Source organism: Temnothorax nylanderi, unplaced genomic scaffold, assembly GCF_030848795.1.
Source record: "Temnothorax nylanderi isolate EJ_2023f unplaced genomic scaffold, tnyl_v1.0 TNYL_tig0117_pilon, whole genome shotgun sequence".
Lineage (NCBI taxonomy): Eukaryota > Metazoa > Arthropoda > Insecta > Hymenoptera > Formicidae > Temnothorax > Temnothorax nylanderi.
The window spans coordinates 290745-579102 of record NW_027249179.1 but is presented as its reverse complement, the minus strand read 5'-3'; the positions used below and the strand labels follow the sequence as shown (position 1 = coordinate 579102).

The 288358-nt window shown below is 44.6% G+C and overlaps 2 protein-coding genes and 1 pseudogene across 2 annotated transcripts; 2 read left to right on the top strand and 1 right to left on the bottom strand.

Moving 5' to 3' along the window:
- The first annotated feature begins 17167 nt into the window (after window positions 1-17167).
- LOC139776350 (uncharacterized) lies at window positions 17168-18486 on the top strand (annotated as a pseudogene).
- Window positions 18487-49735: 31249 nt separating this feature from the next.
- On the bottom strand, window positions 49736-116010 carry Neo (ZP and PAN domain-containing protein neyo). The gene is made up of 5 exons (XM_071712920.1): window positions 115406-116010; window positions 98685-98886; window positions 59399-59735; window positions 56939-57604; window positions 49736-50587 (listed from the first exon to the last, which is right to left on the bottom strand). The coding sequence occupies exons 1-5, from the start codon at window positions 115788-115790 to the stop codon at window positions 50021-50023; spliced, it is 2157 nt and encodes a 718-aa protein (XP_071569021.1). The 5' UTR covers window positions 115791-116010; the 3' UTR covers window positions 49736-50020.
- Window positions 79662-284741, top strand: Atg16 (Autophagy-related 16). Its single transcript, XM_071712918.1, has 6 exons — window positions 79662-79681; window positions 252836-252956; window positions 262004-262183; window positions 263938-264022; window positions 264105-264251; window positions 281885-284741. Exons 2-6 carry the CDS (start codon window positions 252866-252868, stop codon window positions 281979-281981), a joined length of 600 nt encoding a protein of 199 aa, XP_071569019.1. The 5' UTR covers window positions 79662-79681; window positions 252836-252865; the 3' UTR covers window positions 281982-284741.
- The last annotated feature ends 3617 nt before the right edge of the window (window positions 284742-288358 follow it).

Below are 288358 nucleotides of genomic sequence, written 5' to 3'. Positions count from 1 at the left end.
TAAGTATCTATATTTTGCAAGATAAAATTATGATTGCTGTGCACATTTTTTCTAGCGAAACGAGATAAAACTCAATTTTGCTTCTTTGTCAAATATAAAATCTCTTCCTAACAAAGCAAGATTTTTCTTTGAATAAGTTAATATAAAATCTCTCGTTTTTTTTTTCAATTAATATACATTATGTTAATTACGAAAGTTTTGCTGTTACAATAATATACTTTGTGTTCGCTGCTTACAAAGTTGCGTTAAAAACACAATTTTTTGTAATACATTTATTAGGTACATATTTGTTAACGTATAACTCTTGACTTGCAATCCACGTAATCCATTATTTGCGGAATCTCGTTGCATAAACATTTGCGTGATATCTTTTATTTAAAAAATCTTGGTTCTACAAAATACGGCTGACGAGCTAGGTCGACATTAGTTTTCGCAGTTACATGCTATTACACGGAGCTGGCAAACGAACTCGTGCGATTCGCGCATTAACGCACAGATGCGAGCGAAGTGCTGCGTTGGCCCGAATGGATGAAGGTACACAGCTTCGATCTGGTAGCGTGTCATGTGTCTCTCGTTACAAGCTGCCATCTTCTACGTCGTCTTACGTTTACGACACGTCCTCGTTATCCGTTTAGATTTATTCAGATTGCGATGTGGCGTGACTTCATTGCGCGGCTACAAAAATATCCCGCAGCAAAAATTCGTATATCCCTGCCGATGTACAAGGAAACCTTTAAAACACGTACATCGTCACAGCTTGCCATGCAAACAGTCGTAAATGTTTGAGAAAGATAATATAATAAATCGTTTGTAACTAAAAAATTACAATATTTTCGATTCTTTCTGATAAAAAGTTAACTCTTTATGTATGTGTGCGTGCATATGAGTATACGTACATCAAACGATAGTTTTTTTTTTATTATTAAACATATATCATCTACATGTTTTTTTATGTTGTTTTTATGCTGTTTTTAATAACCTCGCGATATCTTTTGAAACATCATTCTTGTACTTATTGCATACTCATCCAAATACGATAAGTGTTTGTTCGACGAAAAGGCAAATTGCAAATGATTTATTTAGCCAACGGACGATCGCTGCAAACTCAGGAGAAGCATACACACAACACGTTTTCGTTCTTCAAAGTGCACGTGAAGAGTACTGAGATTGAAAAACATTCCTCTAAATCGAAGGGGGTGAAGTGCTTGCTTCCAACATTTACTTTCCATTGGGAAGTTCGACAATTGGCGACAAAGAGGTCGCTCCACGTTATTTATTTCACTAAGTGCTCTCGATCGTTCGTTACTTGGCTCTGGCTCTCGTTCACTCGCGAAAATTTATAGTCGCATGCTACGTGTAACTCACGGATCTCCCACGCACCCGGCGGCAGGAGGAAGCAATGGGCCTTGCAACCTTGATGGAAAACGCGAAAATTCTCCGCGCGTTTGGTCAAACACAAAGGAAATATAACACGGACCCGCGTAAATTCGCGTAAAAATGTTGTAATATTTTTCACGAGGAGACTTTATCAAGTTTTATTACCATTTCACATATGCGATCCTTTGTTTTCGTGTGGAATACATATGCATCATTTAATAAATTTTAATTCCGAGGAAGAACTTACGCGTACTTATGAAACAATTTATTAACTTTATTTCTGAACGTATTAATTGTAGAGATGTTATTAGCACTTTTACAATATATTAATATAAATTTCTTTATAAAGTAATAGCTGTATATTCTCTTCTATCGTAATATGCGTGAAAATGTTTTTTGCGCGAAACTTGTATTGCGTGTAAGGAAATTCTATTCATAGCGGGGCTCTTCGCTCAACAGAAAACGCCGCGATTCTCCACGATGTCGTGAGCCCTCGAGGTTTCCATACCGACTGTCTTACCTACATAACACGAATCGACCTTTATGACCGTCTCTAATGATCGGCAATATGAACGGTCTCCGATGGACGACCGTTTTTGTCACGCTCAAGACAGGATTTTCACTTACATATGCGCAAACGAGACTGCTACAGCCTACAGGGAATTGAAGAAACTGAAGTAGAAGACGCGAACAGCGATGTACAAAGTGTTTCCGAGGACCCCTAGCATTGACAAAAGTAAAGTTTTATTAAAAATGCTAGCGCTTAACGTATTACAGCTATGGTACAAGAATTGCTATTTTTTTAATTTATGTAAAATCTGCTATTTGCTTTTGCGGCGTCAACTTTTTTACGATAGAGCGCTCAATAAAATTACGGTCCATTTTTTTTTGCGACAATCTTGACAAGATTATTGCGGAAATATTTAGAATTAGTATAGGAATCTCAACGAATTTAACTCGCAAGTCCGTATGAACATTTCATTTGCTAAAGAATTTACATCGTCGCACTGATGCAACGCGTGTGCTGCTGAACGGTGCTGTGGTATAGAGAGAGTAAGTTCTCCCTGAATGTATAGCCCCGATTTCGCCGGACATTTCTAGAATGCAGAATAGCAGAGACGTTGTGACATTACGCCGTATGCACCGGTTACAGAAGCGCGGAATTCTGTAATGACTTTACTCATCTGGCTTCCATTCTTGTATTTCCCACAGCGACCAAGTACTTGCATTATTACAGGTACATAAATATGGCCGGAATATGTGCGCTATTCACCGTCTGCAACTAATTGTGCAATATTTTTTGCTTAAAAATTCATTTTTGCATCTTGTTTCATGGCGGAAATAGACAGAGGGTGAAAAGTACAAATTCTTTCGAAATTGCAAACGCGAAAATGTAGCTCGTTATACGTATCGTAATATATTTTATCGCGCAATTTAAAACTTTAATTAATTAAATCTTCTTTCTCTGTTTATGTTTCCAGGTAAGACTGATCTAGGAAGGGACAGCGTAAGAGTAAGTGCAATCGTTGAATCTCTCCGTTCGTTTCGTGACGTAAGAATTCGCGGGTCTCGGCGGACAAGTTGAGAAGTTTCTGAAAAATCGCGGAAGTCCGTAAGATCGCGCGTAATGACCCCGTCGCGCGACTTTCTAACAGCGCTTGATACAGCACTGCATCCATAATGACCCGTATTCATCTCATTCCCATTCCCGAACACCCCATAGCGCTTTGGATGCATGCGTGTCGGACGTGTACCACCTTCACGCGCGATTGAAGCGCCTCGAGATCGGCTCTCAGGTACAGCTAAATTGTTTCCGAATGCTTATACGACTGCATGCCGCGGTCACCCCTGGCACTCCGGCTGTCATTCACATCGCCTCACGCATCGCGCGAACAGATAAATATAGCAAATACGCGCGCGCGCATGTGTCGCATTTGACGTTTCCTATCGCGAAGCGGATAAGTCCGATGAAGTCTCTCCCGACGGTAATAACCCCGCGGCAATCGCGGTAATGAGCGGCGGTTGAGCGATTGGACCTACGGCACCGCGTGTCACTTCACACGGGAAAATCAAACACAAACCGGTTTTATTTATTAGCCAATTTGTTATCGTTTATGCGAAAATCCCACGTGCGCTCGAATGACGTCCGTTTGTTTTAACGCGGAGACATAATTATTTGAGTTACTCCCGGGGTCAACAGCATCGTTCTCGCAATCAGCCTCTCCATGTTGGAGTCGGTATAATTTTGTTCCTGGAGCATCGATAAAATCCTGACGGAATTTATCCTTGGAATGTCAGCCTTTTCATAGTTTATTTCTTCCACGTGACTCTTCGTTTCCCTCGCGCCGCGTTGCGGAGATAGCGATTATCTATAATTCCGTTGTTCGATGGAGTGCTTCATGGATATATCCTATGAATACCTTGCGAGGATAATCGGACGCGCGCACGCGCGTGTGCGATGAAAAATCGTGGGAGCGTATACAAGACAGCGGCGCGTGATCAGACGCGAAGTAATTGCGAGACAATATCGCGCTCGCTTTTCCCTTTCTCCATGTACGACGTACGACTTCGTTTCGATATCGCGTCGTTTCGCTGAAATCACGATTCGAAACCGATCATTGGGCCGACACCGTCTGTCGTGAACCGAAACGATAAATCCCCCACGCGACGTGCCGCAAAAGGGAAATAAAATCATCAGAGCCGCGCGCACGCGGTACAATCGGAGATACACCGCCACCAACGTTCATTCATGATTTCTTCTAAATACCAGCTACGGCGCAACCCGAGGGGCCCGATACGACGGAAGTGGGCGGATTCCTCCGCGCGTTTTTCTCGCGCTCGCCGACTCCCCCCCGGAGGGAAAAACTATATATAAGGACCCCGCGCTATGAACGTTACGAGAATAGGGGAGAAGAGGAAAAAGAAGAGGATCGGACGCTAAGCGGAGCCGCGTTAGGCCCGGACGCGGGTTTACTCTCGATCCCTTATCCGTCAATCGTCGAATTACGTAGAGCCGGAGTTTAGCAAGTCTTCTTCTAGCCAAGGGCCACGCGAACGTGAAGAGTCCGACGTGCTCGGACGATCCGGGAGATCCGCACGCGCGCGCGTCTGCACGAGATCGGAGCGAGCCTCGTTCCTCAGTCTCGTTCCTCAGCCTCGTTTCAAGATTCGATCGGGTCGAAAGATCGGTATCGTCGACCGCGCGTATTTTACGTAACGTACCCCTGTTATGGTTGACTCTCTTTCTCTCTCTCTCTCTCTCTCTCTTTCTCTCTTTTTCTCCCTTTTTCTTTCTCTCTTCTTCATCGTATACATTGTACGCACGGCATCGCCTGTCTGCACCGCGGCCTGGAAGTGGATCGTCATCGATCGGAGGATCATTACCTCGTGCGATTCGGTACTTAACGTTCGCAACCAGCGGATTAAGTCATAACTTGTATGCATGATAGGGAACGCTACGGTGATTGGATAATAGTCGATCTCGGCCCGGAGAGAAAATGTTGCTCGCATGGACGGCTTATTAAATTTTCTGCTATTCGCTCATTTTATATACCTTGCCTGAGCGCCGCGCATAGATATAATGCTCCATTGTTCGATGCAGGACGAAACCCTGTAGTATACCATTGCACGCTTGTTATTTGTGCTTATATTTTGAATCTTAAGTATTTATAGAATAATATTACAGAGCGCATCACACATGTTGCTCTCTCTGATGGGAATAATAAGGCTGTGTGTTTATCGAAGATAATTATATTGCAACATTTAACAGTGAAGACCATTATCATATGTGTGAATGGGAGGTTTAATCGAAATATACGTGTGAAATGAAACGGGTGAACAATCACGTAATTATATCTAATTAATAACAAAGCAGTGGCATGATAAACGCGGCCAACATAAATACGTGATAATCAATATCATTTTACTAATTAGATTAGCTCTTTGAGGCAGTCGCTACGACTGCTAAAAATTATCTCTTATCATGCGTCATAATTGTGTAATACTGCATCTTTTTTTCATTTCTGTTTTTCACGTTTAATTAATAATTAGATTGTTAATTATAGCTGGGCTTGTTGTGCGAGGTTTCTTCCGTATCGCACGAAACGGCAGATACGCGATTTCTCTAAAACGAAAAATTAAATTTAATGCTATCCGCTTTTTTTCCCTAACAATAATAACTTTTCTTGCGAGTAGCCTCGCGGTATTATTTTCTCGAGAGGGTAGCGATGTTCTTCTTTCGATCGTGACTGATCTACCATGCTTCCTCTTTCACGTCCCCGCCGTCGACACGTGCTCTTCTTTAGACGAGCGCTCCGTTCCTCCTTCGGTCTTGGGTCATTGCATCTTTCACGTTGGAACGGTGCCGTAAAACGTTGGAAGAAACGCGGAAAAACGCAAGGCGAATGCGGCGCACGTGCGGATAAGCACGCTCGGAAAATATTTTCGATCGTCCCTGGAGTTTCGGTCTTGATACGAGCTGTCTGCCCATTTTCTAACTTACACCGCAGTTTAATAATCGGCGAAACGTGCCGGCCGGCGTACCTTCATCACGATCACGCCGCAGATTATAACGCTATACGTTGCGATGCGCGTTTATCGGTCGTGGATGCATTACCGTTATTGATCGATTAATGTTCGTTAATATTCATTATATTAGCGCGCAACTTGGTGGTTAAATAGATTGTCCGTCTCAGCCGTTGCGATGCGTAACGTTATTGTAAATATGGACACGCATTTCCGATTTGTGCCTGATTTGAGGGCAGAGAAACGCGCGGCTGCGTTTCGCAGGCGCATAACCGATTCGGTGCACAGAGGTGGAATTTTTGCTATGAGCGACGCTGATAGGCGGTACTACGATTAAGAAACTACGACGAAAGTGCCATTTACATTCCGGCCGCGCGAGTGGCCACAGGGTGTTTAAAACGGGGGGCGATAAAGGCTAACGTTTATTACCTGTTACTGAGAAATATAGTAACCGGAAATAAAACCATTTGTATGTTCAACGTCCCGTGTAGTATCGCGCGATATGATGATAGTTGTGTAGACTTGAACGTTAAAGAGGATTCGCCGTTAATTCGGGCCTTGATACCCGACGAAAAATGTAAAGACGCAGAGAAATGGCTCGTGAAAAATTTAAGTCGTTGGAAGCTTCTATCTTCCATCTCCAGCCGATCTATCCATCTTCCATCTCCAACGCTGTATAAACTAATGAAGAATACTTCAAACATTTCAAATTGTATTATATCGAGGAGAATTGAGTGATTTTTTTGTAATTTTTTTGTAATTTTCTTTTAACTAACTACGAATTTTAATTCTTATTTTCTTATTTTCAAATCGAATGGGTAGTAAATTGAATTTCTGTGTTATACTCACATTACACTGTTGAACAGAAAGTGCACAAGAACGAGAATAATCGTTTCCCGTTTACCAAATTGCTCTATCACGTTATAATTTTGAGAAATTTGCAGTTAAAGTTGCAAAAAGGGCTGTTTTGAGCGTCTGTGAAATTGGCACATCATACAAATTTCAAAAAAATACTAACAGTTCTAATAGCACTTTCTACAGTTCTACAGTGCCTGATAAACATTCGGCATCTAAAAAATTATGGAAAACGATTAATCTCATCCTTGTGTTCGAGAAAAAGTTATTTTTTGTTAAATTGTTACGTTACATCCGGTATTTACTAATGGAATCTATAAGTGACAATTTATAGCCAACTTTTAAAATAAGCAACAGAATGTTTTATTCCATGATCTTTTTCACAGTGAGAAGAGAAATAAGTAAATTAAAAAATTCTTTTGTTTATAAATTACGTTACTTGGTCGCAAATTTTATTCGCATTAGAGGTAACGATTTACAATAAATATCTCACGCACATTTTGTGCGAGCAGTCAATCCGTTCAGCACCATTGTGATCGTATACAGACGGGGATATCTCGACGCCGCGATAGGATGTTGCACATATCAAATTTAGTTTGACGACCGAACGGGGAATTTCAGTCGACAGGTTGTACAGCTAACGCAAACCACGTTTCTACTCCCCAAATGGCTTCGGTACTACGCGTATTAACGATTTAACGTCGCGCGTGGAATATTTACTTTCGACCGCAACGTGGGCAGGATCAAAATGTCGTAATGCGTTTGACCATAAAATTATTGTTCGTCCGCAATATTACGTTTAATTTCCTTTACCGCGGTCGCGTCGCAATAAATTGACTACGCACGCAGTTGCCCCAATTTGCATGCGCTTCGATCATACCCTATTAACGGCTGTCGTATCATTTGCGTCACGTGTTAAAAACAACGTACATTAAGAGCATTCGTTAAGAGAACGATTAAAAGTAATTAACAGAACCGGATAAGAGATCAATTTATTCGATGACGATTTAAATATGGATAAACAGGCTGATGTTTTCTATTTTTAGATGTACAGAAACAACTAATAAAAGATGAGATTTTTATCGTTTAATAAATAAAATCCCATATTGAGTTAAAAGAGTTAATGAGAAATATCTACACTGACTTTCAATATAGATATTTCTCGCCGTACGAAATTACTGTGCCGAAATATGCCGCGTTTAAATCGAATATCGTTGTTCTCTCTCATTTTCAATTAGCACGGGAACAATATTAAAAGGAAACGTAATACTACTCTTGATTTTTAAATAATTAGATATTCCCCGCAGTGCCAACCACGAAATTATCGTTATTACCCCCAAATTTTACAACGTACATAAAGTGAAATAATCGCGATACCGTCCAATCAAGTTAATAAAAAGCCACCGATGTGACAGCAATTTATACTTTTTATAAGTTTATAGTTTTATAAGTTAACGATAACTATATAGATATATAAGTGGTTTGTAATCCAAAGCTTTAAATGTGTGTGTGTGTGGACGTTGCGAAATTCACGATTTATCGCGAATCTGATCTAAATCTTGTGAGCGAGGTACATTTTTCCTCAATAGACATTGATGATATCTGATTATATGATAACGTATTATTATAATTTATTAACGTAAATGTGTGTATGAAATATGTTTATTCCTTTATGTATACACTTTTATAATTTTTAGATTATTTTAAAGTATATTTTATAAACAGAATCCCCGTATAGTTCCACATTTATCGGGCCCTATTTTACGTTCTCTTGTTTTTAATCAATACACGCGATCGGTAATCTTGTCATTTTTTACTTGTGATATATTATTAATAATGCCGCATAAGAAAAAGTTAATTTGTTTCGAATTTTATCCATTAGAATTCAGATTTATTATCTGAAATTGACTGTTGGCTACCGCATTGGTATTTGCCCGCGAAGACAGCGCTTCCTCCGCCGTACGAAAAGAATCAATCCCGCGGCAGAATCGAGCGATCGGTTTCCTGCCTTCCTGCGTGGAGCCCCGCGTGTTCGACTTCGTGACTGAACCCATATACGATGATATCGTACGTGCCAGTTTGAAAATTATCGGCGCGGCGCTATCGCGGGTATCATTTTCCCCCGGTGATATGTATCGAGCAGCGGCACGTCGAGACGGTTAGAAATTATAGAAGTTCGGCGCGGTGCATCGCGCACCCCATCGATTACGCCGCGCTGCCATTGGCTCGGGCGCGCGAGGAAGCGCGCCTTCGTGCCAGAAGAAGACGAGGGCCCCCCTCCCCCCCCCAAAGGCCGAGAGGTATGAAATCAGTCTGATGGAACATTATCATCGGTAAAAAGTAAAAAGAAGAAGGGAAAAATAGGAGAGAAAAAAAAAGGGACTCGCGCCGCGGAATGACGAGGTGCGAATTCGCCTTATGGCGGCGATCGTATCGGCGCATATCGACGGTCGGGAACTATCTAACCGGCAGGCTTCGATTTCAAATTGGAATTCGAATTGCAAATGCACCCATTGGAAAAGTACTTTGAACCTATTGTCGGATAGGGGATAATGGAAGGGGGATGCACGCGGCGTGGCACAGAGGCGTTCGACTGTACACCTCGATTGATCAAAGTGCTCGTTTGGAAACGACGCGCGCGCGGCGGCAACCTCTCTCTCTCTCGCTTTATTTACTTAATATTGATCGGGGCGAAAGTTTCGCCGATCGAGCGAACCGGATCGCGAGAGTACACGGCTTCGACCTCGTCGTCGCTGTGTATTATCGATCGCTACCGATGACCTGTGTAAATCCCGCTAGAAACTGTTTGCAGCTTTCATTTTACGTAACGCTGTTACCGCTTCCTCGAGAGACTGCTACGTTACATTTATCTTCGATACAGATGTCCTCTTAACCTCGTACACGTTACGTATCTATTAGATTACGCAGCGATGTATCCGTTGAATCGACGCGTGCGAACGTTAACACGTTCAGATACTTTTTTCATCTATATTTTTGTACGTGCCTATTCTCACCTAATTACCTATCATATGTATTTATACTATTTATACGTACGTATTACCTGTTTACGTGCCGATCGTGCGGAAACACATTTCTTTTCTCAACTATTACCACTATGCGGTATCGTTTTAAATTACAAAGTGTTATACTCATTTAGGGCTGTGATGAAAAGTTTTAATTAGAGTTCCTGTCTGGTATAATTATGACTCGAAATTACAGCACGTAATATACGAGTGCGGAACACCTTACTTTCTTGTTGAAGGGGCCGTCCAAGATATTGCACTCTATCGCACTGTTGAGTACTAGGAGCTAGTAATTATCTCTTTTGAATGACGCACTCGCCGCGCCGCACCGCGCGCGGCGCAGCGTTTTGCACGCGGGGATTCATCATTGGATTTTTATATCGTGCGGCGCGAGAGCGCGATGAGGGCTCGACTCTTGAATATTCCGTTCTCCATCGTTCTCCTCTCTTTTCGCTCTCTCTCACTCTCTCCCTCTATACGTATTCCCATAATTTCGCGCGTATGCGTAATCCCAAACGAGCCTCGACGGGAATCGTACGAGAACACACGGCTCCCGCGGGTGTAGACGCGCGCCGTGAGCCAAGTCCGTTAGTTTCACGTGTCGTTACGGTTTATAAGCATAGGATGCGTTCGTCGTTGCGCGCCTTCGCGGCATGAGAGAGAGAGAGAGAGAGAGGGAGGAGAGAGAAAGAGAAAGAGAAAGAGCGGGTTCAATGCACCCGCGCCGGGTAGTAGGGAACGAACCGGGGCGCCTCGACATCCATCCTCCGCGTCCAGGGGATATCTCTGCGGCGGACGGGCCGTGATGGAAGGCACGGGGACGGGGCCGGCGGGATATCGACTTACGATTTGACACGGACTAGGTACCTGTCACCGTTAAGTCCGCGGAAAGAGAGATTTCGATCGTTCACCGCAAAGAGACCGTTCTCCCGGGTTCTCTCCCTCCGCTTCTCACCGTCTTCCTTTCTTTCCGCAGGAATTTGATCGCGGCGGGCTTTAAACGAAACATTCGTCTCGATTATCTCCGCTCTCCGAGCCCGCCGTCGCTTGGAAAGGATACGCTGCACGGAGGAGAGACGATTTTCTGCGGATCGGACCGCGCTGAGCGTGGCTGGAATTTCGTCGTTTTGGTCGCGTTCGTTTAACGCGAGGCGCGGATAATTCGGATAAAAGCGGCACCGCGAGAAACGCGCGGCAACGGCGGCGGCGGCTAATGATTTCAATTAACGCTTCGACGCGGCGCCGCGGTGTACGCGATATTTGATTTAGCGGCTTCTCGCAAGAGCGCGGCCACGACGTTAAAAGTTATCGAGATTATAATTACATAACGTGGAATTAATCTCATAATGAAACTTTATACGAGCGCGCGTGAGCGCGAGCGCCGCCTCGCTATCGCGTGCAGTTACTTATTGGATTGGACCGTCTATTCATCCGATGCGCGAATAGCGACGCCGCGAATTCCTGCAGCATTCGAAGCGGAAAATCGCTGGCGCGGTATAATGTGGTTACATTGATTTTTTCGAGGCGAGCCTGAAACCGACGTAATTTAAGGTATCGCGCATAAGGCTCGCCGACGACGACGCCGACCGATGCAGATTACGAGATATAGATGCCGCTTCGCAACATTTTGGAGAATCGCCCGTTCCTATTATCGCTCGGTAAAAAGCACTCCGCGCCGAGTCACCGACGGTTTTTATTTCAAAGCGTCGCTCAATGCGCCGTTCTATATTGAAATCTTATCGTGACACCAGGCACGGACTGTTTTATAAGAAAATACATCGCGGCGAAAGCAATTTCAGTTGGACAAACATTGTGCCACTGCACCCTGGGAAAGGTGACGCCGTGCCGTCACGAGTGAAAACGACAATGATGTAAAACGTTCACGCTAATAAGATATTCCCTTTCTTTCTCTCTTTAGGCGTGACGATCATAATCGCCGTTTGTTCTGCGATGTCTCCCTTTTTTTTCTAGCCGAGCGATTGCGATCAATTAACGAGGAGCCGCACCATCGGCGCAGTGGGCCAAAATTGATTTTAACCAGCCAAAAATAAGTTATTGTATTTTTTGTTTTATATGATTAAATTAGCGTCTAAAATCGTGGAAATATTTAGTAAAAAATATTTAAGATTAATTGAACTTTTACCAGCTAAAATGCCGAATATATTTATTTATTTGTTTATTTATTTATTTGTTACAGTTCATAAAAACTATTTGCCATATTACAGCATAGTGCAAGTTTGATCCTAGTTCTTTTAATTATTTTCAGCAAATTTTTAGAAATAATGTTTAAACCGAATATTTCTACCATTTTAAAAGCTAATTTAATCGTATACAACAAAAAATACGATTAATTTTTTCGATTTTTGGCCGGCTAGAATCAATTCTGGCCCACTGCAGCGTATGCTCGGGGCGCGTCCCTTCTAATCGATCGCGCGGAGAGAAAAGCGCATCGATGAAATGGTAGCGGCGCGGTCCATCGCGAGATTCTCGCTTATAAGACGCGGCTCTCGCCGCCACGGCATCGCTTTACGATTCGATCGGGGCAATTTGTAAAATTTATAGTCTCGGAGGCCGCGTAATGGCACGAAGCGCCGCGTTAACGAACCCCGACGACGCGACGGCGCATCATGCGTGTCATGCATATCTTGCGTTATATGCGTATGTATGCACGTCATCGCGTACGATCGATATATTATTGTTAATTAATTATAATTCGCAATCGCCGGTGTGTGTCGTGTAGGTGCAATGACGGCCCACAATTGTCACCAGCGGTGATAATCTTCGCCATTGCCATCTCGCCGTCGTCGCTATGCTATCATTACCACCTGCTCCCTGCTCCCGTTTGCAATCGCTTTCTTCTCCCCTGTCATCTCTGGTCCCGCCGCTGGCTGCTTGGATTCGAGGGGGGCCCAGCCGCGATAAATGAGATCGCATGATGACGATGCGCCTTACCCACTCGTCGCCGTACCATCGCATCCTCGCGTAGATATACATATAGAGAGAGAGATAGAGGGGGAGAAGAAAGACGGGGAGAATGAAAGAGAAACATCGCGCGTCGGGTAAGCCGGCAGGAACGAGATGGACTAGGGAAAATAGACGAAAAGGAAGGCAGATTGAAAGGGAAGTACCGAGACACGTAGAAAAGGGAGGAGGAGGAGAAGGAGGAGATACAACGAGGGAAGCAGAAACGATAGAAACGCCGAGGGAGAGACGGAAGGAAGGGACGGGAGAGGCAACGACACAGGGCCGAGGCGGATAGCCGTGTATAATGCATAAGAGAAGCGGGGAAAGAGTAACGAACTGGCAAGGTCGAGCGTGGTAGGCCAATGTCTCGTCCTCGTACTACGAGGTGAACCAGCGCCGCTGCGCAACTACCTCGTAGTTACCTCTCGCTGCCCATGCCGCTGCGATGGTGTGCGTCGGTTGTTGCTGCCGCCGCGGCCGCGGCCGCGGCCGTGGCCGCCTCCGTTGCTTTTGCAGCTGCAACGGTGCAGCAGCGGCAGCGTGGCACCGGTGTATGGTGTCGACGAGGCAAGAGGGGGGGAGGGGGAGGGGAGGACATGGTTCTACGGCCGTGCCTGCAGCATTGCAAGGCCGCACCGCAACCGCGAGAAACCGGCCAGAAGAAGAGGAAGTGCCCGGAGTGGGAGTGACGGAGCGCGAGATGGAACGCGAGGAGAAGCGAGCGAGAAGCCTTCATCAGGCATAGGAAGGGACCGCACAGAGCGTGAAAGACAGGGACGGAGCGCGGCCGCGAAGAAAGGAGAGAGAGGGAGAAAGAGGAAGTGTGTATTCGGACACGTCACCCTGCCATTGTTGCGCCTGGCAGAAGCGGAATGCGTAAATCACCGACCCCCGGCCGCCTTTTTCTCTTCTCCGCGTTACATAACTAATTCAAGTCTGTGTACCGCTCGGCACTCGTGCGAGCGCAGTTTTGTTTATACGCAGTTTGTCAGCCGTTCCCTCGCGGGAGGAAGAATGTCACTTGTTGGATTTATGAAATTGATTTATAATTAATTTAATTTCGAGATTAGCTCTTTGACCGTTCGTCCGTTTTTACGGGACGAATCCCGGTGATTCGCTACGGAAGAGGTGCAGTAATAGTATTCTCGAGATTAATGATTATAAATACGGATACGTGCTACGTCACTTTGAAGTCAGAGGACTCCTCCGTGGAAGACTAACGGTAACGGCGCGCTCAGGTTCTTCTACCCACTCTCCCCCAATATCTTTTTCAAATCATCGAAGCGGAAGCTCTATGAGCTCATTGTTCTCGGTTGAGAGGCGAGATAAAACTTACGTGGGCAAAGAGTGGGCGAGAGTGTCTCTAATCAAGTCGGGAGATACGTGTGCGGAATCCTACGTCCCGTCCGTTATAGTACGCTGACGTTTCTGTTTTTTCTTTTTTTTTTAATCTTGCATCGCTCGCGGTAAGCGGAAGCGGCTTTTTCCCTAGAGACAGGTGTAAAATGATAGCCGTCGCCACGGGCGTATCTCGCTTCCGTTGCGTAGCGCGGTGAGGTGTCGATTGTTAAACATAAATTTCGATATTTGACGTAGAATCGACCGGGTGGGGTTCGCCGCGACAGGATGTTAAAACTCGCGGATCCCCTGATGTATCGCGACGCGAACAAATTCGTTCGCGGCGCCGCGCGGTGCGCGACTGGGTAAACCCATTCATTCACGTATGTTGCGCATCGCCTGAATTTCATCTCTCCGCGAGAGCAACGCCGAGCGCACCTTAATATCACGTTAATAAGAAGCGCATGTGTGGAAAACAGGTTACGAGAGGAACGCTCCGCGCTCTAATCTCGTTTGTCCGCCTAGCTACGCAGTGCCGAGTGCCGAGCCGTGCCGCGAGATCTGACGCGCGTTCGCAGGGAACGCGGCCGTAGCCGTGATAAGATGACTCTTCAACGAGTCCGGAGTCGCTGCGCTCGCTCGCTGCGACTCCGATGCGCGCACGATGCATATCGTCGGCAGTCGCGTGTAATGTTATGCAATTCATTTGGAGGGTCGGCTTACACGCGCGAGCGCGCCGAGGGGAGGTGGGCCGATAAAGGCAGGGCAGAAAATAAAAGAGGGACATGAGGCCGAAGAGCCTCTATCTATCGGCTCTTACTCGGAACGGGAGGATATGTCTACTCCTACTCTCCCCGCGCGTATCGCTCATAGCTGAAGTCCTCTTTTCTCGTCGCTTTCCTCTTTCTCTCTTTCTCTCTCTTTATCGTTTCTTCTTTCCGATTCTGCCTCGTAGCTCCGCGCACGGTCAACACATCGCTCGCTAACACGTCCGCGCTAACTCGCGGTTACCTAACACTGATACAGCCGGGGATACGGCTTCGCTCGTCACGTAATATATCCGCCTATCGTTAATTTCTCGAACAACGACTCATAACGAGTCTCGGGGAGTAATTCGAATACCCTCGAGACTCGTTATCGTCGAAAAGCGCACCTCGGTCGCTGGATCATTGCGCCTCTCGATGCTTTTGTTTTTTGGCGATGCAATATCGGTCGGCGCGTATCGCGCGCTATCGTGCCACCGAGCAGAGATATCCCTGACGATACTCGTCACGGCGGCGCGGCGGTGGCGGGGCGCGCGGAGCGAGGAAGCGTCCGCTCGTATAATTCATTATTTGGATCAGGGAGGGAAAAGGGAAATAGGTAGTCGTGGGGACGGGTTCATTAAGGCCGGGACGGGACGCGCGCGTCGCGCTCGGTTTAATCGGATGAGCACGGATCGCGATTGACACGAGGGAGGAGGCACGGAGCAGGAGGTCCGACGTGACGTCGGATAAATACGCGATCGGCATAAAGCGAGAATGGTGCATAATGGTCCAGCGCCGCGTCTGTCTTAACGAACCGCCCGCGCCCTGTCGATTGTCCCGTATTACCTTTTATGCTCGTAGGGGCGCCGATCGGAATACGCTAAATATAGGTTGCGTTTGAGTTGTTTACGTGTATGTAAATCGCGCCGAGCCTAGCGTCTCTAAATGCGCCACGGGAATAATTATCATGGTTGGTGTTTCGAGAAAGAAAGAGAGAGAAAGAGAGAGAGGCAGATCCCACCGCAGGAATACATTTCAATGAGCGAGATTGTTATCGCTGCGGAGAAGCCTCGGAAAATTAGCGTGCCTCAAATTGTTACGCTGCACCTGGGGCTGTGATAGTCGGTTTCGCCTTTTTGCACCCAACGAAATTTTACGCTACGCGAAAATTTTCTTCCGTATCCTTCTCCTGATACGCGTCTAAGGGAAATCGATTTCTTTAATACATTCGCTGTGTCGACGCTGAAACCTATTAGCGTGCTCCACTATGCGCTGTCAGTTACATGATCTTCTGTGAGATCGATTTTACGATGATATTCGAAACTCGTAAATTATGGATTGGTGTACATAACTATTCACGATGATACGGCGTAATTTCCAATTTCTTGGGCAATTTTGAATCAGAATTTGTATAAACAGGGATTGAACTTCGAAACGACAATTTGATACAGTTTGTTACATCGTTAAATATTAATAGAGATGAATTTCCATCGATGAATAAACACAACCCCCGCACAAGGTACGACCCTATATACATTATACGAGACTGCGCTTCTCTTCCACGAGATGTGTATAACTTTTTCGAAGAAAAGTACACGGCATTATACAAGAGGGGTCGACTTTTGTAACATGATATTGCGTGAGATACCATTCTTGAAACAATAAATCTCTCGAATCTCTCCGCCGCGCCACGGCATTTCCCCGAAACGAAAAACTCGGAAACTAACCACCCACATACGTGCAATTCTCTCTATCCATGCACGGCGCTTTGATTTCGAGATAAACGATAAGCAAGCCCAGCCGCGCAAACTCCGGCCCGCCGGTATATACAATACCGGCATGTCGCATAGCTCGCATTGCGACGACGTTCGAAATCGTTGACAAAGGTTGCGCGCTCTCTCTCTCTCTCTCCCTCTCTCTCTCTTTCTCTCTCTCCCTCTCTCTCTCTCTCCCTCTCTCTCTCTCTCTCTCTCTCTCTCTCTCTCTCTCTCTCTCTCTCTCTCTCCCCCCCCCGACCTCTAGTCATAGTCCGCACGACGATCAGGGTCTTTCGTCGCCACATCACCAAGGCCAGGAGAGTTATAGTCCCACTAAACAGGGCAGATTGCAATCTTTTACGCATCTTACGCCTATGCAACCACCGTCGGTGCAAACCAATCACTGATTGCAGGAAGCCGAGCGCGTGTCCGATCAGCTGTACATTGACTCGATCTACACGCATCATGCCGCCGGCACCCCCCATCATCATCAGGACCAACACGATCAAGGCCCCTCCGCGCCGCATTCGCCCAGCGGCCCACTCTCCAGTTCATCATTGTATCGACCGATGAGTGGCGTGAGCGCGATGGGTACCGCGGCTGGAACCGGAGGAACCGACCGGAGGATCGCCAACCGATGCATTAACGACACAATATGGCACACCGTCCAGACGGCAAACTGTTAACCCGGCGACAGCACCTACGCAAATTAGCGCCGCGGCGAGTTTAACTGCAATGGCGGACCAGGGCAATTTCTACAAAGACTTCTGTGGGTATAGTGGCGCCCGTCGCGCCTTCGGGGAGGAGAAAACGAGCCGTCGTTTGTCTGCCAGGAGACGCGTCGGTCTCTCTTGCAGCGACTGCGAAACCAAGATGACGTCCCTATGGCGTCGTAACGCACACAGCGAACCAGTGTGCAATGCTTGCGGTTTAAAGTATAAACGCGCGGAAGCCTAAGGGTGGAATGAAAAGCAGCGATACGCCTCTTTCGAGCAATGTCGCGCAATGCACGAACAATAATAACAATAACAATAACGTTAAACTTGAACCAGATACTTACGGCGATCTGAGGATGGCTCATACTGGTGTGTTGCAAGTAACATATCCGAGCAGTCTCTATGGTAGTCCCCAATCATCGAGCAGATTAGTGCCTTATCAGCCCGTGTATTACGATCTGATCGCTTTGCAGCAGCAGCAGCAATAGCAACACCAACTGCTGGAGACTCATTCGCAGAAGATCGAATGCCCGTCTCCACCTTGTACTACGCGCTCACCTGGAATGGTCTCGGCTGGTCAATCACCTGATCATCATCAATTAACTTCGCCACATATTGTCACTCTAGGTAGTCCGTCGACCAGTCCAGCCGGATCTAAAATTATGCTGGACTGAAAACTACTGAAAACTACACTTGCAACAATGATTCTCCCACTCGATTAGTTGGCCGACATTTTCCGAAACGTGCTACAAGTCGAAGGTGCCACTTGTGCTCTTTGCGTAAGAATAAAAGTCGAACGATGTACATGTGTCTTGTAATGTTCCTCTATGCGCAGCACCATGCTTCGAAGAGTACCACACACAAGTGCGATTACCATAAAGTCAAGCACCCCAACGTGAGAGGCAAGGGGACTCACGAAAATCAAGCACCCCGACGTGAGAGGCAAGGGGACTCACGAAAATCAAGCACCCCGACGTGAGAGGCAAGGGGACTCACGAAAATCAAACATCCCGAAGGGATCGTTTTTTCGCCACTCTGGTTTGATTGGGTTTTTCTTGGGTTTTCCCCAATCCATGCAACAAATGTTGAACCAATTGTAAATTTTCCAAGTGACAATTACAAATATGTAAAATGTACTTTCTAAAGTAGCCAATGGGCTAAATAAATACATCAATCAATCAATCAATCACACTCTCTCTCTTTCCTTCCATTTCTCTCCACCGTTCTCTATTCTCCGCTCCGTGTCGGCCAGTGTCTCTCTGTTTCAGCTTGTCGCATCAGTTCCTTTCTTTTCGTTTTAAGGATATTTTCCACGCCGCCTCGTTCGCTACATGTCGCGGCCACAGCCCCGATAATTACGTTGCGGTCGTTTGTTTTAGCGCTATAACAGGCGCGAACGCCATCCTTTGCCTCGTAGTACCTGCCATAGTATCCCGCAGACGTCTTTTGTTTTTTTTCCTCTCTTTTTTTTCCCGCGATATTCCCCGCATGTATTCGCTCTAAGTGTTTAATCACGGTCCACGGCCCTTGATAAGACGGTCAGATAAAGCAGTTTCTGATAATAATTAATTTACGAGTAGCTGTATACAGCCATCCGCTCAACCGGCACGCCTATATCTACGAGCGGCGGTCGTCTTACATTGTTTGTAATTGACCGTAACGATTCGCGCGGCGTGCACTGTGTGTGCGCGCCCATCATCGATCGTCGCTTCCGCCGTTACAAACGGGAAGTAAAGCCCGCAAAAAAGGTCGTCAGTACGGTTTACGGTGCTTTATTCTGGCTGCCGGCCTGAGAATTATATAGCGCACAGACACAACGTGTAAACGTTGTGTTGCAACCCGATGGACGTTCGAGTCGAACGATGCAATTATAGCTGTACGTTTCTATTATCTTGAGCGATTATTTCTCGAGCGTGCCGTACAGCGGATCAAATAAACTTTAAGATGAAAATCTTGAAAGTTTGTTAAGCTTGAGGCGTAAAGGCTTTTAATATAGCGGCGCATGCATTTAAAAAAAAATTTGTAATAATAGCAAATTTTTTCCTAATAAACTGCCATTTTATTAATTTTTATTCAATTTTTTTAGTGTGGTTCACCGGATAATTATAAGTCTCCTCAAGATTTCTAGTTAAAGTTTGCCCTGATCAGACTACCGAGAGCCGAGATATTACAAAACGAAAAAAAAGCGGAGTATATTTTATTTCGGCTATATGTTGTATAAATATACCTCTAAATTTCACTTTCGCACATTTATCTAGTTCCCTTAATTTCCATCAAAAGAAAATGAATTGTGAAATCATCAAATAGCCACTAAGGGAAAAAGTGTATAATGGTATATCTAGTACATACCATAGTAGTTGCATAGCAACTGCTTGTTGCGCGATCCTGCTTTTGAGATAAATCCTTTTCGTTTTTTTTTATTTCGTTACAGTTCGTGAAACATTAGCCAACTCATTACGTGTATGTTGCAGAGATAGTCTTTAAAAACAAGTAATTACACAGAATTAGCATTAGTTCTTGCAGCAGTGAGTTTTACTTATAACAGGAAAGGCATTAGTTTCAGTCATTAACGTATTCTATCCATATGGATCTAAAATTTCTACTTCATTCATTGTTAAGGGGCTTGTATTTTTTCTTGACGAGCTCAGCATGCAATGCGTGCGCAAAATGACCCTGTTGCATGTAGTTCTGTTGCTTAAAACAACCGCGTAAAAGAGTTTTATTCCCGAGACTTTGGCTTCATATATTCGTATTTTACTTTCACATAATTTTACATTGCTTTTCCTCACATGTTTGATAGTAATCCATTTTATTAAGTTAGGTGGATACTAACTTGCAACAGTTAAAGTTTCATCTTACAGATTATACAAAATAAAAATAGTAATACTAAAATTTTTCGTATAAAAAGCAAGCGCTTATTAATATCGGTACTTTCAGTGATTTCGATTTGGGGAAAGGAACAGTTTCTTTGTATTGAAGCACACGCGTGGCATGTAACTGTGAACAGTAATTTGTTGTACAAACTCGTGCTACGATAGCATAAGCTTCATGAACAACCGGCTAGTTTTAATTGCCCGAGTTCCACAAAAGTACAACTTGGCGCAATTAAAGATCGAATATTAAAGAGGCGGTGCGATAGAGAGAAGAAAATACGATTAATATTATCAAGCGAAAATATTTATTAGTATTACATAAAGATTTATTACTTTACATAAAAGACGATAATAAATTACCTGATAAAATAGAATGTATTAAAATACTCAGAAACACTTTAAAAATAATTGTGTATGCACGTGTTATCTAAATTGGAATTAGAATTAAAAAACTAACGTTAAAAACATAACATAAAATATAATATAATAATTCCATGCGCGATATTTAGATTTAGATAAGCAAATATATTTGACGTTAGAGGAGATATCTAAGGCAACTGATTAAATAAGGATACTTTGCGTCTGCTTTTTACTTTATTTATTTATTTATTTATACTTCGCGATAAACATTAATTCTTGCGTTATTCTGAGATGAAACGTTGGGCAAATCTACAGAGAGAGAAATAACGCAACAGCGACTGCCCTTGGAGATTTCCCATTTAGTTCGTGTGATCCTTGATGCGTGAGAACTTCAAGAGACGCTCATAGCAACGGACGTTTGGCATACCTGACTTTATTCGTTGCTGTGATTCTACAATCGTCGGGACGAAAGCAGTTCCGCTTTAAGCAGAAGGAGCCACGCTTACGCGCCTCGCTTGTAACGTGATTAAAACGTCAGTCTGTATCAGTACATCACGGGATCATGCACTGAATGAAGCTTAAAGAGAATATTACGTTTTCCGCGAAACACGTTTCGATGCTTGCTGCGCTCCGCCGCGCAAAAAGGACTAATATAAATGTAATACAGTTACGCGCAGGTAATTTGTCTTTGCAATTTGCAAATTTTAAATGCGCAAACCTTATTACTCCTCTCTCTAAAATCTATAAAGGTCTTATTCTTGTTTCTGAATTCAATTTAATTAATTCAATCAAATAGAATTCAATTATAAAAGCAATTTGTAGAAGGAGATTAAATGGTGATGCAATACGAAGCGAAGTAGCATAATGACGCGTTTGATGAAGTATCCTACGTAATGAAGTTTATTAAACATCGCTCACATAATAGAATATTTGTATTATAGTTTCTTAAATGTTTTTTCCTCTTTTTTTTTTGTTTTCGTGAGAGCTCCTATTTCACGTCACATTAGTGACGTTGAGAGGAACCAGCCTTTTAACATTCCATTGTTACTTTAATGTCGTTTATAATTACTCGAAGTCAAGCATTCGGCCAGTGCCAAGTTGCATTTTGCAATTGGTGGAGTGCAATTGAGCGCGCGCGCGCGCACGCGGAGTACGGGGTACGGGGCACGGGTGCTCTCGTCGGCCTAAATGCACACGGACCTAATTCGTGCCCTGGTGTACACGTACCGGAGCGCGTTGAACTGCCGGTAGCTCTCGGCTTTAGGACATCGTATTCAAATGTAACTACGTGCTGTCGGTGACGGCCTAATATATAAACCTGTTATATGGAAATAGATGCATGTTTTTACTGGCTTTCAACCTCAACCGCGGCCAGTAGCGGCATTGTCGCTTCATTCGGTTATGCAAGTCAATTTAAATGGTCCGTGCGGTACGGTCCACCCGGTATCTCGTTATCAGTTTGACGATTGGTACCGGCCGTTCGACCTCTGATAACTGAAATGCTAATTAAATATGTTTTCCATGATTTACTCTGTTTGAATATTCACCTTTGACTTAAAAATTTCGGTGTTTCCATCTTATATTATGTCTATTAAAAATAATTTACTACGCCAACCAACATTGTGTTTCAAGTCTGACGATTTGTCGGCGCGCAGTTACTGTGGTTGGAATAATATTGTTTAGTTTAATACAGGTTATTGCGATAAATATTACCACATGCCTCAGTCGTCGAATTGGTACGACACCCTTCACGGAATGAGGGAGGTTCGAACCCTGGCTGAGGTAATTTTTCGTAATAAATTTAATTATTTAAATGAGATGCTTATATATAAGTATCAAAGATTACATCAATTTATATTGATTAAAAGAGCGTCTTGACGATAATTGAACCAAATCGTGGTCGTATTGTCTTGGGGATTATAATGGCCAGTAGAATCGATTAATATTTCCATTGTTGTTTATTATTTAAACTGGCGAAGTAAAAGTGATTTATTCTGTTTAAATATGTTTTTCCCATTTGATCTCGTCGCAGTCAGTCACACACGCGGACATCACGTACTATTAAAACTATCGTCGTCGTCGTTAAGCCTTTATCATAATTCGAGATCGCGCATCGCGCCGCCGCATCGTTTATTTTCCCAAACGTATCACAAGAGCCCAACTATACGAGCGAGAGAGCTCTGACAATTACGGCAGCGAGGAATTACATTCCGTTCCGTTCTAAGTTAAGTGCACGATACGTAGATGCGTTTAATAGCACGGCTCGGTAATTAATCTGGTCTCATTAAGGGCACGTTCAGAATCTGGTTCCAGCGGACATCGCACCGTCTCGCCCAATGACCGGCATGTAATCCGATCGCGATACTTCAGCTACCTGCAGATTATAATTATATTAACCGATCCTAATCATCAGTTCTATTTATAAGAGAATGCGAGCCGGGGCCATATCACCGCGTCTCTCGCTCGATTACTGTCTCATGACGTCGCTTTATCGTCGCTGTATCGATATGCGCGTCCTTGAGATTTAATGCAAATCGCTCGTTAATAATATTAGTTGACACGAGAACCGACTTGGTGCTCTTTCACATTAAAAAAAATGTGATTATCGCAGAAAGAAAAATTCATCGGATTGAAAAATCGGTTATGTCGAAGGACGAGAGGACAGGTTACAGATAATGAAATTTTATTCGACGGACTTAGAAAGCTAAAAATCGTATTAATAAAGAAATACTCCTCGTACGGGTTCTCATTACGTCGTCTGGCTCTTCCGCTCTGGTAAGCAATTTCTTGTCTATTATATTCTTTTCGGCGCAAGACGGTGTCAAAATTGCAACTAGAGACTCTTCGCTTTAAATTACCTTCTACAGAAATGACAAGGAGAGGAGTATCAAGAACGAAAGGACGATCTCGAGTGTCATATCGAGTCGAGAGAATCGAGGATTCTTGGAAGCAAAGTGCCACTTTATATCTCCTCCTTCGCGCTTACTGCGCAGTCTACTTTACCGTAATTCCGTAAGGTACAATTTCTATGGAAAAACGTACCGGTTGAGATATTCCAGACACAACGTCGCCGTTATAAATGAGATTTTCGCCTTAGATACCTCGACATTAATCCCATCATTACTCCCTAATATGATACGCGTGTGAAATTTATACGCTAGACGGCTAGACTATTATACATATATCAATGTACGATGAGAATTTAGATATTGACATAAACGGCGCTTGATTTTAAATTTTGACAGTAAATTGGCCAGCAAAGACGAACGAATTAGCCCGCGCCGCATACGTCGGAATTGTACCGTGAAAAATTGATCAAAGCTTTAAATATGCGAGGCACGTTTCACACGTATTTTCTACCATCCAACGAATTGAGTGGCATACTCTTCACCTAACATTCCTCTCGATAATTTTTTTTTTTTTTGAAATAGCATGAACTTTTTCTAAATTGTTATGAATTTGACCTAATAATAATGGAAAATTTGTTATTGAATTTCTTTCGCTATTTTTCGCACATTACAAGTCGTACGCTTTTACGAAAGGATACAGCTCGTAAGTATCATTCGTCAGACTGTCTCTCCATTTGTCCTTTACCTGCTGGCCGATGCGGTGTCAAGCATGGATGAGTACGCAGCGGGCGAAATCACTTGGTAGATTTCCACGCCAGATATGACGAACATCTCTCCGCACGCACGTACGCACGACTCGCGAGTACTTAGACACGTTGACGTCTACCCCGAAGAGATACGCGCTTTTTACTTTCCGCGCACGTATACGCCTATAGACAATAATAAATAGCGTCGAGTAGTCAGCCGAGCGGAAGGACGGAGAATGGAAAAGGGGAAAAAGGGGGCGGAAGGAGAAAACAGCCCCCGCTTGGCTCAAGAAACCTTGTATTTCCGACACTCATTACCCGCGTGACTGATGACACGTGAATGGAGGCGACAAGAAAAGTATGGTCATAGCTTCGTTTTCTTTCCCCTCGGAGAACCAACCCTGTCCCCTTTTCTCTCACCTTTCCCGTTCTTTCTATCAGCGTTGGCGTTACACCGTGGGGCACGTCGAGGCCGCCGTGCACATTCGCCCCCTTCTCCCTTCCTCTCGTTCTTATTCCCTTTACTCGACGGCAGTTGCTCGTGAGACTGGGTATTCCGCACGCAATCCACCACCGTGGAAGACAGCCGACTGCTTTCCCCAGCCGCAAGTGGATGTGACAACGGGCGAACAACCTAGTTTCCCGACTCCGCGACAACGAGAAGATCTTGTACTCAGGATGCATTTATACCAGTTACCCATCTACCCAGTTGTAATCGCGCAGCAAGCGTACACGATTGCAGCGTAACGTCTACGACTAGCTGGCACCGCCGACTATGACTCGTCTGCCTGTTTTATCTCGCAGCCACGTTATTGAACCATCGAATCATTAACGCGTTGACCGCGTCCATTAGTCTATGTCCGATTAACGATTTTAACGAAGCCTCCTCTTGCTACGCGCGAATATCAGCGACCGCCTGAAGAAGCTCCGGATCTCTTAGCGCAGCGCGGTGCGGCGCGGCGCGGCAATGCCACTTGACGACGAAGGAGGTACCAGATCGTATTATAATGCAATCAACTATAGGTGGATGCGCTCACGCGAGACCCCGTAATGAGCTCCCATGTTAGAGCGCGGCGGCGGCAGTTACCGGACGCGGGAGGGCTACCTATCATTGTTTACCGCGCTCTCCACACCCCCTTGCCCTCGTCCGCGGCCTCTTTCGTCCCCTCCTCCGTCTCCCCCTCCCCCCGGGTCTCTCTTTACGTATCTAATCTATTACTCTTGGTCCGGCTGCTTCATAAACTGTTTATCGCTTCGAATCAAACCGCCGCGCGGACGCGGGTGGGTGGACGGGACAAGACGCCGCGCGTTAATCAGTCTCCGCCGCCTCTTTTCTCCTTTTTCCTTTATCTACTCGAGTGCTCGCTTCGCTGTTTCGCATACCCTTACATTCGCTTCTCCCTCGCTCTGCCTTTAACCATCGTCGCCGTTGAGCCGTCTCTCGCTCTCCTCGCGCGGTATGTACACGCGACGCGATATCTGCACGCTATGTCTGCCTCTCCTTCGCGTCGTCTTATTACCCTCGCGACCGATAAGCGTGTTGTATCCGTGTCTCCACCGGAAATCTCCGGCGAGCCGACTGTCGCATGTCTGAAATTCTTCGTTTTGGTTACGACGATTGCATTAATTAACGATAATAATCGCCGCGAGTCCGCGGTGATTCGTCAGGAATTATTTTTTCAACCTGTCCAACCTGCCGGCAATTACCCGCCGGGGAACGATGATGAGTCGACGGAGTCGCGCGGTGTGCGTTGTCACGCGCGCGTTTGTGCCCCTCTTCATTTCGACGGTACGATAAAAATAAGCGATAACGCGTTGAACCGTGTATTATATACGTATACGACGACTTATCGCGCTCGGACGCTTCGCTTCCGACGAGTCTTGTTTCGAGTATAACATACGTGATGCGATGCCGTCGATATGTTATGACGATGACTCGGCAAACGAGAGAAGAACCCCATAGGGGGAATCGCCGTAACTGTATCGATGCCGCACCGTTTTCCTTATGGCTCGTTACTTCTTCTCCTTCTTTTTTTTCTCTCCTTTTTCTTTTCGCGTCACACACGCACCGTCATCGTCGATCTTACCGATCGATCGTTATTGTTGCGCCGGGTTTCTACGAAGCCCACTGTACATCCATCGCGCGAGGCCTGTAGCGTCGGCGGTAGCCGTGATATTGAAAGCGACGACGGTCCGCGGATATCGAAATCGAAGCTGTGGTCCACGCATGCTATCCCTCCAGCTATTCGGGTTCCTATCGCTATATTCCGCCCGCGGTGCAACACAAAGATGTATTTTTTCTCTCGCGAGGTTGTGCGCGACGGATTAAGGAAATGGCAATGGCAGTGGCTTAAGATCCCGGGATAAAGAGCCACTGTCGAGTGACTCGACACTTCGCATTGTACCCTGTTTTTCTACGCGAGCTGCTGACGTCGCCCTCCCCTCCCCCGCTCTGCATACAAATCGGTTCACTTTGCGGGTTGAAAGCTGGATTTCAATTAGCGATCAATTGATTTATTCATCGCGATATAGCGCCGCGCGCTGAAAAATATTACGAATTAACACGCGATTCTTAATTAAATAACACGAGCAAAAATAATATTTAATCCCGTATACAATCTGCCGAGAACTGTGTGTTTCTATGAAAACGTTCAGAAATTAACTAACTTTCGCGAGAGTTAAAGTACATTTCGCCTCGAGTTTAAGACGGTGAAAGCGGCGAGCGTAAACTTGGGGCTAGTTTTCGGTCTATTCCCTTTCCCGATTAGATTTAGTTTCCACGACTCACGAGTCTGACCCTTCTCGCGCCGCGCTACTAGCTACCTGCTGCTACCGCCTCGTACCCCAATTTCTTCTCCCGACACATCGACGGTAGCACTTGGAGAACTTTTTACGGCGCCCTCATTGAAAACGAGACCGCGGAGAGTGGATGCTCGCAAGCGGTTCATTGAAAGAGTAGCTCGGGCGTCGGGGCGCGCATCCTCGATTCCGCTTCCTAGAATCTCATTTTACCTCTGCGATTAGCGGCCGAAGACTCTGAATGGACAAACAAAGAATGGATGGAAACAAACCGACGGTTGGATAGCAGGATAGCAGGATAGCAGGAGAGAGAAAAAGGAGTATCGCGAGGAAGGAAATCCTTCGGTGCTCAGGCGGCTATACGTTCACAATACGGCGGAGGAACGAAACGTCTTGAATCAGTGGACGAGAAAGCGAAAGAAAAAGGCACGCGGGGTCGGGGAAAGGAAGGTGGACGAGAAGTAGGAGGAAGAAGAAAGGAAGAACGAAGAAGAAAAGCCGGTCTCTCGAGAGTCGTGAGTCTCTCACCTCCGCGCTCGCCTCATAATCATAATAAACTCAAACCTCGGCATCTCACCACCGGAGGGTACATCGCGCCTGCACCGGGAAGGGCGTGCCCACGGTGGAGAGGCGAGTGTAGTTAAAGCAGGATGTAGCTGAAGTGGGATGGAATTGAAGGCAGGTTGCAGCGAGACTCCGGCAACGCGACGGCTTCTTGCCCGCGTCGTTGTTATTGCTGGAATATCGGTTTACCGATTTTCTCGTTCGCCTCCCCCTCCCCTCACTTGCCGCTGTATAACCGCGTTAACCGCGCCTTTTATCTGTCGGATGCAAATTGAATGCAATCGCCGCGCCGCGCCGCCGTCACTGGGCTCACTCGGCACGACCGGCAAACGGGTCGAGGTAGTAGACTGCGGACAAAACAACGCGAGACGACCGTCACACAGGCCCAATTACACGTGTGCATACGGTCGATTGCGGTTTTGTCGCCCATTGAAAAAAAAGAGCGCGCGGGGACCTCGCACGCGACACCACACCAGCTCGTAAATTTTTCACTCCGACGTGGACTGAAAGAAATGGTGATATATCTCTTTGTACCTTTGTATCTCATATATAATTGGTTTGTCCGTTCTTTTCTACATTGATAAAAAATTAACGCTGTAGATTTTGAAGAAAAATAGGTACATAATTAGTAAAGATTTCTTTAGTAGCTTCGAATTTTTTTCATATCGCGTAAAATTTTATTCGTTGTTTGTTCTGACTGGCCACTGCTTTATTTCTTCCCTAATTAGCATTGTTTCAAAGATAACGATTTTATTCCGTCTTTGTGTGTGTATATAAAATATTCTTGCGGTATCGTTGTTAATAAAAATTAAAAGTATATATGACGTTAATTAACACAGCTGTAAAGATAAGAGATATGGATGTCGAGAATCAAATTATTCTATTAGCGTGTTTACCTCGAATCGCGGGAGGTCGAATTAACCGCGAAACGACTGCGAATTCGACCCATCTTGTTTACACGGGGACTGATTTGTTCCATTACAGGTGCGGAATCGATACTGAATAATTTATGCGATCGAGAGCTGTTAGTGGGTGGTACCATAATTCAAGAGGCTATCGATAAAACCAGGTAGAAGCATTTAAGCGTGCCGAACGGGTGCGCGTGTGGGCGTATATAAATAAGACAGCATGTCGATCTAATCGATCCATTGAAAAACGCCCATGCATGAATCTGTCACGCGCCGATGATTCCTCTGTGCCCCTTCCCCCCCTCTCCCTCCGTACATATACTCGCGCATTCGTTGAAACGTTAGTAGGTAGGATACTAAACTTATCTCCTTCAAGCAACACGTTAATATCGGTAGATTGTCAGTTACCATCGTTGTTTGTTGCAATTTGACGAACATTTTTGCTGGTAAACTACCGCTAAATACTGTCATTCGTGAATGTCACCAGAATCGGAAAGTTAATATTTAGGATCGTTCTTCGCTGGTTTAAAGTAACAATGTATTTAGCGTAACTGATTACCTGATGAGAAAACTTGCAAGAAAGAGAGAAATGTTTGTCTCTTCCTCGAGGGAATTATGAACTAGCCGCACCGTGTATTTTGCGGAAATGATTGCGGTTACAAATCTCTGGGTAGCAAGTTGCAGCATGACATCAAATGATATGACAAAATAGACGATATGAATAATTCGCTTATATAACTTTGATGTATTTTAGTTTGAGATGTTGCGGGTGAAATTTCTGTTTTTACTTTTGTACGCTTGATACAAATATATCTAATAAATATTTATAAAATGTTAAATAATCAGTAAATAATTAGAATTGAAAACTTATATAATAATCTGTTATAATAATTATTAGGAAAATATATGTACATTTGCAATTAAATTAAAATATTGTAAATATATACTTATATTTCATATGTTAAAGAGATTGAGAGATAAATTTTAATATATTATTATTAATAATTTAATATTTGGATCTAACAATAAACGTAAATCAATGTAGAACCGCGTTAGGAATTTCTAAACTGATATTTCGAAACGTCATTCATTACGACTGCAAGAGTAATAACATACACAATCCCTCTCTAAACGCGAATAATAGTACTCGGAGAATGTTGCATTCGCAGCGAGACATAATTTCCAGCCTTTCGGGAGCTGACCGTGATTTAATTATTGGTTACATGTCTCCGGTAATGTCTCGATATTTCGAGTAAATTTCTGGTTGAAACTATTAATTCCATTAACAGTTTGTCTACGTGACCACTCTGAGTTACCGGTACGAAATGACAAGAGAAAGAGAAACCAACGACCAGAGAAATTGCGGTCTCCCGATAAGCGCGGTTTGCCCGCCATTTTATCGTTTTAGCTTCCGCAAACCTCAATAGGTATACCAACAATAAGTATACTATACGTTCCAAAGTAATTTTTTGCCGTGTTATATATGCCGACGTAAACTATAGAAGTGCTCGACACTTTGATAACATTGGTCGAATCGAAGACCTACATATGTTAGGAAATGTTGTTGCCGGAAATCTGACCCCGCTCTTTGGATGTTTGCGTGGTAAACCCGTAGGTCGCCCCTAATGTTAACGCACGTCGACGATCGATACCCGCTGTTTTGGAAACGTGATAGTGCAGATTCCGCAGCGGTACGCATCACACACCGCTATTGTGACGAGGCCGGGCCGCGGTTATACCAGGGTCAAATGGAAGATGTCGTCTCGAAACTTCGCCACTTCCCGGGAAACTTGGTCTTTGTACGAGGGGGTCAATTAGACAGAATTGACGAAGTTTGTTCGTATGGTAGACATCCAGCCCAAGTAATCGCCGCCGTGCACTCACCTTGAATCTTCGCCTCGAGAACCGTAGGAGGATATTCCCTCGTCCAACGTGAACTCGTTCTCTTCCTTTCTCCTTTTCACTTAGCGACACATCGACTTAAATACGATTTCGCGCTTTCGCGCAGTTGTATCTGCAATAATACCCGCCGCTTGTTAACTAAGTTTAATTAATACCGGGAGAATAGTACGCATGAATGTACGTGTGTGCGTGTATGTATATGTTACACATGAACACGCCCACGATGTCATCCTTCAGAGTCAGGACAGGGAAAGATTGATTACCAAGATTACTAAAATTATATTCCAATACTGATTAGATCTTCGCCGGGAGCGACATCTGAGCCTATATTGAATCTTGCAGAATAATTTCGGAGACAAATGATCTGATGAACCATCATTTATTTACCATAATGGATTTTTTGCGACGTACGTTATAAACTCTCTAAAATATCCCTTGTAAAACTGCGGTACAAAATAAGTTTCACACGAACATTATGGCCAAATTCATATTTTCCTCTACGATATTCATGCTAGAGATGTAAATAATTGTGCCATTCACGTCGCATTCTTAGCAGTAAAAGATATATACGTTTACTATTGCATGCATTGTACGTACGAAACAATGCAAGCCGTTATTCCGATTAAAATCTTGTTTCGTCCGTTAATCGTCGATACGTCGCGTCGTCGTCGGCACGGATTGCATTAAACATAAGATAACGGTTAAAGTGTCAGTTTACTGCGGCCTTCTTTATTAAGTAGCCTCATTCGCGAACGCGTTTATGATCTAGCATAGTAAAACGAAGGAAAACGTTTCTCCATTTTGTTCTTTCGCAATTTAAAAAGAAGGAAGCATGTTGAGATGCGTTTTAAGAAATACATAAATATATGGAATAAATAAGTAGGCCGTACGTATACGTGCGTCATGAGGAATTTATCGTCGTGTTCTCAGACGTGAGTCAATATGCGCATGTACAGCCACGTATGCATACGTGTATATTCCTCGAATTTCCATCCGCAAAGTGGCCCGTTCGACCTTAATACGGCCGACGCCGACGTGAGAGCGGGTGAATCTTTAACGCGGCTTCTTGTCGAAATTTTCGGGCACAGGTTTCGCCGCGTTGGCGTGGAAGCGGGAGAAGACTGGCTCGAGTTTCCCCGATTTTCCCATATTTCGGAAGTCGCTTCAGCCTTGATCCTCGTCGAATCGAGTTCATTCCGACCGAACAGGCACAATTCGTTTCTGCGCGGAATCCGTCAAGTATGCGATTTAACGTACTGATCTCGATATCCGGCATTGTCGAGCTCGTTGCTTTTAGTGATTGAAGATGCGCTGAGAGAGAAAAATGATATTGCCGGGAGAAAAAGAGAAATACTCCGTATATACATACAATGCATAACGGTTTGCGGTATTAAAAATAGCAGTACCAATTTGAAGCCACAAGCATCGAAACTCTATGATATAAAGGAGAATGAAAAAAAAAACAGATATATCAGATAGACTCAATTAGCATGAATTGGTGTTTTGCATCTGCTTATATTACTGTAGATATTCTTGTGCTTATCGCGCACAATCTTGTAATTGAATAATTTATTTTCATAATTAGAAATCGGTATAATTATAATTACGAAGGTTGATTGTATCATCGTAATAACTCGCTCATAGAAGAAGCTCTCCGGGATCGGCTTTTCTGTTGACTGCTTGACTGTGTCGCATCCCTGAACCCTATCATTCTACCAGGTAAATCTCGTTACGACTATCTGCAGTTTCCCTCTCCGAGGCACTTCACCGCTTCCACGGTAATGGGATGTAACGTTGGAAAAATGCGAGCGCGGCTCCCTTCAATCGATTCGATCTCTGCAAGTGGATAATCAGGATGGGCAGCGATGCTGATATAGCTCCCGGTGAGCACCTTAAGATCGAATAAGATCGTATATCCCGTCGAAAGAGAGGGACGAAGTTCGGCGGGGCGAAGTTAGCGATAATAAAAAGCGACGACGACGCGAAGCTCCGGAACTCCTTTCGCGGAACTATCGATGTTTCACTTATCGTGGGAATTAAATTTGGATGAAGCTGTTCCCAAGAGCTGACGTTTCGTCGCTTATCGGTTGCTTTATCACCCGTTAAACTTTGTTTTTTACTCGAAGGGGACTTTCTATAAATGGATGAGATTAATACTGAGAGAGATAACGCGAAGGTGCAAGTTTGCTTGACAGACATTAAATATTATTAGTTCCTAACTAGTATATTCTTTTAACAATGGCTTTCGATTTTATAAGAATTATTATTATAACATAAGCACGTGAAAATATTTGTATTATCTCTTGACAAATATTTATGTCTTTGATTAAAGAGATATAAAGAAATATTAATATCAACTTGTTTACGGTGTTTAAATATTTCGATTTTTCTATCGAAATAAACTAGACTGCGTGTATTTTATTATAATTATAATTAAAATAATTATTCTATTAGCTGCAATATAAGGATGCACTGTAGTTGCTAGATAAATCAGAAATTGATGTGTAACAAAATATAAATCAGAAACGGTGATGTAGAATATTTATTCTATAGAAAATATATGTTCTTATCGCCTATCGGTACTTTTTAATCTCTAAATCTTGAATATCAAGTTAAATATCACGTGAATAATTCATCTCGGTTCTTAACTCAATTCAATCAATCTCTCATCAAAATGTGATTATTGAACCATCCGCGTTACATAAGATATTAAATTCGATTCTAAATGTTTCACGCTCTCGAGACTCGAATAACGACTATAAGCCTTCCTTACGATCCTTAGTTTCCCAGGTAAATCTATGTGTACGCACGAAATTCCGAGCGAAAGCTCGAAAGCACGAAAGCTCCGATAATATTCGAAGATAATACGGACCTCCTGTAGTAGCTGCCGGCTTCAGCACTCTATCAAGCGCTCCGAGTGAGTGGGATCCTTTATTTCGTAATCTCCAAATGATGTTACAACTTACCTTGGGCGCATCTGTACCACGCCTTCGTAGCATGTAAAACTACTTGCGCGGCGCGATAGGGAACCATTCGTGCCGGGTATCGCTTGCCCTTGGCGTACAAAGAACCCGCGCGGTCCGTGTACTACACCGCGCGACTTGATCACTCTCCGTTTCTGTAGTAATACGCTGAAAGAATACACACACGTCTCTGCGAATGGTGATTTGCGTATGAGTGGGCGTTCCAAAGTCGTCCTTACGGGCACCGTTCTACAGCGGGATTCAGGCGAGACTGCCTGATCGGGGGAACGAGCCATGGTAATGTGAAACATGATTACTCGCGCAGAGATAATATGTGTAATAACAATCGCATTAGCCGGCCAAGAGCTAGCCATAGAGCTGCGGGGGATCCGGTCTTGGTGATGGAGTTCATGTCGATGTTCCTGTCTGGCTCGACAACGCGTCGAAGTGTTTCGCCATAAACCAAACGTCCGATTGAGTAATAGTATAATAGTCCCGGATAATACAGGCGTCGTTTCTTAAATGCATCTTATAAAATTTTATTAAGTCCAAAATTTTATTCATTATTTCATTAAGTTAATTCAGCTAGATGCCTATTTGTCATTTATTTTTGCGAAATATTAAAAATTTTTACATTTGATAAATGTATATAGTAGAACTGAACAGGATGCATGGAGGATTACTCATGGAGGAACAATTTAAAAGCCAAGTTAGTAAAATTGTCGAGAGAACAATAGTTCTGCTATTTTATCTTTTTGTAATTATATAATTATTTTAAGTCGTTTTTTTTTATCAGAGCTGTATAAAAGCATTATCATTTTATTTTATTATATTAATAATAGCGAAGCGAGAGAGAGAGAGAGAGAGAGAGAGAGAGAGAGAGAGAGAGAGAGAGAGAGAGAGAGAGAGAGGCAGTAAAAAAGAGAGAAAAGAAAGACTATATTTATTGTTAATTAATGTTAATTAATTAATATTATAGATAACAGGTCTAACTAAAATTGCAATAATTATGCAAGATACTGATGCGTCATAATTGATTCTCGTAACACTGAAACTATATTGAAAATTGACTGTGGCGACATTATAACTGTGATTTATTATTTTTATTTTTCCATACTGAACTCGACGCTTCTTTTTAAGCGCTTCACGCGTCGTGTACAAAATCCCGTGCAAATTGACAGACAGCTCTCGATTGCAATACGTGATAATGACAACAAATAATCGTCACTATTTGTTCTCGAAATGGAGGGCCGTTGTTCGGCGCGCTTCTCCCAGCCACGCCAGCTACTATAATTGATAGCCATCCCTGAAATGAATTCAATGAACATTAGCGGGAATTCGTATGCAGGTAATAAACAGCTATTTCCCGGGATATATCCGGTATTGCGTATCCTGCCAAATAACTTTAGCATCATGCCACAGAAAATGACTACGCACCGTATAATCCGATTTCCATATGGTTCATGGTTTACTTCCATTTGCCGAGCCTATCCACCGTCGAAAAACATCATTCGCGAAACAAATATGAAGAATTGTCCACGCACCATTCCGTTAATGGACCAAATTGACGCATGCCAAATTTATTTAATCCTACTTTGTTAGTCACTTTACACTGAGAAAAAAATGTTCTGGATTTTAGTAAATATTAGTTTGCTTACAACTGTGACTCTATTTACTAAAATGAAGAAAATTTTTCTTTTTATTAGTATATGTGTATTCACTAGGAAAAAAATCCTACTAATAAAAAGGAAAATTTTCTTTATTTTAATAAATGGAGTCACAGTTGTATGCAAACTAATATTTACTAAAATCCAAAACATTTTTTTCTCAGTGTACGAATAACTCTTTCGTTTATCCTTTCTCTGGTGCTTCCGTCCGCTCAATCTGTCCTCTTTCGATCGCACGAATTAACCGAATAGCAAACATTTTAAGCTCGACATTATTTTCTCATTTTCCAATCGACTGTTGTTAATTTTAATGAAAATAGGTGCATCCGAGAACGAAGGACAAACTACCAAGAACATTCTATGATGTAAAACAAAATAAATTATCATTCTATCGTTTATCAGATATTTTCTTGAACGAGACTGTCGATATAATTATATGATCGATAATTAAATGCCGATTAAGGTTGCAGAAGACAAAGAGTTCCGAAACAGCGCGGGCGAACGCAAGCGGCTCGTTCATTCCTTTTCGCTTATCGGCAGCGTTATTTGAGAATGGAATTTATCGAAAGTTATTCTATAAAATTTGGATTTTGTTCCACAAAGATCATTTCTCGTTAAACTCAACTCTTTTTTTTTTCGTTGCTCCTCAGGCTCTTTTTGCCCTCTGCTCCCGCGTACCCCCGTGTCCCCGTTACTCTTCTCCTCCCTTTATTCATTCCCCTTCCTCGAACGCCAGTCGACCACCACACCGATTCAATATCGATGCCAGATATTTCGCGCGACCGCCCGACACAATAATTCAGTTGAGCAGGTAATATTGGCGCGGTAATGGTCGAACCATTTGGCTGTGTCGTTATGCTGCATTGGCGCTTGCACGTTTACGGAGGCCCCGTTCCGCTTCCAGAGCCACCCCTAGCGGCCCCCTCGCCGCTCTTTTACTCTCCCCTGAGCCATGCTCTATGTGCATCCCTTCGCCCTCCCTTCGGTGTATCCCCTGACCGGCACGTACCCGCCCAGCCATCCCCACGGAACGGTCGACAATCCGTTGAAACGGAATGTTATCATTGGCCCATGTGTCATTATTGTACTCCCGCCGTTTGGCAATTACATAATTCTTACTGGCGCGGCGAGCGTTACAACTACGTGTTTTCTTTATATTTCACACGCGGATATTGTTCGCCGATATGATCGCCGTTTATTAAAGCGACTGCATCAGGTCCGAACGCGCCGCAATCGAAAGAGTATCATTGGTCGATTTCTCTGGTCACATCGCGATCAGAAGTAACGCGTTTTCGACCAGGTTAGTCCAGTCGTTTATCGAGAATGCGAGATTTTCTGGTCTTTCACTTGGTGATGAGAAATGCGTTTGTACGTTTTGTCTATCCCGTTTGTATGGATTATTATTGTTGTGTATGGAATAATAGCCTGTGATTTTATATTGTATAAAAGTTTTTATAAAATAAAAAATGTCTTTGTCGTACACACGGCAACACGGAGATAATGGATTTTATAACTATATAACTAAAGTCGTAATTAGCATTGAAATCACTGTTAATGTTACTTTGAAAAACATAGAGTTAACGAAGTTACAAGTTTCCATAGTATTTCCTCATCTCCTTAGAAAGGGCTCATCGCTTTCTTCTTATAAGCAACTCCTTTGGGTCGCGAATAAAGACGTTTGCGCCTGCAATAATGCTAGTTTTAAGAAGAAACGGGGGTCCGCAGCCGTGCGACGGATAGCAACAGCTTCCGGATTTACATAATTCGCTAAAGGAGAGAACGAAGTTTAGGGTGGAGCGTGCCGTGCGGCAACTTTAGGTGATCATAACTGGGAACTCACTTAATGCGACATCGTGAGTTTGCGTCTTCGAAAATCGCGTTTGTTTTCCGAAATTATGTTTTACAAGGATAACGCATTGCGAATGTATAAGACAGATACAAAAAATTAGGATGGAAGAATACATTATTACAGAAACAATCTAAAAGTATAATATATTATAAATCGATATTTGATATGTGCTATTTTAGAGATTAATGAAAGCTGAACAATATCTTTTTAATAATGTGACGAACTTTGTGTAGCAATAATCGTTACACATTTGAATATGTTGCAACACTCGCAGCTAGATATTAAAATAATAATCTATGGAGTTAGTATAAAACAATTAAATATTACTCGTAAAATTTGCGTATAATTAATCCGGATAGCGCAAATATAGCCTGGAAAAGTTTTATTTGTAGTCTCCTCCGTAAGCTGGACGATGCTCCTGAGTTGATAACAAAAAGTTGTCGATCCATAATAGGATTAGTGCCCCACGGGAAATCAGCTGCTGTAGAAATAATCTCTCGAAGATGCTCCGATTTCTAATAAAAGCTGAAGGCACTAATTATTACGAATTCAGAGACGTTGCTGAAGTATTAATTGTATTGCCCCAGTGCGACATCAACTGAAGGGATTGTATTTGAAAAGGAGAAAAAAAACATTTATTATGACAAATTTGCGCAATTAGTTTGCAGGGAAATTACGATATTATGAAATTACATTTTTCAAATGAAAAATGTTTTGATGCAGAGTAAAGTTCGAGCTTTTCAGAATTATTTACGAAGATTATTAAATCATGACGCATTATATTATCGGATTAAGGACTAAATGCAGAAGACATGGACAACGATTAATACATCATACGCATATGCAGAGATTTATTGGTAATTAACAAACAAGTGACAGCGTACATTAGTAGGTTTCGAAATTTACACCGGGGTAAAGGGATCTCATAATTAGTCTGTGAACTACTATACGCCGCCGCGAATGGTAGATGGCAGTTTACATTAAACCACGGGGGGATATTCTCCCAAAAGTCGGCAAGTTGAAATTGGCTGTCTGCGAAACCAATTTAATTTCGTAAGTTTGAACCGGCCATTAGCATAATTGGCTTTGAGTGCGGATATACGTCCGAATCAAAGTCGGTAAGTTTGAATGGGGGTTCTTACTTCCACCTCATAGACAATGAACGCTTATGAAAAGTTATTTACTTTTGGGTCACAATCGACAAACATGTTTCTATGACAGAGGCGGCGGTCGAAGATAATCCCCTTATCTAAGTATTTTGCTAGTGTCTCATTGACGCACTAGATCATCATACGAACGGCTGAGCGTGGTGAGAAAATAATCTCTCGCCTCCTGAATCTTTCTCCCTTGTAGTCACTGTTTGGTTATTCCAAGTACTTCCTGATATGATTTTATCGCATTAAGTCAGGAGAGCCCGCTGAATTCGACGAAACTATTTCCAGTCAACGGACAAGCGAGGAGATCTTTCTGAATAAGGCTTGCGTGGCTGCAACCGGGAGAATACTTGAGACTCACGAGTGCAGCGAGAAGTCAGACGGATTGGCTCTTGGAAGGATGGCTGGGAGATGAAGGTAGACATTCGAGCGAAAAGCGGACAGGAAGGACAGGATACGAAAGCTGGGTATAAGTGTCGGGAAGGAAAAAAATGGCCCGAGAGTTCGTGATGCTTGAAATGAAAGGAAATTTACGGAACTTCTATGTTTTAGACTCGCATCTAAATCTAACTGAATGAAGATAAATAATGAAATAAATGTAATTAGGATTATATTGACGCAAAGAATATTAATTTCTATCTTAATATTTTCTACTGTGACATCAAGAAAATCCGTGTTGAATAACATGAAAAATGCGAAAGAACAGTTCGATGTATCGAAGATAATTGGTGGAACGTTGAATCGAAGATTATCGAAAGATAGAAAAGTTTTCATTGAGTTTATTTGACAACGCTAGTCATTATGTTTGGATATAACTGGGTGTTCCGAAGAAAGGAACAATTATTGCGCGATATGTGCCATGCGAATGGGAGTTAGCTCTAACAATATGTGTGTTTCGTATATCCAAACACTAAACTCTAATACAATACGTCTACTATTTTATCAACAGTTCAATTCTCTCAATTTCAGTATTCTGTGTTCAGTATCAAAACTCTATTTACATATATGTTTAGTTATGTTGACCGATATTGCAGATTATCTTTATATAGTTCATTACTGTATCATTTGGTATCATTACTGTAATAAATATATGATCACTGACAATTAATATAGCATAATTGAATTTATAACTGTTAATGCAACAGAGCTTCGTCCCTTCACCCTTTATAGAAGTTATTTTCCTTTATATAATTTGCAATAAATAAATAATATTACTTTTTGACGCACTAATTTCATTTCCTTCGCGAGTAAACGATGAATTTACGATTTTAGTTTAAACGTATATACGTTCCATTGTAAATTACATGTATTTTACTTGAAAGGCTAACAATAAGTCGTGCAGCTTTTCAAAAGATTCATGGCAAAGTACATGACTGTCTGTATATGTGCTGTTCATCGTTTTGATTCGTTGTTACATATATATATTTTTTATCTGCTTTTCTTCACTGTCTTTCATGTGTCAGATTTCGCTCCCATTTCTTGTCACATCTCCCATCTCAATTCGTTTTGCTTGTCGTCTTTTCTTGCTTGAATGCCGCGCAACAATCCTTACCTAACCCGACCGTGCACAAGACCCCGGCTAAGATGAGCGAGAAGCAACCTCGCCCGTTCGAGGTGGTCGCGCTACTTCGACCTCCTCGCCGATCACGGCATCGACATTCCGACGGCAAAACCGCTCGCTATTTACGCCGCTGCCACTTTCCTTGATCGCCCGATGCACATTTCGACTTGGTTTACAACTTTCGATGTAATCGAAACGCGAGACGAGAGACGCACTTTAAGTAGAGAGATCGCGCGCAATATATCAGCGCCTGTGTGTGCGGGAAAAACAAAACCCGTAAGGAATTACGAAGTATTTATTGGGCTATATCTTTGAAACACGTACTAAGCTGTACGACAGCAACCGAGCATTTAGAAGCGATATCGGAACATTTATAGGCCATGAATTCGGAATCAAATGACTTTCGCCACATAATCCTTTATCGAAGAATACATCTTTCTCCTTCTTGCAATGAGGTCGTTCTTAACGGCTTGAGCTGTATTATTTTCTTACAAATGTGCTACCGGTCATTAAAGCGGGATAATTTAATCGTTACATTTTCACGTTGAATAATCTCTTATTGATTTATATACTGTTTTACTTGGAGAAAAGGCGGATCGTAAAGTATGGGGGAACCTTAGCTACGAGAGTACCCGTTTTGAAAAGGAGCAAAGAGATACTTGGTCGAAATCGCACGAGGATCGGGAATGGACTGCGAATGTTCGCGAAGTAGCGAACATTCGGTAGATCGATAACCCGGGGGTTAATGTTGGATAATTCGACCGGGACAGATTGTCCGGAATCCCGTGGGTCCGGCGCCGCCAGCAGATAATTTCGTAGAGACACTTCGATAGGACTGTCTCGACTTTTGACAAATGGCTCGAGGTGGGATGTCTTATAGTCGGAGTTTCTCATTCACGATGACGCCCGGACCGCGGTGACTGATGATCTCGCGTGCACGTCACTTTTCTGCTGGTACACTATCCGGTTAGAATAGAACGTGATTGCCAATTATAGAGATCCTTTGTTTTTTTATTATGCGCATACGTCGTGTACGTCGATTGTCAATGCGAATTGTCAGAACTATAATTAATTATCGCAATTGTTGCAATTAATATCTGCTTCCATTTTAATTTATATATTGTTTTATCTGCAGCTGCTGGTTATAAGACAAGCTCAAAATTATCTTTGTCGATAAACTATTATATGAACTAATTATACAGAAATATAAATTAGGTTTTTGATACTTACATTTGGCGAGAAATTGTATTTTCTCACAATTTATTCTCTAAGTTTGCAGATTTATCATTATTATGTGATACCTATATTGAAACTAAATCGATCACAATGATACGGAAACAACTGTTCGTTTTATATGGGTCGCCATTCAGCCGGGGGCACGTAAAACTTTTAATCAGAACGCCATGATAGCTCGGACACGACCGATCGCGACCGATCAATGTAGACATAATCAGGCGAATAAAAATTCAGGATTGGCCAATAAACGAATATGTTCGCGTAATTGCTACGTATACCGGCGTCCGACATCGCCGCTGATATCTTTCCACGGCGGAATAAATACAACGACGTTCCGCGCAGCGACACAATGTCGCCGCTGTGAAAAACGAATCTTCGCCGTTCTAGCCAGGGATTCGAAACGCCATTCCGTACGTAGTGCGTTCGTGTTTTCGTGCAATCCTATTCCCCATTTTTCTTCCTCACTCTCCCGCTACATGCAGTGGTTCGCCGCGGTTGCGAACTCTTCCTCTTCCCGTCGGCAAATGTTGCCGGAAATTCTGCCGCCGCCACCTCCGCCTTCCTTCCGCGCGTCACGTAGCAAAGGAGACCGTACGACCGAAGCCGTTCCGTTATCGTACGATGACGACGACGAAGACGACGGCAGCGTCGTGTGTCGGTACGAGATATCCGGAAAATATCGGGAACCTATCAAGACTTTTATGCCACCCAACTAGCGCTCGCTCGATATATTTCTTCTGTTTCTACTTGCGAATGGATGAGCGAGCGAGCGAGCGAGCCGAGCGAGCGAAACGGCGCGGACTTGGGATCGATAACGCCGTGCGCTGCGCCTCTGTCATCCGATAGCTATATATTTCCGGCCGCGTTAGCAGAACCGTAAACTAGCGCGGCATCGCGCGGCGCGGCATTATCTCGATCCGGTTCATTAACATAGTCGACTCCCGCGGAATGGACTCGCCGAATCGTACCTGGGCAACTTGCGCTCTCGTTTTATGCGCGATAAATTGCCTCCCGGCGAGCGCGCTTCGATTGGGCACCAGACATCGGTAATCTCGCGGAGCTTGCCTTAAAACTAGCAGCGGCACGACTTCCAGATGAGAAAATATATAGTGTCTTCTTTTTCCTGCAGTTGCGCGCCGCTGCGAAAGGGAAGCGACATTATGTTAGATGGGCGAGACTACGCAAAATAGCGCCGAGTAAAGTTTCTCGTCGCTTTTAACGTACATTTGACTGTGCACGGCGGGATACGATTAGGCAAATACTCGATTGCTTCAACTTTTCTGCATACGATATTCTTTTAAGACCCGTATTTATGGTGGAGCTTAAATTATATTCAGCTAAAATCAATTTCGAGATGTGATTTAACAGATTGATCTTGAGGATATTTATAATCACGATTCAAGTAAGAAAATTAAATGGTATTTGTCTTGAAACAAGATCTAAGTTCTGTTCAACGCAATTTAATAGTCGATTCTCGTGAGAAAGGAGACACGCGTGTAGACATATTTGAATAAATAATATTTAAATTACATATCATTGAAGTAAAGAAGTATCAGCAATCTATAGATTTAAAAACTTTTTCTTAAGTATTTTTGAAGAGACAGTTCTGAATTATTGATTTATATTATTTATAATATCTAATCTGATAGATATTTGTGTAGCATATGTGGAATAGTTGAAAAATTATTACAACTTTCTGGGAAACTTAACTAATACAACTTGCATGTTCTTATTATTTTCGATATATAAATACAATTTGACACAATTATATTCTGATACTTTCCAAACTATTTTTAAATTTTATATAATTAAAATATTTTATTATATATTTTTTTTGGTTAAAATATTACGAAATCACTTGAACTTACTTGTTTTATCGTAAGAAAACAAAAGAATGGAAAACGAGGAAGCGCTTTATCCTTCGCGAAAACCTAATTGTCAATTTATTCCTTCTCGCCTTTATTCCTTTTCACGAGCATGACTTGACCGTTTATTGCGCCTGTAATCGTAAATTGTACAGTGTATTTTTAAAGGTTGAGACCGAGTTGCAGAAACAGTTAACTCATTCCATCTACTTTTAGATGATGGTTTTGTTCATAATGCGAGAGAGAAAATCATATTTCTTTCGTCGTTCTCTCGGCTACGTCTCCCTCGGAGTTACTCGGGAGAAAACGGCGGCTATTAATATTCTTCTCATAAATATTCTTCCTCGCGACCACTCGACAAGATTCTCACGCTTATTGAATCGTGCGCCGCAGAAGTGCAACTAGCGGATGCTGGAAACCAGTGATCTTGGACATTTACATGGTCTACTTTTCGCTCGTGCAGCACGACGCACCTTATATTCTCGCGATGCATCGGGTTTTCTTCCACCCGCGGCTCCTTCCTTTCCGATGCGAATCGCCTCGCGCTTGAAACTTGGAGCGTCACGAAGAGATTTAATTTTCCTTGGTCAGTATAGAGTTTTGATCCATGGCTGCTATACATCCAAACTTTTTGATCATTATTAGTAGAATATGTCTTTTATGCACATATATAGAATATCAGTTATGTTACGCTGTTGTAAGCATTGTAAGCACGTGAATTTCAAGTTTGAGGCATCTCATTTTAAAATTATACGCTACATGTGATATGTGATATCCGCTATGTCCTAGTTATATGAAAGGAAAATGGATTTCTCGTCCATGAAATAATTAAATATAATGCCCAACGGTCGTCTATTTTATGGCAGATCATATTCTTTTATGCGTTATCACAATTTACTTTAAACAAATTATTAATACATTTCTAATTAATAATAATAATAATAAACATTTATTAATAAAAAATAGCTGTATATTAATTATTTTTATTTTTGTTTTATAATACTTCGACATGGATAGATTAAAAAAAAGAATTTTCATGCAAAATTAGTCGCACAATGAAATATATTTTGCAAATCATTTTCTATAACTGAAGATATCTTACCTTTTCGCTCGCTTGTCATCGCAACATATCACATCATCGCATCATGATACATTGATCGTGATATCTACACGAACTTACCAGTTTATTTCCATCGCCACCGATGAAGGAGCCTTTATCTTCGATTTAACGTCCTGTGCGACGAGAGATCGATCGGATAATTTTCTCGAATGATTCATACATGAAATTTGTCGAATTGGTTAGCCCGTGACTAACAATAACGACTCGTTAAGAACTTGGCAATCTTCTTTGCAAAGAAGATATTTCTTCTTTTTGTACGTGTGAAAATAATTTGCCAACGACAGATGGATTATTTTCGTCAACACCGATCTTGGTCATACCACCGCCACAGGTAGTAACTACTTTCTCCTCGCTGTTCTTTTCTCCATTTGCGCGAGTCATCCCAAGGACTTTCCTCACGTAGGAATATAGCGTTGGCTGGAATCCAACGTAGCCTTACAACCCGGGCAGGGGAGGAGGGGGAAAGTTACATATGCCGTAAAGAAGAGGAAAGGAAAACGACGCTTTTCGTTATAAAATGAGTTTATTTTCTCTGTACCATATATGCTATGTACAACGTGTGTGTTACGGTACTGACATATACGACGTTTGGCGAGAAAGATACGTCTTGATAATGTAGAAAAAAAATGGGAATTAATTAGAAACACGCACGCATTACGTTTAACGTCAGCAGAGTGATTCGTTAAATTACATAGCAGTTTCAGTGCGTGGACGGTATGACGGGCGTATTATTAAAACGGTAGTTGTGGTACGCTGTGGTCGTGGATGGGAAGGGGGGAGGGGGGAAATAGGCGTGATAGGGTACGAGTATTCTTGAAGGGCAATGTACGTTAACGTAAAAAATAAATAAGCGATTATATGCTGGTGCGCGGATATAACATAAGAACGCTCGCGATCGTCGGGTAAGTTCTGTACGTGACGTATGTATTTGCGATGAAAATGGTTTAATTTGGCGAGAGGCCGACGCGCGCGGCGCCGCGCCGCGTTCCGCGCTGTGCGGCAGCGGCCGATTCCAACGCCGCTTCAACAGCGGCAATAGAGCGGGCGAACGGGCAAGGAGGCAGAGGAAAAACGAAGAAATGGAGGAAGAATGGGTGCGAGGGGGCGGATAGAAAAGAAGACGTACACGGGATGGAGAAAAGCAGAAATACACGCTTGTCATGGTACAGAACAGACTCGAGCTTCTCGAGCTTACGACGGAGCAGGCGCGCGCACCTCAGGCTCGAGGACAAGCACCGACATCTCTATAAACTCCGTGGATACTCCCGGTAAGAAGTACAGGGTATAAACACAACCCTCATTAAGATGGACGATACGGAGGGTGGCGAGGGGGAGGGGGGAGCAGAGGAGCAGGGGAAGGGGGAGCGGGGCGGGGAAGGAGATGAAGAAGAAGAAGAAGAAGCGAGTGGTACTTGCACGCAGAAACGACGACGCCGGCCGCGTTGAATTGCTTGCGGCTACCCAAGTCGGCCGGCCGGGGGATTGCAGGATTGCGCGCGGTTTGATATCATCGAGAGCGATCGTCCTCGAGCCCAATATTATCTTTCCTTTCGCAATTGCCTTCCGCGGCCCCGATCCATAGCGCCGAGAGACCGCGGGGCGCGTTAACTTAATCTTAATTACGTTATTATATTGATGAAACATGATTGCTCCTTTTACATTCATCGTATACGCTCTTTAAATGTAAGACAATTAATTAAATGATTATCCTTATACTCCGCGTACTCGGCAGTTTCCATTGACTTGGCATCAAACGTTAGCGACCGGGCCACGGCCGCGGCGCGGGGTGTGCCGCGCGTATACGCGTTCGATCAAGTCGATGAAAAGTGCTCCGCATATCGTTATCGTGTTACACGAAATGCACGCTGTCTACGAGGTGGCGCGAGAAAATCTTACACATCTTCCCCGTGAAAAGTATAGTGACTTAGGATCCGTTCCACCGAGTTCCCGCATTTTATAGTGGAGACAACTTGATCTCCCGTCTACCCTCTCCCTCCCTCCCTCCCTCCCTCCCTCTCTCTCGTCTCGAAGGCCGCTTCTCGCAGCGAGGCGAACAAATGTTAGATTTTTCTTGCGCCACTCCATACGCTCATGTGATACGTGTTGTATCGAAATTACACCGCTAAAGCGTTGCGCGCAGCGACCACATATGCACGGCGAATGCACCCTGGGCGCATTCTCGCGCCATCCTCGGCGCGTCGTCGCACGCGCGCTCGCGCGCGCAACACCGTTTCAATTTGCGTTCGTACAAAAATATCGTCGAACATGTATAAAATTGGCTCTACCCTCTCACCACAAGCAGGTTGGATATACTACCGCAGCGTTAGCGAAAAAAAATTCTTAAACGTAAATCCATAATTGAAGTGTGTTATCTTTGAAGGAAGTAAAAAAAAAATGAGGAAAAAGAAAATCCATAAGTTTGTCATGCATCGCGTTCACTTACTGTACGCGTAGGCACCTTCGTTGGCATGTTTATCATCGTACGTATACGTATATTTATATATATCCATATTTATATATTTATATTTATTTGTATTTCATTACTTCTATAAGCGGATCACGCGTAAGAAGCAACGGTGAAGCGGGAAAAGGGAAGCTACCGGCCAGGCCACAGAATGTCGGCGTATACCAGTTACTTCTGTAATGTGAAAGTAATCGAATCGCGCTTCGGAAATATACACATCGGAAAAATACGAGCCGCCCCCGCCTGCGTTTTCTGCATTTCAATTTTTACTCTTGCGGGATCAATGCCGCTTGATTTAAGGGGGTGAAATTCCATTTAGTTCGGTGTCGACGGGATCTCGTACGGGGCAGCGCAGCGCCTAGCAATATCCATGGCAATTAGATCGAATAATTAAAGCGTACACTGGAATTCCGATGGACGTAACATACGCGCGCTCTCTGCCGCTCTGTATCCTTTTTCGTTCGATGTCGGCTATTGTTGTTGCGTTAGCGACCACTAGCCGTTAACAGTGAGTTACACGTGCAACCAACGTAGTTGATAGACGCGAAACATTCGCGAATGGATATTCTGTGTGTCTTGTTTGTGCCGAAAAACCTTTCCGATCTCAAATTTTATCCTGCATACGATTATTTCAAAATTAAAACAGATCAGTATATTGAAATATTATTTTAAATAAAGTAGAATTTTGTCACGTCCGTATATGAAGAGTCACGGATCGTGTATGCGAGCCGACGAGTTGAAATGGAATTTCGATAACGGCTGAACCGATCAAGTTCTGAGTAGGCTCAATCGATAGCTTGGGTTTAAATTATAAAAAAAAAATTTTTTTCCATGTGCCTCATCATCGTCTGTTGTCCTTTTAACTTTTTCGACACAATGTAATTAGGCGCGTGATCGGTTGCTTACGTACGTAACGTTTTCGAGACGCGTGAATAAAAGCAGAGCTCGTATAGTATCGCGATTCCTCGCCACGCGATAAGCAAACGTCAAACACCAGAACAATCCCAAGTTTGGTTAACTGTAATGCAAACACTTCAGAACGATTGGAGACTCCCATTTTGTCTCGCTGGTTCCTTTGTTTGTCTTAACGAGTGTATTTTAATCCTCAAGTTTCGCAATTAATCCGATCTCCCTATAAGTCCATCTTGTGTGCCTTGGTGAAATCGATATTGCTGGTATAGATAACAGATTTGTATTTCTTGATGTTGCAGTGTATTACATCCTCTGCTCTCTATCTATCTCTCTCTTTTTTCTTAAAGTTCTTTAAAGCAAAATAAAATCGAAATCGGAAAATTCAGTTATTTTCTATTGCTATACCACAAATAATATTCAATCATAAAATGCTATAAATTAAAATACAGATTAATTATCTTTATGACATTCTTCCGAAAGTATTGTGTATATAAATTATAAAATATTTCATATATCTCTTATTTGCAGAAACTGACTTTTCGTTTCTTTCTATTTCTCTGCTTGCCGAGCAATGTGAATTTGACAAATACCTTTTATTTGCGGTTCATACAGAAAATGTTGTACAATGACTGTTACAAACTGGATTTTTCTGTGTTTGACATTATCGACGCGGCTTTGTCCTTTAGAATTTTCTCAAAATGTCTGGCGATGGAATTGCGGACCGATGGAGAACGCAATATATTTTATTGCTTACGTAATCAGAAAGAAGTTCTTTTAATCATACCGATCAACTTTTTTAATTTGATCTTTTTGATTGCCTCTCTCAGCTCGAATATGTCAATCCGAATTGATAAGCTCACATGTCACGACGTAAATTAACCTGGCCGCTATGGGATGGCTAAGGATAAGGGACATGACTAAGGTTACGTCGGAAGGGGGTCGAGGTTACGTGATTCTGCTTTGGAGAGATAGCTATCCTCGATGTGATCCTACCCCTCTCCCCCCTCTCTCACTCTCTCTATCTCTCTCCCTCTCCCTCCCTTTACTCTCGAACCTAGATTCAACCCCATCAACCGTTACCCCCGCAAGCTTAGCTTAACCCCGAGACGCCACAAGAGGCAATTAACCTTCCGCCAACCCCTTTGCGCACGTACCTTTTACCCCTCTTCACCGAGCTCACCACGTTTCTGGGTCCTACCTCTGTTTCTCGTTCCGTCTCAAATCCCTTTTCCCTCCTTCATCCCTGTATCTGTATTTAGCCCGCCGCTCGAGCTCCTCGCCGCGCCGTAACCGTTGATATCCTACGCTACACGTCTGCATAATCATGCTCAATTCCCAATGCTAATTAGAGTCCATGCCGGGTAGCCATGCCGGTAGTCAACGTATACGCGAATACGCGTCAACCTCCATCACCCGCAGAGTCACATCGGTGTCGGAGACGTGTCCCACATCGCGTCACGTCGTCTCGAGAGAGAGGAAAAAAAAGGGGACGGTAAAAGTAGCTTGTGAGGGCAGGGCAAGGCGAAAGGGAAAAGGGCACGGCGGCGGTGGCTGCTGCGGCGTGGCGATGCACGTGGGCGCAAGAAACCGACCGAACTCGCGCGCGCGAAATCGATTACTCTCTTCGCGGCTTCGAATTTTTGCGGCCGTTACATTATCAACTACTTACCGGCGGAAGTGGTGTGGCGAGACGGAACACTTTTATCACGGAACAAAGTAAGAAATCGATTTAGCCTCGGCGTGAAGCGTGTGATTCTCGGTATGCGTCTCAGATCGGATACGGATTAAGTATCGACACGATATTACGAGAAAGCTTCCCCTTTCCTTTTTTTTCTCCCCCCGTTTATCGCGCTCTTTCAATCCGCTCTTCTGAGAAGCGTCCCCTTTGGACGGCGTCGATTTTCGTTACGAACGACGGTACGCGCACGCACGAAGGTCACCTGGACATTGAACGTTACGCTAATTAAAGGTTGCCGGTACGGATCGTAATTGCAACCTTGCTCCTCCTTCCACGAAATAACCGGCCACCCAAGAGACAGACGAAATTGATGATATATACGATTTCATTGCTCGCCGCGATGACCTTGACCAGAAATGTCGATTCGAAGACACTAATATTTGTGCCTTCAATAAGAGCGACAGATGTAGCGAGTAATCAAGCGCAATTGCACCTAATTATTTCGTTCAGTAATCCACCGGCATTATCAGCACGTGTGCATACACGAGCGTGTAATTATGCCACTTTAAACCGGGGAGACGAAGATGCAGGAGCAACTTCGATCAAGTGATACGGCGAAGTCGATCGGTTTCCTTACGTTGGGTCAGCTGCGAGGAAATGAAGTTTGGGACGAAAAAGAAGATGCGTCTGTAATAGTGTCTAATAATGTATATACGAGAACATTCGTAGAGATGGGCAGCGATCATTTTGCTTCCATTTTTTTTTTAATCGTAGCGTACGAACGTGTCCCTCTATCGGTCTATCCCGACGCGCGTTTAGACAAACTCCGCGATCTGCCCATCTAACCGAATCTAATTGAAATTAGTAGAACGCCTCTGCAAAGCTTCCACCCTTCTACAAGGTAAGCGTGGGTGGGTAAAGGGCATGCTCCACTAAAAGCTACGTATATTGGCTGCAACCTCGCAATGCGGTACACTCATAGAAGTTTTGTATATATAAGTACGAAGTAGCGAACCATCTGAATTTCTTTAGAAAGATTCCAAGAGAGAGCCGCGTGAGAGTGTTACTTTTGCTGTAGATCACTTCGAGAATCGTGACACGAATCGCACGACCCTCTTAGCGCCGGCACGCACCGGTTTTGAGAGAACTCACAGGTCCATGTGAAGTCAGCCAAAGATTCGTTAATAGCGATTTATACGCAGGAAGACGAGATTGACGATATACCGTGGGGAGCTGGTGGTGGAAGTCGTTCAGAAACGACGCGCGGAGTATCCGCCGTCGTACAACTTACAGAGACTGTCGGTGCGCCCGGCCATGGAGTGCATACCGGGCACGGAAACGGAGACCGAGAGCGCCTCCTGGTGCTTCAGCATCTGCCGGCGTCGCTGCCAGGTGAAGGTCCATGCCGCTATGATGGCGATCTGGGCGACGAGGAAGACGGTGCCAGCTACGATCGCCTCTCCCAGATTGATGCACATCCCCATTGTCGACGATATGTCCTCGCTCTCGACGAAAACGGTGTCCCTCGTCGCCGAGGTGGCGTTCGGTGACTTACCGTCGCGCTCGAAGCCGAACTTGTCCGTGATCTGGATGGACTGGACCAGGAGGAGGTCCTCGCGGCTCTGGGAGCCGACGGCGGTGGAGCGACGACGGCGACGGCGTCTGCCGAAGGAGATGACCGAGCGCAGCTCACCGGTCGTCTCCTCCTGATCGCACTGCACGGGCTCGCAGGTCGGCATGCACGGGGTGACCAGAGCGCGGAATTGCACCACTTCCGAACTTGGGAACTTGAAGGCGTCAAAGTGCGACAGCAGTATCTGTAAAACAAAAAAGAGAAAGAAGATAAGTAACTTGAGAGTTTGTAAGAATAAAAGGAAATTACTGACGAGAGCGTTATACAAATCATAGAATATCTAATTACGGAGCTAATAGAAGTGCTTTACGATTTTATGAATGCGAGAAATCAATTTAAGACAGCGGCATAAATTACTGCTTCGGACGAATTGAATTAATTTGAATCCTTTTCGCCGAGTAGAAAATTATTGCAGCATTAGGAAGCGCATAAATTTAAAAGAGCGATGTTTACGCATATAGCTTGTTCAGTTTAATAGAATATTAAGCTAAACATTTTGATTTAATTTACGAGAGAGAGAGAGAGGCGAGGTGTAAAAGATTTATATCTTAATTTTCTCTAAATTTGATGCTCAATAATGATGATAAATAAGCGAATGTCGTGATCTTTGCTTTTTAATTTCCGACACGGCGTGTAAATTCATTTCAGGGAAGCACAGGAAATTCGATACGTGGAATGTAATAAAACGAACTACCTCGTACTCCATCGGTCCCTTTCGACGGATTGCAAGTCACGTAACCAATTGTTTCACGCCGTTACTTGTCGCCTCGGATAATACATAAACACCTGTGCCGAATGGCTCCTCGGAACGCAACGATTTCGCCGCTCGGAGCTTTTGTCGTGTCCGCATACCGTTAGCAAACTACAGCGCCAATATTATGACATTTGCGGCGCGTTATATCGTCACCACTTCTCTTTCACCCGCTCTTTATTATCCTGGTACTTACGTATAGAATTTCCAGAGTTTTTTTCATCGTAAGAAACGAATTAAAGTGCCATCAGGCGACGACGTTAACTGAAAGTGGTGGTGTTTGCGTCGGATTTCGAAACACCGACAGATTTATACCTGACTTTTTTCACCAAGTTAGAAACTACCTAACAATAGCAAATGTAATCAGCGTGAGACAGCTGCGAAACGCGCGCGTATCTTATTGTTTTTTGTTTTTTTTTACATACTCGTAATTCATACGCGATGTCGGTGGCTGTCGACTCAACTAAGCAGCGTCGTGTCGCATTAATTCTCAAATTCCGACACGGGCGGTCGTAGAATTCAGTGTGGATGCGGAATAATGGTAATCTTACCCCATATGTCGCTCTCACATAAATTTTCAACTATATCCCAAAGTCAGCTCGCCGGGGCGCGACGGCGTGATTTTACTCTCGCGATCGCGGGGCTCCTTACACGCGGCGGTGTAAGGAAGAAAAAAAAAACCGCTTGGTTCTTACGACAGACGAGAGGGATTACAGAATGCGGATGTCAGGAATCGCGTAACACGGGCGTCGGCCGTCGCACGCAATATGCGTAAGAGATGATCGCTTCAAACTGGTTTTTCACGTCCCCGCGGCAGCTGCGTCCAATTTTTTTTTCTTCGTTCTTTATTAGGTAAGGCCATATAACGGCAATTACACAGGATTATGACATGAAAAACAGCCCAAGTACCCGCTTTTACGCGCGCCATTAGAGCGCGGGTATATCCATCCCGGCAAATGGCGCGACCAAGCGCATCGTTGTAATTCCCATTTTCTCGCGACAAGCGGATCTATCTGTTAAAATCTTTTTTATTTCGTTTACAGCCTATCGCGCTTATATTGCACGCAAGTTTTTCCACCATCGCCTCGGTACACCACGCTGATCGGGAATTGGTACGGGGAATTCAAGTCTCTCTCTCTCCTCCCTCTCCCCTCCTCCTCCTCTGTTTCTTTCTCTCTTTCTCGCTTTCTCATAGTCTCCTACAAAACGAACGTATGATAATCACTCGTGTTCGCTCGTTAGGCTCGTCGTCCGCGGAGTAATCTCGCGATCATCGTTTTACCCGAGAGGAACGCCGCGCCGGCCGTAATATATTCATAGGTACGTCCGTGCACCACGGCCCGTCATTGATTTCTCTTCATTCAGATCATTCACTGCACGCTCGCAGGGTCAAGTCCCGAGACGCGATCTTTCCCGAAGCTGAACTCTTTGAGAAACTGAGAAAGGCCGGGAACGTAAGGTTAGGCGCCACGCTCGTGTGCACGTCGAAAACTGGTTTCTGCGGCGCATCACCAAGTTCATCGTATTTACACACCGGAGCGCGTATATTATCGGCGGGAAGTAAGACATTAAAATATGCTTCGTTCTCCACGTACAGCTTCATTTAGCCGTTTCTTTGCCTCGCTTGCCCGCGTCTAGTGGAACGAGCGGAACTTTATTAACCCAACGTCATCCCGCGCAGAAAGAGTAGCGGAAGGTCCATTCTCCGCGGGGGAAAAGCGAGAGCGATTGCACATTCGTAGCGGATGGAAGAAGAAGCGTAAGCGGATCGAAGGAAGAGGAGGAAAGCCCGGGGACGCGAGAGTTTGAGAGGCGGAGAAAGAGAGAAACATAGAGAGAAGTATGTACGTAGAGCTGTACGCGCCGAGAAAAGAAACACATACAGCCGCTGTATCCGCGGCATCTGGTACGCGCCGACGATAAGTCTCCTTCAGCGGCAACGACGTCGGCGATGGGAAAGGACGGGAAAGAGGAGCCCGTCATAAATGTACCGCATCAGATCAGTCAGATCGTAAGACTCGCCGCCCGCGCTTTTACGGCGCGGCTCAACCTGATCCCGCTTTGTCTGCTTTATAAGTCAGCCGCGGGGGCTCTCTCTCTCTCTCTCTCTCTCTCTCTCTCTCTCTCTCTCTCCCTCTCCCCTGTCCGCCTTGGTTCATCCCTACACGTGATGTGTAGGGGGGTTGCACGCTCCCTTACGAGTTTACGTACACGGACGTGGCGGTTGAGAAATGTTTCCAATTTCATTCAAACCGGTTGTGAAATGGAAGAGAGCCTTCGTACCGCGGCCCGGTTACGTGACGGACATACCGAAAAGCAGCCGAACTTTTGGCAAATTTCTGGTTAGACGAGGCGCAATGCTGCACCGTCGCCGAGGATGCAGCGCTCCGCGCGCGCTTTCACCGCCGACGATCGTTTCTCTTTCTATCCCGATCTAGGATTAATAAAATCAACGGCGATGTGTACCGGTTGACTTGCGCGACGCGTTTGCTTGTTTATTTTACGAGCCACGTTTGTACGAGACAAATCTTTATTCTCAGGCGGGGGCATTAATGGCACGAAGCTCTTACACGTGTAGAAGAAACTTTCATATGTAGAAGATGCGACATACATGGAAGATATTTTATACCAACGGTATAAATATTGAGAAAGTTTAGGATCTTCATCTTTAGATATTGAACAATTTGCTTTTCGAACAGTTCGTTAAATTATAGATTTCAAAGTTCGACAAACATTTATATAGTCTTTGTCTTATATTTGCAAAAATAATTTTATTCGACAGAAGCGGAAACACTCATATTTTCTTTCAAAATTTAAGTCTATATTCCTTATATACTTTTCAACATTTATTAAGCATTCTTTAATGGACATCAATTCACTTGCTCTGAATAACTATCGGAATATTAATTGTTAGATAATTAATTATTGTAATGGTAATCGCAAACGTTTTTATCAACCTGAAGCTAACGTATAAGTACTAGTGTTCCTGGTAATAATTAATTATTAATCCTTTATTAACTCGTGCTCACATCTGCGGGAGGGAAAAGGTCTGCCAGCCTCCTGAGCTGAAGAAAGACAAAGAATGAACAAGCAACTTCCTGCTATCGGTATATCTCGGGTCAAACGATGCCCCTTCGTTTACCGAGAATCAATGTTGCGAACGTTTATTACCATATCATAATGACGGTATACTGTCGCAAACGACGGAGATTATTGATAGCTGATAGCGTGGCGTATATCAAAGTTGTTGTCAGGCGTTTTATCATTCATGCCAGTTCGACAGGTAAATAAGGTGCGTACGGATAATAAACGGCGTGAAATCTTCGCGATGAAATCTTCTTTTTCAAGTTACGTTACGCTTCTACAGATTAGAATTTACATACATCCCGTCTTGATTAAACGCGAGAGATGCAAAATTGAATACAAGCGAGAAAAACTTTTCTCATTCTTGGCCGCTCGACAAAATTCACCCGAGAGATAAGCAAGCATCAAGATCTCTATCTTCGTATCGTAGCGCTCGACAGGAAATGGGGTTAGCCCTTCGTGATCAGCCGCGGTCAGGAAACGAGATCAGCCCGAACGTGGTGGTGCGCACGTTCTAAACCGGAAAAGGGCGCCACGACGCCCTTGATACAGGAACGACTGTAGGTGATATATCTTGATGCCCGGCGTCTTACCGTACGTACCCGATATAAATTTACTCTTTGTTTCTACTACGACTGTTATTACTTTCTAATAAAGCGATATTGCGCCGTGGCGCGGCCGTGCTCGCGCGAGCAAATGATGTGGAACGACGAGTTAACGAGGCCGTGCGCCTCTCTCTCTTATTGCTCCACCTTCGCTCCGGCTCCACTCGTTCTCCTACCTGCCACTATCGTAACGATCCGTTTGTTTTACTCGTCGACACGTGAAGCATCAGCCACGCGGTCCACGACCGCGTGCGGGCACATCTGGTCGAATGTTGCGCGCCACGAACACAATGTAGCCAAAGAAAATCCTTCGTGTTCGCACTTCCGCGATACAAAGAGAAAAACATAATTGGCAAAGTCCAAAGCCGGTTATATCGCCGCGCCGCGCGCCGGTTAGACTAACGTAAGAACGACTGCTCGAATTATCGGCAAACATTTTTATAGGTTTATTAATGCCCAGCGCGCCGCGCCGCGCGCGGAATCGTAATTCTCATTGCGGCGGCGCGGCGCGGGCGCGCGCGTCCGACGTTATATCGTGCGAGTCATCGTGCAAAATGTACGAGCGGTATATGTGTAATTGGTCTATCGAGGTCAATACGTGGCGATCGCCTATACCTATTAACCGCGCAAGAATTATTGTACTTCCGCCCTAATGCATTTTCGCTCTTCAGCTCACCCACGATACTTCACGCATCGCGCGAGGAAAGAGTAGAGGATTAAACTATTTTTTCGCGATCTAATCGCGATCGCAGAGTCAATTCCCATGTTACCTTATGCGGGAAACGCGGAAGTAATAATCGCACGCTCTATACGAGCTCGGTCGTTTTGAAACGCAACGGCATTCCATTATTTAATGATCCGTCTTCATACATTTGAATGAAAGACGTCCATTCTCAATCATATCTCGCCTCTTTTTTTTAAAATAATTTTATATGAGGCAGACTGTGAGAACTTGTGCGACAAACGTGCTTAATTGTTAAACGTTATTTTATACAAAAATTATATAAAAGCTATTTAATAAAAGCTATTCGACAAATTACGAGTGAAAATCAGAATATTTAAAGGTGCCGATCGAACGAATCTCGCTGTTAAGTTCTTATTCCCGGCATTGGGGGCAATCTTACGCTCCCTTATGTGGAACACGCGGAAAGTAATGATCGTTGTGCCAGACCAATGTGCCCGCATGCCATGCATGTCACGGCACGTCATCTCCAAGACGGCGGCGCATCATCGACGCGACCTATTACAGGCCGGGCAAATTGCTTCCCGTCATAAAATCCGTTCGGGTGATGGATTAGCATGAAGTCAGATCGACCGGTTGACTCGTGTCTGCTTTTCCATCTCGCTCTTTTTCCATCCGGTCGCTTTACGCCCGCGCGTATTTTCGAGGCACGCGCGCGTTTCCACAAAATACTCGTCAACGAGCATCGACGTTATAGGCGTCAATCATCATGATCAACTTGTCGCCCTCCGGGTATCGTGTACGATCGTCAAATTGGAATCGATATATATTTATCCGTCCTTTCTATTATATCTTCAGGGCAACCACGCGCGTGTATAGGGTGTCTCGGATTTTACCCGACAAATTATTACAAAGTTATAAACAAATATTAAACACGTAATAAGTAAAAATGGTCATGTGACCTCTGAGATCGTCTGATTTAACGCCTCTTGATTTTTACTTATGGGGAACTTTAAATAAATAAGGTTTTTAAAACTCGGGATGGGTTCGTACAACACGATAGTTTTTATCCAAATAGCTTTTCCTTCATTGTTTACTTTGTACCGGCTTACGACTGCGATGCATGAAATGATTGAGTGGAAAGACGTTTCTATTAAAGCGGTATCAAGAGGAACATTTAGAGCAAATACCGACTACACTCATTTCCTTGGAAATAATTTTCCATCGCTGTAGCGCTACGTTAACGTAAGAAAATTAGAAAGAGGATATTAACCGCGAGGGAGAAGCTTCCGTTTGTCTGTAACATTTTATTTTTCGATTCCACCGATGGGTTCTTTTTTCTCACAAGTTTAATTAAGCGCCGGACAGGATTTTTACAAAAATGGCGAAACGATATGATACGCTGGAACTTACCTTGCCAGTGTTGACCGATTTGTAAAGCGGTCCCATGATGACGTGGTCAGTGGGGCAGCCGTCCGAGTCGATCAAAACAATCTCACTGGAGTCGACGCCGTCCATGGCGACCAGCTCGCGGACGAAGATCTCGTACGGGCTGTTGGGGTCGAGGATCTCGAATTTGAGCGCCAAAGGATCGCCGACCTCGGCGGAGGGGATAGCTTCGTTTCCGCTGCGATCGGTAATCTTCATGGCGACGTTCGGCGAGTCGACGATCACCTCCTCCGAGAGAGCGGGCGTGATGTCGCCGTGCACGCCGAGATCGACCTCGTTGGACACGGTCTTGTTAGTGAGGTCATACTGGCAAGTCACAGCCAGGCCGAGATCGGAGCTGGTGACAATGGTGTCGTGATGCTGGATGATCACGTCGTTCAGGTACCGGCCGAGGCCCTGCTGCCTTATGTTACACTCGAGATCGTCGTACGCCATGCGAAGCTCGAACTCGAGCGCGCCCTTGATGTCCTGCACGCACGAGTTGGGCGAGCCCTTCGCGTAAACCTTGCCGTAGAAGAGCTTGCTCGTCTGAATTCGGGTCACCATGTCGCCGGCGCGGCAGTCGATGGTCACGTTGTAGCAGGAGCTCAGCTCGTACGTGGACGCTTCCGGTACGTCGAGGTACGGCTCCTGAAATTATCGTTTGTTTTCGGCCCGTTATTCATCGCTCTCCCACCAAGTATCATATTCGATGTACATATCGCGCGTTAATGCGATTTGTCGCGGTATTAATTTAAAGGAATTATAACGGGCGACACAATGGTAAATTCCAAAATACAGATATTTCGCAAAGCACGGATATTTCGCAATTAAACTTCACGAAGCTACTACCCCGACCGATTATTCATCACTCTTCTATTTTGCTCGCTTCACCATGGTTGGGAGATTTTGATAGCTTGCATCGGGCTTACACAAAAACTTCCAGAGAATTTATGACGAGAATCGAACAACGAACGAAAAGAGTAATTCCGCTAAACCGTACTGTATATTGGGGTCTTCAGTGATATAGTTCGCATAGCAATTATATTACGATATTCGACAACGCGCACACATCCTGAATAGGAGCGGGTGAAATCGGCAATTTACACAGAAAATATCTCGTCAGAGCTTTTTTCAAATACAGGTTTTTTGTCTATCGAAAAATTCTAAAAGGAAGTAGGTGATTGAATTGATTTTCATTTCTGATGCAATATATTACGTGAAATGAGAATATATAACTTTATTTGTACAAATAATTAACCATGTTCTTTATTCTCCAAATCTAAAACGTCACGTTCCAATCTATTCGATGCGATACATCAAAAACCAATAATTATCAATAATTTATATATATACATATACATATATATATATATATATATATATATATATACACAACGTATATGGATGCATTTTCATTTATATCGAACAGAATGATAATCCGCTCTGATTCACGCGCTTGTCACTTTCAAAGAATTATTTGAAATCCCTTTATACAACGCTATTTATCGCTCCTCGTTCGAGACTCGATGGTCCTCTACGATGAAACAAATTAATCGCGGATATTACGCTGATAAATACTCTTGACGTTTCGCGCTATCTCCACAGTTAATAATTTGTATATTTGTGGAGATGCCGCTGATGTGCTTGCGTAACCACCCATAGAGCCCGTCACGGATCCCACGCACACGATCATCTTCCCATTACACATATTATTTGCTCATCTCCGAGTGAATAATCGCGCGTGAAACCCGTATATGGCCATCCATATACTGCGACGTTGAAATGATATTCCGATTCGCTTCACGCTGTTTAAATATTCCACTACAACGATTATTCGTACGAAGAATTGTTTAATGCCCCGCTATTGGTATTTGTTTCCGTATATTCGTCGCGCTGTAGCGGTGTGCGCAAAAAGGTGCTGCCGATAATCGAACCCGACGAATTGGTGGTCGCTAAATTTTTCTTTTGATTTTCCTCCGGGACACCGAATGCGATTCACATTCGGTCGAGCTCGGGTAGTTCGATAGGGAAAGCGTCTGCGATGAAAACTCGATTTTCCACGAATGCGCCCTCGGCGGATTGTTCAACCCCGGTTTGCATGTGTGCGACGTAATCGCATTTATAGAAAATCCCCACCGGCCCTTTCAAGAATCCCGCACTGCGATGCGGCGAGCGAAACGACGCGCGGTGGTCGCAAAGCTGCGCGCGGAACTCTATTTTAAACACTCCCGATGAATTAAACCGCATACGGCAAACTCAGCAAGTAAATCGGAACGCGACAATGTCCGTTTCTCGCGCGTAGCAACAATTTCAGTTTCGCTTCGCGAAATTCAATTCGCGAAAGTTTTTCCTCACACAAACTTAAACTCGCTGTCGCTGGTATAAATTGTGTAGATTATTCGCGTGATAATTTAGAATCACTAAGAAACTCGAATTTCTTACCTGAATGTCGGAGAGGGTGGCGCGGGAATGATGACTGAGACGGCAGACCATGTCACCGGTGTCACCGTAATCGTAGGAGTGACAGCGGAACGGCGAGTTCAGGCACAATTCGCGGCACTCGTCGGACGTGCCGACGTCCTGGTAAACGGAGTCCACGGTCTTCAGTATGCGGCCGGTCAGCTTCTTGAATTCGCAGAGTTTCACTGGCTCCTCCACGCAGTGGTTTTCCAAATAATCCACACCCTTCGCCGCCTGGAAGGCGCTCGAGCCAGCGACCGTCAGCCTATCCATATCCGATAGCTCGCACTGCTTGGTACCGTTGATATAATTAGCGGATCTGAAATTCAAACGAAACATTTTCATGAAGAACTCGTCGCGTAGCGACACCAATTAGTTTCTTATCTACGAACGATTTCGAGTGCGCGACTTGTATTGTAAAAAAATTAATGGTTATTATTTCGAAGCAATTAAGCGTCTTCAGATAAACTATGCCCATAAATACGACGTGTGCGTATATTGCTTCTAGTCATTAAATGCACGGCGTTCGGAAGATTATATAGCGTAAGAGAGAAATGCGGTCCGCTTCGTCTCTCCTGCGATAAAAACATATCGCGGGGAGGACGCACATGCTCTCGGTTGTTGCGGTCATCATTCCGTGCTAATCCTGGAAAGCGAGTTATAAAGGAAACACCCACGCACGAACGAATCCGAGTCGCGCCGGATTCCGTTTCTAACGGGGACACGCGGAATCCGCACGAAATCCGCGTCCGCCGGAATAATTGCTTCCCGCCCGCGTTTTACTGCATCGTAATAATGCGTGGTTAATCATACTAAACGGAGCTAAGCGAGGAGTAATTGAGAAAAACGAAGAAAATTAATTTGCCAATGCTAATCCTTGGGAGAGAGAAGTGTCGTTGCATTGTTCATTCTCATTTCTCTCTTCCACGTCTGCCGCGTTCTGGACCGCGCGGGTATCGAACGCCCAACGTGTCGAAACGGAAAGATTACGGCATAATAATTTTTCCAACGTTTTGCGGAGTTTTATCTCAACGCTGAGCACGATCTAACGGCTTGAATAGCAGCACCCGACAAATCGCGCGTCTACTCATCCATAATTATGGACATATGGATGATGGAGTGACGTTTACATTAACGTTTCAAGCGCTGTATAAACGGTACGCGATACATTGACGTCTATGATCGATTGGCACTTGAATCTGTGAAATTCCTATTTAATTAAATTACACGAATCGGTTAACGTTCCCTGAATAATTTATCTTGATTAGGCTGGAACAACGTGATTTCGTCGAAACGTAGAAGTTCATGAGTCCAAAAGAAACGCATTTGCGAATAAATTCTTTCGTCGAGTAGCGTAAACTTATTTACCAGTTTTGAAAATCGATTAAAAGTCCCGGACATGCTAGAAGATCTGAATCATGAGAGTTACATTCATGGCCGCAAAAATATTTATCTCGAGCCTGCATTGCGTATGTATGCATTGATAACAGACATTATACAATGTTGTCCTGTAAATATTTGTTTTTCGACTTCGTAGATATCAGTTGGGGGACTGATAGTATTTTATTGCGCGCGATACATGGGGTTCAGTCAACAGAATATTTTATCATATTTTTTATTGGTGTCTTTCTCTATATTCATCACATCGCGATTTTACTCTTGTGTTCACAGAGTAGTTAGTGGAGGCTCGGTCGTAATAACGGAACATTTTGTATGAATAGTTGATTTATGACTTACGATTTTAAGAACGCAGCATCTCACGCGTACCTAATGTAACTTAATATTAGATAGTCTAACTCTCTCTAACAGTTATAATATACGACTCGGTGCGCGTCGTGTAACGTTCAAAAGTTAAAAAAAAAACACGCAATGAGCTAAGCCTAAGCTCGTAATTTAATTCTATTGAAACAGGTAATTTTTTCGAACGAGAGTTCTCGAATTTCAAGGTTAATTACAATCTTGTTTTCCCCGAACCCATAATTTTGCAAATTGACGGAGAAGCGCGCGGATGGTAAAGATGTATAGAACCCGCCGTGTCTATTAGATTTATTAGAACATGCGCGGTCGAATTCTTGACGCAACCGCAACTGCCTTCGTTCACTTAATTTCGCATCCGCTCCGATGTATAGCGCGCACGAACGCATGTTCGACATGCTTTCAAAACGGGAATCCGGGTAAAATTGCGGCTCCGATCTTTTGTATCTCCGAGATCACGTCTTCACCTCCGGCTACACTCTCTCTCTCTAATCCCAGGATTAGATATTCCCCGCGTTGAACTGTTGAACATTCCCCAGATAATCCGAGGATAGTTTCCGTCTTCGGGGCGAGACATCGAAAGTCATTACCATCCTTTTCTCCTTCCGGGGAAGAAAGGATCGGAAAAACTAAGTAGCGAAAAGGCAGTCAGGAGTTTCTTCGTCGCGACGTGCTCAGGTGCGCGACCGGCATCATCATCGGAACCGAAGTTCGTCCTCCGGACTGCCATCCGGAGCGAGCCGCGGCGGGGGCGGGGGCGGGGGGAGAGGGAGCGAAAGCTGTTCCCGCAGGTCCCGGGCGCCGTCGGGAGAGAGAGACCGCCAAATTTATTCCACGTCGCTCCATCGATTTCGGATTATATTGCCTTAAGACCTGAATAATATTCATGGGTGCCACGTTATGATTTCAATATTCCCCGGGGGTGTTCCGCCGCGGCGGAGACGAAGTCGAAAAATCACCGCGGCCTTATGCGGTCGGGCGCGATAAACCCCGAGGCTCGGTCGAGAATATAATCGAATCGGCGCGGCGGCGGCGGCTGTCTGTTGCTCCCGCGATTATCGATGTGTCCTCCACCGTACGTCTTTACCGTATTCCATTCCTCCGCGCTCCATCCTCGCCACGTTGCGAATCACCCACCATCGGGGGGGGGGGGGGAGGCACGAATATGAACGTTTTGCGCGCACACCGCAACAATGCCCCGCAGTAAAATCGACGACGCGAAATGAATGGGTCACGAAAAATGCGTCGGCCCAGCTTTGTTTCACGGCGCTGGTGCATCAAATGTATGTATGTGCTCGGATGAATGTTTGCTCGTTAAATCAACAAGTTTCGGTTCAATTGTTCGTGATTCAAACACAATAATTGTCCGATGGTGCACGCCCCTCATCCGCGTCCCTCGTCGCCTCTCGTCGACGCAATACGCCGTTTATTGTTCGTTTTACATGCAGATTCGGACAATCACTTTTATTGAAAAATTATTTTTAATCCGCTCACTGATTGCACCTCGTTGATTATACACGCTCACGGAAAGATTTCTCGTTCGCGCTCTCCGCTGATGAAGATATCGAATCACGCCACGTTGGAAGCGTCTCATTATCGTCGACGCGCAAAAACTATTAAGAAAGGCTCGCCTCAAAGCTCGTTGCCGCGAGCTGGCGTAAGAAAGGTTACAGTGATGCTACTGAGTTGGAAATGTACTGGGATATTATAAAAACAACGTTGAAATCGTAACTAACGAGTTGCAGTAAGTTGCAACGAACACGGTAGTGTCGCTAACGATGATGGAGTGTGCCAATCATTCTTGCAAAACTAAAAGCCACAATATACCATGCAGCAGTTTTTCAAATGCATTTCCCAAAGTTTATCTCGCGCTATTAATTATAGACAGGTGATTACGAGGAAGAGAACGACAATTATTTTCAATCCCGATAATTATCATATACGTCGAATTGTTTAGACATAAAAATAATTGCGGTGAAAGATTAAATTTTTAGGAGATTTATATGTCACTCTGCACAATGAACACTTTATATCGTGAAATATATCTATCTATTCTGCGGACAGGCTGACATTACAACGATCATGTTACGTTATACGTTTATAGAGCGACAAGATTTATTGCACCGTCCGCGATGAATAATGTACCACGAAAAGTAGAGAGAATTACATGTATATTTAAAGCCAATTCACTTTTTCACCTTATGGATTAGGAGAGAAATGAAGGTGAGTTGTCCTATTTGTGCAAATATGCCCGTGGTGTGTATCTTTTGGCTCGCCGAAGCATCGATTCCGCAATTTTATGGGGGGGTACTTTTAGGGGTGGCTATACTTATGAGGTAGCCGAAGAGAAACCTTCTCGTTTCGTAAAACATCTTGCTCGCCCGTATATCGTCAAGCTAACTTCTTGGGGTGGCATTATCGTCGAGAGCCCTCTACTTAGAGAGAAACCCGAGGAGATACGGCCACTAAAGTCCGGACCCCTCAAAGTTTAGTTCGGATAGGCGAGTCGGTATCTCTCGCGGTAAATAATTAATGGATAAAAGGGTAAAAGCACGTATACACATCGTGTCCTGAACTTCATCGCATCTTCCTCCAGCCGCCGTTTGCCTATCGGCCACTTGAGGTTGATTTTTCTTGGCAAAAATTTAATTGAATCTTCCTCACTATTTCTCATATTCAACATTATTATATTTCTACAACTGACTTTGAGATTAAAATATCAAAATTAAATGAAGGACTGTTATTTATTTACAATATTTAATTCACGAAGGAACTTCTATCTATCTTTATTAAAAGGAAGTTTTCGCCAAAGAGGCAAAGGAATCTTATTAGGCGAGGATATATTATAGGGAAAAATCAGTATTCGACATGCCTTCCTCTGTTTCACGACTGGAATTTCCTGTTATACCTGCGACGCGAGCAACGCGACGAGCCGGCTGAAGATTTGGCGCTGCGAGACAGGGAGAGATACGACGGTAAAGCCGAAAGTCTATTGCGCAACGATAAAGCCTCCTCTGATTTTCTTTCCTCGATTCGGGGACAAAAGATATCCGGCGCTCGTCTCGTACAACTTAGAGAGTAAACCTCGAGGGAAATTTTAACCTTCCAGGCAGATGTTAAATGCGAAGTTAACTGCGACGGGACGACATTCCCGTCTGTCTCTCTTCCCTTCGACTCGGCTCCCCCTTTTTCCTACCCCTTGACACTCTCTCTCCTCCTGTCTCCGTATTGTCGCTCTATCGTAATTCTCTTTCCGCACTTCCACGTCGTACCGTTCCGAACAAATGGCGAGACAAAAAAAGACAGGCCGGATCAAGCCGGCACGAAAGGGGGCGAAGACGAAGAGGGTGAGCGCGGCGCGGCGTCGCCGGTGATGGTGGAAAAGAATTACAAGCGGTTCGCCCCGCTGCATCTCGATGAATCTCAAATTATTCTTCGTTCGCGCGTCTGCCGCGAAGACAACCAGAGAGAGAGAGAGGGGGGAGGGAGAGGGGGGAGAGGGAGAGGGAGCGGTATATATGTGTACATACCGTCTAAATTGAAAGACGTCAATCGTAAAAACAATTTCTGCCTCTTGCTCATAGCTTTTCGTCCGACTGATACGAGCGCAAATGCTGTTTTTTTTAACTCATCGAATGAACATCGACTGACAGAGAACTACGCTGAAGGTATTTTGATTGCATCGTTAATGCCGACTCTGTACGAAAAAATACGAGTTAGATTTTTTTTTGTTCAATCAGGTATCATTTTTTGTTCAATCTTGGAATTAGATTTCAAACATCAATATAACGAAATAAAAATGTCAATATATATTGCGGCACATGACAATGTACAAGACTAGGTACATTTTGTACTTTGTTTGGCATAAAGTTTTAACATCCAACGAAATCTTGATTTAAAGTCTAATTTTAAAAAAATAGTAAAGAAAAAAGATTAAAAAAAAGAAAGACTGCAAACATTGAAAGAATGAAATTAAATAAAAGGAGAGTTCTACATAGGGCGCTCCGCAGCTGGGCTGTAAAACTTAAATCGATTTACTGACCGCGGCCGGCGGTAATGGGTAAACGAGGAAGCTGCATAAAATCCGTCGGCGGAATATGCAATGTCCGATAACGAAATGTATAATGCGGGCATTTGGGCGTGTCGCGTCCGCGTATGACGTACATGAAGTATCAGCGGCTAGTGAAAAAAAAAACCACCCAAGCTAATTTGCATTGCTCTTTTGTGACCGCTCGCTCTGGCTCTGGCCCGTTGACCCGCAACACCAAGTAATCCCAACAGACTCGGATAAGCGACGATATTAATGATCGTTGCGTAAAAACCGGCGCGGCAATTCATGCACGCTTCGTGCACGCCGTCGCAGCGCAGGGTCATATCTGGCAACATTATTTAGCCTCTCGTGCTCTCGGAACGAACTAATCAGCTTTATATTGTGTATACGAAACATTGGTGGGAAATCCTGCGTATTATTCATAAACATACATCAACGAGATATTCGCGTACACGGCGGTGTTTTATATGCGCGAATTGTATGTGCGCGATTGAGCAAGGTATTTCGAAGGTATACGAAGAATATTTTTCGTGACAGCAGTTCGTATGCTGTATAATGAAACAATAATATGTCAAAACAGTAATAATGCGAATAAAAGTCACCTTAATGTAATTTATGCAGCCCACAAGGTTTCTTTTTCAAACATTTATGAAGAGAAGAGAGAGTGATATTTCTATCTAATGTGACTTTACGTTTAATTACCTTGCGGTTACTTTGATCTAGATTATTGAATGATTAATGCAGTTATTACACCATTAATAATAACATTTATCCATAGAGAGGAATGGAGATGGAGAGAGGACAGAGGGAGATTCGTAATACCTTGATTGCGATGTAAATTACCAGCGGATGCGATTTTCATAATGCCAAATGCTAATGACCGCACATAATTCTATACGATTTCCACGGGTGGAAATCGCCTATGTTTACCATATTTCATTTCATTTATCGCGTAGCGAGAAAATGCTGAAACAGATTTATTCACCCCACTCGTGATTAAAATTACAGCGAGAGACGACACTGATGTCCGTCTAATGAAAGGTAAGAGCTTAAATGCGGCGAAGAGACAGGAGCGGGAAAGGAAGTGGACAGACCAGGGAACTACTTCCGAGAGGGTGAGAGGATTTCGGCGAGCGTTTAGGTAGCTGCCTGCGGGGCGAATCTCAGTCTGCCACCCTGTACCTCCGTTTACTATCACTTGGAGATATACGTCGTCTACGCAATCCCGTGATGCATTGCACGTTCAGCCGCGACTGCGAGGCGAGACATCCTCTCCGCAACTCGAAATTTCCCCTCTCCCTCCCCCCCTCTCTCTCTCTCTCGCCCTTGTATCCTCTCACCCTCACCCTTACGACTATCTCTCTCTCCGTCCGCCGCCCGGGTTTCCTTCGGCCTCTCGCTTTCTCGACAAATGGCCACAATTACGTACATGTGCCAATACATAACCCACACTGCCAACCACCGCCGCCTCTCCCACCAAGCCCTTCTTCGACAAAGTGCACCACCACGAGTAGCCGTCCGTTTACTCTCGATGTTCTCGTCCGATATCGCACTTTCCCACTCTCGCGGTTCCCTCTATCATCGTCCATCTTCTTCTTTCTCGCTTTTCTCAATCCCTCGCGCGCGGCTCTTTCGTTTCTTTCCTCTATCCGGTTTCCCTCTCTATTCTCTTTTTCTCTTTTTCGCGCGACTCTCTCTCTCTCTCTCTCTCTCTCTCTCTCTCTCTCTCTCTCTCTCTCTCTCTCTTTCTGTTCTCCGATGACGCGGCGTTAGACGTATGGGGTTGAAAAGAGAGAAAGATAGAAAGAGAGGAAGAAAGTACCGGAACTCGCTCGTCGACGAGTTATCCACCGAGGAGCAAAACGAGACATCGTTTACGGGTACGTCGCCGCGCGCTTTCTCAAGCTGTCGTCGCGATCGCGCGCGGCTTTCACAGGCCCGTCGTCGTTAGGGCGTCATTGGCGAAGGAGTAAATACGCGAAATTGAACGGGGCGCGCTCTGTTCTCGGCGCAACAAACATGATGTATGTACGCATACAGCTTTTGTTTTTCCTTCTATCCGACCGCGAGCGTATCCACATCCTGAGATATATATATATTTTTCCTTCCCGCAGAAAGAGCGTTTTAACTCCGTCGGGAAATATAATGCCGTACAATATTAAAAAGTTACTCGGTTATGAGGATTTCCATTTCCCTCGACGTGATGCAAAGCCGCGCGACGTCTCCTCGAAATGTTGGTAATAGAAGATTATTACTACAATGAAATAATGGAAGTTACAATGACGTGTTCGGGGAACGGTATTTGCGGTATGATTAAATAATTTGATTGCCGTAAAGTAGAAGCACGTTGTTTCCTACGAATGATTTACGGGCTGCGCGCAACGCGAAGGGAGTGAATCGCGACGTGTATATTGGATTCGCTTTTCGTTATGTCCGAATTACGCTTTACACGCAGTATCTAACCGTATTCTCCTCCAACATAATAATAACGATTACATTTCAGCGCGACGCTTTAAATCCGAATTAAAATCGTCTCATGAACGTCTTGTAACGATATAAAGCTCGGTATCCAACATTTCTCTGTTTTCCACCGATTGAGACTTGAGACTTACAACCGTTCCCGTCTTTCCGAAGTAAACTTGTTTGCTAGGAAACGTAAACACGATCGAATCGCGTATTGTCTCAGGTTGACGCAGTTAGTCCCTGACGAGCGGAAACGAAATTTCAGACCGGCGGTAATCCCGATAATGGCGAAGCGCCTTTGTATCTTCGGCAGAGAGGAGAGTTTCGGAGAAATCTCGATACGCCCCAAGAATAGAACGGTCGGCTTACCGGTTGGAAGACGGAGAAACTTGTTCCATCGGAGATTGGGAGGTGGGCATTCGCCGGTAAGATGCATTCGCCAAATAGACGTTTCCACGAGGCGATATACACTCATACATACGCGTGTCGACGAACTCGCGTGCACGATCGTGGCGGCTTGCGGCGCCGAGATTCACGTGGGTGTGTGTGCGTGCGTGTGTGTGATAGGGTGGTAGCGGCGCATGATGTAATTTCGATAAAGTTAATGTGCGGAGGAGTGTCGGGAGGCCCAGCTGCCACCGCGGTCGATCGACAAAGATGGGACGTAACAGGTGCTATCTCACGAGTTTCGTAACAAGAATCGGCGCTCGCCTTTCTGGCAACGCGCGCGATTAAACCGCGAGAACCGACGCGATTTTGTGATCGAGAATTCGATCACACGCTTTCGTGTGGAGCTTTTTTTCCCACCCCCGCGAAAGATGTTATGGAACTCTCTCGGAATCCCGGATTCGGAATCCAAGTCGCGTACGCCCATCCGTCGCGATAAAAGCAAGAAACACGACAGCTCGCTAATTTATCTGCTAATTTAGCGGCCGAGTCTCTCTACGTTTTATGTCGAGAGACAAGAAGAAGCCAGCTGGCCGCGCGGCCGGGGCTTAGTATCGGAGAGAGAGACAGAGACAGAGACAGAGAGACGCATTGCGGTAATCGATAGCGAGGACTGAATTCTTAATCGCGAGTGTCTACCTACGTTCGCGGTCCCAATTAATAAATATCGCCGCGACTAATGAATTGCGGTACCTATCTATGCGATATATAACGAAACGGTAATGCCGCTCTGATTGCGAATTAATTACTTATATCATGCCATTTGCATATGCAAATCGCATACAACCGACCTGCAGACACGAAGGAATTGAATGAGAGGCGGGTCGGAGGGGCAGGGAGGGTTTAATGCCCACCATCGTCGCCCGTCGCGCGACTACGCGCGGCGGAGAGATAAAGTGGAGCGGAAAGAGAATTGCTGAGCAATACCACGGTCATGTCTCATACTTATCGCGGGGGAATACCTTTCTATCGGAAGCTCTCTCGTAACAGTCCTTGTTAACGACAGTTGATAGCCAAGGCCGCTATTAACATGCGCGTCGATTGTGGGGAATCAGCGTGAGCAACTTGTTTCACCGAAGGCGCCTGTATCGGGCGCGAAATTGAAAGGGGTATACGTTATATATATCGTTCCTCTTTCGATATTATAATGCATGAATCGCCGTTTCTATTCTAGATTACTTTATTACTGAAAAATGCGCCGCGTAGCGACGTGACGGTTGCGAGAGAGTGAGGCGAGAGTAAACGAGAACAAACGATATCGCGCTGCGGAGAGACAGAACTACAGGTACGGAAGATGCGCGTGTACGACGCGATATAAAGTCGTATCTCTCTCATTGCTATCTCGGTCGTAATTCTTCCTAAGTCGCTCCGCGCGCGCGCGAGCATGCGAGAATTGCCCGGTCGACAGAAGCGCAGTCGCCAGCGTTGCTTAAGCGCAACATATATACACACACCGTATACGCACACCAATCTCAGGAGGGATATAATTTAATAGTCGGTCTTCCGTGTTGCATGCGCGTCCCTATCTCTCGCAGTAACGACATCCCTTTGCCGACGATGTGCGAACCGTGACGGAAAATGACGCGACGTGGGGTGAGGCCGTGCGGAATGACGAAGAATTAAAAGAGATAAAGAGCGAGACAGAGACAGAGTGAGATTTGCATGTGTGTGTGTGCCGCCAGTCACGAAAGTAAACGTCCCTTCAAACGTGCGTCGCCCGAGTCGCCCATGTTTTATACGAGAGCCGGGTTGTTAGCCTCGGTCCTCCAAACGCCAAAAGCGTATCCGCGTTTCCAACGTGTCCCGACTTTTTCCTGTGTCTCGCGACGCACACATCCCTCCTTTTTCCGTCAACAATTTCCGTATCGTGGTAATTATAGCCGGAGGACTTTTATCGCGCGTCGGCGCTGACCCGCGCTTGAGAGATGTTTGTCAAGCCGTAGCCCGATTTAGCAAATAGAACTCGGGCGCGCTCGAATACAATTATGCTGTCGCGAGAAATGAGCGCTCGGGAAGCGACGTAAGTACATTGCACGCACGGCGCGCGGCGCGGCGCGGCGCGGCGCGGCGCGGCGGTGCGAAGAGGGCGAAGATATATGAAGGCGACCATGTGCGGCTCGAATGATTTACTTGGATTCCCGATCGTCGAGTCTAAATGATCGTCGTCCAGGAGGCTACCGGTTGTTCGCGACGTCTGGCTATCGTGTGTGGCGGTCTTCGCGCGATTACAACGGCTGCCTGGAAGGCTGTCACTGCCATCAAGCGGCCGCACAGTAGCTGTGGGATCTGGCGACGGGGGTGGCGCGATATCTCCCCAGTGGTGGAGTTTCAACCCGCGCCGAGCCGAGATGAGTACGGGCGATTGTGATTGCCGCCGTGCCGCGCCGCGCCGTGTCGGCCGGTTGCGAGCACGTTGAGCGCATCTACCACCTCAAGGTGGTACGCTCAAGGTGCATCGGAGATACGCTGGAATGACCATTCCACGGACATTGATTCCTTACGCTCGTAAATCACAGTTTGAAGAAAATCCTCTGTGAAATACCACTCGCGCCGTTTTCTCCGTGCTTGAATATTACTGCTATTTTTACGGCGTGCCTGCTATAAAAGATATATATACACAAAAAAGATCTCCAGACTCTCAAATATAATAATCTTGATGTTGAATCGTGCGTTGAATCATTTGTCGTAGAATTCGATTAAAACTTGGATATTTCGTAGGAAAAGATTGAACTACGACTAATAATGATCTATAATTGTGTGCGTCATAATATAATATGCACAACCCATTTTTTAAGTATTTTATACATTACTACCTTTATTCTAGCTATTTCTATAAAACTATATCCAGTATATATTCTGCGAATCTATTGTATATAACTTACATTGCGCGCTCAATAGCTATCTTTTTCTGCAGCTTGCACCCCGCGTCGTTACGTCGCGAATACTCATTGTCGTTTACTTCTCGGTAAAGCTCTTCTCTGATGTATTCTTAAAAGACAGCATGGAAGGACAGGTTAATGCGCGCTTAAACATCACAGGAAATCCTTCCTTTTTTGCTATTTCGCTGGAATACGCTGCGGCGTTGCGCCGTATCTCTACGAGAGAATATCGCGACTGAGGCTTTTAGTAAAAATATCTATAAAATCGCGACGGTGCACTCGCAACAAACTAATGCCGCTAAAGCGCAGAAGTAAATATGGTAATCGTGTATATGATAATTTTTGTTTCTCCCACTATATTCATAATATTTACGTCTCGCTCCGCGGGGCAACTATCTCACGTACGCGTTGCAGGGATTAAGAAAAAAAAAAGAAGAAGGAGAAAAGAATGCGGATTAACGGGACCTGTGCCTCTGCGTATAGGATATTATACGCATCAGGCAACAAATCCCTTCGTTCTTGATTATCGCAAAACACGATATGCAAGATGCCGGCGGTAATTGAAATACTAAACGTAAGAACGCGATAAGCGGGGTGTTCCAGCTAATTAACGAGCATTCGTGTCCGCTGGAATATCGACGTAACTGATGGGGGAATAGGAACTTGAAAATCTTCTGAATCGATAATCACGGCTACTACTACCGTAACCGGGGGGCGCCGCCGCCGCCGCCGCGTCGTCGCGCGGCCATTCCGCATAATTTTACCCTCCTGAGGAATTTCAAGAGCCAGACATACCACGCTTTCAACCAAAGCTCCTCCGATGCCTTGGCGGGGCCCCCGTCCGGGGGCAACCATGGCAAATCTCTCGATCGCGGGCATTCACGTGGAATGCAATTAACGTTCGTGGAGAGCGTTTATCAGCAAAAACGAACCTATTCCCCCTTAACTCTTTTCTTTCCTTGTTTTCTGGTTCTCTTTCTCTCTTTCTCTGCCCGTTCTCCCTCTATCTCTCTCGACTCAACTCGTTTCTCCCCATCGTTTACTGCTAAACTTTCCTTATTACGAGGACCGCGTAGCCGTCAGTTTACGTTAGTTGATCAGGTATAATTTCTTCTCAAAAGGAAGTATATTCTTTTAGATTGGACTGTGTTTAACCTTTTCCGCGATCATAACAATCTCTGTCTCGAATATGTTAACGTACTAACACACATCGGGAAATAATTCCAGAAAATGCTCGTATTATCGCAGTAACAAATAGAAACGGATGAAAAAAAGACGAAATTGTACATCTTTAATAAAATAATTTATTTCGTCATAAAAATGACGATTTCTATGCAGAGATTTATCTAGACTATATTGATCTATTAGATCCGTCGGTGATATTGAACTATTATTAACGACGTGCACATGCGCATAGAAATAAGACGGGACGTAATAATAAGATATTTTACTCCGGACAGAACGAACGCTCAGGGATTCGAACAATTCATCTGAACCCCCGTGCGTCGTAGATCGCACGTATAGCATCGTGACGCCCACGCCTAAACCCGAAGAGCTCCGCGGCCGCTAACGATTTTCTAGCGTGCCCGCTTATCGCGTGATTAATGATACGCGAATGCAACGACGACTTAATCCTTTCCGACGTCCGCCTTTCGCGCGCGCGCGCGCGCGCTATCGCCAACGCAACACCACCCGCGGATGTCTTCGAACAGATAACGCCGAGAAGAGAAAGGAGAGGAGCAGCCCAACGCGGCTTTAAAGTATGTGCTGACAATAGACGCGGAAGCGACGCGGCGAACGCGAAGGATGAATGTTGCATGAATTCCCTGCCGCGGGTCCACACGATTGTCCAAGTCGCTTGGGATGTGACGGAAAAACATTACTCCTCGGCTGAATTGCCGTAATTCGTAAAGGATATCGCGCCCGTGTGTCCGCGAAAGGAACGCGAGAGCCAGGGATCCTCGCTCGAGGTGGAGGGTATCCGCGAATATATTACGGACGAGATACCTACATCTCTGCGGTGTCGGCCCCGCTTCCACGAGCCGGAAGTAGCGGCTATTACGCAGGAGAGCTGGAGCGAATATTATTCAAGCGATGCGCGTACGGACGTATTCATCGCATATACATATGTACATTGCGCGTCGGGCATTGAGCACGGAAAAGATTTCACGTCAAGTTACAAGAGGAGCCGGACTATGCGAGATAACGACGCGATTACGCCCATATAGGTGCGTCGGAGGTCTACACCCTGGATCCCGGATCCTGGGCGGAGGAGAATTTCAGGGCGGAAAGTGGAGTGTACGGAGTAATCGCTACTGCACGAACTAACCCGTGCAAGGGAGTCTCTGATGACTGTTTAGTCAAACGAACGCCAGTCAATTTACATTTTAATAGCTCTTGCGGTCGCAGGCAGTGTCGTGGGATAGCCGTTATTCGGCATACGCGCGGTAACAACGTGCTACCAACGTCATGGCGTTACCTCCTCCCGCGGCCGTATGTTAAGGTGATAAGAACCACGGGCGGAATAACGACGATTCTCCGAGGAGGACTGTAACGCGTGGTGAAGAGGATAAAGGGAGGGAGGGGGGAGTAGGAGACCCGATTACGGCGCAATCATCCACGACATCGACGTGGCATTCCCTTTGCCCTTTTTTTCTCTCTCTCTCTTTCTTTCGGCTCCTTCATCTTTTTCCGCCTCTGTCTCGTTTTTCCCCTTTTTCCTTCCTTTCCCGCCGCTACTTCGGCGCCATTCGGAAGCACACCGCCTAACGATCAGCCATCCTCTTTGCAACCGCCGCGGCCGTCTCGCTCGCTCTCCTTTGTGACGCTCACACAGTCACACATGGAGAGGAGGGATTCCACATGAGCGCTTGAAAAGTCGATATCTGTTGTGGAATTTGGCTGGAATGGGGGAGCTCCGTCTCTTTGCTAGATTCAATGGCCGGTTGACCGATTTGAGACTAACGAGGTGCTCTCTTTCTCATTGCTGGCGGACCGCAGATCCGGCCGCACTGGCGAAAACAATTTACGGTTAGGACCGACTGAAAGTCGTCCATGAACGATTCCCTCTTCCGATTTTCTTTCCGCCCAATTATCGAACGACGCGACGGTTAAAGACCTTGAAGCTCTCGCGATCCTCGATTTCACGCAACGTACGCTACGTCGTGTACTCTGAGAAAACGAGAAATACCCTCCATGATAAAATTACGTGAGAGATCCCTTAGGCGATACGCGCGCATTTTCCGAAACTTTTTAGCAAACCGCTCATCCTTAAATTACCTTTGTCCTAGGCTTCGCCTGCACACGTCACGCATTAATCTTATTATCCCGCTTTCATTGGTTGAAAGTAAGTATATGAGTCCGAGGCTGCGCGCTGCGCGTGAGTGATTTATGGCCACTCGGAGAGTTCTCGCAGTATATCTTGGATATCCTGTATTTGCTCGCGGCCCGGGATAACTTTTCTCAGGCGACAGTGCACGGATCGAGTTGAGGATCGAGTCGCGGAAGGGAAAACATCAAATAGGTAACAATTATCTCATCAACGCGCTAATAGACACTGAACACGCACGACGCATCTCACGCTGAATATTTCTTTCCGATTTCCTGTACACCGTCTGAAATAAGCGGGTATACGCGGTCGTTCTGTATGCACGATAATCTTGTCTAATAAGCGCGAGGATACGCAGCGTATCTCTATTTTTTCATATTTTCAATTATCGTCGTTTTATTTTTTATTTTTTATTTTTTATTTTTTATTTTTTTCAAATTGTTTGCATAGTAGGAAATTGACTTGAGAAAAATCTTACACGATTATGCGTTGCGTTATAATGAAAAGAAATTGGAGCACATTCACGAATCATCGAACTGTAATACTTTCGTTAGTCTGAAAAATGATAGAGTCACTCTTTCGACGCTTCAGCCATGTCTGTTTCATAAATTCCTGTATTTCCTTTAATCTCCTTTTTTTCCGATGTAATACACAGCTCGCTGCACGCAATCCAAGGTTTTTCGCGACTACTGTCGATTGTAATCGAATTGTTTCTGAAGTCACGTGGAAATTAACGGCGAAAGGGAAACAAAGGAAATAATATATGGCACTTCTTCGTTGAATCGTCGATGCGTACGGTTAGCAATATGCTTTGTCCCGCCAACCGGAGAGAATCCAAAGAATACTCTTTGCGGCGAGAATGCGTGTAGAAATGTGAATGGGCGAGGAACGTAGGAAACCCGGGCATTTACGTTCTTCATTAGTAATGGAACAGAAGAGGTTTGTGTCTCTGGGAGATGAGACGACGGGGAAGAAGTAAAGGGAGCTAACCGGAGTCGCTTCGACATCTTTGTCGAAAAAGGAAATGTTCTGCATCTTAAGGAGCGTTCTTTTCAGGGCGCATTTTACCTAGGTACTTTGGTTTGGATATAATATTTTCCGTTTTGTGAATACATTTAACGATTTCTCGCGAAATTCTAAAATTCCATTTTATAAATCACTGAGTCGAATATTACAAATGTCAGTGCATTTTCGCTGTAATTACAATGTGCACTCTGTTGAAGGCCAATTAATAGTAACAGAGAAGCGCCCGGGAGAAAAGCAAACTGGTATAACAAAGCCTTTTTCCAATAAGTGGATGTTTTACTCTTTGAATTGCATCGTCGTGTATCTATACATAAATTTGATTTTCAAAATTGAAATGAAATTCCATTCTTTTAATAAAATTTATACAAAACCAAAATTCATACATTTATATATACACACGTTATATGTAAAACATTTACAAGTTTTTAAATATAAACTCGTCTCTAGAGAAATTGTAAAATGAATTTTGCATCGCGGATGTATGGACAATATTCTGAATTTATCCAATGTATGAATCTCTGAGAGATGTACGTCCAATCATAACAATTGTACAGTTTAAAGTATAAATCGAGAATAATTTCGAAAAGGCACAAAAGTGAAAAGAGACCATTCGATAGATCTACTTCAAATTTGATCCGGAATAAATACTTGATTCGAGACACGCGAGAGGAGCGTTTCCGCGAAGAGGCGGAAAGAGGAAACGCGTTGCACGCTCCGACCTATAGACGCGCGTTGCACCTTCCGTGCGTATGTGGAGGGTACCTAATGTGGCAGTTGTGTGGCTAATGCTCGTTATCTCGGCGTGTCGACTATTTAATGGTCCTCCGTAATGGCCGGCCCAACGATATATTGTCCGTTTCTCGCGACGCGCCCGCTAACTCGACCTCCCAATCTACGGCATTATTCCCGACGGTTATTTTAGCGGGTTGTGCCACCTTGGCGATTTGCATAGGGAAATCGTGTGGTACCCTTTTGACGCGGTGCCGGCGCCGCGCATCGTGCCGCATCGCATGCGAGCGAGCGTGCATGCATGCATGCATGCATGCATGCGTGCATGTGCCACGTCCCCATGTGCTTGCGATTTCCGTTCACTATGTTCCGGCGGAAGAAAGATGAGAAACGACGATGCGAAATCAATATTAGGCCGCGCCAGAGAGAATAGCTGCTTCCGGAAAGACTTACGAGACGCGAAGTGACGTGACGGTTTTTCTGCCACGACAGATCGTATTACTCTTGGTTGATTTGGTCTCCTCGACTTCATCTATCTTTAGCCGGCCAAATTAAGCGAGCGTAAAGAACGCTTGGAAAAAGATGTGGAGGATAGTTGCAGCCTGGAATTCCACTTAAATTAATTCGATCCTTTCACTTTTCCCCGTGAAAAAACTCACAGAATTCTTCCGATTTTGAATTCCGTGAGTTAGCTAAACCGTTGGAAGGCTTTTACATTTTACACAGAGTGATGCGCATAAAATCGACCGCGCGGACAGGTTTTTGTAACTGTATTTTGCAACTATATATTTCTCGTTTAGGGCCGGTTTGATGCGCGCCACCCTGTACATTACAAATTATTCCTCTTATATCTATTAAGAAATTAAGTAATATCTTCTGCATCAACGTATTTCCAATTTGCGGTTTCCGATGCGATCGCAAATGAAATTACCTCATTCGACAGCATTGCGAAATTATTCTACATATTTAAATTATGCTGCGGCGGACTGATGATATATGGCGAATGCATATTAATATAATCGATCCAAGTTTTCGCGCAGAGAGCGCACAATTCCCAGGTTGACTGGGCGTAGAAACCATTTACATAATCCAGAACTTTCATTCTTTATCTTATGGAATCTGCGCGAAGTTTTTCACTTTATAGAATCTGCTTGATCATAACGTTACGCGTTACGCGAACATGAGCTTTTCCCCGCCTTTCTTTTTTTTTCCACTTAGAAAATCAGGTTGCAAATGTAACTTTGGAAAGGTATTATTATCGATCATCTTGATTTAATTTTCGAGCGAACGGGAAGCACAGAAAACTTCACTTGTTCGTTCGCAACACGCTAAACAAAACTCTACTTTCGGCATTGTAATGCAAACTGGCTTTCAGAGGTACAGAATTATCGGTGGTGTGTGTTTGTGTGTATGTGTATATACACAAGAGAAGGACACGCGGCGTGTTACGGATGAAGTCGATTTTACGACGCTACTTTGCTGTATTGTGCGCCGGTATACAAAAGTACCGCGGTGGGTACAGCATAACTATGCTAATACACCTAGAGAAGACTATACCCGCTATATTTCTAGTTACTCTCCGCAACGAAAGGCCCCCTGTTGCGGTGTCTATTGCTATCTACGATATGCATAGGCGCATAAGGCGCATAAGGTATCTCGCATGAAGGCCGTGAGAATTTTCGTGATGCTTAAGAACGCGGATACGGCGGTGGATGAGTAACGAGACATTCCTCAGTGAGCGCGAAACATTAAATAGAAGATAATTATTTCGATTTATTAACTGCTCTCGCGAATCGCGCGCGCGCGCGCGCTATGAGACAATTTATGACACTTCATACATTCGAGCGAGCATTTTTACATGACGAATCTTCGTCGTAAAATTATAGTCGCACGGTCGTCCGCGATTAAAGCTCAGTCTTACATTACGCTTATACGTATGGCGTATCTCTTAGATTAATTATTATCCTCGATAACCATCCGACTGTTTTAATCTTTTTCCTGGATGAATTATGGGTAGGAAACAAACGCGATCAGAACTCGAAAGTAATGTATTTAATTGAATCACGCTTAAGATGTTATTTTAAAGTACGCAAACCGATGTATTCATATGCTAATAATCCGTATCAAGTCGATCGATATTAATCAATGATGAAAGGAGATATGATTTTTATTAGGAAAATCCACTTCACATTAGATATGAATCAGACGTGGAAATATATTTTAACTAATACCAGACACAAAAGATATTTGCTTCCCTTGATTAACAGATATTATCGATTTAGTTCCACTCATTTTAGTACGAAAAGTAGCCTCCTTTTTTCCCCGTTTTGCTCCGCAAGCATTCAACTAGTTGCAAAAACTTAAGAGATATAGAAAGAGATAGAGAAGAAATCACAAGAGGGAGAGAAGAGCAAAAACTTTTGAACACATTGAGCCATGGAACGAGCTTTCATCACGAGGGCTATTGAATTGAAATCAAGTTCTTACTCATTTCCGTTGAAAAAGCGGTATTCGGTGTAGATATCAAATTCGTAAGTTTATCATATTTCGGCCGCTGACGTAACGATATTTTCGACGTTATATCATTGACCTGCAATCGAACCAGAAATATGAAACGTAGAAAAATGTTTTGAGTTAATCAATTTGTAGTTTATGACAAGTGCTATGACGTCGAGTCGTTTATATAATTGTAGAAGCAGGCAAAATAAAAAGAACATTTTACATTGTGTTGAATAACGCCTACAAAGATCGAGAGTAAGTGACGTACAATATTGCCGACTTACAGCTTCTTTAAATTCGTTAAGATAGTATTTCTCGCGCTACTAATGGCGGCGAGCGCGATTCAACAGCAATATTTACGTAGAGAATCCTACGTCGCGGAGGAGAAGGCAAAAGCTGAAATTAATTGCCCTCTTTCAAGCAGTCGTGAAAACGACTTCGCCACTGCACAGCTCCTTTTTACTCCCTCCCCCTCCCCTCCCCCTCCCCCTTCCCGTGTCTTTATTCCTGCTCACGCTTGTGGAATGGTACAAGCGGTCATTAAAGCAAGACGAGGCATATAATAACGTTAATTGTCAACTTTCCGCTTAGCCAAGTGTTTGGCACCTGGTAAAGCTGTTCCCAGCAATGAAAGGATGAGCTATAATAACGACGTTGTCGCGTGTTGCAATCGACATACATCATTATTGACAGCACAATGCGGTATCCTCTTCCCTGGGAACCGTGAATTAACGTTTAATACCGGGTTCCGGGGCCATACTGGGCAGCGAGTCGGGTATTTTGGGCAATTAATCCGAGCCACACCCTCTCCGACACGAGTAATAAAACTTCTTAATCGGTTTGCCGAGATAATATCACGTTTGGGCCGCAAAATCCCCCCCCTAGTCCGATTAAAAATAAGACCAACGGGTCGATCAGATATCAGCATGGAGTATAGTTAGCGTACGGCGCGACTTTTACAGCCCGATTATTTTTCGCTATTAGTTTCTAATGACATTTGTAAATTTTTTTCTGTTACAGGTAAGTTTACAAATGTAAGGATTATGTGCCGGAGAACCTAACCAGAAAGCCAAGAGAGAATGTAAACGGTATGTGTATCCGCGTATTTGTTACTAGACATATATCCCGGCGTATTCGTTTCCATCTTGCGGCATAAGCTCGAAATGTCGACCCATCTGTCGGCTTTGCGAGATAAAGTTCTAGTATGACACTTGTTACGCAAATATGACACTATTACTTTTCCTGCTCTCGCGGAGAAACGTCCGTTAAAAACGACTCTCGACTCCATTTCGGCTCGACAGATGGCCGAGGTAGACAGTAACACACAATGAAAATTCCTGCCATTACACATCCGTGCCTTTTCTTTGCGCTCAAAAATATGCGTATATACTATATTTTCAGCATACGTATAAGTAAAATGCATACATTTTTTAATTTAATGGCATAAATTGAAGAAAAATATTTATTTCGCGTCACTATTTGACACTCGCGAATATAAATTCTTGAAAAGTGCATTATTTCATCAAAAAAATATTTGTCAAATTTCTATTAAAATATTTATGTAATAAAAAATATATAACCGGTAAAAATTCTATGAATGTTAAATGCAATTTTCAGATTGCTGGCAGCTAATTATATTAATTAATCAATTAGCCAATCAAAGAAGAATTATATTAACACAACATAAAATGAAAGAATATATACTCCACAATATTTATCGCTTGCTTTATTATCTAACTACAAAATATTTTGTTATGCAGTAATATATGCACTAATTCTATGAAAAATGTATTTTTTATATTCAGCAACGTTGCGATAAAAAAACCGGGTTAAGGGTCGTTAATGAGCATAGTAATATCTTTCTTAATTTCCGCGTCCTTTTTTGCTGGAAACTCGACCAGGATAAGCGAGTCTTTTGTGCGAACGGTAAAAAAGTCCGACTCAATTAAAGTCTTGTATAGCGGTGGAAGAGGAGGAGGAGGCGACAACGCGAATCACGCTTTCCGTGCTTAAATCCCCAATTTCACGGCTACCTTCGTATCGAGCGGAGCGTGACGCGCCTCGATCGTTTCCGTGACATTTTTCTTGCTCGGCACGCGAAGCCGAGCGAAGTCGTAAAGTCCACAGGAAATCGGGACGGAGTTAGGATAACCCGAGCCGTGTGGCTTTCCGAGTGTGTATACATCCGATACGGTTCCAAGGACTCCCCGAGATCTCGCGACTATGAGTTTCTATTAAACAACTTATTTGTTAAGCTCAGGGTTGATTTAATTTTACCTCTTCGTGTCGGGACCTTATTCGTGTGACGGGCAGTCACGCTCATAAGTGACGAGAATTAATTAACCGATTAATAAAATAAAATCTGTAATGTTAATTTTTTCTGTACTTAAATTTAAATTTATAATAATTAAAACTTCGTTATTAAATATTTTTCACACGTATATACGTACATTGTGAAATACATCCTCGGAGATACTGTAAGAATTAGAGAAAGAGGCCAACTATGAAGCTCTGCTTGCGTCGGTGAAAAAGCGCGAGTTAACAAAATGCATGTAGCAACTAGTGCAAGGCGGAAAAAAGAACATGCGAACCAGAGAGAAAAAGAAAAATAGGGAGAAAGGGCGAAAAAGCGGGGAAAAAAGACAGAGAGGAAAGGTCGAACCGATGCAAGCAGAACCGGTGAAAATCGCTGTTTTACGCGGATCATAAAAGTTACAAGAGGGCAGGAAACGCAATGCTCCAACTCTATGCTTCTCCCTCTCTCTCTCTTTCTCTCGCTCTCTTTCTTTCTACTCTCTTTCCCTTTCTTGGCCACTTAGTATCTTGCTTTCTCTTTTCGGGTAGTTATATATCGCGGGGGTCAGAGCTACACGGCACAGTGCGCGGAACGAGCGCAGCATTGGGAACACAGTTTGCCAACTCGTTGAACGAGAGACTCGGAACTCGATAGGCTGCTGACCGGACGGTTCGCGGCCGTGCTGGCGAGCTGGTCCGTTTCGGTTCTTTGCCCCCGTTCCATCGTTCGCGTTCTATCGCGCTCTCCCGCGCCCGACAAAACATGCCGACTGGTTTTTGTACTTTTATATCAAACGTCCATTCCACCGCGTGCGGTGCGATACACACCGCCTCCGATCTTTTCCATCCACTTCCGGGCCCTCCTCGCTTCCCTCCTCGTATCCTCGCTCTTTTCCTCCTTCTCTCTGTCTCCCTCTCTTCTGTTCCACGACAACAGATCGACACGGAGCTGCGAGGTGCAGGTAACGTGAGACTAGACAAAGGGGAGAGGGGAGAGGAGAGAATCCTGAAGGAGACCGGTGAACATCGAACCCGGCAGTGGTACAGCAATCACGGGATTGTTACACATACCGCCGTCGTTCCGCCAGCATCGGCTTCGGTATTAGCTCTCTCTCTCTCTCTCCTTCACACACATTCACACACACACACACACACACACACACACACACACACACACACACACACACACTCTCTCTCTCTCTCTCTCTCTCTCTCTCTCTCTCTCTCTCTCTCTCTCTCTTTCCTTCTCTCCTTTCCGCCGCGCCAACGTCGCTCGTACCCTTCCTCTCATCTTCCAACTAGCTGTACCGGAGCTATCTAGTCCGCTGGCAGGATACATCCGTCCGTACAGTTCCGGACCCTCTATCGACACCACCACTAACTCGGGCCGCTGGTACACGTACCTCGTACTGCGGCGTAGAGACCGTGCTGATACGAATACCAAGCACGAACTTTTCAGTGACCATGCCCGCGCGCCGCGCGCATCCTGACCCGTCTAAACGTACATCCGAGAAGAAAGGCCACTCTATTACGTACCTCTGAATTGACTTTAAGGAAAGTGCGCTTGAGAGAGAAAGAGAGGACGATGGCCTACACCTCGCCGGCTCTTTCCGGGACAATATCCGATTAGGACGCGTCGCGCAGGAACGATCGTTCGCGTTTTCTGCTGACCGGTAGAAATGGTCTTCGGGGAGAGTAAATGCTCCTGCTCTTGCACGGGAGAGAGGCGTATTTGAAGGTTGCTCCTTACGTCTTCATATTATTTCCTTTTCAAATTGTACTCGATGTTGAATAATATAGTAAGAACAACTTTCGACGCCAGCAGCGGGTATGTGCAATTATTGGAAATTGATAATTAACTCCCTCGTTTTATCTTATTAACGTTCTCGCCTTATCAGCTTTTGATCTTTGTGCTGCTAATTAAAACCGGATACGGCGCGCACTTTGCAAAAAGAGCAAGGGATTAATTTTTATGTCATTAAACTTAACCGCCGTGCGTAACGACACGTTCCTAGTTATCCTTTTAAGGAATAATGGAAGACCGCGGTCATTTCGCGCGAACACGATAATTGCTAGCACTCATCTGAATCCAAAGCGAGGCTCGAGCGCGTTTCATTTTTCCGCGGAGCCTCGAGCCGCATCCGCGCGCGGTCCACGTCTTTGTGAATTCCAGATCAGCGAGCGACCTTGCAACGCTTTTTCCCGCCGCTCGTCGAGACATGTCGTCGTCGCCGGTCTTTGTTGTCGCTGTTGTGTGCTTTTTATGCGGTTGTACGGAAAAGGCGATTGCCGGTACGGCGTCGAGAGATGCGGTCGCCGCTTTATTAGGTATGCATCGGAGTAGACACGACGGCGAAAGGAGGTGGTGGTGGTGGTGGTTGGCGGGATAGAGCTCGTGATTCGCGGCCGGCGTTATTAACGTCCGAGCGCTAGAAGCGAGCCCCGATCACATCGCGTTCGTGATAAATCGCTTCGGTGGCTTCCCCCGGCCTCCTGCGCCATTCGCCATTATGTCTTGTACGTTTCATTACAAATTTCCTTTAGTGTCGTTACCCCAGCACGTATGTGCACGCTCGCGCGAGCAGCACACCCGCGAGAATCGAATGCGCGCACACGGGGAGAGGAGCGCGCTCGCCGAGGATAGGAAAGGAAGTAGAATAAGAAGAGGGAAAGATGTATTTATTGTGGGACGACGTCGAGCGGACAAGGCAAAAGTGAACGCGCTCTCCCCCTGCGGACCGCGGGATATTAATTCTTGTTACTCATACGTATCGCCGCGATACTCCTGATGTGGAAGTGGCCAGTAGAAAACAAAGAGAGGAAAATACCATAGCGATGGGGCCGCGTTGAATGATCATATCAAGTGAATAAGATCGCGACGACGCGCAACGATGGGCGAGCTCGGCGCTTGATTTCTAATGGTAATACCTTGTCCCTAATGCCTATCTGTATTTATAATTTCCAATGTGTACACGTATGATTATGACTTGCATCTGATTCACGAAAAATCAATGAAAATCAATGCGGTACTTCCGCTCTTGTCCGCGCGGAATAATCTGCGATCCTTATTCCGCTTCTTATTCTCGACGCATGAATCTGTACAGCGTGCGCGGAGCATGCATATTGGCTATTTAATTGGCCAGCTACGCGTACGCGAAGGCGATGGTATATTCATCATAACGCGATGGCGAGACGACAAGACGGGAGTGAGAATCTGCTACTTAGTTCGCAGAATATTAATGTTCATTATTAATAACGCACCAAGACGCGCGCACACGTGAACGTAAAATATGGAAATATTCTAGTAGTAATAAGATCTTCTCTAATATTCTGACGCGAGTGATTTGATTTTTTTCGATATTTACTCGAGCCAATTACATGAGCGTACAGTTTCGAAACAGTTACGAAAATTGGCTAATCAATATTCTTGATTTGTTAACTGCGATTTATCCAAGGTATAATTAACGGAATATTTACACGCATTATCGCGGCGACATATATACAATAGTTGTAAACACGTCTGTATGTTTGCTCTTTCCATGTCCTCGCGATTGATTCAACCGCGCATTTCTGAATACTGAACGATAGTGCACTTGGCAAGGACGCAAAGTTGGTTCTAGTCAGCAGAATGCAAAGAATTCGTCGTACGGAATATTGGACGGACAGTAGCGCGGCGATTCGTTGGGTATTTACGATCGTCGCTACGATAGTATCCTTTGTGGTCGAGACGTTTGCGTTGCGGCGAATCGCTAATCAAGCAGCCCAGTCGGCCAAACGATATCGTCTCGTACGGTCTTACTATCCCTGTCGTTGCCCATTTCTGTCTATTTTATTCTCGTCCGCGTCCTCGCGTCCGCCCGTCGCGGTCGTTTCTTTCTCCAAAGGAGGCCACGAGAAGAGATCCATCCACTCTACTTTGCATGCTCGTCGTCTCTGCATCTCCGTCGCGTTCGCGGGATGCGGTATCTTCGTGATAAACTGCTCGTGCGAATCTTTGCCGAGCTACCGAGCTGCCGACGTCGTCCGATTATCCGTGTATTGTATTATCAAATTAGTTCGTATCGAAGCAAGCGTGGAATGTAGACTATCGACCAAATCCATTTCGAGAGCGGGACATAGAGCGCGCGCAAAATAGAGAAATATAAGGAGAAAGGACACATTCGCGTTGTGAACAAAGCAAGATAGATAGAGAGAGAGAGAGAGAGAGGGATAGCACGAGGGAATGCGGCCAGACACAACGGACAAGAGGCTCCTTGCATCGTTGAGAATGGAGAGGTCGGTAGGTAGATTCAGCCGTTTACGTACACCCCTTGGGCTTGTCATGCGGCGGCTATCGGCGACCGCGATCGAGAGACCGGCTGTATCCCCAATGCCACCTTGTACTCAGCGGCTATGTCGGATCGGACAGGCATGTGCTCTCGCCGGCTCGGCCACGATGGGCCTTCTCTACTCCCTCCGGTACCCGCCACCGTCCCCCTTCCCTCCGCCTTGCTCCACACAGGCTCTGCTTTGCATCGCGGCCCCTAGCATCAAGCGGCGTCGTCCCACTAGAGACGGGTTATTTCGGACCACGTGGGTGGCTGTCTAACGAGATATACGGCGAACACGTTCCGAAAGTGGGACAGAGCCGCGAGTACTCATTCGGTCGGCGAACCGCTGCACTGCGCTGCACGCCGTTCGCTCGTGACGCGTCGCGAATATATGGCGATGATCACGATGACACTCGGCGATAGCCGAGTCGCGCTATATAGACCGCTATATCGGCGGCTGATCGCGGTACGGGCGCGCGAATGCCGAGGGCAGCGAGGATTAACGAGTGTGAACAGATACGAGTGGACTCTTCTGGTATGTGACCGGTGACGGCGTGACGTGGGGCCCCGCGGGGGTGAGGATTCACGGTATTCTTTCTTCTCTCTGTCTCTCGTACGCGCATCGCGTAGGCGATTCGCGCCGGGCCCCACGTTTCCGTAAGCTATATTATCACCGATCGCGCCGATCTCGCGTCCACCGCTTTGCCGCATGTACGTACGCATGTGGTTTATGATGCCTCGCGGTGCCGCCGCGTGCGTATGCGTGAAATTCGGTCCGCGTGTTAAGTTTCGTAACGACACCTCGTACGGTAGGTCACGTACAATGGCAAGGTATATCGTCGGCTAACGGTGTCGTTGTCGAGGGTGTGTGTAGATTCCCTCCCCCCCCCCTCCTTCTTGCATTACGGTTCCTCCACGTTCACCGAGTGCGGCGGTCGCACGCTCACGGCACCGGCCGGTACCACACCGGCGAGGATATTTGTTCGACTGTGTGTTTTCCGCGGGCTAATTGCCACGCGGTCTAGCGCCGTTACTTCGCCCGTTGGATTATGCGAGCGGGCAGTGCCGTTAATTTCGCGCGCGGCGGTTTTCCCCCCGGCCTTAGGTACGCTGCTATCCGCAATCGCGGTAAGGACGAGATCATCGCAGCGAGGTGCCGCGTTTAAATACACGACGGGCGAATTCCGCAGCGCCATTACGCCGCCGTGAAATAAATTCCCTCCGCAAATGGCGCGGCGCTCTGCGCTCTATCGGAGTACCTATGGGAAAATTGCGGTGGACGGTCGCCAATTTGCGAATCGATGTTAACGTCGGCGATAATCCCCCTCGAATGTATCGTAGTAAAGAATACGCCGGCTAGGCTGTTGCGATTGGCGCTTTCGTGGGGAAAAAAGACCTCTATTTGCTAAACCTTGACCGACGGCCCGGCTATATCGGGCGTGATTTATAGTCACTAACAAACGATGATGGATCACGTACATAATCTTCGAGTGTGTTCATAAACACTCCGGCTTACGGAATGTAGTAGTAGACAGGACTGACAGTTACGCTTTCGCTTTCTAATGGCAGTAAAACTCGTAAGAAACTATGCATCAAAGCCACGATCCACCTAGTTATTCTATTTTGCGCGTGCAAGAAACCCGGCCGATCTCCCATTAAATGTTTTTGTCAGGGTTTGTTATTACTGCGGAGTGTGAGAAGCACGGTAATAACGCTTCATAAAAATTATATTTTATAAATTTACCATGTTCTGACAAGCGGATACGTTTTCTATCCTGCCGTAAACGCGATATTAAAATATTTAATATACTTATTCCGATAAATTTATGTTACAAATGAGGATCTTCCAATTGAATTAACTTATTCCGTGGTACTGAATATTATATATTCTCTATATGCAGCTAATGTGATATTTTATTAAACGTTCGCAAGAATTTCTTAAAAAATTAAATTATTTTAAACAGCTCGGATATTAAGGATCAAAGTATAAAACTGTATTTTTGTACAGCACGCGCGCCAAGCGCATTAACATATATGGTACTTAACGATAAATGAATAAAGAATAATTCCACATTTCTCCCTCTTGTCTCTTGTGCTTCCCAAGTATACAAAAAATCTCAAAGATCCTTTGTTAAACGATGTCAGGCGAGTAATCCAACTATCGGTACGGTGTACTTTCCGTCGCCAATATCGCCTGTAAAGTCTCCTGTTCCTTGTTCCTGTCGGGACAGTAAAGTTAATCCCCGCTTCAATTTTCGTAGCGCGGACGGTATATACGGCGGCCAGCGATCGCCATTTGAGGATTTCTGCACGGGAACGAGACTGCGCGCGCGATCCGGGATCCGACCTCAAAGTCCGGTGTTCCTCCGCGACAGAACACATACGGGGGATAGGTGGAATCCCCCGGATGAAATCGATAATACGTGCGGGGGAGGGGCGGAACGAACTGCGAACGCGAATAAATCGTAGAAATCAGTCACGTATCTCTCCACACCGGCCTTGGAAATCACCGTTAAGCCCTTGATCGCAATTTAACCTCGGAGGCCGAGAGCAATACCGGATCGTAGCGCGCCCGGGACGATTATCCAACCGCGTATACGCATCAGATTCCGCTTTCTCTCCTCCTCTCTCTCTCTCCCTTTCTCTCGTACTCATTTGCCACATCACTCTCTGACCGAGCGAACTGACACGGTCCGTTTCTATACTGGCACTGTGTATGTTGCACGACGATATGAGTGGCTCGCTTACACGCAACGTCCGCGGCTGGCGTAGGCGTACGTGAATCTCGACGACGACGTGGACGTGCGCTCGAGAGAGTGCTTCGATATGCTTCGGTTCGTGCGTAATTACGCGTGTGTCCACGCGGTACCACGCAACGCAGCTGCGTACTTGGCGCGCGGGGGGAAGCTTAGAGAGAGAGAGAGAGAGAAAAATACCCCTGCGGTTTCGCGATAATGCCCGTCGGATGTAACGAAGCGGTCCCAGGTCGGCCGAACATGTGTCCAACGGTAAATAATCGCGAGGAAACAAGAGGGAGGCCCCGGAACGAGGGGGAAGAGAAACGTCGGATTCGACGCGGCCGGCGGCGCGAGGATGCTGACTGCGAGAAGGTGGTTTACGGATATACGCGTCGCGCGCTATCACGTTTGCGGCGGGCAAAAATGATCCTGCGTATACCGCGCTTCATGCGCGTGCGAGAATGGATTTAATTAGGCATATTGGTAGGTTTCTCTCCCCCCTCCCCCCCCCCCCCGGGATTGCCGTTAGTGCCGTTGCGATGTATGCGCGCGGGCGACCAAACGTCGAGCCATTATCGGCACGCGGTATTCGAACGATTTCATAGGCGTTCCACTGGCGTAACTCGTAGCCGAGGCGTAATGGAGAACGGCTGTATACGGGGAAAACGTAACCCGCGGTAACGATGATTCGACGATCCACCGTACGTAGGCACTTAGGTTCTATCAACGTTTGCGGTCGTAAAAAGCGCGTTATCGGGAGAAAGCGGCAAGGAGACTCAGGCGACAGTGGAAATTAACACTAGAACTACCAAGGAGGTCAAAATGACCCGTTTGACATTTTTTAATAATTTATTACTCATTTTTAAAACATCGTAATTTCTGAAATTTTCCCAGATTTTTGTTGAAATTACATAGATGATTAATTTTATTAATTTGTTTTCTCTTTTCTTTTCTAAGATTTCTTTTGTAGAAATAAATATAGATTAATCCCCGGGTAGTTCTAATGTTGAACACATCCGCTAATCTATGTGTGTCGTACAGTTTAACTCGATCAAACCCGAACTTCTACAAAATTAAGGAAAAAATCATGCAGTTATAGATGTGCAAGAGCGTAAGTTTAATTTTAAAAAATATATTAACTGTCGATATCTTAATTAGTAATCTGATATTGAATACACACACATGTATAGCTTCAAAATGTCACGTTTTTCTGATCATTTATACAATTAATTATGAATAGAATTATCCGTTAAACTCGATGTTATTTCATAAGGATATTTTTCTTGCGTCAGCCTGCACATTTATCCATCATTAACGTATAAAAAAAAAAGAAGACGGATATACTGTCGTACGATTCGCAATATGTGTCTAGATCGGGTGATGAACTAGCTCGCGGAATCATGCTCGCGTGCAGACTAAATAGATTTTCCACGTGTCTTTCCTAAACTTATAATTTTCTTGCGTGAGGTCGGCCTCCTCGGCGGTAACAAGTCGCTGCGCTTACGCCGCGCCGGCCGGCCTCGTAGCGCACGATACGCGGTGTTAGCGTGGCACACGTTATTGCTGGGATTAAACAACTTTGCCGGATGATTGATTGCTTTGTGCTCGCCGGCGTTAAAACCTTTTCACCGCGAGAGATACGCTGCCCACGCGGGAGGTGGCCGCTTTATCCGTTCCACGCTTCGCTTCGTCTCTATCCCGCGCGCTTTCTCCGGCGCGACGCGCGGATAACTTACTCTCCTCTTTGCGCTTTACGCTTTCAACGGCGCCTTAACGCCAAAATCCATCTTGTTTGACTAACCTGTCCGTCTTTATTAATTTTATTTAGTTATTTACGGATCGCTCCAACCGGCACGTCCGTCTTCTTCCCAACCACGCTCTTACCCATCTATTTATCTATCTATTTCGTCGCGAAATCTCAGGGGGAGACGTTGAAAACCGCACCGCACGACTCGTTACGCGTCTTCAGTTTCTTAACCATGCGGCAATAATTTGCCTTTTCCCGCGGTTCCTCTTCCCGCCGCAATTATCGTGTCAACGTGTTGTGACTTTTTCACTTGTCGATGCTCCAAGTAACCATGAATTTCATGCGGTAACAGGCTTCTCTCTCTCTCTCTCTCTCTCTCTCTCTCTCTCTCTCTCTCTCTCTCTATCTCTTCCTCTCTGTCTTGGCTTTATGATTTTATACAATTTTCCTACATCCAGATGCATATCCGCACATCGCGGCGAGCAACCGCGGAAAATGGTATCCACGTGAGCGTCTAACTCACAGCCGCATGATGATAATTGCTGCGTTGTACAGCAAGTAGAAATGCCGTTGCGCATTATAAGGTCGGATCAGCGCCTCATCGGCAACGTTGTTCTCATCTTCCGACGCTCTTTTCTCTCGCGCATTCCCCGCCCTCCACCTCGTTTAACCTATCTTGAACTTTCCTCATTCGATTCGCGTCCTCTCTCGAACTTCGTTATCAGACTTTTGCTGCACGCGCCAACGATGCCATCGGACGTTTTTCCTCGAGAAATATACCGTTCCTCGAATTCGCAATCAAGTTTGCGACCGTGTTCCCCATCAGCGGCTGCATCTAATCACGCAGCTATTCACGTAACGACTCCGCGATAACAGGAGCAAAAGGAGCGCGCGGCGCGGGGAAATTATGAAGAAACGCGCGAATGTTGAGGTCAGCGTATGTGAAAGTTAAAGATACGTCAAATTCTAGACCGCAATCGTCAGGATTATCTGTATAGCTGAAGCAGATTGCGGTGCACATCGCGGCACAGGACACTGTGGGGACCCATTTACTGTTCATCACGTGCGGTACAGTCGTCTGGTGACAATCGGAGAGGCGCTGAATACAATAGGAATAGACCGAGTTACGACTGTTAATCCGTGACGCGACATTAAATGGCGTGTTCCGCGAATTTATGGCTAGCGTATATCTTCTAACAAGTAGCGTCGTGAGGTACGTCTCGCTGCGGTGAGAGAGATCATTCCTACAAACCCAGCGACACATATACGCTCTTTTATAAATAATAAAAGCTTCTGTCACCGCTTTACGATCTCTGGTGCGTCAGCGGGCGCGATAAAATATTGCTCTCTTAATACTTCTTCTTTTTTTAGGGATCCCACCGTTCTCGTATAGCTATATAAACATTGTTCTGCTTTTACTGCCGGGAATTCTACCAAATTATTCTCTCTCTCTCTCTCTCTCTCTCTCTCTCTCTCTCTCTCTCTCTCTCTCTCTCTCTCTCTCTCTCTCTCTCTCTCTCTCTCTCTTTCTTTCTTGACGTTTTTCTGCGACGTGCCGATGTCCCCTTTGCTCTTTTGCTTTCTTCGAATGCTCCTCTCGCCGTACGATCCTCGGAGATTTCTCGTGGGAGTGTCTCGACTTCGAGATTGTTGCTGCTCTAAGTAGTCCGCCGCGCCGGTACATGCTACCGCAGCATGTCTCGCCTGTTGGCAGTCTTTCAAGCGCGTGAGTGGGACGAGCTACACAGGGCGCTTGCACGGACCCCTCGAACAATGAATTTCGCACTTATAATTGGACGTGTCGGTGTCGGTTATATCGGGCAGCGTTCCTAACGTTAAGTGCACGGCTAAGCGCGGCAGGAAGAGGGACCTGTTTTCTTGTGTAACCGAGTAGAATCGCAGTAGAGGGAGTAGTATCTGTTGTCGAGGAAACGGTAATAGCGCTTCACGCGCCGAGGAGAAATGATGTTCAACCCATTGCGATGGACGTTTTACAGTTGCGAAATTAAGCTAATTTGGCGCACCTTATTATTATTTCAATTTAACAGATTATATGGTTTTGGTACACTATACGTAATTTCTATTTGAATAATATAAAAGCATAAGCATTACAGGTGAAAATTACCAAGGTAATACAAATGGCATACGATTTTTCTGGCTTATATATAAATGAAGCGTATCAAAATCTCTCAACATTTTCTCCACAATTTTTTATGAACTATATATTTGTGAATAACCATAGCCAGGTATTTCCTTTTTCAATCGTCCATTTTAATCTACAATAAAATATGAAATGGAAAATGGAAAAACACAAAGCGAAAACAGTATCTTGTTTGAACAGAAGTACTTTGTTTTTACTTCGAGTATCGTAAAATTTTATCCTAATAACATTGATAAAATCAGTTAATATACGTTACTATGCAATATTTTTTTAGTTGTTTGTTAGTAATTTACAAATTACATTTGCTGCAAAATCATTTAATACATAGAATAAAAGCGGAAAAATTTAAACGGAGAAAACTATCAATATTTTGATATGTTTTGTTGACGATTGATCGATACTCTCATCACATTTCTATCTTTTAATTCATTTTCTTTCATAAACACGGCCATTAAGCTCGCTTAAATTGTATTTCACATAAGCAAAACACTTGTTTTTAAGTATAATTTACTCAACAGAGGGCCATCGCGCTAAACAACTTGAATAATTAATTACCACCGTTCTTGATTATGTTATAGCGTAATACGCGTGTTAATAACGCGCGTTTTCGTTGTTTTCTCGAGGACCAAAAGTCCTCGAGTTATCTTAACTGTTTTGCAGCTTGGCATTCCACACGTTCTCTCCTCGCCGGAGACCGCCCGTTCCCCAGCGAATCCCGCTCGCGATACTCGACTTTGTGGGACAAAAGCCGGAGCCCGGCCTCATTCACGCTGTAGTGCCCTCGACGTCCTTTCGTTTCAAAACGTTAATTTTTTACAGGAAGTTTGTCGCTCGCCACTTCGGCGCAGTCATGGTGCGTAAGTGCTCTTCCCATCACCGGCTTCAGCTTTCGCAGTTGTTCGTTCGTTCGTTCGTAGAATTCGATTTGAACGTTACAAGGGAGATGTCAAAGAGCGAACATGCAAATCCATAGGATTTCATGGGACGCGTCAGAGAGTTCGTAATAATATCAGGGAATATTAACTACTTAGGAACAACTCGAGTGCGATCGGTTCGACACGATTCGACGTCGAGGCGTCATAGCGTCTTAAGAGCTCTTTTACAATTATCAGCAATGCAAATTGTCTGAATTCCCGGATCGTCGCGAGCTAACCCCCTCCCCGGAGATAAAAGGAATTTCGTGTCTGCCGTTTCCGGGATTCTTCGTTCAAGCAATGTCCGATGTGACACGCCAGATTAATGATTTCCGGGAGCTACCTTCGCTGCGCCACCGTCGTCGTCGACGTAGGATTCGAATTTTTCGTCGCGAAACTTTCCGCAAGTTTTTATCTAGGTGCTCCTGGATACCTCCCGGGCTTAACTTTTCCCCGAGATTTACAACCCGCGGCCCGCACAAGGCGAAAGTTGAGCGCGCGAATGTTTCCGCTCTCTCACAGTTTCATTTCGTCTCGCTTTACGCGCGCGCGCACACGCATGCACGCACGCACGCACGCACGCACGCACGAAGAAGGTATATGGATGCGCATACGAGATCAGCGTGTGTATCGTATGTGCATCTTACTGTACTTACATGCGCATTACATGCCCGTACGTGCCTGGAATGAGCGGCCACCTCTCGTGAACCAATACTCTCATTAGGGAGAGAAGACCTCATTATACACCGCACGCCACGGGACCGTGCTACGATTATATTACATTATTGTAATTGATTGCAGCACATGTAACTCCGGCGTGATTCTTAAACAATAAACTCATTACCCGGTAACAAGGAACGCCGATACGGCGCGTACCGGCAGTAATAATCTATCTCTCGTGAACAGCCATCGCCCAGGTCCGGCGGAGCCCCCTGTAGCAGCAGAACGATTCTCGAACGACCGATTCGCGTTTGATCGATCGCCCCGACCAGTCCCGACGGTCGTAAGCGTGCACAACGATCTCGCGGTCTCCTTCTTCCTCTCGCGCCCGGTCTCCTCTTTCTTCCTATTCTCTCGTCTCCGTGCTCGAACGCGCGGTTCTCTCGAATACTCATCTGGAGCACATCACTCGAGAGTCTCTCAGTCTTTACTATTTGCTTGCAACAAATTACCAATGCGCCGGACAAAAGAAACATACGTATTATATATCTACTTCCGCGATAGACCTTCGATTATATCATTTTCATACTTTGGTCGGCCCTCAGAGACTTCTTCCATTCCGATAGTCATACAAGGGACATATATTCATGATGGAAAATACTTGAAATGTAAGATTTCCGTAAATGAAAGAAATAAAAAGCTCAATTTTCGAAAAACTTATCGACAAATAAATAATATCGAAGAATTGTTGCCCGATTAAATTCTACAGACAGTTTAATAAAAGAAATTTTAAAGAAGCTTCAAGAGACAGTCAAAAAATTTGAAAATCGTGGAAAGAAAGTTTGCTAATGGTACGCAATCATTAAAGGGCTATTCGTATCAATCCATATTAACGTCGGGCATGCGTGCATGTCTTAAAAAAAAAATTGCGATATAATAACTTTCAATAATCTCAGACGGACGTCGTTCGAGCGTTAGCGAGGATCTTCCCGCGTGATGAAGCGCCTTCGTTGGAAATCAAGGCGTTCCCGCGAAAGAATTCCGCCGCGGAGAGCGCCGACAATGTCTAATCAGGCGATTGTGCCGGGGGAATACTGTGTTCCCATGGAATGTTAATACGATCTTCATCGGCGCTTCTTGAGGCGCGTACGGGGAGGTCTAGGCTTCGTGCGAGACAACCGGAGCATTGCGTCTGCTCTGAGCCCTCACGATCACACGCGCGCGTATTGTTGCGCAATAACATAATGCCGCGGGTTTCTCTTGATTATCCGCGAGCAGCGGTATACTACGGCGAACAATCGCAGCCGGCGCGGCGGCCGGCGCGCGCGGCGGAGATTTATCTACATTTAATGAAACAGCTAACTTCCTTCCTTCGCGTTTTCTTCCGCGTTGATGTTGGGAGCGCGCAAGGTCACCCTCGCGCTTCCTCATCGTCCCAACTTTTCCCGAACGACAGAGTATATACATTTATGTAATTTCCTAAGTGTTTCTGCCGTTACACACCGTTGACCTCCCAGGGTTAGTCGGGTTAGGGTAGAGAGAGATTATGCGAACCCTAAGGATGCGCGGCCTCTACTCGCGCGCGCAATGATCTCTGAATCCGTGCATTATCTCGCCGTGCATTATCTCGTGGATAAATGTTTCATTGTTGTTCCTCTCTTTGCCGCGCGGCCGGGCCGGGCCGGGCCGGGCGCACGTTTCTGCCGATCGCTTCGGCTCGATAGGCGGACCCGTCGATTTATACGATTCTAGTCGATATCGCTGCCGAGTTCTCGCGTACCGAATTATTCCGCGGTGTTTATGAATACGGATGCTCGCGATTAAACCGGCCTTCGCTGGAACGAGCGTATATCAAATAATTATTATTCCTCTATTCATTTGCAATGCCAATTAATATTAACGTTGCACGCAGCTCACAATAAATCGTTCCAAAATAAATTAACGCTAATTATTTGACCGAATTCCGCGTGGCGCACGCTGGCCCCGATCACGCTTCTCGCATATTGAATCGGATTAAACGGCGTAATTGCAATTATATATCGTCCATCTATCTTCGCCGTGGAAAATTGACACGATAAGTTGATAAAGTTTTTACAGTTTGCTGCCTTCTTTTTCACGCAGTCCGTTTCTTCCGAGGATTAAGCGGATTACGTCTGCACGTCTCCCCCGGCGAGAGGCGAAAGGCGAAGTGCGTTTGTTCAGGAAATTTGCTTCGGCAGTTGGGTCGTTCATGCATATATTCACCCCGGTGCTCTCTTTTCCACGGTTTCCTCAAACACCGGGGGTCTCGAAACGCGCGTAGCTTTCGCCACTTTTGATACGGTTTCCGGCTGGCCGGAGGATCTCTCGACCCTGTCTCGGGTCGGAGCCGAGGTACAGCTCTGGGGGTCGTTGCGAGGAGACCAGCTGGCAGAGACCTTTCGCTTTGGAGGCACAAGGCTCTCAAGGTGTGCACGTGCACATTCACCCGGCACGCTTGCCTCACGAACAGCGAAGCCTTGACGCGTCGGCGTGATACCGCATAAACGCGCAACACCGAGCTCTATCGAAATCGGAAGACGCGCGCCGACCCTTCCGTGCCGTCGTCTTCCGCATACTTGGTCAATGAAAAAAACCGCCTGGATACCCCGATGTTCCTCGCAACTAATCTATCTAATTATATTTACGTCTTGGCGGCCCGGCAGTTAATTGACGCGAGAGTAAATATGGCTTTTTTTAATAGTGGACGAGGAAAATATACATATATATATTTGAGAAACAAAGTCGTATTAGAATATAATATAAAAACATTTAACCGGCGTAGTTTGAGCACAGTAAAATCGATAAACGTACGCTCAGTTCCAACTTGATCCAGGAAAAAAGAAAGGTACATTTTTTTACATGTTATTGCGTCGAACGCGTGTCACGTTTAAAATGCTTAGCGCATTCAAAGAGCGCGCGCGCGCGAGCTTTAAAGCAAGTAAAAACGCGCTGAATGTGATATGTGATAAAAAATCGTATTTCAAAGGTGAATGTAATTATAGATAAAGTGCGCCGTAATTGATAGACGGACTACACGGATTAGCATATAAATCAACGTATGGTGAATCGTAGAAAGCCATCGGGATCGATAATCACTACTTTCCGTGAGAAAAATCCTTAAATGTCTAACGGTCGATCGCGCGCGCGCGGCACGGAGAGAAATCATTCTTGTCTAGACGCTTACTTGTAGCGACCGGCGATAACGATCGGAGAAAGAGAATTGGCAATAACGACGCGCGCATAAAAACCGGCTCTTCGCGCGCAGGCCGGAAAAGACGAGATTACGGCATTGGGAAATATACGCGCGTGCCGATACGCCCCCAATACATGTGTTATCAAAAAGAATGCGAAACGCGCGCGTTTTATGCGGCACATAATTCGCGAATTTCGTGCAAATAAATCCGATTATCAGAAGAGTGTAACATCGCATATAATTGGCACGCATGCGAATACCATACACGGTCTCCCCGTCATTCCGTCCCTTTCCGTCCCGTCGCAACGGGATGCGCCTTTTTCGCGCGATTTTCACATACATAATGCATACGAACGAACGATGCAGTTCGTACAACACACCGCGATCGGAAGAGTCGCCATGGCGTGTCGTGTGAAAGAGGGCATTTAAAATGCAATATAATCGTAATCGTACCGTAAAGCAACTCACCGATGCCCATGCCCGGCTCTGTACCTTCAATTTCCTCTTTCCCCGAGCTTCCCTCTCACGGTTCGTCTCCCTCTTTCGCTCGTTGTAGGAGTAATGAAAGTGCGTCGGTCATTACGCTCTCCGGATACCACCAACGTAAACGCGTACGAATCACGATCGGCGGTCCACGCGGAGCTGCATTATTTATAAGCGCGCGCGCAATAAAGACGCCGCGATACGCATTATTGCGCTCCGGTTACGCGCCGTTACGCATTATGGTAAATAAGACCAGCGCGACGATGCGAGTGATCCGCAACAGGGACATGTCCGTCGATGCGGAATTAGCGGGCACCTATATACACTCGTAAAACGACGATCCGCGTCTAGTTCGTTAGCCGCTAAAGTCGCGTATCGCGTTTTCTCGTTGACTTCCTCTCGGAATCGTTACACACGGTGGGGATGGCCTATAAATTTCGAATATACGATTGCGAGACGCGATCAAAGTAAATCGATATCGCCACACGCATTGTAAGATATTCGCGCGGCACTTTATTTGACAAAGAAATTATTCGCTATTAACGTAATGCAGCTGCTTTATATATTTATTATTTTCAAGTTTCAAATGCATTCAATTAAAATTCAAATTCCTCGACAATAAAATTTTCACACTGTTGCGGTGGGGTGGCACAATGTGATATTACGCCGTGCGTTCGTCAGAATAAACGCGTTGATACGAGTATTATTTCCGTTACGATCAAAGCGTTTTATTACGCTTTATAGCTCGTGTAGATTGATAACACCGAAAAATTACTATTTATCGAGCATTCATGATTTGTTTATCGCACAGTAGCGCGGCAAACACGTACGTGCAATGTAGCTCAAGTAAGAAATAAAAACATTTTTGCAGCACGTATGAATTTTTCAAGATTATTTTTTCTACCTATTGTTTATTAATGTGTTTATGTTCAGCGATGGAACAAAATATTTAAATAATCTTTTTCCACAGCTTCGCAGAATTTAATTAATTTCAGATACACAACGCACGCGTGGGTTAATTTATTGTCAAATATATGTCACGAATATATAGAATATCTTTTTCTCTCTGTGAATTTTTAATATAATTTAATAAACTCAAGATTATCCCGCGCTTTATCCTCATTTACGTGATCGAGAAAACTCGCTTGGAAAACGTCCTTTTTACAATACACGGCGATAAACAGCAATTTTAGCGCAAGTTAAATCGATCCTATCCAACTCGGCTTGCGTATTCTTCGGCCATTTCCTTTCGCAGCCGGGCGTACGGTTCATGTTTGAGAAACACTCGTGAGTGTATAAGAGCGTGGTGTAACGTCCTCTAGCTGGTCCAAGAATCCAATAACTGGAAAATGCATTGGAGCGTACGCTCTTCGAAAGCTACTCGAGCCGGCGTTCCCTCTGCGTACCGATTCGCGACGAATATTACGACGAGAGAAGCCCGAGGTCCGTCCTTCTACTCCACGGACATCGTATCCGCGATGAAGCGGATAGAAAAGCAGGTCGGTGGAAAACGAGCAATCGGACAGTTCTACGTATATAAGAGGGAAAATACCTCGCATCGGTACTCACCGGCACAGGAAGTCTCGTTCGCCGAGGCAAAGCTCGAGGCAGTGCTGCCTCGAGGAGGCGGTCATGGTCCTGCGTGCGTGACCCTGAAGGCGGTGTCCCTGCACTCTGTCGATGCACCAAGCGCGTTCGCAGGGCTTCACCGCCAGGCAGCTCTTCTGGGCGTAGATCGTGAACACGGGGAACTGCGATTGCGACAGCGCGCCTAAAAGCAGAAATAATCCCAAATCAATTGCGGAAAGATTCGACACCTAATCCTGCGTAAAAGATATTTTGTACGTCTTTAACATGCGACTGTGATTTAAGAAAAATACGTTGCTATCTCCCGATACAGTTTATTTGATTAACCTGCGACTATTGATTTGTTAATCAATTAAAGTATCTATAATTGATATCTATTAATTATTGGGATTATATTAAAATGTGTTTGTACATTTTTTATATACGTTATTGATAACTTGTTTTAGAAATCGCTTGCGGTTTTCCATTTTATTCTGATAACCGAGAGATTTATGTAGGTCAATAGTAAAGTGGCGTACACTGTTATGTCACTCACGTCCGATGCGTGCAATTGCGATATTCTATAGACGTTGTCGAGTTAGACTACAATTTTGATAAATCAGCGCGTTTATCATTCCCGCCGCCGCGCCGTGAGTACCACGTTCTTCCCTCGGTTATTGGCCCGCGTCGCGATAAGCGACGAAGTAGGCACTCCGCCCACGTCTCGTCATACGTCATCCGCTCTTTGCTAAATCGTAATTAATCTCCGCTATGTGACGGGAGCTTCGATCGTGACTCGTGGAAAACTTGCTTGAAGCTGAGGGCGTGAGGAAGTAAAGGAAGAGGGAAAGACAGGAAGAATAAAGCACACGATAAGAGGGACGAGAGATAATAATAGTAAAAAGTCTAACAAAATATTTTAGAATAAAAATATCTTAGGTATACCTCTCACACGGAGCATTCATAAAAATTTAGATCCGAAGTTTAATTAATAAAAAGATGCGTTTACGACAGATAGACAGCAAAAATAAAAGGACTTTGAAAGGGACATAATAAGCTATCAGGATAATGAGGATTACTTGGGGAGGTGAGGGAAGGGAGGGAAGGGATTGCAGAGAGGGAATATACGAAGGAAGGATTTTCTAAAGCGAAATGCGGATCTAGACGCGGCACGTCGATCTTCGAAGAGGCGTTAAAGATATTCAATTACCTGCCATCAGCGGGTCACGCCTTGCCGAGGCCGAGGCCGGTGCGGGCTAATGCCGTTGCCTGTTTTAACGGTGACTGCCGCGAGATTGTGGTCGAAGTTGCGACCGCGACATAGATGGATTCTTTACGGCGGTCAACCGCGGTCGAATTACCCGTGAAAATTCAAATTGTAGGAAGACATCACGTTATTGCGGACTGAGACGTATCTACGCGCCCGCATTACGGTCGCATGAATGTGTACTCCACTTCCGGGGGGCTCACACGCGGCGCGCAGACGGGTGTACCATTTACTTCTTTATAATACTACCGCATTATGCGATAATGGAGCACGGAGTCGAGTCTTAAGTATCCTCGTAGAACTTCATCCGAAGTGTTTTGTTTAACTTCCCGTCTACTCATCTCGCCTCCCACGCTTCCCTTCTTCCTGTTCCTTTTCATCCTCCCCGATAACTCTTTCATATATACATTCGCGGCCATGGAATCCGTTAAAATAAGGAAAGCAAGGGACACGGAGGGCGGCAAAGGTGGGAGGGGAATACGGGGGGGGGGGGGTTATAAGACGGGATAATAACAGAGTAATGGTGGTTAAAGGAGCAAAAAGGGGAGATTCTCGCTCGAGAGCGCATGTATAACCGCGAACCTTCGCGCTTCGAGATATGATTTGTGACCTTTGTTCGGGGCCAATTAGAAAAGCGCGAAATCGTTATTTCGATCAGCACGAAGCGCAATTTACCGATTACCGCGAAGTGGTGTATACGCAAACTAGTATACGTGAAACACCACCACCGCTCTGGAACAAGCGCTCTCCAATACCGATCAATTCCGTCGTTTCACGCGGAGCGCGTTCGTTATATCCGGCCCGTGGAAAGGTGGACAATGGTAGTGTCGTTTCGTGTTTTTCACCGTTCGTTTAACCACTTAACTTCCACATCGCTCATTTCGCCGTGAAAAATGCACATGCTACGTGTACCGTGCCCGTGCCGTGCAGATTTACGGCTTGAGGAAAAATAGGCTGTTTGCAGCTCGTACATAAATTTGCTCCGCGGATCGTCAATCGAAATTCAAAGTTAGGAATTGATGGAAAACAAGCGCAAGAAACGTAAAGATACCCTGTTACTTCAATTGTTTCACGCCCCCGGGTAATCGTAATGAAGAACTACAGGGTGCAATTTATTACAATGTATCCAAATGTGGCCACGATGATATTCAGCATTACGCGCTGATATTCCAACTAAGATTGCGGTAATACTTCCGACTCGAGAAAGCGTATTCATATACTTGTGCGAGGAGAGAACGATTTGTTGCGCGAACACCCGACGACTTTCATTACAATGATAATCATAAATTACGGACCCCCTCGTAGATTCGTTGTCGACAGGAACAGAGAACGCCTTGATAACGCGTCGTAACGCAAACTAACGTTTCATCCGCGCTCGGCGGCGGAAGATCTTTCCGCCGCATCTCGTATTCCTATATCATAAATACTCGAAACGTCTCGTGCGAGCCTTGGTCGTAAGGCGGCGGCGGAAAACGGTCAAAGAAAATTTCCACACGCGGGCTTGTCGCGATGTCGCCAAGCACGAGAGAAATGGTCGTGGCCGGCATCTGGCTGGCGATGCCGGAGTAGGGCGACGCTCCATCCTCGGCCATCGTGACCATCCCACGAAATGACGTACGTAAACTCCGTTGGCCGCTGAGCGCACGGAGCCGCGGGGAACGGTTCGATTTCTGATATACGAGGTACATTTAGATACGATTCCGAGCTCAAGTGGCATCGGCAACGACGTCGCCCGTCGGCGCGCTGAATCTGATGTATAATCTCGACTCTCGAGAGCGGCTCCCTTCCCTTCCTCTTCCTCCCCCCGCGACCTCCTCTCTCTCTCTCCCCGGTTGCGCTCCAACAAAGGCAATGAGATTCCTTTTCTACGTGCGACTAGACTTTCAGCGATCTACAGCGGCGAACGTTGCTGCAAACGCGGTATGAAAACCTGTTCGGAAGGCGTAATCTCTGTCGCAGGTGGCACGATGAAATCGTAAATAAGGTGGAGCGCGAGCTACACCGACGGTTCTCCGCGTAGCTGTTAACGCGTTCAAATGCGCTAATCAGTTCTGCTTTTACTGTGAAAACTCGTGGACAGGTGATGTACATATAAAAGCGACGACATTAAAAACTTACTTCGCCGAGTTAGCGTAATAACGCTTTTATCGCTTTGCAAATTAAATCAATGCAAATCGCGAGCAAATGATGATAGCGTCGTCTACGTATATTAAGATTCCAAATTTAAATTTTATTCGTAATTGGACGTTTATCATGCGTTTCTCGAAAATTTATTGTCGATCGCATTATAATATTATCCCGTGAGTAAATGGAGCTAAAACCGGCTTTTAAATTAAGCATATATTCGCCAGCTGGCATTTATGATTCTGATATCCGATCTCTGGCGAGCAGTCCCTCGGATGCTCGATCATTATACTTCCTATGGAGCGCGAGTTTTTAACCTTGACCCCCAACTCGATTTCCCCACCTTTCCGTCCCATTCACCCCGGCAGGTAACGCAAGTTTCTTACCTACTGCAAGTTAAATGTCTGGGTATCGTTTTTCACGTTTGGTCTGATTTGCCTTATCTTCTAATTACTCTATCCTAAAGTAACTATACTTGATTTTCACTTGTATATGTATTCTAGATACTATAGGAAAACCCGGGGGAAAACCTATTCTTTGTAGCGTTTTTAAATAAATAAGCATACACCAGAATTTAGGCGACGAAGGAAGAGAAAAAGGGGATCGCGCGGGAAGGTATAGATGTACAGAGCATGCCGCTAAACAGAACGGAGCTAATGTAGCGTGTATCGTTATCTGTATCTAGCCATTTTATTATTCAAATAACTGTACCCAGATATTTTAACATTGTACCTTTGTAACAGGACTGACTTTGCAGTATGTCATGCGCTTTGCTTTGCGTAGGCGCACAATAGTTGGGACACTCTCGTGAGTCATTCTGCGCTCTGGAGCGTGCGCCTATGTATGTATAAATGTGTGCGCATATGTATGTGCGCGCATAGAAATGCACATTTATTTACACGTTTGTCTCCAGGCGCATAATTGCGGATGGTTGTTATACGTACTTAACGCGCCGTGTAAAGCCACAGTTTTTCAACTAGCCGGCACGCCGGCGGACGGCGGACGGGCGTAATTGTCCCCGCTTCTGCGGACTACTCGCTTCGGTTTTCTGAAACGGCGGGGCTGTATACGCGATGCGACATGTGTCTGTCCGACGAGCGTTACAAATTCGCTTTACACTCTTTGTACACGCGACAACTTTGCGAGATATGATCTAACATATTTCTTCGTGTAATTACGAAGCCGTAAGTTGGAATTGTATAACTACTCTCCGCCTTTTTGTCCCCCGGCGCGTTTCGCGTCGCTGCCACTCCCGTTTCTCTCATTCAGATGTGAGGAGCACAAAGTTGCATACCAAATTCGAAAAGTTTCAGTCACAAAAGGCCTGATATCTCTCAATACATAAATCTGGTTATCTATTTAAGAGCGCGTAGCTCTTTACACGCCTAAAAATTAAAATAAGTTCCACCAACCAGGTTTATGTAAAACCTATGAAATTATGTCTGAAACCTCCAACAGTCTGTGTTCCACGAAATAAGGCATTTCCATCAATGTTGTAGCGAGGTATATTATATTTCGAGCTTTGCGAGTGACAACTCGATTCCTACTCCGCGCGCACTTTTTCGCGTGCTCCTGATCTGATATCGCGTTCTCGTCGAATTTATCGTGGAACTAATATTACGGATAAGGGAACATTTTTTAACATGTATACGAAGCCCGAATAGGACCGACCCCCCTCGTTGGATCGCCGCCAACATTTTCAATCGTCCTTTGCACTCGACAGAATCTCCATTCTCTCGCTCCCTCCGCCGCTGGTAGACGGCGACGCATTTCCAAGAATTGAATGCGCTCGTACTTCTAACGTATCTCGGCGACGCGGTCAGCTTTCTCATCCACGTCGTGCCCACTTGTCTTCCTACTTCTCTGCCGGCGCACTTTTGTTTTTCAATGCCACTCAGTGTCCGTCCGTGCTTGCGCGTTCGCGGTTGGTGCACGTCGCAAGAATTTTACTTTCAGAAATGTATCGACGTCCATTCCCGCACGGCAATACGACACACTCCGTCAGCCATACGGCCGTGCTTGTCTAGCGCAAAAATAAACTACGCAAACCCACGTGAGCTTTGCGTATTTTATTTACCTCGACATCGCCATTTCGTAATATAAATGCCCTCCGCGACTTTTTCCCCCGCGAAAGATCGCTTTCTGGGAAACGTGCGTATTTCGCGGCATTGGCGCGCGCCGCGATTTAAAGCTTTTGTTAGAAATCTAATTCCGCGAGGTAATTAATGCTGTCATCTTGCGGTAACACGGCCCGCGTCCGTATTCCCAGGCCGCATTCCACGTCGGCGAAACGGGAGATTTCATTGCCGCGCGAGAAATACAACGCTCGCTTTCTCTCATTCATCTCGACGTGAAAAAGCACGTTTCGGTCGCCTTCATTGCCATCGTCATAAATATGCAGGAGCGGTAAGAGCAGCGGTAAAAGCAGTCAAGCCCCTGGCTTGCCCCTCGTCACTTTTTAACGTCGTGTAATGTCGTCAGGGCGAGGATGTACGTTCTCCTACGTAGCTGTACATCCCTGATGGTATGTTTCTAATTTGCGTGCATGCATCACTTATCGTAACTCGCTGCAAGAATTTAATACGCGAAACCGCACCTAGGCGGAGTTCTGCGAACGGAGAAAGAGAGAGAGAGAGAGAGAGAGAGAGAGACATGTATATATCTCTCTCTAGTATGCAAACGGCGGCGGGTGCAGTCTGCACGTTGCATCGTACCGCACGACATCAAACGAGCGCGTGGCACGAGCACGCGATTCCGATCCTACACTGCAGTCTGCACACGACCGAATTCAGCAGACGAGAAGGAACGAGCCAATAACGTAATTACTTTCGATGGTTCTCCGGAAACTATTCGCACTTCGCAGATTGCGCGCTCGCGCGGCTGTAATTGAATATTCGGCGCCGGAATTACAGGATGACTGCGCTGAAGATGCGCGCTCAAGAAGATCACGGCGGCTATGCCATTTCGTTCCTCCGGCTCGCCGAGAATGCAAAGTGTCGAGTAATTGTCCCAAGTTCTTGTCATTAACGCTACCGCCATCGCCGCCGCGCCGCACACGCGACGACGACGACGGCTGCGCTCCGATAATTTCGATACACTCTAAACGCGCTGTTTTACTAAATTTAATTAAGCACGACGATGATTATCGTTCTCGTAGGAGAGACGTCGCCGCCGTTCAGTTATATCCAAATAGTTGGGGCATAAATATAATCGCGCTTACATCGTGAGAGAGTTTCATTGTTGGAAAATTCATTGCTTTGGATTCACACGATAAGCAACGCGGAACAGTTATAATATTAATTACAACAGTTATATAATTATATTTATAAGAGACAGAAATACTGTTACAGGAATGCATTTGCATGTATATACATACATTTATTTTATCAACCGAAAATAAGCGGACTTTCTGTATCAAGAATCCTCGTTTCTCTTATTATCTTAATTACGAGTTTCTGTTTCTTAAATATTGCACTTGAATATACGCGATGTATTCATCTTTTTTTCAAATTCTGATTTCTTTTCTCTATTTTGATTACAAGTTAAACAATCTTAAAATAATATCGCTTATTGCGCTCCGGATGTGGCTTAGATTAAAAATCTGAGTTATCTTGCAGCAATTAAAGTTTAATTACGACCATTCGACAGATATATCTCAATATCGCAGGTACTCCACGTATTATTACTATCGGCCGGTTCGAATGAGACAAGGGAATTAGCTAGTTAAGTATGACGAAGGCAATGACTACTGGTTTATTCCTTCATGACCGCCGATAACCTGTCAGGATGACTCTGCATGTTGGATTCGGAAGCGGCTGAAGATTTCTTCCGAGAATGACTACACGACTTTACGATTATCTTTGGAACACTCTGACTGCTAGGCAGGCTATTAACAACAGTACTTCTAAACTATTGACTGTTCCTCTCCTTCTCTTCCTCCCTCCCTCTCCCCCTCCCTCTCTCGCAATTATATTAATAAAATTAATTTTAATCATTAGAGCCTTTTAAGATTATTAATTTTAATAAGTCCAAAAAAATAACTATTTATGAAAAATAAATTTATATATAAGTAACAGGATATTTATTAATAGCGAAATAATGTAATATTTATCGCATTTTATTGCGTATTTATCTTATTATAATTTATACAAGATTTATTTTAAATTAGTACTCTAGTGTCTTTCTTATAATAACACTGTTTTCTCTCTTCATTAAATTTATTTGCCTGAGATACGCGGTAATTGCTTCCGGATGGGTTTATACGTGCGAAAGCGGCTTATAATATTCGACGAAACCAATCTTCTCAAACATAGCTTCTTCGCCGGCGGCTTAAATAGAGCTCCTTTGCCGCGTGGTGGCCGCGAAACACTCGATGTAACCTGCCACTTCGGTTGCAGGATGTCAAACGTGAAAGATACAGAGTTCGCGTGGCACGGTGGCGATCTGGCGATTGTATCGCGGGCGTCCACGAGGGGTTGTCCCTTTTCCCGCCACCCCGTTATCTCGGTACTATTAGCGCTCGTCTCTATGCAAATTCAGCGACAAGTTGTACCGGTGCAGACCCATAAATTCCGAGCAAGCCGAGTGTGACCTCGCCTCTCCTATACCCGATCGTTTGACGACACGTGGTTACGCCGAGCTACGGTAAACGTACGCGGAAAGCATTCGCGTGTCTTACTTACCTGGATAAGTACGCACGAGCGCGCGCGTGTACACATATATACACGTTATACCGTATTCGAGGAGGAGGAGGAGGAGGAGCGCGAAGTTTTAGCGCTTCAATTCCGGAGCGATCGAGCGCGCACTTTACGTGTCGGATGGCACCTTACGTGCCTGTACGGCGCGAGGGGTATTTAGTATGCCCGTCGTATATCGGGTCGACAGTACTTCCCACGGCTATTTGAAATCCAGTCTGTCGTATATAAGGTACTTCGGTATTCAGTATCTGTGCTGCCGCGACGGCCCCCGACATGCAACGTTCATCGTCCACTGCGCTGGATATATGCGAAAAGAGGCACGAACCCCCTCACCCGACATAAGTCACCATCGATTGTGCGCGCGCTCGTTAACAAATCGCGCGACGAGCAAATCATCTCTCTTCGAGCGTGTTCGAGCTTGAAAACGCCAGCCGCGTGACATAATTGCCCGAGAGAATGTCTAACAGAATCGGGAAATTATTTCTGAAAGGAGAACCGAGGGTGAAGCTCCTTTACGCTTTCTCTATAACGATGTGGAACAATTTCGGACTTATTCATCGCTATTGTCGTCTCACGGAATTTTATTTCATAGAACATTTAACGTACCGATATGTTACCTCGCCTATTTGCTAATGCACATATTTGTGAAATATGCGTGCGAACGCGACATCATTATATGCAGATGTGAAAAGAATAACGTGCGGAATGATTTGAACATGGTAGCACACCGCGAGTCACTTAACTTGTCATGCAAATCCGCGCGCGTTAGCCGCGGCGAGTATTCCGAGAGGATCGCGCAAGCGTTTCGGAAGAAGGAGTTAAATCAGCACACTCTTTCTGAATATTTATAAACTTCTCTACACGGCGAAGCTTGTTTGCCCTTACCTACGGAGGCAGCCCATTCGTTTCTCGAGCGTTGGCCCACCGTGACCGTGCTCAACAGCTCTATCTCCCGTAGCGAGAGACAACCGTGTATGAAATTGACTTGTGAATTATGCGTAATTTGTCATACTGTCCAACCGGCGGCGTCAGACTGCGACTTCGTGATTGTAAACCGCGAAAGTGCGTGCAACAATTGATGCGCGTTGCTTTGTGCCAAATGGTTTTTAGATGGCGATTCTCCGCGAATAAATGCACGGTGTTGTTCTGTTCAACGTTTACACGCATATATAATCCTTTCGTGTCTTACACGTCGATCGGATTATCAATTTATTCCTATATTATTTAACGAGTTAAACAGCAACAATTAAACAGCAACGATAAAATCAACAATCGTCGGAGATTTGTCTTCGAGAAAGTTTATGACTTTGGATAATACTCTCTATAAACATTACGTAGATCGACTTGGAAAGATCGAGTTTTGAATCTTCATTCAGAGATGAGCTACACGGCGAAGGCTAATCGGTTAATCATTTTTTACGCAGCTCCCATTCTATCGTAAAACTTATACTTACACGATAGATAGATACATAGATACGCGGCCAAATGCCGATACGTTGCGGTTCAATATTGCCCGCTCCGAGTCAACTCATGTTTCAATGCGCGATGATGCGGCGATACCCGGGCATTATTACCAGTCTGGAAAGAACCTGGTCTATCGCGGTGCAGGTCAGCCCCTCCCCCTCCCCCGCCTTATCCTCTTAAAGAATACAGCTGAGCGATCGCGTGCAGTTCGCTCGATGACACACATGGAAATGTTAATATCGTTCATTAAGAAACGGTGCCCTGGCCAATGTGAATGCCTTTCGCGTTTTATATGGAAATCGTTGTTATGCAAATACGCACACACACACAAAACAAACATCTATACATATGCATGTGCGACATTATGGACTCGTGGCCGTTAGAGCCCGGCGGTATGCGACAGGCAGGACCCGTTAGTCGACGACGGGTTCGATAGCGAGGAACTCGTGATGATGCGGCGGGTGACCATAATAAATACGAGAACAATCGCACCTCGGCAACTCGCTCGGCGTTCTATCGCCGTTACCTCCAAGAAAGAGAAAGAGAGAGAGAGAGAGAGAGGGGGGGAGAAGAGAAAGGGTGGGGGGAGAAAGAAGGATAGAAAGACACGTCAGCCGTGTCCGAATGTATTATTCGCGTGCTGATCTATAGTTCTAATTACGGCGGATCGTAATAAGCGCGGTGCAATTTCAGCGCGCGAATCGGTCCGCGCGCGTAAATCTCCGGAAATCGGCAGTTAAGAACTAGCGGCACCGGGGGGCGCATTTTAAAGTCGGGAATACTAAAAGCTGGAGCGGCGCCAGAGCGAATCACTGGATACTTTATGAGCGTGGATTCCCGCGAAGATTTACGTCTGACGCTTTGGCACGAGAAATAACAATCGTAAGTTGGACCTAAAGTCGACGCTCGCCGCCTTCTGCTTAACGAAATCCGATAAATCCGCGAATGTCGCACACGGTCGCGCGCGGAGCGGGGCAAACTACGAGGCGGGCGTGGTGGTGGTGTCGCGTGGATGGGAGCGTTTATTTTGTCACGAACAATGCGACACGAGTTTCGCACGTGTACCATTTAATAAACAATCTAGTCTCCCGCGCCAAACACCGTATTCGACACTGAGAGTTCTCGCGGCACGCGGACCTTCGCCGCGCCGCGCCGCGACAAAGCCGTATCAAAATCCCGTATAATACCACCAGCAAAGTTAAATCCCCTGGACACGAGGCGCGAACTTCGTATCGGTCTCCTAGACCACCGCGCGCGCCTTCCATCAAAACGTGCAAGAAACTTTTACTTGGGGACCGAGGCTTCTCCTCGGGGCCGTTTATCCGGTTATATCGTTATAAACTTCTCGCGATATCGTCACGATTTTCTCTTTCGCCCGTCGAAGAAGATACGCGGGGACCGTTATACACACTTACCTACACGTAGCGGCGCGGGCGCGGGCGCGGGTGCGGGCACGGGCGCTCGCATTCCCCGGTTAAACAAAGGCGGGAGGATAAGAATGAAAAATGACTCGCGCGGAAGTCGTGGTATTTCACCTAGGTGTATCTAAGCAACGGTTTTTAAGGAAAATATGTACGCGGATTCCCCCCCCCCGCTTTTATTCCTTTCGTCAGGACCACACACACACATCCTATATATATATATATATATATATAATGTATATGTGTGTATATATATATAGATATACACGTGGAAAAATACCGGCGACGAACGAGGAAAATAGAATCACGAGCGACGATTGAAGGGAAGCGCAGTCGTAAAGGATAGGAAATGGCTGCGTACACACGGCGCTGATGCACATACGCATATATAAATTTTGATGGACGTTCGTACATCCGACTACATTTATATATGGAGCTCCTTCGAATTCGCATAGCACAGAGTTCATGTTAATAAAATTCGAGCTGCATATTATTTCACGGCGTCGTTATAAATGCAAAGCGAATCGCGTTTTCATTTTCGCTTTGAGTAAAGAAAAAAAGTTACATCGGAGGAAGAAGTTTATTTACAAAAACAAGAGTCTAAGTTTCCGGTTTTTATTGCGTCGTTTTTTCAACTGGAACTAACGTAAATTCGCGCATAATTTCCGCTCGAATGTCTAACGGCGTTGAAACAAATTAAGGCAATCGGCATGCAGAAAAACTGCTTTACATTCCTCTCGAAAAGCTTCGGTCGCGAAGCTGCGGAAAGTATTTCGCGTATTGCGTTTACTGCTATTAGATGAATACAGATGAGCTGTAACTTCATGCAATATTAAATAATTCTATCGTTTGTGTGAGAGTAAGAAGCTTTACAAAAAAAAAAATAAAAAAATAAAAAAAGCATTCCAGAAATGTAAAAAAGCTACATGCAAAAGTGTACAATTTCTGCGCATGCGGTACGTCGAAGAATTGTCAATATATCAGTTATCAATTCTTGTTCGATCGCTTGGGAGAAACCTTTACCTTTACCTTTACCTTCAAAGCAGCTACGTTTATTCGCGGTGCATGCTCGATGGAACGCGAGCGCGCGGCGAGAATCATCGTTGCGAATCGACGGGAGCAAATTTTCCTTGTGGCGGTACCACCAGGCCGCGATTACGGTCGGGGGGGCCCGCGTACGATCATGTAGAAAGAACGCATTAGGGCGAAGCGCGGTATTAGCAGAGAATTCAACCTGCAGACCGGACGGCGCGGCGCGGCGCGGCGCGGCGTTGCGTTGCCGGTCGGCCGTCTAAACCGGACTATATCGTCCAGAACTAATTGCCTCGGCGGACGTTCGGTCGCTTGCGCTAGTAGTACCTCCTGTGCCAAATGGTTGTTCGCGAACGAAGCACCACCGGGGACGGAAAGAGAGGGCCCAACGCGTTAGAGAGACGCGAGGCTCGCTCGCTCTCGCCCGTGCAAACGACGATCCTATCGTCGACTAACGGGGCCCCGGCTTTAGAAGTTTCGTGATCGTGACGCGGTATGTCGTCGCCCGATTGTCGCCGTCTTGTTGCCGGTATTGATCACGATCGCGTGTTATGCGCAGCCGGCCGAGCGAGCATTTTACTCCGGCCATTCGTCTCGGTTTCGGCGGATAAGAATTCGGCAGAAAGATTCCGATTTCCACGGTCTTTTTGTTTTTAATGGACAAGTGGCGGGGCGGGAGGGGGGGGGGACGGCGGGGGAATGGACAAGATTCATTCGACGATGCGACGATCGTGCCGAAAGGAAACTCGTGTCGAGAGACTATCAAAGCGTGACCGGAGATCCTCTCCGCTCTTGGAACATCCACGACTGACCGATCGAATTAACTTCTTCACCGTTCTGTCCTCGCTTCGTAGAAGATCCTATCACGTTGACGGCGCAGCATTCAGCGCGCCGCCGTCGTCGTCGTCAAAAAAACTTCGCGATTAACGCTAAATCTTTCTTATTCCGGTAACGTAAGGGGGAAAAACGGATGACAACGAGCGTGCGGGTGCGAGATGAAAGCGGGTTAAAAGCGGTAAAAAGAGTACTTTGTAAGACGTCAAGCTGTCACATACAGGCATACTTGTGCGCCAGCACGTAAGGGGGTTTTCTCCGAGAAATTCGCCGTAAACGGTCGTCGATGCGTGAGATGCCCGTGAGGAGCCTTTACATATATACGCGCCCTGTCTCGAATACCTTTTACTTTCTCCGCTCCTTAGACGCGCCTTAACGTCCCTTTACTCGTATCTACGCCGTACCGCTGGATTATCACGTGTGCGCTCGAGCGTTGATGGTTTTATGACGGTACGAGAGACGCGAGCGTAAAACGACGCGTCGCGTCGACGAAGCGATTGCGCGCTTCCTCCGAGCCTCCGAGAGTTCCGGCGTGCCGTGCCTTTCGGCAATTATCCGGCATGACAATCGCGTAAGAGAAATATTGCGCAAGGATTACGTGAGATCGCGAGACATTGACTTTTTTATTCTATTAGCCACCACAGATGTTCGCCAGCGCGAGTTACCGTCGCTTCCGGCGTCACGGTTCGCAATTGGAAAATAGAGTTGTCTTTTACACAACCGAAAATTTGTTCCGGTCGTATAGTTAGTTCCCTGTAGAAAAACTGGCGTGAGGTAAATCTCAGTTGGTCCATTAGATTGTCCGTTTTTGCCCCATATAAAGGCTCTTTACAAGTAAAAAGTATTATAATCAATGTATGTCATAGTGGAAACATTTTGGAAACATTTAATTAATTTAGTGTTATGATTCTAATTATATTATTTATTTTTATATAGGAAAAATGTCATATAATAAATTGATAAATATATATATATATATATATATATATATATATATATATATATAGTGGTAGAAAAAAAGAATATTGCAAATTATAAAATAGTCATAATATCACGATAAATGATCAGTCAGTAAATTGTTTTCAGATATACACAATGACATTCCGCTTTTTAAGACGCCACTTAAAACGTTGGTCAGCCTGCAACGCGATAGTAATTTATACACGTCCGTTTTAGTTTCCTCATCTCGGAAGCAAATTACCTGGTATGTGTTACCCCTGACAGATGCGCTCGAAAAATATCAACGGAACAATACCGCTTCTCTCCATAGGTATAAGATCCCATTCTGCCGTTTAATTAATGCCCACAAGTCCAACGTCTGCGGACGTATAGTTTATATTAATTATACCTCGGAAGATTCAATTAGTGCGTTTCTCATTACACTTACTTATACTGGTATCCATTATTCATGAGGAACCACTGCGATAGCACCCTCTGACAATGCACGTGATCCTTATAATTCATCGTCAGAACCGAATATATAAATGTATACACGTAACGCATATATTGGTCTTTTATAAAGTGCGCGAAATATACAAAAATAAAAATTTATTTGATATAAAACGTACTTAGAGAAGGCAGAGAGGAGAAAAGGAGAAAGATATTTATAATAAGTAAATTTTCTTTGTATCAAAATATTAAATCATTTATAATTTTATATAAAACCAAAAACTACACAATAACTTTTATTTCTTTTAAGAGTTTAATATTTTAGATTGTAACTACTTAATGTGAAAATAAATTCCAGAAGTTGTGTGTAAATCTTTGAAACACACGTTACTTATTATATATTTAATTCCTTTTATATATATATATATATTTTTTTTTTTAAGTCACTATTTGATACTAGAATAAAACGTAACAATGACGAATTTGCTGCGAGGCAATTTTTACTTCAAGATTTTATCAGCGTTTCAAAGTTCTTCAAGAAAGATATATTCGCATATGTGCCGTAAAGGCATTCAACAGCGGCGGGAAAATAATGGGTCAAGAAATACTCGAGAAAGAGTGTACCTCAGGGCGACACCCAATATGTGGCTCCGCTGGGTGCAGCCTCTCGTAGAAAAATCAACCGCACTGAAAGTGCGAAAGCTGTTTTGTACTCTGCAAAAATTTAAATAAGATTCGAACGAAAATCTCTAGATGGAAATTCCAGAGGATCTGCCAAAGAGCTCGATCGACCATTCGTGTTACTCGCGATATGAAAGAGTCGATATTACTTAATGAAATTGCATTACAGAATTTGTAACTTTATCAATTTTACGAAATTCTACATTGTAGAATTCAAGTTGTATTTAATTCAGTTATTTTTCATTACGCCACGCATTTGTGTTGTTCATTAGATATGTCGCATCTTAACATTTTAACAATAATAACATTTTAATGCACCTTTTTTCTAATATGCATATGCGCCTGCAATTAAATACCAATATGAAAATACTGATTCTCTCGAGAGTGTTCGATATATTTCTGGAAAAATTGAAAACTGAAATATATTGCGAAAGATAATATTCGTGACAGATTGTTGCATACAATGGGAACGATTATTGCACAGTTCCATGCAGAATTCCCGATATTTTTATACGATATTGATTCGACGTTGGAAATTTTTGTTCAAAATATACGTCAGAATTAAACTTGCAACTGCTATATACATAGTAGATTATACATAGTAGCTTACGAAAAAATCCGATATTTGCATACATCAGCAAGAAAATGGAAGGCAGTCTTATTATTGGCAGAAAATAATTTATATCAAGCTAAATAATAAAAATTATTTCGCGATCTGCCATACTTATTTACATTTTTGCTCGGGGTCTTAATAAACGAAAAATTTCATATCACATTCATAATTCATATTAATAATTCCGAGATATGATTAATATTTTAATAGAGATTTCTAAATCCTTTGACACGAGTGCGGAAATTTATGTTTAATATTCGCGCACCATCTCCACAATCCGCAGAAATTATCAAGCGTACAATCTCTCTCGCGCGCGTTATAGAATCCTTAATCAACCTCTGCGAAATTATCTTATCCTTAATATCTTTTCATTATTAATGTATTAATTAATAGATTAGACAGGTGAAAAATTACCGCGTACGGTTTGCGGAGGAACGTGTGATAAGCACATCGACCCGATTCTCACCGACGTGAGTACCGGACGACACCGTCTATTATGTCTCGCGTTTTGTTTCGCTTATTTTCATCCGGTAGATCAAGGCAATTGGTACCGCGGGCATTGTACAGAAAATTATTGCACTTCGCCCAAAGCGATCCTTACATTACACAAAATGTTCGTACGAGACTGATGTGAAACGATCTTAACATACTTCGGTTATCCTATGAAAACGCCGTAATTGCGCAAAACAACAACAAGACGGCGGGCGCGGAACCTCGAGGCTCGCTCATCCCGCATGTACATATGGAAATCTAATTTTAATGATAACGGATCAAGGAAGATTATCGCATATTAATCTTGGTTCTCACTCGCCGCTCTAAATATTATTGTCATTTGATTTTTCTCGGCGGGGAAGGTAACGGTATCGCTCCGTTAAATGCGTCTATTAAAGCAATGCTATTAATTTTGAATGTACGGTAGACAAAAAAAAAGAACTCTATCAAAACGCTGAGAAACTATTCCTTTATGCCACCGTGAAGTTGTAGAATGTTCTTAATTAACGTCCGCGTAATAAGGCAATCAAGTGGTCTGCGTTCCGCTCCGACTTTACTCTCGTAAAGAATAAAAAAAGACATATCCACCTTAGAGCAGTTATCTATCGGGATAGAGGTAGCCTCGGGAGTTTGTTGAGCATCAGCGCGCATACGTGGTCGATAGTTCGTACTACAGTCTTTAGGAAGATACGATAACGATTCAATCTTACCTGGATTGCTGTCGGCGTTAGAGCTGAATAGGACGCAAAGGCCCGTCTCGTAGTTGACCGCCTGGCAGGAGTCGTTTGCCTGACAGGTCTCGAGGCAGTCGGTGAGCATCAGCGTGCCCGGTATGGACTCGAGCATGTTCGTGGGCGCGGTGTACACGTAGCCGGTTACGAGCTCGAAGCCGACCATCTCGGGATCGCACTCGTCCGAACCCGCGGACGGCCCGGTGTAGTCCGGGCCGGAGAGTGCGGACGGTACGGACGCGGACGACGGCGACAGGTCGGCCGCGTGCGCCGGTTCCGCGGTGACCGCGTGGCCGTACCTCGAGATGGTTTGCAACAGCAGTAGTAACGTGACGAGATACTGACGATCGTACGGTCTCGTCATTGTCGTACCTCGATTGAACGCTCAGGATACAGTAACGTCGCGGTCGCGTGTAGTCTGCAACAAAAAGAGGATGGACATGTTTATCGTGACATTTTTCGGTAAACAGCTTCGATCGTATCCTATCGGGGAAAAGGCAGGTAAACTCTGCTCTGCTCTGCAAATGTTATATCAGTTGAAGTTGTTGAATTTGAGGAAATAGAAAGATGAGAACAGATTTATTTTCCACGGAAACTCGCTGCCTTCATTTTTAATTTCAGAAATACAGGTTGAAATTCAACAAGTCTCTACCCTTTCTCCAATTTTTCAGAATTATTCTACGAAATGTGAAATGTCGTGCAACCTTCATCATAATAATTTCTTTTAATATTTATTTTCCGCGTTATAAATTACTAAGAAGGTTTTAGAAGAAAGGTTGAAAATGGGAGAAAGAAATTAAGGCATATGAAACATAATGGAGGTTTGCCGAGACTCTGTAGAATCTCATATTTAATGGCAATAGTAACGATACTGCTTTTTTTTTAGAGCTAAGTGCGAAATAAAACGATCGCGTAGAATTAAACGTCTTAAGCGTTTTCCTGAACCATTTTTCTTCGTTATGAGACTATTTTCTCTGTTGCTTAAGCGAACGCTGCAGCGTTCTGACGGGCTGAATAAAGGAGAATTAACGGAAGCAGGGATTAACGGGATGGAATGTATCGCCGTTGGTCAAGTGTCGCGCTGTTCTTGTAAGTGAACGAGAATGGGAATAGTAAATTGGAAAATAAGATTTGCCCATATTAATAATGCAAGGTGAAGCAAGAATGTAATGACGCTAATTTTGCAAATGGTAACTAACAGCAGTTTAAAAAAAAAACGAGAGAATCTCTTACACCGAGATTTTATATATGTAGAAATTAATACAACAGCTTAATAATTCTGCAAACTTACACTGTTAAATATTAAAGGATGAAAATTAAAACCAATACCTTTGTGTTAGATAACATTTTTGTTATTTTTAACCACCATGTGTGTCGAAATTTATTATTTTGACACAAAGTATTATTTTAACTCCATTGGTTTAGTTAAATTAACGATATACTGAATAGGAGCAGTATCGACTTACAGGAATGGTTATAAAAATGACTTAAATTGAGTATAATTTGACACTACGAATTTAACAGTATAATTGTGATACAGATCAACATTATTTTGTACATTGAGAACGCACAAATATGAAACACGACTACTGAATTTTAAGTATTTTCTAGTTACAAGACAAGCATGGACGTGCAATTTATCCATTTAAACCGCGGTATTTGCATTCATTAACATACAACACCATTTTGACAAATTTTGCATAATGTTCGGACACGAATAAATTAAAATAACAATTAGAATTTAAAAAAAAACGTGGAACCGAGCAATAAAAATTGAGAATCGTTCATATTTCCGTTATATCGCTACATATATCGCGCAATAAATAACAAACAGCGCGCGACGCGTGCATATGCGGGAATTTAAATCGCCGGATACTTTCGCGAACCACTATGACCCCATGGAATCGCGATCCAATGGCACTCCACGCGAACTCTGACAGTTTCGTTCCGCCGAAAATAACGATGAAATATACCGCCGCGTTCGAAATATGCGGCGCTCCTAACGCATGTTGCACATGTCGAAATCACACCGACGTTCACTGTTGGTGTACCTTTGGTACACAGGCGAATTCCAGGAAACGTACCTGGTCGAACGGTCAGGAGAGCAACAGCAGCGGCAGCAGCGCAGCCGATGTATCAACGTCGAATTTTGTGGGACGCGAATTGCCCGCGATCTCTGCCGCTGGCGCGATATTGCACGTTGCAATTCGGCGGCGCTTTATCCCGCACTCCTGCGCCGCGCGCGAAGGCGAATTCCACGGGCACCTTTCTCACGGGATCATCGGTAAGCGCGCGCGCGCGCGAGCGAGCGAGCTCTGCGAGAATGGCCGTTAGCGCACAACAATGCTTGGAAAACGGTACACACAAACGTGGGCCAAGCCTGGCACCGATCCTGCGAGCCCGGCGAAAAGGGGAGGAGTAGACACCAGAGGGAGAGAAAGAGAAATCGCGAAAGGGGAGAAGGAAACCAATTTACTTTTGTTTGTCGCGCATGTCGCGTAAAACCACCACGAAATCACAGACGCGGCACCGGCCGATTCGCAATGGTGATGCGCGCGAAGAGAGGAGAGCCTCGCGAGAGACCGATCGCGGCCGCTCAGGGGAGTATAACTATGTCGGCCGACTGGCTCTTAGGCACTGGTGTACACCTGGCAGTGTGGCTCTTCCACGAGCGACCGAAGACGTCTGCCGGAGGGGACCCGAGGCCGCTGCCGTCTAAGGAGGACAGAACGGTACGCACAATTCGATCGCCGGGTACACACCATTGAAAACATATCTCGCCGCTGGTCTCCTACCTCTTTCTCTTTCTCTTTGATCGGCTACCTCGCGTATCCCCGCCCAGATTCCCCGCGCGCTTCTTCCACCTTTCCGTTTTCTATTTTTTTTTTGTCTCTCTCTTTCCAATTTTTTTCCTCTCACATTCCCAGTCGGGATCGGAGTGAAGTCACGCCACTTTAGGCGCCGAGAATAGCCAGCTCGCGGCTGTCAATGCGGATTTAGCGGATTCTGAACCCGCCGGCCGCCCACCTACTTTAAAATCTTCCGCGATCGCGCGTTCAATGGGGTCTATTTCGCACGATGACACGCTACGTTCGTGTTTGGGCTAAGCCAAAGCCGGGTGAGCCGTGATACTTTAAGTTATACACTGACAAGGATTTACTAGCCCCTTGACGTCCTCTTATCCTCTTTCTACACGCGGCCTTCGCCGTCACTTATTTGACAGGTTCTCTTTTTTTGGTATGTTGACAGACGAGATACCAGGAGAGAGAAGGGATCTAACGGCTAAGCGCGTTTGTCGCCCGTTATTTTTCAGCCGCGATAAAGATTCTGTATAATACAGAAGATAAGCACGGAGATTCCCGGTATTGCCTCGGATTCTCTCCCGGCTCTTTCGTAACGCAACATAACGGATTGATCGCCTCGGGGGATCGCCGCCGAATCGGCCGCAAAGTTAATTCATTTCGCAATTGCTTCCGCCGTCAGTGGCGTGAGAGAGGCGGTATCATTTTGCAGGACTCGCGCGAGCGTGCGATGTTGACCGATTCGGACAATCGCGGATGCATCCGGCCGCAAAATCGCTGTTGCACGTGCGCGCATAACGATATCGCGCGTACCGATGTAAGGACATCGGATGGCTGCGTTTAATTGGTGGGGATATGAATACGAGGAGCTCGATCGTGCGGCGGATATGCAAGCGAGCGAGAGCGTTTTCACGCCGGGGGCGGCACGCGTGGTGCACCAGCGCAGTGACCAAAGTAATTCCCTCGGTGCGAGAGAAACTAGACGGGGGGCAAACGGACACGGGGCACTCTCTGTCATTAGTCGGTACTTGTTGTGGCCGTGGAAGACTCGTGGAATGAGTCGATGATACGTGTCTGGTAAATAGTAATTATGTTTATTATGTCGCGCGCGAGAAAGAGAGAGAGAGAGAGAGAGAAAGAGGGAGAAAGGGGCAGAGAGGGAGAGAGCGGACGCATACCAAGAATCGAGGAGCGGGAGTTGCGCTATGCCATGCGGTAAACGGGACGAGAAACGGGAGCGAAGGAAAAAGAAGGGGGCTTCAAAGAGAGCAAAATTGAATGTTCACGTGTGAACAACGCGACCCGCGCGGCGGTCGGGCATCGGTGTCTCCGCGAAGACACCGCTCGGGAGAGCGATCTACACTCGGAAAGCCTTCCAGCGCGCGAGATGCGCGCGGGAAAAAGGTGGAAAGACGGAGTGAAAGAAAGAAGGGGGCGGTAGAGAGGAAGAGAGGAAAGGCCGATCGGAGAGGGGCAGGCAGCGCTCGGTACCAGGTGCCTGTACCATCGCGTCACCATGGCGGAATAACGGTTTCTCGGATGTCCCATCGGGTTCAATCGCGAACGGTTATCTCGCACCGCGGAATTTCGCAGGCAGGGAAACGACCGAGCTCTCCGCCGCCATCCGCGTCCGCCCTTGATCACCAATCACGGGCTCCATAATTCGATGGTTCTGCGCGTCTCATCGACCTCCTTTCGATAAAGGGGACAACGGAATGATCTTACATCGCCGATTACCTTATTTCACGAAACGGCAATTCGGAATTGAACGCTCGAGAGAAAGAGTATAATAAGTCGCAGACCGTGTGTGTGTGTGTGTGACCGAACGAGATACCGGCTTCCCGCAGAATCTAAGGAAACGATCGATCATCGCGCCGTCGAATAGTCGAGCTCCACGGTTAAACCTTCCCCGTGCCGGACACCCCGGTAACCATATATGAATGGGCTGGATATTATTAACGCGCGTGTTAAGTTATTACTAATAAAGATACCGTAGCGTCGGCGGCGCGTACGCGTAAGGAGAACGATCACGCGGCGCGATAAGATAATTACTACCAGCAATCGGTGGCAATAACATTAACGCCGCGCCGGTTGCCGCATACTCTCTCACGCCACGGCAATGCCGAGTATGTGTATACCACGTAGAGTTATATTAACTCGTATCAACCAGATGGCCGAAGCGATTCTTATGGAAATTGAACGGGCAACCAGTACCTAGTCCTATCTCGGGCGTTCCTCGAAACGCCGATCAATTACTTTGCCCCTTGCGCTCGATCGCCTCGGTTCTCTCTCATCTATTTGTCGGGCGTACCGAGGCGTCGTGAGAACTTAGTCGATCGGTCAATTAGAATATGTTTCCCCGGCCGGCTGCCAAATGTGCTACGAGGTTACGACCGCGCGGCGCGGCGGTGACTCACGACCGCGCGAGTGACTCGCGCCAACATTAACGGACACGCGACTTATCACATAACGGCGTAAGGCCGTTCTCGATACTTGTTCTCGGTCAAGCGGATTCGCAAAGTTATGCAAAAGGTTACAGGAGTGCGGCATTCGTGAACGGTGTGCGCGCGTCGCGTCGCGTCGCGTCGCGTCGTCGTGGATTCCACACGGTACGCTTCGGCCGCATATGTACGATCTCCTTAGATTTATGGGATGGTACCCGCATCGTTAAGAAAGTCACCGAGTGATTTAATTCGTACCACTTTATCGCGCGCGGAGGTTCTCTCTTCTCTTCTCGCGAGTGTTAAATTTCTAACGTTCACACGTCTCACGGGTCGAGAGACGCGGACTTTTATGCGAAATAACGTTCCATTAAAACGCGCGGAAATTTCCATATCACTTGTCTCTCTCCCGAGGACGTCTCCCCCGATTTCGTTTCTGTGTACCCAGCACTTCGGCTAGATTAAATTACCGGAAATGCGTCCGGAAATGTGCTCGCCTATCGTTCGATAACATCTCTCCGATCTGTGTGCTCTCGCACGGGGGTGGCGGCTCAATTCACGCCTTCCACAGGCGTACCTACGGGGGTGGCGATGTCGATTAACAATTCCGCTCGAAAATTCACTGGCAATCTCTGAATCTCGTTTCCGCAGCTCGCTGAGCCGAGCCGCGCGGCGCGGCGCATACCAGACGGATGGATAACGTCTCTCTTCGGCGATCTTCGCGAGAGGAGGCACGGGGAGGCGAGAGGAGGGAGCTCGTTACGTAATTATTCGATGCTCGACGTCGGGACATGTGCGGGCTCTCTCTCTCTCCCCGAGAGCGTCCGTGCTCTCCGACGACGTCGCTTTAAAAGCGATACGGTAGGCCTTTAGGCGCGCGCTGGCTGGTGGTTGGCATCACCACCGGTTTGCAACCGGCCGCGCGCGGTTGATCGTCGATCGCACAACGGCAGCACTGCCAAGTCCCGCGGAATCGAGCCGGGGAGGCCTCCGTTAATGGTACGTTCCGTGCGGGTTCGACGCGCTATGCGTCGACCAGGAAAATGCGAGGAGTCGGATAACCAGGAAACTGGTTTATGCGTGGCTGCGCTCTGTGCAGCTCGCTCTAAGTGGGTACCCACTACCATCCATAACGCCGCGCTCGCGCACACCACACCAACACCGTCGCGGGAGCGGGAGCGAGACGGGGGACGCGCGAATAGAATGGAACGGAGCTGGATGGAGAATTAGATAGAACACGAGAAAGCGGACGGAGAGCGGGTAGAGAGAAGAACGGGAGAGGAGAGAGAACGGAGAGACGGTGAAACGGGTGAGAGAGCTGCCTGCCACGGCGCGCTGCTCTTCGCGTATAGCTACGAGCACAAATGCTCGGAAGGCAGTGGAAAGATGAAACGAGAGAAAAGCAAATCGCGCGAGGAAGAGACCCTACGGCTATGGAACTTGGCGGACGAGCGACTTAAGAACGACACGTCTCTATCTCTCACTCTCTCTTTCTCTCTCTCTCTCTTCCCTCCCGTGGCTATCTCCCCGTTTATCTCCGCACGTCTCCGGCCCTGGCTAGGATGGCCGCTGATGAATCCGTCGACGATGTAGGGCGGGACAGAGACGGGGCGATTTCGGAGAAACCGGTGAGCCCTACGACACCGTGGTAACGCGAGGTAATTAAACTTTGGTCGCGTTATGCGGATATCTCGCTCTATTCCGCGCCCACTCGCTCGAATGTGCGAGGGTTTCAGCCAAGTGTCGCCGAGAGATTGATGATGGCCCAACGTGGTGGTACCTTCGCCGTTCTCCTTCCCTCCGTCTCTCTTCCCTCCACGTCGCCTCTAGGCCTCCTCTATCGCCGTGTTGTGCACGGTTTCCAGCGACGTGCCGTGCCTTTTCTGGTTCTGTTCTCTCTCGGTGGCTCTTATCGCGACGGCACAGGGAAGGTGGCGTGTTGTGCGACTCGTGCGTTCAATCGCGATAAAAGATCTTGTCACGAGGGCTGGGAGCGGCATTACGATCCGCGAGCTCGAGTCTGCAGGTATATCGCGTTCGCTCGTTGCGTGAAGCAGTTTATTTGCATAGAGGCTAACGCGCCGGGGGTGGTAGCTCTTCATACCTCTCTCTTACTTTTTTCCCCTCTTTCTCCCATTCCCCATTTCTGTCTTTTTCCCTCTCGGGAGATGTTGGCTGGCTCGGTAACATTAGTATCAATCCAGTATTTGAATCGTATGCGTATATATACCCATCCTTTGGGCGCGAGCGTATCTATCTGCGAGGGTTTCTTCGCGCTACACGACGCAGGATATGTACATTTGTGTGTTAGCGCGCACTTCTTCCACGAGTAGTTCCCCGCGTTATCGAATCCTTCATTCAAATGGCGAGCTTATCCGTTACAGAAGCTGAGGGAAGTGAAACGCGCGTTTCGCGAGAATGGTATACCATTGAATTTTCTATCTCATGAGTTTGTCGAATCCCGCGGGTGGCACCGACAACGAGATCGGGGAACAAAATCGATCTGGGGTACGCGTACCCACCGCGTTACGTCTCCAGCGTACCGAACAGCGCTGCAGCGTGCCGCAAAACGGAGCAGCGTCGAGAAGCGTTCTCGCCGAGTCAGCGAGAGAACCAGTATATCTTTTGCCGCTATTAAACAGGACGTACGCGTCTTGCGGGACGGGGGGGGGACGAGAAGTGGAAATACGCCGCCGCCGCTAGATAGACTTGCGCAAGGTCGTGGGACACCTGCGAGCTTACCGGTGAATCGGCGGTTACGCACGCATAATAGAACTACCGCTCTCTGATTGTCATTACCGTTGCTTTCCGCGCTCATCACCTTCGCAGTTATACACGCGGTTGCGTCGAGGTTTACTGCACCCGACAGTTTGCCGCGTTGAAGGAAAACGTTGATTGAAGATAAATCGCCGAGAAATATAGTCTGACGCGATAGTCCCGCCGTACGATCGCGTCGCCTTCAGTTTTAGCCGGCGTGACATAACACAATATTTCTTACCCGCTCGGGGGGGGGGGGGTACGTATCGAAACGGCTATTGTGTTCCCCGTAGTCGCGCTACTCCCTGCCGCAATGAAAAGCTAATTAACGATGCTTGTGGACGCGACGTGGAACGGATTCGTATCGCTACTGGGAGCGGGAGAGAGCGGTAGTAATTAACCCGTGACGATCGATAACCGCGACGAAAGCTGTTAGATCATTGGGCGTAAATCTTAACGGCGACAAGCGCAACGGCAACTACTTTCTCGATCGTGCAGAACATAAGTTTAGAACTACGCTCGATTTACCAAACCGTTCGCTCGCTCTCCGCCCGTATACCGTAGTTAAGCGCGGCGGTTGACTGACTCTTCTAAGGGAATCGATCCCTTAACGCCTATGACGCTTCGCCGGCACTCGTCGAGGACCTCTTTTGAAAAGCTTTTCTACGATTCGTGTCCTCCGGGATAAGCGGTAACGGTTGCAGTGACTCCGCAGGGAAACGCTATCCTTCTCCCGTGATCGTTATTGCGGGTGAATGCCGCGTAACGTTTAAAGAAGGCAGGGGTTTATCGGAAATCACTGTCGACATTTCGCCGATAATTAACGCTTTAACCGCGGCACCACCTAGTTTCGAACTCTCGTAGTCGAGGACCGTATTGCAGTTCCGCATTCGAAAGATTAAACGGATTACTGTACCGATCATTATATCCGCGTAGCGATGTGAAATATCAATTTGATGATGCAATGTGCGCGCGTCGTTATCGAACAACCTCCACTCCACGATGAGATGAGAGGAATAAGTTAATCTGATGAGAGCTTAAAAATTGGCATAATTGGTACAATTAACGGGAAATGTTTTCCTCTCGATTTTAATCTTTGAACGAGACTGTTGATTATCTTCCGTTTTGCAAAGATTAATAATTGGCAATTATTTTTCTTATAAAAGTTACTTGAAATTAAAACTATTATATATATCATTGTTCTCTGATGTGCAATACTCGTGAAATGTGTAATATACTCTGCTGCTTACAGAAATTACAGTGAGTGAAACAATAATTTGCATTGCCGTATATAATGTATTACAGCTCTATATAATGCACTGTCCGATACGTTCGATCTGTTTATGTAATGGATATTGCATGAAGGTACATCCTAGTTTCTCCTCACAAATTTGTAATCAATGGTTTAACAATACATCAACGTCTACATAATATCCACATAATATATTCGTATTACTAATGCTTGCTGTAATGTACATAATTGACATGACAATATTCGACAGTTTTGGAGCTTGTAATTCTTTGTTTAAAATTATAACGTTTAACATAACGCAACGAGTTGCGTCAAAGCTGTTACATTACCATTGTGTAAATGTATTCCACTTATTTTAATACTAACTTGGTACGGCATTTGCGCATTTTACCGACAAAGACTCGCCTAAATTCCACGAAATATATACAAAAACATACTGCGCCGAGGAGTTCCGTGCATTATTATATATATACATGTATTATTTACAGTACTCTCTTTTTTTCTGTTATATCATCTGTATTTTTCCGTTATATAATTTTTTTTCAGTTGTATTGACAATTTTCGCTCGATGAATACAGGCGGAATTTTTCTCCCCAGTAACGCGGCGCACACTCTCCACTCCACTTTTCTGCCAAACAAGCTGCCGAGCCCCGCACCCTGTTCTCGTCGATGCGTCGTTGCGAGGTAGCAAGTCGTCGAGTGCAGACTTTCGCGATTTAAGCAGCTTCGTGAAATTTCGCGTTTACCAGGCGCTCATGCGACGTCACGCGGAAATAAAATCGACACTATTATTTGTTTGCGCGTCGAAATTGTGTATGCGAAATTTTCCTTACTTCGTGGAAAGCTTTCACGAGCTTAACCTAGTTTAGATACGTTAGGCGAGAGAAAACTTTATCAGATCTATTTACCCGCGCTATTTTCCTCGCTAGTTTCCAACACTAAAATTACCTAAGCACTTCGTATTTGCAACATTTTATTCACTCGCCTCTTATTTAATATATCTCATCGCTTTCCATATAATAAAATTAATTAGATTAGATTTAATTAGATTAAAAAATAAAAAGGTATATTGATAATTTTCTTTTAACTATTTTCTCAGCGAAACGTTTACGATTATCGTATTAAGTTATCGATATTTAGTTCGATGTTCAAGTTTGAGAATGAATACCGTTAAGATATATCTTTGTATCTCTCCTGAACGCCGATCAGATAACACGTAAAATACCGTACAAGTCGCGTAATATACCGCTACTTTGAGCATTTCAATAATGATTTCTACGTTTGGTTTTACTAATCGAGCGCACGTCAAGCGCAACTGGTTATACAGCGCGTAACGTCTGAATTCACTCCCACATCCGGATAGCTTTGAGGCAATCGCATATCAAAACTGCATCCCGATTATCCGCTCTAAAGTAAGCTAATATTTACCACTTAAACGCACGCGGATTATTAACGCCGTCATAAAACGGGCTTCACCGTTACCTCACACTTCTACGAAACGTTACCCATTTATACCCCCTTCGAGGCAAGGTCGTTGGCATCCGCAGAAATAATTCCATCCAGCGAAATCGTAATTTCTGCAAACGTGTTACGGCTCTCGCGGGTGGCAGAGCGCAGCAGCGTGTTGCGAGAGCCTCCTCTCTCTCTCTCTCTCTCTCTCCCCCACCCCTTCTCCCTCATCATTACTCATAATAATAAATTATTTTCCCATATGCGTGCGTTAGTAACGTACGGGCTACACGCGGTAGCTAGCGGCCACTGTCCGCAATGATTTATAACAATTCCGCAGCTACGGGTCTCATTCAGCGCTAGCGCGCCCGCCGCTGCCTTTCTTCCGTCTTGGTCAAGGTGATCCTCGGAGAGTTATCCACCGTTCGCGCGCGCACACCGCTACTTCCAGCGCGACCGATTGCCACGATATTATACGGTATTACTTTCATCTCTTCGTTTTCCACGGTGCCCAACCAGTTGATACGCTGACGCCTCTGCTTTAATGAAATCCTTGAACTCCCTGCGACGACCATTTCTCACTCTCGTATCAACGGCTGAATCCCCTCTTCCCCCCTCCTCCCTCCTTCCTTTCCCTTCGATAAGCGCAACATCGAGACGTAATGCGCGGCAGCTTGCGCCTTATCGGTAACGATAATTGTGTCTCTCTCTCTCTTTCTCTCCTGTGAGAAATCCATGTCGTACGTAAACATCCTCTTCGAGTACGATTTGCAATATCCAAATGTGTCGGAGACTCGGAGTGCCGTGATAACGAGACTTTTTTTATTACGTCTATCAAATGATAAGAAGTACTCGGCGATTGTGATCCGTGCAGGGTAAGAGTATCGTCAATGATATATCTTCCGGTTGCTTACGACGGCATTACGAAATTCGATCGGTGTGTGCCTTGGGTGTACGCTTTTATCGTCTCGATATCGGGGGAGGCGCGCATACGTAATCCGTTATCGCAATCGACGTTTTATGAATGACGGCGGAAGAGTTAAGCTCGCCGTAGCGTGTCGACGGCGCGCGGTCGTTCTCATGGGTAAACCAGTAAAATGATTATCAATGTGTCCTCCCCGCGGTAGATTTATCTCGCTCGTTGACCGTCCCCCCTTTCCCTTTACTCCCGCCGCGTACTTAGCCGTCGTGAAATAGAAGGAAAGGAACGCGCGAGGGAGGGAAGCGAAACGATGGGGTCTCCAGACGGATTTCGCAGCGACCGCGACCGGCGCGGCGTCACTCGTGATTCACCGACGGTGATTAAAGGCTGACGATCGATCGTCGATCATCGTCGTTGGCTTCATCGATTCTACCGGCATGCGGACGCGATTAGTTCTATCGTATGATCGCGCGGGGTTAAGCGTTTCCCAGGGGTGTGCAAGAAGATGCGTCTTCGTTCGGCATATATATTCCCCCGGGTATATCTCCTTCTGCCCGTCGTTTTCCTCTTCGTTAGGGAACAAGAAGGCAACGCCGTGTGTGCCGTATGTGTGTGTCGTTACCCGGGCCATAACGATCGGTCAACGAGGCACAAGCGAAGATTAGTCATCCTTGGATACTTAGTAGCGGCCTTGTATACACAGACACACACACACACACACACGCACACACGTGTGTCTGTGTATCCTTCATTAGCGCCGGTCGCGCAGTAAGACCGGCTAATTACGCGGACACATAAGGCCATGGCGTTACGCACAATATATTCACGGTAGTTAATCGACCGCATCGTCCCGGTGCATCCCGAGATTTTCAACCCGGTCCGGTGCAAAAACGGACGAGGCGCCATTATAACGCCGCGCGCGAACTCCGACCGCGAGATCGATGGTTCACCGTTTCGTTCTCCGCGCGAGCGCGCGAGCTTGGCCGGAAGAGTTCAGGATGCAAGATTGATTCGATGACATTATGATCTTGAGTCCGGGATGTAATAATCGTAAAATTCAGTGCTCTCCTTTCGCTCGGCTCGGCTCGGCTCGGCACGATCGCTCGGACGGTCGTTTCTTTTTCCCGGGCGTTAAATTTAATTTTGCGGAATCGCGTGCGTGCGCAATATCATAGTTTTTGCCTTTATATAGACGTTTTAAGCGAATATTCTTGCGAGCTGTGCACTTAAGTATGTGGAATATGCCAAAGCCGTCCGCAGACGGCGGTGTTAGGCCCTAACAGCATCTTTTTATCGTTTTCTCGGACTCGAGTAAACGATATAATTGGCTTTGAGAAAGGATCGGGAGTACGGGAGTGCACTGTTAACGCTAACAACGTGTTCTGAATACACACCCTAGAACTAAAACGAACAAAACGTAACGTCGGTTCGACTCCGACTACCTATTCATTTCAAACTGTTGTAGCTCTTTATCCCCATACATGTTTTTCTTAGAATTCCACATAATGCGGTAACTTTTTTTTCTATAGAATAACACATTACTCAATTAAATTATGTTAAAAAGATATATCGAAATTGATTTCAAGACTTTAAAATATATTCATAATTTCGTATACGAAATATTAACTTAATACATGCTTAATCTAAAAAGATTACGATTAATATATTGCAACTATAATATTATCGCGGAAGTGTAAGAATCGCAATCCCGGCTAAGAATAAGGGGGGTTACATAAGTTTTATCCATCTATCAATCACAGAAGTTGCTTCTCGGTCAAGTACACGAAAGTAATACCGTTCCGCGTGAAAGTAAACGCGCGCCGGGTACAATCGGTAATCTGTCATCACGGTAGGCACCATAAAACTTTGGAGAATGATATATTACTGACTTAACAGCAATGGAAATTACTCACGCCGCCAATCGCCGCACTCGCAGTGACCGACGCACGCGTGAGCGTGTGAACGCCCGGACGGTGCTGCGACGGTGCAAAATTACGAGGTGTTGTTAGCCGATGCTCTGTGGCGTCCAGTGAGAAAATATAATGTCCGCTATGAGAAACTCGCGGGTATCTGTCTCTATTACCTGCAGCCAGGTAGTCGAGCGAGTATCCAGCTTCGTGTTATTTTCCATACACAGGCACGCACACACACGGACACGGGCGTACACCGCGTACGCATATCTGGTTAAATTACCATTTCATTGCCGCCGTCGACCTTTATCGCATCGCGGAAATTATTAAATTAACGATCGAGATTCCGTCCTGCCGTGTGCCATGCCATGCCTTTTCGAAGGCAATTCCGCCGGGTTTCCATACGTCATCCGCAGAAACTCTGAGCGCTCGACTCTCAAGCTTCATGGCGTTTTCGAAATCTCGTTAAGTGGTAACGGCGATTTAATTATAAGCGAGCGATACCAATGCCCTTAACTTCGCTTTATAGGCAGATATTCGAGTCTGTACGAACAGATACGGGCGCGATTATTTCTTTTTGATCAGCGGTTCTCAGCGTAGATTATCGGGGGAGATACACGAGACACGTAATAAGTCCTCGTTCGTGAGCGTTGTTTATAACCGCGTTTAGCATTCTTGGTGATCGACTTGTTCAATTTCAGATGAGGTCAACAAACTTGTCAAACGCGAATCTCTTTTAAAACTTCACTCTTGAAGCTGCCTACTTGCGACTTTCCGACTCTATTCATCTCGGAGGTGATTTGTTTAACGACAGATGAATCTTGTCCTTATTGTTAGTGACCAAGGCAATTGCGAGTTCCACGAAAAGATCTCGTTTTCTTGTAACAAGATAAACTTGATAGCGTTCGCATATTCTTTTCAAGACCGTCACAGTTACTCGCTGTGAGACTAGTCTGTCTGACATGCTGCGCAGACTAGTCTTATCATCTTATCACGCGTTTTCTTTTAACACGCGATATATTACATATTCTCACGTTACGTCTTATTTCTATACGTGCTATACGGTAATTCAGCGTATGTTAACGCCGTCCGATATCTGCCTAAAACGTCATTCCGACGTTTTATGCTCATTTCTCTCGATTCGCATCGGGGGAATTAATCAGGCCATGTATCTCATTAGTGCAGCAAGATTATCCGGAATAGCGGTCGTTCGATCACGCCGGGGCTTCGACGTCGCCGTGCTATAATTTCTTGTCCGGACTACCGAGGCTGCTGGATTTTCTTGCCATGGATGACCGAAACGAGCTTTATCGGACTCGCATCGGTAGCCGCGTTTATCGCTCGCGCCTAATGGCGTCACGGATTTCCACCGCACCGGCGAGTCGGCGTTACGATTTATCCTGGCGACAGTTTTCCATGGACTTTCATCCACCGTGAGATATACGGCAATGCGAAATTGACCTCGCTCCTCGGTTCATTGCTCGCCCTGGCTCGTTGTCCTATCACCTAGCGAATCTCGATACCAGGGCGACTGGAGAGCGACAATAGAAAAAGGCGGCCAGTTTCGCACGAACGCATTCTACGTGAGGTCGCGAGTATTCATATTACGTAAAATTTCGCGCAAATTGAAAATAAAGATCAAAGACGAACATATGTATGTGAAATTATATAATATTTTGTAAAGTTACTGCACATACGTAGAATTGTCCGCAATGCGGACATAATCTTGGACAGACACGGATCAGCATATATTGTAGTATACTAGATCATTGAACTCACTGCAATAATGCTGAAACACATTCGTTGAAGATTTACGAAAGACAGTCAGTAGCTCAATGCGACTTGCGGTTGCACGATAGTCAAAGGGAAATATGGACGGTACAGAAAGAACGAGGGACGAACCCACCGCAAATGCCTGATTACTATCTTCTAATAGCCCATTCTTACTTATATGGTATTGTTTCTGCGCTCACTTCATTCCATTCTATTCTATTCCACCCTATCTTATTATTCCTTCTGTGTACTATAGTCACCGGTGGTATCGCAAGTATGTTTCCAAATTTGGCGTTTACGTAATTCATTGAAGATTATCGTCACGTCGTGTGGCAGAATTACTTGCCCACTGATACACGATAAGTACACATATTATTGTTTTAAAAAATGATACGAAATTTCTCGTTTTTTATATTTTAATTTTTCTTATGTTGTGCATTGAACTGTTTTTAACGAATTTTTATATAAATTTGGTTTTGATTTGTTATAAAATTATTATAAAATTAATTTTTTTACCTTTATCCATCCACCATTTATACGACACCGTAATTCCTGCTAAATGATAACTAATTAACAATAATAACTCAACTAAACCAAACTAATAGAGGTATAACCTCAGTCTCTATTTTTCCTTCTCCTTTAATAAGACAATAAAGAGATAAAAATGCGAGCAGAAATTAATCTAGATCTATATTTATTTATTTATCTGTAACTTTTTTTATGAGTGATATATATCGAGAGGTTCACTTTTATAGCGCTGTCAATTATTGTACAACGGATAATGTACATCTTCAAGGGAACGATCTTTCATCCTACTCAACCGAATGCACTTCTGTCTATAGAACGCGCTCCCCATCTCTCCCTCGCAATATTCAGACCGCGGCCTGAGAGTTTTTCCACGATCTTCCACGGACGTCCAATTCATCCTCAATTCCCTGAGATGTAGTAACTATTCTTCACGAAGGAGGATCTCTCACTTTCTCACGAACTTCGTCCGGAACTGAGGACTGATAATGAGGACCGAAGGAAAATCAACGTCTTAGCATGACAATACGACAGGCTCGCCCTTAATGGGTTACATGGGTGGCGGGCGGGAGAGAGGGGTGGGCGTAAGATAAAAAGCGCCCTGTGACAGGCCGGAAATTTCCATAAAACAATACCTCGGGTATTAATCAACCTTTCTTGCTCGTCTGTCCAGGTCGTCGACTGCCTTCGTCGAAACTTCTCCCCGTTCCCCTTTCGACCTCTCCGTCTCCCCCCCCCTTCCCGACCGTCGCATTCTAGGTGCGACGAAGATGGCCGCTAATAATCCAACTTATCTCCCGGTGCCGTGAGTTTACTCGCGAAAAAAATTAATACCTTGAAATGCTCGCGAGCGAGCGATTTCCATTAAACTGAAACGCGAATGATTCCGAGGGTTCGTGTTCAATTAGCCTGCGATTTAAATCGAAACCTCTGTTACGCACGCACCGCCGCGCGCCGCTCTCACACCCGCGAACCATTATGGATCAATTTCGGTGAAACGGTTCGGTTTTATCATCGCTTTTACTATTAATCGCCAATTTGAGTTCAGGACGTATAGGTAGGTTCTCTCTCTTTTTTTTTTACTATTCCCTCTTCTGTTAACGGTATAAGTAATTAATTTAACAAATGAAAATTTTATAACCCACTCGACTGAATTCGAAACGGCACAGTCTTTGGATTCTTTAAAAGCGCATGTACAAATAGTGGATAATCCCGTGCACACGCGTAAAATGTATAATTTGTGAACAAAAACTCTCTTTTTAATTTGCAACGTATATCCCTCAATATTATTTATGTGTCACATCAAAGGTTTGTTGGTTTGGCATTTAATGTTGTTTAAAAGCGTTATTACATTGCATTTATTGACCCTATTAAACTCAGTTTTATATGCAAATATTAATTACAGCAATGTGTATTTTTCATTTTTTATTGCCAATAATTTGACATGTCCGTAATACTGATAGACAAACACGCGTTATAATATTTCACTTTGTGAGACATATTTATATAATGACGAAGGAAATTACTTATAAATTACTAGAAAATTTTTAGTAAATTGGCTTTTAACATTTTTCACACACTTCGACAAATCTTTCGCTATATAATTCATTCGAAATAAATTGAAAGTTTTCCAGCGACTACGCAAAACCGAAGTAGGCAAACACTTAATCCATATGCCAGACAGGAACGTGTTTCGTGCGTGTTGCTGACTTGAGTCGTCTATCACGCGGCGGAAAAAGTTCTTAAGCGACTTATACCTCGCCGGTTACCGAAAGTTACGTCGCGTGACGTGCAAGCTCTTCTTTATCGCGGTTGGATTAATCGAAACGTGCCGTGTGCCTCGATCGCCCGGGAGCGTATCTGACGTTAATGGGCATTTGCCACAATGGTAGTGCGGCGCAAATTAATATTCCCGTACGTGCCTCCCCAAATAACCGCGCCGTGCCGTCTTGTGCGGGCCGATACCTCGCGTCGACTTTCGCAGACGCCGTGCTGGTACAAGCGGTAACCACGAGCCCACGCGAGCAATATCGCGGCTGTGTATTTTGCGCCATTACGCGTAAATACGGTTACACAAGATTAGAGAGTGAATTAGCGCATTCAATTAACGGTTACGATCGCGCGGAGCAACGAAACGCCCCGGTGGGCATCGCATGCACTCGCCGCCGGCGCGGCGCGGCGCGGCGCGGCGGTGGCGCGCACCTATTTCACGGGATTTGTTCCTGGCGGTGGCGGACGTGCCGCGGTGTATCACGCGCGTGCCGCAATTCGGTGCGATATAATGCGGGAAATAATCGAGCGAGTCACATAGGAAATAACGAGAGCGCGGAAGCGGCAAAGAGAGACTCGTGTGGGATTTCTTTCCAGATTTCAAGACCCGTCGACGACGCGACACGCAACTTATCGGCGATTCGATATCGTGTCACGTTCTCTCGCGTTCTCGGACCCCTGAATTGCCGGTGCAATAGTCGCGTGCTCTAAGACTTATTTCATGAGATTCTCTCTGTCGGGGAATGCGGCACGTACCGCATTTCGGCACGAGCCGGAGAAATTGATGCGCATCTAAGGGCCATCGATATATTTTATCTCGATGGCAGGTCGAACGTGCGACTCCGCGCTGTGGTTCGACCTGTATCAGATCAAATCTCGTAAAGATTGTATTTGCCGAATGGCAGCCAAATCGTCGAATTACAGCGAACTGAATGGAGCGAACGACGTTCTATACGAACTGGGAATTAGGAAACATATTATCACGATAAGAATTTTCCGTAGCGGCAAAAAATAAACGCTATACGTTCGTTTTGTTGCATAATGCGCTTTTAATGTCAAAAGCGCCGTTCCACGAGACGTCAGCCTTTCCTCCCATTTATCGGATTTAACATCATTAGCATACATTTTAATGCATAAAATCACGCCGCATCTCTCCGTATCCGTTGGAAGTGGCCGGAATACGTGTAGCGCCGGAGAAATGCAAGAGTCCGTCCGAGATTATCCCGCACGGACTCTCGGATGACGGTGGTTTAATCGAGTCGGGGTGGTAATCTAATTCGACCTTTAGAGTCACCACCATCGTCGCGGTGTGGCGGGCGGGCGCAAGTAACGAAACCGTCGAGGACGTCGGGAGCGAAGAGCCGTCCTTGATCCTCGCCGCTTTTCCCTGCCTGCCTTGCCTGGCTTTTTTCCCTCCCACCCCTAGTTCTTTTGGTCTCGACATTCCTTGGTCGTTGAAACGAAATTAAAGCTGCCGCGGAAAGAGCGGCGGCCGTGAGAGTACGTCACGAGGATCACGAGACGAGCGAGCACACACGCCTATGCACGGAGCTACAGCCCGTCCTTGTTTTCCACGACACGAAATTGCGAAACGCGACACACAACTCTTGACGCTCGCTGCTGCGAGCGTTCGAAGCAACTTTTAATTGTTACCCATTGCGGAGCATTGCTGCGCAACTGGAGAACCGAGCACGTACTACCGAACGTTGAATCGCGCGCGTTCTATGACGTTTTAGTAGCCGTCACACTTTATCGTCGGGTAAAAGTTTCGCGGAGGAATATACGTCCGTATTACGTTAGCCGCGTAGTGGCGGAACGCGGCGAATCGAGATTTCATTACTTGGTGTAATTATCTCCACCGCGCGCCAGAGAAATTATTCGATATATTTTGCCGCGATGTAATAGATATGCTGGTAATTAAATATTGAGTATCATTTTTCAACCACTCTCACATAATGAGAGTAATGTCATTTTCAGTTTATGGAGCACATTTCGTCACGTAATACCGCAATTTCGGGGAACATTAAATTATCAACGGGTCAATTAAATATTGCATTGATAAATTGATACTTATGCTACGAATTCTGATTATGGAGATTGCGTTTACGTAATAAAATAACGTAATATATAACATATTTTACTTTCCATATGTTAGTTACATACATAGATAGACCTCTGTACCGATTGTGTTATCAAAAGTAAAACTGCGATGAATACTTTGGCTATTTTGTACTGACAACAAATATAAAAGGAGTTATCCGTTGATTTCATACGGATAAAAAACATTGCGGGCGATTTTATCGTAACCGTTGAAATATTGAAATGACAGCTTCTCGATTTCCGTTCATGGTGCGCATGCACGCGCTCGTGCTTTTTGCACATTGTCTGCATATTTCAAATTCCCAATATTGATTTTGGATTCTTTTCGTTCTGCAAAATGATTGTTGAAAAAAAAATCCAATATTCATAATGTAACGCGAAGCGACATTCGATCCTTACTTGCGCGTCGAATTTATCGAAGGGAATATCGGTGACAATGAAAATTACTGTACCAACGAAAAGCGCGATCCCGCGGTCAAAGGCGGGTAAACTCTGCAAGAAGCGGTCGTTCACTCGCGCCCACAATGTCGCGCCGCCGTCCCGGCGTGAATACAAATCGAGGGTTTTTCATGGACGCTCGGTTGATGCTCGCGTTACGATGGTGGGTCAAACCCTCCTTGGTCGTGAACGAAACGCGCCACGAAGCCGTCCATTTTTTCGGCGGGTTAAATTTCTACGTCTCGACGGCGCGCGGCGGCGGGCGGCGCGACGTTGACGGATGCGCGCCGGCCGAAGAAATCGTGCCTCGCGACGCGCCCGGACGTGCTCGCGCTATCGTTTGCATGAAAAATCGCGCGTGATGTACCCTAAATCCCGCGCCGCGAAATCAGCTCTCGTTCCGTTAGATCATGATCCGTCCGAGCACCTTTGCATAGCGTGGAACGGGTTATATACGAATTATTCCGTAAAATATTCCAGTCTTAAAGCGGATTCTATTTCCTTCAGCTGTTAGATCTAACGTACGTATTTAATCCATATTCTCATCGCGGTATTTAATTATGTTAATTCATTACTCTGGAAATGAAAAAGTTACAAGTTATAAATTGTTATCGTTATATACACTGGACATGGAAATTTTATCACAAGTCTAAGAAGTTGATATCAATTAAATATTTGATCCGGTATTAAATTGCGCGATTTATATTCCGCAACAAGATTCAGAAATCAAAACTATAAACTTGTATCAGCCCGTCTGCATATGAATATGATTCATATCATTGTTATACGCGGAGTCAGGCAAAGTGTGCTATCGGGAGTCGTATAACGCCGGAATAATTTACACCGCGATAAAACACGCGTAATCTATTTGATTGCAGTAAGCGTTCTTCTTGCATCAATGATTGTGTCCGTATAGATAACATCGTCACTGGCCCACAGCGCGCGTCACACAGAAACGGGTTATGATTCGTAAAAGGAGGACTCTCGCTCGTTTTGCGCGGAGAACGATTGAAGCCTCACATAGAGAGCGCGGGGATTGCGAAACAAAACGATCGCGCTACATTGCTAAAGTTTCCGTTTAGCGCGTTCGTAAACCTACGCGATGCGATATAAAGATTGCAATAAAACCGAGAACGCGATCGGCGGTCATTAATGTCGCGCCGCCAACGTTGAAAAAGAAATAAGTAGCGGCGGCAGCGCGCGATCAACCGGTTTTCCCCGGAGCCCAGAGCAACTCCGAACCGGTACTCCGCGCGTATGTAGATTGCCGAGCTGAAAGGCCGGATGATATTCGCGATTGTGTGTCCAAAGGCGCGATATTAGTCCAATGGGGGGGAAAAAAAGATGATATTACACCAGCGCATTTGTATGCACGTATATGTTGCGTACGCGGACTATACGCGGTATGCTAATGTCCGTACAGATATTCAGTTACAATTTTAACCGTGACTTTTTCCTCCTTTTATAGTTTCCAGCCAGTTCAGCAGATTTTATTTTAACGGAATTCTAATTTCAGGCTCACTTATCTTAATGTTAAAAGCTATTTAATGTTGAAGATTAGAAAACTGTACGCGGAGAGGTAGCGCGCAGTCAAATTTTTCCACGGGGAAATCTCGTCTCCGAGCCGAGCCGGTCTCTGAGAAGAGGAGCGAAAATAGTTTGTTTGGGTCTCGTCTTTTGTGTTAACTTTTTTCAGACGCGGAGACCTCTTGTAAAACAGCTTTGGAAAACAAAATCCGATTTGCATAAATAAGAATGCCCCCGCCGGGAACTAAGAAGCTTAATTAAGACTTTGGAAATTCGTAATTTTCGCAGTTAGCGCGGAGAGTCTTTCTTTCACTTGTAAGACCAGTCCTAGCCGCGGCGCACGCCGTGCCGCATTATTTCGCGATGTTACTTCCGTGATCTTAACTGAACTCGCGAACGTCGATTGCAATCGAGGCGTTATGAATAGGTCGCTGTCTCGATATTTCTCACCCGGACGACTCTTTGTCGCCGATCGGCAGATCCGAAACGCGGATTACGTTTGCCTGTAGCGCGCGGGCACCGGGGACTGTAAACTCGCGCGAGAGATCGTGTTCGGTTGTACACGTAACACGTATCCGAATGCATCTACGTGTGTACAATGCAGTCCCGTAGAGAGCTCTCTTTCCGCGCTCTTCGCCGTTCCACGCGTGTGTGGTACGCGTGCTCAGGTCGGCTTCCGGTCGCGGTTGCCACAGCAGCGTCCGAGGGGAAACTTATAACATTGTTGCATGTAAAAGCAGTCGACAGAGATATTAGTACTGGCACGGTTGGAGATTAAACTCTATCTAGATTTCTGGTTTTCCCGTTCCCGCAAGGAAATAAAAATTGCTTACGGAATAATGATGTAAAACTACTTGTTTCTCACGATTTATGAACATCGATCGGTTAATGATCAGACAATGAGATATTTCTAAAGAATGCATTTCCGCAAATACATAATTGCAAGTTAAAGATAAACGCACCGTTATCGCGCCGAGTTTAATATTGTAAGGATGTATTTAACATTTATTGTCGCGCGCGTGCAAGTTATCGTCATAACGCATTTTAGCGCACGGTAACGCGTGATGAACACGCGCTAATGGACAGGACGGTCGCGATAACGACATATATTAATGAATTACCACACTCGCCAGCCACATCGCGCGAGGGATATTCCGAAAGAATTTTATAGGCGTATCTAATTGTACGTATATGTTGTTACCACTTGAACACTCTGCGAGGCTCGCGAGAGCGTCCACATTTAAATTTATAGATGCAGTTACATATACATAATGCCCGACACTGGCACGCGAGAGGCTTATAGGCTACTAACTGAAATATGCTCTTTCTGGGCGCTCCATGAAATCACAAGTGGGATTGAAACCGCTATCAAACGTCCATAATTTACGTCCGCCTAATGCGCCCGACTCGAAGATTACGATTACGGGGATAAGCGACTTTTAAGTGTCGTAAACGCGAGTTTGCGCTTCGCGAGGCGTCATTCGCGATAGCGAGGAAAATTAATACTCAAAGCACATTAATGACGATGAAATTTCTGTTAATGCGACAGTTCACGTGTGATATGTGCACGACCGACGTCTCTCTAATGAACGTCTGCTATTGTGACAGTCGTGTACAGTAGATCAGAATAATTGAGGGCTTCGCCAATCGATTCGTTGTTATAATATCAATGGGGGTTTGAACGTAGGGGGGATGATAAATAGAAGCGTAATCGCGCGCGTAGACCTTAAATTATCTTAACTCGCGCGTTACATTGTAGCTGAAGCACCGGGTGCTTTATTATAAATGTTACAGACAGGGCGAAGGGACACACTCCGCTATCGCCGGTTTAATCGACCAACTTTTCTCCCGTTCACGGTTATATGGCTGCTTCTGACGCGGGCGAGGAAACAGCTTGGACGAAAATTAATGGATCGAGTGTACACGCGCATACAGATACGTACTTATGCATTGTTGCACGTAGCCATTCGTGAATTCACATAAATTGCGTCGTGCGTTTCCCCACAGAACCGCGGAGGATCCATATGAAACGGTTGGCGCGGGCTGCGGATTATCGTTTTACGTATCCCGTTATACGCGGAAGCAAAGTTTTGCAGGACCGAAAACTGCACGACTCATTCGTTATATATTTTCGACGAATGCTTGTTTTTTTCCCCCTTCCCGAAATGTGTCACGGATGTACGAATATATGACAGCACGCGGAGCGCAATATGCGAAAAATGAAACTTGCGCGGCGAAGATAAACTTCGATGTCTACAATTGGTTTTCCGATGTGAAAATATCGGCCGTCGCGGATTATGAATCTGCGAAGAGACGTGCTACATTTTGTTTTTGTAATTTCAATAAGGCCGTAATAATGGTAGTGAAGGATACAGAAGATACTTGAAGAAGAGAAAGATGGAAGAAAGTCGCGATATATATATATTGTTCGAAATATTCGACTGTCATTCAACACAGCTTTTCTTGCTTCGCTTCAGGCATCGTATTCTCCTAACATAAAAAGGTACCTTGTATTCCGTCCTGTTATATTATGATATTTATGGTTTGGGCAAAAGAGTTAGTCTCGCTCGTTTGCTTCGGGTCGACTCCAGTTATATCTCGTTTCTACGTGACGTTTCGATCCCCGATATCAGCCGTCCTTCAGCGGGACGGCTTCACAATAAAACGTTATAGGCATCATCTTAGACCAGAAGATGGCCCAGAGAGAATATAACCGATATCACGAAATTACCTCCATTTCTAATAAATTGACTCACCGACGTCTATCGCGTCGTAATATCACACGATGATGTTCGCGTACATATGTTAACTGGAATCAGTATTATCGGCGCTTCTTAAGAGAAACGAGGCCATAATTGATGGATATTCTCATCTGGCTGTTCACACACGTCGAAAAAATGGGAAAAATTACATCTTCAACAATTTCTCACTAAAAAAATGTCTCTTCGATCGCTCGTATCATTTATATCGCGTATATATGTTTCGCTTCGCATAGTTGAAGTACGAAAAACGTCTTGCGTGTATCGCGCGGAATGAGAGAAAAATATTTAATTTACCTTCGTCTACAAGGCCCGCCGGCGAACTCAACGAGGAGATCTCTCGCGATGGGAAAACAACATCGTTGCTTAATACTTGGCTTATTTATTCTGCTTTACTATTCGAATTTGTAATTTTGCGTTTAAATAACATCCCTTCCTATTTCCCTTAAGAAAGCATTACGTGAGAAGAATCGACTTTAAGGCGTTTCCCTTCCCTTTAACGAATGATTTAAGATCAACCATTTTCGTTACTTCTCCTAACAGCTTTGAAAATTATTTCATCCCTCCTTTGACAGATGATAATTTTGTCATGACATACGCGGTTTGATTTGCAATAAAAAGTATAATATTTTTTAAATCCCATTTCGCTTCTCTTTTATCATGAATATAGAGGAGTTGTCTATTTCTGAATCGATGATAATATGCTTGTTTTATACCAAGTTTTAATATCATCATAAATATTACGTAATAAGTTTTTATTAGGGGAGAACATTAAGCTGTGTGTGCAAATTATAAGTTTCATAAGTTCTTCTATAAAAAGAGACGAAGGAAATTATTCTAAAAATATTTCACGTACATTGCCGCTGGGTATCAAATACAGATATGCTTCGCGCACATCTACATTCCCCCAAAACAGCGTATAACCTTCCTCCATCATTCTCCGGAATAAGTACCGTTTCATATAGCCCCTAAGAAACGTAATATCCGGTTGTACATTGGCCCCGATTCCACTGACACCTTGAGAAACTTTTATCAGGGAAATAATATCGTTGGAACTTCGGTATGAAGTTGCGCCCGCGAGCACCGCCCCGACGAAGCGTCCCGGGAAAAGTTCGTTTCTCTCGCGTCATTGCCGGGCAAAAGTTGCATCGTCCGCGTGGAAACACACGTCGAAACTCGCGAGTTCGGTAGATGTTGTTACCGCGCCACCCCCGGCTCCCGCGCACAGATACATACGTATACACACGCTCGTGATATCGACAAGAATTATCGTCGCGTCAGATTACGGAGACTCATTTCACCAACGCGCGCGCCGCGCCGCGCCGCTCCTATCGGTGGAAACTTGTTTTTATCGCGTAAAAATTTTCACCGACAGTAACGAGCGAGCTCACGAAGAATAATGGCCAGTGGACACACTTTCGGCCGTGGTCGGCACGGCCGAGATATCGATCATCTCCCCGGACCACGATTTTCCGAGGCCCGCATACATACCGGGAGGACGGCGACGTCGGAACCGCAGCGGCAAACGCGAGTGCTCGCTAATAGATTCGCAAGGCGGAGAAAGAGAGAGAGAGAGAAGAACAGGGATAAACAGGGGACTGGGAAAGTGAGCGAGAAGGTAACGGACCAACGGGAACGAGATAGATACGGCGAACCTTCGAGGCAAGAGGAAAGTTGTGAAAAATGGACGACACTGGACTTGACCCCTCTTACCCGCGTACAAACAATTTCTACGTCGGTACCGCATAATCTACCGTTGTGTCGCTGCACCCCGAGCTAACGGGCAGCAGCGTCTCGCCACTTTACCTGCACAGGTGATACCGGAAGCGCCACGACGAAATTGGGTGCGCGTACGTGTATATGTGTCTGTTAAAACATCTAAGGGCGCGAACGCGCATTATGTAATCCCGGTCAAAGTAGAGCCTGGGCTAGGAGAGGAAGGGAAACCGCGGCGACGGAAGTCGACGGAGCGGAGTATGAAAGGAATGGACCGAGAATAAAAGGCCGGCATTCCATGTACATGTCGCGCGGTTGTTGGCACAACCCTCCTAGTCGATGAACTCATCATAATCGTCGCGTTGTTGTCGCCGACGTTGTCACCACAATTGCACGTTGCGCCACTAGGTATTCTCTCTCTATCTATCCTTCAGCATAGTTTCCCTCTTGGGCACTGTTCGACGCTATCTCGCTTGCTTTTGCTCCTATCTCCTATCTCCACTCCCCTTAACTTCGTTTTCTGTGTAATATGTATATGTACATAAAGTGTCTCTAACCAACTGCATTTTCCTTCATTAAGGCAGTTATGCTTGCCGCAAAATGAATTCACATGCACTCAAAGAATCAGAAGATAATAAGGCAAGTAAAAATCTATTAGAAAACACACCGATTTGCTGTATCAGCTACTTCTAATTACGTGAAATGCTAATTCTGGCGTATCACGGGGCCGTGGATGATGAACTTTTTCGCATTCCTCGTTTTCCACACGTCTCATTTTCATCGGTCTTCGTACGTACCCTTTATTTGTAATAAAACTGGACAATAGCCTATCATCGCGCTGGCATTGCGGTGCTGGATTCGCAAGGCGAACAACGGCGCGATTTCGCCGTGGTTGTAATACTCGTGCTTTAACACAAAGCGCGGTTAGTCAGGGACACTCTGTATGTTCGGCAGGCGCGCACGTATGTGCCACTGCCACTGCGGGGGAAACGTGTGTGCGTTTACGTGGATGCGGCGAACCGGTACATAGCTCCTACAGCACATCTACACGGCTCGTTTACATGTGTTACCGCGGGGGATTCTCTTCTGTCGGCTGCACAACAATGGGGCGGATAGCTTCATCAGCGGCGCGCCGACGCTCTCCGTCGTGCCGGTCGGGCGAGGGTGAGTCGACGAACGATGTCAGGGTGCTGTCGTAGCCGCCGACGAGCTGCTTTCAAACTAATCAAGCATCGTCAAAAGGAGAGAGAGACGCCGCGTTATCTTTCGACGACGACGACGAGCGACAGCTCGGTGCGCGTTGACGCGCGACGCTACTGACGCTCGACGTCGCTTTTCGAACGATGAAGGACGTCCACCGACTTGGCGTACGTACGGCTCTCTTCGTTCCCTTCTTTTTCGCGCTCGCCCGAAAGGACGCGGATAGAAATGAAAAGGCTCCGGGCCGTTTAATGAGAGCGTGATACGCGGACGACGCGTGTAACAGCGCGCGGTCGAGTACTCGAACCGGTCGTGTTCTCTCCTAGTGCTCAAGTATCACGTATACCAGAGATAAGCCTTTGTGTGCGAGAGAGCAGATAGGGTGTTGATTTTTGTTGCGTTTACGCAAAAACAACGAAAAACCGTTTAACGCGCGAGCGTGGAGGAGAGCTCTTACGCCGGCTCTCGACGAAGGAGAGATCGTTTGTGACGCTCCGCGTTTTTGCCGCCCCGGCGCGATTGAGGCGGGAGTTTTCTGGGCAGATGGCGCGGCGCGCCCCGTTTTTGCATAGAGGAAAAATGTTTGGTGGAACTTCATTATCGTCGTAGAGATTACAACGCTTTTAGTCGGCGTGATGGTATTTGCCGCATGGCTGTCCCGTGGCGTTAATCCGACAATGACCGCGTCCGATTACTCCGTGGAATTTTTTTTCACGGGATTTACGCGCGTGCACGCGAAATCCCGCGTCGACGCGCGATGATTTGTCATCCTCGTTCTCGAATAATTCGCTTTGCCGGAAAGTAAAATTGTTAATCGAGAAGAAACACGAGCCGTTCGAATAAACGGTGCCTTTCGCGCGCGCGAAAGTGAAGCACTGCGCCGCATCGCGTCGTCACCTGCGTTTCTTCCTATTCAGCGGATCCACCGGGGTGTTAAACGATATACCGTAGTGTCTGTCAAAATGACGCATTGCATTTACCTTTGCAAATACGTGACCAATGACGCGTGACGTAATCCAATCAATTGCTTATCCCCCATTCGTATATTTGCCGATGTATATTAATGCGTTAGTGTACTCCAGCGAGTTGTGATTCTCTCACAGGGATGATGGATGGCTATGAGCGGGATCATACGGTTGATATGATCTTGATTAAGCGTTGATGTTTACAAGACAAAGTTAGAAAACACCCCAGGTGTCTCGCCTCGAGTGTTATAACTGCGCGTCCTAAAATACGGTCGGGCAGAGAGGAATAATAACGTGGGAGAAAATGCATTTGATTTTAGAAGCTATTTAACCACCACGTAATAAATCATCCTAATGAGTTTCGTAATAGGGAAAATATTTTTGAGACACCCTTGGAGTGTAAAGATATCTGTATACATGTCATAAAAAATATAAAATTTGCGAACGAAAAACCAAGAGAACTGTTTCGTAAATGAGATATCTAATTGCAGCTAAATTTAGGAACGTTCTACATTGGAATTCGGATCATAGGAAAATGGCATGGTATTATTTGGGATTTGCTCCGTTTTTTCTGTGCACATAGTCCGTGGAGCAGAACGAAACAACGGACGAACGGCTACGATGGTCACAACGTTTGGAATTTGTATGGTACTGCTTGCAGAGAGAGAGAGAGAGAGAGAGAGAGACAGATCAATATCGGTTTTTGATGAAATCGGTATTTGTTCCACATTCCGCGCGCCAAGCGTGGACGTCCACTCCACCTCACGTCACCGTCCATCAAAAATTTAATATGCGCTGTACGCTTGTTGAAAGGATGTGTTTTGCTGGTGTGTACGTACGCGTGTGCCGCTGTGTGCCCTATTAATCATTGCGCCCGTATTTTGTTCAGTTATTCCAGATTTTTTGTACTTGTCATCTCTTATTTAAAAGATGTAGCCAATTATTATTCTTCAGAACATCTTCTCACTCTCATAAAGACGCGTTATCAGCCTTTGCATAGGATGTCTAATTGTAAGATGTATTTAGCGAGATACATACCGTGTCGAAATCTTCATCCATTTGTCTCTGTTCTTATAGTTATTATTTTTTGTGATTTGAAATTACATATTTGGATAATGTGACTCAGTGTCATTATATACTCAAATTTTAAAATAATAATAGTTGTTCCAATTTAGAATTATAGTTATTCGACATTCTTATCAGACTGGCTGCAATTGCCGTTTTATCCTATTGTCGTTTTGCAGCAGCTCGATATAATGGACGTGTGAATTCCGATCGCGTGCTATTATATCACTTTCATATCTGTTTATCAATTTTACACTATGTTTCTGCGACCCAAAGTGAAAAATAATCCGCGGATGAAAGCCGCGTACAAATTTAATGCCTGAAGCGAAAGCAGTGGGTTTTCAACTCCTATGATAAATAGCGGTCTCTTGTCTCCCGCTCCTAAACAACCGTGACACATTGCGAGGTGAGAATTTATGCTCTCGTGAAATTTCGCGGCTGAATCGTATAAATTTGTCAAATAATGCAATTATGTGCATATTATTTGCATTTATATTCGCATTTGTGTTGGCCGATTCAACGACGTCTCTCGTAAATCTCGTGCGTTGCGGCTATCGTGATACTCGATAATCTCGCGATATTCTGGAATTGAGGAAACGCACAAAGAAGACGCGGTACGCGTTTAATCGTCGAGCCGACGTCCCCTGACCTGCTACTTCTCGGTTCTCGTTCATTTCGCGTCGGTTTACGTCACAGGACTGTCGATAGTGTCAATGATCGTAATTCCGATTGGATCTCTTCAGTTATTTTTAGTACACTGTTCGAAACGTGAACCGTAATATCGTTAACATGTCTGTACCGCCGTCACGTTTTCACCATTCGGTGTCTACGTGTAATATTGAACTGCCGCCTCCTCTCTTTCGCCGGTTATTGCGGACTCCGAAATTATTCGTAATGGGATTTAATAGGATTAGTACGCGAGAGAGAGAGAGAGAGAGAGAGAGAGAGAGAGCGCGTCACGGATTGCTCGGCGATAGCCAACGGCCGATACATACCAATTTATTCGGTAACAGGCCTCCGCCTGGAATTCCTGCTTGGCGAAAACGAGACGTACGTCTCATTACGCGTTTGAACGGTTTATCGACAGTTACGGGGCACTCCTGTACGTGTGTACGCGCTTATACACATCCGTACGCACACTCGCCACGTTCTCGAACTGTTAATCGTTCGATCGCCTTATACGGGATTATAGTTAAGTCAGTGCCCAACCTGTGTGTCAGCCGGTCGTAGCGCCTTTTTATTGCCAGCTGATGACGCCTTAAAAGCGCGGGGATAATAATATACGAATACCGAGCACCACCACCACCACCGCCTCCTCCCTTTTCGACATGCCGCTTTACCTGCGGGATAGCTTTTTTATCGCGACCAGGCCGCGCGCAACGCGTCCACCTTGCTCCTCGTCTTCGTTACGTGGCCGCGCGACCAGTTTACAGGCGCTTTCGTAATCATTGTCGGACCGACGCGACGGCGACGCGACGATTCCCCCGATCGAGGGACTGAGACAGAGCGCATTTGATTCGAATATCCGTGGGTACCGTTAACTCGTTCGACTCGATTATCAGTGCTGTCAGGTTCCAATCTACCGTCAGCCGACCCAATTAGCCCGCGTCGTTAATGAACGGAGAACGATACCGCGTACATGTCGCGCCGTTCAGCCGACACGTCGGATTTTATGGATAGATTATCGTTATAAATTGAAGGATTTGTTACGAAAGCGACGTAGAAAAGAATTTACGGTCTGAAGAGCGGTCTGCGGGATAAAATTAAGCGTTCTTCTAAATCAAGAGACCGGTAGCTAAGGTAGCGCGTATAGGGCCATTAAAAAACCGGATTTATTACAACGGAAAGTACTCATTACGGAAAAAATATGACAACAATTACGGCTGTCAGTGTCTTAATAAGGGCGATGAGTATTGTCGTAAAAGCAGTAAAAAGCGTCAGATTTGCGTAATGTCGGGCCCGGCGCGACGGCGGTAAGCTTACGTTCCACTGACCAACCGTGCAGATTTCATAATAATCAAAATCCTGACGTACGGACTAATTATTTTACTCGAGGTACTGTAATAAATTTAACATTTACTAGCCGGCACTAATTACAGCGGATTTTTTAAAAATATACATTAAATTATTCCCGTTCCAGACGGATTGCGCTAAATATTGAATTATGCATGACGCATCGTGCAACACACGCGCAGCGATATCTTTTTCACGAGAAGTTTTATTTCAATAAATACTCGAATAAAATTCAACGAGTAGCCGTGGACTATATTTCGATGCTTGCGCGAATTCTCTAATTATACGCGAGTCGGGAACGAAAATCCATTAAACCCGCGGTTCCCCGCAAGTGCTATGCTATATCGCGTGATGTATTCGGGCCGTACCTTCGTATCTCCTTCGAAATAATTCGTCGTCGTCGCTCGACGTTAAGTTATGCGGCTGCTCGTGCGCCGCGCCGCACGAGAATTATGTTAACAATGCCATTAAGGCTCGCGTTACGCCGACGGAGGCGTTGTATTTTTTTATTTCCTCCGGCGCTCGAGGCCCACGCTGGCGCCCAATGATAGTTGAAAAGGGGAAGCCAGAACAGACGGTGTGAACGTGCGGTGAAGGGGGGCGGAAGCGGGGGACGAGGGGGGATGCGCGCCGGCTACTCGAAAATTGCAGTCACAATTCTTCGGCGAGACAGATATTATTACCGCACTCGCTGAAACGTTTCCGTAGCGCCGCGCCTTCAATTACGCAAAATGCATTTAAACTCGATACAGAGCCCGGCGGTGTTGAAACGGTGCGGCTGGCGCGGCGGGCGCACGACGGTGGACGATGGTGGTGCAGATGCTGTAACAATGACATTGCGTGATTCGCGGAGACGAAGTCGGGCTATTCACATTCGGTGCAACCACGTCATACCGCTTCTTTTACGCGATTTTTCTGTCTGTTGATAGCGGCGTCGTAACAATTTTCTGCGTTTACGCAGCCGTAAACTTTAGCTGTATAGGTTCTTTCCTCGCCTTTGTCATTCATTCAAAATCTTGGATCCGAATTGGGTAGGTACAATCCCGATGGACGACAGATCATTTATAGAGAAGTTTTTATATTGCGAGACGTACAATTTCGCGCCACCGACTACCATTTTATGAGTTTTGAGCGAGATTTTATGGCGGCAACTCACTGAATCGTGCATACATAAAATTAAAACTGTCGTAAATCGGAACCATATATTACTTTTTTATATACTCACTTTTTTATATCGAGAACCTCAAAAAGAGGAAAAAATTATGAATACGTGGCTATAAAAATTACGATTGTAAAAAATCACAAAATTTTCAAAATTGTTTCAGAATCAATATTATCTAATGAATACATAATTAATGTTAAGGAATAAAAATATAAAATATATCGACATTAATGATAAAATTATAAAACTTATTAACGAAATTTGCGAAAATTCTGAAGAATACTTTTTTATCGGTTAAAAATGTCTAATAAAGTCACATTTATACGTATTCCGTTTTACGGTAGGATAAAAACATCTTCTCCAGCCGGCGCTAAACGTTTAGAACTCGACAGACAAGATATACGAAGCACGAAGTATCGATTCTACAATCTGTATCGAAATTGCGATCGCCTATCTTACATACGACGAGACTGAAACTATACGCGGATGTAAAAGATACGCACATTACTAAAGGTACCGAGTATAAATTTTATGCTGTCGTAGCAGAACCCATCGGGGCCCCATACAACTTTGTACATGCATAAACTGCGTACTTCCGCGATCTTAAAACGTGCCTCATAACCCATAGGACTTTTTTATGAAATACCGCCGCGAAAAAGCTCTTACTTCACGGGACTTGTACGTGACCAAAACAGAAGGCACGAAATATGGCTTACATCATCCCGGGAACGCTTTCCCACCAATAACCTGGTTCATATTTTAGCAGATTAATAATACGTGATCCGATAAAAACGCTTTCACTGTGCGGCATACTAAATATATATTTGTTATTATTTTACGGATTTTTTAGAATTTTTTCATATTTGTGTGAATTTATAGTAAAAATAATTCCATTGAATTGTAATTTTTGATACAATAACACAGAGGTGAGCCACTATTTATTCATATTAAACTTAATTAAGTTTACTTAATTACTCTCTATATATCAAAGTCATTAATTAACACGTACTATTGGTGATGGATGATGGATTACAACATGTCAAGTCCGACAGATCTGTATGTTTTTCGAAGAAATTTCATTATCTCGGAGAAGTAAATCATTTAGATCGGACGTGAGCGAGCGGACATCTTAAGTCCTCTGAGAAATGATCCTGGAGGCTTTATTTCTATTTTTTTGTGGCACAGCACAGCCGCAAAACGTGTTGTCGTGAGCGATATAAGAATCCAATTAATTTCATCCGAGAAAATCCCGTGGACTCTGTTCCTTGCATGATAACACTTTCTTATTTTGCGTATCTGTTTGTCATTTCCTTTCGATTTCCATTATGAAGGTATAAACCGTATCTACATATGAGATTCGACTTTTTGATCGAAAAACTCGAACATTCCTATCCTTATCGCGGGAATAATTTCGCTTTCTCCACGAAACTACTCACCTTGGCGCGTAAAAAAGTCGTTACACGGAGTGATATCTGGGATGTTGAAGGGTTAACGAGAGTCAGCTGCTTAGTATTATACAAAGTCGTAGACGTCCTTGTAGTAGTGCGGAAAGACGGGAACGGAGGAATGGGGGCAGGAAAATGCAGAACCGCGAGTTTCGAGGAAACGAAATGATTCGCGGGATGATTCAGGCGCGCTGATATCGCTGCGGGACGTAAAATACGTGGCGGTATCAACCGGGGCAAAGCGGCGGCCCTTTCGCCCGCCGTGAATCAAGGCGCACACCGCGCGCAAACCAACGCCGCGGCGCGCGGCTAGGTGATCCCGGAGAGGCTACGGGGGTTTTACTTATATGGTGATGTATTCCGTGCGCGCGCAGTCATCTAGATATATCGGGTTATCTCAGTCCTCCGACACTATGCCTCACTGCACCACGAAATGCTCGTGTTCCCTCCCTCGGCCGCCGTCTCACTTGGCTCCCATCTATTCCTCTTAACTGCCCCCCTTTACCCCTATCCGCCCGCCCGCGATATAGTTATACATTATTCGATATTACGGTATCACGAGTTCCCCGGGGACGTTATTCTCATTGTATGCCGTTGCCGCGCCGCGCAGGCGGCGATGCACGGTAGGTCTTAAGCGGGAGAGACACGGGGTGGACGACGACTCTCCGAATGGCGACCGGGAAGGGGGACGCGGTCGCCGAGGGGACGGCAAGTACAATTCAATGTACAACGTTTGAACATTACTTGAATGCTTAATGAAGTCGTGTCTTATATCGAACAATGCCTCGAAACGTTCGTTCGCATCTAAATCCCCCACTATAAACCAGTCTTCGGCTCCTCTCGCCCTAGCCAGCCACCCCCTCGATTCTATCCGCTCGTTTCTGTTTCTTCGACAGATGCCTCTCTTTCTCCTTTTCTCTCTCTCTCTCTCTCTCTCTCTCTCTCTCTCTCTCTCTCTCTCTCTCTCTCTCTCTCTCTCTCTCTCTCTCTCTCTCTTGCGCGCGCGCGCTCCATATCTTCTTACATCGCCTCCGTCTCGGTTCCCTCTGTTCTTGTACGTGGCTCCTTCCGAGCGAGCTAGCGTCGATACTAGCTCGCCATTACATCGCAGAGCTCTCTTCTGTGTCCTCTCTCCTTCGCACCTCTCGCGCTGTGTCTCGCGCAGCCTCTGTTACACCGAGGTGCAACATTGAGTGCTCCAACTGCGATCCTCTCCGGGTACACGATAATATGCCGCTACGTAAGCTAATAATCCTCCCGTCGTCGGCGTCTTCCGTGTGATCTTCGGTTCAACGACACACTTCATAATAACATTTACCGCTGTTATTTCTCGCGCGCGCGGCGCCGCGAATGAGTTATACAGAATTTTATCCAGCAATTTGCTCGGAGCTGCGCCGCCGCAAAGATTATTTCGCTTCCGTGCGGTAATTACTACCCCCGCTGATGCCGCCAGGCTAGGTATTCTACGTCGCGCGAGCAACGCTACGTAAAACAGTGATTGACACGTCGAAATGCGGACAAATGCCCCCGATCGCGTCGAGCTTGTCTTCTTCTTTCACCAGCCCAGCTGCAGAATCGCCGTACGCGGATGATTCGCGGTTTACCGCGATCTCCCCGACGTACCAAACCGTAATCTTTGCGCGGCCCACACGGATACCTCGCGTTCCTTAACACTGGCGCTGGGCATCTTCGCGGCGGAGTGGCCGATATATTAGATGTATAAGAGCGCGCGAGGCTGCGTTTACACGAGACCACAGCCATATCGCTTGTAAATGTAAGCCTCATCCGTGGCCATTAACTCTGCGGGTTTCTCCACAGACTCTCGGGGCACCTGAAAATAGCTCTCGATACGCGCGCGGGACAATCGCCCTCGTTAGATCGGTACGTGGCTACAGGCCCTGGGACGGATATATCTCGCTCGGTCGGCCGATAGGTACGTGCGTGTACCGCCAGCGTATCTCTCGAACGTAGTCTACGTCGTCGACGTACGTCGTCGTCGTTGTGGCCGCGCCGCCGTGTCGCCGCCGTGTCGCCGCCGCGCCGCGCCGCCGCGCGCGGCCAACGACGACCACGTACCTAGTTATCTACCACAGGCACATCCCGGAGATCTTACGGCGCGTTGCATTTTCAATGATTCATCTTGTGTGGTAGCCGGCCAACGATGCGGTGTTCCGCGAGAATAGGGATCGCGGGAAGATGGAAAGGGCGCTCTCGCGGAAGGAGGTAGAGAGACTGAGAGAGAGAGAGAGAGAGAGAGAGAGAGAGAGAGAGAGAGAGAGAGAGAGAGAGAGAGAGAGAGAGAGAGAGGGGAGCGCGAAGGGAGCAATGGATGGTACACCTATGAGCGCAAAAGCGGACCTTCTTCTTAGTAACGACTGAATTCACCATTCGCGTTTATCACAGAGCGTACGATACCAGCGCGATAATGCGCCGGTACAACGTGCGGGCGAAATTATTGGCCTCCGACCCCTCGCCACGTGAAACGACTCGATGATCTTTCGCATGGTGCTTGTGTACGTGGTAAAACGCCTAGTATAATTCCATCATGATCCTTTACAGATGATTACTTATCCTCTTTGTATTACGAGGCATCTTCTTCATTGAAAGTACACCAACTTAATTATAACTGGGAATTAAGTTTGTTAATTGTTTAATTGTTATTAAAATGGGATTTACGATTTATCTCGTGTGCTTTCAAGATAATTGGAGTCGGAAAAATGCTGTAATGCTGTTTTGATTGATAAAGCGAAATTGTTATTTTATGTATCGCAATTGTGTGATAGAAAACATGGAATGAAGAAATTATATAAACACCCCAACACTAATGTAAATTTTTCTTTAACTTCAAAATATTCGCGCTACTCTTCGAATAAAAATCTTCAATATTAAAGATCCGAAGACCAGCATCGATAGAGCTGAGGCAGCGTACAATCGATTCTCGACGAGTACTGTTCCGCGATGCTTGTTATCTGAGGATACGCCCTGCGATATTAACGGAAACGACGATGGAAATTTCTGTGTTTCTCTTTGTAAATTTAGACGGCTTTAGACCTTTTCAAGTTTGCCGTTTTCGATATATGCATGGCACGAGGAAATTCAACAAGCCTATCGACGGCCCCTACCCGCCGTATATATCATCGTTGCGGCAGAGAAAGATTCGAACAGATCATAACAATTCCCGTTATGGGGCGATGCCGATTGTGAAACTCAACCCATCGTCGTACTCGAAGGCATATTACTTCGATATATATAAACATTCCATGTATATCGAGCATCCCGTCTAACAATAGCGGTATATATTTTATTCAAGTCGACTCGAGGAAGGAAGGAGGAAGGCAGAAGAAAGATGCTACCACGGGGATGCCGAGTTTATCTTTCAAATTAGTATTCGTCGCGTCTATCCGGCGAAGACACTAGCGGAAGCGAGCGCAAGCGAGCGTATACGGATAATGCGATTATTGGCTCTCGCAACCGAGAGTATTGTTTCCTCTTTTAATATTGATACAACGAGATGCTCTTCGTTCGCCACCTGAAACCGGCCTCGCTCTCCTTTAAACCGATATCTCGTTGTCTTCTCGCTTCGACCTGTCCGCCTACGAACGGTTTATACAAACGAGTGGCGGCGCACCAGCCGCGCAACCAGGTACCGCTATTCCGGACGCCGTCCGATATCCATCCTACATTCAGGCTGCGTTGGGTCCGCGCTCTGGACAGCTCTCGTTGCCGCCAGAGGAGCAGGAGGAGGAGGAGGGTCCGCGGCCGTGAAACCGCTACGGATATCTGAAGGTGGCACTAAATCGATCGGACGAGTCGCGAGAGACGCGAACGAACGGGTTACCCCGGCAAGACGGAAAGAAAGCATCGCGAAGGCGGCCGACGTGCTGTCGTCGGGTTATAACAGTTAACGAGAGCGGAGATCGGGCGGGAGGAAGATTGCATCATCGCGATGCGTGTAGCCGAAAGAGCTCGGGCACTTTCCTCCAACGCAGGAGATTACCTTCCGGCTTTGGAAACCATGGGAGATGTACCGTATGTACGAGAAATATAAGCGGGTGATAATAATCGGTTGGGCCTGGATACTTACACGGCGATGGTGAACGCACGCCTCGCCTGCGAGCCGGTCTTTCAACGAGATTATTTGCGGAGTAACGTAAGAAGACCAGGCCAGAGCTACCTCGGATTGCATCAGAATTCTATCGGCTCCATCCTATCGCCGCGCTGCATGCTGTTATGTAAAGAGAAGACTCCGAGTCCCTTCGTTATCTATTGTATATGCTACGCCACTCTATATAGACGCATAATAAATCTTTTTCATAGGTTTCTCGATTTAATCTGCATTATGGGAACTTTTACAACTTTCATGTGATCCGCGAAAGATGGGGCCGTAACGATTATGATTTTCTGCAATATATTTTTCCGAATGTAGATAGAGCTCGTTTGTAACAGCTAACGATTCCTAACTGCGAGATATAGACTTTAAACAAACGGTACACCAAATTAATTTTTATATACATCTTGTATGAGATTAGAAAATGAATTAACTTTAAAAACTTACTTTGACCAATCATCTTTCGATTATTTTGTAACGATATATTCACACGATGATTTTTATAAACTAAAAATGATGAAAGAGACAGTAAAACTTTAACATAATAAACTTTACGTCATAAAAGAGAGATTTTATTGCTATTAACAGTACATTTCAGAGTTTGAAGAACTTACAAGAGCTTCATGCTCTCGAAACTCAATCCGTTTTTATCCCTTCCGATATCCGTTCAAGTATTTTTCTCTTAATCCCGAGGAATGCCCGCAAACTTGTTGTAAGCTGTTAAACTTGAAAACTTGGCGCGGTCACTCTATCACAATCTACCAGTTCTCCGCGCGACCATTTACGCGCCACGCACGCTAATTACATTAAACGTAAAGCGTTCATTTACCGCGCGCGCAGCGCCTGTCGTAAATTCGCCGGAAGGCGAATAAAGGCGCGCTCACGCCGCGCCGCGCCGGAGTAACAAATTAAAATACACCTCGGAATTGCGCGACCGCGCGCGTTGCGAGAAGTGGGTCTTGCCTCGTGTGCACCGCGAGCATCTTAATCGCACCGCGAGGGACGGCCGAGCGCGAATAATGTCGTAATAAGCTAGGACGGTGGACGCATCTCTCGCGGCCCTGCGTGCGTGGCTAGGCTAAGGTTCGTCCAGTAGGAAGCCGGCCTGGCCTCTCTTCCTGCAAGCATATGCACCTGCAAAGCTGCACGAGCGACACACTTGGTCGCGCACACGTGTAGTACCCCTCGCGAAGAGAGAGCCCCGGTGGTGGTCGCAGACGACGCACGCCCATGGCCATAGATCAATGGGACACGCTTCCAGTCGTATTTCTACGACTGTTACCGCGACCGTTGCTCATCGTAGACGTACAAGTGAAAGAGAAGACGCGGCGGCGCGGCGGGGAACGACCGGTGTTGAAGAAGAAAGGACCCGCAACGGGTCCTCGTACGCGACGACGACGCACACGATGACGCGACTCGCGTCGTCGTCACCGTGGATAAAAGGAGTCGTGGAACGCGGGTAATAAGAAACACGCGGAAACGCGTTGACAGTTCGTGTCGCAGCCATAACAGCGACGTTATTTTGCTGCTAATGTTTCTTTTTTTTTTCTCTCTCTCTCTCTCTCTCATCTTTTTCCTTCCTCCGTCCTTTCCCCGGTAAAACGTTATCTCTCGCTCAATGCGCGTTTCATGCCGCTAACCGTCAAGGAACGACGTCGCCGATCACGACTCAAGGTAGACCACCGATATGGCGCGCGGATAAAAAGTCGGAACAAGGGGAAGGCTGTTGAAAAAAACGGTGAATGTGCAGCGAAATCCCGGCCACGTATTAGATAGATGGGCCGCGATTGCCGCACCAAAGTACATTTCATCGAGAGGGGACAATAACGGGACCGTTGTTTCAATTTTCGGTTAAAGATCAGATAGTTGTCTATCCTTGGGGCAATTACGAAATACGCGCGTATTGTGCAATCAATAAAGGCACTTTGTGGAACTATTAAACCACCGGAGATTGGACCGTCTGCGCGCCACACCAATTTACGTAGTTGAGATATAATTTAGATTGTGCTCTCCCCCGAAATAGTTGCTTTATATTGTGTCTCTCGCGGAAATGTATGTGTCAACTATTTCAATTATAAGAGCAAGTCGAGCATTACGAGGTTCATTATCGAGTCCTTACTGTAAGTATGTAAATATATGACAATCTCCTTTGCCGAGAAAAATTGTTTTCATCAGATAGAGACGCGTGGGAAGCGATCGCGAATTGAAGTCGTATTATTTCAAAGAGAGAGAGAGAGAGAGAGAAGATATCTCCGATACATAATCGGGCGATTCATTCATACGGAATGGCAAGCCGGCTCCGACATGTCGATAGAACCTATAATGATCAATAATCATAGACGATTCAAAGAATCACGCAATATTATTAGCAATTTCATTAATCCCCATAATCTACGAGTTCTTGCGGATATCTCGTTAAAAGTGCATTGTTTATCGCATCCGCTATTACGAGACGGCTAATTAAAGAAAGGCAATTACAACATACCGTTGTTAAGTGCAACACGAAAACGCTCTAATTGAATCATAATGGAGCGTAATCCATATTTATGTTCGTCTCAAGCTTCGAACCTCAGCCGTCGAATACTCGCTCGCTTTTTACTCTCGCGCGAGAGAGTTTCTTGCGCACAAATTTTCTCCTCGCCGCGAGAAACGAGAAGCGAGAAGCCGGAAACGCATTCCGTGCGGTATCATCGACCACGTGTAAGACCTCGCTACTTAATTCCGTCAGCCACGAGGCCTGCGCGCACGTGTGCATGCGAGCATCGAGATGGGTATACACCGAATTACATCGAAGAATGATTGATCATTTGATATTCCGCATTCCACGTACGTACATCGTTCGGTACTGTTTTACGTGTATTACTGAACATTTTCAAAAAATGAAGGTTTTATCATTAATTTAGATAGGATGAATGGACAATGAATAGAAATACTCGTCTCGTAAAGAGGATTCTCTTACGACGTATGCTTATATCTATCTTTATATACGTGCGGGATCACACGAGTGTGCGCCGCGCGCCTGCCTGACCAGGTTCGCAACACGCCACGAAGGAGCCTATTTGAACGGGCAAAATTGCTCAGATTAGGAAACATACGCTTCTGAATTTCCATTAACTGTAACAGGAAATGGAGAGGATAGGAAGCGGGAGTGGTGAGGCCAGATACCGAGAAGACTAGCCGGCCTATCTAATGCCGATCCCTATCTACGTTGCCAAGCCGTTGCGAGCGGCGCGCAACTACCGCGCAACTAATATCTTATCCGGAGCGCAAAACCGGAATACCGCCGTGGGATTACAACTTGTATTAATTACGGGCGACATTACGCCGCGGCCAGATTAGAAATCGAAGGATAGAAGCGCTTACCCCGCGCCCGGTCGCTCTCCCGAAGTCGCGGCCGGGACCGGGAGAGAGAGAGAGAGCAACCTCCCATCGACAGACATCGTCGACCGTTTCGAAGACCACGCGCACTTTGTTTCTTTTTTCCTTTTTAATTACTCACGACAGCGCGCTCGTGCGCCATGAAGATCGCCACGATCTTCCGATGGAAATACGAGAACGATTATCGTCGCGCGCGAAACGGGTAACGCGCGCGCAGTTCCTCCTGCCGGCGGAATAATAATCTTTTCGCGGATAAGTCGGCACCGACCGACGTCCGTTATGATCCTGCCTGCCCGTATCTACGCACACGAGGTCGATAAACCCTCGACGGGCGAAAGAACGTTAAGAGCGCGGCGCGGCGGCTCTTCCCACTCCCGGGGATTCGATAAGGGTAATTGGTCGTCCGGGTTGCGCACCCGTACAATTTAGTCCGCTTCTTACGCGACATGGGCTTCATCGAGGAAAATTATATCCGATACACTTCGCGCGCGCGCGCTCACAGGGAGATTAGTAAGAAATTAATAGCCCCCCCCCCCCCGGTAATCACACGCGTGTCGCGAGATTGCGCGCGATAAGGAGTGGATTTATCGGGCAACTGCATTGTGCTAATTGATTGGCTATACGGGATATTATTTAAATTTTTACGCTCCCCGAACGCTCCGTCGACAAAATGTCGATGGTAACGCATGGTAAGCGTGTTATTAATGCAAATTTATTTCCATCACGTCCCGTTCGTTTTATTATCATCTCATATTATTTTATGAGATTTATAATGTGAATCGTGAGATAAAGGGCAGCGAAAAATTAAAGATTCCCGTCAGAACTCTTTAACGGTCGCGAATATATCTTAGTTCGAGTGTTTATATAAACAGCGGAGAAATTCTGAGAGATCGTAGAAGAAGATATTCTATAACGTATAAATTACATTGATGCGTAATATATCTTATGTGAAAGGGTGCTTATTGGAAGTTATTGGTCAGCTGGTATATTAGACAAATACCTAGGCCATACGTTATCCTTGAATTATTGACGTAAAATTTCTCTCCTCCGCGCCGAGCGATTAATTCCGCGTGTACCCGGCCGCAAAGTCTTCAGTCGAGAGAGAACTTACACGAAGTAGCGTAATGGTAATTTATTTAGATCCTCGAAGCGTGCCCACACATAACGGAAGAAACGGCGGATGAGCCATTAGAGGAATGTGCATTAGAGACGAACGCGCCTCTCTGTCGGAAAGGGGTTTGATTTACAATCCAATGTTTTTGTTACAACGTTCCATCCAGGGGTCCCTTCCACCTGTCCCGCGCATTCCACTCACATAGCGACGTTAACCTTGACTTGGAGATTGAAAACCTACAGCCGAGTTCTCTCTCTCTCTCTCTCTCTCTCTCTCTCTCTCTCTCTCTCTCTCTCTCTCTCTCTCTCTCTCTCTCTCTCTAATTGACTCCGTTTTCGCGTTAGAGGGGAAACTGGGAGAGTTCGAGGTCGACATGGGATTCGGGATTTCGGGAATTGCTTCGCGATGACGAAGCAAGCTCTTCTCCCCCTTTCCCTAACCCAATAACTCTCTTCTATCCCCGGGATACTATTCCAGCCGTATTGTAATCTGCATACTGGCGTACCGTTGTGTTACAATTACGTCAGTAAATCTTGTACTCGCTCACGATGTACGTGTCGATGTAGTAATCTTGAAACCGTACGTTTTCTGATGTAATCGAGCAAATTGTCTAATTATCTTTAGTCTTTCTCCCTTCCTGCATTTTATCGAGCAAAAAAACGGAAATGCACTTGCCGAAATATTTCTGATAAAGCGCTGATTATGCGATTAGCGATGCTGCGGATGATTTTATCAAACGCGAATTTATTCCAATTTGGAAAATACAGCGCGGCAGCAAACTCTCGCAAATATCAAAAAGTAAAAAAGTCACTTTTCTGCAGCCGACACACAGAAGAGCAGGAGGACCGTCGCTGATTTCAATTTGTGTTGATTTTTGACATCGACAAACAGACTCTTTCCCGTGTCTCTCCTGGCTTGTTTATCTTTCTCCCTGTCACCTCGGTTCATTTAATTCTACCAGCCAAGGTTATTTGCAGCATTACTTGCAAAATATTTCGTGTACATTTTCAACTGCACATCTTTTGAAGGGTGTTCCTTCGTCAAGAGTAAATCGCATCTATACTAATATTTAATATCTAGAAAAGCTTATCAATTTTGCAAGTTTGAAATTCGTTCAGAATTTCCTAAATTTCTAGATATGCAAAATAATCTCTAGGTTTTCGTAATATAAATTATAAAAGACAGAAAATTATAAATTTTTTAAAAATTATATTTATATCACGAATTAATTTGTAAGTTAATATTTAATTTATCGTGGCCATACGAGATATTTTAAGGCATTTAAGGGATGACCTAATTTGATGTAAATTATAATGCAATGTATGTAACGAATGTGTGTAATTATAACAGCAGCGAGAAAAGTAATTGCAACGGAAAATATTCGAGATAGGAAAGTTACTAAAGAAAGCAGAGGTTATTAATAGCTAAAGTATTTGTCGTTATTGATACTTATTGTTAACGTTGAAATTGACATATCTCGCGATAAATAATATGTGCAATTTTCCTTCGCGAAAATGAGAGAATATCATAATTTTAGTAGATTTCATCTCAATTATATCTGTACGTCAAAGAAATCTAAGAAGATGAGATAGAAAGGAAATAAAATCTGAAATTTTTCTCCGCCTCGATGGGGAATCTCTCTTTCCTAGTCGGATTACCCAGGGAGAGAAAAGAATTGTCCGATAAAAGGGATAGTGGTAGATCACCGGTAGATTCGCAAGAAAGGATTCTGCGCCATCGGTCTTCTCCCGTCTACACTTTCTATTTTTCGCCGGAATTACATTTCGCACAATAACATTTATAATAAGACGGCAAGTAAAAACTCTATTTGTAATATTCGTTTTTTGCCAACCAGTTTAATTTTATGATGGACGTCTCATCAACAAACCGTTAATAATGCAAAAAAGAAGACAAGAGAAAAAGAGAGTGTGGGATGAAAAAAATCAATCGAGCTGCGTACCCAACTCATAATATCTAATAAGCTGTGCGTAATTTCGCGATTCCGTGGGAAGTAATCACTTGTTGTTGGCTGACTCGTACATACTCTTGCCGTTACCGCACGATTCTACATTCCGCGATATACGCGCGTCGGGAGGAACAAGCGAAACCGAGTGGTGGTGCATTAACGGCTCTTCTGTACATATTATCACGCAATCAGTGAGAGAAAGATTGAGTGCCCGGACTATTCTTAGATCTAATACGGTCGATAATGTTAAGGAAGGAATCCGCGCGATACATATCTCGCGACTATATTACCTCACGCGTTATCCGCCTCGCGAGCCCGCTTCTCCCGCTTTTCCTCGGCGATAGCGCGTGAATCGGCAGCGATTTCGCGGGGACACGCGCGCGTCCGCTTGTCCGTGCCCGAGAACGAGAAACGAAACACGGACAGAACACGCTCGTTTTCCCGATTCAACAGAAATCGGGTGCTCATCCGAAGCGCGAGTGCGAGAGCGAGAAAATGCGAAGACGAGCGATAAGATCCACTGATGAGATTTCAAGACGTAGGCGGGAGCGGGGAAATTGGCACGTCACGAGCTGGACCACCCCGGTTGTAGGATGAATGCGAGCCAACGACCGATCGATTCTCCCACATACATTAGGAAGTTTCCTCCAACTTTTAGCCACACTTGGACCCCGTGGTCGCCCGGTTTGATGGCACGGAAGTCAGCTCTAACCTTTTCTCCTCGTCCCTCTCGTTCGATCCCCTTTCGTTTTCCACATTAACTCCTTTACTTTCCGTGCGCCTTCCGAGTCTCCTTCGTCTCTTGCGGGGGCGCGCATTTTGGCGCTCGTTTCTTTCTGTCGTTCTGTCAGGCTTCTACTTTTGCGAGTCCTTTTCCGCCATTCTTCTCTCGCATCTTTCCCTTCCCCTTCCCTGGTAACGAAAGCGCCGAGGTTTCCACGGCTTAACCCATCTTCCGAGATAGAAAGAATGAAAAAGGCGGAGGCCGGACGGAACGATAAGTAAAAAGAGGTGAGAGAGCAGCGCGACGTGGGAGGGGAGTCGGTAATCTCCCAAGATACCACTGCGACGGACTTAGCCGGAGACTAGAGAGTCAAGAACCTCGGCGAGAGCGCCCGCGGCCGTTGCCACAATATTTTGCTCGATTACCATCGCAGGAAAAGCTGCCCGACCGACCTGAGCGTGGCTAAAGCTGGGGGGAGGGGGGGGGGTGGATGCGCATCGCCCTCCTCTGTGCCTCTCGTTAGTATGCTAATTTATCGGGGCATTAAATTTTCGCGCCCCGGCCTTTGATACCGGTCGGAATTTATGTTCTATATTTCAGACTCAAAGTAGATTACCGGCCGGCTGCGGATGTACCTTTCTCTCGCTCAGTCTCTCTCGCGCCGAGCGTTTAAACTTTACCTTAGTCCCGCTCTTTCTCGTTCACTGTTGAAGAGGTCTCCTTCGGTTGCACAATATTGTTGTTCGGACCGCATCGATCAGCCGGTAGAGAAGTTGACCCGAAACACCATCTGTTGTGTTTCATAACGAAATAATGTGATTCATGCCGCTGATACAATGTTTCGAACTTGTCTGTAATAGAGATACTTGTTGTTGCGTTAGCGTGGCGGGAGGGATACATGTTTATCGGGGACAAGCCACGACTCATAAAAAGTGCATTCATCACAATTTATCACATTGCAGATTACGTTAAAAACAGATATTTCGCGTTAAACTGAAAATTTATGTCCGCTTTATAAGATAAAGAAGACAAACTTTAACGTTCTTGGAACGCAAATCCGTCTCCTGGATATCCGAGAGTAACATGATAAACAATGTAAAAGTTTACTTTTATCTCGTCATAGAGATAATATATTTATATCATAAGATATATAAAGAATATAAATACAAGAAAATAATTGTGAACGTGAAGAAACGTAAAAGATAATATATATACAATTATTTTTACTTTTTTATACATGTAATATATTTTTATTTTACTTTATACGATTAAACAAGTATTTTTTGTAGTTTCACCGAAGCGTGATATCACTTCAACGTAATTCGCAGCGCGGAAATCTCCCTGAACGCATCTTAGTGCATAATACATTTGTTTGTCGCGTGGCGTTGTCGCGTATGTCACGCCATTCCTCGTTACGATTATTGGCATACTAAGAGACTTGGGCGGGCACAAAGAGGACCGAGTCCTCATCTGAATATTCGACCGCGCGCACGATATCTGAACCGAAAGCGACGGAAGCGAGGACGGAGGTGGAAGATGGTATATTCGGCTAGTAACTGGCGCACAGCTGGGCGAGCCTTGCAAATTCACGGTATTCGGCGGATCGGCGGAAGTTACCCATGTACGTTTCTGGAGGCCACGGTTGATGGTTTACGGGGCACTCGCTCCGAATCAACGCGAAGCGGAGGTTCTTGCCAAGCCGAATCAAGCCAAGCCGAATCAGGCCAAGCCGGGGCTCGTCAGATTCCGGCGCGCGCTCTCCCTATCCGAGGCGGACCAGGGTTATTTCGAAATGGCAAAATTATTTTGACCCGGCTGTTTGAGAATTCCTGATAGGGGATGGACGCCGCCGCGTCTGATTCTGACAGTGCGCGTTGTACGAATATACCTAGCTAACTAACCCGTGCCTATAAGCTCGCCCATGGGGCATAGTTCTCTCCAATGTACGCTAATTCTCTTAAGGTAATTGCCATGTACGTGCATACATCCTCTCGTATACACGAGCAGCTGCGTACATAGACCCACTTTACTTCCTAAACTGGTTATTCGACGCATACGGCGCAAAACCCTTTAATATCAGCCAGTTATCCTACTTGGCTCTATTATTAATATCTGCGAATGTCTTCAACGCGTCTTTAAAATTCAATCATCCCGTATTATTAATCTTAACACGATACACTTCGGCATACATACTTTAAACTTTAAACGTACGACGGCGATCAATTTTCCCCGTGCATGCTTTTGACAACGACTCCTTACAGGAAAATAGCTACCACTTATCGCGCAATATAAATATTTTATGTTCTAAAAAGTAGTGGAAAAAAAAAGTTTTAAGTGATAGAGTACTCTCTAAATTTTTTCGAGTGAAAATGGAACCACCGAGTGAAAATTTGACTTTTGGTTCGAGTGAATGCACTATCAACTCTTCATAGAGTGACTTTACACTTATTTTCGCCCGAAGCGAGTGAAATCTGTGACTCGAACTCCGAGCGAAAATATCCTTAATTATTCTCTCGAAGTGTTGGAGTGAATTGTGAAAATTTATTTGAACGGAGTGGCTTAGTTGAGTAGCCCAAGAGACGTGACGAGTTACAGTGCCGGGCTTACGTGTATATTTGTGTTTGTCTGCCTAAAGATTCTGAAGAATTGTGAATATTAGTGATGCGTGGATTTTGTGAATATCGTGTTAAAAAACGAACATGTTTCCTAAGGTTGGTATAATTTCACTACACGGCATTTCTACCTGTTATTTTAGAACGTTGGTTAGGTTAATTTGCTAAGAGCCGGTTGTTCCAACCTATTGTAACTATTAATTTACCAATAGGTTGGAACAACACCGGGCCTTAGCAAATTAACCTAACCAACGTTCTAAAATAATAGGTAGAAATGCCGTGTGATGAAGTTATATCAACCTTAGGAAACATGCTCGCCTTTTAAGTAAAACTTCATAAGAACGAGCGAACAACAAAATCAGACACCTGAAGAAGGCACTCTCGTGTGCAAGTGTTCACTCAAATACACGAGTCTTTCACTCGAGCGCGCGAGTGATTTAATTCACTCGACATACCGAGTCAATATTCACTGTTCACTCGATAAGATATGTTCCATTTTCACTCTTTAGAGTAATTTTTCACTCGAAAAAATTTAGAGAGTAGCTAAATTTTTTTTAAATATTTTAATGCAATGATATGTATTCCATAGAATGGATAAAATTATATTATTATGCATCCATATATAACTGCAATAGAAAAAATAAATTGAAATAAGCATTCAGAAATATTTTCACCAAACTGACCGCTCTTTCAGAGAATCAGCGCTGTCGATATAAATCAGTTTTTCTAATTCAAACGCGTCTACCGGAACCGGCTGTACATCACACATGCTTACATGAACCCGAGTAAGTGTCCTCGACGGTTCGCCGCAGAGTCGATCACTCGAAGTGGGATAGGTCAGTATCGAGCCCCGTTGCCCGAAAATATACGGCAACCGAGAAGAAGAAGAAGATTGAACGGAGCGGAGGGACGCAAGGTAAATAAGAATCTCTACGAAATAACGGGACTGGTAGGAAAGCTCGGTCTCATCTCCCTTCGCCTCTTCCCTCTCTCGCTCCCGTTACTTTCCCGTTTCTTCCGTTTGGCCCCACGGTCCGTCGAGTATTATATTCCACCCACCGTGAGGATTCCCATTATCGAGAGCAGTCACGACGTATCGTCCGCGGAAGAGCGCCGGCCCAAGACAGATCGTAACGTATTTCACTTTCTTCCCGAAGGGCCCGGCGGATCTCTTCTTCCCTTCCCCACCGAGTACCATCGGACAGACGATGCATACAGAGGAGATGGAGTTGCGGAGGGAACCCGAGCGGACTCTCTCGCCTAGCTTAGGACACGAGAGAGCCGTCTAATCGAAGGCGGAAAATCGCGATCGCATTACCCACGCCGCGCCGCTCCGCTCCGCGCGACCGTACGGGGTTACTCTCCACGGTCACTCTCGCGGGGCATCTGTGCCACGAGAGAATTATGGGTTCAGGCCAATTACGGAGATAATTATAAATATACCGAGAATTTAAAAAATATAAAAATTGCGATAATTCGCAGCCTTTCCTTCCTGATTTCGCTTGGACGATAGACACCAAACGTACGAGAAGGGAAAAAACTTGGAACGGGAAAGAACTTCCGGGATACGCTGCAGAAAAATACGGGAATTTCTGGCCTGTCGTCCGTTCTTCGGGGGGGAGTGCTGCGCTACCACGACTCGCTCCTGGATTGGCCGCGACGGTATGCGGCCTCTCAATGGCAGATTGGCTCTCGCCCAAAGCCGCTCTCATCGTTCGTGCCAGCGTAACCGCGGAAAATTTTTGCTTGATTAACGATATAGATTTCGATATTTTTCCGCGACCCCGCGCCCGCCGTCCACCTCTGGCACCGAGATTCCTCCTTTGCGTGTCGACGTCCTTTACGGTCAACCGTAGCGGGAAACCAGCGCCGACGGAAACTTACGATCGTGGCGCGCGGATAAGACGATCGTCGAAGCGGTAACGGCGACGGCGAGCGTTATGCGGAAGATCCGAGACGCGGTAGGCCCCCTCCCCCCCCCACCTTTCCAAAGTGCGCGCGCGTGTAATGTATCCCCCGTTATAAGAAAATATTTATCTCGTTACGTAACACGGATATCCCTCAAGGAGACCCCTCTCGACGTTCCTCGCCTTGTAGACCCAACTGTACTCATAATTATATGGTAATAACGCGCGCTTTATTACAACCGTGGCTACACGATAACAAGACCGACGAAGGGCCCGTGGAAAGGACAATGCCGTGCGCGCTTAGGCTCAGCGTGTTCAGCGTGTCCGCAGCGAGTCATCGCCGACGTTCTTCATCGTGTAGAAACGGGACACAGGATACTCGTAACCGCTTCTGAAAATAGCTTCCTTGTCTTCCCCCCCCGTCCACCCCCTTCTTGGAAGTGTATAAATACTATTGTGTAATGTCGTCGGTCCTAGGATGTATCGTAAAACACATATTGTAAAGGCGAAATTAGTGAGAAGGTATATCACGGTTGTGTGGACGGCGAAAATGTAGACGTATACACGTATACATTTTTGTACCGTTAACCAGACGTTATCCCTATCGCTAAGTATTCCGCTCGCGGTTTCTGCCAACAAGCGGAAACGTGCGATATCGTATTCCTGGATTCTGAACAAGACGTGACTTCACGGAGGTGTTAAAGTTTCTCCACAGTTTGTTATATGTCCTTTATTATGTTCATGATCAGGGTGGTAATGAGTGCCACGTAGATGTGATTATGAAACATTATACACGGGAAACAAAAGCTCTTATATTAACTTTGGAAATGTTATAATAAGAAGGCACGAAAGAATTGTACAAGTACACTATTCTCTCTAGAAAATTATTAATGATGATATTCATTTCAATGATAATATTAGAATATACTTTTTTTCTTTTTTTACTGTATCCTCTTACAACAAAACACGAAAGCTATAAAATAATATTAACTTTTAAAGGATACACTTCAAGTCTCAACCACTTGAGACTGCACTGTGTCCATATATGGACCTCGCAACTTTGATCGCGTATAACTCTGGGTCTAATCAAATAAATTTTAAAAAATAATATATGAAATGGGGGTATAGAAAAGACTGAAGAATATAATAGAATTAGAAAAGACGTCAATAATTAATATTAAATTGTCCAAAAACATTAATTTTTTTGTGGTTTTAACAACATGAATGAGAAGTGGTTTTAGCAACATGAATGAGCGTTGAAATAGACTCTGGTCCATATAAGGACTTAGTAGCCTTTAAGTTAACGTTAATGAAATGCTGTGTTTCGTTGTTGAGAAAATGAATGCTCACTACAAAACATGACGGTTTTCGAACTTACAAAAAGTACGTATGAAATTACCATAATATCAATATCGCTGAAAAATGTCACGATTAGATTGATTTGCGCTCAAACGGAGATAATGAAATCCGCGAGAACAAGAAGGCGGCGAACACGAAGAAACTTTCGATCCAACGAGTGGCAGGAGAATCATTCGAGTGGACTACCTACGAGAAATTTACGAAACGTCGCTCGCGCGTAAGTAGTCGCGCTGATGAAACGTAACGTAGAACGTACAATCGCTCCACGAGGAGCATACCGGCAGGACGAATTGGCAGGCCGGAAAGGCGGGACGAAGCGCGACGGCTAAAGAGTGGCTGGCTAGAGGCTAGACGCGACAAAAACCGCCGGCGCGGAAACGGCGGGGAAAGGAAAAAAGGGAGCGGTGCTTAACCGCGCGCGCATTTCATCATTCCCGACGGGCGACATGCAGGAATGCATACGCTCTCGCCGCGGGCCAAGCCGGACGTGGCCCCGGCACGTGTGATTCGCGCGCGCTAACGACGCGCTTAGCCCGCGCTATTCTTTCGCGATTATTATCGTTGTCGTCGTTAAAGATAACATCGTAATTGCACCGTCCCCGCGCGCGCGTCTACTCGTTTTTGCGCGGTAGGCTTTGCGTCGGCGACGCGACGTGAAAGTAAGCATTTCCGCGCGAGCGCCGCTCTTCCGCCGTTAATATTCTGGCAAATGACCGCGATACAATGAGCAACTTTGCTACCGTCATTTCTCCCGTCGACCTCTTTCCCCGTAACGTTATTCGCGATCGATCGAACGGTGATCGATAACAAGAGCGAATGTCTCCAGCGTGTCGGAGGGATACGTTACGTTACGTATAAGAGTACATTTATGTGCATATGTGTACGTTATGTACGTGGTTACAGTCTTCGCGTCGTCGCTATTGTATACCAGCATCTGCGCTTTCGCTGCTTATTCTTACCTTCCGCCACTTTCTTAGGTAGCGCTTTTCTACGATACTTATTTTACGATAGACGGAGCCCGAGTCAATGGCGAACAGCCCCAGCGGTAAAGAAAATACACATTCGTCGCGTATACACGTACGATACCCCGCGGTAGGATTGCAGCTTTTATTGCGTTTCAAGGTTTGTTAGCATTGGCCCGTGGCGAAGCCCGCGTTTCTCTCTCGGATCTCTATCCGCGCTTTATCATCTATCTTCATTTCTTGCGCTCTGGTGGGTTCGCCCCGATCGCTTTGTCTTACGGACGTGCAAAGTTCGGATACGATGAAATTATGTGATTCACGACACCAGTCGCTCAGCTTCCATACGGTGGATTATTACACTTATCAGCGGTAAGGGCGTATTAAACAATTCGCATATCTGATACCCCACTGCACCATATGTCTGTACGTGCGTGTACACACGGTGCACACTTCTACCTACGCGCGTGTGCGTGTTGGCGCGGTTTCTCGCCCCTATATTGCACAAATAGTACTGAACGACTCGTCCAAACGTATAACGAAGAGAGATAGAGCTGTACAGTCGCGGGGATCTATAGAGGGGACGTAGGAAGGAGGACGAAGGATGGAGCATGCCGTTTCATTTGTTTGGTGTTCCTCCGGGGTATTAGAGAACGTGCCGGCGATACGTGGTATCTGTATAGACACCACCATCTAATAGAAGCAAAGCAATCTGATGAAACCAATAAGCGTGAAGGAATGCGGGCGCCTTTTCCCCCTTGCCTTTCGTTGTCTCTCCCCCTTCCGTACCCCACTTCGTACAGCGCGCTTCTTCTCGCCTCCATCGAGGCTCTTCGGGCACTCCGCCGCCTGTTCCTACAAACCCCCGTCCTTCCCCGTAGCTACCTTCCTTCGCCCCGGCGCGGCGCGATCCTCTTATTCCGATCTCGGAAGATCGAATACCTGTGTAAACTTAACGGAGGCGGGATAGATGGACGACGGCAGATCGAAGAGGTGGGAAGGGAAGGATAATCACATGGTTCGTGTCAACTTGGGTAACAATCAGGAGGGAAGGTCCAATTTGGCCGAGAATTTTCGTAAGGGGCAGCGCGGAAGAGCGATCACGGTTGGTTAATTAAACCGACCGAAGATTAGCGGCGAAATTTTATATATCGCGTCTTGCGCGAATTGTTCATTTTGCATAGATTTTTAAATTATCAGATAAGACGCGCCTGTGAGAAATAATACGTATGGTATTCTTGCTTACTTGACGAAATCCTTCCGTAATAAAAAAGATCGAAATCGCTTGTTCGATATATTGGTCGAAGATTACGCTAAACATCATCGACAACGTTGGTTTAACGGACGTAGCGTACGTAATACAAAGACGTAGGAAGAGTATAACCGACAGCGTGCGATTACTGTGCCTGTCGTTTCCCTTTATCCGCTTGAGTCCGGGATTAATCTCTCGTTTCTTTGTTGAAGAAGTTCTTTTATTACTCTCGATGTAGCCCGTTCTTCGAGTAGAGTCGACGGGCAAAAGGAATGAGATAAGGAACGGAATATAGAGGCCGGGTGGCTTCCTGTCCCCAGGAACATACAGGAACTATCTCCTCCCTTTATACTCCTTCGTTCTTCGAGAATGGCATTTTTTATTCCCCCTCAACTGAGATTCATCCCGTATGTTATCTTCCTCGCCGTGATATAAAAGGCTTACGTACACGAACATATATTTTCGTTTCTTGATATTATTTAATAATGTCTCGCGAAAAAAGTCTTTCATCGTTATCCATCAGGGACTCCTTTCGTTCAATTACACGTATATTTTTTTTTTACTTTTCGATGATATAGTAATACTTTACAAAAATATAATATTTCGAAAATATGAATTTTGCAACTAACGAGATTAATACTAGCGAAATTTTATTACTTCAACAGATTTCGAATAAATTGAAAATAAATTATCAATTATCAATGCATTTTTATATAATATAAAATAAAACAGAAAAATATATAACATTGTTGATAAAAACTAAAAATTGTTTCATAATATGAACGAAATGTTTAATATTTGTTTCTACGTGTGATACGCCTGATAGATACAAGGTAATATTTTAGAGGATACAGATGTCCTCTAACAGTAGAAGACCTCTTCCACACGCGATGGTCATAAGGATAATATAATATATATTAAAACACGTTTGCAATTTAACTTCATAGTGAATAGATGATAGCGTGGTCTAATTGGTCGACGTGCGCCGAAGGCAAACTAGCTGCACTTCTTCGATGTTGTCGCGTTGAATAATAACGGTTACAACGCTTCTCAAGACCATAGCACAAAAACCACGGTAACATTGTATAAATTTCATTAATACGATATTTTGAAAGAAACATTTGTAATTTCGATTTGCACTTTATTCTCTACAATTAATGGCTCTGTTTCAGAATCCAATTTTCTTATTTCTGAACAATATTTTGTAATTTAATAATAACAAATTTTTGTGCGATATCAATAATATATATTAGTTTGTTAATTTAATTTTCGAATGAGATTTCCGTTTAATCACTATACAATAAATATCCATTAATATTTTTATCAACACGGAGAACCTGACACCTGAGTTTGATTAAAACAGGCACGCGGCTGCCCTGATTATTTCCCTGAATGGCGGGCATAAATCGAACCTCGAGACTTCAGCATAGTTACGCACCGATCATATTAACGACCATTCTGCCGTATTTCCTGCGTGCTTAAAGTGCCGGCAGCAGCGCGAGACGCGGGCTCTCGCGAGATAGATAGATAGAGAGAGAGAGAGAGAGCCCCCGCGCTCGGCATCGGCTGATACAGTGTAATTTCACGGTGCCGTCGATGCAATTCGCGCTTTCGATATGCCACAATTTCTGCGCGAACCGTTATGTGAATTACGACGTGGGTAGGAAACTCGCGCGCGCGTTGAATGGGGAGCACGGGGTTCCCCGGATGCGCGAGCGTGCGCAACACACAACACACAACACACAACAACGCGAACACGCGGACAAATGTAACCGCTCACGTAGGGCACGTTTTGCTGTGAACTATGCTGATGCAAACACTGATGGTCGCGTGTTGTTGAGAAAGGGACGCTGCGACAAAGAACCCGGCGCGATGAGATGTACCACGTCGTGGCTAGATAGAGGCACTTATTCCGTATTGAATTTCTGTACTGAATTGCGAGAGCGCATAAGCAGAATTTGAATAATTGCGAAAAAAAATAGCAAATCGTGCAGCGTGCTTATTAAGAGTATTAAAAAATACACCGTGAACGCGATGCAGCGTTAGTGAACGTAACAATAATTAACGAGGTGTCTAATATACAGATAACAATGAGTAAGGAGCGCCGCCGCCGGGGAGGCTTATATCTAGTAAGGATCACGCTGGAATAAAGTTTCGACAACGAGTAATAGTCTTTACAAGGATGTAACGCGTCGAAAAGACAGGGGGGTCTGACGTATCCGCGTAAACTCACAAACGCGCGCGGCTCGAAAAATGAGACGAGCGCGCTCCCGACAGATACTTTCTACTGCAAAAAGAGAAAAGATCCCTCTGTATTCTCCGTCGGCGTCGTCGGGCCGGTAAGAACCGCACGTGCAATCGCATCGCTCCCGTTTCCGCATCGCGGAGACAAGAATAATCGTGTTTTCGGATCTTTTTTGAGGGTAAAAAGCTTTCGCTTCATTTCCGTATAGTCGAGCCGCCCGCGCGCCGTCTGCGTCTGTCGAGAACGGCCGCGGCCGTAATACGCAAGACGGTTACTCCTGATTGTATCACGGTCGCCGCCGCCACGGATCGACGTACTTACTTCTTGGGATCGCTTCTCGTGGTTTCGTCAGGATAATCACGTCGCTGCGCTACGTTCATTCCCGCTGAGAACGGAATACAGATAGATGAAAGGGAAATTCATTCCGTCGCTGCGCCGGTCCGGCATGTAAACTTGGCGAGGAAATAAACTTCGCCCTTGAAACATCCTCGATTTACATCCGCGGCCACCGCGCGGCTTTCTTTTTCCCAGGAAATTCATAATACCGAACTCCTACGGGAATATGCTGATTTTACGAGCGCGCGCTGTTATACCCGGCGTCGGGTAATATTTTTCGAAAATTGTCGGAGCCGTAAAGTACGTAATCGCGACTCAATTTTCACTTTGAAAGGAACGCCCATACTTGGCTTTTTTTAATTTCTCTCTCTCTTTCTCTCCGTTTCCTCCTTCCCTCTTTTTCCCTCGATCCTCCTCGATATGCACCTCCTTTATATTTAATCGCGTATATCCTGCCGTCTCCCCATTATTTCATACTTTGCACGTTACTTTCTCCCGTCTTTCCTTTTTACACGCTTTATTAAATGACGTCTAACTATACCGACGGCAATCTTCTACACTTGCGCGATGGATTATGATCTTCTTAACTGAGAGATCGCTACAGAAATGGGCAAGGCAGTAAGAAAGCTTATTTACAAGGTATTATGAAATTATCGTGACTAATTATCCCATCAGAAAACAATTAAGCAACAGTTATCTGTTAATTATATAGTCAAACGTTAATATAACATATTTCAAGGCATTACGAATGATAAATTTATTTAGATTTACATTTACAAGATTGTTAGATTCTGTAACGTTAGTGGAAATAATATTCTCAATTTAAATGATAGCGTCAACACAGATATCTCCAGGAAAGAAATTTCGAGCAATATTTGAGGGAACAAGATATGAAACATCGGAAGAGATTTGCGATCCAAATTTTATTATATTTATCCAATATATATATGAAAGAAAGAAATAGCGATGGTCGAAATTTGAGGTGCAGAGAAATGTGAGAAGTGAGTAGCGAGCGCAAACTCACGCTGGTTGAAAGGATAGGCGAGAAGGAAGAACGAGAGAGGGGCAGCGCGCGGCAGCGAGGAGACGCGTGTCACACATCATCGTGCAAACAAGCGTGGAAAAACGCCTTCGAAGTCAATTCGGCGCGGCGAAAGGCGGAGGAGGACGAAGCGCGGAAAGGACGTTCCGTCAGCCGTGGATGCATTACCTTCCTTCCACCGGGCGTCTTTTACGACTTTTTAGGAAGTCACAACAAAGTTCGACAGCGAGAGTTTCGCACAATGGCTCTTCGCAATCGTTCGCCCGCCTTCTTTCTCGTCGGAACCTTCCCTCGGCGTTCCTTCGGCGTAGAGACGTCCCCGGGCATTGTCTTCGCGCATCGCTGCTTGTCCGCGCCATCCCGGTGGTAAATACGCGCGACCGATCGACACCAAATCCTTTGCGCCGATTATACTCAATAAAGTTTCCAAGTCGCTCGTTAAACTGCTTTGAGATTACTGCGGCGCGGCGCGGCCGTAAACGAGTTTCGAGATTTAATTTCGTTAAGAATAGTGGATATACGCTCCCCTGATCCGACGTGACAAAACGAGGTTACGAAAACGAACTTTCGCGTAGCTATATATATATATATATATATATATATATATATCGAAATCTTATTTTTCTACCTTGAAACAGTTTCCGGCGATAAAAGTATGTCCGGAGGGCACTCAGAAATATAATATAACTCTCGAAATCTATAGAAAAATGTCTCGATATCGTGGACTGAGAATTCTCTCAATGGACAACAATATTCTATCTTGTAACAGCGTATTCTGATCGTTTGGATAAAAAATATTATGCCGCGAGCTTTTAATATCAATATGACATAATTTTGATGGTGAGAGTTTAAAAGAACTTTTTATGATTGCGTAATTATTACAGTTTTTATTGGAATTGTTTGCGTAAAACGCAATTTCTATATAATCTCATAAATCAAGCTTGTTTCGAACTTTGTATTTAAATTAACAGTTCCATAATTGCGCGTGTTTCCATTTAATTGCTTCTGTGTTATATTTTATTTGAAATTCATACAACTGATTCCGTTACACCCTGAGAATTCTGGAATTTCTACTTTTAATTGTGCACATATGCCCCGAAGAATTATATTCACTTATATTTTAAGTGCCTGCACTAAATGCAGAGACGGAAAAGAGAGTTGTATCGGTGACTTGTTACGAAACGCGCCTGCAAACACTTCTCACGCTCTAAAACGCGCGTTATCCGCGCGTTTAAAGGCGCATATAAACTTCGCGAGCGGGGTTCTGCGTTTCCTTTTATTTCGCTCGATAATTTCACATATTTCGCTCGCGACTCGCGGTTAGCGCGCGGGCCGTAAAAGTGTCGGGGGGATAAACCGGTACATCTTTCCCGCGCAACTTAGCGAGAAATATCTTTCTCTTTCTCTCTCTCTCTCTCTCGTTGCATCGTGTGTCCCGAGTCCCGACGGATGCATAACCCGTAGATTATGAAAACGGCGCCGAGCGGATTGTACCGAGTCGAGAGACGAGTTGAGAAGGGACGAAAAACGAGCGTGGTCGTCGTGGACCATCGAGAGGCGCCGCATTTGCGGATCCACCACCGGCCACCATTAGATAGCCCTAACTCTCGACGAGAGTCTCTCTCTCCCGATGTTGACCGATAATAATATTCCATTACGGCGCAGCAAGACCGTACATTACCGGTCGTCACGCGGACTACCTTCGCGTACCGTCCACGATAGCGATAGCATCTACATGAGGCGTTAATTACGTACCGTCCTACCGCGTTACACTGGCACTCGAGATATCTCGCGGTAGCCAAACAAAGACGGTGAATCGTCAACCCGATCTCTCTTCTTCTTCTTCTTCTTCTTCTTCTTCTTTCCTCCTACTCATCGCGCTGCTCGCGCTCCCACTCGCTGCCTTTTCCCTCCTCAAGATCGCGGCTCTCTATCGCGGGATGCAAACATGAGATCAAATTCCAACGTTTATTCAGACCTGCCGTTGGCGTGCGGATCTCCGCCGATCCTTTCTATCTCGCGCTATTGCGGGATAGAAGGAAGACAGATGCGCCGAGGAGATGAGGAATCGTTTGTAACGCCGAACGTATAACCGAACGACACTTTCAAACCGGTATCCGACGCTCCGCTCGACGATGGATCGGGCTCGAGATGATCGAGATAGTTGTAGATATGAATAAATAATACCTACACCTCAAATGATTACATCATATGTCGTCACGCTCTCCAATCTTTTTCTCAATACTAAGCGAACTCTTCAATGAAGAGTCTTCATTATGTAATAAAGAATTGCCCTCAAATTTGACATGTCACTCCTATTTTTCGTTTCTCTCTGAAACATCCTGTATAAATTTGTCTGTCTCTTTTTATCCGCGCTTTTTAAAGATGTTATCTTCCTCAGCCAAGGAAAATTCACACGTATATTCCATGCTCTCAGTATCTAAGAATTATGAATGAATATGTATCCCGTGTGCTTTCGGTTCCAAGACGTATGGAGTTACCCATTTCCGCACTTCAATGCTGAACTAACTTGCGCCTCGCGTAAGGCTGCGGCGCACTGTTATGAACACATTCTCTGCGTCAATTGGCTTGATTCTAGTGCGTGCGCCGAATAGGTAATCTACGTATTTCAATTATAAACCTAGAGCTACACACGAAATATAGCATGCGCGCGCAATCCGGATGTGTGTTGCACCACTCTATCTAGGCGCGGTACGGAGATATGCGAGGAATTGATAATTTGCAGGCTCTAACGAGACGCCTATTATTATACGTATAGCACGATTACACGTACGGTAGTACAATCCTATTAGTTTCTGTATTTCGCTGTAATCGAATATTTTCAGCTTGTTAAATTTTAATCGATATTTATATTCGCATATTCGCGCCAATTTTCCACGACCGTTCAACGGGCCGCGAACGAGTTTTCGGATACTGTTATTCAAATCTTTCTCGAAATTGCAATTAAAAAGACCTGACGGAATTAATTTAACGTGAACTATGCGGCATCCCAGCGACGTCCAATGCATGGGAGAAATAGCCAAGCCATTGGACGAGAAAATAGCTAGTGACAGATTCAGTCGATGGAAAGGAATTGTGCAGCAGGGTGTCGGGGCATTTTACCGCAAGAAGAATATATAGGAGTTGTAAGGCTTTCTCTCCTCTCTCCTCTTTTACGGCGATTTTCAGCAAGTACTGTCGGCTCGAGTGACTAAAATTCTTTTTGAGCATTTGTAATTTGAGGCGTCTGTACGCGTTTTCGCAGTCAGAAGCCCACTCTTTTTATTGGCTCCAATAATAATGAGATAGAAAGCTAATTAGAAAGACGCAACGCACGGTATCTCGCGCGCTATCGGATCGCGGAGTCTTGATCGCGACTTGTCTTTATTGCGGTGAGAGATGATTGTTAGGCGTACCGGCAATAATTTCCCAAATATCTAGAATCGGGTAAAACCCTGGGATTACAAAGAGCACAGTCGTAAACTTGCTCCGGGTGAACTCGAGTAATATGTTACCTTATCTGCACCTAGAGCGATTCTCATTAACCTGCCCGTCGCGCCATTACGCGCCGCGGAGAAAGTCTCTCTCGCCTTTCTCGGGGCGAAAAGTTAGACGTATTTGGTATTAAAATGCTTATGCATCACTTACCGCTGTTGGTGTAACGTTCGACCCTCGCTGAAGCTCCTCGCTGAAGCTCCTCCGATCCTGCAACAAGAAAACAAAAAGTTTCGCGTTAGAAGATACATTTGCAAAAACTGTAGAATACTTTACTTCGTATATATTGTAACTTTCGACACGTTCTTCTCGTTATAAGAAGCCTCGGACCTCTTATTATGCTCGTATAACCAATAAAATCTGGGATTAAGCAAATGGAATAGAAATTCTCGTTCCTTCTCGCCCGCGCGCGCGCGTGTGTGTGTGTGTGTGTGTGTGTGTGTGTGTGTGTGTGTAAGGCAAACTCCCATTCGGTCCGCGGCTGGAAATATTCAACTCGGCGAGAACGCGTAAAAATTCAAACTCTGTCTTATCGAAGTAAGGAATAAGCGACGTCGGTGCGCGCGGCCGCTGCTGGTGAACTTTGCGACATGACATATAGTCCTCATCTCACCGTCGTCGTACGCGAACGCGGGGAATACCGAATTAAAATTCTTTTCGCAGTTTCCCGGGGAATCCGCCTTAGAAAACGAGCGATGGTGAGCGAGGGTAGGGCGCGTGCATGACTGCAGAGAGAAATATTAATTCCAGGTCTTTCTCTCCGCCCGCGCTAAGAAGGCGCGCGCTCTATGTGCGCGCTACTCATATTCCGAGTACGTAGTGGTAACGGACCTGTGAGAGGCTAGGTCTCGGAGGTAGGAGGACGAATAAATTTCCGTCCTGCGAGTCGGTAATGGAAGAAATGGCGGGGCACGCGTGGTCGGGTTAACAACGCGCACGAGGGTGGATTGTTAAATCGGGGTGTAGGCCCAGACAACGGTGGAGCGTAGAGTCGCTCGCATGGAAAACACGCGCGGTCTTATCGACGTTTCCAACGAAAGAGAGAGACGTAGCCGTCGAGCGATAGACGATAAAATAATCAAGAGAAAATGCTCGCCCGAGGAACGAATAATACCTCGCCTCGTCAAACGTCCATTAGTCGGCAATAATGAGCAGGGCGATGATTACTGCCTTCTTTCGAGCTGAAAAACGTGTTTTGCGCAAAATAAATTCAAGATGAAGACATTTTGCAAATTTTAGAAAATATATAAAACATTTCTCAAATCGAACCACAACGATAATCTTCTCTGATTCTACTCTAATTACTCTTTACGTGAATGCTCTTTTTGAGTGGTCATACATTGAGCGTACCGGTTCTCTTTTGGGATTGATCTTCCACCAATCACGTATCACTATTTACTCTTTGGATTTCACGGAGCGAATCGAAGCGACGATCAAATATCATGGAATGTCAATGCAATCGCATCGTGCCGCCAAAACGGCTCTCTCTCGTTCGGCAGCGGCGGTACGTGTGTGTGTGTGTGTGTGTGTGTGTGTGTGTGTGTGTGTGTGTGTGTGTGTGGTGCGCGCACGTACATGACGAAGGACGCAGAAATGCAGCGGCACGATGCGGTCAGATTCGCGAGTAGTTTCAGCCGATTGCTGACCGCGTACATTTTGCGGACAATGCTTTCCGGGAAACGCATCCTGGATCCAGTTTCCTCCGCGGGAATGCGCGCGCGGGGATGAACGGTCCGGAGGAGATAGCGCCGGCCCCCTGCACATCGGCTGTGCATCGTCATTCGATGCGTAACTACATCCAATTGCTACCCGACAAACCTTCCTGGGAATTCAGCGAGCCGTGGCGCAGCTACGTGGCGGTGGTTACACCGTGGCGGAGAGGCAGACGAGAGCCGGAGAACCGTGAGGAGCGACGAGATGGCAGAAGGAGAAGGTGATGGACGTGGAATAAGAGAGGCATTACCACGCAGGCCATGGTTTATGGCGCAAAGTGCGGCGAGCAACTTGGCGCTGCCATTTGCCGAGTGACATATGCTCGGACGGGGAGGCCGCTTGCTTCAACGTTCGGACGACAGCGGGAGGATATAAAATCCATCACTATCGTATCAACGAATGACTGGCCAAGACGACGCCATTGTCGTTCAAGTTCTTTATTATTCTCCGCCGCTGGTTTCGAGAACCCTAATATTATCCCAACTATTTACTTCCTCGTTCATCCATTCGATATCTCTATAACGGCACGTTACATAAACTATCGACGCCTCGACGTAACAGCCCAGCTTTATCGCCACGGTCGCGCGGTTTGTCATTAGCGATTTTACTGTTTAACATGCGTAAGAAACCACCAGTTATCCGTACCGAGCCCCGAGCGGCGGGATAACGCGTCGCGGCGCGTTGTATCACTGGTAATTATTAACTAATTGAAGTTATTATTCCTGCACGGTCGTAAAGCTGACATCCTTCGCTCGGCCCAGGGCCTTCTTTATCCGGTCACGACGAGACGCCAAGCTGGCGCGGAAGAAGCGAGGGGAACAGCAGAGATGGAACTTGACCGTCAGAGAACGTCGCGCCTCGTCGTCGTCCCTCTCGATCTATTATACGGCCGGTACACGACGCGCTCTCGTCGTGTGGTACACATAGCGTTGGCGTGGTCACGGCGTGGTCGTGCGCGACGAACGGTATGGCACGCTTCCGCGGTAACTCCATAGCGCGCGGTTATTATAAATTCTCCGGGAGTAAGCGCGGAGTAGGTAGCCACGTAGCCTACGTACTTGGATAATAGTCTGAAACAAGTACCGCCGCGGAAAGGGCGAGGTCAGCTTGTCTGTCGCATATTAAAGACACCGGAGGGGGCTTGTGTATCCTGCCCTGCGCGCGAAAGGATCCAGGAATGCACATACGTGGTTGCGCCCGGCCGTAAGTGGCTCGTATATTCGACGGACGGCCGCCGTGCCCCTGTATCGACGGTCAGGCGGAAGAAGTTGGGGCCCCGCTTATTCACCACCACCGCGATACGGTCTACCACCACGGCGGCGCGGCGCAGCGGACTCACGGGCGGCGCGAGTAAATTAAAGGAGCCCCCTTGCGCGACAAGCGCATTGTTACACAGCTTGATATATGACGTCGGGGCTCCACCACGCGAGACGACGACCGGAGGCTCTTTCTCTCTCTTCGTAAAACGTAACATTATAAAATACGCATAATTGATTTCGCACATGATAATCGAGCCCGTGATTATCCGGGTTTTCCCGCGATCGGCGCCGCGATTCTCTCGTTTTAATTAGATTTTCCGGCTAATAGAGATAATACCCACTTTGTTGTTTTACGGCGTTAAAAATCGCATTATTAGCACACGTTGATTAGAGTCCTTTAGTTATGCGTACACTCGTAATTACATAGCTGTTTTGCCGGTAGCTTTACCGTTTTAATTTGCTCCGCCGGATTATGAACGATCTTTTCATGCAAACTACACTAGCATGCGCGCACAGAATTTCGGCGTAAATTGGTCGTGCGAAGCACGCACAGTACGCCGTATTGTGTGCCATCCACAGTTTGCAAGTAGTTTGTAGATAATTAACGTCATGTGATCCCTGGGAAGCGCCTTATCTAGCCACGTTATCGGTCAAAGTGCGCCGAGTAGACGCTTTGTTCCTCTCGGGGAGTTCAATACTGTCAGGGGAAGTATACATCGGTGGTTGACCGTAAAATTAGTACAACGTCTTGGTAACTTGCCCCAAGTAACACCGAATCTGCTTCACAACGTGCACAAGCACCGAGCGTTACGTCGCGGAACGTTCACGATTAAATTCGCAAGCTGCAGCGAGAAGCGCAGCGAGAGAGACGGGCGGGAATTTAACACCCGGCGCAGGCAGATTGCTTCTCTTGGAATTGGATCGGGAAATCGAAACGTATAGGTATATCTCATCCTTCTCTCCCAATCGGCCATTAGCGAGCACGAGCCGCATTTTAGCAATTATACCTATTGATCGTTGAAAAACCTTCGGCGCTATCGTCTGGTTAACGCGATTATCCGGACTAGCAAGACTGTTGTAAAACGAGGAGGGTAAGAGGTTTTTAGGAAGACACGGCGTTATTTCAAGCGAGAAATTTCGAGCTGGGCTATCCGTGGCGGCGCGGCGTGTCATTCTCGTTATCTCTACCTCTTCTCTTCCGTCTCCTATCTCCGCCGTTCTCGGACCAATCATAAGGCGAGCACTGGCGTGTGAAATTTCCATAAAAACCACGGGTCCACATAAAGTGTCCGTACAAAGGGCTGTTTTATGAATTCGCGCGACATCCGTCCGGTCAAAGCGCGTATAATATGCACCTGCTGCAATCGTCAAATAAGCTACGTGCAGCCGTATGCTCCGACGCTCCCATTCAGGGAGTCACGTTCCTGTCGAATATTCGCCTGAATTCCTTCGCGTTTTATCGTCCGAGCCTTGATTTTCCCGCGACCGAACCGATGACCTCCGTGGACCGTCACCGTTCCCGGCGACGTATGATTTCGCGGACGAAATTCCGAGGCATTTGCAAAAATGCAGCGACACGCGCGGCATCCGGACGGTCGTGTACATCTCTTTGAACGATCTTCAAGTATTCCGGCTGCGCCGACAGATATTTGCGTTATCGCGTAGCGCAACACCTCATTTCGACACATGGACTTTTACATTTTCAACTATAATAATACCATTTACGTATGTATGAAATTTTGGAATTTTTAAAGAGAGCATCCTGTTTACACTCAGAAAAAAGTGTAGCATCAGATAGTACAATTGTGAAGATCTCTTCTACAAATAATAGTACAAATAGGGACAGGGATAAATTGTAGTAAATGAGTCTAAAAAATTGTGCTAAAAAATTATTCTCAGATTGTCTGAAATCAATTGACAAACTGCTTAAGACTGTAAAATATTATAATATTAATTCGCGCGTTTGTTTTACAGAATCACAGTTTTTGTGTTTGCATGTGACAAAATAAATTTGCTACAAAATTGTAGTTAATCGGTGTATTTCATATTTTCTATTACATTACAATTTAAAGTTACTTATCTGACAAAATAAGGTCTACAATATTGTGTTAACTTTTTCCGAGAGATTTTTCTCAGTGTAAAGTCAGAATTATGTAAGATTATGGAATAATAACTTGTTCATCTAGATTTACGTAGTTTCTCAGAAATGTAAGCTTGAATTAAGATTGGAATATTGCGAAACAGTAATATTGATTAGCACGAAACCGTGCAACCGTGTTAAACACGATCAGATACGCGACTGTACACGAACGGAAAATTTATTTCATCCTGAATCCAATAATAATAAAAGCTACACGAGCCAAGTGGAATCACGCACACGTGGAAGATAGGCCAACATTCTAGTTCTTATATCAAAACTGTTACTTCGTGTCGAAGCATTTGTGATCTACAAGATCTAAATGATGCTAATGTAACAGTCGGCTGTGTACATCGACCGCGCGGTAAAAATATTAATTAACCGCAAACCGCATGTCGTAAAGAACGCGGTCAGAGTTGATATGTAGACTGCGGTGTGTAAGCGATAGACCTATTTGTTAAGACCTACCCAGAAACCTACCTGGAGGTCGTCGCATAAGTAGCCTACATAAATTGCCTACATAAATTGCCGACCGGTGACACATATTCGGAGGAACAGCGCGGAAAAGGGGAACGCGCATCGATATTAACAATCCTGACACGCACGTGCGTTCGGGTAAAGATTTCGAGCGCGGCCGAGGAAGATGCTCGCGCGTCGCGTCGGTGTCCGTTTAAATCGCTCCGTTACACTTACACGAAATCTGGTCACGACGCGTCATATGTGGCGTTTCCAATGGCGAATAAATATACCACACGGTATACAACGGCGCACGGTATATAACAATTGTGTTGTGTGCGCCAGAGGAGATTTCGCATGACACAATATACCGCTCGTGCATTCCGCACTGTGCACGGTCTTGTCGGGCTTAATTAGCCGGAATGCCTTACAGCCGCTTGAGTCAATGATTAAGAGAATATTTTCACTCTTCGTGTATAAAGAAGTAGCGGTCACGCACGAGGTCGAGAATCGCTTCGATCGTACGTTTGATAAAATTGCGAACATTTATTAACCAGATATTCGGATTTCGACGAATAGATCTAACCGCGCGCGACTGCTTTCGCAGGCGAAACTGGGTAATTTTTGCTTCGCGCGTTATACCGGATTTCGTCTACTACGAACATAAAACCTCCGCGATATATCCGCGGAATGAAGGTGGATGTCGGAGGCTCTCGCGCATTTGTCGCGGCGACAAACAAATCCATTTACGCGCAGCTATGTTTATATCGGCCTTGCATGGCTTACGTATATACACGGCGTGCATTCACTGCATTCACGGTGAATGCATCTCCGCTCGTGCGCGCGCGGGCGCGCGAGGTGTTACGTGTTATTTTGGCGCCTGCCGTAACCAGACGCATATTTCACGCGTCCCACTTTCTTGTCACAGATACAAGACTCTGTCGGGGCAGGCAGGCAGGCAGGCAGCTACCTGCGAAAGGAGCTCACTCGTTGTTTTGTTTATGGCGCAGTATGCACACGCCGCGAACGCGCCGCGCCGTACCGTTTAACGGTACTCGCCAGATTGGAACTATCTATGGCTCCGGTCGTTACTTTTGGTCCAGTGGCGCGGAGAGTGTACGCCGTCGTGACACGTTTCACGCACACCGAGGAAATCATTCGGGCGATAAATCCGTGCGCGTACGCGAGATTAATTCGCGTGTCTCGCGCGCGGCATATCGCGCGACCATCAAGGATGCGGGAGTCGCGAAACTATTCCCATTCCGGGATGAAATTATCCTTTCGAGAGAAAAGGGACGGTCTATATCTCGTTTGACTGGACAAGCGACAAGCGACGAGAACGGTCGATGAAGTGGCGCTTGGGGACGAAACTGGGTGAGCAGGAACCAGGAACCGCTCGCACACCACTCGAGCGTTGATATCTCGAGAACTTTAATTTCCTTAATACGTTAGCCGTAACGTAGAGAACCAATTAGTATCAGAGCGATAGACTTCGAGGGAGGGATCATTCTCGCGGTAGTGCCACGCGGCACTGACCGGTCAACCGGTGTCCACAGCCCCCAATTTCCTCCCGTTACCTCGTATCTATACCGTTGCTGCGCCGTATCTATACGTTGTTGTCGCGCCCTCCACCTCTTAGTCCACATCCGCGTACACCCCGGCCCCGCCGCGCCCCGCCGCGCGCGTTGTCGTCGCCTATGACCCGACCTGAATGCACACAACAGAGGTGAATTGCTGCAACTGCAATTATGCGGGGACAGCCCGCAAACGATGTGGATATCCTCGCGCGAGCGCGCGCCTTGTCGTTATCGAGACAAAGGCTCTTAAATTCCTTCCATTCAGAACCGTGTGTAAGAAACGCGCGTAAAAAGCGTAACTTTATTTCCTCCTCTGGCCAATGTCCCTAAGCTCGTAATGACACTCCATTACAATAACGACTCGGCAAACGGTGAATGAAGCCGGATAGTCTTAAAAACGATATTATCAAGTACAATTTAACGTTTCCGACACATGGCTATTGTCGGTACACGTAAAAAAATATGGCGGGAAAAGATGCGTGACAGCCCATTTCAACTTTTACTCCGCAATTATTTTAATCACGCTTTAGGTGTTATTCCCGCACATAATAATTTTGTCACGATTATCACGACCGACCAATTAAATCTATTCGCGCGCAATATAACGCGTATCGCATTACGCGTACTTGATTTGCGTCCGAGATTGGAATCGGCGATCTTTTAGCATAGTGTGTGCCTACGTAAAACCGCCGTCGAGAGAGACCTTTGCCACGTGATAATATACAGCGGGTGTACGGGGAGAAAATTGAATTAAAGTCACTTAAGTGTTTACTCACGTTCTCAATTATACACGATGAACCCTTGGCATTGAAATAATTATCAGTTCATTGCAGCCCGTTATTCCGGTGCGCGCATAGCGCGCGCAAGTCGACCGGTACGGTACACGGCTTTAGCCGCCGCGCCGCGCCGCGCCGCGCCGTCATCGAGGTTGTCGTCATCCTCGCCGTTATGAAGCGCGTTATATGTCGTATATCGCGTAGGTATATCACATACCTTGCCCGCGCCGTCGCGTGTGTAGTATGCACCTATCGCGCGTTCATCGAATGTTACAGTGACCACGGTTCAGGGGTATCGCGATCGGCCCCGCAAGACCCATCTCTTCCATCGATAAGAAGCGCAGTTAGCTCTAACGTAATAATTATCATGATTTTCTGTGTGGATCGCGGGCGGCCCCCACGGTGGGGTCGCGAACCCTCTACGGGACTGCCGGGGCCTACGGGATCGGGTATTAGGCGCAGGAATGGCGACCGGACGAATCCGCGGACGAGATTTAATGCGGGTCTTATCCAGGAATGCCGGGCTCAAGATGCACGAGATACACAACTATCTCTCTCTCTCTCTCTCTCTCTCTTTCTCTCTCTTTCGTCTCTATAGCCCCGGCATACGAGATCGTGTCGGGGTGGTCTTCAAATAACAGTAAATCGGTTTTATTCTCTGTTCGTACAATAACGCGATCGATAAGAAACGTATATTCGCCTGTTCCTCGCTATCTTTATGTCGTGCTGATCGACAAATCAGTTCCATCCGCGGTTTAATGGGAGTCACGAATGAGATGAGTTGTCCCGTTCTTTTCGAATGCAGCTTCTTCCATTGTATTCTTATACAAGACTTTGTGTCACGCGTTCATATTCCATGTATAATCAATGTATACGTTAATGTCATATTTAATGCAAATAAGAACAGTTGCTTGCAGTTTTTTGAAAGAGTATATACAGATATACCGATCTGAATCTTTAATATTTAATTTAAAGTTGATTTAACAAATAAGTTCTTTTAAGTGACACTGACATTGATATTAATATTTAATGAACAATTAATTAAGAATGAATTTTTATTTCTGGGTTTAATCACAGTATGTTTTTTCTTTAAAATGATATGGAATTCAGTACGAGGAGACTGGCACGTTTATCTTGTGAGGGTCGATCCGGCAGGTCATGAGCGAAATCGGACGGTATTTCGACCAACGTGAACAAATATTGACTTTTATATGGAATCAACTATGAAACGAGCGAGTCGAAATGGAAGATAATAAAGGAGATATATGACGAGACATAAAATTAGAGCTGGTAATACCAAGGAAGAGAATGGAGCGGAGCGTTGTATGGACAAGCGTGTACCCGCGGAACAACTGTGCATCGAAAACGTGGGAAACGCGTGGAAAAGGAAGCGTTTTCCGCAAGGCAGATCTCTCAAGCGTGGCCCGCTTAGTCGTTTACCTTCCTACCACTCCTCACGAGTAAGAATGTCAGCCTCGGCGATGATACAACCCGCTACACTTGTCCTACAGGACAATCACGAACGTCCTTCCGTTTCGGCCCCCTCGTTTCGCGCGCGTCTTCCTTTAGTCTCGACCTCTTTGTAGCCTTTCGAGAAGAGGGAAGAAGCACTCGCGCTCGCGCGAGGCCAAGCGCCTTGTTCAACGACGCGACAGGCAGCAGTCACGAGCTCTTTATCGCCGCGTGCTAATCAAATTCAACGTGGTGGAACGGAATTAAAGTCTCTCGCTCGTTTATGTGCCCGTGATTAATCCTTCCACGAGAGAGGGAGAGAGAGATAGAGAGAGAGAGAGAGAGAGAGAGATTCACCGCCCGGCGCGTCTTATACGATTTATTATCCCCCGGCCTTGAACGAGTCGACAGATTGAACATCTCTGAAACATTCTGATTGATCAATAGACAAGAATGAAGAATAGTAGGCCGGATTCCTCTGTCGTCATTTATCACGAAATTAACGTATGCGAATTATTGCATGCGTCTACGCCGGTTGGAATCTTTCCTACGTGGATATCTAGTCATTAGGAGACTCAAATTACGAATGTATTTGATGATTGAACTGTTTTTTTAAATAAAATAATCCTTTGTGTGCGGTAGATTTGCATTAAAGTTTGCTCAGGATTTATTTATTTTAAGAATAATCTCTTATTACGTGACGAAACGTAGAAACATAGCACCTGATCCTTTCTGAAAGGATCAGCGAAGATGTTTTCGGCGCTTCTCTCGGCAACATGACGAAATCTGTAACATTCCGCGACGTAACAATGCCACCAATAGACTGGCCCCATTTCCCCACCGATCGCTGTTTGCAAATGGGATTCCCGTGTGATCATACGCAAACAAGATCTCACGAAGTTCGCGGTGTCGAGGAAGGAAGCGTAGTCGGCGGAAATCATCCCGGGACAAACGGACGATGCTTCATCTTCCTGAAACGATTTACACGCCGCGTCCGCGCCGTTTCTTCCGCGGCGCGGCCGGACGGTTAAGGGTACGCTGAATTATCCATAGTGTAGACCGAAGATGGACACGAGAGTTAACCTCTAGTCTCGGTTCTCGAGACCGCATCAGCACGTTAATGCGGATAGGAGAGAAAATGAAAAAGAGGAGGAGGAGAGAAAGACGACGTCTGAAGGGAAAAGAGGAGAGGAAGAGAGAGAGAGAGAGAAAGAGAGCCTCGCTCTCGCGCGTTCGCGTTATCTTCGCGAGTGCGCGCATACATTTGCTCCGCGAAACAGTTCCGTTTTCTTTACCTCTCCCTCCCTCTTTCTCCTATCTCTCTCTTCCTCTTTGCAGCATGCGCCATTCCCGACCGGTAGACGAACCTAACTGTTCCGAATCGTCGCGATAATTTCGTATCTCGCATGCGAGAGGCGACAAGGCGCTGCTCGCTCTCCGTGCATCGTACTTCGAAACTATAACGTCGACCGCCCGCTCTCTACGTGCTCGGCCCCTCCCTTCCTCTTGCTCCAAATAAATCGATAGATAATCCCGCATTACGGACCCGCGGTATAGTCCGAGAGGAGAGGAGGTATGCACGTCGTGAACTCTGTGTAGGGTATCTAGAAATTACTAACTAGCGCAGAGTTCACGAGCGAAATGTTATCAGCGAAGGAAGCGGATGGAAACATTGTGAGGGGTCACGGCGGTACCAAGAACGTGCGAACTATCATGTAAATGAAACGAGTTTTACCGCGAAATAAATAAGGAAGAACAGTTGACAAATTAGTTTCTGTAAAAGATAAATCTTTATAAATTTCTTTTTAATTTTTATCAAGGACGACCGATTAAAATATGATGTTTTTATATTCAAGTAGCCATAAATGTTCAAAGCAGCGACAGCCGTATGTACACATTATTTGACATTCGATTTACATTTATAAGCAGTCTACTCTAACTAGAAGAGAAATTTAGCTTAGCACAACGGAAAGCTGTATCTAGCAAAATTTTTGCATTCACGGGGTAGAAAGACAGAAAGAAATAATACTTGGGTGTTAGATAAAAATATCAGTTGTACAGTTTCTTTTTTTTCGCGGGTCCGATTCCGTGGCGCCCGCGCCGCGCCACGCCGCGCAGCGCTCCCGTATAAATCAATAAATAATGCCGGCATTATTGCAACGTAACATTACGACGTAACAACTCGCGTTTAGCCTTCCGCAAGGAAAGGAGCATCGCGTATACACGTTGCGATGTATCCTCCACGATGAATCCGCCGCCTTCCATCTTCCCGCCGTGTACCGCAACGCGCGGCGCGGCGCGGCGGTGCAGAGTTAATGACGCCATCGCCGAGAATTATACCCGGCGAGGTCGTGCGTCGTACTCTTACACGCTTGAATCTCTTTCCGGTATTATTCATTACTCCTTAATAATGATCTTCGCGGCTTTCTTTGTTTTCTTTCCTCCTTTCTTCCGTTCGCCGGCCCGGCCGGGGCCACGACCGTGACAAAGTGTGTGCCTGCACGCCCGTGCGAGAGACCGTGGAAGAGGTGAAGGGACACCACCAAGAGCCACGGGCGGCAGGAACTTACTTGCGGATGCACTCTTGCGACGTATCGCTCTCGTTTGCCCCTTTTTCTTCCGAGTCCCCCGAGCTATCGGCTCGCTCTTGACATTCGATCTTTTCCCGCTTTACCCTTAAACATAAATATAAATCTCGGGAGCGCCGGAAAAGTATTGAGATCATTGGTCGTACTTTCCTCTTCTGTTTTCACGTCGTCGAAAGCCATTCTCTGTGTGTCGATCCCTCCATGTGTGCACGCGTATGTACAGAAGCGAATGTAGGATGGCATAAGAAGAAAATCTTCGCCGCACATCACCGATGCTCCTCCGGTAAAATCGATCTTTCTCCCTCCCCCCCCCTCCCCCCGACGCTTTATTCCCTGCTCCCGGCGACAAAAGAATTTTCGATCTAGGACCTCAGACAGACTGTGACTGAAAGCTCGTGTATTCCATATTCTGTAGCAATAACGCGATGCTTTATGATCTCGCTTGCGATCGACAACCACGATTCTCTCTCTTTGGTTAACGCTCCTGTGACGGAGAATACAGTAATAATAATATATATATCGTCTCTCTCTCAGATTTACGAAAGATATTGCGAAGCAATAAACACATCTCCCCTACTCTCGCGTTGGCACGCGAGACGATCCGCAGTATACATCGAAGTTACACGAGCGATATATACATCGCCGTTCTCTGTGTACACAAGAAAATACTTATGATATTACCTTGGATTCTTTACGATAACCACGCGTTACCAAACTAACACGCGGGATCGCATCTTTTTTATAAATATATTCTCTCAGGCTACGGCACACAGCGTCAAGTGTCCAAATACACCGAGAGGCACACCATCATTCATTTTATATCTCACGTGGCTTATAACGTTAATGAGAACATCGAATTTACTCGTGCATAAGCTGTCATAAGCTATATGCGAACGTGTTACTAGCACACAGATATTCCACGGTGCATACGTGTGCGTGCGCGGTGTAATCAAGCGTGTATATGAAGCGATCACACTCCTCAGCCGACGTTAATTATCTCTGCGCTTCCGGAAGTTGTCTCTAATACTCCCTGACACTCCATTGAGTACATTGATTACTAATGTTTCGTGGCTGAGCGACGCAAGTGGGTCAAGCTTCCCTGCGAGCTCAAATGTGACGAGAGCGGTACCTTCGCTCGGAGATCCCCTATATAGGAGGGATTTATGGATATCCGGATGCATCTAACGCGATCGGGAACTAAAGTCAAATTAAAGGTGAAACTTTTACGGGAATGCCTATGCGCGTGGCGAACATGGTAATGAGGTAATTTTCATAACGCGTGCAGGGACAACAATATAGGGTAAACCGTACAGTTGTTGGGCACTCTACAATTATTGGCCACATCTTAAAAAAATAAAAATTATAAAGAAATACTATTAAAATGTTTAAAAGTGTTTTTTTTTTAAGTGTATTAAATATTTTTGTATTTATAATCAAAAATATTTTAATAGTATTTCTTTATAATCTTTAATTTTTTAAGATGTGGCCAATCATTGTAGAGGGGCCAACAACTGTACTGTTTAATATCGAAGCGTGCATATTAATATTTGGTACAGATTGGAAATGAAAAATTACGTTAAACATGTTTTGGGAGAGATCAGAACGTTGTATGTCGTAACATCATCAGAAGCCTTCCAAGATAGACCTTGGAGAATAATGGGAAGGGAGAGATTGTTGCAAGGATTGAGAGAGAGAGGGAGAGAGAGAGAGAACAACTAACAGGATCAACTTTGAAGCCATCATGTACAGTAATCTTTTTTACAGATTTGATCTCATTACTTTTTTCGTATGTTCATATGTAACTATTCGAGTAACTATTAACCGGAAAATGGCGATCAAGCTCTCGCGGCTATCTTATGACGGCTTTTTTCCAGACCGCGTTCTATTTTTAAAACAAAGTGACGTATCGACGTATATAAGAAACTCAGCAGAACGCATCACGCACCGTCTAAAGAAATCTACTCGTCCTGCGCCGGGTGAGAGATCCGTGAAAGATGGCCGTGTGTTCTATCCATCTCGTCATCTCCGCGCGCGGATATAATATTAACGCGACGTGAGAGACGAGAGCCCGGGGTTCCCGGGGTTCCCGGGGTTCGCGCCTGTTCTTCGCCCCGCCGCGCCGTCTCGGAATGTCGCGCGGGAGTAACGCATCGTCCTTCGTGCCGACGGGGACGTGACGACGAGCGCGAAGCGCGCGCGAGACCACGACGCGACGGCGAAGATGACGATGAATATCCCAACAGCCAATTTTCTTAATAAATGATCCTATTACGCCGCCGCGGCGCGGCGGCGACGTCGCTAAAAACGCGACGTTAAAATGTCTTATATATCATTCTAACTTGAAATTGGATATTTATTGGTGACAGATGGGACACGCTTGTTCAGCGGATCGTGCAGCGTGATCAATCATAACGTAACACAATACACTTTAGTCGGCCGGTTTCGCGCCGGCGGTAATGAATCGCATCTACAGTAATAGCTGGGTCAGTGCTGGCAGTCGGCTTGAAAAATAACCGTAATATCGCCACGTTCGCACGCGGGCCATTCGTGCGGGATTAGAGAATTGCCCTCTCGCGGGCCGAGCGCGTCGCATCGCGCTGCGTCGCGCGTCGCGTCGCATCATCCCCCCTCCCTCTCCCGTCTCTCGAATGTCGACACGAATACGCGCACCGGGATGCCCGAGGGGCGTCGTGAACGCGAGGCGTCGCGACGCGAGGCGACGAGTCGCTCGGGAATGAAACACACGCTGCCGCGATTTAATATGCCGACTGACACGCGAGATCACTATTTCCAAATCTCTGCGGTATATTCGCGATTGGTTGATGCACGCGAATGCACCGCGCGCGATTTCGATATAGCCATAGACGTATTCTAGAAACAGAGAGCGAGAGAGAGCGAGAGACAGAGTGTGTGTGTGTGTGTGTGTGTGTGTGTACGGCGATCCGTGCCGATCCGTGCGGGAGTTATCGGTTAAGCTTGTTAAATTTAACTTCGGCTTTTCGACCTCGAGTCCCGAGGGGCCCCGTGGGACGTAACGGTGCCGGCAATGACAAATGGCGTCGGGCTCGAACACAAATCACGCGCACCCGAGGGCCCCTACCAGGAATCAAATCATTTTTCTAAACGTTCTATCGGCACGAGAACTTGTAACCTACTAGATTGTCTCTATAGCGAATCCGTTCGTCGCTCCATACCGCATTTACTTCCCACGCAACCGCACCTTGGAAATGCATATATCGATCTATTCCGTACCGGAGGTACGTGTTCATATTCGCACGTGTCTAACGTTACACAATAATTACGGCCGGCTCTGTTCAGCAATGATATTTAATTGAGTCATTCCAGAAGAGAATCGATAGCTATTTGTCGATGGAATAGCATGATCAATACGTTGACGGGGGCGCGGAAACGCGAGTGTTTCATACAGCGATAATTGTCACACAATGCCCATGAAAATGGGCACCGATAATATTGCTATTGTCTCGGTATTTTGTTTGTTAATCTAAACTGGAACAAATTGCACGGCGATAATTTCCATTTTATACTTTCGAAGCGGCTAAATGAGCTTGAGAGTGTACCGTCGCCGTCGCGGGGACGGCACGAGCGCATTTATCCGCGAGAAATAATAACGCAATAACGGAGTAAAATTACCGAAATCAATATCAGGTGTTCGATTATCACTTCGCGGTTCATCCTCGGGAAAGCACGACCGCAAGACAAGGAGGTATATGGCCGATGTACACGGAGAACCCGGAGAGCCCGAAAGGATGTCACGACCTCGGTCGTCGGTGTGCCGGAACGTCATTAATACGGTAGCAATTTATTACGGCGCTGTCTGACTGCCTGTCTGCCGCGACGGTGTCTTCGGGGCGTAGTCGTCAAGCTTCCCGGCTTGAATCCGGCGACGACGCGTGTGCACGTGTGTCCCAGAATTTGCGCGTACTTGTACCGAACCGCAGACCGTTAAAGAAAATAGTTATTATCGCGCGAGGCACCATTATGGAACTATTGAATAATTCCGAATGGAAGTCATTTCGTCCATAAACTTTAGGAACGCGTAAATACAAATGATCGCGCAGATTTGTTTTTCGATAGATTTTAAACGCGCGAGCATTCTACTTTTACGGGGAGATTTACCTTTAAAATGTAAAATAATGTATAAACGTTGCGATGGGTGATCTTTTATCTAAATTTCCTTGGGAGTTCATAGTCGTGATCGTGAAGAATTACGTGGCTCGCGAGACGTCCTGTACATGCCAACAGGGATACGAGGGATAACGGGTTCGTTAAAACAAGGTCGAAAAAGTGAGGGAGAGACAAGGAGAGATTGCGGAAGAGACCGGGCAAGGAGATTAAGAAATATCCGCTTTTACCGCGAGTGCGCATGCAGTATTAATAGAAGGAAGCGGCATATATATATATATATATATATATATATATATATATATATATATATACATATATATGCATGACGAGAATCCGCAACGCGATCGTGTCAAGATCAGTCGAAAATTAAGCGACTTTGTGCGCTGATACCGGGGGCGCACAAAGTCCGAAAACCCGGTTGGTAAGAGGAACCCGACGCTATCAGGCAAGGCCGGCGGTAATCCGGCGCGGGATTATGTCGTCCACTTAGCAGGACGTAAATGCGGAGGTTCAGAGTGTACGTTTTACAATCGCCCCACACAGTCTCTCGCCCATATATATACGTCGCATACATTTGGATTTTGCATACGGGCATCCGCATGTGTATCGGGACCGGGCGGCGGAAAGTATATACCTCTCCGCGCTTTTACGAAGCGGCTGTCCCCCGTCCTCATTCTCGAGTCCGATCGATCGAACGGTTCGGCCAAGAACCACTTCGGACGGTGTGCCGCATGAGAGCCGCTATAATCGTTCCGCGAATGCTTCCCCGAGTTTAGAAATAATTGATGACGGACAGGGGAACTTTCGCCCGTGTTTCTCCCCGTAATGGAGTATTGAAGGGCGGCTAAAAATGGCAAAGTTCCGTTCACAGGCGAAATTTCGTTCTCTATTAGAACCAATTAGAACTCCATTCAGTAAGGAGACCTCCGTGTTTCATGCACTTGAGAGGAAACTTGGCTTTTCCTCTATCCTCGTGGCAAAACTTCGATTTCCAGTCTGCATCCTTGATTATCGGGCGGATAAGTTTATCCCGCGGTAGTGTGACGCGCGGATCTTATTTAAAATGCAGATAAACATGGAATTTATACATATATGCGCGCGATGTCGCGCGGGGTGTCACTCGATATTTTTCGTTAACGAAAAATCAATTTCGATCGGTCGAGAGAAGCCGCGGTTTAAAAGGGAACTGGGACGCTCCATGTACTACTCCACATACGAGAAGTTGTCCGAAACAGCGAGACGTGATGCATCGTAACAGTAAACCAACGCGAAACACGACACACATAGCCGCTGACGGAAAGTCGATGCGAGAAATCAGATTCTTGTGTGTGTCACCAGTTTGCCGATTAATCGCCAAGGAGCGATGATATCTCAAACATTTACGTGCACATATAAAGAAATATCACTTTACGATTGATGAAATGTAACAAATGCTTCGTGTATCGGTAAAAAGTAATAAATGACACTCGAAGAAAATACAATAACGATAAAACGTCACGGAATCAATGTGAGCACGTAAGGAACGCACGTGCGTAACATTGGCATGGGTAATCTAATTCCAAATGCCTTATCAATGTAGCTACTTCGTATCAATAGCTAGCAGATAGTGGCCAGCTGAACTTTTAGTGTTCCGCTCTACATACCGAGAGGCGGAAATATGAGGAGGCTGTAATAATTGATGCCATCAGATGGACCGCTTCGCGGTAGAGATACACGTTAATACGCGCACGTAGCGTATATCATTTACCGTAATATACATTATCGTACAAGTTACGAGCGCAAATCTGGCGCGGATCTCCAGCCTGAAATTCCAGATATTATACAGGATACCTATTCCGACAGATTCATCGGCGCATACGGCGACGATCGACGCGACGCGACGGTGGTATTGTAGGTTTATCGCGGCATTACCGAACCCAGCCACGTGTAGACGATCTTGTTTTCGATCTTGAAGATCTTGCTACTTGATTGCTTAACCGATTGCTAACTGGAGCGGCTCCGGGATATCGGACTATCAACGTAAACAGTCCGACGTTTATCACGACGCTGGCTGCTCCGGATACGAAACCGGTATACCGACGAAAGCCGCGCATGACTTGGAATCGCGCAACTGTAATCGCAATTAAAACCGGTAGAAAAAAAGTGGATATGAACGCGCGTAGAAAAATGTCGATACAGTTTTATCCGTCACCGTCGTCATCGCTCCCCGCTTTTATCCTGGAATACCCCGATCGCGTGGATATAGTGGACGGCGCGTTACATCTCCGCACCGGCGATACAGATTACTTGCTCCGCGCGATTAAATCCCTCCCTCGATGTTATAGCATCGCGTAATATACACCCGACGAAAATCTAATTACCGAGAAATTAACGTGGAAATTGCTCGAGATGTCTAAGGTATTGACAACCGATTATCGCAGGTTGTAGCTCGATGGTATTGAATGTCTATCCGTTTCCTCGAATCTGTACTTAGATATATATATATAATCAAGTAGGATAATAAAATCAGATTCTATTAATCCTTTTAGAACGCGTTTGATACCTAACACGTATGTAACAAAAACTAACCGGCTAAAATCGATTAATATTACGTTGAAGATGATTACTTATGTATATCGTTACACACCTTATCCTGTTTCAAATTCTGTTTTAATTCCTCGTTCTATAACTAAGTTCTGTAACTTGGTTTTATAACTCTACGAGGTCTTTAATAATTTAGCACCCAGCCGCAATATCTTCGTCCGTCAAACACAAAAAGTTGAACGAATTTAAATATCTCCTACACATTCTATTTAGTTATTCTAATTACTTTCTACGTGTAAATTCTTTCTTACCGCATACAATTTCTTCTTTTGCAAACGAGACATAAATACTCGCATGCGCGAGATGCTAATGAACATACAAGTATCAAATTATAATATTCTTCGCGGAAAACCAGTGAGATCTAACTTCACGATTTAATTTCAACCTCCATAATCCGTCTTGTTTCTCGATAAAATATACGAAGAAATTGGATACGCGGGCGTGTCCGTGTATTTGCATTTTTTTAAATCTCCTTTTACTCGGGCGGAATTAATGCGCGCGCGCGCGGAACGCGAAGGTGATAACGCGCCTCGATCGCGCGCTCGTATAGAAGAAGGCACCGCGGCTGACGGCGATGATCGCTTCAATTATAATGCGAGTAAATCTTCGCGCGCCGGGGCCTATGGACGCACCAAGGCCGGAATACGGCGAAGGCCGTGTGTGCCCTCCTCATACGGCGGTCGACGTCGTCAGGTGGATGCCTCGGTACGGCGCGGCGCGGTGCGGCGCACTCCCGGCGTGTGCGTGCATTGCACGTCTCAAACGTGGGGTACGAGAGAGATACTCGCCTCGGGATGGGGGATGAAACTCGATACCGAATCCTATCGTGATTAACGACGTTTCACGCCGACCGGACGTCGCTTCTCGGCCGCTCGGAAGGATTTGCGACTCGCGAGATTTTCCTGGGGCAATGACCTCTCTCTCTCTCTCTCTCTCTCTCTCTCTCTCTCTCTCTCTCTCTCTCTCTCTCTCTCTCTCTCTCTCTCTTTTCCACAGGCGCGTATATCGCAGCCCGCAGCCTAGAAAGGTGCCGCACGAGTTTCTCGTTCGGCACGAGCATCGGAATTCCTGCCGTCGGCGAACGTTTCCGTCGAGACAATCTACGAATCTACCAAAGTCGGAAGACGAGTTTGCGCTTTATTTCGCGATAGCTCTTCGCGGAAGAATGCACCGCTTCGGGCACATTTTTCGAACCGCGTATACACGTATATATCATGTTATGTATTAAAAACGTATATTCGTATATTAACATATATCATGTATATGTTACTGTTAGAAACAAATTAATAGGGTTATCAAAGGATATATCTATGGAGCAAGGTACGATTGTACTTTTATAACGTAATTCATTTAACGTTTAGAAAAAAGCGTCTTTTCTAAAAGAACCATGTTTAATGAAAGAAAAAAATGTTTAAATAAGTAAAAGATTTATGAATCAGATTGGAAACAAAAAAGAGGGTCATATCGTAGAAAACTGTATGAAAGCGATTCGACACTTCTCACGGGAAAGTATGACGGCGCGAGAGCAAGTGAAGTTGGAGAAAATAAATCCTTACGAAGGGGGCGATGCTTAATTGAGCCGCTGGCGGGGGGCTCGGCGGGATAATTGTACACGTCCGCGAATGTTCGCGATACGCTACAGAAGCGATTGTTCCGGGAACTCGAATGTGCAGTGCTGAGATACCATATTCCCAAGTACACGTGCAATAAACTCTCTTTCGCGACCCCGCCGACTAAACCTCTCTTTTTCCTATCTGGTCGGGGGGGGGGGGGGGAGGGGCTCCTTCGGGGCTTCGATGTGTGGGAGAGGAATTCCTCGAAGACGAATGCCTCGACTACCGGACTGTGCGGTTTCTCGCGCGGCATAGGCTAAGGCTCGACCGTGGTAATTAATGGCCGTCCATTAAAGGTCTTTAATATCACGCGCATGAAATTCACGCGCGCCGGCAAGGGGCCCGCGCGTCTGGTTTCTATTACGGCGCGGTGCGTTTCGCGACGCGTCGCGCATCGAGCTCAGAGACTGACGCGCGTGATGCACGCAAGGCTGGTCGGCACACCGCGGGAAGGCCTCTTTTCGGAATGGGGCCGCAGTGGCATTATGCATGCCACGATCAAAAATTAAGGCATCCTGTCTGGCAACGGTATGTGAACGTGCGTCGCCTAGACCGTCGCGTCGCGTTGCCCCCCAAAAAATTCAATACGCGCCACGTGACCGACGGAAATGAGCACGGTACGACCTACATTTCTTATTACGTCGTCTCAATTTAATTGTTTATTGATCGTTTCTGCTACTTTTATACTTGGTTAAACAAAACAGAACGTCGCGTTAAAAATTAAGCAAAACTTCCGGGCGAGCGATAGCTTCTTATTAATTTTTCAACAATTGAAAATCGATTTTCAGGAATATCCGATCACAATAACGTCATGTAATAATAACGAATAAAAGCGTTTTAATCGATTCGACTTCCTGTTAAGTTATCTATTTGCCTACTTTAACTGCGATTTTGCGCGAAAGTAGGATATACAGTTCTCACGATCGTAATAATAAGCAAAGCCATCCGTTTATTTGGCGTAGAAGATTTTATCCAAGTGTATGGCACTGCTGCATGCAATAATGCCATAACCGTTAATTTAGTTGCGAAACAGTTGCTGTTATACATGATACACTTCGTGCGCCAATGCTTTCTTGTAGGTGTAAATTAACTCTCGGTGTAAATCTACCGTGTAAATCAAGCACAAGTGATCCTTGCAATATCAGAGGGGCGATGATATTGCAATGTATTAATGAATGAAGCCTTCTGTAGAAACTTAATTGCTCGTCGATTAAATTATTTATTTATTTATTTTTTATTTGGTGCAATAAACCCGAAAAAGATGCATTCAACTCGGGACGCTTATTAGTTCGAATGTTAATTGCATAATTATTATTCAATTATTTTTAAATTGTTTTATAAATCCAATTAATTGCAAATATGTATATATGTCCCATTTTGCATTCTATTATTAATATAGGTACTGTTATCCTAAATAAATATACAAACGGATTTTATTTATATTTATCGTTTCAGACGTCATTTTTTTGTTCGTCCCGCAAATAGGTTGTCACTTAGGAACGAATGATTTATTAAGATTGCCGTCACGTTATCCGGTTACTGTTAGCTAAGTGACTGATGGAGCATGTTTATCGGAAAAAGGTTAAATAATCATTTAATCTGTCGCGTATCTATTGCGCCTCGAATATGCCACTTGTATGACGGTTCGCGCTTCAAACCGTCACAACGGTACAGCGATATGCACCGTTCTGTATGTGGGACGAGGTGCGTGACGCATTCCTGAAGCGTGGGCACTGCGAAACGGGACACATGCCGAAGCGCCGCCGCCGCCGCCGCCGCAGCCTTATTCGCCAGCGATCCGACAGGTTGCTCGAATGATTCACGATCGCGCCGATAAGTCTTGCGACCGTCCAGGTTATTAACCCGTTTGCAAATGATCTCGTATCACGAGTATTCGCGCAATTCCAGATTTACATGTACCTATACCATTGCGCGTACACATACGTTCTCTCGCACACATTGAGGCGATCTAATTACCACATGTTTGAGTATTATTATTTAATGTCAAACTCGTAAACTCTTTATGCAGCTTATTACAAAAGATATAACGGTAATAAACAGCAGACAAAATCAACTGTGACGTGTCTGTGACAAATTTTTTAGAATAATTACGAAGCTTCTGGGACTTGATTCTTGAAATCATTCGCAAGAGAAGCGTATGCGCAAATGTTGTTCTTACAGAAAAGTTGCAAGTCGATTGGCTGTCGCATAGCTTTTAACCAATCAACTTGCAACGTTTCTGTAAGAGCAAATTTTTCGCATACGTTTCTCTTGCGAATGAAATCAAGAATCGAGCCCCTGATGTACGTACACTTTCACTCTTGACGCCTAATCGAACATTGAATAGCGGTGACTATTTTTTATCTTCTTTAACGCGTGATGTAATAGTTCAAATGTTGTGCGCTTGTTAGACTATTGCAATCGATACGATTAATCAACGTTCATTTCGCCGCCGTTACGCGTGTTTCTCTTTTGATAGAAGATAGGAGCAGAGACGCCTGTGAACACGAACTGCAGTTATCATCGCGTGTCTGTTAGCCGCTCCGTCCATCCGTACGTTCGTTTAACGGGTTATCATTGGAAACCCCCGTAATTCCGCACGCCATGTGACAGCTCAATGTACCACAAATAGCTACCTCGCGCGTAGCGTAGCTGGAGAATAGTCATCCATATTCAGCGCGTTGAGGATTCCGCAACGCGGAGCGCCGCTATCGCGTCAGCACGTTGTCACACCGTTTCAAATTTCACCGTAATAACGTCAGCACGAGGGTGTGAAAATTGATACGATCGTGCACGCATGTATGCGCGCGCGCGTGTGTGTACGCGCGCGTGTGTGCGCGCGTGCGCGCGCATAGTCATTCGTTGCGGCGGAAAATTTCGTATCTGCGTCGCCGTCGTCACGCTGGCCAATTGATTCTTCGCAATTCGGGGACACAAAGAGACCTCGCGACGATTTGGAACGCGTGTACGCGCGAGAAAATGTAGGACACCGGCGCGAAGGTAAACGGACCCGAACCTGTAACGCTCCATTGTGTTTCTCTAGGCTGGGCGGACGGAAATCTCCCGATTAATTAGCGCGAAGGAATGTTACGTGACCGGACGCGGTCAAGCAAGATTCTCGTACCTTGACCGACAGAACTGCACGCGCGGGGAACGTATGCGACCCGGATTTACGTGTTTCGCCGCGCGTGGCCGCGATCACACACGTTCGCGCGAAAATGTGTGATTCCCGGCACAAGTGAGTAGCCCGGCGAATCCGGTTTTGTCAAAGATTAGTATCGCGCTAGGGATTGCTGATACGAAGCGGACTGGTTCTTTTTTCGCGCAGTCACCCGCTCAATCTTCCCCTTCCATCCCTATATACGGAGGCTGTGCGTCCGCTGGACACACCGTGAGATCGGAAGGTCGTCGTCTGCCGCGAGACGGTGACCCCGACGCGATAAGCAGCCAGTTTGCATCTTAAAAGTCCGCCTATCTGACTGCCGTGCGCGGCACGTGAGCTTTTTATTGCATTTAAAACGATGTTATACGCGCTCCCCGGCGCATATCTCGCGCTTGTTACTCGCATATCTCAGACGATATAATTCAGATGGTCCAAATTGCCGGATTGTGTCTGGTGTTGCGTGCCGCGCAACGCTCGCGAATTACCCGCCGCGTCTGTGAAAGACAGAGCCGCGAGATGCGACTTCTGAGAATTCTTCCTCCCGCGTCATCGTACCTACTTCGTACTCGGGTAACATACTTACGTGTCACTCGTAACATAGTCACGTGTGTCACGACGCTTGCGACGACGACGTCGCGCATCGCGGAAATAGTCGAAATAAAGTCGGCTGTATTATCCAGCGTCGTCGTGGCTGGGCGCTTTGCAGTATACCGCGAGGGTCAAACGTGGGAATGTTACAAACTACTTCGGTTAATGGCGACAACTTTAAACCTGTTACACCGGCGTGAATCCCCTGCGCTGCGCGCGAAGTAGCTATCTCGCAGCGTTTCACGCTATACTCGGATCATTTGCGAAATACTGTTATATCGGTCTCTCGCGAAGTAATGAAATGTGTCCCCGACGCTATACGTCGGCATTTTTAGTGCTAGAAATACACATTTGACTCGAACAGCTTTTGGCGTTCTCATTCTCATTTAATTATCGCATATGCGACGCGAGGTGTTAAAGCCTTCATTAGGAAGAATATTTCTAGGTGAATGCAATTTCCCTTGCCCATTAGCTCCTGACGAATTCCTATTTGAAACCTAATCTTGATGTTAGATTACAAAGTATTACGCTTCTATTAATGGCACCGTCGGTGTCGTATGTGGCGGACTAATGGTGTTCTCTGGATTCTTATGTATTCTTACGGATTCTTGCGAATTCTCGTGAATGAGTTAACGCGGTAGAAAGAATTTCACGGATTCTCTGTCGACCATTGTTTCACAGTTAACCGCATTTCGTGCGCGCTCCCTCTTTTTCTTTCTCCTCCTTTGACTGTCTCTCGGTTCTTTATTCTTCTAAGTTCTACACAAACTCTCTTTTTATATTGCATGCAATTCTCAAGCACGCTTGTCTACGCGCTGTGAACGGCGGCGCGGCGTCGCGACTCCACCAAGCACTACGCCACTACGCTTTCGCGCTGATGGAAGCGAGTAAATGGAGGGTAGAGGGTGTTCATTGCTCGTGTACAAAGAGACATCTGAAATTTCTGCTTTCCACCGTCGGAAAACGCCGTGATTTGCCAAAGGGTGCGGGCCGCGAAGGGAGTTAATGGCGTGCGGACCAAGGATAAAGTGCTTCTATGCGAACGACGACGACGACGACGATGTCGGCGAGAAGGGTTGCTCTCGCGACGCGCGACGCGCCGTCGCACGGGTTGCGCTCGCGGTGCGTAACTACGTTTAGTAAACACAACAATAAGTTACGTCGTGTGGCAAACGATTCCCGCAGTGACAAAACAAAGTTTGATACGCGCCGCGCCGCGCCGCCGTTCACGATCCCCCGAAACCGCAAGCCTGTCCTCTTCACCCCCTGTTCGCCGTGAGTCTCTCCGCACGCTCGTTGATCCGTACGTCGCGATGTGTTGTGCCGTGCGACGCGGCCATGTGCGTACGCGCGGCGGAGTTTACGCTAGAGTTGACTCCGCGTTCATCGCGCGCAACTTCACCGACGGGCCTGTTTATCCGGGGAAAGCAATTACGCGTCGTCATCACCCGGTTTCACATCGTGGCGGCCAAGTCGCCCGCGGCTGCGGCAAAACGTTTCTCGTTTTAACGCGATCACCTCCACCCTCGCGCTTCGTCGTCCTTCGCTCTTTTTTTCCCCCTTGAGTTCGTTAATACCGACGCTTCGTAATTAGTACGCGCGGGACAAGTCCTAAGGGCCGCCTGCACCAACGGCCAATTAGCATTAATCCCGACGAACGAGATATATTATTTCTGTCCGTATTATCACGGTTAATTAATCCGGACTGTTGGCGCAATTCAAGTCTAGGTTTCAGAGCGTGATAAGCTCCCTTAATAAAGATAATTGACCGTAAGACTCAATTGCAATTCAGTGATTGACTAATTCGACTTAGCAACTCTTTATTCCTTTCCTGATGAGTTCCAATCTACGTCAGTCGAGGTAGCGAGAAAATTTAGTTGATGACTTTAATTAACGTTCGTGATCACGATCGTGCCGACAAAGACGGCCGCGGCGGGCCCCGGCAATATCGATACCAAACGCGAACATGATACCTCTCTGCCTTCGCGCAGACGTAGATAATCAAACATGTGAGACGTGAAATACGAACGAGTCATGAAATATGAACCAGTTCACGTGTGGAGAACCGGTGCTTATCTTGGAGAATAGAGATGCGGAAGTGCATTGGGTACTACCGGGAGCCTTGGATCCAATAGTGTAGCAATTTGTCTGTCACGTTGTGAACATGCGCGTAATACGATTCGATTCCGCTGCTCCCGAAGGTGACCGATGCGTCGACGTTCGTACTTGGCAAAGTCAATAACTGCTCCTGTATGGCTCCTGGCGAGTCCCTATAGCCACCGCGATCCATTCTAGCGTCGCTAACGGCTTAATAATTCGTCCGAATCGTCTCTTAGCGCGCGTTTAATCTGATCTGGGGAGATGTCGGTGAACTACATTTTATAAGAATCTTGTATTTAACAGAAGCACGTTCAGAATTGCCTGTAACAAGTAAACATGGACGCGAAGCGCGAGCGGCATAGAACACGGCTGGATAAGGCCCCGGCGCGCATCTGAATTAATACTCCGATCTCAACGGGCTGTCTGTCACTTTGTCAACCCGCGCATAATTCAATGTAGCTACGCCACTAAATCGTGCAGGCTAACGCATTTCTGGTAAGCGGCAACGCGCAGGCAGGCAGGCAGGCAGGCGAGCCACGGTACGCGTGGCTGTATATCGGCGCAAATGTAATCAGCTTGCCTAATTCTGCGGTAATTTAGTCGAGGCAAAGAGCCGTTAATCGGGTGATTTCATCCAGCTACATACCGGCGCGGCGGGGCGGCGGCGGTCGACGAAAGAGGGGCGCCTCCTACGCGCGCTGCAAAACTGGCTCGTGACGTTCCGGCTTTGTTCGCATACGCCAATCAATTATGTACATAGCCTGGCATTTGAAGTACAATCTACTCCGCGCTCGTTTGAAATGCACGATTTAACTATTCGAGTCGCACAAGCGATCCGCGCGGCGCGGCAGTGACGACCATCGTAAATACAAACCAATTTGCAGGTAACGAATCGTGAACTCGTGATCGACCGTAAGCGCTATTTTGTTATCAGCGCCTCGTTTGCGAGTGTCGCAACCCCGTGTTTGTGACGGCGAGCGCGAAAGCAATTTTTCTCACCGCGCCATTGTTATGCAAACGACGGAAGGAGGCGGGCTCTCTGTATCCCGTGTGCAACTTTGTTTATTGAAATGTCACGTGAGTGATACGTAAAAAACTAGGATCAATTTTCGTCGTGCTTGAATTCGCGCGACTTGATACAAAATTTGACAATATGAAAAGTAGCTTGCGCGCGCTCTCCCGCCTTTAACATACATAATCTCCAAGCTTTAAGATATTTCTCATCCTACGAAATAAATCATCAAGTACATCTCGCCATTTTTAGCTTCGCTAAATTGGACAAGGCTGGCGTTTGACGTGCGACGACTGGGCTCTCTCTGGTCTCTCCCCATACGTTCGCTGAACATGATTACAAAGCTGCACTGACTCTCGGATTGCGAAATTAATATCCGCGTTAAGGACCACCCCGCTTTCAATATACTCGTCGCGTGTGTAATACGTGTCAAGCAATGGCATGCAATTCCGATTTTTTCCCCCTTCAACGTGAGACTCGTGCCGCTGTATTATAGTGGCATGCGTAAAAGAGAGACATGGAGAATAAAAGGAGCAGTGCCGGGGAAAGAGAAAGAGAAAGAGAAATAGAGAATGCTTGCGAGAAAGAGAGAGAGAAGACGGGAGAGTCAGATAGCGAGCGTTATCGCGGAAGCGTGCGTGAGTGGAGCGCATTTATTGCCGGCGTAAAGTAAAATTACCGCTGTAACTGCTGTTACCGCAGAAGCAACAGCAGCCCGTGCTCTCTCTCTCTCTCTCTCTCTCTCTCTCTCTCTCTCTCTCTCTCTCTCTCTCTCTCTCACTCCTTCTTCGCGCCTTCTTTCATACCGCGCCTCGCCCTTATAGACGCGCGCATAACACAATTTCCCACCGTTTTAGTAACTGAAGCAGAACCATTTTCGGTATGCACCCGCGGAGAGAAGTGGGTAACGGTACCGTGCCGAAGTGCATCGCGCGTCGCGGGTAGACTCCTGCACGAGCCGTGATTTCCGCGCGAGAGATGGAGAAAAGTGACGCGCGCGCGGAATCTGTGATTTGCGATCGTATCGCAAAATGCCCACGGTGCTGCGGCACTCGTGACTTGAAATTATCGCAGAAATTATCGCGATAGTTCATTAAGAAAAATAGTATCCGCTTTTGGCGCGAAATTTAATATTCTCTTTATTAATGGGTCTCATTATCCTCCAAATTTGCGTGAAAAATGATGTCATTTGGGATCGCGGTAAAGTATAACAAAATAGAATTTGCGTCGAGTTTAATCCCGGGAATACCTCTATAAAATTACCGGTTTTCTTTATGGAAATAGTATAATTAAATTGTATAACCGTGCAAAACAAGATCAAAGAGAGAGGAACAGAGACAGGGCGAGAGAGAGAGAGAGAGAGAGAGAGAGAGAGAGAGAGAGAGAGTAAAATGATATAGTTGTTGCAATGTAAATTACGGCGATACCATCGCGAAAAAAATTGCTCGCAATTAACGTCGACGATATTATTACGGTCGTGTCGTCTTCGCTGTAAAATAATGCGGCGGCAAAGTGATGAGAATTATGTGTCTCGTGCGACGGAGAAGATCTCCCGGCACAGGTCTCCTGCCTAGATTTGCAAGTCACCCACTGCATTTCCGTGGGCGATATCCCGTTTTACATAAGTTCAACATGCTTCGAATGTTATTCTTATCGCGTGGAAAGGCCGAGAGGCGCGCGCAAGCTGGTGGTGTGTGCGTGTTTGACGCTAGTGGCGATGAAACTCCTACGGAGAGTTCGACGACTTCGTTAAATGCCTTAGGGCAAGTTTGACTGTTACCCAACAACTGCGGATCCGCGCGCGCGCGCGCTGATCGCACTTTCGTAAAATTTCGCTTTCTTGGTTGCCCGGTGGAAACGAGCGAACTCCGCAATATATGTGTGTTAAAAGTTTCCGATGAAACAAAAACTTTGGATTGTCCCACGAGGGGTCAGATAAAAGTTCGCAAACGGATTAATTAGTTCTTCCTCCGTAGCGTTATGCTGCCTTCAATTAGCCGCTGTTTTTAAAAGCTTTCTCAGAAAATTATGAAGATATTGAATTAAAGGTACAGTTTACTATGCATAAAGTACACGTACAGTTAATTTAAAAAAGTCGGCCATTTCACGGAATAAAATAAATTTACATCTATATACTGATTATCTTGTGATTCTACAAGACAGCTACGTCAGCGATTTTATTTTGCATCTACGTGACGAAACGTATAATTGCGTAATTTATGTAAGTATAACTTGAATACGATGAGTTATGATGTAACTTAATGATTTCATTTGCGAATACAAAGCGTGTTGGCGTGAGATACGAAGATACGCGGTGTTGCGGAGAAGTCAACGACCAGAACGGAAAAAGTAAGAAGAACAGGAATCCCGGACGAGAGACCGAGAGAAGGAGGAGGGGGGAGGGGAAGAGAGAGAGAGAGAGAGAGCGAGAGAGAATAGTGTGATTTTCGGTTAGTCCGTAATTTTCGGGTCCCACCGTTACAGCGAGTGGGTCAGGGGAAGATGGATGTCCCTTTTGCTACGCTCACTCCCGTTGTACCACTTTGATGCAAGACCGGTCCGGGGTACGGGGGGCAGTGGAAGGGGGGAAGGTCCATTAGTGGAGCCATTTGAATATTTGCAAAGCGCGCAAGGCGGGCCTGGAGGTTAAAAAGATCTGTAATATACTGGCTGGCGTCACTTCCACTCTGCCTCTGAAATTGTCGCGACTCGGCGCGCGGCGCGGCGGAGGTCGGTGCCGCTGAAACATGGCAAGTAACGGGACTACCCCGGGCGAGAAAGAGAGAGAGAGAGAGAGAGAGAGAGAGAGAGAGATAGCCCGGTTAAAATTTCATCTTCTTTTGAAACGGCTTGCGAAAAATCCATTGCGCATACGCACGATAATTCGGCTGGCGGGCCTGAACGCTGCCTTATTCTCCTTAACAACGACACGCCTCCTACTTGACGAGGTGCAGGCAGTTCAGGGACGAACGCGGAGGGATAATCACGTATAATATCGCTTGTACCATGACGCGGCGAATTCGGCAACCCACAAGAAAAGATTAACCGTCCCGTGCTTGTGCGCGCGTTGCCATGATGCGCGATATACCGCCGCGTAATTTAAGACGACGACGACGACCACGGGACGGGCGGGACTGGCGGGGGAGAGAGGGTGGGACGCTTTCACGTTACACCGACTTCCAATTAAGTCGCGAGCTTACATACCGCGCGGCTTAACCACGTTAAACAATCGTGGTGCCGAGGCACCGCGCGTCGCGCGGCTGGCAAGTAATTGCTGCCAGCGCGCGCGCGAGTTCCGTCCGATGATACGTAGCGCGCACGCTCCACCCACCGGCGCTTTTTCCATATCTCCACTTCACGTAACACGACAACCTCATAACCGTATATTTAACGTAACGAGGCCGCGCAGAATGGGTATGACATAAAGAGAGTAATCCGAAATGCAGGGAGCGTTGCGCGCACGCTATCACGTATGCATACCGAAGCGGCAGGGACGGCGCGGCGCGGCGCGGCGCGGCCACCTGAAAGCGAAGGTCGGCGAATCTATGAAGTTGTTGGTCACGCTTCTTGGATTCATTCGCCTCGTTGAATCGAGTCTGCCGCCGTTTTCCACCTTGTTATCGTCCGCAGCTGTAATCCCCGCGTGTCTTTAATTACACGCCGGAAGTCGGGTGACCGGGGCTTGATTGGGACAAAATTTCTTGCTCGGGGACAGGCTGCTGCGGGAACGACTACTCATCTCGAACGACTTATGAGAATGTCGAGGAACTGTGCGGCGAGGACACCGCCTTCGATCATGCAGCGAGATACGAGCGAGCCGCCCGTTTACGGTACATGCATTAATACCGACGTTTAACTCGATCGCGTCTCAAGCACGCTTCTTGGATTATCCGAGATACAGTCAGTTACCGAATCCCAGTTTCGCTTGTAATCCCTCCTCGAACACAGCTCGTACACCTCCCGAAAGTGGCGCATTGTGTCTAAAAGCATTTGGATCTCACTCGGCCTTCCAGCAGCGATTTGCAATTCGCGACACCGATGCTGGTTTAGCGAGAGACAGCTGTTGCTACGGAAAGAGGTCCGGCGAACGAATCGGTGTTATCCGGTGTCACGGAAAGTCTTCAATTCTACTAAGACGGTCGGCGAGAGAAATATTTATTCCCGACGGGGATAACGAAGTGGATAAAATGCTTAATGACCGCTGGATTATTGATGTTGACAGTCGAGAGGAGATTTAGGCGCACTGGAGTCGTTAAAAATTTTACAACGTGGTTCTTCTCGTTTCGCGGAGGAACTTCATCACGCAGGCTTCAGCCTGCTAAACGTTCGGATTACGTTTCTTGCAGCCGGCTCTCGCGGAAGGATGTTTTCTGACGTTTACGACGCGCCGGCCGAGGAACTTAGTTGCGAAGTCGCGTCGCGCGCCGTAACGTCACATTAAATCTTCTACTTATTGTAAAAAAAAAGTCCGCGGACGACAACTTCGGCGTTTGCGCTTCACCGGATATTCGCATACGATACGCTGCGCGCGAAACCAATACCGCCGAGAACTTTCGCGCGACGGACAACTTCGCGGACGACATTTTGTATATAATGATCGTAAATTTGTAAATTGATACTCCTTGAGAGAGGAGCGCTCTCGAAATTCAGGCAATCAATGTAAGCCTTTGTGCACATTCTACCCGGTCTCAGTTCAGTACAACATCTTATTCGAATAATTTAACACCACGATGGAGACTTCAATAAGTATCGGAAGTCGGAAGTATTGATTTGACTTATTAACATACGCAATTGATTGGAAAATATAAAAAATGTATATGTGTGTGTGTATATAATGTACAATATATAAACATCATCAAATATCACAATAATATCATCAAATATTACAATATTTATAATACAAAAATAATATCAAATAATACATACATTTATGAGTTTGCAATTTTCAGAAATGTGAGGCAATAAAGAGATATGCATCTCCTACAGCATGTAACATTTGTGAAATATATATTATTATCATATTACTAACATTTATTCTTTATTCATAAACATCAATTGACGTTATAACCAAAAAGGCAAAGCAGGAGAAAGAGACAATGAACAAGAATATAAATATTAATACGTGTGTATAATACTACCGAATAAATATAATATGCAAGTAATATGCAAAATATTACTTTATTATTTTAAATAGATAATTATTTTATATTCTGTGTTGCGTTGAACATTTCCATTTTTGATCAGTTTTACATTAAATCGAATTTCTTGTATATTAAGCAAAACAATAACGAATGCAAACGTGATGATGTTGATACGATTATTCCTCCGTCTGTTTTTTTTTTGCACCCTCGGAGTGTATTCGTGGATCTGTCGCGTTTGACGCTATTTTTCCCTACTTTAAAGTATTTAAAAAAATCTGAAAAAATTCACAAAACGTCTGTCTACATTGTAGTTGACGATTTTACAATCATTTTGATAAACATCGTTTATTTAATATTTTTTGACAGGCTTGCAAGTTTTACAGTTACGAGCAGATATCATTTTGGCTCGGACGCCGTAGACCCACGTATACAGACGGAGGGTTAAGTGAGCGTTTGTCGCACCGTATTGGCGATAATCACGCAGCAAATTGCCCTAAAGAGAGAGAGAGAGAGAGAGAGAGAGACTCGATAATTCGGCGTCATCGCGTCTGGTATTTAACGCCGCCATGTGCAACAGATCGTAGGCGTTGCTCCAACGTGAGTCCAAAGTGAGGCATCTGCCTCACGCATTACAGGGTCCCGGGCTGATCCGTACGCGGCATCAGTACGACGCGTCGTGCACCTGCGCGTACGTGCTCTGCCGCTAACGAGCCTGTAATATTTACGTCATCTCCAATACGCGAAGGTTGTTCACATCTCCGCCGCGCCGGACGTGTAATCGAGAGGCGGGAGTCCCGTAACGAGCGGCCGGACTTTGGTTAAACCTCCGGGCAACGGAAACGGCTGCCTCATCGCCGCGAGTCTCGATCCTCTTTTCCTCGCGTTCTCTTTCCGCGCGAAGTCCTCTGCTCTTCTTCTCCTCCCTCCCTTCCTTTTTACCGCGTCTCTGGTATTTCCACGGCGAATTATAACTAAATTTTACGACTCTTCCCCTTTCTCGCGTCGATTATCGTTCCTTCGTGACCTCGATCGTTTTGCCTGTCGGTCCTTCAGAAATGCGCGAAGTACGCACGATACGGTCAAATCTTTCTTCTCTTTTTTTTGTGCAATTAGTTCCGTAATGGGATCTCTAAAAAGTTGGATTTAAGAGATTCATTACTTCGCGTTTCTACAAAATCCCGGTCATTATCTCGTAATCGGGCTGTTCTGCTGCCGATTATTCCAGTTTCAATTCATCTCTTTTCTGTGAAATAATCTTGCTGAGTGTGATGCAATTAATCTTGTTGGTAGATTCTATGACAAATTGGGAGAAAAAGAGAGGGAGAGAGAGCGAAATGTATTGTTTTTTATATACTATTGTCTCTCTAACATGCAATTCTAGTAATTAGCAATAATTAATCGTCATCATCATTATATCTCATTAATAAATGCTCGTCGTATTATTAACATATATCTACATTTATATAACATTGATGTTCTCGGTCTTATCCGTTTACGATCTTTTGATTCCACTAGACTTCTTACTTTATAATCAACCTTAGCGTGATTCATTGTTCACTAATATATGAGGAAACAGCTTAAACACGATGATCCAAATTAACTACCATGATTTTCTCGCAATATCTCGCGTTCAGTATTTTTATCGCCGAAACTTCCGTACATTGTTCGCTTCGTTATCGCGATTAAAAACGTTCATCACGATAAGGATAAGGTGAGACTCACGTTGAACCAGGAATTTCGGTAAATTTGCGAGACGCGATAATCGATTCAGGAAGTCAAACGCGAGAGATATCCACTTAATTACTTAATTAAACAAACCGCCCACGATGAGGTACAATTTAATAGAATGTTTAGGACCCTTCCCCCATTTCTCTACCTGCGATCTCCTCTCTAGTCCTTCCCACCGTTCCTATTTTATTATTGCTCCTCACCCTCGTTGAATCAGTCGAATTAATTGTGCCCACTTCTCCCCCGAAGCCATTTATCTCTACTAAACGCTTTCGGGCCTGTAATTATGGACTTTCTACCCTGCGTCACATAATTGTTGTCCGCTGGTGGTCCCGTCTCTCTTCCCTCATGTCTGATCGTCGATTTGGCTGAATACCGGCGAACCCGAATACCCGGTCTTCTCCTCATACCGCGATACATCTTAACATCTGGTATCTCCGGAAGGGCCCCCGGGCGGCCAATTATTTTTAACCCTAACGTGTGTTTAGTGTTTTGCTGTGGCCAAATGGGTCGCGCGCTGCTCTCCTTCATCGCGAATATAATCCACGTGAGTGTGTCTCCCTCCTCCCTCCCGGCTGCTCTTACGAGTCTCATCATCCCTCTTCCTCGTCGCCGCGCATCGCGCCGCTGTGAGAGGTAACTGTTAATTCTTCCGAGGGCACTCGAGCCTCGAGTCCCACGCATATGTTGGAGGGAATTGAGCGATCTGACGCTGTGCACAGACCATCTTGCCTCCTTGCACCGTTAACCTCGCGAAGGTGGTTGGCTTACGGACGGTCGGTCGGCATGGGTGTATAGATGTGTGTTATCTTTTTCTCGACCGAGGTGATGAACGCTGGCCTGCCCTCTTTCCCCCGGGCTGTTAACATCTTTCCGTCTACTTAAAAATCGCCTAAGCTGGTTATATACATCATGAATGAATCATGCGTGGTCCTGTATAAGGGCACGGCGTAAAATCGACATTACCTTCCTCGAGGTTACACTTGATATTCTTATAGAGGATAAATAACAGCCGATATCGAGATAATCCCAATATAATTAACGGTAATTAAATGAAATGTCGGAACGCAATGTGAAGAATTTGCACGAAAGAAGGTCCAGTTAAACAGATCGTCGAAAAGGAAATTGTGATAATTATTCTTAATTATGCGAACGAGCAAGAATCTGAAGAGTAACATCACATGTGATATTAGCAAACAATAATGGCGCGTCTAATTTTACAAACAAATATGCATTCTTCCGCTTTCTCTCTTTCTCTTTCTTTCTGCAATTCACAGGCTTATCCTAAATGGCAAGCGCAGCTCTGTTTTCCGGGTTTAAACGGACGAGGCCCCTCTGACCTTGCACAGGTAGTCAATGACCGATTACACGAGGGGATTTCCTCCTGCCGATCGCGTTCGGGGTCACGAACGTTGTTCCTGGCCGGGGTTTCTTAGCCGCGCGCGCGTAGGACTTTTTCGGATAGCTCGCGCCTGGTGGACGGAGGCGCGCGCGCGCGCGCGCGCGGGTTTCGCTCGCCGAGGAATACGACCGTATACGTACCTCCGCGGCAGAGCCGCCTACAATCTATGAGGCTAACGGTGCCGGCAGCAATTAATTTCACTCGTCCACGTGGCACTCCCATTCACGCCCGAAGTCTTCAATTACTTTGGCCGTGTGGTGAGCAGCACATCTTGCTCGCGCGCGTAAATGCAGAAACACGTATACGTGCGGTATACGGGTGTGTACGTGCGCGAAACGCCAAAGGAAAAGGGGGAAAAAAGGAGGAAGGAAAAAAGAAGCCGCGCGCTCACACGTATGCCTGCCCGCGCTCGCGTTTTGCTCTCAAGTAAAACGGATGTTCACCTCTGAGAGCGCATAATTTTTCGAGGGAACTGACGGAGAACGGTAAGAAGGAAGCGAGAGAGGAAGTCAGCCAGAAAGAAACGACGACGGAAAGTACGGAAGAGACGAGCAGAGAGAGAAGGGGCGGAAAGGGGGACAAGGCACGAGGTGGAGGGAAGGAACGAGAGAGAGACGGAGCACGTGCGCCCCGGTAAATAGAGACCAAAATAGGGGTTGGAGGGGGGGGAGAGACGGAGAGGCTAGAGGGAAGGAGATGGCTTGCGCTCTTCCATGAGAGCGACCAGACTTCAGACAGTCGGGTAGATGTACCCAGGGGGCTATTAACCGTTCGCAAACAATGATCTAGAAGCGGAAGTGGCTGCGCTCTCCCCGCCACATCGTCTTATCAGAATTCCAGTATAGGAGAGGACAAAGACGGAGACGCATAGGGCGCAAATACATAGGGAAAGAGCTACATGGTACATTCGGAGACAAGGAATAGGAATAGGAATGGGGAGAACTTGGTGTCTCTTATGAGAATTCCCTTAATTGAACGGTTTGCGCAACGCGAGATGCCGTATTGGGCGGTTAGCACTACGGGATAATTCTGAAATAGATGGCACGGATGTTGTGATTATCGTGTAATGCGAACGGAAACAGCGCGAGAGGCAGCTAGTTATTTCGTTTACTTGCCGGAAAAGGTTCTTGGACCTAGACTATGCGATGATATTGGCGATTATATTCACGGTATTCATAGCCGCTTGCGCATCCTCTGATTTCTGCGTTATCTTATCGCGTTAGATCACAAATTAATTATGTTTCAACGAAGTATTTCTACGACGCAACACATATAATAAAATATTATTTCTGGTGCAATTTCTTCTCTCCGATCATTTTGTTACTTGTACGTGTATATTTCAATATCGAGAAATATAAGCCGTGTTGTAGTCGCGAAAGAAAAATGCGGGCGTTATCCTTGGCGCAAGAACAAAGGGGATATTATCACGCTACTGCCTCTTTGATATATCCTGTTTGTTACGTTGCCCGTATTTCTTCTACAGTATACTTCTTCCACCGGGTGTGCAAATCGCGGAATATCCTCTCCGTTTAATTTATATCAAGACTTTCATATAGAGCGTATCCTCTCTTCGAAATGATTCGCTATGCATCATTTAATTAACCGCCGGATCGTGACTCGTGAGATTTCGTTGCCATTTCGGAAGCGCATCTTGTTTGAAAATAGGGAATTGTCTGGAAACAATTTGCGTTTATCTAAATCACCGCGCTTATCTAAATCAACCTCTGGCGCTTGACCAAATAATATTAGTACCGATATTCTCTTCGAGATACGGTTAAATCACATGGAACTGTTACGTGGCGCGAGATCCTTTCGTGACCGTCGTCGCCTCACGCTAACGGGAAATGGAGGCATTCCACCGCGGACTGCGAGCAGCGCGGTCGGATCCCGAAATTCGCCTCGAGCCGATCGTGCGTGTATATAATGCACGAATTATGAGCCGTTACCAAAAAATTGTACGTAACCGGACGTGGATAGTTATCGGGATGAAGGACGCGCGTTTTTAGAATCAGCATCGGTGCGATACTTAGGCACACGCGGAGCGCTAGTTCTCGTGCGTCATTTGGACGCAAATTTTAACAACGATCGTGTTGGACGCAACGGTTGATCTGTTACTTTCTCACGCGGTAATGGGCAGTTTCTTCCTCCGGTAAAACGACCGGACTGCGCTCCTCCGGTTTTACGACTTCTCGGAAACGCCACAGTTGAATGAACATCGTCACTTCCTCCCCGGGCGGATTCTAAATACAGCAAATTCGTGACACGAGACGAGGGATGTATATATACAGGGTGATTCAGAAATACTTGTACAAACTGTGGGAGTGAGGCATTTCCGGACATATGTGCATGACACTTTTTTCTCGTTTATGTGTGGAGAACTCACCCCCAAAGTTTGTACAAGTATTTCTGAATCACCCTGTATGTATATATACGTATATAATTCGCGAGTATATAAATATATATTTATATGGCATTCTGATTTCGCCGCGCATAGCAGTCGCCTTGTAAGTACATACGCGTGCGGGTGTGTACCGTTATAACAGCGAGGCGGTTGTAATCCTCACAGCTGGCTGCGAGCGCCGCAGTTCGGCGGGGGGAAGGGGGGAGGGGTAGGGATAGAGGCTATCGTCGCATTTCATCGATCATCTTTTCAGGGGAATTTTATTTCCGGGAGATTGCGTTTAGAGAACGAGTTATATGTGCCGTCGCGATTTTTCATCGCTTCCCCCGAGGGGTTCAGCGCACGCGAGTGCTCGTTAAATCCCCTTCTTCTCTGCACGATTCGGTCATGAGAAACCAATTTGCACTATCGAAAGACATATTCGTGGCCGCTCGATTTTTGTCCTTATTTATCTGTAACGGCTACTTTTGTTACAAAATATTTTGTGACAAAAGCACGTTATTTAATTCGCAACAAGCTCTATTTTTAAATAATACTTCGATTGGTTGTATACTTATTTTGAAAAATTCCTTTTCGTTTTTTTATCATTCGTTATTCAGTACGTACAGCAACGAAATTGATGCCGCAAAAGAAGCACTGACACAGTATACCGTTTCCATTTACCTATATAGTTATTCTTGAAAACAAAGAGTTGAATTTTCATGTCCGTAATTTGGTTTCCGAACAGTTATCTGACATCGCAATTTGTAACTTTCAAACGTGAGCGGTCAAAGTTCCCCGGATCGCTTGATCATGCGACTTTTAAAGCCAACCTGTTCCTGGCGAATGCAGGTGTGTTCCCCTTTGTGTGTAAATTTTGCGGCTGCCGCGCGATATATATCGAGAAACTTTATATATAAAAAATAAAAACTCACGCTCGTGCGTTAAGTTCTTTTCCGATCGCGTGTGCTGTTGAAACGCGAGCACGCTCGAGCACGCTCTATAATTCCAGATCGATGCCAGATAATCACGGTGAAGCAAAAGTACATGCTTGGCTTGGGTGTAGCACGGTCATGCTTATAAAACGTTTACGTGTCTGAAATGTTATTGAAAAAGATATTTATACGTGGTGATTTCTCAGTAGAATATTGAAAACTTGTATGATTGATAAAAAAAGAGAGAAAGACAATAAAATAAAATATTTCAATATTTATGACATTATTATTTATAGCCTGAACTTAGTTTTGTCTGTCAAGCAAAACTTAAAATGCAAAAAATATATTAATCGCAAAATAAAGTACCTAAATTTTTATTGTAGCTGTAATAGAAAAACAATGGTAATAGATTTAATAGAACTAATCGTACGTATAAATATTGATGAAATTTCTTTTTTTTAATAAATATTCAGGGTGATTGTCACCCAATCAATTAGTAGATTACATAGCAACATGCATGCGCAACAGTCGCCACGCATCGATAATGTATCGTTCATGATGTATAACGCTATAATTTACTACCTCCTACAGCTCAGTGACAGTCGAAGCCAGGGGTAGCCGGATTGACAAGCATATATCATACATGTTAAAATTGACACGAAAATCTACTATCTGTAGAGATTTTAATCGTAACGTTAGAAATTTAGCGTATAACGAAATAGAAAGAAAATGGCAGATTGAATGATACTTCTTGAGACATATGACGGCTTTTTCCTCTAAGGAAAGAAAATTAGGTGGATTACCGCAATGAAAACTTTATATATGCATAAGAATCTCTATTTTGTCCCTCGAAACTATTTTAATTATTCGCAAGTAAGCAAATGGACATATCGTTCAGCTCGTTCTAATACAGCTCGTTTTCTTCGTAGCTTTACTGCCACACTCGCTGTCAGTCGTTTATGAAAACTCATTACCATCCCCGGCTACGGCAAAACTTCATTGATTATCCGCTATCTTCAATATGGCATCCCGGAAATGTGTAGTCAATTTCGCGTGCTGATAGATATCTAACGGATATAGGGGAATTGAGGGTACACTTTGACAGATTTATTGGTACACGAAGAGAGCGGGGGCCCGTACGAAAAGTTGTCGTTTGAGGCTAGATGCTCGTTAAGTTGCGAGTTTCCGCAAATAGGCGAACGCGCGCGGCCGGAGATGCGCTTAGCGTTCATCAATCGCGCTCGCGTCATCTCGTAAAATATATGCTTCGCGGACAGTCCGTTATGCAGGAGCGCATCACGATACATCGGGGGGTATAGCCGGTCGTTACTCCTTTTATTACGATTTTCATTAATGAGACCTGAACGCGCACGGCTCGCCGAGCTCGTCATCTTGTCTCGTCTCGCAGCTGCGTCGATTTTGCATCCGGTCAAGGACATGTTCGCGCGTATGCGCCGAGATCGATATTCCTCATCCTTTCTCTCTGTGCCTATACCATACGATTCGGCGCTGGAAGAAAGTAATGTCATTAGCGGCACGTAACGGCGGCCGGTTACGTGCATCGCGTTAATATCCTTTTGTGACGTCACAGCTTATTGACGGCTCGCTGTCGCGACGAACGTCGAAATTATCCACTCGTTAATATTTCATCGTTCGTTCGATTAACGTCAAAACTGTAACGTGCGCGACGTGCTCGGGTTTTCCCCGGTGATGATTTATCGCTCGGTCACAGGTGAGAAAATTCGCGGGATGTCCCCATCGGCAATTGGGGCACAAAGCGTATAACGTTCCAAAGAAACGAAATCTCTCTCTCTCTCTTTCTCTCTTTCTCGCCGATGGCAGAGAAAATTGTTTGTGTAACACGGGCTATTAAACATTACGGGGAACCTCTTCGTAACGATGTGCCGTATCGATAACTCGGTTCTGCCGTTGGCATGAGAAAAGGTAAACTAAAAGATTCTGCTTAAAGTATTTATCGAGATTGCCTTTCCTATCCATGCTCGATTGGTTACGGCGTTACGGAATTAGAGCAGGGTATTAGTCCGAGTGCACTGCGATTTTTCTTCTCGGTCAAGGCCGTTGTATTTATCTTGGATCTCGAAGGCTAGCGTTATTACGTCAGCTAGACGATATAATTAAAGACGGTGAAAAACGTTAAAGCAAAGTTAATACATCGTCGATTATTTATGTGCTGATGATGAAGTTACTTAATACGTGCTAATCACGTGTACTTTACTTCATTAAGGATACTTCATTAAAGATTATTCGCGTAATCTTGTGCTAGTAATCTGGAAGTGCTTCTTAGTTCCATCAAGGAAGGTTATCGTGAAAAATGTGTAACCGTATATTTATATACATCGAAAACCACGATAATCAAATCAGTGTATAATAGAATCTGCCGTGTGCAAGTTGCTATATTGCTACGGTCATAGGAATAAATTAGTATCGATAAGAAGAGAAATAAAATTACATTATTCGCCGCGACATGCTGAGAGCAGTTCCGTCTTCTAATGCGCCGTGCGCATCAATAATTCCAAGTTGCCCTGATTCAACAACTGCTCATCGGAATCCGATTCGCTCATTTATCCCGGGTAAGACTATCGAAGCGTTTTAAGTAATCAATATCGCACCGAAACGTCAGTGTACGCGGGTAAGGCGAATCTCATTACCCTTCGCTGCCGGGGCCATTGTGCAGCCGAACTTCATTATCCGGACTAATTATTTCAAAGTTAGTCGAACAGTTCGCCACAATGTAATGGCGAAGGAAACGGTCTCAGCGCGCCGAGAGAGGTCTTGAGATAGAGGAGCGGAGGGAGGGAGACAGGGTGTGTGCGCGTGTGTGTGTGTGTGTGTGTGTGTGTGTGTGTGTGTGTGTGTGTGTGTGTGTGAGAGAGAGAGAGAGAGAGAGAGAAGAGAGCGGCGCGGGGCGGGGGTGGGACGAGGGGGAGAGTACCGCGCGAAGGAGAACACCGCGCGCGGAGAACATAATATCGCTCGGTACAAGCCTCTCCTGCCTTTGTTGCCATTCATTAAGGTAATTACAGGAACCGATTTTCCCGCGAATGCCTGGGTGCAAGTAAGAATTGAATACTGTTGCGCCACCCGGCGTGGTGTATACACATATAGCGTTCCCCCCGACGCGAAACATTGCTCCAAAACGACGCGACGAATAACGGGCGGGCGCTTGGGGGGCGAGAGCTCTTAAACTTAAACTACAACCGCACCACTTCGTCAATCACCCGGTCGATACACCCCGAGGCTATAAATTATTGGAATTAAATTCTGAAATCTGATCGAGGAGCTTATATGTTAACGTCAGCTGCTAATGCGCAGCAAGATGCGCATCAGCGCCGTACACGTTTAACGAAATATGTGCTCTCAGCTTTGTATCATCTAAACATGGGAATTGCATTATCATAAACTTCCTTGTTCGTAAAGACCTGGGCAATTAAAGTACGTAAGATACGTCATATAAGGTTTTTCTCCGTTACCGTTTATACTGTTCCGATCAAATTGACTAACACATTTTGATTTCAACTTTATTTTTAATTTGATGTTAAATTCACGAATTTCTTATTTTGTATAAAGATTAATAGTTTCGTTATTTTCGAAAAACACGCAGAAAACTAAATAAAGCGTACTCATTCTTGTCAGAATTTATGAGTTGAAATGAAAAGTGATTTGCCAGAATCCGCAAAAAAATCCGAATTACAGTCAGAATCTCACGTACGAGAAGCGATATTGAATAACATATACGACACAGTTTCACACGTTACCAGTCTTTTAGTCCGACACACACTTTTTGCACCATACAACAATCTCGAGTGCGCGCACTGCGCATTTTAAACTCTGCGTTGTTTTATTGATGTGGCACTCTGGCGATGAAACTCGAGTGTTTTCACAGGGAACAACGTAGGCGTTTCCAATACTGAAAGAAATCGCGTCGCAAGACAGAGAGAATGTTGCAATTTATCGGTAAAAAAAAAACAGAGTACACATTGTGCGTACTCTCACGCACATTTCTATTTCCCCCGTTCTGTCATAAAAAGTATCGACAAGGATTCTACCGGATCTTTAATCAAGCGTGCGGTCGACAGAGTGTGTAGATATATTTATCACGTACAAGCTGCTGATTCGAGGGATCGTCCTATTATGTACGACCCTTATTAAGGCGCGGGTCGGAACTTCTATCGGTGCAGGTAAGATTACGCTACTAGTGAAAACCGTTAACTACTTTATGCAATACCGTTTCTACTCGCGCAGAATTCTACTCGGCGCTCACGATGGAAAGACTACTATATATATACATATATATGTATAACTTGAGGTCTCTCTCTTCAATCGTTATATATCACGCACAGCTCGATCGTCACTCTGGACATTCTTGATGTTTGTAAAAAAGGACGAAGGGAACAGTGAGACATTGTAAGCATCCTCTCGCCTTCCTAACGTTTCACGTTTTTGAAGGGGACTCCAGAAGCAATCTTTGATTCAATTATGCCGGAAGTCAACCTCCCTGTAAAACCGCGCGTCTCCACCATAATCCTACGGTTGCTCAGAAACGCGGAGAAGGCCTTACGAACGGCGGCATCATAATTTCGTTTCATTTCCCCCCCCCCCCCCGCAAGCCACGAGTCCGAGAAAATTGTAGGACGTCGTCGCAACGGCGCGACGCGGCCGATGCCACCAAGCTCGCCCGGCGCGTCGCGTCGCGTCGCGTCGCGATTACGCAATGACATTTGCACGCTAACTCGATCAATTATTATTCCAGATCGCCGTCCGAGGGGACGGCGGAAGATCGGAATTTCTCTCGAGTGCGCGAAACCACCGAGACGGAAAATTGTTTTTCCGCGTACGTAGCCCGCGCGCGCGGCGGGCTATAACTACCCGCCCGCGGATGGGACTTTATCGATTTCATCGGAATACAGGGCGCATCGTCGATGGATTGGGGCCGCACACGTCGTCCAGCACCCGGCGAGACGTGAAAACGCGAAATGGAAAAAAACCTCGAAGCCCCGATCGGCCAGGGGACAAGCGGAATTTTGCGTTTAATTGGAAAAAGAGATGCGCGCGCGGCCGACAAGAGGATGCGATTTCGTATTTTTTTTTTCCGCCCCCCTTTATCTCCGGCCTGTCCCGGTCGGACAATCCGATCGTCTCCACAGTTCCGAATTGCCGGGGTCTGTCCTGCGGTCCAGTTTTGCGACAAGAGGAAGACCTCTGAACGGGGTGTACATTGGAGAAGTTCACTATTCGGCACCGAGATATCCGATCCTGCTCCTTGCACGGAGATGACGCGCAAGATAGATCGTCGCCCAATTTTATTCGCGTCGCCCTGGTCGCCGCGACAGCGTCTCACCGAGAGAGGATATCTCTCGGCAACCCGTCCACCCGGACGGCGAGGAAAACGATCGGAATCGGCGTCCGGGTGGCGAATCTCGTCCATCTCCGAGACTCGGCCGTCGTCAGCGGGAGAGAGCCGCGTCGAACTTAACGATTTCACTGATATACGAGCCGCTCGGTTACAACACTGTTTATCATCCCGCACACCTCAGAATGGGGAACCTCAGTCGCGCAGAGAGTCGTAGCTCCGCTAGATCCGTAGATGTCTTTTCGTCGTATCACGTACCTGGACGGTTGCGGTGGCGAACCGCGCGTCGGGCAGAAAACCAGGATAAAATCTGCGGTAGAACGCGCGGTTGCGGCGCGGGCCTCGTACGCAGGGAAGTCTCTCGCCTGGGCACTCGAAGAAGCGCTCTCTCTTCTCTCTCTCTCTTTCTCTCTCGCTCCCGCGTGAGTCCTTGGACTTGAGCCCCGTTCACGGCCACAACCAACACAGAAATGCTGGGATTGCAAGGCGTGCGGCCACTTTTCCTGCCGGTACCCACCAGGTGGGGGAATGTACCCGGTTGCTGTTGGCAGGTGGAATGCTCAACATCACCGCAATGTACTCACGAATTATTAGTGCGACGGGACGCCCCCGGTGTGCAGGAGGGGGAGGGGGGGGGGGAAAAGAGAGGCAAGAAGCCGATGATGGTGGTGGTGGTGGCGATGGCGAAAGAGTGGGGAAAGGGATACAGAAGGAGGAAGGAAGGTATACGGGGCCCTCGCGATTCGGACCATCCACCGTGTGATTTTCAAGTACGTTCACCGGCTCCACGCTTCCGCGGTTCCGCGGGACGTACCTTTCGGATTTCTGAACCTCGCGCGAAAGCCCCGAAACTCGCCGAATCGTACGCCGCGCGCGTGTAATCTCGCAATTTTTTTTCTAATCGGATCAATTTACTTTGATTGATGTAATCTAGCGATGAGTACGGGTTCGTTGTCCAGAAAATTATATTATAACAAGCGTGAAACTTAATTACGTAGGTACAGGAGGACATGTTACTGCTTAGGACATCTTTTTAGATCATCTCCAAGCAAAATTTTTTTAACGATATTTATGGAACGTGTAATATCCGTCGCTATTGAAGAAGCTAACTAGTTACGTGCGTGTTAAATTTGTCGAATCGGTGTGAAGTGGCGGCGCAGATGACGCTCGTACCCGAATCATAAATTAATCAAAGCATTCTATGAGAAATATAATTACTTCCGTCTCCCTATATTATTTTCATATTCTTCTCAATAATGTACGTGTGGCGCGAACGAAAGCGGAATTAGGATCGCGCTTCGACTTAAACAGCCGCTACGTAGGCGGACATCTTACTAACTTTATTACTATTAAACGACGCGTCTTGAAGTAGCGGCTTAGCTTTATGACGTGGTAAGATTGCATGCGACATATCAGCATGCGTGTGATGAGCGTATAATGGCGGTACTTGATACCGAAGCTGCGGTGTGCTCTTTTATTCATCGTCGGGGACGATCTGAAATTTCAACTGTGTCGTTGCCCATTCGTTATTATCGGCGGTTATTAGCGCGCTAAAAAACGAGATGTTGTAATCGTATTCGAAGCCGTGAATACAAATACGCCATGCATGCTAGTTTGCGCACGGTGGAGGCACTCGTCCAATGATTCGCCGCGATGACAACTCGTTACCAATAATAAGTAAATTAAGTCTTTTATTTATTTTACATTTATATTTTATGTAGCTACGCTATTATACTATCACTTTTTCGCGACACATTATAAACTGAAACATTACCTCTGTGAATAATAATTCGTCATTTTATATAATATTATTTGTACGAATCTGTGATAATTACAGCAGAAAAAATTTTTTTAATTTATAATAATATTTTAAGTTTTTTCAGGTAATGTTAAAAACTCTTTTACTTTCATTGAATATGTGGGTTTGAATTTTGTGATTTGATCTATTATGTATGTCTATATAGATGTGTGCACGCACAATTAATGTAAATGTAAAAAAATTATTTTAAAATAAATGAGATACAAATTACATTTATTAAATTTATGAATTCATGAAAAACAGAAAACACATAATCTTCTGAATAAACTTTGGTATCTCATTTAATTAAACTCGTTTTTATGATTTAAATATATTATATATAAATGTCGGTAGTAAATATTTATAAAAAATAATTCGCGCAATTCAAGATAACGTAATTATATCAGGTACGAGTGCTACGAGAGAAGAAATGTGTACGTAATTCCCATCCTTCGCATCGCGCGTCGAATATGTTAATAAGATCTACACTCGGAAAACAACCGGAGCGTTCCAATTAAATGCACGTTCTCGGAAAGGAACTACCGGGGGGACACTCACTTAAACCGGAATACACTGATTATCTCATTTCGATAGTGTAATTGAACAGCACTATCTCACCGCCGATTATCATACTCGAAGATTCATATTAGCGAGACCGCTTGAAGAATGCGGCACTACAGTACGACGGAGCGAATTATTACAGCGACGAACTGCTAATGAATGCCCATTTAGATTCAACCCACAATTAGCGTGTTTCTCTTTTTGGCGCATAATTGAAGACTACTATCTCAATATAATTTACACGCGTGCACGCCTGGGAGAGTGCACGTCTGAAAAGTTTCGCTCGGACCTTTCGACAAGAAGCTTCATAAAGCTGCGCCATCTCGACCAATGTTCTTCCGATAATGGCGCTTGAATTTTCGCGAGAAATAATATTATGATTTTTTTTTTAATTTGCTCATTCTCTTCTGCGTTCAATTTACTTTCAAAGTTGAAATTTTGTTGAAATTTTTTTTAGAGGCTTTTGCTCGATCGCTCGAATCGAATGTGAAAGTACTGGCTTGTACTTTTCCTTCTGACTCTTACGCCACCGTCATTTGGTTCGCTTCTCGACTCAGGTTATAATTAGCCGGCAATTCCCGCGGAATTGTTGCGTTTCCCCGCGAAACGCACCGCGCGCTCTCGGTATCGCGATTACGAGAGAGCAAGACCGCGGAATCCCGGGCTGACGTTATCTCCGGCGGCGAGGGACGACGATTTCATAAATCGCCGTCGACAGATACGATCCCGTTCTTTTAAATCGTGCGAATGCGCCGCATTAAAGCGCATTAAAGCGGATGTCGTAAATTCCAAGGCTACTTTGCGCTACATTGAGCCAACGTAAAACGCTACATCGTACCGCATTGAAATCCAACCCGCGCGCCACGGTCGTTGTCTACCCGATTCTCATTCCCCGCTGCAACCTGCTCGAGAGCTTTTTCGCAGCACGGCGCCGCCGCCGCCTGCAGATCGCAGCCGTCGACTCGCGATCTCGCGACTACTTGTGACTCGCCGGTCGTCATCGCGCTCGTCGTTAATCCCGTAACTTATTGTAATCCAGTTGATAACTCGCTTAGTCGCTCGTTTAATAGTCCAAGAAACTGTTCGGGACTGGATGAACGAGTAAGTGGGACAACCGGATCACCGTCCAAGTCGCGATCTGTCAGGATATCTATAATCGCGGTTTCACACACACACACACACACACACACACACACACACACATAGGAATCTTTCTTTCTCTCTCTTTCTCTCTTGATATCTCTTTTCAGATTTTATCTAGAAAATATAGAGATATCGCTTCAGAGATACTGATTTTACATTCAAAATGCTGAAGCTTATTTATTTAAGTACTTGTGCGCACTTCTGTAAGTGAAAATATAAACGTTTGTAATCCTTTTAAATGAATTGGACATGGATAGAAGCTAAAGGAATTATTATTGCAGAGAAAGGATACAAGAAGATTAACTCAACTACAAAGTTTATTATTTTTTATGTATTTCTACGTTATTATTATTATATAAAATTGCGATATTTTTATTCGTGAAACTTTTCTCTCTTAGATTTTTCTGTAATTCAAGTATTGCGGCTAGAAATTAATATTAAATATATTTTATTAAAATATTCCAGTTATTTTCCGATTAGACGTTATATCTATGAATCATTTCACGAATGTGGCTATTAAACACGCGGTCGTACAAAATACATTATAAGCATGGGAGTAGTATCGCGGCTAGGGACGGCATACCGCGGCTCAATTTGCTCCATATTAAATCTCCTCGCCGTTACGATTTCCACCGAACGAGTGCATGCGGAAAATGACATTCCGCGAATACTCAGGGCGATGATTTTGCACGACATGGCGCTGGGCTATCTTTCACGCGGCGCGTCTTGTTTAACGGATCACGAGCTCTCTCGCGCGCCGCGGAGAGAGAAAGAGAGAGAAAGAGAGCCGTAACCGGCGAATTCTCTTGTTGCAATCAGTGGACCCTGGACGAACTCGTTTAGTTATTTCGCGGTGGGATTAACATATTTGCGGCGCGGGCCCCTCGGGGTACGAACTGTAAATTGGGAAGCGGGTAGTAAGTGCGGCGCAACGCACTGACGAGCGTGCGCGCGCTCTGCTGGTGGCTACGTACATGCATAAAATTCCTCCTGTGCCCGCGTATGTAACTGATACGTTGGATTAGGGACGTATATTTCGAGATTTGGCGAATCTTCAAAAACTTGACGTATATAAATCCATTTTTCTTTTCGGTGAGGGGAGGGGGAGGATACAATAAACCGAAACGTGGACATATAAAACAATTTTTGTCCCGCACAAATAAACTTTGGTTTTTTTTTTAATTTCTGAAACGTTATTTAACGAATGTATGCATAGATCGTGGTAAACCGATAGTTGAAATAAAAAAATGGATAATCCAGTAAAAAATAATACATACGTGGTAAACGAAAAATCTGCAAAGCTGGATTTTTCAAAGTCCGGAAAGTTCGCGGTCGGCTTTTTCGATATAGGTACGCGTATTATCGATTTTCCTGTATTCGGCCTGATCGTTATTGCGCGCGATAAAATGAGTTCACAGTCATGCCTTATATATATATACACCACACACAATATCTTAATGTCACAAAATCAAGATTTGTTCGATGAGGATAATAAGGTAATGCAGCGTTCGGAGATTTAATATTATAATCAGCCATGTGAAATGGGTTATATCTCATGTTTCTAATCAGCATAAAATATACGGCGAAGTTAAATTAGCTGGTACCACGGTGCCCGTTACATTTCTTGTGGGTGTTGGGAGGCACCTTAGCACGGATAAGTAAACGACAACGATTTGCTTTACATTTTGCTCTTCCTCGTCTAATCGTTCATTAGATATTCCGAGAATTATCCGCTTGGTATAGTCGGAATTATGTCATCGCAAATGCCGGAAGCCAAACTCCTTACGCCACGTGAGACACGATATAACGCTTTAGATCGATTACATATAATTACGATAATATTTTTCATTACAATTTATAAATTCTTAGTATTGTGAACTTGATATTCAAATTATATAATGTTGCAAATTGTCGACTGCAATGCAAGTAATATGTTAACGCTGGGAAGTTTTAAAATGGCAAAGAGTGAAATTTTCTTGTAGATAATGGCAGACGTGATAGATAAAAATAGCACATGTGTCTGCATTGTGACAGGATGCATTCCGTATAAATATACTTCTTCTCCAGTAATAAGTATAAGGTTAGGGCAACGACAGACGTCGCTGTATTATATGGTCTTAAAAGTTATCTTAGAAAGACTCACTTTGTAACAATGTGACAATACTACCTGCATATCGAGTTTTTTAAAGTAATTTTTGTCATGAATTGCATCAATAGGTAATACCGCGGTCCTTACACAAATACGGAAAAAACTTATTTTTCTTTCTTTTAGAACCAAATATTGTGTATTTATTCGAAAACTCCATTTCAATATGCCAGTATGTTGTTACATTTTTCACAATTTATATTTATTGCGCTTATTGAGTGCACCGTATATAGAAATGTTATCAGTTTACACGTTCTTGTTTTCGGTAACCGCCAATTTTATTATGCAAATATACAATCGCATAACGAACGCTGTTATTAAATAATATTACTTTATAAAACATCTATAGTCGATGAAATAAAATTAACTACTTTTACAATCGGCGTATGAAAAAAAAAAATTCATCAAAGGGACGGATACCAAATCGGTCAAATTGTCGATAAGGCTCGCGTTATCGACGAATTATTACAGTGGAATCGAACCAAGTAGTTAGATTATCAACCGAAAACCAATTTTCGCATATTTTGCACTTTATAGGAACTACGTAATGAGCCTTATCGGATATGCGCATATACGTAACTGACAATAAAGGGAAATTTAAGACCCTGTATGAACGCGCTATCTATTTCGGATAACCCAAACGGGGTATTAAACTGCTGACGGATGCTATACTCGCCCTGCTTCTGGCTTGTCAAGCGACTGGATAGATACAGCGATTAACCGCTGGAAGGACGATAGACCGCGCTAGAGATGTCAGAGGGTGCGTGCGTAGCGTGCCTTTAATGCGCTCCAATGACTGCTTATCTGTTATCAGTATCATAAGTGGTATCTATATTTAAGCAATCCAGTTTGCGAGATGTTTATACTTTCTTATATCTCCGAGAGAACCAGTTGCTCCAGAGACACATTCAATCTCCTTTTTGCGTTTGGTCAGATATCTATCTCACGCTATTCTGATTTTTTTTTAAATAAATAAAACGAACAAATGAAATAATTGTACTATATTTGTCATTTCGATTTATACGTGTATATGTATTCGGTCGCAAGTTACGCAGCGAGGAGACGCGAAGTAATTCGATCGTCCTGTATATATTCCGCGAAATGCATCAGTTGTATACCAGTTTATTATGACGGATGGTGAAAGCGACGAAAAAAAGGGTCCGTTCCCCAACTCTCTCCAAATACGTCCCTTTTTTTTTTAAATTACGTTCTACGCCCCGTCACACCTGTTTGCGCGAACTGCAAAACTAGATCCGGCCAATAATTACTTGTTTCATCAGAGAGCGGCGTTTGTTACCGGGGCCTTTCAAAAGGTCGATGTTTATAAAATCATTAAATTTCACCTAACTGTCAATCTTCCTGTTTCATCAGAGTCTGCCTTGATATATAGTGAACCCCCGTCAGACACTGTGTACTTGTCGCTCCCATTGTGACGCTCGGACGCAATATTGATTCGTTGCACAGTGTCCCCACGATTCTCGTTTTTGTACGAGCGTTTTTGACGTGGCGCTTGTGGATGGTCGTATTTGCGTAGAGCGGAGGTGCGCTGCGTGTTTTACGTGTGTAATTGGTCAAAGCCACGAAATCAGGAAGTTTGCGGTATTAGAGAACTCTCGCGAATATTTGCAAAAGGAATCGTGTCCATTTTCTCTTTCTTTCTCTCTTCCTCCCTCTCTTTTTAAAAAGTGCATACCAACATGTTTTCGCGCGAAGCTCTCGAGCGTTCTCGAGTAAAACGCAATACAAAAAGCGTTATACGGGAAAAACAGACTTTGCACGTGACAGATTAATTAATACAGATATACATTCAGTATACTCTCTTCGATGAATATTAATTAAGCGTTAAATCAATACTGAAATGAGATAATAACGACACGCTAAGATTCTGACGGCACCGACGCGACGCGACGCGACGCGACGCGACGCGACGCGACGCGACGTGAGGAGAGCGAGTTATGCCATGTCAGGCTTTCATCGCTCTTTAAAAGGAAGCGTTTATCCGCTTATATATAAACGCGCGATGGATAGTGGTTCCTCTGGATAGGCCATAAGCTCTGGATGTTTTAGCGTAAAGTAGCTCTCATCCGCTCTCCCACGTACTTTCATAGTCGTCGACGAGCGAGTTGGACGGCAAGGTTCCACGCGTGGGCTGCTGCGCCGCACTCGCAAAGTAATTCCTGTTCGCTATCGATTGGCTGAGCTCTCGTTCAAACGGTTTTGGTTCGCACACACGTCCGAATATAGATTTTTGACGCCTGTCACAACGTGCGAACGTAGGTGCGTACGTGGTGCTTGTGCCGCGAGCGCGAGCGCAAGAGCGCGCGGTGCACCTCGCCTCTTCGTAGCCTCGTCACAAAGCTGCTGTTTATGAGTAATTACACGTTTACTGGCATTCTCGATAAATTACCTTCGCCGGTAGCCAGTAACTTTACGACAGGTGAAAAGCGATTAATGGCCGTGTTACGTTGCAGCTTATAAATGCAAGTCGTGATCGTCCATTTTCAGCCGACTTTCCGCCGACCTCTCTATCCTCTCCTTACCCCCTCGTTTAATCCTCGCTGCAACGAGACATCAGAACAAAAAGCTTCCCTCGCTCGCTCCTTTCCCCTCGGTCTCTCTCTCTCTCTCTCTCTCTCTCTCTCTCTCTCTCTCTCTCTCTCTCTCTCTCTCTCTCTCGTTCTCGTTCCTGTACTTCGCTCTCTCTTTCTCCATCTCTCATCCCTTTCTCTTCTCTCCTCCTTTCTTTCTTCCTGGCTTCCGTCACTTTCGAACAAAAAGCGATATTCCGGCGCGCCGCACCGCGCCGTAAAGAAAGTAATCGCTTACGGGCTTTCTCGCGCCTCGCTCTGTCTCTCGCGCGCGAGGTGTTGCGGCCTAATTGAGTCTGTTTGTAATCCTGCTTATGGATCTTTATGAAAGGGAAGGTTTACAGGCGCAACGTAAACCCCTCCATCCATCAAGCGAGGAGCGGCAGCTAAAGACCTCATCAGTTCCGGTGCCAGCAAACACGGTGTCCTCGGTGATAAGCTTTACCTCGGGGATAGAAGGGAAGAAGGCGGACGCGACGCGCGTCGTCCAAGGCGGCTAGGCGCGCCAGGCAAAAATTCACATAGTCTCCCCGCGTCACTTCCGCGCGCGTCCTCACGTCGGAGAGATCTTATCTCCGACGTGTCGTCAGATTTATCTGAGCATCAAGAACGCGCTTTCGCGGGGACACGTCTCTCGCGTCTATAGACGTGGCGTGTTTAGGAGAAAATAGAATAAATACGTCTATTAACGGCGCGAACATTTTTGCCGCCCGCCGCCGCCGCTTCATTACAGAGTTATGCGCGATATTCTAGCCGGCGCTTATCGGCATCTATACCGTGGCCGGGGGGGCTTTGAAGAAACTGTCCCTTATTTCCTCCGACTACCACGCTCGTTAGGAATCAAGGAGGATTAATGTCTCCGCGTCTCTCGCGCGCTGAACCCTTGGTTAGTCTCGCGGAGAGACGTTGTCTGAGACTTCCGGTTTGGAAGCTAGGGTATACGGGCGTTCGCGGACAAGTGCGAATAATGACTTCAGGTTTTTCACCAAGGTAATCGCGACGAGTCGTGAAAGCTGTCTTAATAAAATTTCCCACCGCGAGACACGGACTATAAGCGTGTCACCCCTCGCAAGAACGAGCGTGGCAAAACCCATTCCCAAGAACGGAAGACTTAATTTCTGGTTGTTCTAGGGCGTTGTCTATATCAATTCCCATCTGTGGCGTGTTTTTAATTTCATATATCTGCTTCCTACAGCGCGTCTCGCGCGTCTCTCGTGCATTGTCATCGCGGAACTTCATGTCTCTCGCGATATATACACTAAATAAATTCCCCTTCGTCCTCTCGGTGACACGCACGCGATGAATGCGAGATGGTGCCGGGGATTTACGCGAGACTCCGGCGCGGCGCGGCGCCGAGTAGCGAGCGTGTTGGAGTATAATGAACCCTTCGCGCGCGCGATAATCCCGGTGAAACTCCGCACTTCCCGAAGTGCGTTTTCCTGGGAAGCGCGCGCGCGCGAAAGAGGGAAGTCCTACCTCCTCCTACCTCTCTGAAAGGAATCTCCGAGGATAATCTGAGCCTCCGTGGTACATTCTTATTCCGTTCCCGCATCAAGCTTCAATGGGCATCGATTTATCACGTGTGCTTCGTAGGCACACTGCTTGTCGTCCCGTGTGTGACGATAGGTGAAAAGAGCGACCGTGTTCGCGCACGCGAGCGTACGTACATACGTGCATTTTCCTTACCCCCCTCCCCCCCCCCTTCACGTACACATACATACCCAGCGTGCGGTGAGTAACGCATGTATGTCTCGAGGACACACGGCTGTCAAAAATTCCTCGCCATTTTTAGCGGCGCGCTTCCACACATATAAATATCGGGCGCAACACTCACGACGGCGCGCGTAACCGCTTTGCTCCATAGGCGGGGTAATGACAAATCAATTTCTCGACGACCTGAGCCGAGCGTTTCCTGGCCGATCGGCCTGCTCGGTCGATCGGTGGCGGTGGCGGTGGCGGCGGTGGCGACGATGGCTTGTTCCACTGGGAAGACCTCGGCCCAGCAACCGCAACCGTAGCCGCGGTGCGGCAGCTCATCGGCGGCAGCCAGGCCAATATCGCCTATGTCGCGGCACGTCGCTTCGAGGCCCGTTCCGAGATCGCCCACGCCCTATACACGCTCTCTCTTGACTCGACTCGACTCGCCCGGGTATCGGAACAAATTACGCTCGCGTTTATATACCGCTCGTACGTTCCCAGAAAAGACAACCTGATGCATGGAACCGGTGCATGCACAACTACGCGGCTACCCCTTTAATTCTTTTCGTATATCTGCATCGAAGAGAGCACGGCCGCTCTCTGGTACGCGCTCGTGCGCGCGCCTATGAGCTGGTTGGATATTAGAAATTCAAAGCCGCATCCGCCGTGCCGTGCCGTGCACTGTTACGGTCCGTCCAGGCGGATTTATTCCGCGCATCTTCATTACGATCGATGCGCCGTTACGTACAATATGTTAGACTTCCTCGTTTTTTCTTTTAATCGGCCTAATGCCGAGATGCCGTATCCGATACATAAAATTTCCAGCGGAAATTGTCTGTTAAAAGAAATACACGAGCGAACAAGTTTGTGAAAAAACCGCCATTATCTTTCATCTTGGCGCACATTTCTCGAAAAAGCAAAAGAATTAGTAATTGCGGCATAAAATAATGTTAGCTCATAAATTTAATTGCTAATGAATTGGAGATGAACAGAGTAATCTCGGTAAAAGAATCATCTGAATACCGTAAAGTTAATCGACTGATATAAAAAAAATATAATATTTTAATATATTTATTGCAATATAAAAAAATGTCGCGACCGCTAATTAATACGCTCGGAATTTTGATAAGGCCCCGCGAACGTGTTTCCGAGTTGTTAAGTGTCTCGCGAAGCGGTATGTACAAGTTACTAACTTGTAACGGCCTTTGTGCCGTTGGTAATAGCGTCGAGATCATTTTTGTCGGCGCCGCGACCAGTCGCCAGCTATGAGTGAGCTCATGCCCACATTCAATGTAAATTTCATATTTTCGCCTTGTTCCCATCTCACGGGTCTCAGCTTCTTTTTTTCCTCCTTACCGCTGTGTGTGATTTACACGATGCAAATCGCCGGAGGCGTTGACGGTTGATCCGCGTTTTGTTAATCACTGTGTCGAGAAATTTTAACAGGCCTTTTATTATAATCGCTATCTAATCGCCAACCAGGTCTTCGAAAAAGAGGAACATAAATTTAAAGTAGAGATTATTGCGGCGCGGTGATATTGGCGCATTTTTCATCAGCGCAGGTCGATATATTTTAAAATATACGTGGACATAAATTTACATTTTTCGCATCTACATTTTGCCCGATATGCATTAACTTAATTAATATCATGATTTAAAGATTAACATGATCTATAACGAATCCGTTCGTAAGTATATGTCTTTTAAATATTAAATATAATTCCATTTTTTTTATTTATGAATGAACTTTATGTTTGCCATACGAATGGTATTGAAGCACTGTAATTTTATTAAAAACTCTTCGCACATAATAAATATTTGGTGAACATATTTGGCATAAATATTTAAAACATTTGGTAAAGTAAACCAATTTCTTTGGATCATATCTCACACGTCGAATCGTAGTACTAACGGCATATTTAATTACATCAATCAGTAATATATTACAAATGTCATATATATGAGAAATGTCGTATATATGAGAAATTACACTATGTTTATTTGTATTGTATTATTTATATGTAACGTAAATTTAATCAGCGAGTTGCACAGTATATATCGAGTCAGGTTATCGCCGACGAAAATAGTCGTCCCGCAACATATCCGCGATACGGAACGTGAAGTCGATTGAAAATAAAAAAAAAAGCTTGGCAGTCCAGTTGAAGGCCCCGAAGGCTCATGCCCTTTCGGCCATTAGTCACGGGCGTCGAATGCGAATACGTACGGGACCGGTTTCTTAAAGGCAGCGGACTGGTTTTCGGACTGGACGAAAGCGGTAGCTGCTGACGTAAGGAGCCGACATAACGGCACGTGTCGAGTCACGGTTACACTATTGACCCCCATTCCGGGCTCGGGCTACCGAATTGTTACGCGGACAATTTCTTATGGAGATCCCGGGGTGCTTTTTGCATCGCCGGCGCTGCGCGCACAAATACCAAACCGGAGAGAGGAGAGGAGCGCGTAAAGGCTGTGCGTCCGCTCCGAAATGCAGAACAGTTATCCGAAGCCGCGTCTAGGCGGACGGGCATTTGATTACACGTCTACCCGCGTTCCGTTGCGATCGCATCGTGTGAATACAAAAGGCGCGAGGCTCCGCTAAAACACGAATAAATAGTCGCATTGCTGTTCCGCACCTGTATAGGCGAGTGAAAAGAAAAAAAAATTATCTTACACACGTGTAATTGCGCTCGCGCGCGCGCGCGGATTTACGAGACGCGGTAACGGGAAACGAATGCCAGAAAGAATGGCGGAAAAACATTTATCGCGCGGCAATGTGAATCCGCGTAATGAATCCGCGTAAATTCACACATTCATCTAACGCGTTTGCGCTTCTCAGCGTTCTCAGTTTCCATATTTCCGCGAGATATACACTCGCGACCGTGAATTTGCAAGCGTATATACTTTCACTGGTACACATAAGCGTGGGCACGCCGTATGTATGTTTATTCCCTGCAATTATAATCCGCTTCGGCACGTTGCGCACCGTTCGACAGAGTGTGCCGAATGCAAATTTCGCCCGCCTTTCCCTCATTCGCGCGCGCATACTTCGTTCTAACGTTTCTTCGATCGGAAACGGTTCGCCGCTTCGCCTCTGGTTCGTGTTGCGAAACACACATATGTTCCCTGGATCAAAAGAATTCATACGCTTTTTATTTCGCAGCGCAAACCAAAGCGGAACTGCGAGAACGTGCTGTTCGTTTTTGGTCCAGGATATACGGTGCTATACTTTCGGTTGTCTGTGCCCCCAAATTGAAACCTTCTTTCGCTTCTCGCGCGATAATTTTGCATAAATAAATGTCGGTTTGCTCATTGCGGATAAATCGCGCCCAAGTGACGATCAAATCAATTAAAAACAGTAAGTCGAGTAGAGACTCGATTAAGGCCCAGTTTCCAAGCCAGTTTCACAAGTGTCGGTTAACTTTTAATCTTAGATTAACTCACTCTTCGTCTCCTTCTAACGTCCCCCTTAGAAAGAGACGAAGAGTGAGTTAATCTAAGGTTAAAAGTTAACCAACACTTGTGAAACTGGGCCTAAAAGCGATATTTCTCGCTCGTGTACGCCGGGGAACGTTTTATTCGCGTCGTAAAAAAAAAAATCGTGGAACTGGATACGGTCGATATTTTCACGCGACATAGTTCTCGTTATAACGGAATTTCGCTTGGAAGTTATAATCCATCTTGGGTACACAAGTAGACGCAGACGTATAGTCATTGTATCAGGGAAAGGATTAAAGATAACAGTCGCGGTAACTAAACGCGAAACATCTGTGTAAAGCCCGTGGGTACAGACGGAACCTAAACGGTATACTAACGGCAAGAACATATTTCTTATTCATTCGATGTCGCGATAGCGCCTCTCGCGTCATCTCGCCCATCTATCCCATTTCATTAACCTTTTCCCTTAATTAGCTAAACGCTTAATTACTTCGGATTAATTATTAAATGGATCTGGCCGAAAGAGATTTTTATTTTTGCATCTAAACAATAAGAGAAACTTCAACATTGTGTGCTCGCCAGTAAAGTTTCGTGGGTAACGAAACTTAAACGATACTGAAGCTAATGATTAATTAATTTAAAATAAATCTGGATAAGAGAGATTTACTTCTACACATGAATAATGAAGAAAAATAAGAGGAAATAAGTGAACTGTGCTTATCATTAAAGCGTGATATAATTCCTAAATTATCTCATAGCTTGCGGTACTCATTATAACCAGTTATTTAATTACGAGTTATTTAATTACTGTTCCCAATTGTTTGAACATCGTTAAAATTTAGTCTCGATACACAGATCATTATTTGCGCGCGTAAAGTTAGATTATGATATTCAATATGACACGTCGAGATATAACAGCGGTATGCAAAAGATTTTAATTAAGACGTAGAGGCAAAATATAGACTCGCTTGTGCGCATCCCAATTAGTAGCCAATGCGCGATAAGATTTCCAGCTTTATCTAAGGGCCCTGCTAACTTAGCCGTATCCACGAGGATTTGGTTCACACTTCGCTCGTAAAGAATCCCACCATTAAGAAGGCGGGGAGAGGGGGAGGGGGAGGGGAGGGGGAGGGAGAGGTACACGCGCGGCCATGAAAGTACGTAACCGCTGACATCATCGGGCATCGACCGACCCAGAGTTATTTTTCGGTCGCGATGCTCGAAACTTTACTATAGGGATATAGCATTCAGTCCCCGTGCTCCCATTCCATGAATGTAAAGTTATCTCGGGGAGGACAGAGTCCGGGGCTCGACCATTAAAACTGGTTCGAGTCAATTTCCACTACCACCTTGTGCGATACGACGTGTAATTCGCTCGGTTGCCGCGTTGCTGTTTGATTTGTTGAATAATTCGCACGTACGCACATCGACCGCGCCGGGGCCTGGAAACGAGAAATGCGGAGCGCGCGGTGGTAATAGCGCGCATTAACATACGATGCTTCCCATTTACAGCCTATAACTTATTCAATCGACGATGCGGCATGCATAACGTCTGATACGGACGAGTATGCGAGACTTGCGAAGAAATTATTTTTTCTCTATAGCCGTGCATGTCGATACAAATAGATGGCTGATGGTCGATATGTAATAGCGTGATCCATGATGATTGTTAGAAAAGCAAAAAGGAGAACGGAGAGCACGTAGAATTCGCAGAAACTAACGTGTTTAACTCGCGATTGTTTCAATTGAACAATATTATTACTATTTAAATAGTAAATTAATATATAGTATTAGAATTATACGTGCTACGTAGCTTATTTAAACTATTAATTTTTTTTAGATTTAGATATGCTTAGCATCAAAATTAAATCGATGTCGATTTAATTAGGGAGGAGGGAGGGGATTTTAATGTCCCAACAATAACTGAGTTTAAAGTCCGACAAAGAGAATCGGCGCGCAGTTTACTAAGTTGGAAAATTCTGTGTGTATAATATACACCAGAAATAATATTAGGCTACTAAGATTTAAGCTCGGACCATAAATGGTTGTTTATTCTAATTTGATTGTACATTATAACGCTCCTATTTCTCTTTATATTATTTAAACTATCAATATCTCTACTTTAACGTCAACGAGAGAGGGTTTCTCGCGAGGAGTCCGCAGAGATGCGAAAGTAGAATCTCCGACTCTGATGACACCGCGGAATCACCGCTCATTCGCATCGTCGAAAGTATGAACGGACATGCCGGATCCAATGATAAGCTGTACATCGTGCGTGCGCATATAAATAAGATTCTCGGAAACACGCGAATTGGCAGGGAAAGCAAAAGAAGTCCCGCGCGCGATTCCGGTCTCGTTCAACCGTGTTCTCATCTTCGCTGTAGGGAGAAGCTCGCCGCGGCGCGGCGCGGCGCGGCGTGAGCGCGATCTGTTTCGTCGTGTGACTTCTGATCGAGCGAACCGCGCGGCATGGCGCGAGGAGAGAAACGAGAGAGAGGACGGGAAGAACGCGCCTGCTACGAGTGAATTTGCATTAAGGTCGGTGCGCAGGACTTCCTCGTCGTGCCGACGGCGCGATGCTTTTCCGCGTTGCGACGCTTTTCCCCGCGGGCGATCACGCCTCTGGTACGCGCGATTTCCGCGCGCGAGTTGCCTCTCGCGCAACGACGACGATGTGCAGCCCATCAATTATGCGCCCGAGAAGGTGAAAAGGAACCGAAAACATCCGCGGCCCCTAATGGAATCTTAATTGTCGCCCATTGAAGCGGGTGATTCAACGAAACAAGTTTTTTTTTCTTTCAAGATCGATCTGTTGTACGAAGCGTAGTTTTTCATAGAGGAGATCCCGCGTTTGCAGATATTCTTAGTTGTAAATATTTCCGATAGGAGTTGACATCGATGTTTTCGGTTGTGCGCAATGCTATATATGTAAATAGTTGGCATCTGTTATTCCGTTATTGCATTTATACATATGCATATGTGATATGCATTGGTTACCGATTTGTTGTAATAAAAATAAACCTTTGCTTGAATCTTTCGGAGATCTATAAAATATTGTTATCGATTGTTATTTATGTTTTATGTGAACAATGAGCAATTTTTTAATTAATATGAACAACAAAATTAGTACATTAATTTTGTTGTGCATTACTCGTTTCTTCAATCTATTTATCTTTTTATAAACATTGCACGAATTATAAACTAATATAAGAGCCAACATAATTATAATATTATAGGTACCTATCTAGATAAGTAGTTATAATAAGATGTTATAGTACGTTTTTTTATTTTGTTTATGAACAATAACTTTATAGAGAGATAAAACATTTAAGTGCGTAAAATAAAAAATATTGATATACAAAAATAATATTTAACGTACAAATAATTAATTATTCGCATAATATTATGTATTCAGGAAATGTTTTTTTAAATAAATAATTATACTTTAAAAATGATAAACTATGTGCCAGATTTTTAAATACGATTCGTATATGGACGCATACTTGATGTAACACTTATTTATGTACATATAGTCGTCAAGCTGTATCGACGATTAACTATTTCTAACCGTTTTAAAAGTAAAATTCAATATACTAGGTGAGCTACTTGTATTTTTAGAAGTTCTACCAAATTTTTTAATTGGAAATGGCAAAAATCTGCATTTTTTTATGCCCTGATATTTAATTCCAGCATATTTTTAATTACTACGCGGGTTAATATCAAAAGCGAAAAATTTTGCTTCGATATCGTCGCGGAGATTTAATTGGAAGCGGAAATTCAATTTCGCGTCTAGCGAAATATACGAAATGTTTGCATCTTCCAGCTGTTTAAAACTTTTGATAGCAATTTCGGCGAGCGTATAACGAAATTCGCATTCGTCTCGTGAAGGAAGATACGTGCATTCAACGCATTACGCCATTCATGACTAATTTACGACTCGTTAAAAGCACTACACCTAGGAAAAGATCCGCGGCTGAAATCTCTCCGTAGCAACGGGTTCGCCTCGCGCGCACGCTCCCAATCGGAAAGTAAAAGCATTCTGCAATCCCAACCAACGTGCGTATCGTCATCGCGTGCACCAATTTTACCGTGGCCGTAGACGCGGTAGCCACCTGCGAGAGAGGAGAGGCGACCCTGAAAACGTAAGGGCGGCCTCGAACTACGCTCGGTTCTACTCGAATCCTCAAGGGCGTTCGCCGCGCGGATGCCGCGCGTATACGTGTACGCGCCCGATAAGAGGATCATTCCGGGTAACGTCGTATAACCGAGCAGGTAATGTAGCGTACGGACATGGTCGCGCATCGTGCGAGCGCGCTCGCGCGAGGAACACGCCGACGGTGCGAGACGGAGCGAGGAGACGGCCGCGGCCGCGGCCGCGGCCGCGCTGGAACGGAGCGAAACGGCCGGCGAGGAGGCGAATGATGCGCTGACGGCGAACGGGGTATGCGGAGGCATATCCCCGCTACCAGCAACGACTAGTTACACGTATGAAATAATCTATTATCTGGATGGGGAGTTATCTGGTGCGGGCATTGAATCGCCAAGGCCGTGGAGGAGCGGCGACGTCGGCGGAAGGAGTGGGACGGGGGAGAGGGGGACGGGGAAGGGGGGGGGGGAGCGGCGCGGTAGCGGTAAGAGACGGAACGAGATACACGTAGCGTTAAGGTGGAAGCGGAGAGAAAGAGAAACGGCGAAATAGAGGGAGAGGGAGAGAAGGAGAGGGAGAGGAGGCAAGAGTCACACAGCGGTCAACGAACCTCCCCCGACGCCGTGCGCGCGGACTTGCACGTACATACGTACCTACGTTAGCTATGTTACTTGCGTACGTACGTACGTAGATACGTGAGTACGTGGAGAAGTCTGCCTACCGTTCATCCGTTGAGTCGGTGTTGCTTTCGCGGTGCGCTCCACCGCAGCAACGAACGGCGCCCACGGTGTATATACGCGCCTCGAGTGAAGAGCCTGGCAGCCGAGGGGTCTTTCCTCTTCTCCTCCTCTTCCTCCTTCTGATCCTTCTCTTCTCGGTTATCCGCTTCTTCCTCTCCTGCCTCCTCCCCCTCCTGCCTCCTCCAGGTCTTCCTAGTTCGGTTCCTCTTCCTCCTCGCCGCCCGCCCTTGTGCGGAGTTAGCATGCCGCGCCGGGGAAAACGCATTCGCAGTAGGCACCACTATCTTCTGCTAAATAATCGCCGTCTAGATTCACCCAGCATCCGCGTCTTCCCCTCGGTCCTTGCGCGTCGTCCTATTTGCGGCCCCCTTCCGGCGTATATACTCCGGAGTGTATATCGTTTGAGCGCCGAAGACCGATCCCTCCTGTCTGTCATATCGGGCGTCCCTGGTAGTCGCCGATCCAATAATTAGGAAGCACGTAATATCAGCAAGCACGTAATTTCGCTCGGACGCCTCCGTATAACCCGCGGCTCTCCCCCCCCCTCTCTCTCTCTCTCTCTCTCTCTCTCGACGCGTCTCCTCACGATGCGAGGCCACGGTCGGCCGGGAGGTGTCGAGAATACGGTGGAATCTCTCCACGGGACTAACGCCCCGGCGTTTCCGCTGATTCAGTGCGTTTGATTCGCGCTACGAGGCGGGTCGTGGGTGCTTAATGCCTCGCGAAGTGGCGCCGGCGTCTCTAATGCACTGCCATATTACTCGCTCTTAATTGGTTCCGCGTTCGTCGAATTACTCCGCACTCCGCTTCGCGCGCCGCGCCGCGCCGCGTCGCAAGATTCCACGACTCCACGATTGATTATCATCGTTACAGCACGATCATTCTTTGTTAACCGACGTATCGGACAAATAAAGGGGGGACGGCCGGCGGTTCCCTTATCGCGGCGAGTGTTCGGACTTTTATGGCGCTCGTAAAATGTAACTGAACGAAGAAAATAAGGCCGAGAGAGCGTAATCCCTTAATACGCTCTTACGTCGCTCGCACTTAATTAGCCGCCGGATCTTTTAAATTATGCCATTTCCCGATTACGGCATTAATTGAGCGATTCGAGGTAGAAATGCTCCGACCGAGTAGGCCTACGAAGAGATTCCTTTGAAGAAAACGCATTTGAACTTAATCGCTCTCGGTTAATCTTAAGGTATCTTACGTAGACGTAATTAATGGTTGCGCCCGTAATAACTGAAGCAGCGATGTCGTATTTATGGTACGTAATTGAAAATGTACATATGTACATTTTCTCAGTTTCATGTAAGTGCACGTTTTGCGTTTAGACCATTTCTCCGCTGAGCGTACCGTTCTTACAGCAGCGTGTTCTTTCATTTGCCTGAGAAGCACCGTGTTCTCCGAGTATGAAGAAAGTAATATGGTCGTGAATCATTACCCCCGCGTTGAGAGATATGACTGAGACTCAACAATACGCAGAAGTACCTAATTTTACAGCGACACACAGCGATTACGGACTTGATCCACTTTCACGTCAAGCCCTTCAGTTATTACGGTCCTTCCGTCAATTTATCATTACTCGACGACTGAAATTAATGGCGGAAAAAGTAATTTCCGTAAAGACATGCGCGTCTTCTAATGCGCCACTGGTTTGATATCATTTTATTATTAGCGGTATCGGCCACAAGTATGTCACTAAAATGATAAATATTCCGTTATAATTACTCGCGATTAATTAGCTTTGCGATTATCGTGTCATTTATAACTGATCGTAACTGCTACTAGTGATTTTTTGTTATCGAATATTGCGGAAATGCTTCGTAACGTGCATATATTAAAAGCTATTAAAATTATGTTTTTTTTTTCAAAATAATCATTAAAATATAATGAAATTTTATCCGACTCTCGTCTGTCGCTTCGATTTTTATAACAACCACAGAAATCTAAATAAGAAAACTTCAAAACACTCTTTGATTACTTTTTTTTTACTGCGATATTAATCCATATTTTTTTTCAATGCGAAAGAAATTTCTCATCAAGAATTTGAAACGGCAAGTCAGCTTTCGTACCATATATGATATCTTTTTATTATCTCCGAAACTAGTAATTCAGCTCAACGGTATTTATTTCGGTACGAGAGAGAGAGAGAGAGAGAGAGAGAGAGAGCCGAGAAAAGAAGAATACTTTTACACAAGGTATAACGAATTATACCTGACAGGTCGGAGTTCCGCGTTCGGAGAGAAGATCAGAAATATCTTTTTTTTTTAAACGTGGAAGACTGAAACATTTTTTGCGTAACCGTATTGTTAGCCACAGAGCCACACGGGTCCGGAGTGCGCACGCAAGACTGGTCTCCGGTCTCGTACTTGCTCCGAGAGATCGTGCAAGCGTGATCACATTCTCGGCTTTACTGCCCGGAGGCTGCGAAACGAGCCCCGTATCTACAATTATAAATGTTTATGTCATTACGGAGATTAGAGGGCCGATTCATCGTGACACATTGAATATACGCGCGGTATTATACGCGCATAATTGCGGTAGCGGAGTAATATAGAACTTAATCTTGCGTAAATTCAGGACGTTGTACCCCCCTCCCCCCCCCCGTTCGTGTGCATGCAAACGATATAAATCTCGGTGGACTCTTCCGTCGGCGGGAGAATAATGCAATGTTGATTTAGGTTTCAAAACCGACCTCCGATTCCCGCGTTAGCCCGGGGCGTACATTTGGATGTGATTATCGGCCGCAAATGGATTAACATCGAGAACGGGCGAGGAACGTTTATCTTTCGACCGATCGCTTCTTTTTACATCCCGTCGATTAGTCATGCACTGCTTTAGACTTATTGAGCAACACGATTTAATTTGTTACGCGATAACGACATAAATGTGTTAGAATGTGTATATTAAGTATACAGGATGTTCCAGGTCAGGCCAATAAAACTTATAGGAAATTGAATTTGGAACAAAAAAGTTTCTATAAATATAGGTCCGGAAACGTTAAAAAGTTATAGCTAAAATTTATAGCTAAACGCTAAAAAGTTATAGCTAAAAATTTAAAAAAATCACGTTTTTTTACGATTTTTAAAAATAATTAGCTACGAATGTAGTATTTACACAAAGATCATCGAAAGGTGGTTTTTTTCAGTGTTTGTTTTTTTTCGTTGTTTTGAGCTTATTTTCTTTTGTCTTATCAGAATTAAATGCCTTATCAGAATTAAATGAAATTGGTGTAATTTAGTTTGTTATTTAATTACTCATCAGATTTATTTTGTTACTTTTTTCAAATAAATAAAGAGTTTTGAAGTTTTTTCGAAGTTTATTAGAATAACTTTTCAACAAAGCGTTTTCGGACCTGTGTTTATAGAAACTTTTTTGTTCCAAATTCAATTTTCTATAAGACCCTGAAGTTTTATTGACCTGACCTGTAACACCCTGTATATTCTGAGCTACGAGGATGTCATTTACGTTTGTCATTGAATTAAACGTAAAATTGCTTATCCACAGCTGAATAAAAAAGATTCTCGACGTGCATCATACACTTGACGCGCTTCTTTCATGAGAAGATCAAACAGTCAATACTTTGCTAGCAGCTTTTATTTATCTATGCTAACTTTCAAGTGCTTTTCTTCTCCGTACAAGGCAATTTCAACTTTAACGCAAAAACGATATTGCGCGCGTGGGAAATTTTTGCCATCAAATTGTACATTCGCGTCCAAATATTTCCTATAATGTCGCATGAGCTATTCTTAGGTGCACGCTTTCCCCTCCGAAGACAAACATGCTTGAACTTTCAAATGCTCCCCCATTCGCTTTGATACGAAAACTCATCCCGCGTTTCTTCGCTCGAATTCACCGTACTCCGAAACCGACGAAATGCTGAAATACTGGCGAGCGTTCCGCGCGTGCCATTGGGATGCGTTATCATGCGGTAGTACGAAAACTCGTTTCGCGAAAGTGATCATACAGTAGCGCGGCACGGATTGAATTATGATCTTTCAATTAACATCGTGGCCCGCCAATTTCTGCAGATAGCGCCCAAGTAAATTCCGATTAATCGAATCGAATCGCGTATACGCAACGCTGCGGTATTTCATTTTCGTCGTTTCTCACTCGCGCAACATTGTTCTCGCTCTTAGAGAAATTTCGGGGGCGCGGGCGTTTACGCGCATTGCTGTAAATCTTTGTTATACGCGTGCAACCACCGAGTACCCACCGGAGTCGAGGATTATGTGCAAATCTCCGAACGAAACGAGTGATCCACGTGTCCGCGCATAGGTGAAATAAGAGGAAAGAGGGCGGCGCGAAAGAGGCGAATGGGAGGAAATGGCCTTTTCCGTCTTTTCAACGATGAAGCCTTGAGAATGTAGGTTGACTGTAGGCTACGGAGTGAAGACGGGACCGAGTGGTTGAATACTTGGGTTGAGGCGCCCAAGTATTCCTCGATAAAGGTCTTCAAGTGCCTTTGTGTTATGGCGCGCTGCAGCGCCCTGTATACGAGTTTCCAGCCTTCCTCCTTCTGCGCGCGCGCATACATCTCTTTGTTCCATCACGCAAAAATTTTGCATAAACATTGACGAACGGTATCCTTGCACGCGACGACTTCAAGGTCGATGTATACCTATATAGTACAAATTCCTGGGGACACGGCACAATCTTAAATCCTTGTATCTTTCAAGATAATTTTCGATTGTTTTATTTTTCCTGATCTTTTCGAATTGTTTAATATTAATGACTAATGTACGAAGGACGGATTAAGATTAGTTGAGCGATGATAATGAAAGAAGAAAATTGAAACCGAGTAATATCGAGAATTTCTCATAGGACACTTGAGAATTTTCACACCCTTAAGCTCGCTAATTAGGTCCCGCTATATGGCAATTTGTATACATTTTCATCGCACGTTTCAGCAATAAATACGATTGTCTGATTTTCATCTCATGTTAATAATGCTAACGCGAGCTTCATATTGGACGGTTATAAAACCCAGAGTGAGGTAATCACGTTCAACGCTAATTACGGCAACGGACGTGGGCGTTTTTGAGTAGTTGAATACATCTAAGGTGACTAATTTGATTAATGGCGCCGTCATGCAATTTTCCGGCGGACGTTAGGAAAAAGCATAATCGATTTACATCTATTACGATAAAATGGTTATTATGTACCGTGAGCTAGTCATTTGGGACGAGTTTTACTGGCAATCACCGTAAAGCCGCGGCATATAACCTGCGCGCGCTTATCAATTCATCATTCCTCCTGTCGTTACCGTATGACAGCACTAAAGTGGTTTACATTAACGTGTAATGTATACAGCGCCGCGCAAGAAAATACAATGAGATAAAACATCGCGCAATGCGTGCCTGTGTATTATGAATACATATATCGTGTAACGTTATGTGCATTTTCTTCATCGTTCACTTATTAGAATCCCATAGGCCCATTAATATTGAACGCAGAGAGACGTTGCGTTTACATATACATACGAGATTATGATCGATCTTCGCGACACATAACTCGCGTAGCTATCCAAATTCTACCGCGCGCGCTGATACGGTTTCACGCTGCCATACCGGTCTCAAGGTCAAATTACTGTTTTTCCCAAGCGTCGACGGACTTCCTCGATAAAAGTCGATCCGGAAGTCTAAAATTCCAGTCTACGGTGGTTACGATCCCCGAGTAAGTTACCTTCCGTTTCCTCGTATATAGCCAGGGGGATATAAATACATATTCAGAACCCGCGTTTAACGGCGACTAACGGCATTTATACCCATAGAAATCGAATAGCGCCAACACAACACAACGCGGCGCGGCCAGGGTTAATTGGAGTTCGGCTTTGACCCTTCGACGTTTCGTGCTGATATTTCGCGTCGAAAAATTGTTCCTCTGTAATTATATCGCGAAAAGAATGGCCATCTCCCCACTGCCCGTACTATGCCCGGCCGTTAAGATGAAACGCTAAAAGGCTCTAATTTCAGCCTCAGAATCTGACGTCGGATAACGGCAATGAAACTTTGTAATAATATTTCTATTTGAGCGTCAATGTATCTCTCTTTTATCGCCAATGTATCTCTCTCCTGTAGCATGTATATATATATATATACGTGTCTACCCTAGCGTGAGCAAATGTGACACAACCAAAACTAGTGTGTCTTTTTATCTTTCCCCCGAAAAAAGATAAGATGAATAACATCGTCCGGGAACAGATGTAAAATTTATGCAGTTAGTCAAATATATGGCTTGAGTGTTACCGGTTCAACTCCAACTGCAACTGTGCAGAATTTGCGCGCAAGTAGTAACACCAAGTTGCGGTACAAAAACTTGGCGTGCCCGGTTCGCATTAAATCATGATGAGCACCGCATCGTATTTTCTCGCGATACCTAAATGTACAAATGCACACATGTCGGATAATGCATGTATGCAAATACTGGTTATCTTATTAGTTTATCGTTCGCTATGATTATGCAATATATTATACTTTTACTTTCGCGAGCTCAAGCTTTTCTTATCCTCTTTTTTCTTTGCTAATATTAGATAGAATTATCGAGCACACCAGTTTAATACAACATAACGATTATATCGTGATGCGATCCCGAATAAACTAATTATTGTACGTTTAAAGAAATATTCTTTAAATCATCTTCGTAAATCGACGCATAAATTGCCACATACGCGCTTTATTTTATCTCTTCACAGGAAAATATTCCTCAAACTAAATATTTCGATAAATTAATACCTCGATCGATTACACGGAGTTGTAACGGTTATAATAGTTATCTATTCATTCCTGACGGGCCTATTCACTCCGTTATCCGTGTAATTTGTCGTATCGAAACTTATTGTCAGTGTAGTGCGTTCGACACGATACACGACACACTAAGTACTTATGCCAATCACACGATTACTTAACTCGGCTGTCACGCGGGGGGGGGGGGTCAAAGTGACCTCAACCAATTTTCAAACAGTTGCATGCTGTTCAAAAGCTAACAGTTTAAGAGGATCGCAAAAAATTTTAGGCTTAAGTTTAAACATTGTAGAATGTATTCTCATTATAAAAAATTAACTTTTTGAGAGGCATTATGTTAAAAAAAAATCCTTAAAAAAATGTTCAAAAAAGAGGTGTGACAACCGAGGGTTGAACTGGACATGAAATGCCGGCTTTTTGCCGGCTCGTTTATTTAGAATATCGCCAATCGGCAGACGAGGCGTGCTTTTCACCGATCCGAGCCGAGGCGAGACCGTCGCAAGGTCGTTCGACATTGCGAATCAAAGTGGAGTCCGTCGTCACGGATGAATGTAATTAATGTGTGCGACGATAAGACAAGGGGGCGTACTTCGCTTCGCGGAAACATGTATACGCCCGCGCGAGGCCCGCTACTAACGAAGTGGCAGTGAGGAACGATGAGAACGCCGGTATAGCTGACGTGCTCGACTCGCGTGCAAGCATTCTACTATGTGTAAACAGTTGCTTAGAGCGAGGCGTATAAGTTTCTCATGTCCCGCGATGCGAGACGCTTTCCGCGAAGGTATCGGTAAATGTTTGCTGGGAAGGGGACGACTCCTGATTTGCTTAACTCCACCGGCACCGCTGTGTGTTTTCATATGTGAACTTAACGTGTTTCTTCGGGGACATAGTAGTCGCCAAGTGCGCCGCGCGCGCGCCTTAACTATTACAATAATACGTAATACGGCTTGTACAATATGTGTTTGCGTTTAGTTTAAATAGGATATGGACGTGATATTGTTGCATAAATCGCAGGATTGTTGCGAGACTCGCGGCCTGGACGGCACTCTGCGAGATAATGCAGCATTAACAAATAATATCTATATATAAGATGCAAATAGAAAATTACTGTGCATCAATATTTACATTAGCAATATTATAAATGATAGTTTTATCTTTGAAAGGAATAAATTGTTTGCGATGTATGAAAATGGATGCTTCATCTATTTGCCATGTGGGAAATAATAAATTATTTGATCCTTCCATTAAAATTGCGGATTGTATTTATGTTAATACCATATTATTTCATTGCAAGATTTTACAATAAAAATATGGAATATTCACTAAATTGCAATGATTCATTGATCTGTCACCCAACGTGACTACAAAAGCCATTATACGAGAAATGGTCATCGGTCATTAGTTAATAATTTAAATAACGCGCGTTATTATTCGCGACTTCACAATATTATTTGTCGTAGGCATACAAAATCGTCATGAAATTATACGTTAGCATTTACAATGCGGAGTTTTAATTGTCATTACGCGAGAGAATAGCAGAAAATACGCGATAATAATATATAATTTGTAATTCCGCCTATTATTAATTATGAGAAGCGTTGTTTGTATATTTGAATTTTATAAATAAAATATGTCAATTAATTTGTAATTAACGTTCTTAATATTTACCATGACCGTTAAATATGATTAACCTTTCGCGAGTGAGTTACTTTGTATCGCGGGGGTTTTATTCGATTGACGCTTTCCCTTTTTGAACCGCTGCATAGAGTGCATCGAGGCGCACGTATGAATTCAAGTGTGAGAGCTGGAACGAAACAATCGCGTCACTCTAAAACGGAGCCACCCGAAGCTTTTTTTCTTTTCGTCCCTTCAGTTCGTTCCTTTAATTCAAAGTGGCCTATATTTAAACTATTATTTTGAACATCTGCCAATTTCTCTTATTAAATTAAAAATTACAGAAAATAAGGCATTAAGTCGGAAGTATTCTAAGTTAATATGTATAATTAAAATAATATAAAAAGAGAAGACATAAAAATTTATAAGAATATTTTCATTTATCGAAATGACATTATCCATTTAGAGATATTTCTTTTACTTATACAATCTGAAGTATTGAGTTGAAACAGCGTGGAAGAAACTCTCGTAGAAGAAGGTTTTTTCTACGTATGTTCGTCTAGTCAATCATTTCTATCGCAGAAAAGCTAGGCTACAAGATCCTAAGATAAAGCGTCTGACCGGATCACGAGGTGCCGCGGGCGACGGCGAGTCAGCTGGTGTTGATTTATGAGAAATACACGGTGCCGTAGCACTTATTTTTTTTGAAAATGATATTCATGAGGTATGTGGGCGAGAAGTACGTAACTTCCGATCTAGGATGTTTATTATATTGATTAGTACTGTCGTGAGAATCACTAGAAGGCACAAATTCATTTATATACATATGTATATATATATATATATATATATATATATATATCATTTTTACGTAGAAGAGAGAAAGAGAGGGAGAGAGGGAGAGTGTGTGTTTTTACTTAAATGCACTTGCAGAGCCTGACGTTACGCAATAATTTTTCCACCCAACGCATGCTTTTTACATGAATTTCTTGGAAGAGATATTCATCACGATTATACGAGAATATGTATACTCCGTCTTCATTTAGACTCTTGGAAGTTTTTATAGGAGCGCGGGCGCGCAGCGTCTCTCGGTAATAACTGTGTTACTGAAATTAACGAGCGGCAATAGAGATCAAGCGTGAGATTAGCGAGTAACGTCAAATTCGAGGGGTGGGAGTGAAACCACCACCGCTAGCGCGATGACTAATAAGTATATCCGAACATATTCGACCACCCTCGGAAACGGTTTTCGGTGGCGAATCGCGCCGCGCGTATAGCTTCAGCGCGAGTGTTCAACGGCCATAAAACATGGGTCGCTAGTTGCTTTCCAGGAAGCTTCCCCGCCGCCTCTTTTTACCGACTTTAATTGAAGCCCCCGTATAACTTGAGGGATCTCACTCGTCACTCTCCCGCTCTCTTTTTCTCCGGCTAGCCGGCGTTACTGTTCCGTGCCCTCGATGGAGCACTAGGACTATGAAGAAGTTTATGCTTTTATTGCGCAGGCAGGAACACACCAGGTGTATATATACATACACCACACGAGTGGAACTTGGTGCATCGTAAAAAGACGATATCAACCGCGTAGCCCTCAAACTCCGGTGTGTACCTTCCCAGGCCGATTCCTGCCGCGCGGATGTCGGACGAAGGAATCTCCCCCGGCATGCAATTCGTGTGTTTCTACGATTCTACTGTTCTGTCATTCACATATGATAATCTTTTAGAAAATGATAAAGTTTTTATAGGAACGACGCATCATACGTCTCGCATTTCTCCTTACCTTTATTAAGGTAAATGTACCAATGCCTGGACACGTACCTATGTCTGGACATTTTTATCATTTTAGTCCTTAAATAAGTTCTAACGCGAATTAAAATCAAAGAATCAAAGATAAGAATATTTTTCTTGTATTATATTTTTTTCTTTGATTTTAATTCGCGTTATACTTATTTAAAAACTAAAATGATAAAGGTGTCCAGACATATAGGTCTTAAGTGTCCCGGTATTGGTATATTTACCTTACAAATTCTTTGGCGATATTGAAATCAATCTTTTTCTGAATAAAAATTGGTTGGAAATCATTTTTTCTCTATTCTTTAATTTTTTTATATACCTACTTCCAATTTTCGCGAAAAGCCATTTTTGCGTCACTTGGAAATATTCCGTGTAGGGAATCAAATTTAAATTCAGTATATGAATTTTGGAAATTATTGGTCGTTCCTGGAAATCAGAATCTTTCCCACAATCACGGAGACGCTGCTTTCAGAGTTCAGCTTTGTGGGCGTTCAACATTTAGCATCTGAGCGGATTGACGGCGTTTGGTCGTCTTTCGAGTTTATGCACGACGGCAAAGTACTCCCGGAGACGCCAGCGTAAAACCGCGTCGCACGCGGATTGTTAGAGCTTCCCCGGTTGCGTTTGACGCTTCTAAAGCGCTCTATCGTTCCTACTTTGATGCGCGTACTTCGAATGTTATATGTCACACGATAATATTACTATATACGACGGATACGTAATATATATATTTACCGCGCGTTAGGCATCGCGTACGTGAGAATATACCGTGTATTATCGCGGACACGTGATTGGATAAGTTCGTTCTTCGCGAAATTCGTTTACGCGGTCCTTCGAACTCGTCACCGAAGAAATGTAATCCGTATGCCGAGGATCCGCCGGATTGCGACGGCTTTTCGAATATTCGCGTTAATAAACTTCCCACCTGCGGTCGCGTGCTCCGCATTTTGCCCCGTAATCTCGAATTACCTCCGTGTTTGCATGGAACAAAGTTACTACATTGTTACGCGAAATTATTGAATGTTCGAATAGCTTCCGTTGCTTTCCTGAGAATAGTCTGAGAGACAGAAGACACATTTTCATTCATATATTCATTACAATAAAAGTTTTATGTATCGCTCCGAAACTTGTAATTCGCTTACGTGTTAATATCATAGTCCCAATTTTGAAGATTATCAAAAATCGAAGCGTACTTTAGTTAAAGTTTTAATATAAACTATTGTTTTTTTTATCATTATATAGAAATTTTCTCTTTTCAAGTTACGTTTTGTTTTTAATGATTTTTTATATTAAACTATTATTTGTTAAATTAAGAATTAGAAAGTAAAACAACAGAAACAATATTGATTTTTATTTCATTAAGTAGAAATTTAAAGTTCCTTCCGAGATAACATTAGAGTTTAGGAACTGCAAGATACAGGGAAAAAATTTTCATTGTAGGAAAGCAAGAAAGAGCACAGTTGTAAAACGTTAGAAGTGTGCAATAAATTGAGCTACTTCTTCAAAAAGTTTACTCGTAAAAAGCTCCATGTGTACATGTACGTATGTATGTACATCATAAAAATCTTGAAAGAAAATTTGTGTATTAAGAAACGAATTTCAAAATATATTGCCGAACAAGATTAAACTTTATAAAAGTATTTGCTTGAGTTCGATACACAAGTTTCTTCTAGATAAGAAAGAATTTTACGGAAAATTTGTTGCAACACTGAAATTAATTTTCTTAAATAATTTATAAAAAGTTTTTAACTTTCATGTCTTTTAGTATCTAGTCAAGTATTCTAGTCGTTAGTAGAAATATGTGTCCACTTATCACGAAAATTTTGAAAAGAGCACATTCTTTCGCGTCCCTGTTGTGTCAGTGTCATTCTTAACAGGACACAAGGGCGATTGAAAGTAAAGTCCATTCAGCCGTTTAACGTACGGAAGAAATGTGGACTCGCCGTCGCACTTTCGGCAAAGTTCTCGAGACCCTAGATTATGGTGCACTTTCTTCGGTGCCTCTTCCCTCCTTCCTCTCTTCGCGGAAGAGGGTAAAGTTCTCCTTGCAGGCTCGTATAAGGCCGAGCGAGGGTGGGCCGCCCGGCGCACTCCTACCTGTGTTTCTTTCACGTTATAGCCCTTCCAGCTAAACTTCCGGGCCATTAATTTACATTAGGACATTTTTCAAGAGCGCGCTAGCTCCCGGCGCCGCGCACCTTAAATTGGCGAAGTCTTCTTTTTAATGTCTCTTCTCTCTTACACGGGAAGAGAGCCCTTGAGTCGCTTTCCCGCGCGCCGCCATCCCTTGTCCGACGTCACGCTTGAATTCTTCACCATTAAACGACGACGCGACGGTAGAAAAAGGAACGAGCGAAGCGTATATGAGATAACTTCAGAATTTCAATTTAACGACGAGGATGTGCAAGCGTGCACGCGGAAGGCAAGGCGCTGGCGGTCATTAAATCACGCCTGGTGGCGGTTCCGGTCGCGCGACTTGATTGATTTGTAAAGCGACCCGTCGATATCGCTGTTACTCTTTAGATTCAACGGGTGTTTACGTAACCGTATAAGTGCTACATATATCACTCGATAATTTTATCGCCGTCGTAGACACGCACGTCGCAAATACGTTGCGTCAACATTGAAACAAAGAATGCATCACCCTCCCTTGCTAAGTAATTTATTAACTCGTAAAACTCGGACTCTGATATTAGCTCGTCGCCTGTTTTTGAATTACCCCCCTCCGTCCATTAAGCCGCGCGGTCTTGGGGCATGAGAACTCCGTATATCATCCTTGAAATTTCATTAGCAGTTTGCGCCATTAATGCGGGGATACGATAAATATATATATATATATATATAACGCACGATACACATGCTGTCATTGAAAAATTTATTCACTCGTAAAGTAGCCGGCTCGATAGTAGCCATTGCCATCCTCTGGCAAATTCCTAATCGACAAGCGATCGTTAGGAAACGCCTAAACGTAATTAACTTTATGCTGAATATTCCGATACACTTCCCGCTTATGATTACAGTAATGTACAGCTAATATCTGCCATGGTGATTTACGCGCTAGAGAGAGAGAGAAAGCGATGTTTTGGATAAATAAACGAGCGGGATAAATAAACGAAAGATAACAAATTCTGTTTTGAATTGAAAAACTCGCGTTTTCGGGATCGCGCTGTGAAAAAAATATAGAGAACCATTCATCGAACGTATATCGCTCCCAAAAACTTTGATAAGAGAACCCTAGAATATATCGGGCGTAGCTCGCGATCGAAAAAAAAAATTGCTCGTAAAATGGGCCGCCGCCATGGACGTCAACGTATGAGTTTAATGCTCGTTCGCGTAAAAATGCTCGAGGTAAAGAGAGATGGAACAACTGTCGTTGACATGTCATGTCAATGGCAACAAATATCCCTCGGGATATATTTGGCAATATTTTCAGTCGTAATACCTGGTGTATTACGTTCATCGCGACGGTCGTTACGGTCGCGCTTAAGCCTCTCCGCTGATGTAATTTTTGATAAATCCATGATATCGCGTTCGCGAGTGTTCATAAGCGAAATATCGGGAATATAAAGGGAAACAGTCCGCCAGTCGAGAGTTTTCTTGTTCAACTCTCAATATGAAGGTAATAATGAAATCGAACTCTTTTCTTGTTACCGTTAAAGGATGACGTACCATTCCGTTGGAAAACGCACGCTTTATACCGTCGGTCCGCTTCCGCCCCTTGCAGCTACATTCATTTCTCATTTCGAACACGTCGATGCTCGGAGCAGAGAGCTAAACTCGAAAGTAGAAGAGAGAAAATCAACTTATGAAAGCCGGTGCTCGATCTAACAAGTCCCTGTTTAAAGTTCAGGACTTCAGTTGCAAAGCGCCAATGACTCCGGCGCTTTCAAATTGTATTTAAACAAAATAGTTTATAACGGAGGGCGAATTCGTGACGCGAATAATATATTTTAATTGCCTTTTATAACTCGTGTTTTAGTCGGAACTTGTTTCGCGTGAAACATAATAGATTTTGCTATTGGTTTATCGCAAGCGTGTTTAAATAAAAATTATGTATTAAGATAAATGAAATAAAAATAAGATTACTTTTAAGAAGGTTTAAATGTTGAACTTGAGATTAACTATTTTAAATAAAACGTCTGTATATTAGTTTATCATTACATATTGTTTGATCGTTAAAATTAATGTATGAAATTAATTAGGAGGGAAAATCTTAAAATAATATTTTGTTTTTTTTTATTAAAAAATATTTGCCAAACCAGATAGATTATTCAACCGGCATGTGATAGATATTTTTCATTTTATATATTGACCTACATGTGTACCCGCGGCGTATTTTATCCACGCTATATTCGAGATAGCGATTCACACAAATGAATCTTTATATTTTTGTTTCAGCATACACTCACGGGCCACTGCGCGAAGGTGATGGCGGCGAAGTTTCTCGGCGAGCCGTCGAAAGTAGTTACGGGAAGTTATGATCGGACCTTAAAAATCTGGGATCTGCGCAGCAAAGCATGTAAGTGAATCGTTATTTCATCGATTAAGAGGACGAAAAGCGGCTGTTTCTCTCGAGACGTTCATTAATAAGGGTATAACCACGATTGCGAAACGTTAATCTATATTAAGTTAATTATTAAAATCGCAAACTCAGTGATCGCCGTCTCGTACAAGATATCCCCACGTATCGAGCACTTTCTCCAAGGCGAGAAAGAGGGGATCGAGGAATCGCGGGATGTAAAGATCCGATTCCGAATTTCCGCACGGGAACAATTTAAAGTACTTTAATTAAACTAGTTTATGCAAAACAATTCTGAATCTCATCTGCGTATATTTACCGACAATCGAGGTCTCGCCTGGTAATCCCGAAACACAGCCCGACTCCCCGGACGGCGCGGCGCGGCGCGGCGCGGCGCGGCGCGGCGCGGCGCGGCGCGGCGCGGCGTAATACGACGACGATAAATACTTAAGGCGGGCGAAAGAAAATTTTAAGCGGCGCGGCGATCGCCCGACGTATCAGGTTGCATAATGTTAAAACGCGGTACATTCATTCCGTTCTCGTAACAGAATGAGTGCGGGGAAGTATGAGCCGAAAGTAATGCACGGTGCTGGCGGTAATCACGTTGCCCATTACCCCTATTAGTCGTTGCATAATGCAGATACACTTGCGAGCGCTCCAAGATAATAAAACAAACGGCGAATCTGCATGGTCATTCATATGCATATTCCACGTTGCACGTCGTACGCGGGGCTGCACAATGGACCGCCGCGGAAAATATGACGCCCATAATGCCCGGCCCCCGGTTCGTACGGGGCAAGCCGCGCCGGCATCAACGGCGCGCCATAATGGCGAAGATGGGATAAAAACTGCCTCTTCTCGGGCTAACGGACGAACGGCGTTCGTCGGATCGTCGTGGATGCGTTAATTAAATCGATAAGATCCTTCCGCGAAAGAAGAGATTTCCCTCTCACCTGTTTCACCCCTTAAACGGTCTTCATCGGCATAGAAAACTCTTTATCTCCCAGCGTTCTTAATAGACGATCTCTGCGGATAATGAAACGAATTTTGGAAAAAAACTTGTGATTGAATAAATACGATCAGAGATAAAATGATAGGAGATCGGACGAGTAACCCCCGGTGACTTTAATGATTATTTACCTCGAATGACCTCAAAATGAAAGCAACGAATTGATAGGATAATAAAGATAGATTTATGTAATCTAATGAATGATTTGTCAGAAGAGAAAAGCGAGGATTAATCACAAATCCATTACTTGCGGGAAAAGAGAACTATTTTAATTAACTCTTAAACTAGGACACGAGTTTATTCAGGACAAGGTATACGAGACGGTTTTGTTACACTCAGATTTCTTCATTACGTCATTAATCAGTTTCTAATGAATGTTACTCATTGTTATCTCATACCGAACGTTAAAACTAATTTGTTCTTAAAACAAGAAAGAAAAATCTTGCTTTGAAAATATTGAAAACTTCTTCTCTCGGATTTTAATTGGCCTGCCAATTTGGGTTACGCTTTATCTCGATCAATTATAATTTATATTAATAAAAAACACGTACAGACAATAAATTCCAAGTTGAAGAATATTGATGTGAAAACTAAGGTAAAATTTCCGCATTTTAATGCATCATCGATATTGATTTTTCGTGTACATTACACCTATTGTCCGAAGAGCTTCTCTCTCTTCTTGATTTGTATAGGATCTGTCTGAATGCAGACGACATGGGAATTATACCCTTCAGCACGCGCATTCACGTCTAATAGTTTCCGGTTCGAGTGCGTACCGTACGGACTCGCCATTAGAAGCCCTTTTGTCCTAGAAAGTTCACGCGTCGTGATCTAATTTCACGCGACAACTCCCACAGTCGGGCCGTGAATAATCGCGAGTGCCGGATGCGATATATAGTCCGAGCCTCTTCTCGCCGGAGCATTATCGCTGACCTTCGACTGGCAGGTGTTGGACGAGGGCTATTTACCTGTATCCGCGTAAGAGTCTAATGGCGCGCGGCTTCCGAGTCAATTGAAAATCGCCGGTGGTGTAGCCGGAATAGTAACACGATAATTCCGCGCATTCAAGGGCGAATGTAATTTCTCCCTTCCCGGGAAGCGCTCTTCGTCCGAGCGGAATGCGCGGACATCGCTGGCCGATACCTAACTCGCTGCGAAACGCCAAGGACTCCTCGCGACGCTCACCCCACACCGCGGGGATTTATCACGCTAATTATCGGGGGAAAAAGCACTCGGCGCTTGTTCGGCCATTTGCCCTCCACGCGGAACAACTTCGGCGTATCGAATCGTAATCCGTTCGTCCGTAAAATAGAGGAATCTTTCACCGCTTTCGGCGACGGCGCGACGGTGCGAGACTCCGCGATAAGCGCCCGCCGCCGCCGCCGCTCCGAAGACAGAGGGCGAAAGTGATAATTTACGGCCGGATGAAAGTGGCTATTCTCGAGGTAGGTGCACAGATCGCGGCTCGCGTCCTCGGTGCAAAATGTAGGGGGCTTTAAGTGGGCAGGGAAAAATAAATTGAGCCAAGGCCGCACACGCAGGCGGCCGGCCGCGCCGGCCGGACGCGCGCAGATAGCGAACCACGGTGGATCTCATTTCCCGCAAATGTATTCGGGATTTACCCTGGCGCCGCCGGACTAATCTCGTGAAACGGCGCGCTCGCGCGCTCTATCTGAAGAACGGGCTCGAGATATCGATTTACACTACGGTCAACACGGGGCGCGCGGCTACGGAATCCTGCGGTGTGTGCGGCCGGTAGCCCGAGAAATCGTATTGACAAAGGATACAAAGCTGCAGAGACTGCTTAATACAATGGCGCGTACGGGTAGTATTAATTTGCGAGGTCCGGAATCGCCTTAAACTCGTCCTTTAGTTACCGGCTCGCTCGGCACGCGAAATAATAATTTGCGTCATTAACCGGCGTGCATGAGCGTTCGCCGAATTTCAATAAATCGCGTCACACCGTGTCTCGCATCGGAGGAAATATTATTATCTTTTTGTTAGATCTTAGTTGAGATATAATTAATGAACGAAAATAAAATTACCCGTGCTATCTCCGTTATCTGTGAGATACATAATATAATATGTAATTTGCTTGAATTTCTCGGTGAACAGATATTGAGACGCGAATCATCATAAAAATAAAAAAATATTTCTATTTTTTTAATGACTCTTTTTTTATAAATCACGAATTAGTCACTATGCATTTCATGTATAGCAATGATCTCGTTTATGGAAAGATAACTGATGCACGCGAAACAAATTTCAACAGCTGTTGATTTTGTTACGCTTTTATTTTATAGTATGTTATACCACTTCACACAAAATACTTCAAACAAAAACTACATTCGCGCAAATTAAACGACAGATAAGTGTGTGCAGCTATTGCAGAGAGAATAAACTGTCGCCACTGTCGGATATTATTATTGCCAATAAAATAAAACATTAGTTATAAAAAATGACTCATTTCCGCGCGTATGTTTATTTGCATACTTGTACATTTATTTAGTATGCTTCATTTTAGCTACTATTATCACAAAAAAAATGAATAACATTCATGATTACGAGTGCAGTGTTATAATGAAATTGTAAAACGTAAAATAAATTTATTGTTCGAACCGATCCCGACGTGCTTCAGAATTATATTCTTTTACGTGAGTCTTTTTCATTAAGTTAATACTGAAAGCGTAAAGTGCGAAGTTTCCTATACACGGGCATAACGAGAGAACTGCATTACTTTGCGATATGCAGGCCCTTATGAAAGTTGAAAAGCGTAATTTCGAAAAGCGTATCTCCTTAAATCAAGTCGCCTAAAGTGATACACAGCGCCGTAGTTGTAGCCGGGCGATAATTAATGTAAGAAGTCGAGCCACGCACCATCACAAATCGTCCATCCCCGACTGAGTTTGCGGCCGGCCATCAAACTTGTTACATAAATACGAAACTTTTTCGCCGCGGCCGGCGAACGCACTCGAGGTACAGAATATCCGTCTTATTTTTTCTTTTATGCAATGCAGATAACACAACGGGGAGAGCGCGTGCAGCGTAATTAACCTGTGGCTTAACTTGGGTCCACGTAATTTATAGCTGTCGTCTCGTCGGGGGTCATTCAGTAGTCGAGTTTAAGTTAATTGTGCGCGCGTCGAGGCGCGCGGATACCTGCGTGGATACACACAGGTACTCCCGGGGACATCCGTTTTAGCCTTGCGGCGGCCTTTTGTTGTTGCGCCGTGGCCCCAGCAGCAAAATAGCGAAAACCGCGCGCTATCAAGGAAGACCGGCGCGCGGGCGCTTGTACAAAAGTTTTGCACAAATAAATCTCCGAACGCGAAGCGCGCGCGGCACAATGGGAAAGCGGCGCTGAAAGGGCGTTTAAGCGTGAATTATTGTTTACCGCGGACGCTTTAAGACAAAAAGGACGTTTAAAGTGGATCAGCTGTTTTCTATCGCGCTATTATCTACCTCGGCCACGTCGCCGCGCAATTTCGTCCGGACGCTCCCGAGCGGCTCTTCTCGGACACAATCGTGTGCCGCAGACAGACGAATTTCGCGCGCCGTACCGACGAAATAACACTCCCCCCCCCTCCTCCCCCGTGTCACGCGTTTACCGCTGACTGAAAAGACGTGCCAAATGCTCTCTAACGTCCCGGGAAATTAATCGCCGCCATTGTATTTCAGTCGTGCACGTTGCGCGCCACTCGCGAGTGTTTCGCTATCTTAAAGAATCAATCTTTTTTAGAGCGAAAGACTATATTTTAAAATTGTATTTATTTTTATTTTTATTTTTATTTTTTCAAAATGTACAAACGTGTGAAAATATAAACATTGACAGAACGATTTAGAGAGATGCCATGCCAATGATTAAATACGTAAAAATAAATTATCTGTCCTATATTTTGATTAATACGTTGGATACGATTACTATATAAATTAAAATTGAATTTTTAAAAACTACCGGAAAAAAGTGGTGGTCCTATATTAAATTTTCACTAAGAAGAGCTCGATTTAATCCTTACATGAAAAAATTCAATGAAAGATGGCCCGGCAGATCTAAGACAATTACATTTGAATAACATATCTTTAAAACAAATGTGTATGCATGTGGAGTACATATTAACCAAGCTATCGATCAAGCCTACTTAGAACTTGATCCGTTCACTCGTTATATGCATGAGATCTCAACATCTCGAGTACTCGCAAATCGTCGCGTCGCGTAAAAGAGTCACGGTCGGTCTCGCTCCGCGTGTACTTGGCGCGAGACACTACCGTGTCTCTTGATGCGAAAAGCACGGGAGGGCAAATTAACATCCCTGAAAGCTCTTATCATGACTGACGGTTGAAGAAGCTTATACGAAAATCCAATAATCCTTTATGCCTCGTTTGAGGGATAGATGCGCGTTAATATATATAATGCACTTACCTGAATAATACATTGGACTTAAGGAGACCAGTACATAAAGAACTATATTATAGATAAGGGATATATGGATAATCTTTGTGCGACATGCAAGAATTGACGTTCTAGAATTACTGCCTTCTCTTAACCACCTTAACCTGCCAGAGAAAAAGGAAAGAAAAATTTTTTTGTTTCATAAAATCATGAAATATCCTGCATAATCAATCATATTTAACTAAATTTAACTAATCGCGACTTTTGTCCTTCCTGCTTACATTAAGCGAGACTATTGTCTCATAAACGCTATTAAAATATTAAAGGAAACGGTATGCGCGGAAGAGATTGTTCTTGTTGATATCTGCGGAGAAATGTCGTGCTTTTTGCAGGAAAATTTGTACCTGAAGAAAAAAGAAAGATTGCCTAACTAGATACCAGAAATTAACATCATCTTTGTGATTACCAGGGACGCGTATATAGAGCGATGATTAAGTCACTCTCTTGTCTTACCGTCATCATCATTACGACTCAAATCTAGTCATCAAATGGAAACATTCATGCATTATTCCGAGTACGGTACAGTAGACGTCCCTTTGTGCGCGGCTAGCGCCGCGCGGTAGCGCATTTCGCGGAGATATGTTTTGCCTGCTAATGATTTTTACGTCGACGTTTATTAGCCGTACGCGTCTCGCGTATTTTACTGAATCGCGATAGGCGGCGCGTTGCGAATGCATTGTGGTATACGGTTACTTGTTGCGAGATAAGACTCTGTCTGCGAACGCCCCGTGCGCTGGCGTTGAGGTGAGATAGGAATTGTCGACAAATTTCTCTTCACGCACGGACGCACCTTAAAAGAAATTTTATTTTCGGAGAGGTGAAACCTACTCATCGCATTTGAAGTTTGTAAAGTTCGCTTTCCGCGAAACTTGTATACCATGAGGATTAAGTGTTCGCCGTGGGCAAATATCATTGTCACATAATATACATATTACTTGTCACTGTCTGAGTATAACAGTGCCACAATGAGTGCTTATGAGGTATCAGAAAGAAAACAATGTGCACTGTTGTTGTTTTTTAAATTATCTTACATAATACATTTATTATTAGGGGAGACTGAGGCTAGTTGGTACGTTTTTTTTGTTAATGATTCTTTTACACGTAACTAATAAATGGAATATAAACGAAAGAATTTTTCAATAGCCGCATGCTATTGAAAGATTCTAAAGAAACAGTTTGAAATACGATATAATGACCAGATTTATTATAATATAAATATGACATTTAATACATATCACTGATTTATTTTACTTGCGGCTATACGAAACTAAAAACATTTCTTTCGTTTGTAAAAATACTACGCTACTCAGCCTGAAATAACTAATTGAATTGAAACATAATATATTTACCGCAATGTTTTTGTGGAAATATTATATTTTTTATGCAGTATTATATTTTAGCACTTTTACAACAGTTACCGTGTACCAAAATTGCCCCGGTCTCCCTTATTATTATTATTATTATTATTATTAATTTGGTTTGGAAGTATCAATGCATTTATTATCACATATTTAATTCCATATCCTTTTGAAATAAATGATTATTTTTCTGTAAAAAGCTGTTTGTTATTATTGCAGTGCCATAATTACACAATTTTTGGGAAAAACAGATTGAAAAAAAAAAAACAAATTACCACATAATACAAGTTTTCTATGGAATTGTTAAAAAGCAACATTTGATATTCCAGTGGAGGAAGAAAACTGAAACGTAATTTTAGTTTTCATTGGCTTAGAATTTCCGCGATACGATTGAGAGACATGCTCTCCGAGGTGCGATCGCGTAATTGAATACACGCGTTTGAAACGTACAAAGCTTGCTTGCGAAGGAAGAAGAGCTTCTCAGTTCGCCGACGTGGTACACTGTCGCGAAGTAATTGGAGTTCGTAATACCATTTTCGGACAGAAATGGTGGACATCATTCGCCAGCTGAGAAATCCCGCTGTAGAAACTTCGACGGACTAATCGATCAGACGATAAATCACGTTTGATTTAACGTACAGGGCCACGTAGGGGAAAGTAGGATGGAAACTGGCGTACGGATTCGTAATCGTACAAAGGCCGAGGTTAAGGAAAGGTAGAATAGGGAGGGGGAGGGGGGAAGGGGAGGCCGTAAGCGGAAAACTCGTAATTTATCCTGTTTCCAGTCTTGATGCCGGGCATTTCCGCGACGCGATTTCCAAGAGTTTCGCGGAAACGTGGCGACGCGAATGTCATTTCCCGACGTAAATTAAGTTTGAAATCCTGCTTATTTCAGTGTAGAGATCGATGAAAGCTGCTACTCGGCTGTGTAGAGCTACAGTTTGAAAGGGGAAACCAGCCATGATCCACATTCGATACAATCATTGTTAAACTCCGCTCCGTTTAAGTCGGCACGTATATATATGCACAATTCGCGAGGACGTAATTCTATTATTCTCATGAAATTCTCAAATGAAATACAGAAAGCGCGCGCGCACACACACACACACACACACACACACACACACACACACACACACACACACACACACTATTAATTAAATTAAAATGCGTACAATTTATCCTTGAAAGACGAATTTTACGTCTGAAGGCTTGCGTATCAAAAGATTCTATCTAGTATAAAAAAATGAATCATAATTTTTTAATCGCGATTTAATCGTAACGATACGTGCACAATAAATTATTGCACTTTATAATTTATCTTTTAACTATATGCAGATTACACGATAAAGAATTTATTAAAGCATTCATTATTAATTATTGTCCGTTATTATTGGAGATACTTGAAAAAAGAAAAGATCTACGTAATTAATTCTTGCATATATTTGTCATTTATTCATTCATGAAATTATAGACAATTTTTACTTAAACGAAAAGAGAAAGGATTATTATTCCTTAGAACTATTTCTCTAATTAAATTGCTAACTTGCTTAATTGTCAAAGGTTGGAACATTTGAATTGTTTCCAACATATAAAATCTTTCTTTATGAATGGAACCGGAAAGAAGCTTATATCCATGCTTGTCCGTTATTGAGCACACACGTTTTAACCGACGATTATGTATATATTTGCTGTTTATTCCGTATTTGATGTACAGTAAAGTGCATTAATTCGCTGGGTATTTGCTTTAATAATCAACACCATGCGCGGTTCATCGAAATATTAAAACGAGAAGAATAAGAAGTAACCAGTTCTCTCTTTTTACTTCACCTTGCATTTTTTTATGCCGATAAGTCAGGCTACTATGACCCGAGCGAATTAACGCACCTTACTGTACATTTACGTGAAGTTTATTCGGAAATTCACGCTTCATATAACTTATTTGCATTGATAGTGCTGAGGATGATCCGAAATTAAGACCGAAACACACGGGAGAATAATTTTTAATAATATAGAATAATTTTGCGCACCGTTTACCCTCGCCTGGCTCTTAATTAGTCCGCTCCTCTTCCACTTGTGGATTAATCAATATCAGAGCCTTCCACTTCAATTTTGATTTCTCTAACTCTTTAATTCTCTAATTAAATGCATAAAATAATCAAACGATAAAATTGCGGTCTGACTGCATGAATGCATCTTTTGAGGGTAAAAAAAAAACTTTGTGTCGCAGGTATAGAAACGAAATTCGCTGGTTCGAGTTGCAACGATCTCGTAACTTCCGACGGAGCTGGCTCTACGATAATTAGTGGTCATTTTGATCAAAGGATCAGATTTTGGGATACCAGAGCCGAATCCAGCTCAAATGATATTCTATTGGAAGGGAAAGTGACATCTTTAGATTTATCCCGTGGTAAGTAAAGTTAAGGTTATTTTAATATTTTAGTGTCGAATTAAAGGCTTTTTAAAATGTGGAACACACATGCTGAAGCACCAACAATTGCGAGATTTTTTGTTGTGTATTACGAGATGTAGCTGTATTGATATGCTCGTCGAAATTCGGATTAATGCAGCATATTATTCCGTAAATATATTTAATACGGATTGTAAACCAATGCAATGATTACGTTTGATATCGTTACGATAATAATTATACGTCTATTATATCAGAGCAGATTTTGATTCTATAATATGTAGCTACATACAATTTGCTCATGCATTTTACAATATCGATTAAGGTATGTTAAATAGAATAATAACTGGTTATTATTATGGCGATGTTAATTATTCATATAAAACATGCAATTTGATAAAAATATCGCCGTAAAAGCGGGAATATTGACATCTGTATTATATTTTATTTGTATTATTTATTTTATGAATCAGATTTTCAACAGAGCTAAAGTTAGTAATAATTTCCAATATATTGCAAGATTTTATTCATATCCCGTTTGAAATAGAAAGAAAAAATATACTAAACACGATTATAAAAATATAGATTTTGGCTTTGCATCAATATAAATTTTTGTGGCTTAATATTAATATTAATAATAAAATATTATTAATATTTTTAATATTAAAATATTATCAATAATAAAATAATATTAGTATTAAAAATAAGATAATAAAATGTGAATATCCAACGGAAAACTTTTTGATCTTATCTAGTTCATAACTATAAATTCGCAACTACAAATTACACGAATGATACAAACTTAAACATCGAAGCAAAACTGTACTTCTTCGTTTTAATTGAACACGAACCAGATTAATCCAGAATACCTTAAGTATTTGGAGAGATGTAAAGTGATGAACCAGTTATTTTAATTATAGCGTTAAATGGCGACAGCGTATAATTTATAATATTTTATAGAATATATAAAATATTATAAATTTTATATAGCATAGGTATAACGCGTATCTATCCGTCGGATAATTAATACGACCGCGAAAGATATTAATTGGCATTTTACGGCAACTACACGCGATGCATTTCATTTATGGATTTTATTCGCGCTACGCAAATAATGTTATTTCGTTTTCGCTTTTTATCGCAACGTCCTAATGACGTGAATGAATTGGCTCGCGCCGATTCTGCAGTATTCTCAAAGCACTTGTATCAGCTGCAAGTGCGCAACGTTCATACAAGAGTACTTCATTCAGATATATTGTTCTATCGCATTTCATTAATTCCGATATTGCCAGAACGCGGAATGAATTCAAGTGGAGCGATATTGGTCCGATTTTTAACTTCTGCAGTTAAGCAGGTATATGGCCGTCTCTCTAATATCCTTTTTTTATTGTTCCAAGTTATATATTCATTTAAAAGGGAGTAGAAATAATCCCCGAATGGTTCTATGCATCAGTCCTCGTCAGATCGATATGATATGGAAGAAAATTACAAACGAATCGTTTCAATGCACGGTGAATCGCAACTCGTTATACAAGTTTATTGCACCGTAATTAGATCTTTTAACGTTTAGAATTATCGCGTCACTCGCACATCCCGTTGATGCGTTTTTACTTGACGGTTTATGTGTTCAATGCACAACGAGATATTTGCTCGGTTGACGTTGCAACACCGCAAACATTCCACGCAAACAGTTTAAATATTATTCAATCTTGTACACGATTGTGAATTATAAAGGAATCTCCATTTGATTTCAGACGCAAATTACCTTTTGAGCTGCGTGAGGGATGACACGGTGAAACTGATTGATTTACGAATGAAGAAGATTGTCGGATCGTTCAGGTAGGTCGTACATTTTTGTCATATACGCGTAAGTAAAATATTAAAGGTAGTAAATTGTCGTATTTTTAATTTTATTTTACAGCGCTGACGGTTTCAAAGTGGGATTCGATTGGACGAGAGCCGCTTTCAGTCCTGACGGGCAGTACATAGCGGTCGGTTCCGCGGACGGTTCCGTTTTCATCTGGTCTATAGCGACGAATATGATCGAAACGATACTGAAAGAGCACACGTAAGTAAAGATAATGTATTATCACAACTAAAATTTGAAAAATGTAAATGTAAAAAAACCTCTTTTTACAAATTTGATTAGCACGAAAGCATAATAAATTAAGATAAAATAACTATACGTTATTATTTTAGTAACGTAACTAGATGTTATTAGTTGTATTTTAAAAGATATAAACGGCTTTTGTAGAGTGTTTTAAAAGAAAATCATAAAATAATTCAGTTTATTTAATCGAACTCATCTATGTATGATTTATAATATTTGAACTGCGAAATGTATCCTCCGGATATAGCTTTATCCGTTCTTATATTATATATTCTTGATATTGATCGGATATTTAGGTTTCTACCCTATACAGACAAAAAATCGCGGTCCTTTCCTTTCACGTCGATTGGAATGTGCAATACCGATATTAAAGCTCGAACCGTTATAAAATGAGCGTACGAAAAAAAGACTAATAAATTTTATATGACTTTAATCGTCTATGTTTGCCAGCGATGAAAAGACATATTAAAACGAGAAATTTTGTTCCCGATATTTTATCAAATATTGATTTAGGGTTAATCCGAGATATTGAAGGCGGCTTGCTGCGCCAGTCCTTTATAAAGCTCGTCGTCTTATCTTAATGTAGCTTTTTTTATTGCAGTTTTCTCATTTTATAACCTGACATACTATTTTATATTATTATATTAAAATCAATATTATGTTATTGCTTCTCTCTATAGCGTAATCCGAAGATAATGGAATGTACAAAATTGACGTTTAGGGGGCTCCAGTTATTTTATTAATTCTTATCATTAACGCTACGGGGCCATATGATCTAAAGATTATTTTCTGGTGTGCTGCGTTTGCAATATTTCTCGATCTCGTCGACTTTATTTGCGGTCATGGGAATCGATAACGCGAGCCCGCTATTGCCCTTCTATCTCGACGTGTGGCGTACCACCGTATATAATTTATTTCTCTCCGCTCCTTTTTTATCGCGATGTGTGTGTTTTTACTGTTTTTCAACCCCGTTTGACGGATGCGAATTTCTCGTTTAAATTCGCCCGCTAGGGCACTAAAGCGTCCGTAATTTTTGGAGGCACCTTCGAGTGCTCTGCACACCCACCTGACACGAGAAGCTTCTGAAGTACTTTTGGTCCATCACACGCAGCGCATATCCACATGCGCATACGTGTACGCAAAAAAGAAAAGATTCGCAGCGAGAAGGGGCCACACACGAAGGGAAGAGACACACGCACACATAGAAGAGAATCCAAGAAAATATTTTGTCGTGACCCGATTTTTGCTCCAACTTTTACGCTGTACATCTACGTACACATAACCGCCCGAATCTATATATCGCCGGACTTCGCGATATCGCGAATTTATTTACGAGACATCCTAGATGCTCTTCGAAACTCTCGCCGGCGTCTGCGTTGATTCTCGTCATTGCCCATTGTCGTCCCAAATGATCAAAGGCTCGTTTACCAGCGCTCAGAATACGAGAAGCGAAAACGCGAAAAATCCGGCGAGAGGAAAGAGAAAAAAGGCGCGCGCGTCGCGAGATGCAGCGCAGAAATGAAAGTGGCATAAGGGAACAACGTATCTCGTCCGCGTGCTTTCAGCGCCCTTTCACCTACACGAGCCACGTTGATGGACGCGTTAATCGGCGGTATCTCACGGGGAATGCGGCGGGTAAGGATCGCTCCATACTACTGCCAAGGTGCAGAAAATCGATGTATTTTAAACACTAAAAACGTCAATTATGCTATTACGCCGCAGGGACGGTTAAACATGATATTACCTGTAAATCAATAGCGAGCGCGGTTAACAATTTCCGGGGTATATCCCTCGTAACAATAACTTCACAATATCTAACAACTCATAAATTGACGAACAATTGAAATACCGCGGCTCTTCTTGTCAGAGAAATTTCACCAGCAAGATTCATGTAATTTGTTGGAATATTTCTTTTAATCCTGTTATATAAATATATGTATAATTTATAATTACGTCTGCATCAGATTTATGTTGATCTATAAAATGAAAAATATTATCGGCTAGGTTGAAACGACGGAAGTCATAATTTCTCGATGTGAAATAAATTCTGTATGGTTGTTAAATGATGATAACGTTTAATTATTCTGGATTGAATGTTGTGCCTCATATACGAATCAAACTATCATGTTCGCGGTAGCAACAATTAGTTATTTCGCGCATGTTGGAGAATTTACTAACGTAATTGGGTTAATAGTACATAATTGCAACGGCACACGCTGTCGAGAACGTTAATGTTCTCGCAATTAGATGACGAGTAATAGTTTGCTATACTTTTATTAAAAAAGTGTCCTTATAAAATTTTAACATTTTTCAAATTCATCGAGTGTTAAATCTAAATCAATAAATAAGTGAAAAGAGCCCAGAGCCGCAATGTTGTTGCGGCATTTTGATTTATTTATCGATTTTGAATCATTTGAGCCTTATAAGATTGTTAAATCTAATATATATTGAATGTATCTGTTGAACTTTAATAGTCTCGCCATAAGGTAAAAATACTCGTTATGTAAAATCATTTCGACGTTTTCGTTTTCCGTGGCGATGGAAAATAAGGGATACTTGTTGAAAGGAAAGTAGCCCGTTGTGCCGTTTCGGCCTCGTTTCATCCACACACGGAGGCATAGGTAGCGACGATCAAGCGTCTTGGACGATCGATCGAGTCTCGCGCGGAGGATAGATCGTAAGATCCGTTCTACGATTATCGTCCCTCCCGCACTCCTCTCTCTGTCGTCGCGGCAGTCGACCGTGCCGTGCCCGTCCTCGGCCTCCTCGAGTTTCTCAAGGACGCGGCATCTTCGGCGGTGGCTTCTCCTCTCTGGGAAAGCCCAGCGGGCGGCTCGGAGAGTCCGGCGTGCATCTAAGTACCGGTCGCGCGCGTATCGAAAAATGACTTAAACACCAGTTCACGTATACACGTCGCCCAGCGTCGGTGTGCGCGCGGTTCCTCGCGTATGCACGCGTGTGTGTCTCACTATTATTACTTTCACCCCGGCTGGGGACGTAGACGGCGTTCGTCCGTGGTTATCGTCATCTTTCGTCGTCGTCGTGGTCATCATTCTTCCACCCGGTTGCCGTCGTTGTCTAGTCTCATCTTGGGCGACTTCGTCTTCATCTTCGTTTTCGTCTTCGTTTTCGTCTTCGTCTTCGTCTTCGTCTTCGTCTTCGCTCTTCGCGGCGATCGCCGCTCGTTGCTCGGCGCGTTGCAGCGCGTCGCATGAAGGTGCATCGTATAATTCGTATGTTGCGCTCGCTCAGAAATCTCCGAGACTAACTTAATAAGCGCCTCGCCCTTTCACCCTCTTTTCTCCTCGTGTCCCCTCACGGGCGCTCCGTAAGCGCGAGAAGCCGTACGATTCCGTATGGTATTTAATGCACGCGCGCTCGCCTGGGCGCGCGCATTTACGCGACGCGACTAGGCGCTCTTGCCTGTCGCGGTGCCGAGCTATGAAATTTAGATGTTATGCGAAACGCGCGAGTATGGGAATTAAGGTAATAGTCGCGGGAGCCGACTGGTACGTTTTTACGATACCTTCTGTAACCGGTAAATCCATGATGAACATTACGAGCTCGTAAGGATTAAGTTATACGCTTTGTAAAGAGAAGAAGATATCGCGTTTGTAGTAATAAATATAAGGAAGATACGTGAATTTTTATAAATCTAATCGGTTATATTTCTTCATTTCTTCATATATACATATTAATTTCGCTTCAAACTCCTCCCATACACTTTGTACGCGATCTGACGTTAGGAACGTTATCTTTACGTGACATACAGCTACATAAAGCTACTTAAAAATATGAGGTTTTTGCGCACTCTAATAAACGCAATCACGTAAACCGCCGGTTGCCGTACGTTCCGTACCAATCGAGGAGCTATTCGGCATAACTTCCTTTCTGCGCGAGCACTTAGACTCAAATGCGCAATATTGCCCGATAAGCTTACACGCCCGTTCGTGTTCTAATTTGCAATCAACCGGCAGAATCCGCCGGTACACACGTCGGAAGGCGGGAATTTACTGCGTGATCCTCAGCGAATAAATAGTACCGTGCGATTATAGCAGAACGGGTAATTAGGGGAAAACTGGAGGGGAGGGAGAGGATCAGGTTATCGGTAAGCTCTCGGGGGGGGCTTTGAAATTAAAGTGCAGTTTCTTCCGAACTATATTTTCGATTCGGCACATTATGGAATCAGTGACCTCATTATATTCGTATTCGGAACTTTTCAGAGATTCGAAATATATATATATATATATATATATAGCGCTGCCAGAGATAATTTTCCGCTCAGTCCATCCCATTTTATCGCAATTACTGCTATATTGGATTTTAGAGCAGATAAAAAGCATATTACTCATTGTCAGAAACTATAAATATTGCAGTAAGTAATTAATCGGATATATTCTTATAGAGCAGCTCATAAAATTGTCGTCTTGTCTTTCGACTCCCTAAAAATTGATATAAAAGCTCGATCGCACTTCGAGAATTGTAACTCAACTCAATTACAGAAGTTTTCCTTACACCTGTCCGAAGTGTCGGCACGGCCACTAAACGCCACGCGCTGCAATTGAGTAGCGATCGGCGTGATTTGTGTAGCTTGTTATTAATAAATAAATGCATAGCAGGATACGGTAACAGTATAGGTCATTATTCCCGGTCGGTAGTAACTGACAAGTAACAACATCTCGTAAAGATTATCGTGCCGTATATCAGTCACGCATGCATTTACGGCGATTTCGCCCTGCATTTTACGAGAGGTTGCCACGGTGGTTATAGGAGCATGTAACCTGAAACATCTATAGGAAAGTAGTAAGATTAATATATATATATCGCGCGTTTTTCTGCGACTGCATCGCGGTAATCCGCCTTTAGTGCCTCAAGTATATTCTCGTAACTTGGCGAGTGTGGCCGTCCGCGTATTCCGCCGGATCTTTTCCCCCGCGACTTCCGCATCGAGCTGTTCTATTCCCGCGCGATCTCACATCCGCCGTGGCGCGGAGTTTTCACGCCGTCCGTCTTCCCGAGTTATCTCGCAAGTCTCGCGACCCATCCCGAAGTTCGCCGTGTAAGCGTTAACTCCGCTCTCTCTCTCACGCTCTATATCGCGGGCGGAACAGATGCGTAATGAAAATTCAGCGTCGTCCCCGGGTGAAAGTAAGTGGTGCGGAAGGATGGAGGTAAACACGTCAAGTGAAAAGAATTAGATTATTCCCCCTGCCTTCCCCTTTCACCTCTCCTCACTGTCCGCTCGGTCCACGTATGTATGTGGCATACTTATATCGTTGCGCGCGGCAGTCGCTTCAAGAGGGACCCAATCGCCCGGCGTCCCGCGACGAGGATCAGGGGCCCCGATTTCATTTTCGCCCGATGTAACGAAGCGTCGCAAGAGAGATCAATTGTCTCGCAGTACTCTCCTTAACTCGATTTCGCTGCCACGGCAATGATCGGGGCCGGTCCGGCACGATATTATATCATTTATCTTCGTCTCTTGTCTTCGGAAGCCGACCGGTGCCCGAGGTCTTTATCTGTTTTTCCCATTCCAGCGGCCGGTTGCCTCCCCTCCCGCCCCCCTCCCCCGCGCATCGGTGCCAGCCGGTCGGTGGTTGGTACGGATATACCCGTCGATTCTCATCCCCGACCACCACCTATTCCCGTCCTGTCTCCCCCCTCCCCCCCCCTCTCTTCCCCCCTGGACTCCTCTAACCGAGCGGCATTCGTTGATCGTTCCTTTTTCTTTTCCCACCACGTAGCGTTTTGCCCGCCGACCGACGAGCAGTCGTTGATAAAAGCTTTCTGTCAAATCTGACGTGTGGATTTTTACCGCCATCGCGCAAGTAGCAATCAAAATGATCCGTATTACTTTTTCAAGGGACAATACAAATAAATACAAATAAATCTTTAGTTCTTTGCTACCCCTGTCCCATCTAAATCGAATATGTATGTGGGTCTAATTCAGGGGGAGATATCTCTTTTGCGTGCAGACGAGCCGCGATGACAGCTAGTAATGACTATCAGTCATTAATTGACTCAAATTGTGTAACAGGGAATCGCGTTTTGTAAAAATCGTTGGCATCAATATAGCGGTAACAATGTTCAAGATATTATTAGAAATGTTATATTGAAAGACGTTGGATAGATCTCATCGATCAATCTAATGACGCATTGATAATCGCAGTATGGACGTGGAATTACCATAAAAGTAAAAAAAAAAGAAGAGAACAATCGTCCGTTCGCCGCAACTTTACCTGGCAACTTCTGAAACGGGCCTCCATGCAATTCCCGTCTATCTGAAGCTTTACAAGCCATTGAGGTATTGCTCGTGAGTTTGCCGCATCATTGACAGTTTAGATAACACTCTCTAAGCCCGACTATCCCATCGCACATGTAGCGCTAAATATGATTATATGGATTCTGCAATGTAATATAAGCTCGCGTTGAATGTTAACACGAGATGATAATCGGATATAACGTGGCGCTGCTGAACGTGAAGAGTATACGCGGAGGCTAAAAGTTTTCTCGCGAATATTATATATATATATATATTCAAAAATACATTTCTGTCGGGGGGGAGGGGTCATCGTATTCAGAGGGAAAGTTTAAATAGATTATTTTATTGCGAGAGACCATAGCCTGGTAATATGTTTTTCATCCTGGACACGACTGATTTAACCCTCTGTCTGTATATGTTTCTTTTTTTTTTTGCATTCTCGGAGTGTATACGTGGATCTCTGTCACACTTGACGCTATTTTTCTAAAGTACTAAAAAAAAAAAATCCGAAAAAATTCACAAAACATCTGTCTACATTGTAGTTGACGATTTTAAAGTCATTTCGATAAACATCGTTTATTTAATAATTTCTGGCAGGCTCGAAAGTTTTACAGTTACGAGCAGATATCGTTTTGCCTCGGACGCCGTGGATCCACGTATACAGACGGAGGGTTAATAAAAAGCCAAATTGTAAAAAATGTCCGCCGCGTCCAATCACGCGGAGAGATGAACTTTATTCTCTTTCGGGATTAGCGCGTGCTCGATAATCGAGGAGCTTTGTTAGCGGTGTAATTGCGGCCGTTACGACGAGGTAGTCATCGGCGTATGCAGCGACCGGCGAATGCGATGCTATGTAATGCGCAATTTATCATGCGCCGTTCGTACGACGATAATATAACGCATTACGTTCGCGGCGTATCGATGAGAGCGGTAGCGAATAACGACTTGAAGTGCGCATTATCCGCGTACAAATTGATAAATCAACGAGAATCAAAAGAATCGCTATCGATTCTCCCGAATTCATGCGACATGTCGTCAACGACACAGGGAGAGAGAATAGGCCAATGGCCGGGAGTATAATAAATACTTTTTGTAAGCCACGAGTGTTTCCGAGCTTCTGCGAGCGTGTATTCATGGATTACTTATCCGTCGCTCGCGCACGGCCGGGGACGTCGCCACGTCGTATCTTCGAGGAAATCGCTTATATTAATACTTAATAAATTCCGCGTATCCATCGACGTGTCCATTATGGGCACGCACACTATACTCCAGCAAATTGGCCGATGCTCGGTATACGAACATGGAGTAATATTATAATTGCCGTGAAATAAACAAGTTTCAAGTTGCGGCAGACGCACGCGGATGTTAAGAAAATCGGCTTACATTAGCTTGCGCCACGTTGTGTGATTGTTTGAAAATATATTATTACATTGCGCGGAGTGTGCCTTCTGGCTTCGTAATTTCATAATCGATATATGCATCACGCCTACCGTATCTTTATTGTATCCCTTGAAACCTTTTTTAAGCCGGACTGTCTCTCGCTAATTCACTTTTGTGTCATATAATAATTTTCGACGTACCTACTGTCTATATTAGCTTTGTATATCGCATCTTTCAGAATTGGTTTTTCCAAAACAATTTTATACATCTTAAATGATCAGCAAAATATTGGAATCAGAACTCTATTTTGCATAAAAATGATTTAAATTAGAGAGAAATTTTATTATTTTACAGATATCTATAGATTAATCTAAAATGTCTAAATTAAATATGTCGAGTAAAGTAAGTAATTTTTTTTGTATACAGAGAAAAAAAAGATATTTACTGTCATATAAAATTATTAATACTAATGTGGATGGGACATTTTTATTTTTCGTAAAAATAACATAATTTTCATTTCTGATGAAATTACTTTTCGTGAAAATAATACAATTTCCATTTTTTATGGAAAATAATAATGTTTTCATATTATTTCAAAATTTAAAGCTGCGCTAGCTTATTTTCTGGCAACGAAGCAATAGCTCATTTAGATATGAAATACTGGACGAAAATTGGCAAAATTTCCATGTGGCACACTTTTGTGATTTCATGAGCTCGACGATCTGTTCAATCTAGCTCGTTAACGCGATATTATTCACGTGTAAAAAATAATTTGCGTCATATGAATATTAAAAAAAAAGTTTAGCTTATAATCTCGAGAGATATAGCTGCTGCAAGTATTAATCTGTGAATGCATCGTACTGCAAAAGCTATTAACGCGTACACGTGTAGGCGTATAATTACGTATATGCTTTTCGGACAAATAATTTGTCTAATAAAAAAGTAATACTCGATTATACATTATTTCATTGAAAAATGTTACGATAGCAAGTACAGTGAATTCCGTCTCTCTCTCTGACATTTTACGATATTGTTATTTTTGTTTGTATGCAGCCCGTGCGAGTCAGGAGTAATTTTATCTGTTAAGCTAGCATCCAATTTTGTATGTATTTTAATGACGCAAATATTTCCGCCCGCGCCCGGACTTTAATTTTCCAGATAATCTGCCCTATTAGCCACGTAATTTTAAACGTTTAATGGTAAGATTACACCGATCTGGTCCGCACGCGATTTAAGACGCATTAAACATTAACATCAACCGTGTTCGGCTCATGCGAGAGATGTCGAGAAGTCTGTTTTTTTTTTTCAGCGACGTTATTGTATTCCATAATTATTTGACGTTAAAACCATTCGAGCTATTAGTAACGAATAATGAGATTACTGTAAAAGAATAATATTTAAATGTTTTGAATTATCGGTTTAAAAGTTTTTTTCTAATATTTTTAAGTTTTTTAAAGTATATTTTAAATATATTTATATAGAAAATTAAGAATCTAAAACAATGTATAGTTATATATGTATAAGCCACATATTGTTTCGTAATCAGTTAACTGAATAAATATTATTACATGTTTATCTATTTTACAGAAAAGCTTTCAAGTTGTATGAAAAATTCACGAAGGATTCACAAAAGATTCACGAAATGTTCAGTATTCTATTTATATTATTTAAAAAATGAGCCTTGCATACTTTATTAAAGAAATATAGGGAAACAATTTGTAGCAATTTACTAAAGTACATAATTAAGTGATTTATTGCTGTGCAGTATTACTCTATAATATTTTTTTTTGAATTAAATTAGAATATTCCGTGCGCGTGAAATATAACATTAGCAAAATATACTATTTATTACGCAAATATGAATATAAGAGGACTTATTATTTAAGAAATTAATGTTTAAATGAAAACGGTAATAATCGCTTATTAATTCCTCACTTTGTGGATTAGACATATTTAATGATATTAAAAGCAGCATTTTTACCTTTACCTATTTAATTTTTACCGAATGACTTTGCTGCAATATATTGAATTAAAAGAATTATATTTTTATGAAGTATTATATTTCTTTTAGAGATATTTAAATATCTTAAAATTATCTTTCATTTAATAAAATAAATTATTTCAAATTTTTAAATGTTCTTTTAAGTTCTCTTTAAAATTAAAATACAAAAATCCTTATTATGCACATTTTGAGTGTAATATAGAATGTTTATTAATAATACGAATTTTGAGTTTCTTCTGATTTTCATTATATATTATATCTTTTGTACATGTGCTTTCAAATGTCAATGGTGAGCGTTTCACAACGCATTGTCTATACCTTATTACTTTTACCTCATTAGGGTAGAACTCGTCAACGACGAAACGCAAATTGCTAATGTGTAGGTATAGAGGTGGGAATACGAACTTGGACGAGTTAAAGCGTACCAGCAATAGTTATTCACTGAGTCCAGAGCGGCAGTGTTTAAACTATCGCGCATTCATGTACCCTTACTTTGTGGGTGAAAGTGAAGTTCGGACCAAGACGTGGCGAATGCAAACTTGGAATAGCATACTACTGGGAATTTCGCCAGTGTCACTACAGTTGCCGCTTTTGAATACGTCGCCAAAGACGTCGAACGTCAAACATGAATTGGAAACGCTCGGCGAGCGTGTACTAAACGGGGAAACTCCCTTCCGTCAGATAATTTGGCGACATAATTACTTCATATTTTACCTGATTTATAGTTACATGTTAAATAATGCTTTTGCAATTTCTCTACATATATACGATTCAATAATAAAATATAACAAATAAATTTGCATACGTGTATCGCGTACATTACATATTTTTAGTCGTAAAATAATTTCATTATTATATATCTTCAATGTATTAATGTAATTTATCCTTTTATGATTTATTAATAAGAATAAAATATTGACGAGCTTATTCAAACGTGACAAATGAAGTGTTCCCGTCCGTACGTTAATACATTTGACATTAATTAAATGATACAAACACAGTTTGCAACGACGTGCTTTCAATAATGTCGCTCAAACGGGAGGAATTTCTGCGGAATTATAGTGAATTTTCGAATAGCCGACCTTAACCGGATTAAATCTGTAGTTTCGGAAACTACAGAGACGCGCGTATGCCGAATATGCCAGCGAAATTTATGGGAACTAATTTTTTCGCCGTAACTTCCGCATGTTTCGACCAATCATAAATCCATTTGTCGCTGAGTTCGATTACGTTCTGGCTTCTTTTGAAATTCGGAATTGTTTTCGTGCGCTGCCGGTGCTAGGCAATGCATCTGAAATTTATGACTCAATACAGCGTTCATCAATAGCTAGTTATATGATTAGTCGACCCAACATTTACAGAATTTTCAAATATCTACGATTTACGCGCTAGTGACGAAATAAAATCTGTTTTGTATAATTTTAATCCGTAAAAAAAAAACATGATCTAGACTAGAGAAAGAAATAAAAAAAAGATGTTATTGATTAATAATCGCAGCTGTATACAATGTGGTAACTTAAAACTTTGAAAAATTAGAACGAGGGTGATAAACGAGGGGGCGAGTTAAAGTGGGGTTAATATTTGAACTACCACTTGAAAACGCATGAAGCTTAATAGCACACCTAAAACCTAAAACAACAACCGGGAAAATCCAGCGAAAGAAAGTGGTCTCGCCGCGCGAGATTACTGTATCGTAGAGCAAACGGAAACACACGTGGGAAACGACGCGACGGTGCCCCGGCAAATATCCGTGCTTATATCCGTTTCTCTGTATCGCATGTTTAAGAACACAGAGTCGCGCGCGTATATATATCGCGCAACGTTCTCGTGATATCAATGAGGCAATGTCGAGAGAGTGCTAATGACGTTTAATGCCCCCGCTTGCTTTTCCGGGATTCTTCACGCGAGGCTGCGTTCTTGGCAATCATCGAGAGCCAAGCTGTCGGAGATGTGGTCGGAGAGGAGCTCTCTCTCGGCGCAAGGCCGCGTATACACGCGCGGCCGGTTGAACGCGTGTCCTCCTCATCTTTAAACGGCCGTTATACTCGCCATTCGCCCGGCTATCGCCGTCGTGGTCGTCGTCATCGTTTCGCGTCATTTGGCACGAGAATAACGCCGATCTAATCGTCGCCTGTATTGTCGCTCGTTCCTCTTCTCGCCCCCTCCCCGCCCCCCTTCCTTCATCCCTATACGAATCACAGGGTGCTCTTTGCCAATGAGCGCGCCATTAAGCACCACTGTTCGCGGTCGAGCGAGCATTCGCGACCCACGTAGATTGATGGTGAGGATTCACGATCGTTTGGATAATTAGGCGAGGGATATACTCGCGAAATTGTGCTATTTTGTTAAGCCAAACGCCCCGCGGCCGAGTCGCTTTGTCCTCTCGCTATGTTCGGTTAAATACTCGTTAAAAAAAAATACAAGAGAAAGAAGGGAATATTACGATAGCGATATTACGATTTTATGGTCACGCCTGAGGTATTGTAGCCGGCCAATACAATATAGTTTGATAAACCATTATTTTTTTTTACGTCATATATTCGGCATTGTTTACGGTCAAGTGAACAGCTTTTATCGGTGTAGTGAGTAGTCTCGCAATGACTACTTTTGATATTAAATCAATTTCTCTCTCTCTCTCTCTTCTCTCTCTCTCTCTCTCTCTCTCTCTCTCTCGAGTAATTTTTATTTATCTATAAAAATTGATACTCAGTTCTACTCGCTTCCATTGTACCGAGTTTTTACCTATTGTATATTGCATTTGCAAACACGGACGTTCAATTGCTTTTTACAATATGCACTTTTCAAAACACGGTTTTAGATTACGGACCGCTGTCCCAGCCGCGGTCTCAATTATCTGCGCGATTTTATAAAATTACATATTATTCGTTTTTGCTTTACCACAACGCTGTGTCCCGCAAAGCCCCTTACATTTTCATGTGCAAAACAAAATTATCTCATCTCGTGGGCTTGAGTTTTTGAACGAGTTTGTAAGTGATGGATTAATGTGCCGAGCACAGAACTCCCCGTTGCATCCCGTGTTTCATACCTTTTCCTCCTAACAGCAGCCCTCCGCATGAAAATCTCGAGTCCCTTCGAGCCTCTCTCGCATCGTTCAGCCGTTCTCATGCGTCTGATTATTACATTCCGCGTTACGTACGTTATAAGATCCCCCATTTTATTGCTCCCACACGGAATTTATCGCTTCGAGTGTACATCGCTGTGTGTCAACAGGTGGCACACATCATTTTACATAGATATATTACGCGAAGTATGCGCGAGAAACGTGATAAAGAATATGTCATCTAATGATGTCGTCCTATCAAGTTGTGACACTTATGTATATACTCAAATTCGCTATCGGTTCTGGAGGTGCTTACAATATCTTCACATTGTTGATATACTAAATAAATATTTAAGCGAATAACTAAAAAATCATTTTTTCTTTAACAATGCTTATTGTACATGCTATGTTTTACTGGCGTAAAATTCTATTCATGGAGTTTTAATTAATAATAGCACCGCTTAAATTTATTTCGATAAACAATATATATTGTATGTGATATATAATAGAATAGGAAGACCCTTGAATGGGAACACAAAGATATGTACCACTTAGATTTTATTTTTTAAAAGTAGTTGCACAACAATTATTTTTCAAAGCAATATATATATTCTCTTTGCAATGGGCGCAATTTAAAGATTTTACATCTTTTTTTAAAATACATGTCACTTGGATTGAGTTATATAACATCATTTTGTGATATAATAATTTTTTGTTAAGGAGAAATTAAAGCTACTACCACTTAGGTTGGATTTATACATAACACTTAGATTGAGCTAGGTAACGCAATTTTGTGATATAATTTTGTTAAAGAAAAATAAAGCTACCACTTAGGTTGGATTTTCGAATTTACAAAATACATTGCGTGTATATACTTGGCGTCTTTTTTTTACCTTTATAATATAACGCAGGGTGATATAATGTGCAATGTACAATGCGATATAATTATATTACTTTATAATGCATAATATCCTCTTTAATAAATGAAATATCCGAATCAATACTATTTTTATTGTCTACGATTCGATTAACACCGTGTAAAAAATTAATCGAATCGATGTTGATGCGCGACCTCGAATGCCAACGCCTTCCCTCGATAATTGTTTCGTGATTCATGCTCTCTGTCCTCCAGCACGTAACAACAAAGCGCGGTCTTGAACACGGAATTCCGCGGGAGGATTCCATCCCAATTTCATTATCGGTAAATCGCCGCGATCTAATTATTGCAAACCGGTATGCATTCACAATGAGGCGAAATTATTTTAATTATCCCCCAGTTTGTCTGACGACAGACGAGCGCGCTTCACTTTTACGGTGGTGGCGCGGGCAGCAGCGTTCTGTATTGCTTTCCTTTCGTTAAATGATACCTCCGCCTTTTCGCCTCCCTCGGCCTTTCTCCTCTTCCTGTTTCAGCTATCCGCTTACGTTTCGCATAATCCATCGCCTCGGGTTAAAATCTAAAATCCACAATTACTCTATCTTCCCCCTGTCTCTCTGTCTCTCCTTCCCTTTTTCCAGGAACGTTTTACCATCCTTTCTAATCTTTTCCCTCCCTTTATCCCGCGTCGACGGAATATGAGGCTTTAACCGGCGTTTGTATGTTAACTCTGTCATTTGCAAGAACGACGGACAAAAATGCTCCCGCGGCGTACATTTCAAAGACTCGTAACGTTCCGTCCATCTCTCGCCACGTCTATCTCACGCAGCCCATCCACTTTCTCATATACTCCTACGTTCCCCCCCCCTCTCTCTCGCTCTTCCTCCTCCTTTTTCATAAAAATCTCTTTCTCTCTCGTTCCCGATCTTTTTCCATCTGTCTCTCGCGCTGGCTTTGCGGCTGGATGAAAAAAATGAGTGGGCGGAATGGAATGGCGGGGAAGGGGGGGGGAGGGGGAGGAGATGCGAGGAGGCGGACGCGAAAGTGGCGCATGGAAGAGAGTGGAAACATCGTTCGCGAAAGCTTATTTCCAAGCTCCTTCGGCAAGAACGGATAGGTCTCCTTTATCACGCTCGCAATATACACCACCAAGGTAGCGGCTGCTCCGCAAAGGTATCCCGGATACGGAGCACGCTGCTTTTAGAAATATCGTTCCCGCTAAGCGACGACGCCGGCGACGACGGCGACGACGACGGCGCACTCGACGGGCGGTCGTCGCGACGCACTCGTGGGGCAACCGCTTTTTCTTGCCCCTCGCGTTGTTGTTTCTCACCGCAAGCATAAGCCCCGGGCTCTTCCTCCGTTTGACGGCAGCGAACCCCCCGCGAGGGAATAAACGCGCCAGTCAAACCGTGACAGAACGATACGTCGCTTTTTACGGTTTAACCGTGTCTCTACGTATTCGCCCGCTTAACACGTTGCATCGAGTGACACAATTCTACTCCCGAATGCAATCTGCGAGTTGCCTCCGCTGGACGTGAATGAAGCCCTACGCCTGAATCGGATTTACGTTCGCGTTAGTAACAAAAACGCAATATAAGATGCAACTATCCTGTCCGGACGCTCATGTCATTGTGAAATTTCATCGAATAACGAACTTGTAGCGCGCACTACAGATTACAGAACTTCATTAACCGTATACGGCCGGAAAGTTAGGTAAACGATACGTTTAATTTCCAGGCTGGCTCTCCGAACAATGACAACGAACTATCACGTATTCTCTCTCATTACGTCGGCACTGATTAAACAATGACGACCGAATATCAGATTGTCTTTCATTACACTGTAACGAATAATCAACGTATCGATTACCCGATGAGGAACTGATGGATGCCGGTCGGTTTCTCTACAAAGAATTCACATGTGAGTCGAGTCATTGAAAACAACGGCGACAATCGGCAATCTCATATGAGCCATCGGCCGAATGAATGTCAGGTCGTTCAATTCGATTACGATCTATCCGCCTGTTCTATACTGAATGCGCTTTGTTATTCGTAGAATTACAAGCAAATGTAGCAAAAGCGAGTCTCTAGGATCTCTCGATTCACCGTATTGTTTGCTCTAGATTTATTGCGTTTTGAATGCAGTTATCGAATTACTTTTTATGAAGCAAAAACGCGGGCGAAGCTTTGACGCGATTATTGTTTTATTACGCTGCAACTAAGTGCCTTAGAATTTCGCTTTACGGAGAAATTTTTAATCCACGAGGAATAAGTATATCTTTAAAAAGAGATCGCAACACTAGAATTCAGAGAAGTAATAAAGCTAAAGTAATATAAAATAAACTATCGCTTGATTACATTATGCAAAATGTATTCCAACTTCTGCTGCACTTTTAACAGACTCGCGAGCATTTAGACTTTTTCGCTCACAAATGCTCGTAAAAACTGTAATCATAGGTTTATAGCGGATTTTTCTCCTCCAGGGTGCCTCAGTATCTGGCCTTTGCCTCCACTCGCGAAATATTCACTTGATTTGTATACGTTCGCAAAGTCACATTTTCAACACGTTTGTCCTCGGCGTAGAAACACCCTTTTACGATTTCGACAAGCCCTGCGAATCACCCCTCGGGAATTCAGGTTTTATAGACTTTTCGCCGCACGAGCGCAGCCGGCTCGGACCAGAAAATTACGCGGCACCGTATTCCATCATGTTCAAATGGTATCTTTAATGAAACGATTTAAAGCGGTCGCGAGGTTTTCCTACGTAAGGCTCCAGCCGCAACGCAAATCATATTTATATTTGACCCATTCGCCGTTTATTACCGCGATCGTGCCATTTTCTATTTTATTTCTCTTACCATGGTGCTCTTCAGAGGAGAAAAGACGAAGAATTAAATTGCATAAAGTTCAAAAGTCCGTCGCACGTGCGACGCACAACATTCCCGAGCGTTTTCCCTGGTTGCCCTTTTACGCTGTACGAGGCGTTTCCGTAAAGATAGCGAAATAATTGAGAGACCCTTACGCGCGGCAGCGGCGGCAAAATAATTCCAGGTCGCCCGGTAAGGAAATTAGATTCACCAGACGAAAGTTAGGAGACGAAAATGGAAAAAGCTGGCTCTGAAAGCTTTTGGATGTAACTGTTTAAAGCTCGCTGCTCTACGCGCCGATTCACAGTTTCGCAAATCCGCTCGAGCAAATCGGGCCATTGGCTTACGATTTCTTCTTTTCCCCCTTATCCTCTTTGCATCTATTTTCGGGCAAGGCACCGGAAAGTCAATAACACTCAATCATATATGTTAATCAAATTTACAATTTTCTGTGTATCAAGTTAACGTACATATTTGTGCGGTATATAATAAATAATTATAATCGTGACATATTTACAATAATGGACGAGTTAAGAATGACACAAACGATGAAATAAATTTGGTTGCATCGCATAAATCTCAAAACTATTTTATTTTTCGAACGGTATCAAAAAGAAATTATTTGGTTTGAATAAAAAAGATCTCCTTCGCTCTGGGAAATATTCGATATTGATAGGCAAATTCCTTTCAATTTATCTCATCTATTCGATATCGTTCATATTAAGCACCGGTTTTAATTTTTTACTTCTTCAAACAAAGTTTTCGAAGTACCTAATATCAGTTTATTTTTTATATACATTTCATTTTCCGACCTATCTATATTTTTACGATTTGAAAGCAAGCGTTTATCAAAATAAAATATTTAAGAGATCACCGGTGCAGTTTAACTACTACTGTATGTATAAATAATAAATCTATACTGTATACTACTGCATGTACTTGATAAAATTCTTGATTTGTCGATATTCGTACTTAAAAAAATGATGATTTTATTACTGTGATTTTTTCCAATAGAATTTCAATATAGAGATAACTAACAATGAAGCAATCACTGTTCGCTACGTTAAAAAGTTGGAAGAATTTTAAGGTAAGAATGCTTCAGCAATGACTATTAATCGTTTGATATTTAAATATGCACAGGGCAGCGGTAACGGCCGTGTCTTGGCATCCGCACGGCACGTATCTGGCGTCCGTCGATCGCGCCAAGACGGTGATAATTTGGGGCGACCACGTTTGACAGGAGGAGTGATCCCGGGACAGACGACTGCTGTTTCACGCGTGAGGCGCTCTCTCGTGCCGTTTTCACGTTTCAGCCGTGTCTTTCTCGCGGCCCTCGTGGAAATGAAAACGGACATGCGCTGCTCGCGATTCCCGTCAGCAATCCCGCGAGAAATCACCCGGTGGGCGCACCCGGCGGGATAATAATCAAAATCATCGGTCGGTTTGGCCGCGCGGGTTGTAAAGCCTTGTAAGGACGCTGTTCCGAAGTTGTAAAGCGCAGACATTTCGCACTGAACAAATCCGCGGCGGTGGGGTAGGGACTATTGTACATAAAATTGCACTTATTGTTACTCCCAGGTTGTAAAGATTCCCTATTTAGAACAGTAACCCTGCGCGCTGCGGCCGTGCCGCACCGTCTATCCCCCCAAGGAAGTTTTAAGAAATTATCGTAGTAACTGGTGTTTCTCCGAGACTCATTTATAGATATCTATAAGCTTTTTTTTTTTTGCTAACTATAAAGGACACGGGTTGCGTGTCAATTGTATGTACGGGAAGATTTCGTCACTTTCGCAATTGAAAGTCTATACGTGACATCCATGGTGCTATGGCAAAGTGTTTGCACGGATTTAATCCGCAAGGTATACCAAATTTATTGTTTCTCTTTTTTTTGCCCCAGAAAAAAGTCAATTATTATATATTGTATATTATATATTTTTTAGAAGAACCGAATGTTGTTGACATTCGAATCGCGATAAATGATATTTTTCGGTATATAGGGTGAGATAAAGAGATAATGCTAAATACAAATGAAAACACGCTAGATTTGGATGAGATTATTTCCTCAGAATTAACTGTGCATTGTTATTAGAAATGAATATTTGCAGAGAGAAGTAACAAGTTTATTTTCGTCGTAGCATTCTGTTTGAATATTGAGAATTATTATAGATATCAGATAAATCCTAAGATTCGTTTTATAATGCAAGATTAATTCTGATGGAGCAACCTCAGTTTAATTTGTGGGACTATAATTTGATTCGTCGCTAGGCTCGCAGCATCACGGAAACGACATACGTCTCAATACAAGTCTGATAGAATGGAAATCAGAATATAGGGATTAACCAAACAAGCACAATAACGATATTGATATTGATATTAATTAATTACATTAAGCATGATTTGTATAATTAATGTTAAGACATTATATGCTAATCGAAGTTGATCGCTATTTTCATTAATGAATGAGACCGATTGGCTAATTAAAATTATGTACTTGCAATTTTTTTTATTGCAAAGTAAATCACATTGGATACTAACAATAAGCCTTAGAGAAAATAAGTATTTGATCGAAGAGATTTCATAGAGAGTGTAATCTAGATTTCTAAAACGTCACACTTTTGCTTATTATAATTACAATAGTTACCTAACTGTTTTTAGTGATTTTGATAATTATAATTGTCATGTTATACTAATCTTTGTTGTATACATTATATAGTTAGAAATAACAGATTTATTAATGCTCTTATTCAGTTTTATATTAATTAAATAATTATCACACAGAATTTCATCACCTGCAAATGCTTTTTTATAACTTAATTTTTTTACGGAGCTCTTCGATCACTGTTTGATATTTATTATAAATGTATTTGCGTAAGTGATATCTGGAAAGCAGCGGCTTGAATTTAAATTTTATGTATACTGTTCTGTGTATCACACACATTATAAGTAGTTAAATAATTAAATAATCCTTTGCGCTTTTATGTACCATGTATAATTAAATCATCATATAACAAATCATTACAATACTTTTTTATTTGCAATTTGTTACTAAAACCGATTGGCTTTCAATTGTCGTACGAAGAATTAATCATTGATTTGCATGATATTAACTAAAAGTTTCATTTCTTAATATCGAACGTTTTTGTCTTTCGGCAACATTTTTAAAGTAAAAATAGAAATTATTTCAGGTAATCTTGTTCCAAAGGATCATTATTTCTTGTCAAAATTTTTGTTTAACAAGAAAAATCACAAAACTGTTACCTCTCTCTACAATTCCATATAGCTATTATATTTTGATTTGTATCAACAAAGTTAGGTAACAAAATTTCAGGTAATGAAGTGTTTACACATTTGAGATGTTTCGCTATTGAATTTCAAGTTATCTCAAGTTAAATCAATTATATTCGGATATAATTTATTTAACCTTAAGATTATACATTATATTTTTGTAAATGTGAATTGTACACTGGGTCTTTGGAAACTAGCCGAACATTTTTATACATAATTCTAATAAAAAATATATATATTATTATATATTATTATAATATTAAAATTCAAGTATCTATGTTATTTATAGTTTGCTAAACTAAAAAATACAATTGTTGAAAAAAAAAAGTTTTCAAGAATGCTATTATAGCAACTTTTACATAAAATTTTCGTTGGATCGTATAGACATGAGTGTAATGAGTCGAAAACATTTTTTCATATTTTACAATCATTTCATTGCATTTCATCTGATAATGCAAACCAATGATCATGCCTCTTTGTCATTGCAATAATAACTATCAGCTCGCGTTTCGAGCGAACAACCAATTGCGTCCAAAGTATTGTATATGATTTTAATACTGTACACTTACACCTCATTTTCGACTATTAAATCTACACACTGTACTCTGTATTTTCTCTGTATACAGTAACAACAATTAGCCGAAATATGCTATATACATTGTTCACATATGTAAATATATATTAAACGTTCCCCTCTTGTATTTTGTAAAAATATGGCTCGTTTTCTATAAATACCAATTATTCCAATAAATCCTGATTAATCCTAATTAATCCTTTTAATTCTACTTATCCCGTGCATTTCAGCAACTTCTGAGTCAACTTCTCGGTAACAACAAAATATTTATGGTAAGTAGGTAATAAAAGTAGTAAGCATACATTATATATATTATTTATACAGAAACAATGACGAACGTTGCATGTACAATAATAAAAAATTAACGTAGATATATTTCAAAATATCGCCGGAATTTAACTACTATACGCTTGATTTAAAGTATGTTAATATTTAACAGCCGCGCAAATTTGCCGATAGTTCTAAATCGATCGTGCCATTTCAATCCTATTTTTCGCGTTACTTTTTATTCAAGACAAGTGGGTCGTTCACCACACCCTAATCCCGGTTTTCGCTTCTAGCTCGTCTCTTCGATAGGTGCATGTATAACAGCCGGAGTGCACGTACACGTACACTCATTCACGTACGTATGTACGCGTATGTATATCACGATCCCCCTCACAGAAGCTCGCCACAGCATTGCACAGCAGCCGTGTATCTGACAGTACCTAACGTGCTTTCGAAAGCGCTCATTAGTCACTGAAATGCGGTCACGAAGTGACAACTCGCACGTGGAATATTATACGCTCCAAGAACTTGCATCGGTATACTCATATCGCGCGGCTCGCATGCTCATGCTCGCGCCGACACGTCTATCTCTTTTCTCGCCCTCTCTCTCTCTCTCCCTCTCCCTCTCCCCCTCACTGTCCTCCACCTATGTTTGTAACTTTCGTATTATACACCCTTTGTCCGCGATTCGACAGTTTCGACAGTTTTGCAATGGAACGTGAGAACGCGCGCGGCAGCCCGGTCGACCGTCCGAGAGAAAGCCGCTTGCAAACGACGTTAAAGTTCGATCGGCCGGCTGCATCTGGGACCATCGAAAATTTTTCTACACCCTGCTCCTATACCCACCCGTATACTGTTGTACGCGCGTACATACATCGTTTTACGTTCTACGAAACGCGCGCGTACACGGTCTCGATACGTTTTTATTACCGGTGGATCCCTCCTGGCAAAACCGCGCCGCGAATCCGCGCGTTACGCGACATTGATGGAACAGTCTCGTCCATTTTTGCGGATTAGAAAGTTTGCCGGGTCCCGGATGCCGGGAACAATGTCGTCTATTTACCCGGGGAAGAGGATCATTTCCGAATAATTAATGCATCGAATTACATCGTGGAAGTTAGTGAATCGAGCTTACACGATCGATACGTTATATTGAGAGATCTCTTTTATCGCGAACGGACGCGGATTTTCGTTCGTCGAACGAAAACGGAGAAGTTTGAAATTATCCTCCTACATCGTTCCCGGAAATAATTATCCGCGCGCGCAAAATGTTACTTTCTAAAATCAACACCTTTTGTAATGCATTTATTTAAGTATCGTGTTTCGCTTCCTCGTTTCTCTGATACCTATGAGGAGAAGTACCGTTTCTACGATTACAATCCCGCGTACGTTCGCCTCACTCTTAGGCCTAACCGACGTCAAATGTCCCTGTTAACGGTCGTTTATTCCGAAGATAATGAGGAAGATGTTCGTAGGGCCCCCGGAGGAAAGGAAATTGTGTGTACGAGAGAGCCGGGGAGAGTGACAAATTAACTCGCGCCTTGACTTCCGTGAGATTCAAATCCTTCCTCTCCGCTATATACGCGAATAGATCCGCGGCATATCACCGGAGGTGGAAAACCTTTACGGAAATGCCGGTTGTCCAAGCCAGGTACAAAGTTTAAGCGGAATATTTAACCTCCGATGTGAGAAACGTCTTTCTCACATGCTAAAAACGTTTCTGTATACTTTACCAAACCCGTGTGTGTTTAACGCTTTGATTCGCCGCGATCCGTCGAGCGCGAGGTTTAGTTAAAAATTGAAATTGCGGCTACGCGTTGCTTGTGCGAAAGCCGCAGATTGTAACGCGATACGTGAATTTGAATTACGTAAAAGAATTTTAATTTTGTAGATGCTGAAATTATAGTATTTTTTAATCCGCGTTGGCGAAAAGTTGAAAAACGAATTATTGAAATAAAGTAGGAAATTACTTTCGATATAATAAAAAACTGTTGATAACGTGTAACTCAAAAAATCGCAGAGGAGTGTCCAATTAGGACGCTAATGTGTCGGGAAGCGACGGAAATGAAGCGGAACGAGGCTTCGCCAATAATTTTCGAGGCATGCCGTCAATCACTGTACCGTACTTTCAATGGAGATCGGTTATTTACCTGGAGTCTACTCATTCATCCTTAATTAATGTAACTGTGCGTGATACCCAGATGTTTCTGAGCTGAGAATCATGATCGGCAGATTTCTTCTTAGACTATCCGAGGTAATTTATATCGACCCGTTCGCGAGCTTAAAGGGGAGGAGGAAAACGGGCTACCGTTGATGTTAAAATCCCTCATTATCCAGGAAAATCATGATCATTATCATATTCTATTTTTCTACTTGTCACATTATAAGACTCAACTTATTCAGTACCTGAAGCGAGAAAAAAGTTTAAAGGCGTGTAAGAAATTTTGAATAATGAATGCTTCCCTGAATAGAGATACTCGATCACGAGGTTCATTTATCGCAGACGCAGACTATGAAATTAAAAATATTATTCTGCGCAAATTACAAAATAACAATTATAAACTGAACACACATATTTCTATACTCGACTTGTAAAAGATCTTAAATTACCAGTTGTCATTTTCCTTTAATTAAACTTGAATATTATAACTAGACATTTTAATTATTAAATATTCTATTAAATGTTTTTGAATGAAGCGACATTTATAAAAATTTCATGATACAACAAAAACAACATGTAAAATATATGTTTGCGTGTTTGCATATAATATGAAGTATAAAAAATTACACGCATGTACATCGATTGATTTTCTTCGCAGCTCATGGATATCAAGAACAATAAAATATAATGCAATGTGTAATATCAATAGTATCAATAGATGCAAGTCATCATGTATCTAGCATAGATTATTAAAATTATATGAATACACATACGTGCTTTTTTCAAGCCTCTCATGTACTTCCCTCAAGTGGATATTTCGAATTTGCTGAGAGAGGCGTGTTCACGCACGCGAAAAATATTAAAATAAAAAACTTGATCCGCAGTCCAACACGTGTCAGTTTATATAGAACTGAAAATGTATAACGCTGACTGGCAGGCGATCGCGTCGTCAACAATGTGTTAATGATCGTAACAGTATCCGATGTCCGGTAGATATTGATGACTGGCGATCGCGTCCCTCAGCACTCGTCATTTATGCGGAGATATGCCTGTCGAGTGAAACCAGAACAACGGATCGGCCGGCCCGACGGATTTTTCCCGACGGATACATTTTTAATTACATACGAGCGGGCTGGTTGCCGGCTGCTTTTTGCACGTGCCAGAGCACTTTGCGCCGCGCGGCGAACGCGGCGAACGCACGAAGTGTCGAAGTGTGCACGAATCTTGTTTCTCTGCCCGGATTTCCTTTTACCACGTGCCTTTCTTGCGCACGCTACCCGGCGGATTATCCACGGCTCGTCATTCATGCCTGATCAATAAGCTACAG

Bases quoted from the DNA above. Each gene is read 5' to 3' on its own strand.
- Atg16 (XM_071712918.1), top strand. From the start codon at position 252,866: ATGGCGGCGAAGTTTCTCGGCGAGCCGTCGAAAGTAGTTACGGGAAGT. The intron at 262,184-263,937 runs GTAAGTAAAGTT...ATTTGATTTCAG, and splicing joins ATCTTTAGATTTATCCCGTG to ACGCAAATTACCTTTTGAGC. The intron at 264,252-281,884 runs GTAAGTAAAGAT...AAATATGCACAG, and splicing joins ACGATACTGAAAGAGCACAC to GGCAGCGGTAACGGCCGTGT.
- Neo (XM_071712920.1), bottom strand. From the start codon at position 115,790: ATGACGAGACCGTACGATCGTCAGTATCTCGTCACGTTACTACTGCTG. The intron at 98,887-115,405 runs GTAAGATTGAAT...TTCTGCTTTTAG, and splicing joins TAACGCCGACAGCAATCCAG to GCGCGCTGTCGCAATCGCAG. The intron at 59,736-98,684 runs GTGAGTACCGAT...TTTGAATTTCAG, and splicing joins GAACGAGACTTCCTGTGCCG to ATCCGCTAATTATATCAACG.